The sequence below is a fragment of the Phyllopteryx taeniolatus genome, chromosome 5 (assembly GCF_024500385.1).
Source record: "Phyllopteryx taeniolatus isolate TA_2022b chromosome 5, UOR_Ptae_1.2, whole genome shotgun sequence".
NCBI classification, from domain to species: Eukaryota; Metazoa; Chordata; class Actinopteri; order Syngnathiformes; family Syngnathidae; genus Phyllopteryx; species Phyllopteryx taeniolatus.
The window spans coordinates 6,672,325-6,878,202 of NC_084506.1; the positions used below are offsets into that span (position 1 = coordinate 6,672,325).

At 44.0% G+C, this 205,878-nt stretch overlaps 8 protein-coding genes, 1 long non-coding RNA gene and 1 other non-coding gene across 28 annotated transcripts in view; 7 read left to right on the forward strand and 3 right to left on the reverse strand.

Annotated features, from left to right (window-relative positions):
• The window catches only part of LOC133477675 (uncharacterized), a 9,981-nt gene extending 5,112 nt beyond the window's left edge, over window positions 1-4,869 (forward strand). Inside the window, exons 2-4 of the long non-coding RNA XR_009788448.1 lie at window positions 307-451; window positions 1,169-1,292; window positions 3,474-4,869. This is a non-coding gene — a long non-coding RNA (uncharacterized LOC133477675). The remainder of the gene's footprint in view (window positions 1-306; window positions 452-1,168; window positions 1,293-3,473) is intronic.
• On the reverse strand, window positions 1,562-10,796 carry LOC133477674 (chemokine-like protein TAFA-5). The gene is made up of 4 exons (XM_061772690.1): window positions 7,481-10,796; window positions 4,921-5,070; window positions 3,437-3,564; window positions 1,562-2,693 (listed from the first exon to the last, which is right to left on the reverse strand). The coding sequence occupies exons 1-4, from the start codon at window positions 7,605-7,607 to the stop codon at window positions 2,685-2,687; spliced, it is 414 nt and encodes a 137-aa protein (XP_061628674.1). The 5' UTR covers window positions 7,608-10,796; the 3' UTR covers window positions 1,562-2,684.
• Window positions 10,797-14,276: 3,480 nt separating this feature from the next.
• LOC133477671 (zona pellucida sperm-binding protein 3-like) lies at window positions 14,277-21,541 on the forward strand. Its single transcript, XM_061772687.1, has 9 exons — window positions 14,277-14,560; window positions 15,367-15,698; window positions 16,931-17,049; window positions 18,910-19,013; window positions 19,080-19,257; window positions 19,628-19,745; window positions 19,851-19,933; window positions 20,886-20,995; window positions 21,107-21,541. The coding sequence occupies exons 1-9, from the start codon at window positions 14,461-14,463 to the stop codon at window positions 21,175-21,177; spliced, it is 1,215 nt and encodes a 404-aa protein (XP_061628671.1). The 5' UTR covers window positions 14,277-14,460; the 3' UTR covers window positions 21,178-21,541.
• Window positions 21,542-22,044: 503 nt separating this feature from the next.
• Window positions 22,045-32,919, forward strand: LOC133477572 (ceramide kinase-like). Its single transcript, XM_061772419.1, has 12 exons — window positions 22,045-22,341; window positions 23,543-23,701; window positions 25,670-25,792; window positions 25,870-25,995; window positions 26,925-26,991; window positions 27,072-27,217; window positions 28,029-28,103; window positions 28,193-28,451; window positions 28,634-28,716; window positions 29,182-29,387; window positions 29,464-29,681; window positions 30,744-32,919. Exons 1-12 carry the CDS (start codon window positions 22,206-22,208, stop codon window positions 30,829-30,831), a joined length of 1,686 nt encoding a protein of 561 aa, XP_061628403.1. The 5' UTR covers window positions 22,045-22,205; the 3' UTR covers window positions 30,832-32,919.
• Window positions 32,920-33,051: 132 nt separating this feature from the next.
• On the forward strand, window positions 33,052-42,056 carry slc13a1 (solute carrier family 13 member 1). 6 transcript variants are annotated; one of them, XM_061772417.1, is made up of 14 exons: window positions 33,052-35,047; window positions 35,514-35,642; window positions 36,218-36,545; window positions 37,756-37,792; window positions 37,881-37,956; window positions 38,484-38,626; window positions 38,717-38,836; window positions 38,913-39,011; window positions 39,517-39,618; window positions 39,699-39,790; window positions 39,869-39,963; window positions 41,256-41,417; window positions 41,601-41,738; window positions 41,823-42,056. In XM_061772417.1, the coding sequence occupies exons 1-14, from the start codon at window positions 34,943-34,945 to the stop codon at window positions 41,955-41,957; spliced, it is 1,761 nt and encodes a 586-aa protein (XP_061628401.1). In that variant the 5' UTR covers window positions 33,052-34,942; the 3' UTR covers window positions 41,958-42,056. The 6 variants fall into 6 exon arrangements, with proteins under 6 accessions (XP_061628401.1, XP_061628402.1, XP_061628398.1 ...); XM_061772418.1 differs by having other exon boundaries at window positions 37,759-37,792; XM_061772414.1 differs by having other exon boundaries at window positions 33,052-34,583; window positions 34,867-35,047; window positions 39,699-39,963.
• Window positions 42,057-42,617: 561 nt separating this feature from the next.
• cadps2 (Ca++-dependent secretion activator 2) lies at window positions 42,618-117,078 on the forward strand. Of its 3 annotated transcripts, XM_061772409.1 has the most exons (28): window positions 42,618-43,389; window positions 53,554-53,667; window positions 57,878-58,210; window positions 59,582-59,662; window positions 60,181-60,414; window positions 61,013-61,134; window positions 62,324-62,435; window positions 62,513-62,652; window positions 66,505-66,571; window positions 66,683-66,791; window positions 67,884-68,090; window positions 74,925-75,061; window positions 80,326-80,513; window positions 85,415-85,516; window positions 87,754-87,817; window positions 88,946-89,069; window positions 89,905-90,005; window positions 93,073-93,229; window positions 96,928-97,069; window positions 99,889-100,044; window positions 100,109-100,256; window positions 101,003-101,017; window positions 102,340-102,414; window positions 103,557-103,640; window positions 103,763-103,795; window positions 108,052-108,159; window positions 114,702-114,806; window positions 115,495-117,078. In XM_061772409.1, the coding sequence occupies exons 1-28, from the start codon at window positions 43,018-43,020 to the stop codon at window positions 115,663-115,665; spliced, it is 3,801 nt and encodes a 1,266-aa protein (XP_061628393.1). In that variant the 5' UTR covers window positions 42,618-43,017; the 3' UTR covers window positions 115,666-117,078. The 3 variants fall into 3 exon arrangements, with proteins under 3 accessions (XP_061628393.1, XP_061628394.1, XP_061628395.1); XM_061772410.1 differs by lacking the exons at window positions 103,557-103,640; window positions 103,763-103,795; XM_061772411.1 differs by lacking the exons at window positions 102,340-102,414; window positions 103,557-103,640; window positions 103,763-103,795.
• An 814-nt stretch (window positions 117,079-117,892) lies between these two features.
• fezf1 (FEZ family zinc finger 1) lies at window positions 117,893-125,129 on the forward strand. 2 transcript variants are annotated; one of them, XM_061774595.1, is made up of 4 exons: window positions 117,893-119,002; window positions 120,045-120,179; window positions 120,484-120,718; window positions 121,908-125,129. In XM_061774595.1, the coding sequence occupies exons 1-4, from the start codon at window positions 118,367-118,369 to the stop codon at window positions 122,177-122,179; spliced, it is 1,278 nt and encodes a 425-aa protein (XP_061630579.1). In that variant the 5' UTR covers window positions 117,893-118,366; the 3' UTR covers window positions 122,180-125,129. The 2 variants fall into 2 exon arrangements, with proteins under 2 accessions (XP_061630579.1, XP_061630580.1); XM_061774596.1 differs by having other exon boundaries at window positions 120,586-120,718.
• Window positions 125,130-126,334: 1,205 nt separating this feature from the next.
• On the forward strand, window positions 126,335-148,503 carry aass (aminoadipate-semialdehyde synthase). Of its 3 annotated transcripts, none has more exons than XM_061773383.1 (24): window positions 126,335-126,490; window positions 127,845-128,068; window positions 128,184-128,360; window positions 128,690-128,774; window positions 128,943-129,010; window positions 129,451-129,597; window positions 129,669-129,747; window positions 131,305-131,432; window positions 133,180-133,328; window positions 134,305-134,427; window positions 134,875-134,986; window positions 135,922-135,981; window positions 137,772-137,839; window positions 141,244-141,365; window positions 142,580-142,709; window positions 142,823-142,933; window positions 143,223-143,331; window positions 143,405-143,545; window positions 143,938-144,105; window positions 144,412-144,507; window positions 144,609-144,724; window positions 144,999-145,087; window positions 146,360-146,536; window positions 147,408-148,503. In XM_061773383.1, exons 2-24 carry the CDS (start codon window positions 127,850-127,852, stop codon window positions 147,530-147,532), a joined length of 2,799 nt encoding a protein of 932 aa, XP_061629367.1. In that variant the 5' UTR covers window positions 126,335-126,490; window positions 127,845-127,849; the 3' UTR covers window positions 147,533-148,503. The 3 variants fall into 3 exon arrangements, with proteins under 3 accessions (XP_061629367.1, XP_061629368.1, XP_061629365.1); XM_061773381.1 differs by lacking the exon at window positions 126,335-126,490 and adding an exon at window positions 126,709-126,943; XM_061773384.1 differs by lacking the exons at window positions 126,335-126,490; window positions 146,360-146,536 and adding an exon at window positions 126,708-126,943.
• A 2,763-nt stretch (window positions 148,504-151,266) lies between these two features.
• On the reverse strand, window positions 151,267-151,360 carry trnai-uau (transfer RNA isoleucine (anticodon UAU)). Its single transcript has 2 exons — window positions 151,323-151,360; window positions 151,267-151,302 (listed from the first exon to the last, which is right to left on the reverse strand). It is a non-coding gene; the product is annotated as a tRNA-Ile (tRNA).
• A 40-nt stretch (window positions 151,361-151,400) lies between these two features.
• ptprz1a (protein tyrosine phosphatase receptor type Z1a) lies at window positions 151,401-202,168 on the reverse strand. 9 transcript variants are annotated; one of them, XM_061772492.1, is made up of 30 exons: window positions 201,900-202,164; window positions 186,246-186,308; window positions 184,144-184,323; window positions 180,375-180,526; window positions 180,196-180,291; window positions 176,230-176,299; window positions 175,984-176,141; window positions 174,858-175,008; window positions 173,314-173,498; window positions 172,371-172,497; window positions 168,973-169,013; window positions 167,425-168,658; window positions 166,141-166,578; window positions 164,842-164,980; window positions 162,646-162,725; window positions 162,490-162,602; window positions 161,151-161,247; window positions 160,665-160,750; window positions 160,047-160,181; window positions 159,119-159,253; window positions 158,867-159,030; window positions 158,265-158,400; window positions 157,371-157,631; window positions 156,103-156,196; window positions 155,943-156,016; window positions 155,009-155,140; window positions 154,157-154,321; window positions 152,968-153,140; window positions 152,763-152,898; window positions 151,401-152,014 (listed from the first exon to the last, which is right to left on the reverse strand). In XM_061772492.1, exons 1-30 carry the CDS (start codon window positions 201,949-201,951, stop codon window positions 151,868-151,870), a joined length of 5,214 nt encoding a protein of 1,737 aa, XP_061628476.1. In that variant the 5' UTR covers window positions 201,952-202,164; the 3' UTR covers window positions 151,401-151,867. The 9 variants fall into 9 exon arrangements, with proteins under 9 accessions (XP_061628476.1, XP_061628475.1, XP_061628472.1 ...); XM_061772491.1 differs by having other exon boundaries at window positions 157,485-157,631; window positions 162,490-162,575; window positions 166,141-168,658; window positions 201,900-202,165; XM_061772488.1 differs by having other exon boundaries at window positions 162,490-162,575; window positions 166,141-168,658; window positions 201,900-202,165.
• Between the last annotated feature and the right edge of the window lie 3,710 nt (window positions 202,169-205,878).

Below are 205,878 nucleotides of genomic sequence, written 5' to 3' on the forward strand. Positions count from 1 at the left end.
AAAGTATTTTCCTTGGCTCGTGGACGTTTTGTTGTCAGTCAGCGTCATGTCCAGTAGGAAAATAACTTTGATGACTTCATCAAGTCAAACTAGCATATGTTCGCCGCCTGTGTAAATCACAAATCAACAGAAGTGCGTTCAGTGGCTCGCGAAAAAAAAGCGTCTGTGTTGTCGCTCCACGCTAAATAATAGCCGTGCTCGCGTGCCACCGCCGGTACAATTAAAACTTTCAAACTTTTATCCAGTTTGGTTTGGCCCTGCGTTTAGCATGAAACCATTTATTTTTAGCGTCTTTTTTTTTTGTAGAGGCCGCCAAGGCGTTGGCTGATACGGACGGACCATTCGCTTCATTTGTCGCCATCGTGGAGCTAATTGGACCTCCGGAGGAATAACGAGGTGACCCGGTGAAAGCGACTCGTGACTTTGGCTTCGTCAGCTAACGATTTTTCAGGTTTCTTTTCTCACCTTCCCTTTGCAGCGTTTTGCCTTCTTTCTGCGCGGATCTGACGAACTTTTCGCATGTCATCAGCTACGCCAAAATTCTCTTCTTGATTTTCCAACTATTATTGTGCTTGGACAAAAATAGCACCCAGCGCCGCATCCCCCGACTCCGGCGAGGCTAACGTCACGACACATTGCCGACTTGTTCCACTGAAACGTCACATTTGATACAACCATTCAACAGTTTTTATTATTTTATCTATAAGAAATGTGAGAAGTTGAAAAAAACTATTGAAGTAGTTAAGATGACTTACAATTAAAGGGAAGCGTTTAGCTAGCTACTACTAGCTACTTTGCCGACTTTTGCCACTGAAATGTCAAATTCATACACAAATCTCGATACGACCACTCAACAGTTTGTATTAATTTATCTCTAAGAAATGTGTGAAAAGTGTAAAAAAAACAACCTATTAAAATAGTTAAAATGACTAAGAATGAGCAGAAAGCGGTCCGTTAGCTCCTACTAGCTACTTTATTAATTTTTCCACTCAAATGTCACATTTAAACAAAAATCTTGATACAACTGTTTAATGTTTTCGATTATTTGATCTGTAAGAAATGTGAATGTATTTATTTATTTTTTTTAAATAATACTTAAACCAGTTAATTGATGTTGAATTTCTTGAAAACTGGAATTGGTATCGTTTTCTTCCTCGGCTGTTTGTAGATGACGTCATCATCCGGTTTTACCCGACGTGCAAGTCACCTTCGCTATCCACGATCCGTCACCCCCTCGCGCCGCCACGTTTGACATTTCATCGGCGTGGAAACGCCTCAGCGATATGTTGCAGGTGAGAGCCGGCGTCAGTTCGCAATGCGTCGACCAACATGAAACGTCAGTTCGTCTGACCCTCAAGTGTCACATTGTTGTGGGATTTGCGGCAGTTTTGTTTTAGCCAGTGCAGCTTTTGAGGGATTTACAGTAGTCTTGTTTTACCTTGTTCAATTTTGGTGGGATTTACGATCCTTTTTTTAACCTGCAGAATTTTGGCCGGACTTCAGGTTGTCTTGTTTTGACTTGCGTCAGTGACTTCTGCGGTTTTACGGTAGTCTCATTTTACCGTGCACAATTTTAGGGGGAGTAACGTTCGTCTTGGTTTAAGATACACAACTTTTGTAGGGTTGACAGTATCGTCGTGTGAACCTGTGTGCAGCTTTTGAGGGCGTTACGGTAGTCTTATTTTAACGTGCAACTTTTGGGGATCTATGGTACTCAATTTTGGTGGGACTTAAAGTGCCCCTTCCATTAATATTTTAAATGTAATCTTTATAATCTTTGTTATCCTTTTATCGGGTTTGCATAATAATTTTGCTTGGAAATGCCCAAAATGGATTCAACTGTGCAACGTTTGAGGGATTTACAGTACTCTTGTTTTCATTTGGGCAACTCTTTGGGGATTTATGGTAGTCTTACTTTAACTTGCGCAACTTTTGAGGATTTTAACATTGTCTTGTTTTAAGATGCGCAGCTTTCGGGGTATTATTGCAGTCTTACACAACTTCTTGTTTTTTAATGTTAGTGTTTTTAACTGCGTGTACGTTTGCGGGGGAATTTCCCATTTGAATAATTGAGTTGAAGCTCAGGCGTGTCTGCAGGATATGATGCATCTTTATGTTTATTCTCCACACACACACACACACACACACACACACACACACACACACACACACACACACACACACACGTACTGTCCAGAGCATGCAGCATCTTTCAGCTTAATGGAAAAGTGTTTTTTTTCTGCGTAGTGACAAGTGTGCATGTCTTTGATGAAGTGCACATTTGTGTATATAGTAAGTACATCCTGCATCTCATCATGCTAATGCTACACGCTGCGTGCACAAGCCCTTTCAACGCAAACTGCTGCATTTTTCATGGCTGCTCCATTTTTAGTGTCTTTATAACGATTATTTATTTTTGCATGTCAAAAAGTATCATTTTCACCGGTTTGTATTGGACAGCCATCGTCTCTTCTAGACACTTACCCAGAAATAATAATAATAATCATCATCATCATCATTAAATTAATAAAAAAAATAGTCCATAAACGTTGTTGACCATTTATTCCACACTCGCCGGAAAGGCAAACATCAGTCTGACATGGCGACTCGTTTTCAAGCAGTGTCTGATGTTTTGGCTGAGCTCTAGAGATGCATGATGGGAGTTTTCCGTCCCATCACCGCTGTCAGGAGACCTGCCAGACATGACCAATCAATGGTAGCTTGGCGATTTCAAACAGGAAATGAAAAGTTGAAGAAAATATGCCATTGTTAGCCCTAAAAGTGACATTGTGCGTGGACAAAGATAGACTGGACCTATGACAGACCTTTGTGGGATGCCTTGTCAATGTTATGGCTTTAATTGAAGAGAATAAAATGCAGTCGTTTTAATAAATAAATAAAAATGATGGCTTTTTGGTGTTATGGCTTTCATATATGAAGACAAAATAAAAATGAAGACAAACAAATAAAACAAAGACAATGACAGAACCCTGTGGGACTCCTTGCTGATTTCATGTCTTTCATTTATAAAGATAACAATTAATACAGTAACATAAATTAGCAAATGAAAAATGGAAATGAAGAGATTGAAAAAATGCACTGGACCTACAACAGAACCCTGTGGGACAGCTTGTCAATTTTACGGTGTTCTTTGTTGAAAATTAGATTTAAAAAATGAAGACAATAAAACGAATAATGGACCAGAACTATGACAGAACGTTGTGGGACTCCTTGTCAATTGTATGCCCTCCATGCCTTTAGACAAAATAAAAATAAGGCTGATAAAATAACAATAAAAATCAAGATGGTGCAAAAAAAAAAAAACACTGGACCGACGATAGAACCCTGTGGGACTCTGTGTCAGTTGTATGGCTTGAATGCACATGGACTTCATGGCTTTCATGTCTGAAGCCAAGGTTGAGCTCAGTGTTCTCACCGTGGTGGTCTTGACCCGTCCCCCCGGTTGCGTGCAGGTCCATCCCGACTGATTGACGAGCAGGTCGCAGCCCTCGTCGTCCAAACACGGACTCATCTCGCACCACTGACGACTCAGCACGATGTCAGCTGACCGGACAGGAAGAAAGATGAGTTGTTGGCATTATTAGTGCTTAGCTAGATGCTAACCTTAAGCTAACTGCACACAAGATAGGTAAGGACACATGTATCTAAAAATGCTAAGTTGCTAACTGATGCCTACAGGAAGTGAAATGCTTTTCGGAGGTGGAAAGTGAATAAAATGTGGACAAATGTATTGGGACAGCTACAGGAAATGGAAAACCTGGACAAAAGTATTGGGACACCTGCAGGAAGTAAAAAGTAAAGAAGATGTGGATAAAAGTATTCGGACAATTGCAGAAATCAAATTATGGAGTTTGGAAAAAATTATCGGGACATACAGGAAGTGAAAAGGGAAGGAAATACAAACAAACATATTTGGACACTTACAGAAAGTGAAAAGTAGATCAAATGTGGACAAAATATAAATATTAGTTTTGGGACACGTGCAAAACAAAAATATTGTGGGAAGTGATTCTAATGTGGCCAAAGGTATTGGGACAAACAAAGTGAAAAGTGGAAAAAATGTGGACAATAGTTTTGGGACACCTACAGGAAGTGAAATGTGGAGTTCGGATAAACGTTGTCCAACTAGTCTGACGTGAATACCGTGAATACTGCACATGAACAGGATACAAAGCTATGCGCCGAAAAAAAAGCCTCCAAGCTCAAACTGGATGATACAAGCGCTGCCACTTGAGTCCTGTAGGTGGCGGTAATGTATGCAATCAAGCTTTTTTTTTCAAAGCAGCTTCTTCTGCTGGGTCACTGTCCCTTCCACGGCTTGTCTATCTATCGGCACAGCACACCGACATCAAAACCTGATCCCAACTGCGAAGCACGGCGGAGGGAGCGTCACGATGTGGGCGTGCGTGCTTTTCAAGCTCAGGGCCTGGACAGCTCGCTATCGTCCACGGGAAAATGAACCGACAAGTTTCATTATCAAGATGTTTTGCAGAAGAACTTGAGGCTACCTGTCCAACAGTTGACGCTCAAAAGAGGACAACGGGACAATGATCCAAAACACAGACGCAACTCAACAAAAGAATGGCTACCGAAGAAGAAAACATGTTCTGGAGTCAAAGTCCTGACCTCAACCCGATTGTGGCATGACCTCGAGAGAGCTTTCCACAGCCGACATCCCTGCAAGAATCTGGCTGAACATCAACAGTTTTGGAAAGAGGAATGGTCCAAAATTCATCCCGATTGTTGTGCACGTCTGATCTGCAACCACTCGTTGCTGCCAAAGGGTCAACCAGTTGTCATCACCATAAATCAAAGGCTTCACTTATTCTCTCCTCCCTCTCCTACGAATGTTTACCTTCTTTTGTATAACAATCTGAAATCTTCGTTGCGTAATCTCACCGCGCACGCAGGCGGGGCGGCCTCCGCTGGTGCCGGCCGCTCGTCCCGGCGCGCAGGCGCAGCGAGCCGTCTGCCGGGCGACGCGTCGTGCGGGTTGGCTGCCGTCGCGCTCCGACGTCACGATCACGCAGCTGCCCGTCCGCACGTCACCTGCACACGCACGTGCGCAAAAATCACAGTTTTCCATTTTCAGCCATTTTTTTCCCCGCCTTTCCAGGATTTGTTTTAGTTCTCCCAAAAAAAGATTTTAAACCATTTTCACCCTAGTTTGAAACCATAATGCTTTAGTGGGACACTAACCAAGGTTTGGTACCCTAATTTGAACCCCTAACATTGGATTTTGTCCCTAATTTGAAAGCCAAACCTGACTTGAAACCTTACTTTGAAACCCTAACCGTTGTGTGAAACCTCACCAAGACCTGAAATCCTCATTTGAAACTCTAAATTTGACTTGAAACCCGACCTTCAAAACCTGAAAGCTTACTTTGAAAGACTACCCCTCGTGTGAAACACTAATTTGCAACCCTAACACTGGCTTCAAACCTTAATTTGAAAATTGAAACCCTAATTTAAAATCATGACCTTAAAACCTTACTTTGAAAAGGTAACCCTCGTGTGAAAGCCAGAAACCTTAACCATTGATGAAACACACATTTTTAAATCCTAACGCTGGCTTATAACCTTACTTTAAAACCCTAACCCTTGTGTGAAACCCTAACCGAGGCTTGAAACCTAACATTGACTTCAAATGTAAGGTTGAAACACTAACCCTTTTTTAAAAAACAAAACAAAACAAACAAAAAATTCAATAAACATGAAAAGGCCTTCAAGGCCTTGTTTGAAACCACAACCTTTACTTGAAACTCTAAATGAAAACCCTAACTAAGGCTTGAAACCCTAACCTTCACTTGAAACTTAACTTTTGAATTCTAACCCTTTTTTGAAACACTAAATTAAAATCCCTAACTGGCTTGAAACCTTACTTCTAAACCGACCTCACCCTGGTGTGAAACCCTTACTAAGGCTTGAAACCCTAATCATAAAGTTACAATGAAAGCTTACCCTTTGTTTAAAACTCTAACCGTTGTGTAGAACAAACCCTAACCTTGACTTGAAACCCTACTTAGAAACCCTAACCCAGTGATAATTTTTCTATTGTTGCAAAGTCGTGACCCACTTTCATAAAAGTTAGGAACAAGTAAAAAGTAATTATTTTTCATTTTGCTAGGCGACATACCGTAACAGCTACAGTTGTTTAAAAATCACAAAAACAACACAAACAAGTTGTAATTCATGAGAAAACTTCACAAATGAAGTGAAATGGTTACTCGCCAGCAGGAGCAGAAACGGAGATCAAATAGATTTGTATTTTTGTAATAGATGAAGAGAATTGTTCACATTGTTTTTTTCCCGCTCTTTTAGTCACTTGTTGCTAGGCAAGGTTCACGGGCTCGATCGTAACGGCGTTTGGACACACACCGGATACTCGTGGTGGAACGATTCATTCACTGCGTCCGTGTATCGATTTATTTACCTACGATACAACTGCGTCGATCGGTGCTCGGCTCGTTGGCCTCGCGGACGACCAGGGGCGGAGTCAGGTAGCACTTGACCGCCCCTGAAATCTGATTGGACCACCCAGGTAACCCCCCCAGATGATTGCCATATCACGGCACGGCACGTCTCGTCGAAAGGAGCCGTTTGCATTTTAAAATCGGTGAGGCCTTTTGGCTGCTAAGTCCCTCCTGTACACTAGTTAGCGCTGTGCAGCACAAAGAGTTGTCATCCACATTTATAAGGAAAAGAAGAAGAATCGCCACAGAAGACGAGGATTTCTGTCTACGTCGCGACCTCGTCGTAAAATACGTTTGACGGTGGCGTCCCAATGAGTCACTGTCGAAGATCACCTTTGTGTTCAGATAGGAGATGGTTTTGCTAGCAGCCACGGGTATCGAGCTAAAGTTAACATGAAGTTACATCTCGTGGCGGCAAAACCCCAAACTAATCACCCAGCCAAGGCGGCGTTTCAAGACGCATGCCAGTGCGGCGTGCCAGTCCCTCTCTCTTGCACACAATCACAATCACATGGTCAAGTTGCATCTCCACATTGAATTCGGGTTGCTGACATTGCTACATTGACGGGTTTTCAGGAGTTGAGGGCATCAAAAGTGTACAAATGTTACCACGGCTACCTCGGTTTGCACTTTGCCCACTCGCCCTCAAAATCAAGATGTGCAACGACGGGCGGCGCGCGGGCCGCATAGACTCCCAACTGGTATTTTCCCAGCTCTTATTTTCAATATTTATCAACAATAAATTGAAACGGTGATCCGATGCATTTTGTTCTGAACTGCATGGTACATCTATTGTGTTCTTTGACTCTTTGAGCTAAACAACAATTCAGACATTGAAATGCTGTGAGAATATCCTTCTGCTTCTGTTAAGAAGTAGCAGTTTGTTTTTGCAATTGAAGAAAATGAATATTAAGAAGGAAAAAGGTTCCGATTTTTCACGTGGCCCCCGGCTGAAAATAATCGCCCGTATCTGCGTAATGGGGTACCTGTGGACACGGTACCCACGTGTGCGCGTGCGTGTGCGCGTGAGTGACCTCGGCTGTGGAGCGCGCACAGGAGGAACCAGCAGAGCCCCGCGGCGGTGAGAGGCAGCAGCAGCCGGAGGAGCTGCATGGCATCCCGGGGTGCCAAGTCCAAAAGTCGAGGGCGCCCAAAATCCACTTTTCAAATCGCTATGCTACGCACAAACACGTGTCCACTTCCCCCCCCCCAAAAAAAAAAAAAAAAAAAAAAAAGAGTGCAGAAATATTAGGGCTTAAATCCCCGAAGAACCGATACCGGTCCGGAGCTCCGCAGCGGGCATGTTGCCGCGGGCGCTGCTGCCGGGTCCGGTGGCCCGCGGGCGGCAAGGTCAGCGGAGGACGAATGAGTCGCTGGAGGTGTGGAAGTCGCCGCAGCTTGTTGAGTGAAGAACAAGAAGATAAGGCGACAAAAGAAATAGCTCTCTCTCTCTCTGTCTCTTGCTCTCTCTCTTTCTCTCTCTCTTTCTCTCTCTCTCTCTCTCTCTCTCTCTCTCTCTCTCTCTCTCTCTCTCTCTCTCTCTCTCTCTCTCTGGGGGAGGCAAATCTTTTGGAAAGGCTCTCTTTCCTGTGGGCATGAACTTGCATTAGACATGGCTTCTTCCCTTCAAATGTTTTGGATAGCGTACATATCGTTCATATAATACATTATCAAATTAACATCGAAGAGGAGAACGTTATCACTTGTTTTGAATCCAAAGACAATCAATGATATTATCCACCTGGATGTGCGACTTCCTGTACTCCTAAAATGTCGTTTGAGTCATTTTTGGGGAATCACTCAGGAAGGCTTTTTGAAAACCAAAATACTTTCTTTATGAAAGCAATTTATATATGATGTCAAACTATAGTATAACACGAGAGCTCACCCGAAACATATACAATAAAGTAGTAGCATATACAGTAGACATGAAATAAGAAGAAATGAATTTATGAACGATTTAAAGATTGAAAAAAAAATAAGGCTTACATAACTAACATCAAATGTTAGGGAGATCACCAACTACCTTTGCAAACATGCATTTCCTTTCTATATTGTGTGTTTTGTTTTTTTTTTCTAACATGAGCTCAATTCAAACAAAAAGTGCGGAAAGATTGGTAATGAAGTGAATTGTTGTTCTTGTTGTTTGCATTCTGCTTTTGGCATCGGAACTCTGCCACGGATGTCATTTTCGCCCATTTTTACTCGAAATTTTTGTTTTTCAATTGAGTTGAACAAGGTTTAAAAAAAAAAAAGCAGAATTGCATTCCTGTAAATATATCAAATATATATCAAATATCAAATACACATCACGTGGTCTACGGATGCCATGTTGTCTCCATGCACGGCATCAGCTTCGGACGGTTTTGGGCCTTATTAAGTGTTTTTGTGAGGGTGGGGAAGATGATTGTTTGTGTGTTTGTGCTCCACTAATCCCGGACAAGCCGTGCAGATGCATCATTTTCCAAAATACCTAAAAAGACATCACCGAATTTGACAAAATATAGTATCATTACCCTGCGACTGACTGGCGACCAGTTCAGGGTGCAGTCCGTCTTTCGCCCGAAGTCAGCCGGGTTAGGCTCCAGCGCCCCGCGACCCTAACCAGGATTAGCGGTGTTGAAAATGGATGGATAGTAGCATTACTTTAAAGAAATGAATACATGAATTGATTTCATGTCAAATACGATTTTTTATTTGTATTTTTTTTTTCAAAACAGCCATGATGATAATCTCCAATACAATACAGCGGACCCCGCTATCGGGACCGTGAATATCGAAAAGCCACGACTAATGGATGCCGATTATAATTGCCACGGGGGGAAAAAAGCACGAATAAGCATAAAAATATGCGTTCTTAGCAAAAACAATCCACTTGTATCATCTGCACTGTTGTTGTTAGCGCTTTACTGGAGCTAAAATGCTAATGCTATGCCGAGTCCGTTGGGCAAATAAGAAGCAAAATGTCAATTTTTTTTTACTGATGGAACTTTTTCAACAGCCACTTTGAAAAAACTTTAGATTAATGATGCCCATTGATTTGCTTTGTTAGTTAGCTTCTATGCGAATGATTAGCTCATAGCGGAACAACCCAAAGAGGTGGCGCACCCTCCGGAGGATTCTTCAAAAATGTCACAAACAATGACGCAGACGGCGGCGGCGTTGTGACATTTGAATGCTCCACAACGCTTTTTGTCACAACGGGACAATTTCCTGACGTCTACTGGGACAAGCGAGACCTTTAGAGCAGCGTTCCCCAACCTTCTTTGCACCGCAGACCGGTTAGGAGTCGGCATTTTTCTCACGGACTGGCTGAGATGGCGCACGGGCACACACGCGCGCTTGCCCCGCTTCTGCTTCCTCCTTCGCCGTTCATGGTGCGCCCACTGTGGGCGCGATGCAGGAGTCGGGGTCGGAGCTCCTCAATGAGAGTAGACTTTGAACTCCGTAAAAGTAGTTCTGCCTGTGTCGAGCAGCAACCTACGACTGTAGTATCTGTATCAGAGCGGACTTGGTGCGTGAGCGTTAACTGTTGCGATAAACCCGTATTTTAAGTAGGACTCCCGATATAGTGGTTTCGTTCGCGAACGTTTCGTTCAAAAGAACAAATCTTTTCAGTAAACGTAATGAACTGAATTACTTTATGAAATGATTTCGTTCTTTGAGCTCTGCCGCCGTTAGCCGGCCCGCTCGGATCGGAAACGGAAGCGTTCTGTGCAGTCTCGACGTGTCAATCGAGATGCGCAGCTGTTGCGGCGGAGAAGATCCGCTCAATTTTCCAAATAAAACACGCTGACACGCGAATTGCAATACAACAAAAATTATATAAATTGGTCATTCTTTCTCTGCGGGGCGGTAACAAATGCCTCATGGCCCGGTACCGGTCCGCGGACCGGGGTTGGAGATGACTGCTTTAGAGGAACACCTGGCACCTTTCAGGAGAAGACCTCAGCCAAGGCTGAATCCGTAAGGAAAGCTTGGCAGGAATCGATCTGTCCAATAAGCAGTATGTGCTCTGGTGAGGATGATACAACCGATTAATCGATGGTGTTAATGGATGAGTCAAATGCAGCTCTATGGGGGGCACAAGCCAGTGCAAACTGTAGGCCAGTCCCAATGCAGAGGGTTGCGTCAGGAAGGGCAACTGTCTTAAAACGTTGCCAAACAAATATGAGCGTTCATCCCAAGAATTCCATACCGGATCGTGCTTGGACTGGGTTTAGAAACATCCGCCACAGGCGCCGTCAACCTGCAGGGCGCCAGTGGAAATTCAGCTACTGTGGGTCGAAGACGAAGGAGAGGTGGAAAGCGGGTTCTTAAGTAGAAAGAGAAAAGGAAAGCACAGAGCCAAGAACTGAATGTGGGGACTTTAAATGCTGGGACTATAAAAGGAAAATCTCGGGAGTTGGTTGACATGATGATTAGGAGAAAGGTTGATTTGACCATGGTGGAGATGGGAAGAGAAATGGAGTCGGAGTTATTTTAAAAGAAGAGTTGGCTAAGAATGTCTTGGAGGTGAAAAGAGTATCAGATGGAGTGATGAGGCTGAAACTTGAAATTGATGGTGTTGTGTGTAATGTGATTAGCGGCTATGCCCCACAGGTCGGATGTGACCTAGAGGTGAAAGAGAAATTCTGGAAGGAGCTAGACGAAGTAGTTCTGAGCATCCCAGACAGAGAGAGAGTCGTGATTGGTGCAGATTGTAATGGACATGTTGGTGAAGGAAATAGGGGTGATGAAGAAGTGATGGGTAAGTACGGCATCCAGGAAAGGAACTTGGAACTTGGTAGACTTTGCAACAAGGATGCAAATGGCTGTAGTGAACACTTTTTTTCCAGAAGAAGCAGGAACATAGGGTATTGTTGAGTCCGCTATCCCGCTAACAGTTGTTTTTCATTTCTGATGCTAACAAGTTGATGGTGCCTGAGGGAGCTTCCTGTTTTCACTGCTAAATATTCAACTGGGTCAATATTTTATGGCGGAGGAGGAGGAGGGCAGGGGAGGCGTCAACCGACGCGACGACGTTGACACGCCTTTGAGCCAGTCGTGTTGCGTCATCTTGTTTACAGTTGCTCAGTGTCACCTAAAACGTTGATGAAGTGCAAAGCATGATGGGAGGCGGGCGCTTCCTCGCCTGTTGGTGTCATCTAAGTCTGACGCCTCGAAATCATCATGGCGAGTCGAGTCAGGCAACTCACGCGACTGAGTCTTACTTGAGTCACTAAACCGATACAGCTGAATCATCTGAGTCTCGTGTGTTTATTGTGCAGGCCTTTTCACACCGACTTTCGCATTTATTGTGTATGTGCTGAGGGGGGGGGCGGGCCCACGGAATGCCGTTTCACATCGTCGCAAATACAGATGGTTGCTGACATGACACGACGCGCACTCGCATAGAAAACAATTCTGGAGGGGGGTCAGAAAGTTGCCCAGACTTCCCTCTCCCCAGCCAGTTCCTCTAGCTCTTTGGAGGGGATCCCGAGGCGTTCCCAGGCAAGCCGAGAGACGTAGTTTCTCCGGCGTCCCCGGGGTCTCCTCCCGGTGGGACGTGCCCGGAACATCTCACCGGGGAGGCGTCCGGGAGGCATCCTAAACAGATGCCCGAGTCACCTCATCTGGCTCCTCTCGATGCGGAGGAGCAGCGGCTCTACTCTGAGATCCTCCCGGATGACCGAGCTTCTCACCCTATCTCTAAGGGAGAGCCCGGACACCCTGCGGAGGAAACTCATTTCGGCCGCTTGTATCCGTGAGCTCGTTCTTTCGGTCACGACCCACAGCTCGTGACCATAGGTGGGGGTAGGAACGTAGATCGACCGGTAAATGGAGCGCTTCGCCTTTCGGCTTAGCTCCTTCTTCACCACAGGGGACCGATACAAAGTCCGCATCACTGCAGACGGCGCAGCGATTTTTTCTTTTTTTGTTCTTTTTTTTTTTATAGCTGCAGCATCACCTCCTCCTCCTTAAAATAAGCAAGGTTAAGTCTTTCTTTTGCAACAATGACAAATGCATATTGCCGAGTTGTGGTCCAATCAGCGAGGAAAGCCTCCTGACTTCCTTATAGACTGCTAAGTCAGCACTTCCAAATATAGGTAGGCATGGTTGGCATTGGCCGCATCGCGGTGCTGTTTTCAATGCTGCGCGGATCTTTCTCACTGAGCAAGTGTGGCGTGAAAAGGCCTTTTTTTCCACCAACTCCAGTCAGTGACTGATTCAACTGAATCATCCAAGTCAAGCTTGAGTCACTGAACTGATGCAGCTGAATCATCTCAGCCCATCATGCTTCCAGTGCGTCTGTGAACTTAAATCTGATATGATTGAGTCATCTTAGTCTGGGGTGTTGCTGGTAAATTTGCCAGCTCATGTCAAACTAAAAATGATCTGATTCTGCTAACTCGAGTCAGTGAACTCATGCAACCAAATCTCGTGAGTCTAAGGTTGAGTCAGTGAACTGATATCATACCGAATCCTATGAGTCTTCAATTTTCAATGTGAGTCTGCTAATGTGAGGCGGGGAATCACCACGACTGAATCACCTGAGTCTGATGTGTTGCCAGTGAGTCTGGTAAATTGAGTAAATTAACTGACACATCCAGTTCATTAGAGTCTTCTCTGTTTACGACTTCATTTGCTCGGGTCGGTGAACCAACTCAAGCGAATCATCAGAGTCGGCCTACTTGAGCAAGTGAATCGACAGAACCTAATTGTCTGTCCGCTGGGTCAGTTTTGTTGAGTCAGTGAGCCGATGCAACCGAATCAACTGAGTCCACATTGTTTTTCTTGCTTTGCTTTAACACTTTGTACTGTTTGTCCTCCCTAAAAGCAGCGTGAGTGATGTCATCAATCCACATAAAGTGAACAAATAAAGTCTAAAGTAAGTTGTCTTCTTATGCATAAATCATTTTGTAACATTTATGCACTCCCAAAAAGTCATTTGTGAAAACAAACTGCATGCACACTTGACCTTTAAATGTGTGTGTGCGTGCGCGTGTGTGTAAAGTTGTATAGGTCAGTCCCACAACATTTATGCGCATCAACAGAAGTTACTAAATAAAAAATGATGATGTCATCTTACATAATATTTAACAGTACTGCTAGCTACTAGCTGTCTGTTTCATAAAGACAATCGGGCTATTTCTGTCCCGATTTTACCCCTTCCCGACCGAGGACACCAAACATTTCATGAGATTATCCTATCAGATCATCATTAATTCTGTGGCGTGTTATTTTCGGGTCAGGGCTGACAATCTTAAATATTAAACGTGTGCAATATTTACAACCAAAACCGACGTCTCCAGAGTCATGATGTGGAGAATGGTGACGTGGAACGGAATGTAGCCAACCAAGAAGCACCTTGACAAGGAAAAGACGGAAAATTGAGGAGAAGTGGAACGGAAGATGAATAAATTGGAACGCAGCACACACACAGTACAACCAAAACTGTCAAATGTCTGATTTCTTTGTTTCCTTACTGTTTGTGTGGTGTCACTGATTTAATAAAAAAAATATATATATATATCTTGTAAGATGTGAAAAATCCTATTGGATGTGCCAGTGCCGGGCCTATGCTAGGTGTTGCATTCCAGGACAGTACAGAATCACACCTTTCCTTTCAAAACAACTATCTATATCTGTCAATTTGTCTTACGAAGGTGTTGCATTCAGGGCCCACCGTCCTAAATCATAGAGTCCCATATGTCATGTGGCAAAGTACACAAACAACATGACTGAAAACCTAACTTTTCTACCCTTCCAGCGCACTTTTCCCGAGTCTGGGTTGACGTGAATGCAGCATCCACCTGCTTTCACGTACCTGTCGAGTTCCTCAGGTGAACGAGGCGCAGCTGGAAAAGCGGCGCTATCACCCGGTCGGAGGAGTCGACTAACGAAATCATTTTGAGTTCGCTAGCTTGCTGCTCGGCTCTGTCTGTTCCGAAAGGAATACACGATCGAGCGGAACAACATCACCATGACGACGAACAAAGCACTTTTCTGTGTAGCCTTAGCATTAGCATTAATAGCCTCTGCTCAGGACTTGAAGTGGAGGCCGAAGGTCCAACAGGCAGCAGGTGAACATTTCCAACGTCCTCATTAATAAATTGAACAAATGTTAATATTTCATGACATTTTGTACGTTAAATTAAACATTTACAAGCGGACACGGAAAAGCTTTTTACAGTTTCCTGGTTTTATAGCCATCACGTGGTCTTTGATGAACCTCTTCCGCTGCTTTTAGCGACATTGAAAGACGTGATTGCTTCGGAGGATCCCGGCTGATCGGGACGCAAACGGTGGGCTCAACCATGCTAAAAGCGGTTATGTTATCGACAGTCCTGTAAGATTTGTTGTTGCACTCGTTTATCTTTATTTGTCCTAGAATTTCTTAAAATGTTTGGTGTGTGTGTGTGTGTGTGTGTGCGTGCGTGTTTGTTTGTTTGTTTGTTTGTTTCCCCCCCAAAAAAACGCTCGGGACCAGTTGCTCCTTCTGATTGGACAATACATTGCTTTCAAAGAACACAATTAAATCCCCCAAAAATTACTTTCCTGTAGTAATCCTGAAAAAGCAAAGGGCCTCAATTGACCCCTCCCCCAACTCTAAAGTGACAGTATTGACTTGTATATTGTCGCTGTCGGACAGAATCCCCCTCCCTCCAAAATGACAACTTTCCAGGAAATTTGATTGTGTTATCGATTCAAACGGTACAAAGACGGCACCTAGCCACCCGTGGCCATCGAAGTTCGCCGAAGTCACATGCCGCCGCCACTGTACAAAAAGCCTGTCAAAGCAAGCACCTGAGTCACATCATCCATCTTCATTGGAGACCACCGCATGCTTTAACTTGACTAACGGTTGTCTATCAATCCATTTATGCAGGTCCAGCTCGTCTACCCGTTCCTCCATTGAACCAAGAGAAGCGGTCCTTCCGTGAACCATTGTCCTGGAGATCTCCAGATCCCCCGGTGAAGGAGGAGCCCCGCTTCCCTCCGCAGTTTGAGCCGAAGACTCCGGAGGTGCCCGACAGCGTTCGGGTCGTCTGCAGGGAAAACTCAATTCGGGTGGAGGCCAAGCGAGACCTCCTTGGGATCGGTCAACTTGTCAAGGCTGCGGATGTCACGCTGGGAGGGTGTCCCGCCACCGGGGAAGACACTGCAGACCTGGTCCTGATCTTTGATTCGGAGCTGCATGGGTGCGGCAGCCAGCTGCTGGTGAGTTTCCTCCTGGATCAAAACTTCGAAGTTTTGACATATACCGAGGTAGCCTTCACTCAGGTGCTTTGCAGAAACAGATTCCCGAGCCACCTCCACTAGCTCCTTTACATGTGAAGGAGCTACTGTCAGACATACTGCAGTCCCTTTAACATGTCCTACTGGTCCCTCCAGCATGTCCCAGTTCTCCCAAAAGCCTCCTCCAGGTAGACATGCCTGGAGTACCCCCTCAGGGAGTAGCCTTGGAGGTATTTGAGATACACTACTACTACCAAAAGGTTTTGGATACAGTATTGGGCTTTGGGGTAAAATATCAGGAAGAATCTGAAATGTGGTATAACCTTACAGGTGAACTTGATTTGACCGTCTGTATACTGAATGCACATGTTCAACTGTTCAATGTTTCAGTGCTTACTGAAACAAAACTTGCTGTTCTCTAACAACGAGCTGAACGGCAAAACTCACAGCAGGTGTTAGATCCATGAATCGAAAAATACATTTCCAAAGGACGTCCACTTTTAAAACTTTCTGGGACTCTTCCAGTCTCTCTGTGTCTCTGTTGCAGCCTGTTGGTGACACTGTAAGCTCAATGGCCACTTCCCTCCAAGAGCATTCTGTTTGAAATATGGTTGATCGATTGTTCGGTGTCGTCTTGGTCTCACTACATCAAAATGTGAACAGCACGATGAAAAGGACTGTTAAAATACCAATTCTAATTTAAATGGGACATTTATTGGCCTAGGGGCTAATCTTGGGACTCGCTGGAAGGACAGTCTCACAGCTGGCCTGGGAATACACAGGTAAGTGTAGATGCTACAGTCCCGACCTGGATGAGTTCAGGAAAATGATTGAATGATGTATGATTTGAAGCTTTACCTTGATCAACCAGTCAATAGACATTCCTACCCTCACCTACATTCAGAAACCTTTAGGTAACTTTTCATTCGTAAGGTGTCTGGGATGAAGAGCTCAGCTGTCTGGGACGGTCTCAGAGTAGCTCTTGCACATAAAGATTTGGGCATATTTTGCAAATGCCTCTCTGGCTACTCCCTGCAGAGGTCCTCCCAACCATGTCCAACCCCAGGGAGGGCCTCAGGGTAGAACTAGGACTTGCTCTCGGGACCATGTCTCACAGCTGGCCTGGGAATGCTTAGGAAGTTCTGGGCCCGTGTGATCAAGATCTGACGAAAACAATGGATTGATGATGTGAGCTGATCTGTAAACTGTTTCAGATGTCTGAGGACACCTTCGTCTATGTCTTCACGCTGCAGTACACTCCGTCTCCTCTGGGAAACACGCCCATCGTCCGAACCAGAGACTTCACGGTCAGCATCCAGTGTCAATACCAGAGGTGAGACTCTATTAAACTGAAGAACTGTACGGTGGTACCTTTAAGTCAGTCCATGACCTCAATTTTGTCATTTATCAAATCAATCTTCACTTGAGGGGTGGCATCTGAAGCTCGCTTGCAACACAAGGTAAAAAAAATAAAAATACAACCCCAATTCCAATGGAGTTGGGACGTTGTGTTAAACATAAATAAAAACAGAATACAATGATTTGCAAATCATGTTCAACCTATATTTAATTGAATACAAAGACAATATATTTAATGTTCAAACTGATAAATGTTATTGTTTTTAGCAAATAATCATGAACTTAGAATTTTATGGCTGCAACACGTTCCCAAAAAGATGGGACAGGGTCATGTTTACCACTGTGTTACATCACCTTTTCTTTTAACAACATTAAATAAATGTTTGGGAACTGAGGACACTAATTGTTGAAACTTTGTAGGTGGAATTCTTTCCCATTCTTGCTCGATGTACAGCTTCAGCAGTTCAACAGTCCGGGGTCTCCGTTGTCGCATTTTACGCTTCATAATGCGCCAAACATTTTCAACGGGAGACGGGTCTGGATGGCAGGCAGGCTAGTCTAGTACCCGCACTCTATTACCACGAAGCCACGCTGTTGTAACACGTGCAGAATGTGGTTTGGCACTGTCTTTCTGAAATAAGCAGGGGCGTCCACAAAAACGATGTTGCTTGGATGGCAGCATATGTTTCTCCAAAACCTGTATGTACCTTTCAGCATTAATGGTGCCTTCACAGATGTGTAAGTTACCCATGCCATTGGCACTAAGACAGCCCCATACCATCACAGATGCTGGCTTTTGAACTTTGCGTCCATAACAGTCTGGATGGTTCTTTTTCCTCTTTGGCACGACGTCCACAATTTCCAAAAACAATTTGAAATGCAGACTCCTCGGACGACAGAGCACTTTTCATCAGTCCATCTTTCATGAGCTCGGGCCGAGAGAAGCCAGCTGCGTTTCTGGGTGTGGTTGCTAAATGGCTTTTGCTTTGCATAGAGTTTCAAGTTGCACTTCCGGATGTAGCGCCGAACTGTATTTACTGACATTGGTTTTCTGAAGTGTTCCTGAGCCCATGTGGTGATATCCTTTACATATTGATGTCGTTTTTTGATGCAGTGCCGCCTGAGGGATCGAAGGTCACGGGCATTCCATGTTGGTTTTGGGCCTTGCCGCTTTCATGCAGTGACTTCTCCAGATTCTCTGAACTTTCTGAAGATATTATGGACCGTAGATGATGAAATCCCTAAATTCCTTGCAATCGTACGTTGAGGAACATTGTCCTTAAACTGTTGGACTATTTTCTCACACACTTGTTCACAAAGAGGTGAACCTCGCCCCATCTTTGCTTGTGAATGACTGAGCAATTCAGGGAAGGTCCTTTTCTATCCAATCATGGCACCCACCTGTTCCCAATGAGCCTGTTCACCTGTGGGATGTTCCAAACAAGTGTTTGACGAGCATTCCTCAACTTTCTCAGTCTTTTTTGCCACCTGTCCCAGCTTTTTTGGAACGTGTTCCAGCCATAAAATTCGAAGTTCATGATTATTTGCTAAAAACAATCAAGTTGATCAGTTTGAACATTAAATAACTTGTCTTTGTAGTGTATTCAATAAAATATAGGTTGAACATGATTTGAATAATCATTGTATTGTTGTTATGTTTAAGACAACGTCCCAACTTCATTGGAATTGGGGTTGTAAAAAACCACCAAGCGATGAGAAGTAACTCAAAGAGTCGTAAGTTTGGGCACATAAGTCATTGTACCACTGCTGTGAGTTTTAGCCGCACTCATAAGTCAATATCAGTGTCCACTTCAACGTTGCTTTGCGTTTGTAGGAAGCACGATGTGAGCAGCGGCTTCCTGAATCCCACCTGGACCCCGTTTAGCGACTCCAAAGCTTCTGAGGAAAGCCTTTACTTCTCCTTCAAAGTGATGAGCGGTGGGTACCTTTTTAGATTCTGCCTGAAATTGTTTAAGGTGATGCTCACGCTTGTCCTCTCTCAAGACGACTGGCAGTCCGCCCGGCCGTCTTCTCAGTTCCTGCTGGGCGACATGATGAAGTTTGAGGTTTCGGTCAAGCAGTTCCACCACACGCCCCTCAGGGTGACGGTGGACGACTGCGTGGCCACCGTGGTCAGGAACATCGACACGGTCCCTCGGTACTCCTTCTTGGGAAACAACGGGTGCGTCTGCTGGTGGTGGTGGTGTTTTTTTAATTTACCTGTTCGCGGAGGTGGCAGAAGTACTCTCACGCTGTAGTTTAAGTAAACGTACATTCAGTCAGTCGGTCACTCAGTCAAAAAAAAGTAACACAATGCGGCCTAACAGGAAGGTCCCAAGGGGGGGGGGGGGGGGTGCCCCTTCCGCTTGTTAAAATGCACACACACCTCCACCTTTTGCTATTGCTCTTTAGGAGACGGACTGGAGTCACTTTTTGTGTATTTCAATTTAACCAACCATTCCGACTTCGCTATTGAAGGTACAAAAACCAGTATTTGTACTCGGTTACTTCCCACCATTGCCCACTTGACGGCCTTCTTGTGGTGCGTTCAGGTGCCTGTTTGACAGTCAGGTGACGGGCTCCAGCTCTCGCTTCCTGCCTCGCTCACAGGATGACCGATTGCGGTTTCAGGTGGAGGCCTTCAAGTTCCAGCAGGACGACAGAGGCGTGGTGAGACCGTCGCGTTGTAGACCTCCCGATTGAACTGCAGCTTCTGGTTTCACAATGACCCCCGTGAGCTTGGGACCCGAAAACTTTCTGGTGCTTCTTCTTCAGATCTACATCACCTGCCACCTGAAGGCAACGGCTTTGACTGCGGTGGTGGATTCCGCTGACAAGGCCTGCTCCTTCGCCGGCGGGTGAGACGCCACCCGTCACGCTTGCCCCCATTAGTCCCCCACCCTGGATGCTAATCCTCATGCTGCATTCCAGACTGATGGGAATTCAGAAATACCCCGCTTGGACGTTAAGAAATCCTCAGTGGTTCAATCTAACATAAATGGAGAACATGGTTCAAATTTCCCACATCCCAGTTTCCATGAATACAGCATGGAACGACCCCTTCCTGCTCATTCACACACTGTAGCAGAGGGTTTGTATATATTTGTAGTGGTACCAAATCCTGACCTCACTGTAAAAAAATAAAACATACCTGTAGCAGGAAAGGATACTATACTTAACACTCCACCCCCCCCCCCCCCCCCCCCCCCCAAAAAAAAAACATTTTCCTCCAGGCTGCTACCACAATCTTTGTGAGAATTTGGGTATTGGATAACCCATTCAGTAATCGAACAGCCAGATGTTTACCAGCAAATTTTGTTTCATTGAATTTTGCTGTCCATAATGCACAACATGCCAGCCAAAAAGTTTTTTAATGTATTATTATTATTTTTTTTAGAACATGGATTAAATGATCTAGGTGGTGACTATCCATCCATCCATTTTCTGAACCGCTTATCCCCACAAGGGTCGCGGGCGTGCTGGAGCCTATCCCAGCCACCATCGGACAGGAGGCGGGGTTACACCCTGAACCGGTTGCCCAGCCAATCGCAGGACACACACAAACAACCAACCATTCGCACTCACATTCACACCTACGGGCAATTTAGAGTTGTCAATTAACCGAGCATGCATGTTTTTGGGATGTGGGAGGAAACCGGAGCGCCCGGAGAAAACCCACGCAGGCACTAAATGTTTTTGTAGCTCTGCTGGAAATTATGTACAAAATTGAAATTGTAATCAAAAGGATTGAATGCTAAAAATGTAACTTAGTTACGTGCGTGCGTGTCTTCGTACTGTATCTCGGGACAGGTGGACCGAGGCGAGCGGCGTCCACGAAGCGTGTTCTTGCTGCGACACGGATTGCGGGACGAGAAGTTGGCGCCGAGCGACACCAAACCAGGGTCCCCTAACGCCAACTGGTATGTGAGGGAAACAAACCAAATCAACTGTGGCCCTCAGTTGAGGAAACATATCACAGTCTGCTGGTGTTGGTTTTACATTTCTCTCTCTCTCTACTTTGAATATTGCAGGTGCGAAATGGGACGAGGAGGTTGCAGTTGGGCCAATCACGGTGAAGGAAAGACCTGTCATGAGAGATTAAAATAATCCCTCTCATCCCGATCATGTGACCTCTGTTTGCCTCAACAAAAATGTGTTAAACATCACCTCACAATCTGGAAACAGTGCTGTCTCGAGCAATGATTTACTTTCCGGAGAAGACAAATATATGTACGTAAATGTTTAAACGCTTTTTAAGGGATTTAAACGGGGATCTCCAAATAACCTGAAAATTGATCAGTAAGAATGACAGTTAAATGGCTGAACTCTTAGGAACATTTTAAACATTTCCAAGTGTGCAAATCAACCAGAAAACTTTCAAAAAAAGAAAGTTTCTCACGGTTATGAATGACTGTACATATATGCCAAGGAGTGGACAAACTTGTGCTCAACGGCCACGTTTACATTTGCAGAACAAATGTATTAATAATACCGGAACCTTTATTTTACAAATGTTTTGTTTTAAAATAAATCAAATAGAAATATATTTCAGAGAGAAAGGAACACTTTTTAACCAATTTTAAGACAGTAAGTTGTCACTTTAAATGGCGTTTCTGATTAATTTTATTTGCAATGAACCAATTTGGGGCCGGGGGCAGCTAATTTGAGTAGCGTATTTCAGTGGCCCGCGGGCTGTAATTTGCCCTCCTGTGAGGAGACGCTTTCACGTGCCCTGGGAAAATGCTTGAATCGAAGCGTTACACACATTCAATGTGTAGGTCACGAAAGCTACTCTTGGGAGTCTGTCGAACACGATTATTTAAATGTATTGTATCCAAGGTCTAATGATGCGAAAAGGTCGGGGGAAAGAAACCTCACGTCAATGTAAGAAATTGACAAATGTCAATGGAAACGCTGTTAAATGTTTCACGTCACAATGTGTGCGTTTTTCGCCAGCACGCAAACGCCCCATGAAGCCACTCCCATTTCCGGGAAACAGCGGCTGGGGAACAAACAAGCTGAGCCCGATCGGCTACCCGGCGGCCATCGAGCCCGATTCAGGTCCGGGGGTGGGGGGGCTCACGGAGAGAACGTGGCCGGACGGAAGTCGCCTTGAGCACGGGCGGACGGATGGAGAGGCCGCTGAGGCTGCTGCTCTCGTCCGAGCTACGCGTCCGCAACGTCGGCTACGAAGTGAGCCTGTGCCGGTCCCTGCTCGCCTGGAAGAGGCGAAGCTCCAGCCCGGTGTACCAGCCGTTCAGACCCAGTAAGAGCCCAACCCGACCGCCTTTTGTCCCTCCAAACGGACACGCGAGTACAGCCTGCGTGGCACAAAACACGACCAATAAAGAACATTCGTGTCGTGTCGACGCCAAACGCCATCGAGGCCGAGAAGACATTGAAGTGAAGACAACACTGCTCCGTCTTCAACTTTTCATCGGTATCCGCTTACGTCAACTAGCAGCACGTGGCTAGTTGACGTAAGCGGATCAGTTCGAAAACCAGTTGACCGTGAAAGCCATTCAAAGCAAACGCCGCGTGACTGACGAAGAAACGCCAAACGTCATGTTTGTTTGTTTGTTTTTCCAAACGGGCGATGTGAGGACGGCATGGCGAGATAGGGGTTAGCATGTTCGGCGTTCGAATCTCGGCTCGGCTCTTGGTCCGCGTCCTTTGTTTGCACCCGAGCGTCGGCTGGCGACCGTTGGCGAGCAATCCTCGTTGTTGCCACGAACATGCATTTTGCCCTTTAAATGTGATCTTGTTGCCATACACCAGAGCGATCTGGGAGCTGAAGCTGCCATTTTGCAGTCGCAGAGCGCACAATAAAAGCTGTTACTTGTGAGATATGAATATGTATGCATTTGGGAACGTGTCGTAGCCATTGCATGTTTTTCAGAAGTAACTAAGTTGGGGAAAAAGTAACTTTTGAGTTACTTTCAGTAGCTGTCAAGTGGCAGGAATATCCCTTTCCCACAGTACAAAAAAAAAAAAAAAAAACATTAGCTTAACCGTACCCATTACTTGGTCATGCATAATGCACGCCTCACATGTTACAGAGTGATGTCATCAGCATGAAATATGAGCGTAATTGAAGCCGCATTAAATGAGCAACTTGGGGCAGACTTGACTGCAGCGAGCCTGACGATTGCGGGCGGGGGTCGTGCGTCGGACTCTTACGTCAGGTGACATTCCTCCGATCGACGCGTGACACAGTTTGTTCCCGCCATTATAAATGACAATATTAGTGCCCGACAAATCATTTTAAATGGCCTTTCTTCTTTGGAACTTGAATGATAGTTATTGTTAGAATGCTAGTAGCCAAGTGACTTGTATTTATTTAATTGAGTACATTTTTTTTTCCGCAATCGGGAAACGGAGGAAGTTCATGACGTCACGTGGCTGTTTCGCCAGGAAACAACAGTTTTTGTACTCATGGCTTGTCCGTCCGTGTGTGTGTGTGCCAGACGCGTGTCACAGCGTGTGTGTGTCAGAGATCATCAGCGTGCGTGAGGAGGAAGAGGAGGACAAAGAGGAAGAGGAGGAGGAGAAGGGCGGCAGAGAAGATGGCAGCTGGAAGAAGATCAGGGAGCGAGAAGACAAACACCGCAGGCGTTCTTTCACAGGTGACATCGGCAATCTTTGACGCCGCCACGCTCGGCACACGTTAGACGTTCAGTAATGATAACGGGGGCGTCTGGGTCTCCAATCTCTGCTTTTACCACTCTTATTATTATTATTATTATTATCGAGCGGTCCATTCCGTGCTGGGCTCCAGCTCGTCTGTCCAACATGGCCGCAAGGAGTAAGAGGGAATGTTGCTTGTTTATTGACAGTCCAGTTGAAGCTCGCTATAAATGTAAACGTATAACAAAAGAATTGTACCAATGAAATAACTTAGTTTCTGTCTTTGTTGCTAGTCCAAAGCTAACACATACCGTAATGGGGAAGGGGGAAATACACCATTGCCAAGCTAATGCAAATTAGCATCAAACATAGCTTATCGCTCTCCGAATAATAAATATTGGTACATAAACGCATACAAACAGGTGTGTATATATTCTTCAAACTCTTCGAAGAATGACTTTATGACAATGTATTGCTTGCTCCACACTGCCCTTCAGAGGTCAAGACGTGCACAGCAGTTACTTTATGCAACCCATGGTTCTCTTGAGTATTATCACTTGATCAAGCCTTTTCTAACTTCCCATACTCCAAAATAAGTCAATTATGTATGATTATTGCTGAAATCGGTTTGGGTATTGCCCAAAACTCAAGGCTGCAATATCGGCATCGGATCAGAAGTGGGAAAGGTTGTGTTCTGACATCCCTAAATGGTAACGGAGGGGGCCATGATTAATTGACAGCTAATCGATTATGAAATTAATCAACAGCTATGCAGCTTTGCGTCGTTGCCGTGTCGGAAGGTGAATCGACGCCCGAGTTTGAGTTCCGGAGCGCTCTGGAGCAAGTTCTCTTGAAGAATTTCTCTTTATTTGGCAGCTGTCATGTGACCCTCTATGCGGACTAGCGGCCCAGTTCCTGCAGCAGAAAAACAGCCCCACGGCTTGATGCTGCCGCCAGCATGCTTCACAGTAGGGATGGTGTTAGCCGGGTGATGAGCAGTGCCGCCTCTTCTCCAGATATGGCGCTTGCAATTCAGGCCAGAAACATCTCTTTTGGGTTCATCAGACCAGCGAATTTTGTTTCTGCAGGTCTGAGAATCCCCAAGGTGCCTTTTGGCAAACTCCATGCGGGCTGCCATGTGGCGTTTTGTGAGAAGTGGCTTCCGTCTGGCCACGCTACTATAAAGGCCTGATTGGTGGGTGGAGTGCGTTAGCAGTGGTTGACCTTCTGAATAGTTCTTCTATCTCCGCAAAGGAACACCCGAGCTCCGCCTTAGTGACCATAGGGTTCGTTTTCACCTCTCTGACCATGGCCCTTCTTTCCCGGTTTCTCAGCTCGGTCGGACGGCCAGATCTAGAAAGGGTCCCGGTGGGTCCTGAAGGAACATATTTATTTAACAGTGGCACTAAATAAACAAGGATAAAATAGTTTTAATGGAACTCCTAAATAAGCCACCATAGGGCCAAAGAAAGCACGGTGAAACTTATCATCCTGACATGTTTTTATTTTGAAGGGCTGACTTTTGACAGGATGTTACTGACGTTGCCCCAACTTGTTCAAGTGTTGCCGAGCAGACCGAGAGACTTATTGTCTTGAGTTGTTAATAAAACGATACGCCTTGCTGTTTGTTGAACCCTCTTTATACCATACGACAGAAAATTCCGATAGTCGGCCATTTGATAAAGAAGGCGAGAAACACGATAGAATCCAAGAAAGAACTCGAAAAATTCCCCCCCGCCCCCAACGCCTCGCTCTACACCCCATCAAGACTCTTGAGGGTAAAAGTAATGTTAAATGCTTATCCACTTCATTAGTTAGCCATCAAGTTTGGTGGTTAGTATGTTAGTTAGTTGGACAGTTAGGTATGTTGGGTTAATAATTAAGGGCAGCTTTACACTTCTGGCTATAAAATGGAAAATAAAAAATCACACTCGGCTGAACAAGCGTTGTGTGGCGTTGCGTTGCAGTGTCGTACGTGGAGAGGTGTCGACAGCACCGCTGGCGGTGCGCTGACGTCACCTTCGCCTGTCCCCAGGTAGCGCTGTGCCGCCGCTGGGTGAGCACCATCAGAGAGCAGCTGGCAGCCATCAGTATGTACCACAACACACACACACACACACACACACACACACACAGGGTTGCGTGTGATGTTGTGGTGTTGTTGCAGGTAGCAGACCCTCAAAGCTGCTGGTGTACATCAACCCGTACGGCGGCAAACGTCAGGCCAAGCGCGTCTACCAGCAGAAGGTGGCGCCGCTCTTCGCCCTCGCTGGCATCAGCACACACGTTATTGGTATACCAGTCATACACTCAACTACAGTCATCAACCTGCAAATTTTTGATATTAGCCAGGAGGTCATTGTCCCTAAACTCCTGTTAATAGCAACCATTTGCGTCCGGAGTACACTCCTTAATGTCTCCAAAGACGAACGAAAAACACAAAAACATAGACAGAACTCGAGAGCTCATTACAGAGGCGACCACAAGGTTAGGCGCCATGATGACGTGATAATGGTGTGTAATTAATTGATTGATTGAAAACAAAGAAGTGAGAGAACAAACATTCTTCTTCTCCACTTCCTTTTCCTCCTTCGCCACCCAGTGTAGAAAGTATGTACTGCAGCACAACACAGGCAAACGACATGGGCCGTGTCAAATGTTCATTTTAGTCTACGCTGCGGGCTGCTAAGAAAATGGATGGCCATAATTTGGAAACCCTTTATTTAAACCATGCAAACATTTTTGACGCAGCACCCTAAAAGAATTGGAATCGAGAATCGTTTGGAACTGGAATCAGAATTGCTACAATTCAAATGATGCCCCACCCCAATCGCTGTGACCACAAAAGTAGCTCAAGGAGCTATTTGCTGTTGAAAACAGTGACGCAACTGAAAAATGTAGTCGTGTCGCTACTGGTTGTAAACATAACGTACGCTACGTACGGAGTGCAGCGCGAGAGCTGTGAAAACTCTAAAGCCTCATGCCGCCGATTCCTAGCCTCGCCGTAGCTGGTCCACAATGCTACAATCGATGTATAGAATGATTCATGGCACATTTTGTATCGATTGAGGAGGCTGCTACCGATAGTCATATCCCGTCGTATCGGTTTCTCCTTCCCAACAATTAGGTGAAAATACATTACCATGACGATAAATGCACCTTAAAACCTGTTTTGCCATGTGCACATTAACACAGTGTGTTTGTGTGTCTGTGTTATCAAAGTGACAGAGTACGCTAACCATGCTCGGGATCACCTGCGGGATGAGGCGGAGCTAAAGAAGTGCGACGGGTGAGTTAGCGGTTGGGCCGACGGCGCAACGGTTGGCGCTAGCGTGCGAGCGCTCACGTGTAGCGTTGCTCCCTCAACAGCGTGGTGTGCGTCGGCGGCGACGGCATGTTCAGCGAGATGGTCCACGGCTTGGTGTGGCGAACGCAGAAGGACGGCGGCGTGGGCGTCGACATGCCTGACCAGGCGCTGATCGCCTGCTCGCTACGCATCGGAATCATACCTGCAGGTCACACCTTGCTATACTACTTAGTTAGTTGCGACGTCGCTAGTTAGTTGCCAGTGTTGTTATTTAGCTGAATTGTGTTTCTGTTGGTTAGCATCCATTACAGCAGTCGTCCGCGGACCGGTACCGCGCCGTGAGGCATTTGTTACCGGGCCGCAGAGAAAGAATGACCAATTTATATCATTTTTGTTGTATTGCAATTCGCGTGTCAGTGTGTTTTATTTTGACAATTGAGCGGATCTTCTCCGCCGCAACAGTTGCGCGTCTCGATGGACACGTCGAGACTGCACAGAACGCTTCCGTTTCCGGTCCCGGCCGGCTCGAACGCTTCTGTTTCCGGTTAGTCTGCTGACCAGTCAGCAGGAGAGACGGTTTGTAAGTTGGTCAGTCAGTATGCCAGTTGGTTAGTTATTTTGTCGCTTGGTTGGTTTGTCAGCCAACCTTTCAACAAGACAGTATGCTAGTTGGTTCGTTATTTTGCTGGTCTTCGGCAGTTACTTGACTCTTAAGGTTCTGTTTTGCTGAGTTAGTTGGTGTGTTAGTTAGTTACAGTGCCATGAAAAAGTATTTGACCTCTTCTGAAAATTATTTTCTTTTTTCCTCTTTTGCATAGTTTCCCCACTTGAATGTTTAGGATCATCAAACGTGCAATTATCAGACAAAGATAACCCAAATAAAGAAAAAAAATTAAATTGGGATTTTATTGAAAGAAAGTTGGTTTGTCTCATAGTTACATTAGTTAGTTAGGGATGGTAGATGTGGCTAGTATAGTTCAGTGCTCCTCCTTTATTTTTCTTTTGTTGTTATCGTTCAGGTTCCACAGATTGTATCTGCTTCGCCACAGTGGGCACCAATGACCCCGTGACCTCTGCCCTCCACATCATCGTGGGTCAGTCGGGCACCACCTGTTCAGAAACAGAAATGTGACCTTCATCTAACCAAGTAACTGAGTATGTAACTAAGCAATGAACTTGCCAGGCGACAGTCAGCCGATGGACGTGTGCTCGGTGCACCACGACGACACCTTCCTGCGCTACTCCGTGTCGCTGCTGGGGTACGGTTTCTACGGCGACGTGCTGACGGACAGCGAGAGGAAGCGATGGATGGGCCCCGCCCGCTACGACCTGGCAGGACTCAAGATGTTCCTCACGCACCACCACTACGAGGGCACCGTGTCCTACCTGCCGGCCGCCGGCGTCGCCGGGGCGCCCAGGGACGCGGCCAGGTGTCGATCCGGGTGAGGACACGTGCGGACGAGGCCTAGAGTTTCGATGCGGCTCCGAAGTAGTGTTCCAATGTGAGATTGGGGTTTCGAACAAGTCGTGGGGGTTTCAAATTAGGCTTCCCAGGTTCGGTTTTCAAAGCGTTGCGCTGGAACCTCCGCAAATTGAACACCAATGTTTTGCTTTTCCTTTGCAGTTGCTCCGTTTGTCAGGACAACAGGATACTGTTGTCGGAGAGAGCCGGCGTGTACCAGACGGAACACGACGAGGATGACGGTGGTAGGTCACGCCCAGGTCTGGTTTTGAAACCCATTTTAAAAAGCAACAATGGAAAACGTTTGCAGAGGGATATGCAAAAAAAAAACGTGGTTAAATTCATAGAATATTATTATATATTTTCATAATGGTAATGGATTTTGAAAAAGGACAAATAAAATAAGTTGTATTTTTAAAGTGAAATCAAATGTAATTTTGGAGGAAAGAAAAGGTGTTTTTAAAGATTTCTTTTTTTATTATATATATTTTTAGAAAAAGGTTTTTAGTGACGGAAAACTTTAGAGGGAAACATATTTTTGGGGAGACAACAAATCATTTTGATTCAAAAATTGGGATTAATTGATCAAATGGATGAATCGTCCAGTCTACTCGCTTTACATCCATATGTGAAGGGGATCCGCGGATGGAGCCTTGAGGAACGCCGCACCGAGATCCTAATAGCACAAAAAATGTGTGATTCCGATGTAGAAAACGGCGGCGGCTGGCGGACAATCCGAGGCAAGTTCCTGGCCATCAACGCGGCCAGCATGAGCTGCGCGTGCCCCCGCAGCCCCAAAGGCCTTTCGCCCGCCGCCCACCTGGCCGACGGCACCGCCGACCTCATCCTGGTGCGCAAGTGTTCCCGCTTCAACTTCCTCCGGCACCTCCTGCGTCACACTAGCAAGGACGACCAGGTGAGCTCCTGCCCGCAATCGCTCGCTAAGGGTTAGCCCTCCGTCTTCACTTCCGTCGTCGCCGTCTGGCCCCCAGTTCGACCTGTCCTTCGTGGAGGTGCACCGCGTGCGGCGCTTCCGCTTCACGCCGCGACACTGCCGCAGCGACTCGGAACAGGAACTGGACTTGCTGGACGGGAAGCGGAAGATCTTCGGCCAGATCTGCCAAGACCATCCGGCGTGCGGGTGCGCGCCGGCCTTCAGCAGCTGGAACTGCGACGGCGAGATCCTCCCGCACACCGCCATCGACGTCAGGTGACCCGCCGCTTCCAAGTTATTAACCTAACTCATTTTATTTTCAATAAAAATGCATATAAAAAAAACTTTGGTTTGTTTTTTTACCCAGCCCCCCAAACAATTTTTTTACTTTTTTTTTTTCTACCTCAAAACTGGTGAAATTCAAGTGTTAATAATTCCAAAATGACTTTATTCGCATTTAAAAAAAATCAAGTTTGTATTGCAATTTGTTTTATGTAACAATCATAAAATTGAAAAAAGATTCTTGAAGGGTGGCAATTTTTGACGTTTCCCTTCTAAATAATTATTGTCAAAAAAAAATAATTCTTTTTTTTTCGAGAGAATACTAAGTGTTTTTGCAAAAAATTTCAAATCTTCAAATGTTCATTTAACTATTAACATTACAATCTTTGCTCCACCACAAAAACATCATTCTTTAAAGAAATCTTATTGGTGGTGACTCAGTAAAAATTTTCTCATGAAAAGTAACATTTTTGTAAGCCAAAGATATTAAATTTTTTTTTTTTTTTAAATATCTAAATTATTTAAACTTTGTCATATTGAGTCTTTTTTTTTTAACTTCAATATTTTACTTCATTCTCGCAAGATAACCAAATACAACTATTGTCAAAAAATAACTTTTTTTTTTTGATTGGCTTGTTTATTTTCTCATAAAATTTACAATAAGATACTTTATTGTAAAGATTCCTCATTCTTGTAATATGACTTTTGTCCTAAAAAGAAAATCTGATTACGTTGTAAAATAATGACGTTATTCTTAAAAGAAAATTATATTGTTTTATGAATCCAGAAATTACGTTTTTACCTAAAAATATATTTTTTTTTATTCTCTCAAGATTCCAACCACCACCCCCCCAGAAAATATACAATTTTGTATTAAAAAAAGTATTATATATAAAATTCTAGGATTCAAACTTTTTACTGAAATGCTTTTGTTTCTAATTCCCGTATTTTTTTATTATATCCCTCCAAAAATGTGATGTTATTGTGTAACAAAAGCGGAATTTGTGCCAGAAACCCTTTGTGTGTGTCTGAAGACTGCTTGTTGTTGTTTCCCAGAGTGCATTGCCAGCTGATCCAACTGTTTGCCCGAGGCATCGAGGAGGCGGCCATGTTTGACGAGCCGGCTCCCGCCCGCCCCGTGTAGACGGGCCTCCTCGGACCGCTCGGGAGCTTCGAGTAGCCGCCGTTTCCTATTCGTCGTCTTACGCTCGGCGGGTCGGATCGGGTTCTGTTCGTACGGGAAACGGAAGAACCGGAAAGGCGGTCCGGCCTCGTGGTTGACTCCCAAGTTGAGTCGGCCCGGACTTAAGACGCGAATTCGGTCTTACTGCTGTGTCAAAGTCCTACTGAATTTGGAGTAGCGTCACATTTGACTCTTGAGTCTCGTCATGAAAGTCCTGGTAGAGTCTGGTCTCGCGTTTAGTGGGGTCTGAATTTGGAGTAGAGCTAGGTGTGACTGTTGAATTTAAGATTAAGACGCCAAGTCCTGGCGTACAGTCAAGAGTGAACGAAGGCCAACTCAAGTCGAGCCTCAGTGTTGATTCATTCCCAAGTTTAGTCGGGTCTGAATTTAGTTCTGACTACTGAGTCACTAAGAATCTAGTGGGAATTGCTAACGTCTAAATCAAGTCTAGTGTCGGTTTTGTCTTATGTTTAGTCGGGTCTGAATTTGGCTTTGTTGGGACTCTCCAAAGATCTTTAGATTTAGTCTTGTCAGTCCTCCTCGTTTTTTTATTGATTTGCGTCTGCTACAGAACAGCAACGATCGTTGATCGAGTCCGATTTGTTCCCGGCGGAGTACCACTTTTTCCTGTATTTTTTTTTTGTGTGTAATATAACACATTTTCCGAGCAGTTCAACCTTTATTCAAAAGAGATTAAATTTGGAAAAAAAAAAAAAAAAAAGACTCTTTGAATGTTTTAATTTATTTGCGTGTTACACGTTGACAAAAATTATTCCTTGAAAAGTGAAACTGACGCTAGCTGGATGTTTGCTTTAAACGTTTATTTCAAATCTTTCAAGTTGGAAAATATGACTTCATGCTTAATTCAATTTTATTCTGGAAAATCGACTTTATTCTTTAAATATTTTTTTTTTAATTGACTTTTTTCTTGATAGGTGCAAGATATTTTTTTAAATTTATTTTTCCAAAACACAACTTCAGGCTCTCTTTTTTTTTTTCCCCAAAAGTAAAATATTTTGCCTCAACAAATTACCTTTTTTAAACTTTGTGTAAATTTGCGACCCACATTTTTTATTAATCTGACTTTTTGCATCCAAAAATGTCAAACGTTACGCCCAAACACAACAATGACGATCGTTCCAGCGGGACATCATGAACGATTAAAAGTCATTTTGTTCTGAATATGTGAGTTTTTTTTTTTTTTTTTTTTAAATCTGATTAAAAACTAAAATATGACTTATCTTTTTAATTTGTTGTGACTTTTCAAATGTTTGAAATTGTTAGCGTCTGTTACACGACAACGACGATCGTTCCTCCAAAGCTAAACTCCGACACTTCCGGGCGTCATTAAAGACTGCAAGTTGTTTCCCCAAGAAAATCAAACTTTATTCTCTACAATATCTTTTGTTGTATTATTACAACTTTTGAAACTCAATCCTTAAATAATAAAAAAAAGACTTTGTGGAAGTTACGCTTTTTTTTACCCCCCACCAAATAACACGACTTTCATGTTTTAGCATCTTTGTGGCGACGACAATTGCTCCTCAAACACTACACTCTGATGCTAGCTGCGTATTTGCATAAATGTCTTTTCCCGCATCTTTTCGCCACTTCCTGAACGTTCACCGAATTATGCAAATGAGATTGAACGTTTTCATGGCTGTCGCCAATGTAGCGCTTTTAGTTGTCGTCTCGTGTTTGATTGTTGATTGACAGCTCGTCTCTTCTGCTGCCCTGAGCTGGACTCACGATGAAGATGATGATGTGTAGCAGTAGTAGCATCTCATTTAGCCTGTTAGCATTCTAACATTTGGGTGCATGTAGCTCCACCTACTAGCCTAGCAGCTAACATGACGACAGGCAAATAAACACAATCCAGAGGTCTCTCGTGGAGTTTCACTCGAATTGTTACTATGGCAACCTCGCTCGCGTCGTCACTTTAGTTCTCATTAGCATGCTAGCCACTCCGATTATATGCAAGTGTTTGACCTCTGCACTCCTGCCGGCTGTAACCTCACATGGAAGAAATAAAAGAAATGTCAAATCACACTTGATTTTTGCTTCCTATTTTATTCAAGAATGGCTTACATTTGTTCACCCCCCCTCGAAATTCAAATTCTAAAGTTCTGTCAATAAAGTATTCACAGCACTTCCCTTTTAAAAGATTTCTAGTTTTATTCCAAAATGTGTGTGGGGGGCGAAGAGTCTACACACACAAAAAACTCCAGGCTTGAGGACTGGTTATTTTGAATTTTTTACAAATGTATGCAAATAAAAAAAGCAAACTTAAGAAATCACGAGTGCATAAACCATAAATCACACATTTGGAAAGTATTTGCAGCGCTTCACTTTTCAGACATTTTGTTATGTTATAGCCTTATTTCTTAAAGGGGAAAAATTAAACGTACACACAGCGCCCCGTAATAGCAATCAAAATGAGGTTATTTAGAATTTTTTTTTTTTGCAAACATAACACATGCATTAAGTATTGACAACTCTTCTTTTTTTTCTACATTTTATTTTCCATACTTATTCCCAAATGGAATAATTTCTTTCTCCCCCCAAAATTGTATAACCAACAGCCTATTACAAAAAAAACATGATTGTTGTTTTTCTTCTTCTAATGTATTAAATAGCCCTGCGATTGGCTGGCAAGCAGTTGGGGGCGTGCCCCGCCCCGCCTCCTGCCCGATGATAGCTGGGATAGGCTGCAGCACGCCCGCGACCCGCGTGAGGAGAAGCGGAACGGAAGATGAATGATTTTAGAGTTGTTGTTTTTTTGGGTATTTTTGTTTGTGTAATTTTTAGTTTTTAATGTCTTTGGATATTTTTGGGGGGATAATTTTACATGGGGCATATTTAGACTTACTTTATATTTTAGGCTTATTCCTTTTGGTATTTTTTCTAAAGGTAATTTTTTGAGGAGTTTTTTATACTTCATTTTTAGGTGAGTAGGTCTCTGGTGTTTTTTATTTTTATTTTTTTTATTTTTAAGATATTTAGATATTTTTGGTATAAGGTCATGAGAGGAATTGTTTCTTAGGTCACTTTAAATTTTTTTTCAGGTCTTCTGGGTTTTCTTTACATGTCGACATTTAAAATGTGCCAACCCAAAAAAGAAGACAAAAGGTCAAAACGAGCAGCAGCGCGAGTCGTCGTGCGCGCTCGAAACGACGACGCCCGCCATCACGGTTACCATGGCGATGCTGAGGCCAAGTCGGCGTGAATTCAAAAGCGGCGCAAATTGAAGTCCAATTTCTCACGTGTGAGTTTTGACAGCAGTTCTCCCGCGACAAACACCGAGGATGCGCGTTGTCGCCATGCGAAAACGACGGCGGCTGTCGCGCGAGCTAAGCCGGGCCGCCGCCCGGGCCCGCCGTCCGTCTCGGCATGTGTTTCTATTTCCAAGAGACGTTGATTGTTCTTTCCTAAAGCGTATGTGGTGCATTTAAGATATTGTGTTTCCAAAAGTGTATTAACGAGATCGTATCCACCGCAGAAAACGCCTCGCCTGCTGGGTAAACATGGCCGAGGCGCAGCCCGTGGGCCGTCCGCTGACTTTCTTGAAGCTTAGGAGACGGCGGACAAAGTTCAAAGGTCATCGGGATCACCGAGAGCTGGCAACTGTTTAACTGGAAGATAAGAAGGAGAAAAGCCGAACGGAGGCGCGACCGACGACATGGAGCTTCAAAGGCGTTTTGACGACACCTCAGGTAAGATGCGACGCTCGTGTCTGCGCATTTTCGAGGGGGACGTATGACGCAAGAAATGCACTTTTGAATGCAAACGCTTTGCGTTAGTTCATCTGCAGCGCCTGCCGATCATCAAGTGGGAACTTCAATCATGCCTACATCTTGACTTTTCGGACGATTTGTGAAATAGTTGTGACGTCGCATTCGGGACCACAAAAAGGCCGGCAAATTCTTGATGCTTGGAATATGTGAACAAAAGCGTGCCATAAATATGCCGTTAAAACCCCTGGGAACTGTTTCAAAGTGTGTGTGTGTGTGTGTGACCTCATGACCTGTGACGAGTGGCGGGAAGAAGTGAAGAAGAGGAAGAGGACGGCAGGATGTGGAGCAAGCTGCGGAGCGTGGCGTGGAACTATCGGCGCGCGCTCCTCATCGGGGTGACGCCGCCGCTGATGCTCCCTCTTCCTCTCGTGATCGCCACCAAAGTGAGTGTGACGACATCATCGTCGTTACTGTCTAATAACTATGCTGTACAGAGATTTTTATATCGATCGTTCCTAAAACCGTCTGTTGTCATACTCGAGCGACTCCAACTTCCGGAGACAAATTCCTAATAAAGATGATTCTGATTCTGAAAAGTCTGTTTGTAGTGATCAGGGAGTCGGGAATGCGTTCATAATCATTCACTCATTCCCGACTCCCTAATCGCTAGACCTGGATGGAGATTTTCATATAGTAGACCTTTTGATAGTTCCTAAAATGTTCACTGAAAAGTCGCTTTGTAGTCGTTTGGGAAGAAGGAGTGAATGATTCCAACTGCATTTGGAATGCGACCGGACTTCGCAAAACTGTTACTAATGCTGATGCATTAAAAAAAAGAAAAGAAAAGCAGAAAGGAATGTTTCTGGATTCCCCACGCTGCCAAGCACGCTCATTCCCGTTCCACATCAGGAGGCGTGTTGCGCCTTCGTCCTTCTCTTGATGGCTGTCTTCTGGACCACCGAAGTCATCCCTCTGCCCGTCACCGCCATGTTGCCCGCCATCCTCTTTCCCGCTTTTGGCATCATGACGTCATCGCAGGTCACTTCCACCATCAAATCACATTTTGGAAACAAATGTATGTGAGACGGTGAGCATAAAGACAAGGTAACAACAACATAAGAAGATGGTCTCTGTAAGACATTGTTTGTCTGACGGAGTATGTAAAACACTCAACATAAGATCTTTTGGGATGTCCGTGCGTGTAAGCGAGTGCTTTCTGACAGTGTATGCGAGACTGAATTTGTGAACTTGCATTCAAGACAGCATATTTTTGATTCAATGTATGTAAGACACCAAATGTAAAACAGTGAACTTAAGCCTTCTTACATTGTTTATGTCAAACAATGAACATAAGATTATTTCTGATAGTTTACGTAAGAAAGAGTATGTACAGAGAGTGTGTACCTGGCACAGATAACACGGTACATTCAAAGAAATGCTGGAATTCTTTTTTCTGGTCATGATCACCTGTTGCCAGGCAGAATTTAGCTCAATTATACCTGCCCCACGGCCACATACAAATTTGCATACCAAGAGTTTTTTTTATTTATTATTTTTTTTTTACAATCGACAATCGACAAATTTGTAGTTGCATCGTTTTATTTGCCCAACAGGTGGCGACGGCGTACTTCAAGGACTTCCACTTCCTGTTGGTGGGCGTCATCTGCCTGGCCACCTCCATCCAGAAGTGGGGTCTCCACCGGAGGGCAGCCCTCCGTCTGGTCGGCGCCGTGGGCGTCCAGCCGGCCCTCTTGACACTGGGCTTCATGTCGGGCTGCGGCTTCCTCTCCATGTGGGTGCACAACACCTCCGCCGTTACCATGGTGATGCCCATCGCCGAGGCCGTCCTCCGCCAGGTCCGGCGAGCCGACGACGGGGGCGGGCGGTTGGCCGGCGAGGGGCCCCGCCGGGGCCGCGACGACCGGGGCCTGCAACTGGACGGTAGACAAACTACATCGACTGTTACTATTTTGCTCCACTTACAGCTCTTTAAAATACTGCGACAGGGGCTTTTATAATATGGGTGCTGCTTTTTTGGTGAGCAACAGATTTTGTCCGTCCAGCCATCCATCCATCCATTTTCTACCACTTATCTGAGGTCGGGTGGCGGGGGCAGTAGCTTTATGGTTGATATACAAGGGCATATTGGTTTGAGGCGCTAATGTTTTCAAGTGGGTGTTTTTTAAAATTCATCTGAGGAGGGGTTTACGTGCCTCACTCGGTGCTGCTGTTTTGCTTAGCAAATGGACTTGAGAGCATCTGTTTTAATTCCACCTAATACCCGTGTTTGTCCTGGTGGAAATAGGAAACAGGAGGTTTTTATTTGTTCGAGTGGATGATGTACAGTAGGTGGCAGCTCATTGAGAGACTGCTTGGCTCTGTGCTGGTGTTTTGGTTAGCAACATAGTTTAAATGGGCTCAGCAAATTTTCAGCACTTCTTTAAAGTCTGTCTTAGAAACAAGCAGTGGGATACATCTATTTGAGGGAGGCGTTTAGTTTTTCAAGTGAGTGTTTTGAAATCACTGTTTGCTGTTTTGGTTAGCAAATGGGCTCACCCATTAATGCTTTCAAGTCAACATGGAAGAGCACAAGTCCATTTGCTGGTTGTTTTGAATTCATCTGAAGGACTGTTGACTGACGTTGCGGTTTTGATTAGCAAATGGGTTCAACCGTTCATGCTTTAATGTCACTGTGTCAACGATCGCGTTCATAGACTGACGGGATTACACTTCGTACGCCTTATTCGAGGGAGGCGTTTATGGAGTGGATAAAGCACCCGGCGACTCATTGGGATACGGCGTCCATTATTTGAGGAATAATGCTGTTGTGCTTTTTCTCGGCGACCTGTGTAGAGAAGTTGGAAAAATAGGGAAAATATGATCTTGAATAATATTGGTATGTGCACCAAACTTCCACCGATGTCACGCCAATTTTCCCACTGGATCGTGCAGTCGCAGCGCCGTTGCATTAATTTCAATCCCGACTGCTGTTGCGCTAGTTATTGTGTGGCAGGCGCACCGCTGGATGATTCATTTTTCTGTTGATTGCCATGAGATGATTTCCGACAATAGAGGTATTCAATTGCACTGTGTGTGTGTGTGTGTGTGTGTGTGTGTGTGTGTGTGTGTGCGCGCGCGTGTGTGTCACCAGCAGAGATTCATGTTGAGAAGGAGAATGAAGGTTCGGGGTAGGTGTTGTTTTTTTTCCTACAGTTTTTCTTCCTTGTCATGTTAGAAGATCCAGAAGAACAAAAAGTTTCTCTCTCTTTGCCGCAGGGAGGACCACAAACTTCCGGAAGAAAGATCCTCATCATCATCATCATCATCATCATCATCATCAGATGCCACTCAGGTGCAAAAACTCACGTTACCGCTTCTTTTATTGCTCTCATAGTCTTTACTAATAGTGGTTTAGCTCGGGGAAGCCGGACAGAGGACTCAGGGCAAGCGTACAGACTTTAAAGCAGGGCCCGGCAACCACGTGCCACAGGTGGCGCTCCGTGGCATAAACCGATCATTGTGTAATTAGGAAGGCTTTAGCAGGTACGCAAACGAACGTTGCATTCGGCGTTGCGGTGACGTGAGAAGGCGAGCCGGGAGAGGGGCTGGCCGAGTGGTTCCTGACTGTATAGATAGTGTGCAGTATAGATTTCTGCCAATAGGAGACATCCATGCGTCTCCTTAGGGCTGGACCTCCATACACACCAAAAATGAGCTCTTCGAACAGAAAGAGCAGACTTCCTGTGTGTTTTGGGGAACTTTTTTGTGGGTCTACTCACGAAATTCCGTTCCGCTAAGTGCAACTGCCTTCTGGGGGCTGAATGTTTCCCGCCACGACAGTATCTGATAAAAGCCATGTCCTGAACGGTGGCCGTGCAGGCGGCGTGTGCGACAGCGCCCCCTAGGGACCTGATGGTGGGCAAGGCCATGTGCATCGGCGTGGCCTACGCCTCCAACATCGGCGGCATCGCCACTTTGCCGGGAACGTCGCCTAACCTCATCTTCTCCGAGTATCTTCGTCAGTGAGTCGTCCCCGTCGTCACACGTATTAAATATTCAAGTAAGACGATCACAAAGTCCCCTCGTGTTCCGCCGTCATCGTTATCGTGGAGGACTTACCCAGAATGCAACTGCATCAACTTTGGCAAGTGGCTGGCATTGTGTTTGCCCATCAGCGTCCTCATGTTGCTGCTCACGTGGGCGTGGCTCTGCTGGCTCTTCATTGGCTCAGAGTGAGTCAACTAGGTCAACTACGTTAGCATTAGCATTAGCCTTAGCAACTCAGCTGCGGTCTGTCATCCAACACAGCGTCCGGTCGCTGTGGCGATGCGGAGGAGAGCTCTCCGAGAGGGAAAAAGCCAGCAGGAAAGTCATCCAAGACGAGTACAGAGCGCTTGGCCCCATGAGGTGAGGACTCACTCACTCACGCATTCATTCATTCATTTGCTAAGTTGGGCCTACTAAGGCCAAGAGTCGTGTTCATTCAGTAGACTCGCCGTAACGTCATCCATTCAATACAATACATTCATTTTACCAATGCACTTATTCATGCCATCATCAGTTCATCCAGTCATTATCAATTGTTCATTCATCCATTCATTTCCTAATTTGTGAGTGTGTAACACCGATGAAGTTTTAATTGATGTCATCAATTTAAACAATGTTATTATCGGTTGTCTGTTCATTCGTTCACATCTTAGCAAGCACTCATTCGTTTACGTGTCCTGCAGTAGGCTAATACGTGAACACGGTGCGTTTATTCTCTTCATCCAGTCATGTCATTGTTCATCCATTCATTCCATGGGTTCATTTATTCATTCATTACTATCATCAAGTAATCGTTCATTGATGACATCAATGTTTCATTGCATCACCCGTGATGATCCGTTCATGCGTTCATCCGTGTGCTCAGTGGTCAGGAGATGTTCACTCAGGTGGTCTTCCTCCTGATGGTCTTGTTGTGGCTGACCAGATCTCCGGGCTTCTTTCCGGGCTGGGCCTCCTTCTTCCCTCGGTGAGATCTCAGTTTGATATCGGGTCATTTTTTCCCAAGCTGACGATTGATCGTTTACGCCGGTCGTCTTCCCCGCGCAGTCACGCCGACTACGTGACCGATGCCACCGTGGCTCTCGTCCTGGGAATCCTCTTCTTCCTGGTCCCGGCCTACGGACCCTCTCGGAAATATGGTCAAAACCCAGATCATAAAAACATGGAAAAATGTGAGAGTGTGAGGAAGATGGTGTTGATGATGTGTCTTTCTCCAGAGAGCATGATCACCTGGGAGGAGTTCCAGGCTTCCATGCCGTGGGAAGTGGCCCTTCTGGTGGGCGGAGGCTTTGCCCTGGCCGAAGGTACAAAGGTGCGTACAGCGGAGCCCGCAAATTCGCGGCACGGCATTCGCAGATTTTCTTTTTTTTTTTTTTTTTTTTTTTTTTTTTTTTTGGCTAATCTCTAATATTCGCTGAAAAACTCTTTGCGCTCAGGCCAAAGCAATAAAAGGCCAACTTTGGCGCCATCTTGGTGTGAAGGAACTACGTTGAAGTAAGTTGAGGAGCTTCCTTTCGACAAAAGCGGCGCTTTGCTGGCATCTCGTGCCATCTAACGCAATTGCAGCGACGCCTTGACGAGTTTAATTTGTTCCATGATCACACTCGCAACGCAATACACTCAAATCATCTTTGCCCATTGAAATTAAGAACAATTTTTTCCAAGCTTCCAAAAAACAAAAATACTTTGGGTATTTTTGTTTTCTTTAAATCTGAAAAATATCACTCTACAATGTTGTATTTTATTAAAACATACAGTAATAACATTATGAAACAGTTTTTGCATGATGATTTCGTGCTTCAACGCCCTTTGACCTACTGGTGTGCGCGCCTTGGCCCCCAGGGGGCAGTGTAAAACCTACAGCTCTGTTGTGCAGGACTAGATGTTGATATCCCTTGATAGATATTGGTACCAACACGCACAACCTACACAATAGAGCTGTAGGTTTTACACATACAGTATATATACATTATAAACTTGAAGAAGATGGTTTCTAAACGTAGTAAGCGGCACTAATATGCATTTTTTTATTGATTTATTTGATATTTTCACAGAGGATAAGGAATATATGCTTGCGAGTATTGTTATTTTAGCCGGCTACTTGTGCTGCTGCACTTTTTGTCTTCAAATATCTGTTTGCCGAAAGGGTTATTTACTGTAACTAGCACAACATCGACGCTCGTTTTGTAAGCCTGACTATGATGTTTTGCATTATGTATTAGCATTAAGCTAAGTGACGTTCACAACTTATGTGCTTTGGTATAATAAATACCATTGAATGATTTTTTTTTTTGTAGGCGAGCGCGTCAATTACTCGCGGATTTGTTTGTCGTGTGTGTGTGTGTGTGTGTGTGTGTGTGCGTGTAGTTCAATTGAGCTCCACTAGAGGGAGGCAGCGGGCTCACCGTGCGCTGCCTCCCAGCAGGAAGTGAGCAAACACAACCAGTCTGACTCGTTTGAGCCTCATTAAGGCTCATTTGCATATTCATGAGGGGAACACTGATGCAAAAAAAAAAAACATTTGGTGATATCTGCGAATGATATTTTGCCGTACCTAATGAAGTGAATGAAGTGCCCGTTGCGTGTCGGTGTGTGTCCGTGTAGGAGTCGGGTTTGTCGCGGTGGGTGTCGGAGCTTCTGTCCCCTCTGGGCGATCTTCCCCCGCTGGCCACCGTGGCCGTGGCTTGCATCATCGTCACCACGGTAACCGAGCTGGCCAGCAACGCCACCACCATCACCATATTCCTGCCCATCCTCTCGCCTCTGGTGGGCACGCACACACACACACACACACACACACACACACACACACACACACACACACGTACATTTTTGATGCCTTCATGCAAACACTGCTACACTGCATTTAAGTGGAGGTGTTAATGTTTCTTTTCTTTTCGTTCGGAACGTTCCCGTCAACCATCACAACCGTTCCCTCCTGCGGCGCAGGCCGAAGGCATCCACGTCAACCCGCTGTCCGTGCTGATCCCGGCCACGTTGTGCACGTCCTTCTCCTTCCTGCTGCCGGCATCCAATCCTCCCAACGCCGTGGTTTTCGCCTACGGACACTTCAGCGCCGCAGACATGGTGAGAATCGCAAACATCCCAGCCACTTTATCGGTTGTTTCTTTTAACCCCAACCTTGACCTCCGTGGCGTCCCGTGGCTCCAGGTGAAGGCGGGGCTGGGCGCCAACGTGATCGGCCTCCTCGCCGTCCTATTGGCGGTCAGCACGTGGGGTGTGCCATTGTTCTCACTGGATACGTACCCCGATTGGGCGCCGCCGTTCAACGCCACGGCGCCGTGACAGACGTCGCCGGCAAATACTTTCATGTATTTGTATTGGTTTTTTTTTAGATACATTTTTGTGGCAATGTTACTGTAATAAACACTGGATAAACCAAGAGTTAGAGAAATTGTACAGCATAAATGCAAGGAATGCGGTATACAAAGTTTTGGGACAAAGCCGGAAGGTGCTCTTACACTAAACGTCAACTCTCAGAAAGATGATCGTCTCCGTGGAAGCACACGTTTCAATTTTTGCTGGTTTTATGTGTTAGCAAGACAGCTGCTCTCATGGCTAATAGTTATAATAGCAATACGTTACAGTACAGTGGATCCCTTTTCCATTTTTCCCCCCATTTCTTTTCCATGTTTTCTTTAAGTTTTTTTTTTTTGGGGGGGGGGGGAGCAATCATGAAAAAATAGTGGGGTTTATTCCCGCTTATTCAAGATTTTAAATTGTTTTTTTGGGCTTGGGGGTGGGGGGGGGTGTTAAAAAAAACACGTTTTTTGCAATGCAATTTTTGCAATTAGAATGGTTGTCAATTATCCGCGGATTTTGGATATTCGCAGCAGGGGTCCGCTCTGAACAGTTCTGTGCATAGCTGCTGTATGAAGGACAGCTGATCCGCGTGTGCTCAAAATACAAGTCGACAAGCACTGACCACTAGCGGCGAACGACTAATCCGAGCCTCCCTTCTTGTCACCACAATTCCTTCTTACTTAAAGCTTCATCTCGTGTGTTTTCGTGGCGGTCGAACGTCTGTTTCCCAGCGCGAGCGCTCAGGCGGTCGGAGTGATCCCTCGTCGCGTCTCTCGCCCCATCTTCGTTTGCAGCCGCAGGTTGCTCACCTGTGTGTCGGCGTGCACGCGCCTCCATTCCGATAGTGCGCGGCCGCGCGTACCGACCGACCAAACCAACCGACGGAGCCAAGTCGAGGAAAGCCGCTTCCTCCAGGCCGGCTCTCGTCGTGCCCCCGACGGACTACCGCACCGCTTACGCCACGTCGACTCAAGATAACAACAACAAAACTATCCGAAGAACAAACAGTCGCTTTCCGCTCGGAGTTGACGACGGGGCGGCCATGCTGGACCCGTCCTCCAGCGAAGACACCGGCGGGGAGTCCGACACGGAAGTTGCCCGGGAGGCCTCCGGGAAAGCGGACGGCTCCTCGGCGGCCAAGAGCCGAGCGGGCGACCGGCAGCGACAGCAGACACCGCTGCAGAAGGAGCGACCGCCCTGCGCCGCCGCCGACGCCGCCGCCGCCGGCCAAAGTGCTCGCCACCGCCGCGGCGGCTCCGCGGGTGAGGAAGAGGAGAGGCGAGAACGCGAGCGTCTACAGCGGGAGGAAGAGGAACACAAAGTCAAGTTGCAGATTTACGTCTTCGTCCTGCGGTGCATCGCTTACCCGTTTAACGCCAAGCAGCCCACCGACATGGCCCGGCGGCAGCAGAAGGTGAGCCGACCCGCACACGCACCTGACAACCCGGGGAAGCTCCTCGAAACCAAACCTCTATGGAAACACTCTCCCATTTTCACGGAACCTGCCAGTAATTCTGATACTTCTTAAGTAAACAAACATTTATGTACCGCATTCTCTTCTAAAAGCTCTAAAGAGCGATTCGGCACACAATCTATAATCAACACGGGTGTGCTTTTCGACCCAAAAGTTACTTTTTCTGTTGGGATTTCATGCTGGCTCCACATGGAGGCTGCCGGGTGACTGCTTTGCTTAGACAGGAAAAGAAAGTGGATTTCACCAGTCTAGTGCAATGTTCTTCAATTATTGCTTTTATACACACTTATTAGACCAGTCCAGTGCATTCTATTCCAATTATTGTCTTCATTCACCCAGTCTCAGTCTAAAGTTTAAATTGACAGAATTGGATGCCACTCTTTATGTTGCAATACAAATGACTAAATCGGTGCCACCCTGCTATCTTTGTTTATTGTTGTGCTATTCGTGTGCCATTGTACCCCGAATTTAGTGGTGACTAGTGGATACGAGCGACTCGACTTCCAAATTTTTTCCGGGATAAGAGCCGCAGTTTTAAAATTGTTATTTTATTTTTTTAAAGGAATTTGATCTACTTGATTGTTTGATTTGACATTTCCAAATGCCATTAGTTTTGTCTTTTTTTTTTTTTTTTTTTATGAAACCACATTTACTTTTTTGAGTTCTGAGGTTAGTGCCGTACCGATGAGTCACTTGACTTTTTAGTGCCACTGCAATATGATTGGCTGCTGCACAGAGGCAAGCACTCCCGAGAACTCAATTGGGATTCATAATAATGGACGGATTAATCGCATTTCCACTCGTTTCAATAGTAAAACATTTTTTTTCCCCCTATAAATCCTGTGAGAAATGATATTTTTGTCACAGATAACATGCCACCTGTTGAATTTGATGCATGTGTTCTCAGACTGAAAAGAAGCCATGTCGGTGCCGCGGCGTCCCGCCAGGGAAGTCGTTAACGAGCCTTTCACGCTGCCTGATTTCAATATGCAAACAAGCTTCCCGCGCGGGGGGAACGTGCGCCGCAGACGGCACGCGTGGGAGTTTTTATGCACGCACGCACGCGGAATTCAATTAACGAGACGGACGCTTGACCCAGCGGGAGGGATTGATTGTTGGCGTGATGCCGCGTCCTGAACGGAGGCCACATGGGGCTCCATTTTGGATTTCTTTCCACCAGGCGGTCCGCTTCAGAAGCTCTGTAAATGATGCTACGTCATTGTTTGATCACACGGTGCAAGGCAGCAAGCAGTTCAGCATGAGGAAGATGACAAAGTTGGCACACAAGTAACGCCCCAAAAAAGTGTGAATTTTCACATTACCTTCCGTAATTCGTCCACATACCAAATAAACAATTTCTTTCACTTTATCTGAAAGATCCAATGAGCCATTTGACACATAACGTGACCAACACCCTGATGATATTTGCGCATGAAGTCTGACATTGTTGGCAGCGGTTGTGCGTTTGTTTGTGAAGTTTGTAGTGTTTTGTTTGTGACGTTTGTTGTTGTTTTTTTTGTTTTTTTTTTGCGAAGTTTGTTGCATTGTTTGCGATGTTTGTAGTGTTGTTTGTGATATTCATAGTGTTGTTTATGATGTTCATAGTGTTGTTTGTGACGTTCTTCGTGTTGTTTCTGACATTTGTAGTTGTCTGCGATGTTTGTAGTGTTGTTTGCAACGAGACATCCAGACATCCCATACCAGGTATCGGTATCGGGCCGCTACCGGCCTGGTTTCAAGGTGTCGGGCACTTGTGAAGGCTGCCAATACCAGCCACCCATACTTAAGGCAAAAACAAAAATCTGACATCGCGTAAGTCCTCCTCACCAGTAGTCGGCGCTACACTGCGGCGGTTTGACACGAATCATCATGTGCGTCAGAAAGACAGAACGAGAACGGTCTTTGTTTACAATTATAGGTCGTTGTGTTAATTGAGATTTTATCTATCTAAAGTACTAATGATATCAGTACTTAGTATCAGTGAGTCCTTGTGAACACTCATACTGGTACCAGTCAAAAAAAGTGGTCTCGAATATTCCTCGTTTGTAGTTTTGTTTGTCAAGTTTGTAGTGTTGTTTGCAATGTTTCTAGCGTTTTTTTTTTGAGAAGTTTGTAGTGTTTGGGAGTTATTTTGTGTTCTTTGCAGTTTCTTGTGTTTCAGTTTTTTGTTGTTTGTCCAGTGAGTTGTGTCCTTTGTGCTCTTTGTTGCGATTGTGTAGTTAGTTGTGTTGCTTGTGTACATTGTTGTATTATTTGTGTAGTTGTTTCATTAGCATGCTGTGTTTGTGTAGTTTTTCGCGTTGCTTCCATCGTTTACTTTTGACGGGGTACGTTGCTCACGTGTTTTGTTGTTTTTGTATTTTGTGTGCACAGCTCACAACAACAGCTCACATGTACATATATTTCCCACGAGAGACTTTGCTGCTCACGACTATTTCACATTTCACGGTGTAAAAGGAACATTACGTCGACCCCGCAGAGCAACAAATTACGCACCAAATTTTCAGCGACGCTTCGAAACGATCAACAATCTTGTTGATGTTAAATGCAGAGAGCGTATTGGTCTGGCGCCATCCGGTGGCATCTTGGTGCCAAGGAATAATTTGGATGTGAGTGAATGACGATTGCCATGTAAAAAAAAGGCACAGATGTCCAACTTGAGCCATGCCACGAGTCGGCGTCATCATGGCGCATTTCTTAGTTGTACATGTGAAAAGAAAAGATTATTTTGCCATCAAAAGCCCTTTCTCTGTTTGTTGTTTTCTTTTATACGTTGAGGCAAAACATATTAGCGTTCTGCTTGACTTGTTTCTTTTCACAGAAAACTCGTTTTCTCCACTTTTTTGGGTGAGAAACCGCTGTTTTTGGTGAAACCATCGGATCTTCTACTGACGACTAAAGAGAAAAAGCGTAATTTTTTTTTTACCTCCTGATGAAAGACGTGTCTATTCTTTCTTCTGGTCAGTTCGGGGCTTATGTTGTCAGCGAACACAATATTCTGTTGGTCTTGCAAGATCTGCCAAATCCTCAAAAAGGCTTGCTTGCATTGTGGGAACCTGCTTTGAAGGGATTTTGGAGGGGCCGGAACGAATTAAGAGCCTTTCAGTCGGGAACATTGATTTACAGTGGACCCCGCATACATACGCTTTGGCAACCGGATTTTTTTAAAAATCCAATTAGGTCCAATTTAAAAAAACAAATAAAAAAAGAAAAATGGAATAAAAAAATCAAAATGTTTTTTTCTTTTTTTTTTTTTTTTTTCAATTTTTCAGATTTTTTCCCCCCCTTATTTTGGGGGGTAACCAACCGCAAAAACGCTAAGTGGTGGTTTATCCCTGCTTATTCAAGATTTTTATTTTATTTGTTTCCCCAGATGCAATTCTAATGGCTGTCAATTATTCGCTATTCGCAATCCAGCCCCGGTCTGTCCGCCGACGATAGCGGTGGTCCACTATACTGTAATATTCCTTATTTCATGTCCCCCCCCCCCCCCTCCCATATCCTTGTTGTTTTAAAGTCACATTTTTGTCATGTCGGAGCTGCTAAAGTGCTGGGTCATCACAACGACTCTGCGAGCCTTTTTCCACTTGAGGGGAAACTCCCACCTGTTGTCATGTGGCAGTCTTGTGTTTGTCATTGTGTGGCAGCTCCCCCTCCTCCCGCCACGCAGCCTCCCAGTGGCCACCCGCCTGCCCGCCCACTGTCGATTTCCTTTGGCAGCTGTTTATTATTCTGAGCAGATCGACAACTGCTTTGTGCCGGGGGCCACGTCTGTATGCCCGTGCCCCCTAACCTCCCTCTTGTCGGGGGGGAGGGGGGGTATGTTACACAACCCTCCTCCCCACTCTGGCAAGTGGAAGCATTTGTTGCTAGGGTTGCAAAGACGTGGCATTTCTGAGGAAGTTCCGGAAGGTTTCCAGCAATGTTACATCACCTTTTCTTTTAACAACATCCAATAAACGTTTGGGAACTGAGGACACCAATTGTTGAAGCTTTGTAGGTGGAATTCTTCCCCATTCTTGCTCGATGTACAGCTTCAGCTGTTCAACAGTCCAGGGTCTCCGTTGTCGTATTTTACGCTTCATAATGCGCCACACATTTTCAATGGGAGACAGGTCTGGACGGCAGGCAGGCCAGTCTAGTACCCGCACTCTTTTACTACGAAGCCACGCTGTTGTAACATGTGTAGAATGTGGTTTGGCATTGTCTTGCTGAAATAAGCAGGGGCGTCCGTGAAAAAGACGTCGCTTGGATGGCAGCATATGTTTCTCCAAAACATGTATGTACCTTTCAGCATTGATGGTGCCTTCACAGATGTGTAAGTTACCCATGCCATTGGCACTAACACAGCCCCATACCATCACAGATGCTGGCTTTTGAACTTTGCGTCCATAACGTTCCAGATGGTTCTTTTACTCTTTGGCCCGGAGGACACGACGGACACAATTTCCAAAAACAATTTGAAATGTGGACTCGTCGGACCGCAGAACACTTTTCCACTTTGCATCAGTCCATCTTAGATGAGGTCGGGCCCAGAGGAGCCGGCGACGTTTCTGGGTGTGGTTGATAAATGGCTTTTGCTTTGCATAGTAGAGTTTCAAGTTGCACTTCCGGATGTAGCGCCTAACTGTATTTACTGACATTGGTTTTCTGAAGTGTTCCTGAGCCCATGTGGTGAGATCCTTTACACATCGATGTCTGTTTTTGATGCAGTGCCGCCTGAGGGATCGAAGGTCACGGGCATTCCATGTTGGTTTTCGGCCTTGCCGCTTACATGCAGTGATTTCTCCAGATTCTTTTGATGATATTATGGACCGTAGATGATTCCTTGCAATCGTACGTTAAAGAACATTGTCCTTAAACTGTTGGACTATTTTCTCTCGCGCTTGTTCACAAAGAGGTGACCCTCGCCCCATCTTTGCTTGTGAATGACTGAGCAATTCAGGGAAGCTCCTTTTCTACCCAAATTATTGTATTCTGTTTTTATTTATGTTTAACACAATGTCCCAACTTGGCTAATGAGCATTCAGGCTGCAAATCACGGGCGTCGTCGCCCGTCAGCGTTGACGGGCACATGCGATACGTTTCTTGTTATTGCCACCGGTGTGCTTTATTAATCGGGGAAATAACATCGGCTTGCTTTGTTTGTTGGCGTGCGTGGGCACTTTCATTTTCTCTTGGCTCCCTTGAGCCGCCTTAAACGAGTGCAACGTAAAAGAATTAGGGCCTAATACTTATTATTGCTTGTGTCTTGGGAAATGAAAAAAAAATCACTTAAAATCATTAAAAAAATGCAACTATTTTCTTGTAACACACTCTTTTTTTCTATGAAGACATCACTTTTATCCTTCAAGTAATAAGACTTGATTCTTGTAATATTACACTTTTTCCCCCTAAAATATAGACCCTTCCGAGATTGCTATTTGTCATGAAAAACTATAAATTAAATAGAAAATATATATTCCTGTATTTTGTTAACCTTTTTTCTAAAAAATAATATTTTTAAAAAATCAGTGTCTTATGATTACTACTATTTCCCAAAATAAGAAATTACTTTTTCCCTCCAAAAATTCTATATTCCTGTAATATTGTTCTTTTTTTTTTTCCCTAAAAAAATAGTTTTTACCTTTTTAAAAATATGACTTCAGTCTCATAACAGTACTACTTTTTCTTGAAAAATAACCTTTGTTTCCCATAATTCTTTTTGGCGAAAAGTACTAAATAATACAATTTAAATTCTCTAAAGAGGAAAAAAAAACAAACTTTTTTTTTTTTTTTTTTTCTTGAATAAATTTGTCTTTTTTTCCCTCGCAGAAGAAAAGGCTGTAATGCTCATATTGTCCCTTTTTTGTTAACTGACATTTTGGAAGCCAAATGAGTCAACTTTATTCTTTAATATTACTACTTGTATTCTTGAAACAACACAACTTTGTTTTCTCTGAAAAAAAAAAAAAAAAGTGACTTACGATAATTCTCACAATATTACACATTTGATTCTCAGAAATAAATAAAGCATATTGTCACAGGAACAAAGATAATTAGTTGGGCATCTCACCATTTGCAGCCTTGAGGTAAAAAGAAGAAATATAAGCACCCAATTATAAAAAAGACACTTATTTACAGAACATACATTTGTTCACATTTGGGAGAATTTCCATATTATGATATGATAGTTGTGCAGTTATTTATATGTTGCTATGGCGCCGCTTTTGCTTAATAAGAATTCCACAGTTCTTGTTCATTAAATTACCTTCACGTGTTTAGAGAAAGGGACCGAGGAAACATCCCTGAGGTGTCCCCGTGATCAGAATGAGAGTGGAAGATATGTTGCTTCCCATGCTGACATTCTGGGTTTTATGGAAGTCTAGTCTCAAGGTTCCTAGTGGGCTCCCGATATCCAGGTTACTCAGCCTTGTAACCAGTTTATGGGATACAAAGCTGAGCAAAACCTTTTCAACCTTTGTCTCAGAAAGCATTGTCTTTATTCTTGTATTATTATGGAATATTTTCAGAAAACGTGGTCAGTTTTTTCCTCCCAAAATATTCTTCTAATATGCCCAAATTTTTCCTAAAACAAATCACTATATTCTCGTAATATTCCGACTTTATTTCTGGGAGGAAAAAAAATAAAAATCTGTCAAAAAAAATAATGACATTGCATCTATTCATGCGTTCTTGTAACTTCACTGCTGTTAGTCTCTTTTTATTCAGTTCTGTTTTCTCACAGGGATTATGTCACGCTACACATTTGAAGCAAGAGTTGAAGCTTGGTTCAGTTATTGATATGCGGACTTTTTTTTATTAAACGTCAAAGTCACCAACCTCGCAGGAGAGCTCTCAAGTCAGCATGTCGTCCATCTTCTGCTTCGCCTCCTGCGGACACGCGAGTTCAGTGGACGCGTCACTTCCTTGACCCGCTTGTGAATACAGCAAGAAGCTTTTATTGTTATGGATAGCAGTTAAAATTTTTTTTAAAAACTAAGTTAGGAATGTTGAAAATGAGATGCGCTATCTGTATCATCTTTGTCATTATACCTCGTCCTTGTAAATAATTTTTACACCTGTATGGCTTATGACTACTTTTGGAATGTTAAACGAGACATGTCATGTGTATCTACGACAAAAATCCGCTCAGTTATTCCTCGTAAACGTTAACATTGAGTGTCTTATTGTTATGGACGTTATGACTAAGTTCATGATATTTAAAAGAATGAGACGTGACATGTTTATCTGCAACACAAATCAGCGTGGTTATTTCTTTTTCCATTTAGTCTCGTATTGTTATGGACAAGGTTAGCTCGGTTACTCCTGGTAAACGTGGACATTGAGTGGCTTATTGTTATGGACAGTGGTTAAATCCTTTTCCCACTTATGACTAATTTTGGAGCGTTAAACGAGACGTGTCGTGTATCTGCGACGAGAATCTGCTCGGTTACTCCCTGGCGAACGTCAACATTGAGTGCCTTATTGTTACGGAAAGCGGTTTAAACTCGTTTGCCGGTTTTAAGCATGCCAAAAATATGACTAAACATTGACTGTGCAGTTAATACATGGTTTGGCATGGCGACAGTTTCTTTGTGGTCTTGCTACTGCGAAGGAGATATCGGCTTATTGTTAGCGCTTTGAAGCTTGAAAGACTCTCTCTCTCTCTCTCTCTCTCTATATCGTGCGTGTGTGCGCGTGTGTGTAAACGCAGCACATTTAGCAGCGACTTTGCCGTCGGGGGGACAATGTCTTCGGGGTTTGTCACGGCTGCTTCTGCTCTCTGTTGATTAAACGCCCACGCACGCACACATGCACGGCACGCGCCCCCACACCCTCATTTGGCTATCTGCAAGTTCACGATACGAAGAGAATGATCATCCTGCCGAGGATGCGGATCTGCCGGGTGGATGGCGACTACATCTCCCCGTCCCCCGAAGTCCGCAACCTGGACATCATCCCGGACTCCACCCTCTCCACACGTTAAATCCCTCACCTAAATCTGCATTTTTCCACCTCAAAAACATCTCCCGACTCCGGCCATCACTCTCCAACACTGTCACCGAGTCACTCACGTGTGCTTTTGTCACCGGCCGTCTGGACTACTGCGATGGGGGTCTGTTCTGTGTACCCAGCGAAACCCTGGACAGACTGCAGTTGTCCAGAGTTCAGGTGCCAGGGTTCTAACCCACACCAGGCCCTGGCAGCACTTCACTCCCACACTCATCCACCTTCATTGGCTCCCCGTCAAAGTCCGGATCTCCTACAAACGCCTCTCCGACAAGCCCTCCAGTCGCTATGGGACCTCCTCCACCAACACGCTCCATCCCGCGGCCCGCGGTCCTCCAGCCGTCGCACGTTTGGGCACAGACGAGCCTTCGGTCTTGCTGCCTCCATCGTCTGGAACTCCTTCCTGACCCTGGACTCTTTCAAAACAGCCCTCAAAACCCCCTGTTTGCTCCAAACCTGCCTTTTGGTCCATAGTTAGTCACCTGCTTGTTAGCGACCATACTGTGTATTTTGTTCCTGTCTGTTCTGTAAACGTCCTTGGGTTCCCTGAAAGGCGCTCTATAAAGCAATCATTATTGTTATTATCCACCAACAGGAGTGTAATTGTTGTGACTTCAGTAGTTTTGGACCTTAGTGCAATTGAGGCCGGATCGCTATTGGTGTTTAGCCTCGGTGTGATCCAGGCGCAGCCGCTGACGTCATTTATCGGCCGTTCTAAAAACTGATCGAACATTCCTCACACTTATTGAGTTGATTTCTCTTTGCTCTTCTTCTGGCAGCATTTGATTCTTCTGTTGCTTTCCCTTTATTCCTCCTCAGCGAGCTTTGGAATGGGAAAAGTCAAGACGGGCTTTGAACGAGCGCCAGCGTGGGGATAAAACATAAGCGCCGCAGGAGATCACATTTGTGGAAAAAAAAAATAAAAACAGCAACCCGTGGAGACGTCTGGACTTGGCCAACGGAGAGAATGTGAACGTGTTGAAATGAATCCAGGATTTCTTTGTAGGGTCATTTTAAATGAAAAAGTCATTTTTATAATAAAACGGTCATTCTTGTTACCGCCACCAAGCGCCGATTGTACTTTCGTAAACAGAACTCAAACTGTTGTTGTTTCACGTTCCTAGAAATACCGATGTATCTATCTGCAATGTCACTGAGCCCAGCGCAGACCTCCACCACGTAAAAAACTATTCGGATTCTCCTTTTGATTCGCTTCATTAGCAAACGGCGCCGCACCGGTCCGCTCCAGTCCTTTAGGGGGCAGTCATTTCAAAAGTGATGGCTAACTGCAGCAAGGGTATTTGAAACTTTAAGACACATTTTGAATGTCACTTTGAGCAATTTTAAGACCGCTACATGATGAGTGTTATATCACAAATATTCCTGTTGTGTTGTTTATTCATTGACAGTATAAAATAGACCATTAAAATGTGATAAGAAAAGTCTTGACTTGACATCATTGATTAAATGGTGGAGGCGGCGGGGCGAGCTGCAGCGGCAACCGGGCTATTTTTGTCTTTCCGTGACGCTCATTTCAGAGCTGTCATCTTTTTTATGCTCCTCTGCTTCTTCTATCCCCTCTCTGCCTTCCTTCCCTCCTCATCGTCCTCTTTCTTGTCCTCCTCTTCCTGCTTTCACCCACTGGAGGCTCTTTTCTTGTGTTCTTTTGACACTCGTTTGTGGCCATTTGGATTTGTGTACAAGCGCCAGGTCGCGATGGCGGTCTGAATTCACTATATACAATTCCCAATATAGCCCAGCCCTCTATCCAAGTCAGATCTGAGACATGTTTGAATGTCGGCTTGACTGTTTGCGCCGTTTCCTAAATGGCTGAGCGTGCACCCCGGATTGTGGCTGTCCTTGCCCGCAATGCCAGGGCATTTTTTTTCCCACTTCCCTTTTTTCAATTGAAAGCGTGTAATCAAAAACGCAACGGATTGATGGCATTTAAGTTGATTTGCAAGTAAATGAGCTCTGATCTTGGTCACGGAATGAGTCATGATGCCACTTTTTAGTTGCTTGTTTGATTGAGTTAGTTATTTTGTTTACCATTCTTCATCTTTAATTGATGAAATTGGCCCCCCTGTTTGAAATGTTGTGGTTTTTCCTCAGGTGAACAAGCAGCAGCTCCAGGTGGTCAAGGAGCGTTTCCTGGCCTTCCTCAACGGGGAAACTCAGATTATCGCCGACGAAGCCTTCTGCAACGCCGTCAGGAGCTACTATGAGGCAAGACCACGTCCTCTTCTCTCCTAGTAGCTTTTCAAAACTGTGTTAGACCAGAGGGGCATCGCGGCTTATCTTTAGTCAAATATCCTTTACACCCGCCAGACAGCATCTACGGTCATCTAACACCTACACATGAATACTAAGTACACATGAACATCACATCAGTTCCGAGATCAGGACAGACAGGACAGTCCTCCTTCTTGCCAATGGAGCGAATCTAAGATTCAATACTTCAGCTCTCTTTCTTCTTTCTTTACCTTTGGTCTGGCGTTTCCCTGCTTTGTGTCCAGAAGCGCCCGATTCTACGTGACAATGTCTTGCCTGAGGTTTGTTCACAAAGCTTCGTGGCATGGACAGGATTGCCAAAAAGTCCATATCATTTACAGTTTTGCTCTAAAGGAAGTCGCTGTCACGCTATATGGTCACGACCACCGTCAAGGCCAAGTTCACAACAGTTTTCGCCTTTGTTCCCAGAAAGTCTTCTTCTTTCTTTCAAGCATTGCATCCTTAGCCTTATATGATGTTCGATCAAGTCATGTGATGAGTGGCATACACTTGAATCTTGATCTTCGGGCGAGAGGCGGGGTACACCCTGAACCGGTCGCCAGCCAATCGCAGGGCACATATAGACAAACAACCATTGGCACTCACATTCACACCTACGGGCAATTTAGAGTCTTCAATCAACCGACGACGCATGTTTTTGGGATGTGGGAGGAAACCGGAGTGCCCGGAGAAAACCCACGCAGGCACGGGGAGAACATGCAAACGCCACACAGGCGGGGCCCGGGATTTGAACCCCGGTCCTCAGAACTGTAAAGCAGATGTGCTAACCAGTCGCTCAGCGGGTAGGTGGAGGTCCGGAACCTACGCGCCCGCCTTTCTGCCTGCCTAACCCGCCGGCAATTTCTTTGCAGCAATGAAAAGTGAACATTTTGGTTGTAATGAATTTGAAAATATCATAAATTTTCATGCACATTGAAGGCTACATTCACACTGTAGAACGTGATGCCCCATTTGGATTTTTTGAGTAAATCTGAGCTTTCTATATCGTCGTCCACGTTCCAAAAACAAATGCGACTTCTACTGAGCACGTCACGTTGCGCGTGCGCAGAAACATGACGGAAGTAAATGACGCATTTCTGGACATTTCAAGGATTTTGAGCAACCGAAGCCAACATTTTCTTATATTCATCAGTTGTTATAGCATCTTCTTTTTGCCACTGGATGTTTTCTCCTCCTTTTGTGGTATGTCTGTTTTGTTGAACAATTGTCGATGGAGGTCGGCGTAGCGACGGCGGGCCAGGCAAGGCGCGAGAAGGACGCTAAAGGGGCCGATTAAAGCCAGTGTTTGATATTTCCGGTAAAAATGCCACAGGCGGGAGGTCAGTCCGCCGTCATCCATCACTGCCAGGCCTCCTGGAACGCCGCCGCCGGCCATCCCGACGTGGGTGATGTTTTTTTTTGTTTTTTTTTTCCCTGCATGACTCAGAGGTGCGCTTCATTTGCGCACCAATCTCCGCCGCTTAAAACCAGGTGAAATGCAGCGTGAAGGCGGCGTTAACGGGAGCCAGACTTGACGACGCTATTCGCCGCTGCTTTTTGAAACGGAGCTGAGCGCAAAGAAAAGCCGGCGGTGACGTGATGCGAGGATGGAAAATGCCACAGATCGGCTTTCAAAGGCCACCGAAATGGGCACCGCCTGACCTTTTTTCAACAAAAGATCAGCAGTGACGTTGTTATTTAGCATTTGTACTCTGCCGTTACCTTTGACAATAAATATGCTACATGAACAAAGGTATTGGGACACCTTCAGCATGTGAAAAGTGATTACTAAATGTGTCAATGAATACAATTTCATATAATTGTGCGCACGTCGTTTCCGCCAACTACTGGCGAGGAGGGCTTACTCAATGCCAAATACTTTTTTTGCCTCAAGTATCTATGGTTGATATCGGCAGAACTTCACGAGTACCCCATACCTTGAAATAAGAAATATCTGGTGTCGATACTTGCCTATCCCTAGCTTTAATGGCCAAATATTGCATTTTGCGGAGAAATTATATCCACCTATCATGTTTTGCGACATTTTTGCGAGAATTTACAACTTTCTGTGGTGAACGATTGCTTTTATGTGTGCAAATATTGCACTTTTCTGTTCAAATTGACATTCCTGTAGCGTAAAATGGCATCGTTGGAAGACTTTTTATAAGATTTAGCAGAATATAATATTTTCTTTTTTTTTTTTTTTTAATGAGCAAATAGCAAACGTTTGCTGTATAGTGTTTTCATAACAAAATGTAACATTTCTGCTTGAAACGATCACTATCATGCCCAACTATATCAAGTTTGTGAAAAATCTCCATAATTGGCCGCCAGTGATCGCGGGAGATGTCAGCGCTGTAGCGGTAATCAAGTGTTGGAACGCGTCACTTTCTCTCTTTCTTACTCTCTCTCTCTCTTACTCTCTCTCTCTCTTACTCTCTCGCTCTCTCTCTCGCTAGCTCTCGCTATCTCTCGCTATCTCTCGCTGCTTAGGTAGTTAGTCAGCTCGGTAATTGTTAGTTTGGTTCCTTATATTGTTGGTTAGCTAGTTATTTAGCTTGGTGACTAGATGGGTAGTTGGTTAGTTAGTTGGGTGCTTCGGTTGTGGATGCTTTCAAGTTTGATACCTCCACCAAGGAACTTTTTTCAGCGTCCGAAATAACCGGTATCGCATTGCAAAATGCAACGTAAAATGAGGTCTTTGTCGATGCATTCCTCAATTTCCGTTGCTAAAATATACGATGCGTGTTTATGACGTTTCCAAAAAATAATACCGTTTTCTGAGCGGTCAGCAGCTCTCAAAACAAAGATTGATCCGTTTATTTCTCGACGAAAAAGCGTGCATTGATAACATAAATGAAAACCGTGTGGCAGGCAGAGGTAAACAGAAAGGCGATCACTGTCAAATGTTAGGGGACGTTCGTATTTTGGTAATGAAATCACTGAACTGTTCCGGCTCTAACACATTTCTTAAATGAATTCCACGAAAACTATATTGTAAAAAGAATCAAGCAAAACGGTGCGTCCACAATGCCTCCCTACCAGTGACGTCATACGAGGATGTTAAGATGGCGTTTTGCGGATTGATCTTTCCTCGTCTTGTACGGCTAACCAAGAGGAGCACAATTGCAGCAACTTGTTGCAGAGGAGGACGTTAGCGCTTAGCGTTAGCGCCCCATTTAATCTGCTCCCTCGCTGTGCCGGCGCGTAAATAATCGAGTGGGCTTTTTAAAGGGCAATTAAAAGGAGCAGCGGGAAAGCGAAGCGCCCGCTGATCTATTCATTAGTAATAATGGCTGACATTCAGAAAAAGCGCGGCCGCCATTTTGCTCCGTGACGTATCCGTAGCCAGCGACATTACACGCCGCATCAAACTCGGGCATCATCGAGCCACATTTTGACTCAAAGGTGTCACATATTTTGGTCGTTGTGTTTTATTAGTTGTGGTTTTGCATTGGGAAGCAAACCCGAGCTCTACTTTTCGGTGCGCCAACATTCGCAGCCAGACAATCGTATTTATTCACGTGGCAGAGAGCGGCGCCATTATTTACAGATGCAATCTTACGACAACGTTACATTTTCAAGAAAAGGTCATGATTTCATGGTGACGATGAAGCTGTTTCCAAGAAAAAGTTAGGATCATGTTGTCTTTTCTGATTGGGGAAAAAAAAAGTTGTAAATCTGCAAGGGAAAAAAGTATCATTTTAATTTGACAGGAATAAAGTCAGGTTCAAGTTTGATTTTTTAGAGGGGGAACAAAGTCAATCTTTCGAAAATGAAATTTGATTTATTTAAAAAGTCATAATTTAATGAAAATATAGTCGTAGGTTTACGAGACTGCAGTAAAATCTAAATCTTAAATTAAAATAATTAATAATAATACTAAAAAAAATATGGAAGGGAAAAGAGCCGGAATCTTAGGAGAATACAAATAAAAATAATAAATGATTATATAAAAAAATAGTTTTTTTGGAGGTCGTACTCTTTTGAAAAGAGAGTATTTTTGGGGGGAAAATGAGGTAAATTCACGAGAATTTATTCCTAATCTTCCAAGAATAAAGTCATATTTCTTCAAGGGGGGAAAAAAAAGGGAAAGGAAAACCAATCGGTAATCACCCATGAATAACGTGTGCATGTCGCGCTTTTCCGTGTGGTTTGCGCGCAGGGTTTCCTGAAGAGCGAGCGCGTGTGCCGCATGGTGCAGAGCGGCAGCTGCTCGGCCGGCGACTTCCGCGAGGTCTTCAAGAAGAACATCGAGCGTCGCGTGCGCAGCCTCCCCGAAATCGACGGCTTGAGCAAAGAGACGGTGCTGACCTCCTGGATCGCCAAGTACGACGCCATCTACAGGGGCGACGAGGACGTGCGGCGCCAGCCCCAGCGGGCTCACCTCAGCTCCGTGTCCGAGCTGATCCTCAGCAAGGAGCAACTCTACGAGATGTTCCAGCACATCCTCGGCATCAGGAAGTTTGAGCACCAGCTGCTCTACAACGCCTGCCAGGTCGGCGACGCACTTTTTTTTTCAGCCTTCTGAAAAATCTCTTCCCTTAACATTGTTTTTCCCCCTCCAACGGTGATTTTTTTTCATCAAGTAAAATGTGGAATACGAGCATTTCTTATATGAAATTAAATGTTTCACTGAGGAAAAAAAATAATTTGGCAAACAAAATCAACGCCCCTGTACTTGTTAAACTAATTTCTTGCAATTGAAGAAAAAAACAAAAAAAAAAACCTAATTTTAGCATTTTTGTGATAAATTCTAATTTTGTGTGTGGGGGGGGGGGGGTGTTTTTTTTCCTTAAAAAATTGTAATCTGTAAAAACATGAAGTCGTGATCTTTCAAGAATAAATTTATATCCGAAGACAAAAAAAAAAGTAACTTTTTTACGAGAATAAAGTCATAATGTTACAAGAATAAAGTCTAATAATAATAAATAGTCAGAATTTTATGAGAATAACATTTTCATTTTACAAGAATTATCTTCTTTTAATGAGAATGAAGTAATTCCACAGTAATAAAGTTAGAATTGTACGAGAATGATCGTAATGTCAGGAGAATAGTCGTAGTTTTATGTAAATAATCTGGCAATTTTACGAGAACTGAATCCTAATTTTATGAGAATGAAGTCGTAGTCGTACTGATTTTCATTGTTCCTGTGACAGTGATAATACCTTTTTAGTCTATTCTCATGTTATGAGAATAAAGTCAGTAATTGTATCAAGAGAAAGTCCAAATTTTATGGGACGAAAAAAGAGGTTGTAATCTTTTGAGAAGAAAACTCATCTTATGAGAGTCGCTTTCAAAGTCCGTTCCCTCACGTTGGAACCGGCGCTTTTTTGGACTTCCAATGCTTCCAATCAATGTTCTAAATAAGTTCCGGATTTGTTTTTGTTTTTTTTCTTTTTATTACCTTCGAGGATTTGCTTCGCCCCAGACCAAAACAGTTTTTTTCCCCAAGCATTGACTTTCATCAACTTCTGCACATATAATACAAATACATTTGTTTTGTTTGTAGAGAATGTTTTGTTTTGTTTTTAAATTTGAAAATTTGTATTTGTAGCCCATAGTTAAAAGTTTTCATTTTGTGGGGAAAAAAATAGCAAATGTTTCATATTTTGCACGCCCTTTTAGAATAATAATGTCGTGAGAAATATAGTTTTCGTGGTTGCCTTTGGGCCCCACATGGCAGTAAAACCGGGAAAATCTTCACACTCACTTACGAGCACCAACTTTCTTTGCTGCACCATCAAGTGGAAATGTGGATTATCTTGAGTCACTTCTGCTTTCTGATTAGTTGATTGCGTGGCTCTGATTAGCGGATCAGATTAGTATTTTTTTTAAAATTTTATTTATTCATTTATTTTTCTTCAGCTGGACAATGTGGACGAGCAGGCGGCGCAGATTCGCCGAGAGCTGGACGGACGATTGCAGCTGGTGGAGCGAATCGCCAGGGTGAGAAGCAGTCCGGTCACACATCTCGTTACACTTTACACTGTACGGTAGAACCTCGATTTAACAGCTTTTGGAAGTGACGAACGGTCGGGGCGGTACGTATACAATAACGTACTGTGCTGGACGTTTTAGGCCACTAACACCAGTTTCACTGACCAACTCAAGATTTGGTGGTATCACGGTATCATGACAGGACGCACAAAAAAGTCTCAGGAACCCATGGCTGAGATTGAGCAGAAAGTCGGCCGGGATTTGGGGAGAATTCCAGTGCTTGTACTTTGACAAACTCCCACGAGGTAATTGGCCCAAATGAGCTCCAATGGAAAGCAGTTATATTAGACGAAGCTTTTATTGTTTTGCCTACGTCGTCTAAAATTATAATTTGGGTATTAAAAGCTGTTTAAGCTGGTCTTTCCTGTTTAAAATGGTAAAAGAGGCAGAGTTCTCTGAAACTGAAAGAGTTGGCTTTAAAACACTCAACGACGCCGGACGCTCTCTGAGACGAGCTTGTCGCGCAGGAGAGGAGATGGCCGAAGTTGGTGTCGCCCGACATGGACGCCCTCTACGCCGAGGAGCTGCGCTCGTCCATTAACCTGCTGATGGCCAACCTGGAGAGCCTCCCCGTGTCCAAAGGCGGACCCGACTTCAAGCAGAAGCTCAAGCGCTCCTCCGTCAACAACTCCTTCCTGGACCTCGGCGACGAAGTCGACGTGTTGTCCAAATCCGACGTGTTGCTCTCCTTCACGCTGGAGGTGAGTGCGCATAAATGTTTGTTCGGCCGCATAATTTGACGGTTCGAGGGCTTTACCGTACTCCAAACAAGTAAGCGAACTTTGTAATGAAAATTCAGCCCCTACAGCCAGTTTCATTAAGCAACATGGCATTTGGGAGGCAGGTCGATGAGGAGTCGAGCCAGAAAAAATATTACGGGGGGGGAATTCAGCACCTGAGCCCGGTTTGATTTAGCGACATGAAATTTGGGAGGCGTGTCTATCATGAGTGGAATTGCAAAAAAAAAAAAGTCTCAAGAAGCCACGCCTGTAACGACATAAGCAGTCTGTCGTTTTAGGTTTTAGCATGTTAGCTCGACAGAGCAACTTGTCAGCTTGCCGGCACCCCTAATAATATTTTAAAAGCCAATTTCTCTCAACAGCGTGCAATTTTGCGGGCACGTCTGTCACGAGTAGACCCAGAAAGAAGTCTCAAGAAAAGACGATTGCCTTGAAGGGAGCATTTTTGGGTCATTTTTGGCCGTTCCGAGGGGTCCTCCAAAGACAAACGAGTCCTCTAGATTTTGTCCGAGCACGTCCAAAACTCCAGCGGATCTGCGCACGTGTGGGATGTGTTCAGGTGGTGATCGTGGAGGTCCAGGGGCTGAAGTCGGTGGCTCCCAACAAGATCGTGTACTGCACCATGGAAGTGGAAGGAGGCGAGAAACTGCAGACGGACCAGGCGGAGGCCTCCAGACCGCAGTGAGCTATCGCAATTACCGAGCAGAACATTTTGCACGTTTTTGGCGAAAGAAGCCAAGCGGCTCCTCAGCGTGACTGCGCTGCCTTGTATTGAAGCGACGCCTTCGTTGACTTGGCTTCATGCTGCCCGCCGCCAACATTTTTAGACACAGCAAACGAGTCTTTCCTCGTCACAATGAAGCCAAGCGACACACAGTCGTGGTCGTAGTTCCTCGTTTTAGCGTTCCGGAGACTTTTAATCGTCTCATTATTAGGATTATTATGATGCCTTTCTTTTCATTTTCCCATGGTGTGTCTTGAGGGTGGAAATAAATAAAGAGAGGAAAAACCTCCGCCATCGGGCTCATACTCCCTGCGCCCACTCTGACAATCAGAGCGCCACTGCCACCTGCTGTAGTGGACGTGCAATGACACTTGCTTCTCGTCTCGAACCTCAAGTTCCTGGCAAACATTTTGCATGCCTTTGTTGTTGGTTTGCGTGTCCCTCTTGTGGTACACACGTGTGCTTGCTTTCCACTTCAGTTTGAAATATTGTGTCTGAAATGTTCACAACTCAGTCATTTTGACTTTTTCTTGAGAAACTCAAACAAGTAGAACCTAACCCATTTGCGTCGATGCAGAAACACGTTCGAAGATCTCGTTGCTCTAAAGATCCTCAGTGGAAATGCGTTACTGAGACGTGATTGTCCTCATGTTAGCGCATTCACAGCATTTAATGAAGCGCCGCGTCCTCTCTTCACCTTTTCGGGTCTACGTCGGTTCGTTCAAGCGCAGCGTCCCACCGGGAGGAGACCCCGGGGACGACCCCGGACGCGCCGGAGAGACTACGTCTTTCGGCTGGCCCGGGAACGCCTCGGGATCGCCCCGGAAGAGCTGGAGGAAGTGGCTGGGGAAGGGCAAGTCTGGGCGTCCCTGCTAAAGCTACTGCCCCCGTGACCCGACCTCGGATAAGCGGTAGAAAATGGATGGATGGATGGATGGACATAGATGTCATGTGTCAGTATCGTAGACCCCTGTCATCCAGTGTGTCTGCTTACTCAATAATTTTTGGGGTTAAAACGTGAAAAAAAAAATTCCGATGCAATTATAATGGGCGTCAATGTCCGTCCTTTTCACGGTCCAGCCCTGTCTCCCGCGAACGTTTTCTGCCCCCAGGTCGGCGTTGCTGAGGGTCTTTTGTGTGTTTCAGGTGGGCGACGCAGGGCGACTTCTGCACGACGCAGCCTCTGCCCTCCGTCAAAGTCAAACTTTTCATGGAGAGCACTGGCGTTCTGGCCCTGGAAGACAAGGAGCTGGGTCGAGTGAGTCCGGTTGAGGAGTTTTGAGCTTTTGGAGATGCCCCGTCTACTCTAACGAACGTCTGGGTCACCCCCTTCAGGTGGTCCTGCGCCCCACCACCAACGGGCCCAAGCAGGGCGAGTTCCACCGCATGGCGGTCCCCAAGAACAGCCAGGACACGGAGCTGAAGATCAAACTGGCCGTGCGCATGGACAAACCGCCCAACATGAAGCACAGCGGGTGAGTTGGCAAACGAGCCCTCAAAGAAACCCACATGAGCTCCATACCCCAAGTCCTCAAATAGTAAGTAAGGAAGTGCCCGCTCCCCCCACCCCCAAACTGCAAAAGGGCTCACTATATTTCAGACAGCACACCACCCACTCATCAACAAAATGAAAAGGACTCAAATTGCTGTGGTGCAAGACAAATTTGGTCTGACTACTGGCATCAAATCTTGCCATATCTCGGTCAGACAGTGGCGACACTACGCGACGTTTACTCCGATAGCACCGTAATCCCGTCTTTTGCCATCACTGGGCTTCAACTTGTCAAATCAAACACTGTCGTAGAGGCGGAACCAGATAACGTGACACCGGTCAACGCGACCGGGTACGCTCGTTACCTTGGCGACGACAACAACAATGGGCCGCGCCGATGTATTGTGTGAGTGTGTGTGTGTGTGTGTGTGCGGGTGGGGCGGGCGCAAAATGAGGATAAACGTGCGGCGCTCGGGAGAGGACGTTCATTCAAGGATCGCACTTTTAATACGATACGGCTCGCAAGCAGGCAAGGGACCGTTATGTAGCCGAGCAAGCTAGCGCTAGCACTAACGCTTGCACGTTAATATGCCGCCGTTCTGTCGAATCATGCTCGAAAGCTTCGGTAAACATTGGTTTGTGCGCGTGAATAAATGTTAACAACGGTGAAGCGCGGGAGCCGATGCGCCGGTCACAATACGCAATCCTATTGGTCGACGCGGTGCGCTGTGGTTGATATATGTCGGGCCTGATCTGGGAAATCGCGATAGCTAATCGGGCCAAAAATCCTGTATTCTGATCGAGGCATTAGCAAGCCTATCTAGCGCGGACAATTTCCCAGTTCACGCCCGACATATTTTGGCGGCAACGACAAAAAATTTTAAATTGTATTTGTTAAAAAACATTTGTTAATTAAATGAACAGTTCATTTTTTTATGAGGCATTAGAATTCTTACAAAAATATTTTTCAAGGTAAAATAAATTATAATATATAATTACACAATCATTTCACAAAATATTCAAATGAACACTAAAGTTTTTTAAAGTATTTTTATGAGGCATTAACACTGATTTAAAATGTTTTTTTTTTTTTAAATTAAACCTTACGTTAGATTGACCTTTTATGAGGTATGTTAATGTTTTTGACTTTTTTTTGTTTATCTAAAGCATAGCTGGAATTAAGTAGGTATTATTTTTATTTATCCTCACAAAATAGAAGTAAAATCTCTATTTTGGATCTAAATGAAATAGCTAAAATGTATGTCATGAACGAAACGAATCAATAAACCGATACATAAATAAATAGATTCAAGCGCGCCGCTTCAGACTTGGCTGTTCACTGTATTTTCCACAAGATGGCAGCAAGATATTGTTTTGAAAACTGAAAAAAAATTAAGTGGACTTGTGTGTGTGTGTGTGTACTTGGTTGTGTTTCTGGGCCTTCAACGTCCTCCGTTGTCATGACGACGCCAACTTAATATCAACGGTTCCCAGGTGGCTCTCAGTGAAATTAAAAGAGGAATTGCCAGATGGAAGCAATCATTTTTCTTCCGCTCACTCCCATTAAATGTGATTTATTTTTTTCTGTTTTTAAATTTGGTGATGTTTCCAGATGTAATTGACGCAGGTGGCAGCCGGCGCGTGTTTAGAAGTCGCTTTGTGCAGACGTCACTCACTTTTTTTTTTTTTTTTCCCCCCCTTTCTTTTTGTGTGCTTTTGTCTGGTTTCGAAAGTCAAGTAGATTTGTCGCTTTCTCATCTCGCGTTTGTAAGAAAAGAGAAGAGAAACACACGGTTGCCACGACAATGCGGCGGCTGGCTTCTCAATCGGTATATGTTTATTGTTAAGAATACAACAATTTCAATGATTTGAATTTCATGAGTTCACATTTTTACAAAAATACGGTTTTGCGTTACGAGATCTTGGATTTCAATTTTTTTCGTTTATCCTAAAAAGACAAGCATGTTAATTTATTTTTAGAATTTGATTTTAAAGGTAGTTAAGAGCTATTTTGTAATAAATTAACCAGATTTCCCGACTTGAAAAACTGGTTTGTATTTTTAGCTGTGCAATTTTCCAAAATCATTGAATTTTATGAGGTATTAAGAAAAAATATTTTTTGTTATTATGTTGTTGTTTTTTTTATTTTACTTTTATTTTTAAAAATACATTTAATTGCACCAAAGCATTGAAATGTATTTTTAGGACTATTATAATCAAAACACATGCACAAAAATTATTTCCTGCTAGACTTTTTTTTTTTTTTTTTTTTACATTATTAAAAAAAACATGCACAGGGTACTAAACTGTTTTTTTTGGGTTTTTTTTCTGAATAGATTTTTCTTTATAACTTTGGAAGAACGCTGCATCATCTCACAGATATTATGATCTAACATTTATTTTATTATTTTTTATTTGATTCACGTCCCTTTCCAGGAGAAACTCGGACTTCCGAGAGTCGCACAGTTCATTGCAGTTCTTTTTAAAAAATTCGGAATTAATTAATGAACCTGCACACGCGCACAAAAAAAAGATGTTGGCTATGTTAAAGGTTTTCTGTGTCTGCTATGCGGTGAAATGATGAACTTGGAGTGGCTGAAGAGCTGACACGTGTTGACCCGCTTTGCGCTGCGGCCTCGACTGCCAGCCTTTTCTTCTTTTTTTTTTTTTCTCTTTTTTTTTTCCCCTCTCTTCTTCTTCTTTTTTTCTGCTTTTCTTCTTTTTTTCACCGTTTGATTGATTTTCTCTCTCGCCGCTGATAGCTTTTCCCAAAGAACCGTTCCGCATGCCAAAATTCATTTCAATGCAGTACATTAACGTTACCAGCTTGCTTGTGCTTGCGTGAAAATAAAAGACATTCTTGAGGAAATCGTGAAACGGTGTCTGGGGGGGGGGGGAAGTATCAAAAGGAGGAAATGTGAGAGTGAAGATCCTGAAAAGGTCTCAGGTGTGTGGTTTCAACATTTAGATTAAAACTATTGGATTGTTTTTACTGGGAAAAAAAAAACAACTACATACTGTTTCATTTCATCAGGTATATTCAAAATGAAATCGAAAATAAATGATTGAAATTTTACAATGTATTACAAAATATATATACATTTTTAATTACCTTGAACATTTGTATTGCTATTTGTATTTTTTTGTTTTAAATGAAATACTATTGAATGGTTACCATGTCGTAAAATGTATGCATGTTAAAAAAGGATACGAGAAAAAAAATTCGATTGTTCATTGAAAATATGCGGAAAACCAAACGATCAACACAAGATAAACTTGACAAATGAAAAATACAAAACATTCAAAAATCAAAGCAATAATAAACAAAGGAATGTACAATGTACCGGTGTAGTAGTCATAATTTATGAAGCTGATCATATATATTTGATTTTAAGACTCTTAAACTAGCCGGTTTATGTAAAGGAGTAATGACATAAAGTACTAAACTAATCATATGCAGTATATTCCAAGTATCCCCAAAAATATTATTCATCCGAAAAAAAATATGACGTGCCGCCTAATATAAATATGAATTATGCTTTTACTATTGTTGTATTATTTCCAAATAGGTGTTAAGGAGGGTTTCGAATGAACACATTTATTATTATTGAATCAGGTGCGGCAACTGCGAGCCGATTGTCTCCACGCACGTGATTTTGAATCTACATTGATTCGTACGTACATGATGGTGTCCTGTACATCACTCATACTGGACCTTGCTGGTTATGTCAGTTTACGACAGAAGATGGTAGTGTTTATTGAAGAATAGTAACGGTCTTGTTGAGTAGTCGTCGTCTGAAACAATGTGATAAATGCGACTTATTTGTCTCTTTAGGTATTTGTACGCGCTGGGACATCGCGTGTGGAAATGCTGGAAAAGGAGGTACTTTGTTCTGGTGCAAGTAAGTACACGTACGGCTAGTATTTCCCTCGCGGCGACCTGGCTGGCGCAACGAGGTCAGTTAGCATCTGGCGCCCGGTTTTGAGCCGCCGCCTGGTTTTTGCGCTGGCAGGTGAGCCAGTACACGTTCGCCATGTGCAGCTACCGAGAGAAGAAGGCCGAACCTCAGGAGCTGATGCAGCTGGAAGGCTACACGGTGGACTACTGCCACCCGCAGCCAGGTAACCGGACTAACCCGCCCACCCCCCCGAAGGTGGAAGAAACAGAGCAAGGGGAGGAATCACGTACTGTGATGCCCTGGCACGTGGGCAAGGAGAGCCACGGGGCAAACAGTCAAACGCACAAATTCAAAATGAAAACACTCGCAAGGAGCCGCTTGGAGGCCGCAACTCTCGGCCGGACGCTCACGCGCCGACGAACCGGCCGAACCGACCGCAGCTCCTGATGTCACTCGCTAGGCCGCGCCCCTTAAAGGCACACGTCTGACGCACAAATACGACTAATAACGCAACAACAATTCAAATATCTCAAATTATTTGATTGCAAAATAGGTCAAAGTAAACTGTGCCCCAAAGCTTTCTCCGCACGGAAGTGTTATGGAGTACAAATTGGAATCCTTTATATTTGACTTTCAATTGCTAAACTTGAATAATTGCATTCAAAGGGAATTTGAATTTGTTTTCATCTGAATCATTGGATCGACCAACGGAATCTCAATAATAATAATAATAATATAATAATAATAATAATATTTGGACATGTGGAACTTGTGGGATCCGTGGAAATCCTGAAATCCAAATCTTTCAAGACAAAAATTCCAAAATACGAATCATCAGCCTTCGCGTGTACTCGATACACTAAAAGAAGGGCCGATATCGGTGGATTTGGTATACGGGTACATCTCAATAAATGAGAATATGGTGAAATTCCATTTATTGCAGTAATCATACGCGATATTGATTCTTTGGGGAAATACTTTTCAGCTGCCTAATAAATCATTTTCTGTTTGTTAGGTAATATTCTAGTTTGGAGAGATGCTGAATTTTTAGTCTTTGCTAGCCGCAAGCTATAATCATAGAAATTATGCATATATATATATATACAAAAAAAAATTGTATGTAGCGCACGTGTATAAAACGATTTTTCCTTTTTGAATTGAACTACCTAACTAAATGAAGCTGTTGCCGCCATTCCAATTTTCGGAGATGCGCCGACACAGTACGAGTAAATGGAGCCGGGTCGCAGACCAGAAGAAGACTGGAGACGAGTTGAGAGCGGCACGTGCCGCCTGTGCGCTTTTGTCTCACTCTCAGGCCTGCAGGGGGGCCGCGTGTTCTTCAACGCGGTGCGCGAGGGCGACCTGGTGGTGTTTGCCTGCGACGACGAGCAAGACCGCCTCCTGTGGGTGCAGGCCGTGTACCGCGCCACCGGGCAGTCCTACAAGCCCGCGCCGCCCCCCCAAAGCAAGAACGCCAACAGCTGCGGGCCCGCCGCCAGACACCAGCCCGCCTCGCCCACCGGTAAGCGGCTCCGTTTGGGATTTGTGGCGCCAGGCTTTCATTTCGCGTCACTCGCCGACGTTGTTTTCACGCGACGTTTTTTTTTTTGTGTACTCTGGAGAATTTCAAGTCATGATGTTGATTTCTACTGGGCGAGCTGGAGACGATTCTGATTAAACGGCGAGGCCGGAGGAGCCGTCCAATGGCAGTCAGCATGTGATGTGGATGTTGTTTGCCAAACTTCCAATAATAATCATTTATACATTTTTTTTTTTTTCAATCTACATTTGTTTATTTTCACTCTTGATTATTTGCAATTGTTACAATGGAAAATGTGCAATGTGCCTGATTGGGCGAGCAATCTCGCAGCAACGAATTGACCCGGCGACAGGCAAGTAGCTCGCCGTTCTCTGGCAGCAGGTCGCTATGGTAACCACATGGCTGTCGGTACGTGCGCCGAGGTGGAAATAAGTGGAGCGCGACGCTGCAAGTGTTTCCTACTTGAGCGTTCGGTTGTTTTTGTTTTTCTCGAAGACCGCTCCTTACGTCTTGCGTAACGGTCTGGATTGATAGCTTGATAAAAATTGTGAGTTGCGCAATTGACATGCGGATACTAGTGCACAAATGATCCCGACTACTCATTCAAGCCGTTACACTCGTGTCTTCGCACAATCCTAATAACCGTAAAGACACGCCATAGTTCCCACACGTTCACAATTCATACAGAAATATCAGCATTTATGTTGCCGTCTGCTATTGTGCGAATGCAATATGGCTGCCACATCACAGACCCCTCTGGTGCATTGCGACATCATCACGAGGCTCTCCGGCGGCGTTAACGCGAGAGACGTCTCCCCGAAACATCTTCGACATTCGTTTCGGACAGCTGAAGGTCGAGACCTTGTGGAAGGAGAAGTTGGACAAATATTTGTTCTTACAAACCACGATGACCTTTTGATTAACGAACAACTGCCGATAACGTCCAATGCTCGTACTCGCCACGTAGCTCTCAACGAGCGTGCGCGCTTGCGGTGAAGTCGCGCTAAGCAGCGCTTGCGTTGACGACCACTCACTCACCTTGGACAGTAAAACGCGAGGCAATGCGTGTGCGCGCGCGCGCGCGCGTGTGTGTGTGTAAAGCTAATGAGCCGGAGCGCACACACTTGACACACGCGACCCGTCGTCTTTTGTTTGTCTGGTAATGAAGCCGTTTTCCACTTTTAGATTGTCACGGTGCAAATCATCACCCTAACATAAACCGGTCCCCCCCCCCCGCATTCCGTTGAACTCTCGTCAAGGTTTCATGCGGCGTAAAAAGCAATCTTTTAATTAAACGTTTTAAAATAGTCGATTGTTCACGGGAAAACCAATTTGGGCACCTGTAACGCTCTTCAGGCTTATCGGCCAAAAGACATTTTTGACCTTTTGTGGAGTTCATTTGTTGCAAGACTTTGACCTATGTTTGACCCTGGAAATGTCCAAAAGAGCCTAAATGGCCCCTTCGAAGCAAAATGGCCGACTTCCTTCAGGCGTACCTTCCTGAGACTTTTTTTTTTTTTTTTTTTTTTTTTTTGTGGGTCTACTGGTGATACGCACGTCTACCGAATTTCATGTCGCTTCGGGGCCAGAGTTTTCGAAACATGCGAAGCAAATTATCGGCGGAATCAGCGAGCCGACAAAATGTTGAGCTTTTTCTCATCTTCTTTTTCCCGTCTGCCTTCTAAATACTTCTTTTTTGCTTTTCGGCCAAATTTCCCTCGAAAACTTCGCTCAAATTCTGACGTTTGGAGAGCGTGCTTATCTTAAAACTGTTCAAATCCTCAGAATCTTCTCTGATTTCGCTCGTCCTCCGTGGAAGCGGAACTGCTCATCCGAATAAGAACAACGATCAACAATTTAGCTCCGTTTTCCTGCTAATGTTACAGACCAAAGCAGTTTCGAAATCAGAATCCATTTGAAGTACGTTTGCGCATTTTCTGCACCGTAAGTTTGAAATATGAGTCCGAGTCTTAAGGATCCTCCGCGTCGGATGCCAAAGCTTCCGTGGAAAGGCGTCTTCTCGGCTTTTCCGCCGCGACGTCCGCCAGCTGCGTCTTTGCGCTACTTAAACGGTTTTCCGCCAAACTGCCGTTCGTCTCCGGGAGAACGACGCGGACCCGTCCGTCCCGGTCTTCGTCTCGGCGCCGCCGCGCTCCGCCGGGCCGATCGGCTCTCATCTCTCACACCGCCGCTCCCGCGCGAGTGAAAGGTCGCGCATCGATAAGCTGCCGTCGGCCTCGGCCGCCGCTTGTCACATGGATGTGACCGTCGCCGTGACGACCGGCGCGCACGGGATGGAGACGGGGAGACGAGCGCGCTAAACTGAACCGTCACACCTCTTCACGCGCCGTCTCCGTGACATGTTTCATATTTGTCATCGGCATACGGCCTCAAAAGAAAAGCTCTTTTTTTTTTTTTGCTGCAATCTGAGTTCTGATTTTAATTGATTTTATTTTAATAGTACTATTCAAAACAAGTTTGTTTTTTTGTGGATTTATTTTTCCCCCCCCCCCCCCACCTTCCGGGGATTTTCTTTACAGTGAAGAAAAACCATTGACGTTGTACTATCCGCAAAACGAGACAAACTTTCACTTCTCCTAAAAACAAAACTAGTTATTGCGGTTGCAGTTTCCTAAAATATAAAATAAAAAACTGTTTAAAGACAAAATATTTATATATATTAATACTGCGCTTTCCTAAAAAGAAGACAAACTGTTGACATTGCACTTCCCTACAAATAGAAACTATTGACATTGAAGTTTGCTAAAAAGAAGACAATTTATTGCTGATGTACTTTTTTTTTTTTATAAAGGCAAACTATTCAAGTTACAGTTTCTGAGGAGCAAAGGTTGAAGCTGTTATACTGAATATATTGAGTCTATTTTTGCTTTTTTTTTTTTTTTTTTTTTATATAGCATAATAATTTGCAACGTTCAAAATGTTTTGAATGATAGTATGACAGTAGGTTAAAAATGGCATCGGCAGTTATGCTAGTCGGCTAACGCTATGCAGGGAAAAGCCAGTAAAAAAAATTTGCGCAGCGCTAAAATGTAAGATTTTCTCCTTTGTTGCAGTTTTCCAGTAAATGTGCGGAGCGGATGCCTCGCCTTGACCTTGGCGGAGGTAACGACGAGCCGTCGGCCGGCCGCTAATCAATAACTTTCTAAGACTTTGACCTTGCCATAGCCTGGAGTTGCGTCCGTCCCACTTTAATTGTTCTCGGGCGCCTCCGAACGCCGCCGACGTGGCGAGTGCGGAAAGCCGCAGACAATGTGGACCAAAAGGCGCCATCTGGGCCACGAGCGCGCACCCCCCTCGCTCGCCCCCCCCCCCCCCCCGCCGTCCTCATCACGCACACGCACGGCGGATAATAGCTGAAAGTTGAAGTTGACAGGCATCGGCAGCGTCAATCAATACCGGGCCCCCTCGCACCCCCGCTTTGTTTGGCGGCAGCGGCGATCCATATTTCTTTGTCTCTTGCGTCTTTTTCTCGGCTCGCTCAAATGGTCGCGATCCCGTCGACGTAGCGTGACCTACATCGGAACTGGAAAGGAACGGCCCCCCGATCCTCGCCGTAGGGGCACGGGGCGAGGAAAAACGAGTTGATTGTGGAAATGTCACTTTTGCCGGCGGACAAAAGATGCAAAGACGCCAAGTGCGTCTTTTCAATTCAATTCCATTGTTTCTTTCGTTCAAAGCCAAAGTTGATCAAAGACGCCCGATAAAAAGACAGAAAAATCCCAGATCGACTTCTTTATCATTATTTTCAATTATACAAAACCGTGTACAATAAAAGAGATGACATTTCACGACATAAAGCTTGAGCTGATTTTCATTCAAGCATCCAATTTGTCATGCTGATAAACGTCTCGAATGCGCAACGTTTTGTTTTTCAAATGAACAAAAAGTTGACGAACAAATAAAGAAATACGAGTGTAAATGTAAGAACAATTAAGTACAGAAAACGTGTGAACAGATGGACAAAATATACGCATAAACATAAAGGGAATAAAAAAAAACAACAAATTGTAGTCATATCCAAATGTAGTTATACAGCGAAGAAGATAAAAACCTACACAACTACTTGACAATGTCTTATGAATGAGGATGTTAAAAACAAATATTACAAATAACACATTCAACAGACTATTCCAAAACAATACCTGGGAGCTTTAAAAAAAATTAAAAAAAAGAAGCACCAATGTACAAATTTGATGTAAAATTTCACCAAAGGGATAAAATACAAACATCCTGATTATGATTTGAACATCGGTTTTTTTAAGCATTATGTATTTAAAAAGCTGTATTCTTTTTTTTCACATTTTATTTTTACTCCATTTTGAAACGATTTTCTTTTCAAGGCAAAGATATCCCCTCAAACTGAGTTTTTGCAAATTCTCAGAAACTTGAATGCAAAATATGAAAAAAAAGCATTCTTCAATCAGAATTTTAAATTTGTATTATTATTTTTGTATTTATTTATTTTATTTATTTTTTATGATTTAAAAGACGTATGTAATAGTATTGCAATGTTTAATGTTGTATTACATTTATTACATTTTAAAAAGATGCTATGGGCACCCTGTATTTAAATTTTTAAATGTTGCTTTTTAAGAAAAGTCACGGCAACGCATGGGGAAAAAAGAACATCCTCAAAAAGAATTTCAAATTTTGATTTGTTTGAGGTATTTTTCTTTTCTTTTTGAAAAATGTTTTTTAAAATAGTATGTACTGTTCCTTTTTTTTATTTAAAGAAAGTCCTTGTTTTTGTTTTTTTTCCCTTTCATTTTGAATTATTCAAATGTTTTTTTTCAAGAAAAATAAGACATTTTTTTAAATAGCCTGAAAAAAAAAATTCACGTTAGTTCGAGGAATTATTTTGATGCCATTCATATATCATTTGTTACCGTTTTATTTGTGCATCTTACATTCGAATAGAAAAACCTTAATAATGGTCAATGTACTCCATATTCCAAAATTTTATTCTCAACGTTAAAAAACATGGTTTCATGTGAAGAAAAAAAACCAACTATTTGGCTCGAAAAGCATATTTTTTTTTTTTAATCAAAGCTATTGTATTCTAATTGTTTTCTTAACATGAGAAATGTTATGAATTTATGGCGGTATGTATTCTTCCCAAAAATTGTAAACATTTATTATTACATTCTTTTGATTTGATTTGGTTTCATGCTTTATTTATACGTTTTGATTAGGAAATGACGCCTTTTAAGGAATACGAAATACTTCCAATTTTCACATCGGTTTAATTTGACTGTAAGATTTTGCGGAGGGACGATAAGAAACCTGCAGCGGGCCGCAAATGGGCTAACCGATGCAAAGTGACCTACATCGGAATCGGACGGGAGCCTCCTCCGCCCCCTCCGCCCCCCCCCCCCCTTGCCTCGCCATCGGGCACGGCAGACGAAAAAAGCAGATGAGTAGCTGATTGTGGAAATTTCACTTTTGCTGTCTTTTTCTCGTGCGTGGGACAAAAGCCACAAAGATGGCAAATGTGTGTATGAGCGTGAAGAGGTGGCGGGCGAGGGAGGGAGGGGCCCGCACATGTCTGACGGGGGCTTCTTCCTCTTTCATAAAAACAAAAAAAATGGCAGCGTTGGAAAAGAAAAAGCCCGCGGCGGGCGCGGCGCCCTCGTGGCTCCTCTTTGCGTCTTTTGTGCCGCTCGCCGGCTTCCCGTCCCCGAGTGCCGTCCCGTGCCCAGTGTTCGGGCGCGGCCATTAACGGGGAGGCCCGAAAGGACTGGAAATGAACCCGGACGGCCTTCGCCGAGACGGCGTTTTGCTTTTTTTTTTTTGTCATTGTGTTGCTCCGACGCGCTCCGGGCTACGCTCGCACTCATCTCAATGCTCCACTTTTTCGCTCAAATACTCCTCCTTTTACTCTTAAACTTTATACCGAGCACCACCGAACGCTCAATATTGTCTACTTCATCTTACAATTCAAATTTGACTTGGACATTTTTATCTTTACAAATTAAGCTTTTTTTTTTTTTTTTTTTTTTTCCCCAAAACGTTGCGATTATTATTATTATTGCATTGCTATCATATACCGTAAACAGCAGCTAACTGATCGCAATACGACACATTGCGATATCACTCGACGCAAACGAACGGCTGCGAAATACAGCCAGTTTTCTTTCTTGACCTTTAAAGTCGTAACGTTGTGCGCTTGCGTTTAAGAGAGGAAACATGTTCCATAATTAGTTGAGGGACAGGAAGCGTGTAGTTTTAGCCACGTGCTCCTCCGTAAACAAAAACGGTGCACCTCCGTCTTTGGCCAACGCACGTCGTGGCGAGCCGGATGCGTTTGAAAACGTTGCGCTTTCTCATTGGCGGGCAAACTATTGATGGGGTACTTCCTAAAAATGAAGAAAACTTATTGAAATTCCAAAATGAAGGCAGACTACTCTTGCTGCACTAAAATAGTTGCATTTTCCTAAAAAAGAAGAACAAATATTGACGTTGCACATTCTTAGAAAGAAAAAAAAACATTCACGTTGCACTTTCCTACAAAGAGGACTAATGATTGACTCACACTTTCTTTAAAAGAAGATGAAATATTGAAGTTATACTTTATACGTTGCTTGTTTCCGAAAAAGAAGACAAACGGACGATTTCGGAGTAAGAAAAGATTCACCCTGTTACACAGAACAAGTCCGTTGTTGTTTTTAGGTGTTTAGTACGAGGTAAGAACAAATACGGGAATACAGGGCCTGGTTTTTAGAGACACTTTGAATTTTGAGGATTTGTTTTTTTCAAAATGATTTTTTATTTTATTTTATTTTTTGGGGGGGGCAGGTCTGGATCCGGGCGAGCGGCAGGGCGTGGAGGAGCCGGCGGCGGCGGCCCCGTGTCGTTTCGACCACGCGCGCCTCTTCGCCATTTTGCAGAAGCAAACGCTGCAGCACCGCATGAACGACTCCTTCTCCTGCCTGGTATGCATGCCGCACACAAAAACACGGAAGTGTCCTTCCGAAAAGAAAATCACATTTTATACAAGACGATTGTGTAAAATTGTAAGACAATACATTTGGAAGTGAAAAAAGCCAAATGGCGCTCTGCCGTGGTCGTCCCATCTTTTCACGTGAGCACTTAAACAAAATCAAGTGAAGAAATAGTCCTCGTAGGCTTTGATTAAAAAGCCCAAATAATGCTTTACTCGCATTCCTGAACTGAAAAGAAAAAACGTGTTTTTTTGTAATCAAAAGAGTCTGCATTAAAGCACTTTAAGCACTTGCCACTGGAGCAAACAATTGAATAAAACTCGACGATCGGTTCACATTAATCGCACTTGAATGGACTATTTTACACAAGAAGTTCCGTCCATCCATTTTCTGTTTTCATTTATTTTTCTTTGTTTTCTTTTTTGGAAAGTGTAACAGCATTAGTTTGTCTTCTTTTTAGGAAAAGTCAAATCAATAGTTTGTTGCCTTTTTTTTTTTTTTTTTTTTTTTATAAAGGGAAGTGCCACAGAAGTAGTTTCTGTTTTTGGGAAGGGCAAAATCAATAGTTTTTCTTTTTTTTGGGGAAAGCGCCTGGCATCGAACTCCTTCGTCGCGCCGCTAATGGCGCACGTCCGACTTAGCGGCGTGTCGGCGTGCGGGCCTTTTCGCGTCTTTCTTTCCTCCCTCCGTCCCGGCACTACCGAGCGGCTTTCTTTCCTGGTCGTCGGCCAGCGGGAAATACGGCGGCGCAGCGAGAGATGGCGTCGCGACAAGATGTTCCTCCTCCGCGAACAGATGGCGCGCTTCCGGCGGACGAGCGACCGCCTCGCCGGTCTTTCGCCACCCCCTCCCGGGGATGCCGCGACCCCGCCGCCGGTCAAAAAAAAAAAAAAAAAAAAAAAACAACGGCGCAGGAAGTTGACCTCCGGAGCGACGTCATCGCGACCAACCAGAAGCCGGTCAAAGAATGACGCCTAAGTTCTACGCCAGCAGCTGCTCCAGCCTTACTTCTTGATTTTTTTTTGAATTATTATTATTATTTTTTTTTTTTAAATGACAGACGGGCCAGCTCATTTCTAGATGTGCCCCCAAAAAAGTGAAAGTAAGAATGGAAAATATGCCAAATTTAAGAATTAAACAACACAAAAAAGTTGAATGTTGATGTAAAGTTGATTATTTCTTGACTAATTTGATTATTTGCAATAAATCTATTGCAAAAAGGTTACATTTATTAATAATGTATTGTCATTCAATAAAATTATGAATTTAATTATCATGAATGAGCCAACTATTTAGTAAAATCAATCATTTTAAGGAATTCGTTGTCATTTCCAATTGTGTTTTTTTATAATTAATTTTAGTATAATTCATAAACTAACACACGTTGAATGGACATGTGAAAGTGTTTATTTTCTGTGAAAATGTTTATTTTTGGAATGTTTAGAACTTTTGGTAATAAAATATTGTTTTTGTTATTTCTAGTCAATTGAAATATGATAATCTTTAATACAAGAATTTTGAAAATATACGTCCCTTATGTAATATTATTTTGCTAATATTTTTTATTATATACAATATATATGTAAAGTATTCTCATTTTTAATTGTATTATTCATAAATAATTATAATTAATTAACCAGAAAAATGATGCATGTAAAATTAACCAATTAATAACATAAGTTAATGTAACCAATGACTGGACTGTTGATGTTGACAAATGCAAAATAAGAAGACTCACAAGTAGCTGCTGTCGGCCACGGCTCACACCCAAACACTCGCAACGTGCCGACCTGACTAAGCCACGCCCCTTAAAGTCACACATCCGACACACAAATACAGTACCTTAAGTAAGTGCACTTTGTAGAACCATTTTTTTTTCTTTAGTCTTTTTGTTTTTCTACAAGTACAATTGAGTGTTGTTGTTGTTTTTTTTTTTTTTTTTTTAAATATGGAATAAAAAATATTGTGGCGGCATTTTAATTCATTTCAAAGCGGACAATGGATTTATAATAATATACCGACAAAATCTGGAAATCCAAGTTGCAGGTGTGTATTATTTCCCGTCTGGGCGACGACTCAAAGCGGCTCCTCGCCAGCATCGACGTTCGTTTGATTGGCTAGCAACGATGGGCGCAAAGCGCCGTACGCGTACGAGCCGACCGTTCCGCCGGCATATGAATCCGCCGTAATATGAATCATCTTTCGCAGTGGCTAAAGAATAGCACAGTGATCGTTTAGGGGGCTTAAGAACATTTGAGTTCAGATACATCCACAGGTGTAAATATTGTCAATAAACCAATCAGAATCTTCCGAAGAAATGACATCATCATCTGGGTTTCCCCAAATTGTTTAAAGGCATATATTATACCTATGTACATTTCTGACTTTGAGGAAAGTGAGGAAAAATTGTGTTTATAAAAAAATAAAAATAAAAAAATGATTTCTCATTGTTCTGCCATTTAGCAAATAGAAATAATTGCAGTAATCCTAATTAGCCTAAAGCAGGAAAAGTTTAGTTTAGGAAAAAAAAAAGCGTGTCTTTTTATTTAGTGTATGTAAACATTAGCTTTCATTTGTAGGGCTTCTTTTGGCAGTTTGCTATGCAGCTGCTGATAAAATGGATTGTAGTTTTTCAATTTCATCTGCATTTCTTAACATCGGAACGAAGATATGAACTTCTTGTGACCCTGGAGGGAGTTACCGGAGCTAAATGTCAATAATAAAAAAAAAAAAAAAAAACGTCGTCTTCAAGCTTGTTTGAGTGTCTTTTAAAAGACGGTTGTGATGTTTACCTCCCCCCCCCCCCCCCCCCTCCCGAAACGTCCTTGAGGTGTTATTGCGCCCTTTGTATTTTCCGCTGCTTATTTGCGCGTTTTGCGCGCTGACCTCGCTCGCTTTTGTGTACCCGTGAAGCACTTTTGTGACCTTTTGGCAGGCAAGCGGAGCCGAGGAAAATAAATTGCGCTCACTCCAGCGTGGAGTGTCGGAATTGAAGCACCTGTCGTACTTGAATATTTACACGGCGAAACGGAGGACGACGACTTGCGCCGCTCGGGGAAAATCAACCACGGGGGAATGACTTTGATGTATTCGTGATTGGGGGGGGGGGGGAACTAAACAACAATTTAAATTATTTTTGTGAATATCTCACAACAGTATTGTAAAACATTCAAATGTTCTCCCCAAAAAAAGAAGTTGTTCGTTATGTGTGTATTTAAAAATTCATGGGCCGATTAATCAGTCATCGGAATTGAACTCTGCCAACTATCCGAATCGGCATCGCCCCGCAAACAATCCACGTGCGTCGGGCGGACCCTTGAATTGTCACGTGCGTACAAGTCGTCAAGGAATAAGACGCCGTTTCCCATTCAGAAGGGTTGCGTTGAAATAACCGTCGACGAAATGGTCTTTTTGCACAAAGCCACGATGTGCCCCAACGTGCAGGCACGGGCCGAAGCGTCCGTTACCTGTACCGTCCTCAAGGTCACGGTTTGTCAGGAACCAACGAGACTTGCGGGAAGTTGAGTCTTGCGTTCATAGGAGGAGGAGGAGGAGGTGACATCTGCTCTTCTTTCACGTCTACCTGCCCGCCTGGCTGCAATTAGAGGCGTCTTTTCTCCTTGCTCCTTTCTCTCGGGCCTTTTGTGGACGGGCTTTATGCTCCAGAAAGCAACGGTGAGAGAAGAGGAGGCGGCGGCGGCGGCGGCGGCGGCGGACATCTGTCGACAAGTGGCTGGGATTGGTGTCGGGGCCTGGGGTGGCGTCGTATTCAGCGGCGCCTGAACCCTCAACAAGAGTCTTTAGACTAGGACACGCATGGCTGATAAAGACTTTTTAACGCAACAAAAGAGAACACGTGCGACCGTAAGAATGCTCACGCGTCTTCGTAATTGGTCGGAACCATCTGTCCGGGTCTCGCTCCGTCAAAACAGAACCTGATGTAGTTCCCGGGCTTTCGGGAGTCCGTTCCATTCTTCTCGTTTTCTATAGACCCTCCAGGAGAAAGCGGAGTTTGCCGATACCGCGGGCGTCTTCGTCTTCACCAGAACATTGCTTCCTGGAAGTCTTTCTCACAAGTCGTCATCAGCCAATCTGAGCTCATCTCCAGATATCGTCTCACTTTGAACTCATTGACTGGCGGACGCTTCCAAAGCATCTCGCCGGCCGTTTTACAGCGTCGGGACTGATCTTCCGAGACCTGCGGAATGCCGTGTTCTGTCACAATAGAAGCGCCCGACTGACGTCTTGTTCCCATCGTTAGTAATCAGTAGCAGAAGATGGGTCGGTTTCTTCAAAAATTGTAGTCTCTGACCAAAAAACGGAGAAAATTAGCTTTCGGTAAAAAGTGGGATTTTGCGGCTTTTGTTATCAAAACTATGACGTAAGAAAAACAAGACTAAAAAGGGCTTTGAGACCAAATCATCCTTTATTTGCGGATATTGTTAGCCTCATAGCATAATTGCAAGTCATTTTTAACTTACTGTCAAATTCTAAACAGAAACATGCCACATGTGCGTGCGTTTTTTCTTCGTCTGCGTAGATTCTCCGTCATCCAGGTCATGATAATGCACCGACTGGACTCTTTGTTTGTTGAACATCTTGTTTCTTTATTGTTTACCAAAAGTGTTCAAAAACGACTTTGGCAATTCTGCTACTAGGATCGCGATTTACAACTAAGAAAGTCGCTGAGCGATTCTGACTCACCGGACGGCTCGATGTGTTTTTTTTCCCCCCCCCCTTAAGAAGTGAATTCACTATTCAAAAAACACATTTTATATTTTATGTTTACTTGCGTTAACTTTGTTGATCTTAAACATTAAGGTGGGGTTGGGCTACATAAAAGTAGGAATTAGAGAAGGGGACAAAAACTTTTTCATGGCGTTTTATACGTGCACACTTTGTGTGAGAGGCCTAAACTTGTAGAACTTCCTGACAGTCGACGCGATAGGCCGAGACCGACTTCCTTATTTGTTTCTTTCCCTCAAAAGCCGTGCTGATATCAAATCCAAAGGGACGCTCGGGCGCCACCTACAGGGATCTGATGGTCGTGACACTGGTTTGCAAAGCAGAAGTTCACGCCTACCCGTTGAAAACGTACTCGACGAATACCGTAAATGCTTCAATATTCCCAAGGATTAGAAAGCCATTGAGGTGCTTCAAGTGTCCACTTGAAACTCTCGCTACTTCCCACGAGCTTCCTCCAGATCCGACAATGAAATATCAACTTGTAAGAGGTGGTTGTTGCGGTTTTTCAGGGTTGGTTCAGTCCGGGTCAGGTGTTCGTTCTGGACGAGTACTGCGCCCGCTACGGCGTTCGCGGCTGCCAGCGTCACCTGAGCTACTTGAAGGACCTGATGGACTTCTCTGAGGACAACACCATGGTGGACCCGAAGCTGCTGCACTACAGCTACGCCTTCTGCGCCTCGCACGTACACGGAAACAGGTGTGACGCGCCGCAACGCCGTCTGTCCTTTTCCCGTACGTTTTCAAGAGACGTTCGGAAATGATCCACATTGGCAACTTTTGACGGGAATGACTTAGATTTTGAGAATTTCCTTTATTTAAGCAAGTAAGGCAATCGAGAACAGTTTCGTCCTGGAGGCAATTTAGGGTTCAGAGTATTGCCGACAGTCGGGGCCTGGATTCGAGACCCAGTTTATCCACCGATATGAGCCCTTTTCAAATCTGCAAAAATGGTTTATTTTCTTTTATTTCCCCCCTCCAAGTTAACACAATTCAACGTAACGATAATGACATTCAAACAGACAAGACAGGAAATGAAAAATGAAAATACGAACAGCCACAATTCACAAAACCAAAAAAGATGCGCGCACAAAAAGATTGGCGAGCGCTTCGGTTTAACTCGCTCTCGCTACGCGTCATCCGTTTCAAACGCCACTTCGGCACAAATGGCTTGTTTTGACATGTGGGAAAGGCATCGCTGCTTTTTTGTTTTGAAGTCATCACTTCATGGCAAAGAGAATACTGGAATGGAAGAAATGCGATTCAATGTTCAAGGGCAGCATCATGCAGGTTTTGCCAGCAACTTCACTCATTCTGTTGCTTATTTACGTGATACATTTATGGCCTAAATCTGAAGATAAATTCATCAGTTAATGCGTGTTTGCATGTTTTTTTTTGTAAAATTCCTCTTTGTTGTTGCAAACAAAGCGACCAAGGAAGAAATCGTTTTATTCATTATGTATATTTTCAATTGCGTGGCCGATGAATCTGTTTTCTGAACTTTTTTGCCTGCCAAATGTCGGAAACTGCATCGGCCTCCCAAAAATTCAAAATCGGTGGGGCCCCGAGTGTCTCGATTCGGTTTGGGCGTCGTGCGTCGTGCGTGTGAGCCGCTTGTTGGTGTGCTCCCACACATCATCCAATCGCAATCTGGAAACATATCTGTGCATTTTCACTTTGTCCACTCATTTCGTCAATTAGCCGCTAATGATTAGCTCCTCCGGCGGATCGGCTTTTTTTGTCAGCTGCAGCTGGAACTTGAGTAATTGCTGCTGATTCGGGGTCCTGCCGGGAAAAAAAACAAGCACTCAATTACACAATTGTACTTTCCCCTGAGGGGTGGTATTGGTGGGGGGGGGGGGGGGGGGGGGGTTGGGGGGGGGTCTTGGAAAGACAGAACATGTCAATTACAACTTAATAGTGTTCTTATTTGATTGACAGCTTTGTTGGATGCGCTCTTCTACTCTATTTTCTCAAGTATACTTTACATATTTACCATCTCGCTCAGTAGCATTCTTGTTTGGTCGAGCCCTGTCACCATGGCAACTGAACTGATTTCACTTTTTTTTTTTTTTAAATGAGAAACTGAGTTTGTGATTTTCTGTTGCATCACGGGACATTACAAGTGGACTCGCTTAGTGTAGTTGTGCTGGAGGGGTGTCGCTCTCCTGTCGCATCCCATCCCGACTTCGCTGAGTCGCTGTCACGAAGTGAGTGCAACAGGACCTTTGACACCCCCGCGTCCCCCTAACATATTCACCGCGCCCCAACTGTCACAGTGGCCCGCTGGGCTGACAGATGACGCTCAACTTGTCTTTTGAGGTGTGCCGGCGTCCACATCAGGTACCTACCGAACTACTTACAGCACCTGCCTACGTACAGTGCCGTTAAAAAGTATTGAATCATGAACACTGTCCTTAAGTGAGGCAAGGGAAGCCAGCAGTTCTTCAGATGCTATCCTGGGTTCTTTTGTGACCTCCTGGATAAGTCATTGCTGTGCTTTTGGGGTCACTTTTCCATGTTTTCTCCATTTGAGGATAATGGCTCTCACTGTGTTTCGCTGGAGTCCTAAAGCTTTACATGACGTCCATTGCTTCATTTCTTGTCTTTTGTTGATTTTCTTGGGCGGCGGATTGTGGCATTTTGTTCGAGCTTTTTGAGATCTTTTGTTCCGACTTCATTTTGTCAAACATTCATTTTGTTGTATTGGAAGTGATTTCTTGACTGAACAGGTCTGGAGGTAATCCGGCTTGGGGGGTGAGCGCAGTGAAAATCAACTCAGCTTTCCCAATAATGTGCTTACCCACAGCTAATTCATGATTTAACAAGGGGGGGGGGGGGGTCCCCCCCCCCCTCACTGCGCCACATCAGGTGAGCTGAAGATGAGGTATCTGCGCAAAGCGGGTCAGGGGTCGGGAGGTCCGGGCGGGTGCTGGTTATCGTCCCTGAGGCAGATTTGCCACTTACACTTGAGCCGCGGGGAGTGTAAACACACAAACAAAATGAAGAACAAACCCCCCCCTCGCCGCCCCTCCTTCCTTATTAGCGCCCCCCCCCCCTCCTCCGCAGCCTTGGCAGCTCGCTTGCTTCATTTAGCAGCAACAATGTGTCTGAAGCGCAGCAAGCTGTCGCACTCCACTTACAACAACCACCCCCTTTTACCCCCCCCCCCCCCCCCCCCCCTCTCTCTCTCAGCCGTGAGAGCGCTACCGTGAGCGCACATGTGGCGCTCGCTACCAAGACAAACACCACTTTGTGTTAATTGGACGCCTGCCAATGTAGTCCTTGTATTTTTATACATTTATTTAATTATTTATTTATTTTGGGGTGGGGGGAGTCAGTCAAGGAAACACATTGACAGATAAAACAGGTTTCATACCGCGTGTCCTTAGGAGAAATAGCAGCGTCAAAACCATAATAGAAGCTCCATAAATGAGCCTTTCACACGGAACCCAGTGAAGCAGGATTTTGCCTTTCAAACAGAGACCATATCAAAATACTTGATGACACCAGCTTAAAAAATAGCCATCCGACAGCGACAGATGGGCAACAGAAGTGATTTTCGGGGCTTAAACTTAAAAGAATATATAAAATACTGTGAATTTCTAAAGAAGAGCAAGTAAATGGAAAAAAAAGTATTAGATGTTCAAATAAACTGCTTCAGAATAATTATTTGAAAAAAACTAACAAAATACAAATAAGACTTCACATTTTGATCATCTGGGTAGAAGCAAAATCATGCATTGTAAAAATCCATTATACATCGGTAGAAGGGTTTTCCAGAATTTTGAGGTCAACTTTGGGGGTGCGTATTATACATGAGTGCGCATTATACACGGGAAATTATGGTATTTCACTTTTGTCCAAAGATACAAGCCATAAAGAAAACAAAATGTTAGTGAGTTTGGCTTCAAACAATCACGTCGTCATACTGATTAGCGCAGCATACACAGGAAGTCCGCAAAGCTGCTTTCCGGGTTACATGTTCACGTGACGTTCCGCACAGAGCGCATTCAACTTTGGGTCACGAGTCAGACGGCCGAACGGAGCGATTTATTTTATTTTATTTTATTTTTTTCTCCTCAACTTGGCGGCAAATGTTTGCGCTCTCAGACTTCACAAGAGTGCAGAGGTCGACGCGACCTTTTACATTCATAGGGTCAAGGGTGAACGTCTGCGTGTCCAACTAATGTCCAGAAAAAACACGCTAGCTGCACGCTCAGCTTGGCCTTTACGCTCCAAATACAACTTTTGGCTTTTATTATATAGAGATTATTTGTTAGTTCAGGTCGTTTTACATTATGTATTTATTTTTTTTTGTCCTGTTCGGCTGTTAGGTCCGGATTACTATGCCTTTCAACAATTTGGGGAAACCCAGATGATGATGTCATTTCTCCGGAAGCTTCTGATAGGTTTCTTGACAACATATACACGTGGATGTATTTAAAGTAGGCACGCCGGAAACACACTGCTTCTTTATGTAACATCATGGGAACGATCAAAAGAAATCAGCCAAGATTTCAGGAAGGGAATTGTGGACTTGAACAAGTCTGGTTCATCCTTGGGTGCAATTTCCAGTTGCCTGAAGCTACGACAGCTGGCAGAAGCTGCTAAGAATGCGTCATTGTCCACAGTGAAACGAGTGCTGTACCGACACGGGCATGAAAGGCCACTCTGCCGGGAAGAAGCCATCCTCTTCTTTGTCTTCTTTTTTTTCCCTTCATCTTCTTGTTCTTCTTTTTCTGTCTTCTTTTTTCCTCACTTTTCCCTCCGCTGGATTGGGCTAACGCGGCGGCAGATGATTGCTTCTGAGCAGAGGTGAATTCTTCTCTTTCACTCGCCAGTCGAGTCAAGGCTGCACGCCGCCGCTTTTCTTCCCTCGCATCCTGCCTCCTTCCTTCCTTGTTTTTCTTCCTTTCCGTCTTTTGAGAGCGCGGCGAGGCGCCGACAAGAGACGACAAACTTGAATGGAAGATCAAATGAACGATTGGTCTGGTTTTTCATGTCAAATTCAACTGTAAACGTAGACGCCGATGCTGAATGCTATGCTAACACGCTACTGCGTTGTTGTCCACGGGTTTTCCTGACTCAAAGGTGATACCAATCCAGTTACTCTCACACTGCCTTAAGGAAACGTTTTTCCGACATATTGTGACATCAGTCCCCGACTAAACTGCAGAAATAGTTGGCGTTGCCATAGAACAGAGATAATCTACTTTTTGCCTCTTAGTATTTGTTGTATGCTCTGTTTGTATGTGGTTCCTACTCCATTTGTGGAAAAGTAGCAATTGTATGAAGGTTTTCGAATTACTGCGGTATCTGTGCTAATTTCTGTTAGCCCGTCTATGGGGTTTTACATTATTTGTTATCATTTAAGGTAGTCTGCTTTCTTGATTACATTGGACCCTGGGTATCATATCGTATATCATATATATTATCGTTTAATAGCGAAAATCTGCCAATAATCGATACTCATTATTTTTGTCAAAAAAGAAAGATGGGTGCCATTAGCAGACAAGAAAAGGAATTGCTACATTCGTATTGTGAAAAGGTATATGGAAGTTGTGGACTGATTTTTGTGTTGTTGTCGGCGGTGCGCAGACCTGACGGGATGGGGACGGTGACGCTGGAGGAGAAGGACCAGTTCCAGGCCGTCAGGAGTCGACTCGTGCTGCTGCTGGAGAACCACATTACGCACTTCAGGTACCAAACGACCACAGACACACACACACAAAACACATACGATCCTTCTACTACTACTACTGTTACGACTATTATACTACTTACAACTACAATACTACGGTAGGCAGAGCAGAGAACCACGTGGTGGAAGCTGAGAAAGGAATATTGTTGCACGGTTGTCTCGAGAAGAGCTGAGACAGGCTCTCGGTGGACAGGAGGAGCTTCCAGAAGACTGGACCACTGCAGCCAAGGTGATCAGAGAGGCAGGCAGGAGAGTACTTGGTGTATCTTCTGGCAGGAAAGGAGAGAAGGAGACTTGGTGGTGGAACCTCACAGTACAGGAAATCATACAAGGAAAAAGGTTAGCTATGGAGAAGTGGGACAGTGAGAGGACCGAGGAGAGGCGAAAGGAATACATTGAGATGCGACATAGGGCAAAGGCCAAACAAGAGGCATATGAGGACATGTATGCCAGGTTGGACACTAAAGAAGGAGAAAATGATCTATGCAGGTTGGCCAGACAGGGATAGAGATGGGAAGGATGTGCAGCAGGTTAGGGTGATTAAGGATAGAGATGGAAATATGTTGACTGGTGCCAGCAATGTGCAAGCTCGATGGAAAGAATACTTTGAGAAGGAGATGGGGGGGAAGGGTGAGGCTACAGGTAGAAGAGATAGCGAGGGTGGAGGACTTTGAATACTTGGGGTCAAGTGTCCAGAGCAATGGTGAGTGTGGTAAGGAGGTGAAGAAACGGGTCCAAGCAGCTAGGAGCAGGTGGAGGAAGGTGTCAGGTGTGTTATGTGACAGAAGAGCCTCTGCTGGGATGAAGGGCAAAGTTTAGAAGACAGTGCTGAGGCCAGCCGTTGCACTTACTATTACTACTTCTTACTGCTACTGTTTCCACTACAATTACTACTACTAGTATACTTGTAGGATTACTGCGTCTGCTCCTAAAATTCCTACTGCTATGTAGTAGTCCTACTACATGTGTTGTGAGTAAATGCTTCAAGGACGGATTGAAGTCGTACTTTTACTGTTGTGTGTGTGTGTGTGTGTGTGTGTGTGTGTGTGTGTGTGTGTGTGTGTCAGAAGAAGGCAAAGGAATTAGGAGTTGTCAGTAATGCGAACTCGCGCGTACGAAAAGCCTCTCTGCTCTTTTTTGTTATTTGACTGAAAGCCATTTTTGTGCCGGCGTGCAAAGCATTGCGGGTACGGACGGACGCGTAACCTCGCAGGCCGGTCGCCGTCCTCGCAGACGCGGCGTGACGGGGGCTCGCTGACCGCGGGTCTCTGCTCAAAATAGCTCACGAGGGACATTGTGATTTCCTAGGACCCTTGCAGACATCATCATGGAAAAATGTACACACTCGCAGAGATTTAACATGATTGTAATTATTTGGCTCGTTTTCATGTCGTTTGAGCAATGATGGTACAGAATTTGCTTTTGAAATCAATGATTTTGACTGATAGGAATATTTGAATTACAGTAAAACCCCCCTCCATCGCAGGGGTTACGTTCCAGACCCCCACCCCACCCCGCGATAAGTCAAAATCAGCCATATAGAAATATGAAAAAATGTAAAATCTTTTATTTATTTTTACTTGATTGTTTTAGGGTCTTCAAACACTCTTAAAATAATACACACATTTGAACAGAATATGTTGAGAGCGAGAGTGCAAGAGCGACCGATTCATAAATGAGGGGGAAAAAAAAATCAAAATGAATAACACAAAAAGTGTTTGCATCCCAGACAGACTACGTGTAATATCAATTGCCTTCACTGATTAAAAAAAACAAATCAAAATCAAACTATGTACATAAAATATATTAATAAATAAATTCAATATATTGACATGGTTTGACTGTTACGAGAATTATAATAGCAAATAAAAGAGGAGTTTCCAAATAACGTGCTCTTTTTTTCCCCTCCTCTTTGTTTTTAAAGTAAGCGTGGTGATGATCATTTAACATGCGGGGGGCGGGGGGGGGGGGGGGGGGGGGCTGCTTTAACCTCCAAGGTCATGGGGGGGGGAGAGAGGGGGCACACTTGAGTTGTTTGTCTACTTATCAATGAGGAAGGTGAGAAAAGGGGGAGAAAAGAGAAAAAGCCGCTGCTTCTTCTTTCTCGGCGTAATTAGAGCAAAGGAGGCGCCGCCATCTGTCCCAGATCCGCTCGCATTCTTCCGCCCAAAACGCTTCTTCGAAAAGTCTCTCCATCGTTCATCCCTCCATCTCTGGTCCATTTTTGTGCGCGCAGGTACTGCTTCCCTTTCGGACGACCAGATGGCGCCCTGAAGGCCACGCTCTCCCTGCAGGAGCGGGTAAAAACGCCCGCCCGCCTCCTTCTACGACATCCGGCACGCACACACGCGGACACATTCTGAGGTTCTTTGTGTTTTTCTTTAATGTTGTTCGTGCAGTTCATTTTGAGGTTCTTCACAGTGGACCGCCGCATTCTCAACGTTCGCCACTCGCAGATTCACCTAGTCGCAGATTTTGGGGGGGGGGGGGGGGGGGGGGGGAAACCGACCCCAAAACATTTAGTGGCGAATAATCCCTGCTTATTGAAGAATTGCTGGGCTTTAAAGGAAATACCCCCACATATTCACCGTTCGGCACACGCAGATTTAACCAGTTCCGGATTTTTTTGTGGGGTTTGTTTTCTTTTTCTTTTTTCTTTTGGGAGGGGATCAGTTTATCCTCCCTTACTGAAGAATTTTAAGCTTTAAAAGTTGCAATTATCATGAGTTTCAATTATCCACAGCTCTTTGCTATTCCGGGCCACTGCCCTTTCTATTTTGATGATATTTACGTGGTGATTTTTTGACGAGTATGTTCCCCAGGTGGTTGTTCATGTGCTTGTTTTCGAGGTTCATCTTGTGGTTCTTCGTGGGCTTCTTCTTTTGGTTTTTCAAGTGGTTCTTCTTGTTAAGGTTCATGTTTAGTGATTCATCATGCGGTTGTTCTGAATGTTTTTCATGTATTTTTTCTTGAACACTTGCTTTTGTTTGTTCATGTGGTTCCTTGCAAGGTCCTTCATGTGTTTGAGACGATTTTCTTGTGATTCTTTGTGGCTCTCCATTTGGCTCTTTTTGAGATTCTTCGTGTTTCTTTGTGATTCTTAAGGTGGTTCTTTTTGATGATGTTCTTTTTTATGTTTTGTGTGTGGGTCCTTGTGAAATTCATCACGTCAATCTCTTGAGATTCTTCCTTATTTTTGTGATTCTTCACTTGGTTCTTCCTGTCCTTCTTAATGTGGTTCTTTTCGAGGTTCTCCATATGATTCTTTGTGAATCTTCCTGTGGATCCTGATGTGACTCTTCTCTTTGTGCTTTCTTTGCATACTTCTGTGTGATTCCCCCACAGGTTCTTCTTCTCCTTCTTTTTCATGTGGCTTTTTTGCAATCTTTTTTGCTGCTTCTTGAGGTTGTACATGTGTGTCGTTGCAGATTCTAATGAAGGACATAACCACGCCGGTTCCGACGGAGGAGATGAAGAAGGTGGTGCAGAGGTGTCTGGAAAAAGCAGCGGGGATCAACTACAGCCAGCTAATCGAGTACGCTAACATGAAGGGTGAGGATAATAATAACAACAAAATACTACTAATAGTAGTACAACCCCCAAATCCAATGGAGTTGGGATATTGTGTAAAATGTAACTAAAACGGAATGGCATCTGTGATGGCTGTGAAGGCACCATCTTTGCTGAAAGGTACATACAGGTTATGGAGCAACATATGCTGCCATCCAAGCAACGTCTTTTTCAGGGACGTGCTTGCTTTTGTCAGCAAGACAATGCTGCGCCACATTCTGCATGTGTTACAACAGCAAACAACGATTTTATCGGTTTGAACATGAACTAGCTTGTCTTTGTAGTGTATTCAATTGAGTATTGGTTGAAAGGGATTTGCAAATCATTGTATTCTGCTTTGGAGGCACGGTGCACCACTGGTTAGCACATCAGCCTCACAGTTCTAAGGACCGGGGTTCAATCCCCGGCCCCGCCCGTGTGGCGTTTGCATGTTCTCCCCGTGCCTGCGTGGGGTTTCTCCGGGCCCTCCGCTTTCCTCCCACATCCCAAAAATATGCATGCTAGTTTGACTGAGGACTCTAAATTGTCCGTAGGTGCGATTGTGAGTGCGAATGGTTGTTTGTATCTATGTGCCCTGCGATTGGCCGGCGACCGGTTCAGGGTGTACCCCGCTTCTCGCCCGAAGATCGCTGGGATAGGCTCTAGCACGCCCACGACCCACGTGAGGAGAAGCAGAACGGAAGATGAATGAATGTATTCTTTTTTTTTACTTACGATTTATACAACTTCCCAACTTCGTTTGAAATTTCACATTTATGTTGCACTTTTCATGGAACTCCAAGACTTGATATTGTATTTGCGGTGTTGCTCTTTCCAGCGGAGCCCGAAGTGGACGCGGAAAAGAGGCTGGAGGACGCCGTGCGGCTGGCCGAGCTCGTCATTGAAGTCCTGCAGCAGAACGAAGAACATCACGGAGAGGTCTTTTTTGATTTTATTTGTTATTTTTTTTCTTTCATGACCAACTTTTGAGCTTTGCATCCCCTCATCACCCCTCCATACCCACCCAAAAATATACACATTATAAAGTCCATTTGGGGCTCTTATTATTATTATTATTATTTTTATTTGAACAATGATTCATTTTAACAACGATTCGATTCGTGGTTGCTGATTCAATTCAAGAAACAATTCAAAGGATTAAATCTCTTTGGTAATTTGCGAGCCCAAAATTCAACAAGTGCAACTGTAAAATAAATACCCGGATACCGGACTTTGCAGGTGAAGAAATTCATGAACAAGAAATAAAATGTACATAGCGCACGGTACTACTGTGCATTACTGCATGTTCAAGAGTTTAAAATAATAATGTGTTTAAGAGTATAGTAGTTAATAGGAGTGGGCGGAATATTATTAAGTCTGTGGAGGTTCATGCAGCTTTAAAAGATGTATCAATCATCCAAACGTCACCAATTTCAGCTATTGCGGGGGGTGGTCTGTCGCCTAAACCCCCCGCAGTAGACGAGGGGTTTAAAAAAATCATCTGTATTGCGTTGATCACCCATCAGAATGAAGTCCAAAGTGACTTTTTCCTCTGTCGCTTTCTGCTCGGTGTGCTGCGGGCGTGTGTGTGCGCGCGTGCGGCAGCGAACAAAGCGAACGACGACCACGCGGCGCGTACCGCGCACTCCCGTAAAAGGGATCAATAGCAGATGTCGAGTCGGAGGCGTCGGCTTTTCTCGGAACGTCGTCACCGTGGCAACCAGCCACAGATGTCACCTGAAACATTTACGCTGCCACGCCCAGGTCAAACTAACCTTCGCACGTCGCACTTTTTTTGTTATTGTCTGATCATCACCATGTTTTTTTCAATTCAAAGTTTTCATTCCATCGCGGCAAACTGATTCGTTCGACCTCAGAAAATTCTTCCTTTCTTTTTGTACTTTTTCGTATGTTCTAGGATTTTCTAGGAAACTTATTCAGTTTCTTAATTTTTTTTTTTATTCCAAAGTACTGATCTTTTTTTTTGGGCACATTTTTATACATTGTACTCTTAATGTTTTTGCTTCAAAGTTTTTGTTTTTGTACTTATGTGTTTGTTCTAAGTACGTCTCTATTTTTTCCATCCTTCCATTTTTATTACATTTTTCAAAGTACGCTGGTCCGTCGACTTCGGAGTTGAATTTGTTCTGTGAGCACGTTCGTAATATCAAATCATCTTTCGCAAAAAAAGGGAAAAAAAAAAAAAAAAAAAAGAAACAAAATCTCGATGGATCTTTGTTTTTGTTTTTTAAGGCGCTTGGAAGCGCAGCTGCAACGTTTGCGTGCGAGCACACGGTATTATACCGTGGCCTTGGTCAATACTCGATTCTGATTGGCTCAGAAAATTCCATCCGTGTACATTATCAGCTGATAATAAAAGTAGTACCTGTTAACGAGTTGGAGGAAATCAACGGCAAGAAAAGAAAATAGGTGATTAAAACTGACAAATAGGAAGTGAACATTCCGCCCAACCCTTTGGTGACCGTCATGGCAGATAAAGAATCAGAATAATTGATTTACTCAAATGACGAGATGTGTTTTTCTGGGAAAAAGTACAGAATTTGGAAAGGTCAAACGTGTCGCAACCCTGCCAAGCAAAGTGAAGACACATTGATGAAATGTGTGTCGTGAAGTGCACAGCGTTGTTGATTGTGTGTATTTTGTTTTTGTGTGCGCGCGCTGCTGGAAGGGACAAGAGGTAGGTTTCTGGTTTTTCTTGTTGCTCGTCGCATGCTGTGTCCGTTGTTATTTGTGTTTCATCTCCGCTGTTGTATTTGCGTCATCATTTAGGAATTGAATTTCCTGTGTTTTTTTTTGTGTGTGTGTTGCACGTTCTTGTATTCGTTGTGATTTTCCGCCGGCCGCACACGCCGTGCGTTCTTCAGCTTTGAAGGAGCGCTAAAGTGCGGCGGGGCACGCGGTTAATGCCGCTTTTTTTTTTTTTTTTTTTCCCTCTCGGCGAAACGGCGGCGCCTCGCGAGGCCTGACGGGAAGTCCCCCGCAAGGCCACGGCACAAAGAGCCGCCGACGCTTTTCATTCTCGTTCCACGGCGCTGCCTCTTCGTCCTCGCCGCCTTTCAAAGCCGGTTGCACTTTTCTCTCGCGAATCCTTTAGACGTCAAAAGCAGGCGGGTTGACCTTTGAACCGCGGCGCGCGGCTCAGATGCTCTTCAGACCCACCAGATGCTCGTGAGACAGGCGGCAAGTGTTAGTTTAGCACTTCTCTTTTTCCCAAAAATAAAAAATAAAATAAAATTAAAAAAAATAATCATGTACCGTCTTCAAGCTTTAGTTCCTAAATGAACCATCAGAATTTACTGACTCAGTAGCGCCCATAAAGTTAGAAAAACAAATCTGCACCCGCCACCAGTTTCACTGATCAACACGACAATGGGCGGACGTATCTACCGTAACAGGACGCACAAAAAAGTCTCAAGGATCCATCCGGAAATCAAACAGGAAGTTAGCCATTTTGGTTTGAATGGCAAGCCCCCCTGGAAAATTTGGAAAAAAGTTTCATTGATCAACACAAAATTGGGTGGACATGTCCATGGTAACAAGACGCATGAAAAAGTCTCAAGGACCCATACTGGAAGTTGAACACGAAGTCGACTATTTTGGCTTGAAGCGGCCATTTCGCGCCCCTTGGAAAGTTTGGAAAAAATTTCCTCATCGACATGGAATTGCGTGGACATGTCTATCGTGAAAGGACGAGCAAAAAAGTCTCAAGGACCCATGCCCCAAATTGAAGGGAACTGGGTCCAAAAAGTCAGAAGGACCCATACCCTAGCGTGAACGGCAAGTCGGCTATTTGATGCGAAACAACACATTTGGATGATCCCGACAGTTTCCAAAAAAGGAGCTCCAGATGCCACTTTTATTTGTTGACACCAAATCAGGTGAACGTGTTAGGAGGACGGCCCCAAAGTGGGCAGGTCCCCGTGGCCCAAATGGAAGAGGAAGTGCGGGATTTTGGTGTGAGGCAGGCGCTGTTGTGTATTTGCAGGCGTTTTCGCTGTGGCCCCAGTTGATGTGCGAGCACGCCGAGAGCTTCCTGTCCCTGTACCGCGTGGACATGGACTCGTCCCTGCAGGTGCAGCCGGCGGACTCGTGGAGCAGCTTCCCGCTCTTCCAGCTCCTCAACGGATTCCTCAGCACAGAGCGTGAGTCCGCTCGTTTTTGTTCTCGCTTCCGCGTTGCCTACTTAACTTTTTTTCTACTTCTTCCCCGTTTTGTATTTTTGTAGCCGAAGCTCATTTTTAAACAGAACCTGGGCTTACGAAGGACCCAGTAAGGCAATGCAAACATTTTTGAATACAAGTATATGTTGCATGTGTCCTCACTCGTCTAAACACAGGAATCCCACAATGCAATGCAAAAGCCGCACTGCATTGCGGGAGGTGGCGGCCACTTAACGACTAGCGGTAACCGCAGTGAACTGCACCCGAAATGGCGAAGACACCGCACGGTGATTTGCCAGCGAATCAGCTGTCATTTCATCATCCGAAATTGTGTTTTTACCTATTTCTATATTGCACTGTGTTTATTTTTAACCACACAACGACAAAAAATAAGGTAAATATAACGTTATTCTGCGGCTGGAACCGATGAATTGCATTTCCATTCATTTCAATGGGAAACATTACCTCAGTTTGCGAACCTTTGGAGTTCCAAACTGCCTCGTGGAGCAAATTCGTTCGGAACCCCAGGTTCCACTGTCCATTTTTACATTTTTTACATTCTTACCATTCATTTTTTTTTTTTTTTTTTTTTTTTTCCCTTTCATGTTTTTTTGCACATTCTTTTTTCAGTTACGTACGCTTTTTGTGCTATTTTGGATTTTTTTTCCCCCCCTTTTTTTTTGCACCTTCTTCCCTCAGTTACAGCTTACGTTTTTTGTACAAATGTTTTTCTTTCTTTGTACTTTTTTTTTTTTTTTTTTTACACTTTCTTCTCACAATTACTTGTTTTTTCTATCAGTTGTTCTTTGTGTACTTTAAAAAAAAAAAAATCACTTTCTTCCCTCAAAGTTACTTACATTTTGCGTACCCTCTTACTTCAAAACAATTTTTTTTTACATTTGGTACTTTGACACATTTTTGTACTAATCTCAGAGTAATTTCTTATATTTTTGGGTGCTTTCTAATTCCAAACATATTTCTTACAGTACATTTTGCACTTGTTTGTCATACTGCAATAATACATTTTGTTACTTTCTTACTTCAACATGAATTCTTATATTTAACAATTTTCTCGTGTTTTTCATACTTTGTTACATTTTTTCATACTTTCTAACTTTAAAGTATTTTCCTCCTTTATTCTGTACTTTAATATATTTGATTTTTTTTTGAAGTACTTTGTTCGGCGTTCAATTCCAGCAACTTTCTTTTGTATGTTCCAACATTTGTCTTGTTTGTTTTTCATTTTGTGTTTTAGCATTTTTTTTACGGTTTGCATGCTTTCTTGTGTTTTCTCCCTTCCGAGAACTTTCCTCTCTTTTATTGCAAGCAGAAGCAAAACGTCACGGGCGGTCCTCCCTTGTGGAGGTAACGAGTTGCTCGGCAAACAAAATGGTTTTTTTTTTTCTTTTCCCCCCTTTGGCTCAAGGTCCCAACGCGAGAACATGGCGGCGGCCATTGTTGGCGGCGGGCTTTGTGTGCGTGAGAGGAAAGCTGCCTTTTTTTCCAGCGCCGCGGCCCCAAGGGCGCTCGGGGAAACAAAAGATCTCGGCGGCGCCGTGTTGATTTTTGCGTGTGCTATTGTGGGCGCTAATTACGGGGAAGGCGAGGCAAAGGAGAAGAGAAGAAGGACGCCACTTGGCCAGCCTCCCAAAGCGTGGCCATCATGGCGGCGGCGTGTAAAACCTTGAGAAGATGGCTTTTTCTAAGGCCGGCTTCAAAGCGCTCCGCAACTCTGCCGTGCCTTTTCGCACACTTCGCTATATTGACAACGGGGATTTTCAAATGAAAAGTCGGTGCTTGCAGCCGAACGTTAATGCCTTCTAGGCGTTATCTGTATTTGTTTCCATGAAGTTGCAATATGTGATGGCCCTTTGCAATAACACACTTATTCAGTTAGCTCTTGAAATGGATTATTTTTTTTTTAATTGTCTATCGTTTATTCCGATTTAAAGATTAATTTTGCATGGAAAAGTGTTACATATTGTCCGTTGAACAGTAGTGCGATACATGAGTTTTTTTCCATAACATGGAGAATAACCGTGACAAATAATTGTGATTACAATATTGATCAAAATAATTGATCAAATAATAATTAATTAATTAAAAATAATAATTATTATTATTTTGGCTGGAACGGTGCACTTTGGTACATTTTGGAGGGTTTCAGACTCATTTCTCATTTTCCATTCTTGAGTTTTCCTTTGAAAATGCTCGCTTGTGTGTCGCCGTCGGTGAGGGATGGAGGGATGATGGAGGGCGGACGGGGACGCGCTCGTCTTTCGCTCTCCGGGGGCCAAAAAGGCGAATGTTAATTTGGAGACGAATTTGCCATTAATGACGCCCGCAGAGACGGCGAGACGGGAGAAAGTCTGGCGCGGCGGCCGGGCCGCTACTGTCGCCGTTAATCCATCGAGGACGCCAGGGGAGCTTTTGAAACACTCGTCAATTCAGCATTTTCAACCCCAAATACAAAATATTTCAACATTTCCAACAACGAATTGATTGTCGAAGAATGTTGAGCTGATTGAGGACAGTTTTGATGTGCGGCATCAGGTCAACTTTTTTGAACCGTGGCCGCGTTTTTGTTGGCCGGTGCCGATATTTTGACTTTAGCGGTTGAAATAAACGAAGGCTCGTGCCCTGCATTGTGAACGCTGACGACGTAATATTCAACGTACACATATTTCTTTCCTTTTATCGCTGCCTACCATTCAAGTGACAGTAAGCAAAGTTTGCAACATCTGATTCAGAAACTGCGTTAGAAAACGATTGTTTCTGTTCGATGGGTAATATGAACAAAAAGCAACCGATAATGCAAAAATGCAATCGATTTGGTCCGAAACTCCGATTTGAAACCGATGTCGATTTTCTGATTCGGAGACGCTAAATTGTCCGAAGTCAGTTGGAAAAAACATTAGAGAAGGGGGGGAAAAAAATAAAAAAATGGGGGCTGACCCACTGTGATCAATATTGTAGTTTATGTCGTCAGCTATTTATTTACAATTCACAGTTTTTTAAAGTGTAAGTACTACTGCCAATAATAATATAACAATGCAATTCATATTCATAACCATGTAATAATAATAATAAAGCGACTACGGACAATTCCTTGGTCTTATTTATTGTAGTTGTTTGAGTATCAATTACTCTATATAGTTATTGAATTAATAATAACTATTCAACCCCTTACTCATGCAAATCCTCCACCCCCAAAAAATATAGTCAACATGGTTATAATCAAACATTTTGCAATATAACGGGTTTAATTCAAATGTTATTGAATCTGTTCAAATGTAGGCTTTTTTTAGATTGCATGAATAAGGATATTGAAGAAGAATAAAATAATTTTTCAACAGGCCACTTATTAGAACACTTAAAACTGGAACACAAATCAACATCATATTTGACTACAAACAAATATGATGGGAAATGCAGCGTATTTTGTTGAACTCTAATACTTTAGCTCTTTGTATGAAAGAAATTAAACGATAGCAGTACATAAATAATATAGACGTGAAAATTGAAATAATTGAAAATTGTACTTCTATTTCATAGAACCGAACGCTACTGCAATATGTTTTTTGTTTAGATGATGACTTGAATATGTTTCCGAAATGAGCCGCAAATGTTTTTTTCGTTTTGTTTTGTTGGTGGCTCGACGCGCTCGTTGTCCTCCGCAGCCCAGCTGCGCAACGGGCCCTTCCACAAGCACCTGCAGGAGCTTTTCGTCCCCCTGGTGGTGCGCTACATCGACCTGATGGAGTCGTCCGTGGCGCAGTCGGTCCACCGCGGATTCCAGCAGGAGACCTGGCAGTCCGTCAAGTAAGGCGCCGCATTTGCACAATCGAACGTCTTACTTTGAATCCACATCGTCGCCTCTTTGCGCCGCGGTTCCGAGTGCGCTACTATGCACGGGTCTCTGTTTGGCGGATGCACGCGGCTCAGTTTTGCGCTCCTAAGCACGCTAGGCCCGTCATTCGGTTCCGTTTGGGACCGCGTTCGATCCTAGGCGCGCTTCTGTGTTTGGTGCGGTGCTTCGTTTGAGGCGTGGTTCTACACGTGCTGCTTTGCACGGTTCTGCTCTCGGTTCTATGCGTGTTCGGTGCTCTGCCGGGTCAATGTTTCGTACTATGGATTTTGTCTGTGATTGGTTTTACGTTTTTGTAAGACATGGTTCTATTCTTTGTCCTATGTGCTTGGTTTTTATGCTTTATTCAAGACTTGCTCCTACGATTGGGACTCTGTTTCGTTCAAGACGTGTGTGTACGTGTATGTTTGGGACGGTGTTAGGTTTTGTGCTTTGGTCAATGCATGGTTCAGCGTTTGGTTCTATGCTCGGTCCTATGTATGAGATCGGGTGTGGTTCTGTACTCGGTTCTATCCGTTTGTGGTTTTGGGCTCAGTTCTACACTTGGTGTTGTTTTGGTCCACGCGTCACGATTGAGAGCCTCGCCCCACCTGGACTCCATCCATCCGTCCATCAGTTTTTCCTTGAATTTGGTGGTCATCCCTTTGTCAGTCCAGCAGATGTTTCTGGGAAGTGTTGCCGTCGTCTCTCAGTAACTCCTGTCGTGTCGATGAAGTGCTAAAAGGCGCTGAAGGACGTTTTGTGTTTTTTTTTTGTTTCCTCAGATTGAAGAAGAGCAAAGTATTTGAGGGACTCGCGCGAGCGGGGGGGGGGCAGGAAAGTAAACTTCGGAGCTTCAAACACAGCTGAAGGACATTTTGAGTTAAACGTGAGAAGTAGAAGCCTTAAAAAGCCGCGCACGTGTTGCACGGCGAGGCAGACGGGGAAGAAAACGATTGTGCTTTTCACAATGGCTAATGGCCCTTGGCTGCGCCCTCAACTTGAAGCTTTATTTCCGAGTTTTCTTTACACCGCAAAGCAGATAAAAAGAAGTTGTCGGAGCTGAAAAGAGTCAATCTGTCAATGTTGGATTCTTTTTTACAAGCCCCAGTTATGTTTAACACGTTGTGCTAAACATAAATAAAAACAGAATACAATGATTTTCAAATCATGTTCAACTTCTATTTTATTGGAATACACTACAACGACAAGACATTTAATGTTCAAACTGATAAACTTGATTGTTTTTGGCCAATAATCACGAGATCTAGTTGACTATTGAAAGTACCAAGGTAGTAGGATTGAAGTGGGCATCGTGTTTGGAGAGGTGGTCCGGCGAAGGTGGATTCTGGTGTGGATGAAAACCTTCCGTCTCTCCCCGTGTTGGTCGTCCTTGGGTCTTGCTCGCATGCTTATTGGAACTTTCTGGCAGGAAGTCAACCTGTGACTTTCTGCAAGTTGACATGTTCATGATGGCATGTTCCAAAAATCAAATGTGGGGGGGGGGGGGGGGGGGGGTCTTGACCCTCTCCACATTCTCAACCTTGGACCCCGAGACCCGGCACCGAGCGTGTCCTTCTCCAGTCTCGCCCTCACTCCACCGAGCGATCGAGTGAAAGTTTGCGGCGGTAATTAAAGAGGCCAGGAAGTGATGCACACTTTATTCCCTGACGGACTTGCAACTCCAGCTCAGGGATGGAACGGCAACTGGTTACCATGGTTACCACACGACTAAGCTACTAACTTCCCGTCCGTTGGCGGCCGCCGTGTCGGTGGCGTTTTTGTGAAGACAAAAACAACAGTAGGACCACACTCCGTGCTTGGTGAGAGCTGCAAAAGAGACGGGGGGGGGGGGGGGGGGAGGAAACGAGCTGGCACTTCATTAGCGAGCACAGACGGGTGAGTGGGATCGGCCCGGCCCCCCTGAGAGGAGAGCCCCCGCTAATTAGACATGAGGGGACTGGCCCGAAGCCTCCTCGCCGCCGCCGCCACTTGTTGGGGTGCTCGTCTTTTAAAGGCCAAGTGAGAAAAATGAGGGGCGTTTATTTGATTTTCACCCCCACCCATCCTTTCCCCCTCCCTCATCATCCTCCTCTTCGTCCTCTCGTGGCTGTCATCCTAGCCAACTGCTGTACACTTGCACGTCGTTTTGTCACCTGCGAGTTGTCCATCTGTCCTTGAACGCACCGCGAGGCCCAGCAAATAGACGGCCCGCTCGCGCTTGTTGTTGTTGCGCGTATGTTACATGTCAACAACATGCACACGTTCCACTCACGATTAGTTAGCTGCACCATCTACGAGAGAAATACAGTATAAATATCTTGTTTTTTTTTACCTCAAATTGTTTTAAAAATAAAATACACTGGAACCCCGCATATTCACGCTTTGGCATGCGCAAATTCAAGTATTATTTGATTATCTAATTATGAGATCATGCAAAAAATGCAGGAAACTAAAACCGTGATGAACAAAAACAATCTGGTATTTGATTTTGTAATTGTAAAATGAAGAATATAATTTGCAACAATTTATGGAAGTATAAATACCTTGTGTATGTATAATTGAAATGCAAAAATCTATATTTTAAATAATAAACAACAACAAATCAAATCATTTTAAATTGAAAGTATTAAATCGTGCATCGCGGAAAAGCAATGATGATGATTTTAAGAGCAAAAAAGCAAAACAATAATAAATAAATCAATAAATACAAATCATTTTGATCTGACTGGAAGTTGACTTCAAAAGACGTCGCTAATGTTGGGATGTTTCGCTTGCGTTGCGTCGACGACAGAAACGGCTCGGCCACGTCGGAGGATCTCTTCTGGAAGCTGAACGCGCTTCAGATGTTCGTGTCGGACCTCGACTGGCCCGAGGCCGAGTTCGCCGAGCACCTGGAGCGGCGGCTCAAGCTGATGGCCAGCGACATGACGGAGGCCTGCGTCAAGAGGTGCGGACGTAAATGGCCGCCGTCGTTTCAAAAGCGTCACGTCCACGTTTGCTCGCCCCCGCAGGACCAAATGCGCCTTCGACGGCAAAATGCAGAAAGCCAACAAGTCGACGGACCTCCGCGTGCCGCCGTGCGTGTGTACCATGTTGAACATCCTCGCGGACGCCAAGAGGCAGTGCTCCAAACTCTGCGTGCTGGACGGCAGCCAGGAGGTACGAAATATTTTGTTTGCGCATCGTCATCGCCATCTACGGGTCCGCAAACAAAATATCGCGCAGCTGCTGCGATGATGGTGCACTGTAACATGCAGTGAATCAACTGGAATATTAAAAGTGACCAGCAGAGGGACCAAAAAGCGACGCTAATTACGGTACCATCTCGGACGCTACTTTCGTTTAGCAAGAGCGCTAACAACACAACAGTCCACACTAGGGCTGCAAGTAACTATTATTTGAATATGAATGAATGAATATGATTACGATGCAGTTACTTGTTTGGTTCGTAACATTTGTCAGAAACATCGGCAAAACTGTTGATCGTTGTTTGTTAATGTCTTTTTATTCAACACAAAAGATAATCAGACTGCAAACATGGAGGACAACAGAAATCGGAGAATATTTACTGTTGAGAGGCAGACGTTCCCCGGAATTTTGGGACAATTTTAAGTTAAACAAAGAAAATTGTTGTCGATTAATTTAACCAAATTAAAATGAGAATGCATTTCATATACGTGAAGAAATATGGCAGCCTTTCATCCAGACACGCCGACGCTTGATTGGCTGCCGGCGTCAGGCCTCATGGATGCTTATTCAATATTCATATTTACATACATACATATATATATGTATATAGGAAGGTTTAAAATTGGACTTAAAATGTTATGACGATAATATGTGATGTTTAACGTGTTTAATTGTTTCCTCGTGTTTTGTCCGTCCGTCCGTCGTCGAACTCCCAGACGGACAAACAATGGGTAAGTGTCCACTTTCCAGTTTTCTTTTTAGGGAACGTGCACCATAAATATTTTCTAATTTTAAGGAAAGTACAGCCTCAATATTTAAAAAAAAAATGTTTTTTTTTTTTTTTTTTTTTTTTTTTTTTTTTTTTTTAGGAAAGCACAACATAAACAGTTACTTTGAAAAAAATTAATTACATCAATCGTTTCTTATTTTTAGGAAATAGTTTTCAAACGTGTTCAACAGGTTTGACATAAAAGCTTGAGCCCGAAGAACGACGCTAGCGTGACGTCCGCTAGCTGGAGGCTGAGCTGCACTGTGTTTGTTTACTGAGTGGTGGCGAAATGAACTATTTCCTGTCCCTTACCTAATGTTTTATGTGCTACAGCAGCCCTAGTAACAAATTCTAATAAATAATTAAATGACTAGCCAAGGTGGCATTTGTTAAGGGAGGGGGGTTAAAAAAAAAAAAAAAAAAGACCGAGTGACAGCGACCTTGTCGGATCTGCAATTTGTCAGTGATCCTCCTCCTTTGTTGATTGACATTTTTTAATTTGGGTTCTCTTTATGGGGGTGTCTGAAAGGCCATTGTGGTGCCATTGACCCGAACCCACCCCGCCCACCCCCCTGCCAGGGAAAAGGTGGGATGAATATCTCTTTGATTTATTTATTTAAAAGAATCTGGCGCGCGCCTTTGGTCCCCGACGGCGACCGGACGGCCGGGCAAGGCTGCGCTAATTGTGCGCGGCGCACAAAAACGTAGCCTTCACATTCCACAATGTCATTCACACGCCCACAATCCAGACTCCATTAGCTGCTTAACGTAGGCCTTAACAGATCTCGGGGCTGTTGGGAATCACTTATTCATTCCCCCACCTCGCTGGACGGAGATTTTTATATGGTGGCGCGAGATAGTTCCGTAAAATGTCCACTAAAAATCTCTATCACTAATCACTATGTGGAAGTACAAGTGGACCCCAGCATACTTGCGGTTTGGCACCTGCGGAGTTGCTGATTTGAAAAATGTATTTATATTTAAAAAAAAAAAAAAAAAAAAAAACATGATTTAAAACAAGACACGTGGAATGAGGTCCAAAATCCAAATTCAGTTACAATCAAACACTGGGAATAAACTCGCCACAAAAGAAAACGAGACATGACCAGGGAACGGACGGTGACTGACAAGGACAATGACCCAACGCAGACCGACAGAAAACGGACACCTGAGTACCAGCGAACGGACGAGACAACGAGGCACACCTGGACAGGACACAAATGGCTGGAGGGAGCTTCTTTTTTTTTTACAGAGCAGTTCTTGATGTTCGAATTTGTTCTGCAGCAACATTACCACTCCAAAGTGGACGTGCTCATCGACGACGCCTTCAAAGACATGATTTCTACGCTCGTATCGAAGGTGACGGCAATGCTCTCTTCATATCAATATTTCAATGATCCTCATCATTTGTTTTGGGTTGTTATTTTTGCCACTGACTTGAAAGTGCTCTCAGGTGATATTTAGTTTCTTGTTTTCCATATTATTTTACTTTATTTCCTTGCAGAGTTATTCTCATCATTGTTGTCGTGGTTACATGCTTTTTAATTATAGTTTTTTTTTTGGTTTGTTTTTTTTTATGTGGCTATTACTTCATCATAACCTTTCAAACGTGTTTTATAATAAAAATAATGAAAAACAGGATCGGAAAAAAATGAATGTATTAATAATACAAACTATGTATATCTGCAGTCAAATAGTAATGATCTTTTCATGTGATTACAATATATATTGTACAATTTTCTCAATGTTTGAAAAAAAAAAGTATAATGGGAAAAAATTGAATACTAAAATAAAATGAATGAAATTATAAAACTAAAAATGAATATCTACATTTATAGCGGTCTAAAGTGGCAAGTTCAACACATTTTATATATCATACAATACAATAATATCGTACATACGTTTTAAAAATATATTGAACAAAAATATGTAAATACATACTTTTTATGAAAAATGAATACAAATTTAAATAGAAAATTCAAAATGTGTACACTATTTATTTTACGTGTAACGTGGTTACATATTGTATTCAGTGGTTAGATTTTTGTGTATTTTATGAGGAAAGCAATTAAAGAAAAAAGAGAACATATTGAATGAAAATAAATACACATTTGAAAACAAAAAAAACTAATAATTGTACATTTATATCTGTCCAAAGTGGCAAGTTAGTTCAGTGATGCATGATTTTTTTAATTTTTAAAAATGTTTTTTTAATTTGGTTACAATTTCAGACAGACATTGCAAAAATGCAGAAATATTATTATAAATGAAAAATGGGGGAAAAAAAGTGTAATATGTAAGCTATTCATTTTACAAAATGTTTCATGTGGTTACTTAATGTATTCTATGGTTAAAATGTGAGTGCATTTTATATCATGTTCCGAATAAATGTAGCTTAAATTACGTGTTCACGTTTGAATTCAATGCGTCTGTCATTTTGACCTGCTTAACATGGCCGATAATAGCAGCTATCCTAAATGGATTTGTGTGTTTGTGTGTAGTTGCGTGCGGTGTTGGACACGGTTCTGTCCAAGCTGTCGAGATACGACGAAGGAACGCTCTTCTCTTCCATCCTCTCCTTCACGGTCAACACGCACACACCTGCTTTGATTTTTCTTCAAGGCTGGAAATTGCAAATCGTCCACTCAACTCCCTTGCTTTTCTTCCTCCTCCTCCTCCTCCTCTTCCTCTTCTTCCCCCTGCGAAGGTGAAAGCAGCTGCCAAATATGTCGAAGTTCCCGTAAGTCCCTTCTTTAAAAAACATTTTTTATTCATCATCATTCTTTGTGCGCACGTGCGTGTGATCGTTTTGCATTTGGTGGGATTCGCCTCGATTGATGCCTGCAGCTTTAATTGTCGTCGTCGTCCATGACTGATCACATTTTATGTAAATGAAAATAGTCACGTAAGAATGCAGAACATTTAAAATATATCTACATCATGTAAATGGGGGGGGGAAAGTATTTTTTTTTTTAATTTTGCAGTAGTTACAATTCATACAGCTAAATTAAACACCAATAAAATTGGACAAAAAAAAGTGAAACTATTTCTTGAGGATGTCAAATGTTGACCCTTCGGCAGCAATGAGCTTATTGAGCAAACGTTTCTCGTAGTTGCAGATCAGACTTGCACAACCATCGGGATGAATTTTGGACCATTCCTCTTGGCAAAACTGTTGATGTTCAGCAAGATTCTTGGAGGGATGTCTGCTGTGAAAAGCTCTCTCGAGGTCATGCCACAGCATGTCAATGGGGTGGAGGTCAGGACTTTGTGAATAAACTTTTATAAAACTGGAAAAGGTTACTAAAGCATCTCGAAAAGTCTTGAAGTTCATCAGTCCACGGTTAGACAAATTGTTTGGAGATGGAGAAAGTTCCGCGCTGTTGCTTCTCTTCCAAGGAGGAGCCGTCTTGGAAAGATGACTGCACGAGCACAGCGCAGAATGCTCAATAAGATCAAAAAGAACCCGAGAGTGTCATCGGAAGGCTTACAGAAATCACTGGCTCTGTGTTGACAAACCTACTACACGTAAAACATGAAACAAGAATTGGGCTCATGGGAGAACTCAAAGGAGGAAGCCGTTGCGGTCTAAAAAAAAGAAAAAGCAACATTGCTGCGCGTTTGAAATTTGCTGAAGAGCACTTGGCTGGTCCACAGCACTATTGGCAAAATATTCTGTGGACGGATGAAACCAAAGTTGAAATGTCTGGGATGAAAAATGGCACAGCACAACCACATCAAAGCCTGATTCCGACTGCGAAGCATGGTGGAAGGAGCGTCGTGCTATGGGCGTGCTTTGCCATCTCAGGGCCTGGACAGCTTGCTGTTATCAATGGAAAAATGAATTGACAAGTTTCATCATCAGGATATTTGTCAGAATAACTTGAGGCCATCTGTCCAGCAGTTGACGCTCAAAAGAGGACAACAGGACAATGATCCAAAACACAGACGCAAATCAACAACGGAATGGCTTCGCAAGAAGAAAATAGATGTTCGGGAGTCAAAGTCCTGACCTCAACCCGATTGTGGCGTGACCTCAAGAGAGCTATTCACAGCAGACATCCCTATTGCTGAACTGCAATGTTATGCTTTATAAAAATAGGAAAACATCATTGTTTGCGTGGTATTAGTTGAAGCAGACCCAGTTTGTTTATTCTTGTGATTTCGATAACGATCAGACTACATTTGATTTATGATATATGCAGAAATTGAAGAAATTCCAAAGCGTTCACATACTTTTTGTTAGTTGCAACCCTGTACAGAAAACAATTTTTTGAATGTAATGCTCGATTGAGTTCTGTCTAAAATGGAGTCTCCATTAAAGCACCTGATGATACTCGTTGCATGACATCTGCTCTAATCCATTTGTTCCGCAGCGCACACACCCAGGCGAGTAGCGTATGATTAACCAGCTGACATTATCCGAAGGAGGTGCCGTAGCTGTCCTTAATCCCCCGTCCCGCCGCCACAAACCCAGTCCCCGTCCTCCATTTTGTTCTCGGGTTGCCGTGCAGACTTCCTGTGAAATTATAATGTAACCTGCACCTCGTCCTCGTCCGAGGCCCGCTCTTTTGTGTGCCGCAACCCGAGGCGGCTCAGCTGCCGGGAAGAACCACGGGACGCCGCGCACGGCCGCAGGTGCGTCGCCGCAACCGTATTTAAAAGAGCCTCCCCGCTGCCTTGAAAAGAGACTTTTCCCAGCTTTTGTGGCGCTTCTATGTGTCTGGAAACAACACCAAATGAGTTCCCACTCCCTGAGGTCCTCAGAGCTCAAAGAGAGGCTGCGAGGAAGGCAATAGCGGAATGCCAGGCACTCGAGGGGTGCGCGGTGTACGCTGTAGACTCTACTGACCAATCGCGATACCGCTTGTCGATGACGTCGTCGTATCCGCTTCGGTGTGGAAATGCCTTCGAGCCCTTTGACAGCATTTGGGGCTGAAGAAGATTTTCTTGAGCACCCGAATTTGCCAGTCCAAACCGGACAAGACCCTCTTCCACGCCTAGCCGTTGAAAAACGTACTTGACAAATATAGTCATTGCTGGCAGTGCAAAAATGAAACAAAATGTCCGCGTGGGTGAATGAGATGAGTTGAATCAGTACTTCTACTTTGAACTCTTCTTCCACTTAAGCACGTTTGCCACCTCTGTTTTATACAGGTGTTCGTGTGCGCACGTTTGCACGAAGGCTGCAACTGCGCCCACGTCTCGTACCCGTCACGCGTCTTTGTCGCCTCGTCAGCGTGAGACGACGCGCTCGGGGGGGGGGGAAAGATTGACACTCAGCCTCGAGGGGGTCGGGACCGAGACGGGGGATTTAACGTCTCAGATGACACGCACACACTTGACCGCGTGTTATCGTGCGGTGGCATCTACGTTTGTGTGCTTATTTGAGTGTTGTGTTCCTCGGGCGAATGTTGACGTCTTAACGACATCAAGTCACATTTGAAACATTTGAGTCAAGTTTCTACGGATGTTCTTGTTGGACACGTTTCATTCCGTTCATACTCAGACAAGCACTAACAGCTAACTAACGGCTAACATCTAGCTAGCACGTGTTCAATGTGCACTGGAAGTTGAACGACTTGAGATTTTTTGCCGTCGACTATAATGCGGTGAAAATCGAGTCAGTCGATTAATCGATGCCGTCATTGATATTTTCCTGCACGGTACGGCCTCAAGATCGCCTCCGTCCCCAAAAGACTCGGACCAAGAGGGAAGTCCGGGCTTCTCCCGCGACCCGACCCTGGATAAGCACAACAAGATCCGCCGTTTCTTATCCGCCACGAAGGGTTCTTCCGCTTCCCCGGAAGGTCGCCTTCGTAGTTGATGTTGATAAGTGTCGCCGTGTTCTTCAGAGATGAGAGAAGACACTTTTGATGACAGAAAAGCAAAGTTGTGAACGTTCTTTGTGTTGATTGAACTCAAAGAGCAGCAGCAGACGTCAGCTCGACGGCTGTATTTGATTCCCCTTCCTCGCCTGTCCGCACGGTGACGTTTCTGACAGGCGTGTCCGTCGCTCATCAAACCTTTTCTTCTTTTCTCCGTTCTCCGCACGGACACCAGTGCAGCAGATGCCCCCTGCGGTCATGTGACCCCACTTTAACCTCTTTTTCCCGCCCGCTGGTCCGTCTGAATTACAAACGCCTGAATGACTGCTCGCAGCGTGTCACTCCCTGTTAGACCCCCCCCCGTTTGTGTGTTTGTCACAGATCCAAAGAAGCAACACAACTTTGCTGTTGTTGTCCTTTACAAAAAAAAAAAAAACTCCACCTTAAATCCTTCAATCTGCCTTCTGACTCTTTTGTCCGTGTGAAGTTAAACGCTCCGCGTGTTAATTTTGTGTTGGCTTTCTCGTTTAGGAGCTAACGTGACGCTCTGTGGTGATATACCAATGGTGCCCCCCAGCCCCTCTTCACCTTGTTCAGCCCCCCGCCCCACACACACACACACACACACACACACGCACACGCACGCACACCTCCCCTGAGGGCGACACAGACTGTGAAAATGTCAAAGCGATTACAAAAAGCATTAGACTTGTAATCTCCACTGACAACAAGAGTGTGAATGAGAATATGTGTGTGTGTTCGTGCGCCAGCATGCAGCACACACACAAAAGCATCAGGTCTTTGGTCCGTCTTAATGATCCTGAACAAACACCAAGTCACTCGATGAGTTACGCCAACTAATGACATCCAGTGGAAGAGAAACAACATCCTCATCACCTCAAAATTGGGTAAATATGTCAATCATCAGAGGACGCTTGAAAGATTCTCAAGGACCCATGCCTGACATAGAGCAGGAAGTCGGCCATTTTGGTTTGAAGCGGCCACTTTGGGGCGAATTGCCCGCTGGATGGAAAGCTTTCACTTTCACCCGTCGACATGAAATTGTTTGGACGTTTCAGAGGTCTTACTATTACGAAGTTTTTTTTTTTGGGTACTGACTTCTGATTGCATCATAATAAATGGCGCCGATCTGGTGTGTGCTCTACAGAAATCGGGTGCGGACCTGGCCGACACCTACATCACGTTCGTGCGTCAGAACCAAGACATCCTCCGCGAGCGCATCGACGACGAACTCTACGTCGAGAAAGTCTTTGACGTGAGTCGCCGCTTTTTGCAAACCCCCCCCCCCCCCAGTCGTCGTGGTAACAAAAGCCGTACTCTGCGTTTCATGAACGCGTTCGCCAAAACAGAGTGATTACGTGATGCAATTGGATTTGAAGCGTGCTGTCCTTATCATCTGTGGATTTTGACGCAAGAATGTCACACCTGGCAACTAGCTTTTTTTTTTTTTACTAGCGCTCGCTATCCCTTTTACCACCTGTTGACTTCCGCTTTACTTCCATAAAGGTTGAATGAAGGCAATTGCACTGTTTTTGTTAGTTGAAGACGTTTGACCTTTGATCCAAAAGCCTTCTTCAGCTGTACATTTGCAGTGCGGACTCCCTCAATTTATGCCTCGGCGGATGTGGTCGCCAATGGGTTGTTGCTGTTGTTGAAAGGTGAAAGGTCGTCACTCCGCTTGCCTTCATTCAACCTTTGCGGAGCACGAGTGACCTGGATGACCGACAATCCACATCGACCTAGTCCTCTTTACTTCCGCTTTACTTTGCCGTTACTTCTGGTTTACTTCCTTTTGTCCCTTGGTCTTGACCTTTGAACCTCCTCTTCATTTCTTCTCCCATGGCTCACTCTTTTATTGATCTTTCTTATGACGCCTTTATGTAACCAGGCGGTGTCGTTGCGAAGGGAGAGCTTTTGCAAGATAGCGGCACGACATTTCAGACGACGACAACATTAAAGGAGAAGAATTCTTGACGTCTTACTCCCGCTTTTCGTAGACTTTATTTCCACTTGGCTTCCTCTTGAATCTCCTCGACTATACTTGACTTCCTCCTCATTCCTGCTTTAGTTCTGCTTTATGCCGGCTCGAGTTCCTCGTCACGTATGCTTTACTTCCGTCTTGTGCTTCCCGTCCTTGAAATGGAAGAAAAATAACGTGTGTGTGTGTGCATAATATGGCTCCTCGAAGCGCTTTTTTTTTTTTTTCCACCTGCTTGTGTTTACTACGCACATGCACACAAATATCGTATCTAAACAAACACACACTCGGAAGTCCCACGCTGTTCGTTTATCTTCGCGCACGGCGGCGTGTCAAAAATATTTTAGCGAAGAGTTGTCAAACACGCCTCGCCGATCGATACGGCGGACATGGCTCCTCAGATCTCGCCGCGCATTAGTAGCACAAAGCGGCCGGCCATGGATTATTGCTGCTATTTGTGTGTGTGCGTGCGCGGGCGGGCGGGCGGCTAGCTAATGCGCCCCACTGGCATCCAGGCACGCTCCGAGGCGGCGGCGGCGGCGGGAGGGAGTGGGGGAGGAAGCGGGCCTCTCGACCCGTCTGCGCTCAGCCACTCGCCGGCCGTCGCGTGGTCGTTTTGCGCAAGCGTGATGAAGATAATAAAGCGCATCATCACATCATCAACATCATCGTTGTCGCGGGAGGCCGAACGGGATTCGCGATGGAAACCCGCGCCAATCGCCAATCGCCACTCACCGCTGCGAAGCTCTTCCGCTTCGCTTCTTTCTTTCATTGATTTAATTGGATTCTTTTCTTATTTCTTCCACTTTGCTTCATGTTTACTCGCACTTGTTTTCTTTATTTCCACTTCTGCTTCACTTGCAGTTTTCTTCTTTCTTGTTTTACTTCCTCCTCTTTTCACTTCTGTCTCTACTTTTGCTTTCCTTCTTTCTTTACGAGTGTTTTACTTCCTATTTATTGCCACTTTCGCTTTACTTCACTTTATCTCCTCCTGCCTACCCCTTTACTTGAGCTTTATTTATTTACTTACTTACTTACTTACACTTGAACTTGATTTCCTCTTCCTTCTTCTGTCACTTAAGCATTTACTTCCGCCTCACCTTCTTCTTTAAATCTTGTTTACATTCTTCTTTTCTGATGTTTAATTATTTGAGAGGTACAAAATTAGATATTTTTTGTTTGTTTGTTTTTGATTTTGTGGAATCGATTCAATAATTGTATGTCGTTATCGTAAAGTTTTATAAACAGACAGAGATTATGAAAAGATCCGATCCGCTAATACAAGCGCGTGTGCGGTCGCCTCTTGACGAGGCGTCGGCGCGTCCGTCGAGTCCTTCGCGGCGCCGTCGTCGATCGTTACCGTCGTCCTCGTGTGCTGCATGATGAAGACGATCATCATGATGAAGATGACAGCACACGCGCGCACGCACACACGTCGTTAACGAGCGGCGTATGGGGGAGCTCCTTAATTGAGCAAATTAGAGGATGACAGTGAAAGCAGATGGCGGGAGTGGCTGGCTGCTGATGAGACGGGCGAGGGGGGCGGTCCTTCTGGGGGGCCGGCGTGTTACTGTCAGAAATAAAGTGGGGGAGAAAAAAGAGGGGGCGCCCACCTGCTGGTGTCAATGTAATCATGCAATTTCAGCACATTGACACATGCTGGCATCTTGGCACAACAACACTCATTTTACAAGCACACTCGTTATTCGAAGAAATAAAAACATACTCTCACATTTTCATCGGAAGAAGGAAATGAATGATCCCATTATTATTTGAGGAAATCAATTCTTTGAGAATGCGCCAATGAACGTCCAATATAGACATCACATTATTTGGATGTTTTATTATCGCATTTGAAGAAATCAATACGCTATAACAAATAAATGTACTATGACCGTTTCAGAAAATGTGTATTATGACACTGTCAATTGACAATGAATGTTCAATATCGCATTATTATTTGAGGAAATGAATATGCTATCACATTATTTGAGGAAGTAAAAATGCAATACAAATATTGTTTGAGGAAATAAACATACTATCACATTCTTTGAGAAAATGTGTATTTTCACTTCAATCGACAATGAATGTTCGATATGTGTTATTGCCTTATTTGAGGAAATGAATATGCTCTCACATTATTTGGGAAAATAAATATATCAAAATGTTATTTGGGCAAATAAACACACTGTCACATGAGAAAATAAGTATATATGTAAATATGTACTTTCACACTGTATCAAGTTACAATGAATGTACAGTATTAAATAAGCTAGCACGTTAGTGTGTATGTATATAGTTTGCATTCAACATACACTTTGCGTTTCTCTATTAATATGAAATTCAATTAATTAATCTGTTCCAGCACTCCAAGCCCCCCCCCCCCCCCCCAAAAAAAATCAAACTGTACTGTATAAAAACATAATAAAAAAAAATGTAAAGTGTAATTCCTGTACATACAGTAGTGTTTGTGTGTAGGATGTCCGCCTTTAAGGGGCGTGGTCTAGTGAGTGAGCGACAGTCGGTTATTCTGCGTGTGAGGGTGGGGTGTGAGTTGGGGCCTACAGCAGCTCCTTGCGACGCTTCATTTTTTTTCCATTTGTGTGTATGACTGTTTCAATTTCAACAACTTTATTCGTCACAGGAACAATGAAAATCAGGTCGGCATCTCACAATTTGCAGCGTTGAGGTAAAAAAAAAAGAAAGCGGCACACAATTGTTAAAAGGACACTTAGTGGTCGTGGTCTAGTTCTACAAGAAGTCTAAACATTTGTTGTCTTTGTGCGGGACACATCCAATGCTCCAGGCGGAAGAAGCTCAAAGTTGTACATTTTTTGCTTTCTTCGTTTGCGATTCCACTGTGGCGTTTCTGTTGTCCTCCATTTGAAGTCCAGCGTCGCGTCGGGTTTTTAGTCATGGCCATCTGGACTTTCGGCCTGGTCAGCTGGTTTTTAGTCCAGGTCATCTCTCCGTTGACCACACACCTACGTCGCAAGTTTATGTTTTTTGCGTAGCTGAGCTTTTAGGTTGCAAGTAAAGAAGCTCAAGGTCATTTGTCGAGTTTCCGTTATAGTCGAGTTGAAGTCCCGGTCTTCTGGTCTTTAGTGCAGGTCTTTTGTCGTCTGATCTGTCGTCTCGTTCATCTGTTCCTGTTCCGCGTTTATGATGAGTAAAAGTTTGTCAGTTTTTTGTTATTTTTTTTTTTTTGCGGAAAAGCTTTGAAGGACTTCAAGGTGGTCCATTGATCCGCCGTGATGTCGGGAAACAAAACGTACATTCGTCTCATCGTCGCCGTCATTGCGGTCGCCATGACGATGATAAAGCAAAGGGTCGTTTTGTTAATTCGCTGGGTGCAAAGTTAAGTTTGCAGACTTTTGAGTCACGTTGTTAACATTCTGTGTTTTTTTTCCCTCTTTGACTCCCGTTAATGGCTTGATGAGTTTATTCAAATAATTAAACATTCAGCCCCAGAATAGACAGAATCAAGTACTGGCGACCCCCCCCCCCCCAGATGTTTGAGCTTTTGTGCGAAGCGTCAAGTAACCTCTGGGTTTTTTTTCTCGCGCTGCAGTAGAAATTAATTAGAAGTGCGGGCGGCTGCAGCCTCTTCAAGCGCGTCGGAATATTTGGGGTCAGCGCGGTGTCACGGCAATCTCCCGCACGCTGAATGGAGAGCGGCGTCGCACCCGCCGCTCGATCGGTGCGCTCGTCGTTTGCGTGCGTTTGATTTGCTCGGGAGGGAGAAGAAAAGCGGCTGTGAATCCACCGGATGATTTTGGCGCCTCGCAATCTTTTCACATGAGCGACCGACTGTGTTGAAGCGCTTTCCATTGACGTTTAGTTGTCTTGTTCGTAAAAAGGAGAACACAAGCCTCAAAAGATGTTCTACAAGAGAAGCCCCGGGCGTGGTCTGAATAGGGTTTCACTTTCAACCTTGACAACCGGGACGGTGGACAGTTCATAAAGAAAAGACATGCGACAGGCCCTCGTTTCTGGTTAGTCTCGACTCTGCTCCGACATTTCAACTAATCACAGCTTGGCCTGGAATGGACTTGCTTTGAAGTTCAATTCTTGACTAGACTGATCTGGAGCCTCCCTCTCTTGACTTGAGAGGATCTCCATGCCGTAATCAAAGTTAAGAGGTCCTTCTTTGGTCTGGAATAACCTCTGTACCTCAAAGTAGTTAGATCCTTAGTCTAGAGTGGTCTCATCCATCGGTCAAGGTTCCTTCCTCAACTCGGGGTCCCTCCTTCAGTCTGAAATAGCTTCCGTACCTCAGAGAAGGTTACATCTTTAGCCTCAAATGCAAAGGTTATTTTCTTGCCTTGAAAAACCTCCACGCCATGGGGAAGGTTAATAAGACTTCCATCCTTGGTCTTGAATAACCTCCATTCCTGGTTTAAAAGTTCTCTCCGTGAGCTCGAGTGATTCTCCTTAGAGCAATTCCCAAGACCTTATGAATGTTTCCTTCTTTGATTCCAATGACCTCCGTGTGTTGGCGAAGGGTCTTTTGTCCAGAGGACCCATACCTCACAAATACTTCATCCTCTGCATAGTGGTCTTCATCCCTCAGGAAAACGTAGCATCCAATCTCCAAGCCCTTTGTGACGATTCTGCTCTAGGCTTGGAATGACCTCTATGACTTGTTGAGGGTTGATATGAGGTCTTTCTTTGGTCTGGAGTAACCTCCATACCTCAGAGTAGTTTGATCCTTTGTCTGGAGTGGTCTTTATCCATCAGTCGAGATAACGTCTTCGGTCTGGAAATAACCCTTCCTCCTCCTTGACGTAGAGTGATCATCACTGAGTGAAGGTTCGTTCCTTGACTTGAAAGCCCTTCACGTGCTTTGGTCAAGGTTGGTTGCCGGTCCTTCTTTGGTCTGGAATAACTTCCATACCTCCTTGACCTCGAGTGATCATCCCTCAGTGAAAGTTCCTTCCTTGACTTGAAAGTCCGTGTTTGTTCTGGAGTAACCAGTGTACCTCAGAGAATTTCTGTCCTTGATTCAAAGTGGTCTTCATCCCTCCGTGAAGGATTCTTCCTCGACTTGGAAAAATCTCCAAGCCTTGGGCTGAAGCTTCCACTCTGGCCGGTAGTGATAAGCCTTGATTAGAGGTCCTTCCTTGGTTTAGAATAACCATACCTCGTTTTAAAGTTCAGTACTTAACCTCAAGCGGTCTTCATCCCTCAGTGAAGATCCTTCCGAGACTTGGAATGACTTCCTTGCCTTGTGAAGATTCCTTTCTCGGCTTTCCTTTTCCAAATCTTGGGAAAGGCTCAGACATAAAGTTTGCTCCTCGTCCGTCAGATTGATTTTGATGACATATCTGATATTCAATCCTTCACGTGGACCAGATGACATTTCTGGTCTAAGGTGTTCCTCGGTGAAGGAACTGGTCAGTCAATAAGAATCTATTCCCACATCAGCGATCGTCTCTCTCGAATATTCCTTACGGTGATGTAGGAGTCGGGACCGACCCTGATGGGTCTATCCTTGTGGAGTTGTGGATATTGGTACTGAGAAGGTGACAAACGAGATCTATGATGTCAGGACCACCCCTACGCCCATGTAGGAGCTTTGTTCTTGTTCCACTTGTACTTCCCTTCATGTTTGTCTCCATCCATCTGGTGGACTTCATTCTATGTTCAAGTTGAGGTTTCAGAAGCAGGCCAGAAAGAACTGTGACCGCGTTCTTGTCCGTCCCCTTCAATTTTGTCTCCATCCATCTGACTGACTTGGTTCTGCTCAGGTTGAGGGTCAAGAAACAAACCAGAAAGAAATGTTGACATGTTCGCGCTGTGTTTTTTGTGATGAACAGCAATGGTACAGCGTGTCCACGAAGGCGGTGTGCGTGTGGTTGGCGGACCGACTGGACCTCCAGCTGGACCTGTACCAGCTCAAGACCCTCATCAAGATCGTCAAGGTAACCGAGACGCCGGTACACCGGAGATTTCATCCTTTTTATTTTGACATTCATACTTTAGTTTGACAGTTCATCAGAAAGTTTCATTAATTACCGGCCATAATGTGCAGTAAGTTCATGAAGTGAATACTTCAAATCAAGGCAAAATATGCCAAGATATCGCTTCTTGCTTTTTTGTGTAACCTGTCGATTTGATTACTGGTTAAGAGTAAGTTAGAAGTGCTTATCTAGTAGGGGCGGGGCAACTCATGCCAAGGCCCAAGTGCGCCCCCGTCGTACGTCGCACGTTCGAAAAATCGGGAAAACTTGAAATGGTGAAAAGGAGTTTCGGGTGATGTCGCCACAATTCTGTACTCCATCGTTCGTCGTTTTCAGCAGTTTTCTTCAAACGTGGAAGGTATTAAGAAACAAATCTTGGAATTCCCTTTTCAGGGTCTTTAAAACAAGAAAGACTCATTGTGGGTCGTACTCGTTTTCAGAAATCTCGCCAAGTCAAATATTCCTGTTCTGTTGGCAGATCATTTGCTTCAACTAAGTCATATTCCGCATTTGTTTGTAATGTATTCAATCATGAGCTCATTTAGTTTGTTCATGTATCATCATGACCCCAAAGACTTGCTAGCTCACGATCCGACCCCTTCTCCGTCTAAACCTCCCCGCCCTACCCCCGATCTCGTCCCGCCCGCAGAAGAGCTACCGCGACTTCCGCCTTCAGGGCGTGCTGGACGCCACGCTCAACAACAAAAGCTACGAAACGATCTACAAGCGTCTGACGGTGGAGGAGGCCACGCTGGCCGTCAAGGCGGGGGGCGGCCTGGACGGCGTCAGCATGCGGGACAGCGACCAAGACGACGACTGAATCGTAGTCACCTTAAAACGTCGGGCGTCGCGTCAGCGAAGAAATCAAAGGCCACGAGCTAAGCTAATGTAGCATTTGTGTTGTTCTAGTGCCGCTAATGTTAGCAAACCAAATGAGGTGGGTCGGTATGTACGGTGGCTATAAAAAGTCGGCACGCCCGTCGTCAAATGCCAGCTTTTTTCGTGATGTAAAAAAAAAAAAATAAATAAAAATGAGACTGGTTTTTGTCAAGAAAAGCCTACTAGATCATCTAAAGCTAATTCGGGGTTAATCAGAGGCGCTGTAAATGGTGGCAGGTGTGCGCTGACTGCCGTCTAACGTGAATTTGAATGTGAACCGGAGAAGGTGTGCGCACTTGTGCGACCGCACGATCCCACTTGTTTGTTTTCACTCAGACTTTGGAAAAGTTCGATTTGAGGCTTTTAGTTGAGTTGGAATGTCACATTAAAATGTGGTGGGGGGGGGGGGGGGGGGGGGGGATGTTGAAATCACCAAAAAAAAAGCTGACATTCGACCAGGGCTGCGGAGACTTTTATACTCGCTTCAGGTCGGTCGTAAAAAAAAAAAAAAAATGTTAGTCTTGTACTGTATTTCAAGTTGACACCGTGCTCAAATTAGCCGCCACGTTTGTCATCAGCGGTCGACAAATTAAATGCCTGCCCTCGCATACGTTTTTTTAAGAATACATTTTCAAATCTTTTTTTGCCAATCTGTCCGCATTCACACTCGAGCCCACGTCAATTCCGTCGCTAGCCGAAACAGCGGCACCTAAACGGTCTCTCGAACAAATCGTCCCCTTGAGGAAATTGACACCTCCCTTTCAATAGACCCCGCCCCCTTGTGCGGAAATTCAAGAGTTAACTGCTGACTGAGCCTATTTGACCTCGGTTTGCTAACCGAAACAGCAGCAAGCGATGTTTTCCGCGGAACGCCAGAACCTTTTGGTGAACAGCGAGACGATAATGACGACGACGAGTCATTTTCGTGGACACGTTCTTGTATCGTTTGTAGTCTGCATATGATTCATATTTGACAAATGAAAAGTTCAAGAATTGCGCGAGCCAATCACGTGACAGCCCGAAACCGGGCTTCTTTGAATTGACGTCATTGGAACGCGATTGCAACGTTCAATTTGTATTTTGTTGGATTATTTTCGAGGCAAATGACGTCACTTTGGCACATTTGAATTACGTGCAACCGATTTGTTTTGGGTCGAACGAACCCAATTATTGATTACGAAAAATCGCGACCATTTATGCTATTTGTGTTTTTTTTTGCACATCGTTGAATGCTTTTTATTGTCATTGAAGTTGTTTCAGAACGCGGGAAAAAAAATGGACGGATGATGATGATGATGATGTATTCTGCTTCCGAGCGTGTCACGTGTTGTCCAATAAAAATGTTTTTCAAGCAGCTTGCTTTGTTTTTGTCATGTGATCTTCAGACGAAAAAAAAAAAAAAAGGATTGGCTGGCAGTCCGAATTATTAGGCATAATTACAATCATACAATACATTGAAAAGGTAATACAGAATTTTAAAAAAATGATCGGTATCGAAAAAGTCTACAAATGTGGTCAAACTATAGAAGGAAATACAGTATGAAGATCAATATTTCATGCAGGTGAAAATTCAAAATTGGGAGTCCACTTTTCTAAATAACTACAAAGTATGAAGCCACGTATTTAATCGTTTTAATATCTTTTTTTGATTCATTGTATTGATGATATTCTCTAAAGGGGAAAATAAACTTCTCGTCATAAAATTGTCCAGAAAAAGAAAAACCGTCGACCAACTGTAATAACAAAAAAAAAAGAAAATCTTTACTGTTTCGTTTTAAAAAAAAAATTTGTAAGATTTTAAGGGCCCAAAATAGATGTCATGTTTTTAAGAACGAAAGTGATGGCTTTTGGGTTTCTTAGCATTTTTATTGTTCATTGAAATGGATTTGATTTGACTTGAAAGAATGCGCATTATCACGCATGAGAAAATGAAAAATGAGTTTGTTGCATCAAAGCAATGACCGTAGCTCTGAAAATGTTTGGACAACCACAATGCAAGGAAATATTGCAAATATCAATATCGGTGTATGTTTCGCTCTTCAACGCAACGCCACATTTTGGTTCCACATCGAAAAGGATTTCGCCAGCAAGCGCGCGCGCGCACGCACGCACGCACGCACGCACGCGGCTTGACAGATTTGGTTGATTTCAAACTTTGAACATTTTAAGACGCGGTCAACTCTCATCTGTGACGCCAACTGTACGCTTTTGCGGTCGCACGGGATTCCAATGTTTTGTTGAGTTGCCTTTTTCTGGAACCGAATGCCCGAATAACCCGCTCCGGTAACTTTCGGTGACGGTTAGTGGAGCGCGCGCGGCCAGCTCCGCGCGTCCGTACGTGAGTCACGTGCTCCGAGGTGACGTCACGCGGAGGCACGAGGGGTCCGGAGAGCGGCGAAGTCGTCCACTCGAGCGCGCGTCCCGTCGCGCGACGCGTGCACCTCCTCCTCCTCTTCCTCCTCTTCCTCCCGGTGATCGGCGATCCGGGTTCGCGCGCTAACGATCCGAGCGAGCGCGGGGTCCCGGCTCCCCGCACGCCGCCATCGAGCTTTGCGGTGGGAGGGAGAGAGCGGGGGCGGGGGTGCCGCCCGGCGGGCCGCTGCCCGAGGCCGCTCGCCGCCGCCCTCCTTCCGGCGCGCTCCATGGACGCCCACCGCGCCTCCGCCTGGGGCCAGCGGCAGCCGCCGCAGGGGCCGCAGGGGCAGGGGGCCTCCTCGTCGCACGCCAAGTCCCTGGCCTTCTCCATCGAGCGGATCATGGCCCGGACGCCCGAACCCAAGGCCGTCCCGCCGCCGCCGCTGCACTGCGTGATCCCGCTGCTTCCGCTCGGGTACGCGGCCGCCGCCGCCGCCGCCGCAGCCGCCGCCGACCAGCGCCGGCTCGCCCTGGACTCTGCGGACGGCCCGCTCGGCTTCGGACTCAACTACCAGCCGGACGGCGGCCAATACAAACTGTTCCGCCCCCGCGTGGTCACCCAGTCGTCGTCGTTCCCGTCCCGAGGGACCGTGTGCTACCTGGACTGCGGCGCCGGTCCCGGGGAGGCTTCCGCTCCGGCGGGACTCTTCGACCTGCACCCGATGGCGTCCTACCTGCTGGCGGGCGGCGGGCACCGGGCGGCCCCGAACGACCACCTCCGCAACCTCCTCAAGGAGCGCGACTTGTTCGGAGACAAGAGTCCCAAGAATTCGGCCGAGGCGGCGGCGGCGGCGGCGGCGGCGGCGGCGGCGAGGCTCGCGGGCGGCAAAGTCAAAGTGTTCACCTGCGAAGTCTGCGGGAAAGTACGTTTTTGCTCTTCCCGAGCGCTGCCGTCATTCGAAAAGCTCACAAAAAGTCACCCGGTCGCCGCTTTCGACAAAGATGGCAAAAACAACAAAACAATTATATGAGTCCTTTTCTCGTTGCACTTTGGGAAATTGCTCGACGTCGTGATGTCCCTTTTATTCTCACCGGTTCTTTTTTTTTTTTTTTTTTTTTTAAACCGTTGTGAATAATCTCAAAATTCGATTTGGAAAGTTCGCCGAAAATGTCGTTTCAAATCGCATCTCGGCATTGATCGAACAAGGATCGATTTCACGCGCTTTTCACCTGCTTTGATGAAGATTTTGACACGTGCTGTTATTTGAAATATGTTTCAAACGTGTTTTGAAATATTCCCAGACGCGCCTAAATTGATATTTGCTCTCTTTCCTTTTTATCACTCTTCCTAGCTTATCTTTGGAGACATTTTTTTTGAACATACTATTTGCAAAATGCATTTTTTTTTTTTTAGACATGAAACGAGTTTGAACAGAATGATGAAATGATATTTTCAACATTTCCCATTTGTCCAAACTGAGATCGTTTGAACGCGTTTGCTCTTTTGAAAATGTGCAGTGCGTGTTCAACTCGTTGGGAATGACGTCATTGGACGTGTATTTGGACGCGTTTCGGCAATCGAACGTGTTTTTTTTTTTCAATTATTCTTTTTTTTAATCAAACACATGTTTAAAATGTCATTTCCGAACATGTCTCAAATGAAGTTTTTAATACTTCATCAATTTTTGTTGACACGCTTAAATCGTTGAACATGATTCGAATGTATTTGTTGACAAACGGCTTAAATCTGTCTCAAATAATATTGGGAAGTCCCTTGAATGATTTAAAAAAATATATATATTATTATTATTATTATGACGTCAGTTGACCACATTTGAGTCGCATTGGAGCGAAAATGAAGTTGTTTTTTTTCCCAGTCTGTTTTTCGGCATGTTCAAAAATGATTTTCGATAGGTTTGCGTGCCACCGTGAATTGACGACGTCATCGCGTTTCGTGTGTTTCAGGTGTTCAACGCGCACTACAACCTGACTCGTCACATGCCCGTGCACACGGGCGCGCGGCCGTTTGTCTGCAAAGTTTGCGGCAAAGGCTTCAGGCAGGCCAGCACACTCTGCAGACACAAGATCATCCACACTCAGGTAACACGCACGCACGCACGCACGCACGCCGAGGTGGTCGTCAAACCGCATTTCCAAAAAAGTCCTTCGAATTGACTCGATTGGAGCATCGGTTGCACGTGATTCCGACGTGTTCAATATTGGATATTTGACGTCACTTGAGCGCATGGGAATCACGTGCAATTTGAATAATATTCCTCCTAATAAGAAACCACCGTAGGCACGTGGTCATATCGCGAATCGTCACATTTGATCAAAGTACGAATTCATTTAGTACGTCACACACGTGCGCCCCTTTATTAATCGCCGTCTATTCGTTTGGCAGGTTTCCCCGCGGAAGACGGGATTTATTTGTACGATCAAGCTTGACAATGCCAAAATGTGCAAATGTGTGAAAAGTGTGAAAAGTGTCGTCGCTGTGCCTCAGGAAAAGCCTCACAAGTGCGCGCAGTGCGGCAAGGCGTTCAACCGCAGCTCGACGCTCAACACGCACACGCGCATCCACGCCGGCTACAAACCTTTCGTGTGCGAGTTCTGCGGCAAAGGATTCCACCAGAAAGGTAACGCACGCCGGACACGTTTCCTCCATGTCAGCCTCGCCGAGGCCACTCTCGCCTGCGACAAAGTCAACAGGAATCGAACACAGCAAAAAAAAAAAAAAAAAGGGTGAAAAGGCAAGGGTGAAAAGTTGGATTTCGAAATTTACGTCACTTTTCAAAAATAGTGACCTTCAAATATCGTAAACCGTGTAATGATATATTGAATATCATGTTTTCAACATTGAGGCATGGGTTTATTTTTTAAGCATCTGTCGTGTAAATGATCATTTTTACCCAATATCATCAGCAACGTTATTTGGTGTTGATATCAAACATTTTGCAAAAAAAAAAAAAAGTAGATAATGGAATGTTTCACACCTGCTGATCCCCCCCCCCCCCCCCCCCCCCCAAAAAAAAAAAATCGGAATATTATAATATAAACGAGCGTTTCCTCAAGAATATAGCGAGGCTGTCATTTGCTAGCTCCAGGGCGCCCCCTACGGTCACTAGGTGTTACTGATTTGATGTAATTGTTCACGAACGACTGTCGTGTTTATGATTTCAAAAAAAAAAAAAGTTACCGTGCTCAAATAGTGCGCGTTAAAATGAACATTCTCATCATTTTCGCACAAATAGGATTGCTAAAGGAGGCGTTGCATTGTCGCCATGGTAACAGCCGCATCCTCCGAAAAGAAGACGCGATTGCTCGCGCAGTGGTCCAAATAAGAGGCGAGGAGTGCTTCCTTCAAGCTTTTCATTTGTCACGCCCACTTGAAGTTTACTCTAAAACTAAACATAACACAAAGACTATTACGACTTTTGGATCGAAAACTGCCACGTAGCTTCGCCTTTCTGTCCTCTAGCTTAATGCTAATGCTAAATACCGCCTCTCGAGCAATGTTGTTATGCTTTAAGGATATTTGAACTCAAATGGTGTCCCAACAACACGTGGCCAGACATTATAACAGTGCTCAGTCGTACATTCTTCATCCTCTGCATAGAATGACTAATATTAGCGCCGCACTGATGAGCTGCGGCGTCTCGTATTACTTACAATATTACTAATAACATTGGATTCCCTTTTGATGGCTTTTCTCGATTTTGAACGGTTACAATTGCATCCAAAGTCATCTCCCCCGAGGTTTTGAGTCGTCGTCCGCTAAAAGTCTGCGTTGTGTGTTTTTGGGCGCCCCCCGTGCGTCCCGCGCAGGCAACTACAAGAACCACAAGCTGACGCACAGCGGCGAGAAGCAGTTCAAGTGTTCCATCTGCAGCAAAGCCTTCCACCAAGTGTACAACCTCACCTTCCACATGCACACGCACAACGACAAGAAGCCCTTCACCTGCCCCACGTGCGGCAAGGGATTCTGCCGGAACTTTGACCTCAAGAAGCACGTCAGGAAGCTGCACGACCACGTCGCCGCCGCCGCCGCCGCCCAGCGGACCGTCACGCCGCCGTCCGTCGGCACGCAGCAGCCGTGAGCGCCGGCGCCCGTCCTTCAATTGGAAAGCAAGATCAAAAACAACAAAAGCGACTCGTTGTTTTGCCGTTTCACGCAAACAAATGACAAAATGGAATATGGAAAATGATATTCCATTTTAGGCTCCGATCGAAGAAGTGGCAAAGCAGGACTGAGGCTTGTGTTTGGAATTTTCAATTGTGACCAACGATCTTACGAGACAATCAAATATCCCACGATGCGTTGCGCCGATACAGAAAAACGATTTTCCGTTTCCGGCGTATTGTTTTGATTTTCGATAGGAGACAAATTGATAAGTAGTGGTGTGAAAATAGCTTTAATACGATGATCTGATATGAGAAGTGTTCCAAAGTGGGTTTTTTTCATTTCACATTTTCATACCCAAAAATCGCGATGGAGCGATCAGGGAGTTTTCATTTCATCGTTTCAGCCCTTGAGTCAAATATACAGTTCACTCGATGAAAATCCCGATATAAAGAATAGTTAGTAGGTTTTACATTTCTTTTGTTCAGACTATTTGTTTTTTTAATAAATAAATAGACCACTATATTAAAAAACATTCCTTATTTAGTGATAAGGGAGTATTCGATGAATCGTTTTAGCCCAAGAGTCAACTACATAGTCCACTACGGTATATATAAAAACCTGTATTATCTCGGTCCACAATATAAATATCCCTCATTGCACAATTGTTGCAAGAAGAATGAAAATAACGATAAATATCATTGAAGCGATTTGCCCCAAGTCAAACTGTCTTTAACGATTAAATGCAAATGTGTGAAAACGTGAAATACAACTCAACTATTCTTGAGCAGGGATTCTTTTGCGTACCACTAGAGGGAGCCCGCCTACCACACTTTGACAATCACCTCCCAAAAAAAAAAAAAAAAAAAAAAAAGTCACTTTATTTGGTTTTGTTTTTAGTGTTTGATTCCCAATTGAAAATTGAAACAACAAAATGGCGTACGGATTGACCACGCCCACTTGGTGGCGCTTATTAAAAAAAACGTTTTGTTTTTTTTAACCAACCAGTATTTAATAGCTTCACCTCGCTTTCCAATCCAAACTTTTCGTCGTCAGGAGACGTCCTTGGACGTTCGATTGACAGACTCACTGTTTCCTCTTGTGGACAAAAACAATATGACATGAAAACGTGCACGTGCTCTCTGCCTATGTATGACTTCCTTTTCAGAGGCCACATTTCCACCTAAAGTTCCAGAAAACCTTTGGTTTTTGTTTTCTGGCACCTAAAACGTTCCAATCAGCCCCGCCACGACGGTTGTGGGATCTATGAAAAGTACCACTACCCCCAGCAGGGTCATCTTTTGCAACTAAATTTAGATCTAAACCCACGATGGCCTGACAAAGGTATTTGGTTCTGGCCCTTACCGGGTGGTCTTGATGCTTATAGTTCCAGGAAATTTTAAATCATTGGTATATGTTGTTCCCGGAACAAAAAGCTTCCAATCAAATCTGTTTAGGCTCCTGGACCTCTCGAAAGTACTACACTCCTCAACAGGGTCTTAGTTTAGTCCTCAAAAAGGACCTCAGAACTACATTTTGATCCAAACATAACAGGCCCTTTTGCACAAAAAGAGAAGGAAATGTTACCGCAGTTCCTGGTAGCAAAAGTTCCTCAAATTTTCTGCGGCCTTCTAGAAGGAGCAGGAGGAATTATATCAGAACTTCGGGGAACCTTTTTACTCAGGTAGTTTTGGTGGAACACTCACGTCAATAGGAAAGCTCCTGAAAAAGTTCACCGATTGACTGAATTGACATACGTCCAGGAGTTCCAGGAATTTTTACTTCCAGCTTCACCATCAGTTCTTGGCACTTGTAGTTCCTGTATCTAAAAGGTTCCCCTTAGCAGGGTCTTCTTTTCAGCCTCCATGAAATACCCGCTAACTAAATTTCAGTCCAAAGGTTCCTAGAGCCATCTCATTTCTTAATGACTTTAGTGCTTTGTACTTTTAGTTCCTAGAACTAAAAGGTTCCAATAAAGATACGCTCAGAGATGCAGACGCTATTCCAAAGGTTCATGAATGTCTCAAAATGCCCCACGTAGCAGGGTCTTCTTTTTCCCCCCCAAAATAACCCCAGAACTCAACTTTGGCTATAGTCCAGTGGCAAAATGGTTTTCGAAAGGTTCCTAGTTCTGTCTCTTCCCTTGACAGACACCTACAATTCCAGGAACTTTCAGATCTTTGTACTTGTTGTTCCAAGAGGATCTGTTCAGAGCGACAGAACAAATGTTGCTGGTCCTCCCAAAAGTACTATCCCCTGAAGCAAGATCTTCTTTTTGGCCCCTATAAACTACCCCAGAAGTTCCAGGGTAAAGTCCCTGCAGTGGAAATGTGCAAAAAGACACAGATGACAATCAGCACTCTTGTAAGATCTTTAAAACAAATTCTAATAGTTGCGCCTCTTTCTTGATTGACTGATGTCTGAAGTTCCAGGAACCTTTCGGTCTTGGTTTTGGTTCTTACTTCCTTAGTTGCTAAACGGTTCCTGTCAAAAAAGTTCACAGCTGCAGAACCAGCCCCAATGGTTCCTAGATCTATCAAAACTACTACTCCTCAAGCACGCTCTTCTTTTGGCCCTCATAAACTACCCCAGATGTTTCAGGGTAAAATCCCTGCAGTGGAAATGCGCTAAAAGAGAAAATGGCGTCTCTTTCCTGGTGGTCTTGATTGACGGACAGACGCGCTCAACGTGGATGAAGTTCTCTCCTTCTCACTACACTAGAGCTCCTCGTGGACAAAAAGTGGTATTACACAAAAGAACACGTACAAGACTTCCAGTTCCTAATCTGTATTTCCACCTTAGTTCTTGGTACTTGAATCCACTGGTGAAAATAGCCCCTCCCTCCTTTTCCCACACGAGTGTCTGCACTGTTTGATTGTTTTGTTTCAATTGTTAAATTAAATAAATGTCATTGTTGTTATTCCTGATGATGAATCCTATTACAATTGGTGCTTATGTGTGACCTTGAAGCCCCCTTAATATCGTCAACGTGACCTTTGTCACTTTGTCTCAGGAGTCATTATTAGATTTTTTTTTTTTTTAATTTTAAGTTAGAACCAGCGACGCCATTCTTACACTCGGTATGCAATAGTCATCAAGTTGAGTTACATTATTGTGATTATTGTTATTATCACTTTTATCATCCTCAAATGAAATGTCATCTTCCACGAGGACCCAAGTAGAAAAACCCTCACGAATACGAATGAGCGCTAAGCTAGGAGGGTCAAAATAGGACACGCCTCTTAAAAGAGCGTGCCTACGGCGACGCTAAGATAGGAGGGTCAACATAGATAGGACACGCCTCTTTTAAAGAGCGCCTACGGCGTCGCTAAGCTAGGAGGGTCAAAGTCATCAGCGCATTTCATGTATGTGGACGGCAAGAATACCCAAAGATCCAAGATGCCAGTCCACTGTGCTCCTTACGGTTGTGTACAACGCAGTACAATTACGACAAGAAAACTGGGAGTAACCTTTCTTTCACGTGTATAAATAGTTTTGAGGCTTTTTTTTTTAAATCAAATGTTCTTCATTGATAGCACACGCTTTGGCATTTACAAAAAACAAAAAAGTAATACTCATGAAAATCAGTTGAGAAATAAGCAAGTTACGCTTAATTTCAACGTGTATGCCAAGTCGCCCTCCCAACACAGACGCCACGGAGGCATGGCGATTAGCCGGGCTGCTAACCACAAAGATTTTGTATTTTTTTTTAACGGATATTTGTATATAAAGGAAGTGGGACATGACATGGCCCAAATCCGACGATCCAAAGACAAAATAAACTCAACTGAGACACAACTCCTCACCGACACTTTCTACAATTACACGGTCTCTCCAAGTTCCCCTAAAATGCACAAACGTGACGTCAGGTCTACCCAATTGGACGGGTCTTCATTGTTAGGAGACGGGCCTCATTTTAACGTGAAGTAATTAAAAGTTCCCACGTTCACGTGGTTATAACTGTTGTTTTGTTTGCTCGATCGCCTGGTACAATACATACCAGCAAACTGTCAAGTTCGAACGTTCATTTAGAGTGTACAAAGTTCATATGTAACGTGAACGCCTCATTGAGCCCACCGGGCCCCAATTTGCTCGCCCTCATTTCCGGAAAGTGAAAGTCGTCTGAGACTAAACAACAAACAAACAAACACCAACTCCTGCTTAGTGCTTATTGTTCATGTTCTTGTTCCTGCTCAACACACTGCGGAGAAAATCACAGACATTTTGCTTTTTGGACCTTCCCGAGTTTCCAGTAGGTCGTTTTCCCGGCGGCCGGAAACCAGAAAAGGCTCGTATTTGCATAATCCTTCTACACAAAATAACATATTCGTAGAGAACGTCCTATTCTATTGTCGCGCTATCTTTACTTAGTAGTACCCGTATATTTAAGTACTAATTTGTTAACGTGTTGCTCATAAATGTCGTTGAGCATAATTGGTGAGCGAGAGGCTGGAGAACGGCTGGATGGAGTTTTCCTTTTATTTTGAAATCCTAACCGGAAGAGGATGGTTTGATGGCGCTCCTTCTCCTGGTCTTAACCTCTGAGTGACACTCTGACATCTTTCTAAACTCCTCGGAACCGACGGGGTCCAAAAATCTGACCCGCTGGTCCCGGGGGGGGCTCTCACACGCTCGTAAGCAAGAAAGTTCGTTAGTTAGCTGACTAAGTTAGCCTAGCGTGGTTTGCAATCGACAGAGTTTGACCAGTGTGACTCAAGAGTGTCCGCGCCGCCGAGGAGAGGTAAAGACGACACGACACGACACGACGCTCCCCTCGCTTTGTCTCTTGTTTTGACTTGACTTCCCTGGAAACGATTTAAGGACGAGAAGCGGCGCCTGCAACAGCTTGTGACGCAGCTTCCAGCCGGGACTCGTTTCTCGTCCAGCCGCGAGACTTGCGTGTCGTGTTGTCAAAGCGGCACTCGAGGTCATCTCGTGGCAATCGACGAGTCTCCAAGACATGGAATAACCTCGATGTCAACATTTGGAGCACAAGCAATTCGGTTGTTTTCAATGTGTAGCGTTACACGTAGTTGTTGCATTGGCATTATAGTGGACGCCCGCAAATCTGTCAATGCATCCTTCCATCCATCATCCATCCATCCAAATCTCCACAAACATCCGCTTAACTCATTCACTGCCAGAAGAACTGTTGGACTGATCTTTCAAGAACCTCTGGATCATTGTTTTGTGACAACATAAGCACTGAACCCAACAAAAGGGTAGACTCTCTACTTTCACCAGAAAAAAAATGGTTCAAGCTTTTTACATTTTTTACTAATTAGCATTAGAACATGGTTTGATTTCACCCGAAATACTGGCTTCTGTACACACGTACAGTACATAGTCCGCCCGAGTGCGAGGTGCCTCTACTTGTCCGACTTCCAATGTGTTGGCATTTTTCTCCCTCGTAATCACCGAGATTCACCGCCTCATCTTTATCTTCTACTCAAAGGCTGTGCTGATCTCAAATCCGAAGCGATGCAAGGCCGCCACCTGCAGGGATCAGTTAGTCATTACAGTGGTTTACAAACCTGAATTTCACGGACAAGCTTGGGCGAGACCCTCTTCCGGGCCTACCTGTTGAATAACGTACTTGACGAATATTTGCGATGTTTTTTTATGTTGTGTTTTCTGAACAGAAGCCATGTTTCGCCTGCTGAGTCGCCAGGGCCGGCGGCGTCCCAGCTGCCCGCCGGGGCAGCGGCGTTACCAGCACCACCGCGCCGTCATGGCCATCCGGCGGGAGGACATCAACCCTTGGGAGAGGCGGGCGCCCCTTGCCCCTCGCCACGTCCGCGAGCTCACGCAGGACGGCGTCAAAGTCCTGGTGCAGCCGTCCAACCGCAGGGCCATCCACGAGAAGGTCAGCCGGGGGGGGGGGGCTATCGCTCGTCACGTGACGCGCGCGATAAACTCCCGCCTCCGCTTCGTAGCCGCCTTCGCTAACGTGCACCGCTTGCCGGCTCCCTGCGTTGCAGTTCTACGCCAAAGCGGGCGCCGTCATCCAGGACGACATCTCGGAGGCGTCGTTCATCATCGGCGTGAAGCGGCCGCCCGAGGAGAAGGTGATCCCCAAGAAGACGTACGCCTTCTTCTCACACACCATCAAGGCACAGGAGGCCAACATGGGGCTGCTGGACGACCTGCTCAAGAAGGTGAGGGAGGAAGTGACCTCACAGACAGGAAGTGCGGTTTCTTGACGACATGTGCCGGGCGTTCCAGTTGATTTGTCTGGACCATTTTCTTTTTACAAATCCTTTTTATTTTTGGGCTTTCTCCAGTTAAAAGCGTGCCCCCGCCAGTGTTCATTTTGACAGCAAATTTTGATTTTGTTTTAGTCTTTTGAGTAAAATGTAATTTAGTTTTTGTCATCTAGATTGTTTCAGTTTTAGTTGACGAAATATCATAAGATTATAGTCGACAAAAAGCCCAGAGTAATTGTAATTACTGTAATGCCGATGGCGATTGTTCTTTGTGTTTTCAGGAGGTTCGTCTGATTGATTACGAGAAGATGGTGGACGCTAACGGCTATCGTATCGTGGCGTTCGGTCAGTGGGCCGGCGTAGCAGGTAAAAATGTGATTTGTATATGCCCCCCACCCCTTTTTTTTTTTTAAGGGATGGCGTCACCGCAACCTGATTGGATGCTTCGTATGGGTGGCTACCGTTCAAATGATTAGCATTTTCATAAGCGTTGCTCACGTGTCTACGTGGAAACATTTTGTTATTTTTCTTCAGGGATGATCAACATTTTACACGGTTTGGGTCTTCGCTTCCTGGCGCTGGGGCACCACACCCCCTTCATGGTAAACCCTCATTCCAAACACGCTATCAGTGTTCTCGTATGACAGCATGATGCAAAATTTCCATTGCAAGCACACGTTGCGATGCTAACCGCTAAATGCTAATGGATAACTGTTCTGATGCTAACCGCTAAATGCTAATGGATAACTGTTCTCTGGGTACGATATCGTCATGGTAACTCATCCTAAACACACTTTGCTTTTGCTCTTAAAGCAGCCCAATCTCAAATGCTAAACCCATTGCAAACTCACAGCGTGATGCTAACCGCTAAATGCTACTGGCTAACTTTTGTCGACATTAGCATCGTTAGTGTCTCAAACACACTGTGATTGTACTTTTAAAGGATCCCGAATGCGAATGCTAACTCCCGTCGCAATTACACAGTGTGATGCTAACCAATAGATGCTAACCGCTCACTGCGTGTGTTGTCTCACCTCGACAGCACATTGGCATGGCGCACAACTACCGCAACGTCTCGCAGGCTATCCAGGCCGTCCGCGATTGCGGCTATGAAATCTCCATGGGCCTCATGCCGAAGTCCATTGGTCCCGTCACCTTCTGCTTCACCGGAACCGGCAACGTCTCCAAGGTACATACCGGAAAAATATTTAGGCTCCTGTTCCTGCCGATACGTCACATTGTAACCTTTTTCTCCTGCAGGGAGCGCAGGACATCATCAACGAGCTTCCCGTGGAGTACGTTGAGCCTCACGAGCTGAAGGACGTTTGTCAAACTGGAGGTGTGAAATTACATTCATTATTATTATTACTAGGGATGGGCAAGTACTGATACCCGATATCGGTATCAGGCCGATACCGGCCTTATTTCAAGGTGTCGTGTACTCGTGCAGGTTGCTGATACCAGCCACTGATCGAGTAAGTCCTCCTCGCCAGAAGTTGGCGCTACACTGCGGCGGTTTTTCACGTAGGCGAATCATCATGTGCGTTATTGTGATGTTATTCACTATCAGCTGTCATTATGTTCATTGAAATTTTAGATATTAAAAGTAATAGTGAGATCGATGAGTTCTCAAGAGTGAATACGCGTACTGGTATCGGTCTGAAAAAAAAGTGGTATCGAACATCCGTAATTGTGATCAGCAGGTTAGCCAGAAGTTAGCAGGCTAGCTATAGTATGTGGCTCGCAGTGTTGTTGGCAGACATAACCAAAGTATTTTAGCAATCAGCGTGTGGCTCACTGTGTTGTTATGGTCATACATGAGCAAAGTCCTCTAGCAATTAGCATGTGGCTAACGGTGATGTTGTTGTCAGACATGACTTAAGTATTTTAGCAATTAGGATGTGGCTAACAGCCTTGTTGTTTTTAACAGATTTGATCGGCCTTCTCGATCAATTTTGCAGCATAATTAAACGTATCATCTGGTCATCCAGGTCCATTTGTTCTGTCGCGGTCGCCATTGTTGTTGCTTTGTTCCTTGTTACTGAAAGGAAAGTAAAAACGGCTACCGGAAATGGCAAAAAAAAAATGCAGAGGGAACTCCACCCTGTGGTGTCCTAGCCAATACCAGCCGTAGCGACACCCCCGCAGCACACTTTCAAAACAGCGCGCGTGGGTTGCGCTCGAGTATAAAGGCAAACTACGCGTGGGACAGCCGCAGTGACGTCCACGCGAGTATAAAGAAGCCTTTAGTCATTGCCATCTTCCTGCTCTGTAAAGCAAATAGCTCCTCTCCCGCCTCCGACTTACCGCTCGTAGTGATGCAATGCCACATTAAACGCCCTTGCATACCTTGAGCTTCACAGTAAAATAAATGCAGAATATTCCTCAAGCATCTTTTTACTTGAGACACTCGAAGTACTCGTTGCAGCCTTATTAATGTGCGCATACTTTTGACGACAGTTTTTCTGTAGCTGATGGTGACGTGATAATTTTGACCAGTATTTATTAGCACGGTCAATAGCATAGTTATATCTGTGAGGATGTTCACTAGTTAATGCGCTGTGTCACGTTCAGCTTGTTGAGCTGATTTGGTGATTAGCATGCTCAAATATGAGCATACATAGCCTGTAGCAAATATTTTGCAGTGTGCAAATTACATCACTGGAGCAATGCCGACTGGCATGTTGACATTATGCAAACAACAACACAAATGCTTGGATGATAATGTGATAATTTAGACTGGAAGTTGTCACGCGGCTCACGTTGTGGATGTCAGATGCGACTGAGCTGTTTTGGCAGTTAGCACGTGGGTAATGTCTAATGTTGTCGCTGTTAGATATGATCAAAGTGTTTTAGCAGTTAGCATGTGGCTAACAGCTAACGTTATTGTTGTTAGATATGACTAAAGTGTACGCCACTGTGCTGAGTCGTCACCACCACCTGATGAGGAAGAGCGACGGTATCTACGACCCTATGGAGTACGAGAACCACCCGGAACTGTACACCTCACACTTCAGAACCAGCGTCAGTACATAACACTCACACAACACACACACACACACACTCACTGGATATGAAACGTCTACACAGTTCTGTTCAAATGTCAAATGTTTTTTCTGATATGAAACCGAGATAACTATGTTGTCCCTCATTAGTGTGACCTATAACCTTTCCAACTCAATTGACAAAAATAAAATCTTTTTCAGAGAGGAATTAAAAATGAGGCGCGATAATGAGGTTGCACAAATGTGTACAGTGTCTTAGAACTTGGGATGTGGCTGTGTTCAAAATGATCAAATGCTATAAATCAACAAAAATGTCAGGAAAATCCTACTAGAACATCCAAACTTTATTTTGGGATTAATCAGAGGCACTTGAAATTGTGGTCGGTGAGTGCTGACTCGCATTGAATGAGAGTTTGACACTGATTGTTAATGCCGATCACAGCCACATCCCCAGATTGTAACTAAGTAACTAATTATGTAACCGTAACTAAATTACTTTTTAATATAAATCTGTCTGGTAGTTTATGGCTACAAGCAGTTTCTAAAGATGACTGGTATTTTGAATCGTTCATTACTAACGACTAACTGTAACTAGGTAAGTGTAACTAAATAACTATAACTAACAGCCTGTAACTAAAGCAAATTAAGCAAAAACAAAAAAAAAAAAAGGCAAGAATTGCCTACTAGAACATCTGAACTTTTTTGGGGTTCATCAGGCACTGTAAATGGTGGCAGGTGTGTGCTTTAACACGTTTGATTGCAATTACATAATTCTGAGCAGCCACATTCCCAGTTGTGAGCGAGCGTGCAGTCGTTTGTATTTAACTTCTCCCCTCGAAAACGTGGCCTCTTTTTTCACACAGGTTCCACTATTTGTTGTCTCGTGATATGATGACCTCATCAGAGTAGCCAAATATTGTGCTCAAGTAACAGTAATAATGTGACTCAAGTAAAAGTAAAAAGTAGTCCTCCAAAAAAATACTTGCATAAGAGTAAAAAGTACACAGTGAAAAAACTACTCAAGTACTCAATAAAATGGTGAGTAAGCATGAACATCAATAAAAAAAAGAACAAAATAGAATGTGCAAATTCTGGTGTGTGTGCGTGAGATGATCACGTACCCCAAGCAATGCATTTTTTCCCACCCCCAGTTACCCGTGATAAAATAGGGCTAATGTGGGCTAATATGCACAGCCAAAACAACACCAAAACATCTGCAATTTAACGCAAGGTGCTTTCTCAAGTTAGAAGTGGGCTGACATATCCACGTTTGGGCAGACAGTGCCAGACAAATACTCCAATTCGTGAAAGCTGTTGTTTTTCTTCGACTAAATGTAAACACGAGTCGCGCGGCGTTGCCTTCGATGGTAACTAGAATGGCTTATCTAGTGTTAACACCCATGCCCGGAAGCCCAATAGAAGACATGGTGTGCGGTCATGTGACTTCCTGAAGTCGTAGTCTCAACAGATAGGTCCCGCACGAAATAGTTGATAAATCAGCAATTATTGATAAATAAAGGTAGCGAGCGGCATTAAGATCATTGTAACGGAGTAAAAGTACCGTAACATAAATACTCGAGTAAAAGTAAAAAGTATGCATTATTAAAACTACTTTGACAATTTATTCAAAATGCTACTTGAGTAAATGTAATGGCGTAAATAGAGTGCATATGACCCACCTCTGGAGCTCTGAAAACGTTCCGTACCCACTGTAAATGTGAAGTCACATTGTTAACTTGAACCCGTTTGGATGCTTGCGTCCACAGGTGGCGCCGTACACCAACTGCCTGATCAACGGCATCTACTGGGACCCTCAGACCCCGAGACTCCTGCGTCGCCTGGACGCCCAGAAGCTGCTCAGACCCCCCAAGAGCAACAGCGCCACCAGCGAGGGCATGCCGGAACTGCCGCACAAGTAACAACAACGTGCACACTCGCGCTTTTGTTACGCTCCGTACGTTCGAATTACTTACAGCAGTGGTTGTCAAACTTTTTACACCAAGTACCACCTAAGAAAAATACGTAGCTCGCAAACTACCACCATCATAACAAACATAAAAATCCAGTAGCGACGTAGGCCTAAATATTCATCAAAAATGAGAGAAATTTTATTCCTAATGTTGTAATATTACGGAGAAAAAAAAAAAAAGTCTCCAAGAATAACATTTATGAAAAAAAATTCTAATACATGAATAAAGTCATAATATTATGAAGGGAATAAAACGAAATTATATGAAAGTAAAGGTGTGATTGAAATATTACAAGTTGAAATATTACAAGAAAAAAAAACATTTGTTATTTATGAGAATAATGGCAAAATATTATAAGCACTAAATTTTACTGGCATAAAGTTGTAATTTTATGGGGAAATAAAATCTCTAAATTGCCAAATGATAAAATTATGAAAAAAATCCTTCAACATTGTCAATTTTTTGGGAACGTGAAGTTGGATTATCATGAAAAAAGTTATTTAAGCAAGTCAAAATAATACCATAAACAAATAGAAAATTACACAAGATTAAATTTGTAATATTACGAAAAAATTTTTTTTTACACTAGATAAAGCTGTATTTCTCAAACCTTTTACACCAAGTACCACCTCAAAAACTCTGTAGAGCTTTTGTTCCTAAAGACTATTTTTAACATTGTAGGCCACTGTAACTTTATGCAGTTTAAAAATTTGTACTGCAATTCAAATATAAATAAAAAATGTATTGCACTTAAAAAGTGAAATCCAAAATTTAAAAGCTTAAAAACGAAGACTTTTTTTCAGATTGCGTCCTCCAAAACTTGAATACAGCTGAATTGAAAGTGATTTTTTTTTTGCGTAGCACACGTTGAGAATCACTGGCGTCCAGTACATGACAAGCACGCCCTGCTTTTCACGGCAGGCTGTTGGCCATCTGCGACATCTCGGCCGACGCGGGCGGTTCCATCCAGTTCATGAACGAGTGCACCACCATCGACAAGCCTTTCTGCATGTACGACGCCGACCAGCACATCGACCACGACAGGTACCCAGCCGCTGCCGCCCCCCGCACTTCAGTAGTCCGGAACTTTTATTGAAACAAGTCACTTCATGTAAAAACCATTGATGGAAAATTGTTTCTAGTTCATCTTTTAAAGTTTTTTTTTTTTTTTAAATCAAATACAGTGACTCCTTGAGATACAAGTGAGATACGAGCAGTCAATTTCTTCGTCTGCTTTGACTTGCAAGCAAGTGTTTTCCTCTCCGTAGTGCCGCTAGATGTTAGCCAGTCCAGTGGATGGCAGATGAGAAGGCGGCGAGTGAGAACTGATCAAAAAGGACGCGTGTGACTCGCACCGCCTTGCATGTTGAAGCCTTTCGAGCTCGTTAGCTTAGCTCGCTAGCCGCTAACATTGACGCTTTTTGTGATCAATACAAAAAAAGAAATGACCAACTGGTATTTTGTGATGTTTTCTTGTATTGGCTTTGTCAGCGTGGAGGGCCACGGCATCCTGATGTGCTCCATCGACAACCTTCCGGCTCAGCTGCCCATCGAGGCCACCGAGTACTTTGGCGACCGCCTCTTTCCGTACATCTGGGAGATGGTGAGAAAAAAGTGTTGGGCTGCTGTCCAGGGTCCTGATTTATCAAGCGCACGCACGCCCAGAAGTATGCGGAAAGCGTGCGTACAAACATTTCCAGGCAAAGTACGGGATTTATCAAATTGAAGTTATGAGTGGGGACGTGCGTACATTTCCACAGAGCTCTAAAACCATGCGTACACACAAAACAGTGAAACTAGACATACTGTACAACACCCCAAGTGCCATCCGAGCGTACATCCAGCGGGACGTTTGGCCACCGGGAGATTTTAGCGGGAGATTGGAGACATGCATGCGGCGTTTCGCAACCAACACTACAAACAGAATCCTGTCAGCAGCGTTGGATGCAATTTTATCCCTGTCGCTAAATTTTATCCAGTTCTCATACAGACATCACCAACAAGCGGAAATGAACTCATTCACTGCCATTGACGGAGTCAAATGTCCATGTTAACTGGGAGGGTTGGCAGTGAATGACAGAGGTCGAAGTGGGCATAAGTAGAGATGTCCACAGGAATTTTGGTGAGGCTTGGTGGCAGTTTTAGGACATTAAGCGACGCGGATACTACGTGCAGCAGCCAGCCATCCTCCCGGGCCACTCGAGTGATGTGTCCCCAATAATGCTTGCAATATACATGCATTTATGCATATGACTTGCCTATCCTGCTCCAGTGAATTAAAGCTTATTTTCGTCTGTCGGATGGGACATGTTTGCCATTGAGTCTCATGTCAAACTATTTTTGGGATCTACGACATCGCTCTTTTCTCTGTGATCCAACATAATTAACGGGAAACGAGGGTGCAGGGCTGCAGGCTCGGTCTGCGTCTGCTTTGTTGAAGCAGCAAATACGTGCAGAACACAACAGAACCGATTTCTTTTGTTTGTTGGCTGCTTTGAGTGGAGGAGCAATAATAAAGCGCATTGCGTTCTCCCTCAGCTGCCTTCAGACGCCAGCAGACCTCTCGACCAGGAGGACTTCAGCCCGCAAGTCAGAGACGTAAGCAACCAAATTTAGTTTTCTCTTTATTTTACTGGGTTTGTATCAGAAAACTAATTAGTTTTTTAATTAGAAACAACTTTTATAATTGATATTTACTGCTATGTAAAATCATCTGATTAAAACGTCTGTCAATTTTTGTTTTGTTTTACAATAAACTGCATTAGCAAGAGAATTGCCAAATTTATATGTATTCTTTTTTTAACTGACTATTTTTTTTGTACAACTCCAATTCCAATGAAGTTGGGACGTTGCGTTAAACATAAATAAAAACAGAATACAATGATTTGCAAATCATGTGCAACCTATATTTAATTGAATACATTACAAAGAAAATATATTTAATGTTCAAACAATGTTCCTTGTTTCTAGTTCATCTTTTAAAGGTTGTTTTTTTATCTAGGGATAATAAATAATAATTTTTAAAGAGAATTCCTAGAAAATATTTATATTCAACTTTTTTAAATACCACTCACTACTACTATTCTATTTTTTGTTTATATTTATAAAAACTTGTTTTTTTAAATACCAATACTTTTCTATTTTTCAAGTTTTTATTTAAAACACAGTTTTTCTTTATTTACTTTTATTTAAAATATATATATATATTTTTTTAAATCAGAGTGAATTGATTAAAAAAATATATAATTTTCTTTTTACTTATAGAATGTTATTCTGTAAAAGAATTGCTAAGAAAAATCCCTTTTAATTTTTTAAAACATTCTTATGATGTTGGTCTACCCTTTTCAGCTATAACAACTTCAATTCTTGTGGGAAGGATTTCAGCAAGGTTTAGGAGTGAGTTGATGGGAATGTTCACCCATTCTTCCAGGAGCACCTTTGTGAGGTCACACACACTGATGTTGGACGAGAAGGCCTGGGTCTCAGTCTCCGCTCCAAATCAACCCCCAGGGTGTTCTAGGACACTGCGTAGGCCACTTAAGTTCATCCACACCAAATTCTCTCCTCCATGTCTTTATGGACCTTGCTTTGTGCACAGGTGCACAGACATGTTGGAACAGGAAGGGGTCATCCCCAAACTGTTTGACTGTCCAAAATCTCTTGGTATGCTGAAGCATTCAGAGTTGCTTTCACTGGAGCTCAGGGGCTAATTGAATAACATTGTGGGAACAGTTTGGAGATGGCCCCTTCCTCTTCCAACATGACTGTGCATCAGTGCACAAATCAAGGTTCGTAAAGACATGGATGAGAGAGTTTGATGTGCATGAACTCGACTGGCCTGCACAATCCTGACCGCAACCCTTTGGAACTCTTTTGGATGAATTAGAGCGGAGACTGAGAGCCAGGCCTTCTCGCCCAAAATCAGTGTGTAGCCACACAAATGAAGGTTCAGGAAAAATGGTCTTAAATTCCAATAAACACACTCCTACACCTTGTGGAAAATTTTCCCAGAAGAGTTTAAGCTGTTACTGCAACAGGTGGACCGATGTCATACTTAACCCTATTGATTAAAAATGGCATGTCACCTAAATTCATATTCGAGTCAAGGCAGATGAGCGAATACTTGTTTTAATTTTACTTTTAGTATTTATTAAATATTCACTGCTATCTGGTTTTTGTCTTTTAAAAGAAGTTACGTCTAACAGAGAGAATTGGTTGAAAATAATTTCAATGTTTTGAATACTTGTAACTTACTCCACTAGCCAGCAGCCCGTTTGTAGCCCATCTTGTTAGTTTGTTCATGTTCTTATTTGCCGTTGTTCAATCATTCAATCGGCGAGGTCCAAAAAGTGTGACATGATTTTTGTTGTTGTTGTTGTTGAATGTAGGCTGTGATCACCTCCAACGGAGCCCTGACGCCAAAGTTCGAGTACATCGAGAAGCTTCGAGAACAACGGTAAGACGTGTCTAACACACACACACTCACACACACATACAGTACACGTTACTCTTTAACAATTTGTTCCTTTGTTTTTCTTATGACCTGGTCTTGTATATCTTTTCACATGAGGACGTTAGGGCAGATTTTCACCTTCCAGCATTTGCTTTATTTCCCCTGATTAATTAATGTGGGGGGAATTAATGTGGAACTACTTAGTGTAACCTCGGTTCACTAACAAATCAGTTTACAAACAAAATTTTAAAGACGGATATTGCTTGAGTTCACAAACTATGCTGCCTGACATCTACGTGAAATGATCACACAGCATAAACATCGTTCGCTCTGCACGTCACGTATTTGTATATATATAATCAATAATCATTATATTTGGTGTTCCTAAGAACAGAGAGAAAGCAGTAATATTTTCATTATGCTTTTTTTTTTTTTTTTTAAACATAATATAGGCGACGCGGTGAGCGACTGGTTAGCACATCTGCCTCACAGTTGTGAGGTTGCGGGTTCAAATCTGGCCTCACCAGTGTGGAGTTTGCATGTTCCCCCCCCCCCCCCCCCCCCCCCGTGCCTGCGTGGCTTTTCTCTGGGTGCTCCGGTTTCTTGCATGGTGGGTAGATTGAAGACTAAATTGTCTGTAGGTGTGAATGGTTGTTTGTTTCTATGTGCCCTGCGATTGGCTGGCGACCAGTTCAGGGTGTACCCTGCCTCTCGCCCAGAGTCAGCTGGGATGGGCGCCAGCATGCCCGCAACCCGCGCGAGGATCAGCGGTTCGGAAAATGTATGGATGTATTATATTCATTCATTTTTGGGGTGACGGTGTATCTTTTACACCGGCTGTTCTGCTGAGTTTTAAAATATAGTGAATTAAAATGACAAAATTATTTTTAATGACATTAAGAATATTTATATAATACAATTAAGGCACTTAAAATGAATTTAATTCTATTTTTACTAGTTTTTTTGTTTTTTTTTCAAACTGTTATCTGTTAAAATAAAGTCTGATGTCATGTTCACATCTTCTGTCGCTGGGGTAGTTTATAAACTTTAATTTTAAATCCAGATTGAAAACCCTTAAATGATCACCATCTTCTTAGTGTTGTCACTTCTTAAAAACGTTTCAGTAAATATGACACCATGCCCGGTAATGTGGTTATTATTCTTATTTGAAATGGGAACAAGTAAAACATGTCGGGGGGGGGGGGGGGGTTGTTTTGCTAAAAGCTCAAAAGTAAAAAAAAAAATAATAATAATGGATCATCGTTGTGGTTATTCAGTTGATTCTCATCAGGGAAACGCGTCTTCTTTGCGTGGAATCTGATTACTTTCTCAGTGTGAGATAATGATGATTATAATTATTTCCATCTTCTTGCTCATATTTAGGCCAGTGTCTCTTAAGACGTCCTAATTGAGCTTCTACCTTTTTTCTCCTCTCCAGACAAGCCATCAAATGTTAATCTTAATGGTGATCTTAATCTTAATTCCTCTTTCACATATGTGAGGGGCTCTGTGGGGGGGGGGGGGGGGGGTCTTCTTCTTTCTTGAATTTTTAATTAAGATGAGGGGACTGCAGTCAGACGTGCGGTCGGACCTGCTGCCGCTCGTCTCATCCAATTAGCGCTCTGCTAATGAGGTAGAGCGGGTGGGGGTCTGATGACTCTTGGGGGGGCTTTTGAGGGAGAGGTAGGGGGCTGGCGGTGGGATGGATATTAACAGCAAAGGTCAGCGGGGTGGACACCTCCCGTCTAACATGCTGCTCCTATTGTTATGAATTGTAATCATCCAAAAGGCACCAGCGCACGCTTCATTGTGTCCAAGGAAGGGGGGGGGTCCTCCTCACTATGAATGCAATATAGACCAATGCACTATTATATTATAATTATCAATCAAATATTGTATTGCTATATTGCATAGAAAAGCAGAGTAGGTTGCACTAGTTGTTTCATTTATGATTAATTAACCAATTGGTTATTAAAAATGGTCATACAATTATTCATAGTAATACAGCTATCATCACAAGTATTACTGATAAAATTGTTACTGTATTCAATAACTGGAATGAAATTGCATGAAATTTTTTTTACTTGTAGCTGGAATTAAGTATGCACTCATTAAGGTATATATTTTATATAAATTCCTAGTTTCAGAATAGTTTGTAATTGAAGGATCATTAGCGCTATTAAAGATGAGTCTTTACTAGACTTTACACCGATCTGATCGGCCTTATTGGTATCGGCCGATATTCATTATGCTGATCGGCTTTAATGTCATAATTCGCCGATCCGATCAATGTCGTCATTGATCGGCTCCGCAAGACATTTACACGACCTGACGAGAGCAGTGATTTCCAACCTTTATGGAGCCAACAAACATATTTTAGAATTGGAAAATCTCACGGCAAACCAACAAACAAAAATGCCACAAATATATATAATATATTTTATATTTTTTTTTTTATATATAATTTTTTTGAGCAATTAAGTACATGAGTATATACAGTAAATGAACAGGTCATTTAAATAGACAACTTGCTCCATCTTGTGATCGGATCGGTGATCGGTTATCGTTTTTTTAAACTAGTAGATTTTCACATCGGACCAGGTAGCTTTGAACCTTTTTTTTTCCCCCCTCCGTAAATCAAATCACCATTTGAAAACTTCATTTTAGTTTACTTGGGTTATATTTACATTTGTTTGATGATCTTAAACATGAAAGTGGGGAAACGATGCAAAAGAAAAATTACAATGTCGCAATTGACGACTCACAAGTCCATCCATCCATTTTCAACACCGCTTATCCTGGAGCCTATCGCAGCTGACTTCGGGCGAAAGTTCAGGGTGACTACACCCTGAACTGGTCGCCAGTCAGTCGCAGGGCACATATAGACACGGACGACCGTTCGCACTCACATTCACACCGTCACTGAGTGGGAACTGAACCCACGCTGCTTGCACCAAAGTCAGGCGAGTGTACCACTACACTATCAGTGATTGACTCACAAGTCAAATTTGGCAATGCGAAGCGCTCTGTCTGCGCATGCGCCCTCTCGACGTAAGTGCGCGGTGACGTCATTCTTTACGCACGGCGTAAATATGGTGGCACCCGACAGCTCGTACGCGACACAGATCCTGTTTTAAACTACTTACAAGTTATTTTCCTTTTTAAATAAGCGTATACAAAACACGCAAATTACTGTGCTGAATAGATGACGGACCTCCTTTTTGATAAATGACTACACACCCAATCGGAATAGAGCACTTCACATGTAAACAGTTGACCAGAGGTCTTCAATCGGAAGAACAAAAAAAGTCGGCTAGAATGACCTAACGTGTGAATCGGCGATTGGAGTCTTCTGTGCGTTGCTTCGTGTCCTTCTGAGCAGCTTTGTGTCGTCTGACGTCCACCAGGGAGAAATCCCAGATCCTGCAGAAAAGCCACATGAAGCGAGTTCTGCTGCTCGGGACCGGCTACGTCTCCGGACCCGTCGTGGAGTACCTGACCCGCTGCGACAAGACCCAGGTCACCGTGGGTGAGCCTTGAACTCAACACGGTCACAAAAAGGCTGCTAGCTTAATGCTAACATATCATGTGAAATGCAAGACACAGGCTTATTTGGCATGAGTATAGGAGCTGCACGGTGGTCATGGTAAACCTTCGAACAGCTGCTACTTCAACACACATGCAAACAGAGAGAGTCACTAATTACATGTCATTTAATTACAAAAATGTATGGCGATTTCACTTCCTCCGTCTAAAGCCGACACTTGTGATTGGCTCTCTCTGGTCATGTGCCAATTCTGCCGTAGGCTCAAATATGACCCTGAAGCGCACCTTTGTAGTTAGGGTGAGATTTTGAAAAGCTGAGACTCGTAGTTACACTTGTTGTCAACGTACCATAAGTCACTACTCTTTGCCTCCATGGATGGCGAATAAACAAAATGTTGACAAATATTGTTATGACGGAGGATCAGGCGGATGGCGGGGAAGTTTATAGAGGGAAAAACACTAAAATATGATAACTCTAGACAGCTACATAACACAGAAGCCGTAAATGAATTAAGGCCATCGCTGCTACGTCACTTGAGAAAATGGGCCTATAAATTGAAAAGGACATTAATATAATAAATCAAGATAACCTTTATTTTTCCCACAATTGAGAATTTGCATAATTTCAGCAGCAATAGTGGATACAGGAAATACAAAAAGAGCACGCGAGAGAAGACATTTGGCTGCAATTGTGTCCACCATTACAAAGTTGATGTAATGAATACAGTAAAAATAACAAATAGTGAAGTCTTTTTTTTTCCTCTTTTGCAATTACAATTCTAGTGTAATGGTTAAGTTGTGAAACTAAAACACTAAGCCGAATTATTTTTATCCTACTGCAACAACTGTCCCTGTTCTTGACATAATTTTACACACATGGAAATTCAGACAAGTTATTCTGAAAGTGAATTTCTATCTGTTGGAAGCTCTGCAGCCATAGCCATGAATTCAATTTGACTAATGACTGGCATAGTTCTATAATTAATAATTGGCGAGTTGGATTTATTTTTATATTTTAATTCGTGTAAAGCGCTTTGTGTTGCTTTTTTTTCTGAATGAAAAGCGCTAACAAATTCAGTTTGATTGGTAATCTGTTTCGGCATTCGGTTTTCCGTCTTGGGCTCCCCAGTAACGGTTTTCAGTTTTGGTCGTGAATTTTTATTTTGGTGCATCACTAACATATGAATATATTTTTAGCGTCGGTGGACATGAAGCAGGCGCAGGATCTGTCGGCCAAATACCCGAACACCATACCCGTCATGCTGGACGTCAGCAGCCAGGAGGCGCACCTGGTCTCCCTTATACAGGACCACGACCTCGTCGTCAGGTGACTCCGCGTCTTTCGATTTTTTGAGCTCGCTATTTAGCATAACATGTAACTACTTAGCATGTAGCGTGTGGTGCTGGGGAGTTGTAACCAAGATGGGTCTTCGTCCGCAGCCTCCTGCCTTTTGCCTTCCACCCCCTGGTGGCCAAACACTGCATTAATGAGAAGGTCAACATGGTCAACGCCAGCTACCTAAGCCCCGCCATGAGCGACTTGCACGCCAGGTAATGCAAATACACACACACGCTACACAATAGCTAGACAGTACACAACGCATTGACCCATAAACACACACACACTAACTATACAATACACGCACAGTAACTACACGACACACACTCACAACATCCTGATACACGACACACACTGTAGAAGAAGAAGAACAATCTTTATTGTCCCGAACATGCATGGATGCACACGAAATTTGTTCTCTCCATCTTACCCATCACAGTGAACACACACACACTTGTTAGTTGAACACACTGTGTGTGTGTGTATGCGTGCGTGTGTTAGGGCAGAGGAGGCGGGTGTGACCCTGGTGAACGAGATGGGATTGGATCCCGGTATTGATCACATGCTGGCAATGGAGTGTTTTGATCAGGCCAAAGCCGACGGATGCACCGTGAGTACGCGCGCGCACGCACACGCACCGCAACAGTTTGCATGTGTGATGTTTGTGTGTGTGTGTGACCCAGGTGGAATCGTACTTGTCGTACTGTGGCGGACTTCCGGCTCCCGAGTGTTCGGACAATCCTCTGCGCTACAAGTTCAGCTGGAGTCCTTCGGGCGTTCTCCTTGCCTCCATCAGCCCCGCCGTCTTCCTCCGTGACAATCAGGTACGCACAAATGGACAAATACACACAAATGTCGTGGATTTCAAGGAACCTAATCCCCGCAACAACAGGGGGCTTACTGTGCATATTTTTTTTTTTTTTTTTTAAGAAGTACAATACAGTCATGCAAACACAAAGGAAGAAGAGTTTCACAACTACTTTAAGAGACACATAAAGCTGCTGTAATCCATCCATCCATTTTCTCTACCGCTTATCCTCACGCGGGTCGCGGGCGTGCCGGAGCCTATCCCAGCTATATTGGGGCGAGAGGCGGGGTACACCCTGAACTGGTAGCCGCTGTAGCGATGTGGTAGTGACCGTTGTTTTTGTTTTTTCACTTACTTTTCAAGATGCATTGTGGGGGGTGCCAAAGGTTGTTGTTGTGTGTCCGTCAGCTGGTGAGCATCCCCGGAGGCGGCGGTCTGATGGATGCCGTCACGCCCGTGGACTTCTTTCCCGGCTTCAACTTGGAAGGTTATCCCAACCGCGACAGCACCAAGTACGGCAAACTCTACGACATCCAGAACGTGCACACGCTGCTCAGAGGAACGCTGCGCTACAAGGTCAGGTCTGCTCCATGACACGCTAGTTAGCTTCTACACTAGTTCAATTCTAGTTTGGTGGTAGTTTAGTCCGGCCTACTAGTCTAGTTCTCTTCTAATTAAGTGGTAATTTGGTTCTAGTTCTGTCTTACTTAAATCCTCGTTTTGTGCAAATTTAGTCTGGTTCAGTTCTAGCACTGTTGTAGCGCTGTCCGAGTTCAGTTCTAGTTCAGAGTCGTTTAGTCCTAATTTAGTTATTTGTTTGTAGCAGAGTCATCGTGGTTGTCACCAAGAGTGTGTTGTTGTGCTGTGTTGTGTTGCGTGTAGGGTTTCTCCAGGGCCATGCGTGGTTTCGTCAAACTGGGTCTGATCAACAGCGAAGCCTGTCCCATGCTGGACAACGCGTCGTCCCCCGTCACATGGGTGAGACGAGCCGTCCCCCCCCCCCCCCCCCGAGCGTCGCGCCGCCGGGACTTCGCGTTGAACTTTGATGATTGATGTGGCTTGTCGTCGCGCGCCCGCAGAAAGCTCTTCTGTGCCACGCGATGGGTTTGCCCGCCTCGACTCCTCACGACGCGTTCGAGGCCGCCGTGTACGAGCGCGTCGATCGGGACGACTGCGGCGTGGACTCGCTCAGATGGTAAGCGCAAATATCTTTGATAGTTGTCATTATCCGCGGGGGGGGGTAGAGTAGCCAAATATTGTACTCTAGTAAGACTGCTGTTACTTTAGAGTAATATTACTCAAGTAAAAGTCAAAAGTACTCCTCCAATATTTCATCTATAATGCCCTGTTTACGTCAAATGGCGCCTTTTGGCTCAATCCTGACCACCTTTGGCCAATGAAAGTATGAAAAATGTAATGCATAGCTCCTGCGTGACATTGAGTCATATCGTTGGAGGACTTTTGTTTAGGTTTGGCATGCTGAACGACGACGTGGTTCCTCACGCCGACAGCGTTCTCAACGCGCTCAGCAAACACCTGGAAGCCAAACTCTCCTTCGGTAAGAACAACACAACCACCTTTAAAAACCTATTTCAATTGTAACTCAGTTGTTGCTTGAGTTCAGTTTGTTCCGAGTTTGGAACTAAACCGCGTCAGGCTCGCTCCGAGGTCAAATCTAGTTCAGATGTAGGTCAGATCTAGTTTTGTTCTGATTTAGATGTACTTTGTTTCAGGTTGAGTCTTAGTTCAGATTGAGTTTCCATGTAGTTAGGATCAAGCTCAGTTCAGATTCACTCCGAGTTCAGATCTCGTTTGGATCTAGTGAAGTTCTCGTTTATTTCCGCTCTAGTTTGCTTGTAGTTGACCTCAGTCCTAGTTCAGATCTAGAATTCCACCTACAAAGCTTCAACAATTAGTGTCCTCAGTTCCCAAACGTTTATTGAATGTTGTTAAAAGAAAAGGTGATGTAACACGGTGGTAAACATGTTCCAAACGGGTGTTTGATGAGCATTCCTCAACTTTCTCCGTCTTTTTTTGCCACCGGTCCCAGCTTTTTTGGAACGTGTTGCAGCCATCAAATTCGAAGTTAATGATTATTCGCTAAAAACAATCAAGTTGTATCAGTTTGAACATTAAATATCTTGTGTTTGTAGTGTATTCAATTAAATATAGGTTGAACATGATTTGCAAATCGTTGTATTCTGTTTTTATTTGTTTAACGCAATGTCCCAACTTCATTGGAATCGGGCTTGGAATTCAGATCTAGTTTGGCTGTCGTTCAGTTCTTGGAGATCTGGCTCGGTGTAAGTTCAGTTCTAGTTTGGATCTTGTTCAGTTTATTTGCGTTGTGGTACTTGTTCATTGCTACTTTAGTTGTCATTCAGCCTCACTTCGGTTTTAGTTTGGGTCCGTTCTAGAACTTTGTAATTGTAGTTTTGTATTAAACCAGTCATACTTGGGTTCTACTTCAGTTGTAGTCCAGTACTAGTTTGTTTGTAGTTCATTCAAGTTTGATTTTAGTTCAGTAATTGCTCAATTTAGTTTTTCATTCAGTTTTATTTTGTTTTGAGTCCAACAGTAATTCACCTCTCGTTTAGATCTGGTTTGGTTTTCGTCCAATCCCATCTAAGTTTTTGTCAAATGTAGTCCAATCCTAGTTCAGTTTGAGTTTGTCCTAGTTCAATTGTAATTCGAATGCAGTTTAAGTTCAAGTCTAGTTTGGAATTAGTTCACATCTAGTTTTGTTGCCGTTCAGTTTTTCCTTGTTGTAGACCTCAATGATGTAAATAATGTATAATTCATAATAATAACCATATCTGTGTTTGTCCAGGCAGCGCTGAGCGCGACATGATCGTGCTGCGTAGCGACTTCGGCCTCCGCCACCCGACGGGCGAGCTGGAGAGCAAACGCGTCAGTTTGGTGGCGTACGGCGAGGACGGGCGATTCTCCGCCATGGCCAAGGCCGTGGGATACCCGGCCGCCATCGCCGCGCGCATGCTCCTCGACGGTCCGGTGCCTTCACGAGATTCCCACACTTTTCCTTAGTCCACATTTTCCCAACGTTTTTACATATTGACTTCCCCAAAAACACGCACGCTTAGCGTCTTCATTGAAGCCTCTAAATTGCCCGTAGGTGTGCATGTGAGTGCGAATGGCCGCTTTTTTGTGGTTAATCCGTAACAGAAAAACCGACGACAACCAAATCGTCCAAAGCGATATTACCCGTAGGAAATCATGTCAAATTAATAGTCAATTCATACAAATAATTCATCCTTTCCAGTCACACAAAATTAGGAACAAAAAATGTATTTTATAGAAAATAATTATAGCTTTTGCGTAGAAGAACATTTCTGACCAACCCAGGCAATCACAAGCCTAACATCCTGTCAAAAGTCAGGCTTTCAAAATAAAAGCACGGCAGTATAACAGGCTTTGTTGAGCAATATGGTGGCTTATTTAGCGGTTGCACTAAAATGATTGAGTGCGACTGTTGAAAGGCTGTTGCGAAACGTATTAAACTCAGTGTTTGTTTTGGAGGTCTTAGTTTTGACAGGATGTTACGCCGAAGTTGTCCGAGTGTTGCCGAGCAGACCGAGAGGTTTGTTATTGCCTGTTGAAGCCTTTACACACAGCCCCCAAAATGCTTTGAATAAATGTGCATCAATTCCGGAAAATGAATGTCACAATTTATTTTTATTTTTTTTGTCTGAAAACCAAAACATTCAAATAAAAAAAAATGTCCGTAAAATAATCTGCGCGAAGCCAATCTTACAAAGACCGAGGTTCCACTGTAAAATTCCAGTTCAGCGTCAGCGCTTTTCAGCATTTACACGTGATTTCTACCCACATTTTACTCTCCGTGTTTTGTTGTTTTTCAGGTGAGATCAGCGCCAAGGGCATCGTGCTGCCCATGAGTAAGGAGATCTACGTGCCCGCCTTGAAGCGCCTCAAGGACGAAGGCCTGAACATCGCCGCCGCTAGCACCCTGCTCGAGTCGTCTTGACGATGTCACCATCTTCCCGTTATCGTTGGGCGTCGAGGAGCAGGCGGCGCTCAAGACTTCATCGATCTTTACCATTCTCCTTCAGGCCAGCCGAACGTACCCCAGCCCCCGGGCACCCGTTTCACCCGACGACATGAACGGGACGCACCAGGAATGTGCCCCCCCCCCCCTCCCCCCGCCAACAGCTTTACTGATTAACTTGAAATTGGGCCGACTTGTCCATCGTGACGGGACGCACCAGGAAGTCTCAGGGACCCGTGACCGGAGTTGAACAGAAACTCCTCCATTTTGGTCCAATTTGTCCAGTTTTTGTTTTACTTGGAATGAATTCTCACTACGGAATTTGCCCAAGCAGAAGCAGGCGTCGCTCCCAAGTTTGAGAGCTCGCCATAAAAAATGCGGCGCGAGGTCACGGCCGTCGCATTATTCTCGTTACTAGGAATGTGAGCATTGTTAATGATGCCATGCTACTGCTGAGGATGTCACATAGCATCTTTTAAAGAAAACAATTTCACACAGCAATCCTAACTATCTTGGTTGTGACTTCACCCCCGCCCCCCCCCCCCCCCTCAAAAGACGCCACGTGAATATATTTGAATAAATCAAAATCTATATTTATATGCTGCATTTGTAGGTCAGCAAGGGAAAAGAAAGGCAACAAAAAGTCACAGACGTTCGCGATGAGGTCAAACAGCTGCTTAGTGTGTTGAAAATAAAAACAAAATAAAAAAATTATAATCAAAGCACGAATGTATGAAATATTAGCAAGGCATTAAATTGAGACATCAACAAGATTGTTTTGTGTGTGAGAAAAGTTGATGTCGTTTTTTCTTTTTATGGTCTCTATTTGACTTTGTGTTTTGCTCGTTGTTCGCTTTTATTTTGAAACTTCTTTTTTGCTTTTGTCTTCCTACACGTGCACGCCCCACACAAAGTTTTAATTTTGTCATCAATAAAATCCTGAAGATGTTTTTGTTGCTCTTTTTTTGTGGAGTGGGTTTGCAGATTTAGTTGTAGTGACCCGCAAAGTCGTCTTCTCCAGCCTACAGGTCAAAGATTAGGCCACGCAGTCACAACACTTGAGTTCAAAGGTCAACGACGCATTTAATCTTCATGAGGGAAAACCTCATTTCAATATTTTTCATTTAAATTTGTATTCAAATGTTTTCTTTGTCTGAGCTTGAAGTAATTTTTTGTCCCCCCTGCTAGCTACACCACTTGACATTTTTCATTCATAACTATAATGTCTACATACAAACTATTATTATATGTAAACACGTGAAAAAATGATAACATTGACATGAATGACAAATTAGGTTTTTCTTGACTTCGCTGCGTTTCTTCAAAAGCAAACTGAATTTTACAGATGTTTAAAAATGCCTTTACAAACTCAATTAAAAATGTAATTACACGAAGCACTTTTAAGTACAAATATTTTTGTTATACAAATAAAGACAACACAATTGCATTGTTTTTTTTTTTATAAAAAAAAGAATACACTTTCAAGTTGAAATAGATATGAATAGTATATTCCTATATCTAATAGTTCAATAAGTGCAAGAAAATGAATGAACTTATTAAAAAAGACAAGCACATTTTTCCAAATCAGACTTAATTTCATTGTCAATTTATTAAAAGATATATTTTGAAAACAAATTGGATGATAAAATCTTATTTCCTCTATCAATTTATTACATTATAACAATTACAAAAAATATCGACACATTTTGTTGTGATAAAATATTTTTCTAAGTTTGGTTAGAAAATAAGAAATATTTTTGTTAAAAATTAGACAAAACCACGTATTGTATTTTTTATGTTAAAAAAAAAACATTTTCAGATTTGATCAATGTTCTATATCCAATGTAATGGGTATCCCCCCCCCCCCCCCCCAATTTGCTAAAAATAATGTTGAACAAATTGATTTTCTGATTTTTCGGCGCATTTGACTCAGTGTTGTCCTTTTGAATATTTTGAGTGTTCATTCATGCAAACCAGGCCAGTTGGGGGGGAATCATTGGGAGGTTCGTTAGGAGAAGTCAAAAATGCAAATGAGGCGAAACCAAGCGTCCGGCCTGCCGGTCAAGACGTCGTCTGGACACTTGACCTACTTCTTCCTCTATGCCTTTTCTTAGCGTGTGCGGATTAGCATTTTAGCATCTTGGCTGCGAGCGAGCGAGCAGGGATTACAAAAGGGAGGCGAGTGGCGAGAGAGAGCATCAACTATTTCTCCTTCTTTGTCTGAGAAACCTGAGCTCAACTCCCACATGCCTGCGGGGGCCCCGAGGAACAACAACAAAGCCATTAATGTACAAACAAACTTCTTTTCGAGGCCTCACACGTCTCGCTTACATGGACAAACTGAGGCCCTCATCGAAAAACTTACACAGCACTACATAGAGCGCAAGAATTAATTATTAATTAATATTTTTTTTAGCTACTTTTTTTTCATTTGTTATTAATTTTCGAGAAAAAAAGGGCACATATTTTTGTCAAGAAAAACATTTATAATATAGGTAATAATTTTCTATAATAAACCATTTTTTGAAGTGATATTCCTTTTGTAGAAATGTATTTTTTTCTTGAGGATAAAGTCAATTTCTCATTTTCAAGTTTTTGTATTTATTTTTTTTTTGCAGCGGTCTTACAAAAAAAAAATACATAACTAGCCCAGTATTTCTTGTCATTTCTTTTCTCGGGGAAAACATGTCGTGAGTTATAATTTCATGACAGAAAAAAAGTAGTCTGAGTTTTTTAACCCCCTCTTGTAAGCCGTCACATTATCGTGGTGGAGGGGTTTGCGTGTCCCAAGGATCCTAGGAGCTAAGTTGTCTGGGGCTACACGCCCCTGGTAGGGTCACCCATGGCAAACAGGCCCAAGGTGAGGGACCAGACAAAGCACGGCTCCAAAAAACCCTATTAAGAATAAATCAAATGGATCTAGGTTTCCCTCGCCCGGATGCCCCCCCTCGGGCCCCCCTCTGGAGCCGGGCCTGGAGGTGGGGCTCGAAGGCGAGCGCCCGGCGGCCGGGGCTGCACCCGGCCGGGCACAGCCCAAAAGGGTAACGTGGGTCCCCCTTCCCGTGGGCTCACCACCTGTGGGAGGGGCCATGGGGGTCGGGTGCAGTGCGAGCCGGGCGGTGGCCGAAGGCGGGGACCTCGGCGATCCGATCCCCGGCTACAGAAGCTGGTTCTAGGGACGTGGAATGTCACCTCTCTGGCCCGAGCTGGTGTGTGTGAGGTCTTGAAGTTCCGACTAGATATAGTCGGACTCGCCTCCACGCTGGTACCAGTCCTCTCGAGAGGGCTTGGACTCTCTTCCACTCTGGAGTTGCCTACGGTGAGAGGCGCCGAGCAGGTGCGGGTATACTTATTGCTCCCCGGATCGGCGCCTGCACGTTGGGGTTCACCCCGGTGGACGAGAGGGTAGCCTCCCTCCGCCTTCGATTGGGGGGACGGGTCCTGACGCCCGGAGTTCCTCGAGGCTCTGGATGTTGTGGGGCTGTCCTGGTTGACACGCCTCTGCAACATCGCGTGGACATCGGGGACAGTGCCTCCGGATTGGCAGACGGGGGTGGTAGTCCCCCATTTTGGGGTATCGGTGTCTTGCTCAAGGACACCGCAGCTGTGAGTCCGGGGGATACTGGCGGACGGTCCGGTCGGGGTCTTGAACCTAGGTCCCCCACGGTGGCAGGCGATGATCTTAACCATTGGTCCACGGCTGCCCAAAATTCTGCTCCAGGTGAGGCTCGAACTCACAACCTCGGCATTGCTCTACAGAGTACTGTCATATAAGTACCGCGTGCTAACCGATTGCGCCACTGGAGCTCGGAGCTTTGTTGCGCAAAGAAAACAAACATCCAACAACAAAAATCTAACTTGTCCTTTAATGGCAAACAAATTGTCAGCAGCAGATCACAAACAACTAGAAATGTGCCAGGAGCACATTTGTCCCAAATCGGAGCGCTTGTATTGGCTAAAGTGGAGATTAGGAATAAAAACCTTTGATTAATGCACTAAATATAAAAGTGTACTAAAGTATAAATACAATTTGGTCCATTGAGGTGAGATATTATTTACATTAGAAGGAACGTTGCTACGGCTGCCATGTTGCCTTTTTTTTTTCTCTTCTTTTTATTGTTGCTGCCAATAAATACGCAAAGTGTTAGTCGCCGTTGTGGTGGCATTAAAAAGTGACCAAAAAGAGTAAAAAAAAAAAAATACTTGTTTTTTTTTTTTTTAAAAAAGGCAAGTCCACGGTGAAGTGAAAAAGATCTCTTGGTGACCAAAAAGGCAAACGTGAAGTCGCTCCAAGTTTTCTTCTTGGACGATCGATCACACGAGAGATTGCAAACTGTCGGCGGCGCTCCTCGGGGGCTCTTCTTCTCCATCTTCTCCGTCTTCTTCTCCGTCTTCTTCTTCTTGCCGCTGCTGCTTGTCCAGCACCCCCAGCAAGGCCTCGTACAGGAACGCCAACTGGTCCTGACCAGAAAACGCAAACAGCTAATCACTAGATAACAACTCAAGTTGGAAGTGCGCCGACACGTCCGCGTTTTGGGCAGACAGTGCCAGACAAATGCGTGAATACGTGACAGCTGCTGTTCTTCTTGGTCTAAATGTAAACACGAATCGCGTGGCGTTGCCTTCGATGGTAACGACGACCTTCCCGAGATGGCCGCCAGGGAGGCGCTGGCTTATCGAGTGTCAACACCCACGCCCGGGAAGCCCAGAAGAAGAGGTCGCGTGCGGTCATGTGACTTCCTTGTGCCGTTTGATTGGCGAACTCGACTTAAACGTCACTAGCGCTTAAATTGGATTGGAGCAAACGGTGCCCGTTGCGCAAGTTGAAGTCGGAGTCTAAACATGTTTTTTAGGAAAAAAATATTTTTCAAATATCTGATTTTATTTTTGGCAATAATACAAGAATAAAAAAGTTGTTTTTGAGTGAAAAAGTACTTTCAAAAATCTTGTTTTTTATTCACCGTAACAAGATAACATGTTTTTTAAGGGGACTATTTAAAAAAAAAAAAAAAAGTAAAACAAATTCCTTTCAAAAGTATATAAAACATGAAGCTGTGATAGTTTTTTGCAATGTTACGAGAAAACATTCTTTTTAAGACGTCATATTTTAAAAATAAGATAGACATTTGAAAAAAGAAGTCTAGAATTTCTTTTTGAAAATAGTCCAATTAAAAAAAAAAAAAGTAGCAAATTGCGTCTTTTTCCTCACGCGTGTGCGGAAGGTTCCGGGCCTCGAGAGGTTCGTCATCCTGGCCGCTCGGAAGACGTCGACGCGCCGTTGGCCGTGGAGTTGACCAATCAGAGACGAGAGAGCGCAGAAGGTCCCGGCCGTGACTCCGCCCGCGCTGCGGGCAGACAACGACGCGAACGTTAGCCGATTTTCCGTTGAACGCGGCGGCGGCCGGCCGGCGTACCGGTCCAGGACCACGACGGGCCCTTCCTCGGCGGAGGTCTCCTCCCCCTCCTCCTCCTCCTTCTCCTCCTCCCGCCGCAGCAGCTCGAGCAGCAGGAAGGCGTCGCTCGTGCCGCTGTCGGGGTTGGGCCAGCAGGGGGCGCGGTACAGGCGAACGTCCAGAACAAAGTCGTCCTCCGCACAAACAGCACAAAGCACGCCATTCAACGTGTTGAATTTTCACCTGTGCAACTTTTCGGGATAAACGGAACACGTCTCATTTGAACCGCCGCAACGCAGGTGTCAAACCCGCGGCCCGAGGGCCAGATCCGGCCAGCCAATTCATTTGATGTGGCCCCTGGAAGCCAATCATGTGTGTGGACTTCATGTTTCTTACTAAAAACACCAAAATGACCAGTTGTCTTTACTTTTCAATAATATTGAAGTATTGCAAGCATTTTTTTTTTATCCACGAAATGAAACTACCGTTGAATAAACCGTTTTTTTACTGGCTTCTGATTTCAAAAATAGTTATCGATCAATTTGTTTCCCAGTCATAACGGCAAAGCATAACTACTAAGTATGCTTATTTCAACCAGTGCAACATTTGGGTGATTTAAGCTAATTTAATTATAACTGACGCTACTTTACGGAGAATTTCTTCTTTTATTCACTTCATGTAATCTTAATTTTATTTTGATATTCAGTAGTGATTGTTTAAATAATCAAGCTATTTAAATTGGTTTAAATGGAAAAAGTAATGATCTTGACCCAAAAGTTACATTATTTTCATAAAAAAAGCAGTATTTTCTCAAGAATAATAAAACGGGGGGTCGGGGGGGTGATAAAATTTTGGGAGAAAAAAAATGGAATGATTAATTTTTTCATGGAAAAATACATACCAAATTTTTCGAAAACTTTTTTTTTTTAAGATGAATTCTTTCTTGAAAACAGTGACGCTCTTCCATGAATAAAGTCCACTTAATTTATCATTTTCATTGATTCTTACATTCTTTTATTTTCTATTTTCTATAGTAATACAGATATCCTTTTATTAATTTTATCTTCTGTTATTATTCGAGTCACTTTTACCGCTTTCGGCGTGTTTCCTGCTACTTTCGATCATGTTGCTTTTAGGATGGGAGTCGTGCGGTACGGTATTAAAAATGCATTTTCATACGGACGGGTTTGCGAGCGAGCGAGCGAGCAACCTGCGCGGCGCGCACGTCCAAGCGGTGAACGAGCAGCGGGTCCTCGTCGGCCAAGCAGATGAGGTTCTCGCACGTTTGAGTGACAGTCAACGTCTCCCAGCCGATTGGCTGTCCTTTGCCGGGCCAGAACACGCAGGGCCCCGCCTCCTCGTCCTCATCCTCGTCCTTTAAAAAGATTTCAGATTTCAATCATGATACGTTTTCGTTTGATGTAAAGTGGGTGATTTGAAGAATGACAAATAATACATACATTTTGATGCTATTAGCTACAGTACATTTACATTAAATTACAAAAAATTGGCCAATTTTTTGACAACATAAAAGATGTTAAAGGTCCCGTGGCATGAAAATCTCCAAATTTGTCGTACTTGTTTACAGCTCTCGAACCAAGCTCACAATAGCATTAGTGTGGCAAGGCACTTTTTTGAATAATATATTTGTATTTAATGCAAAATCATAATTATAATAATAAAATAATCCGCCCTGATTTTTTTTTAATTTTCTGACTGATAATTTAATGATAATAATTTAGCTGATTATACAACATATGTCAAAAACTAATTTTATGCAAAATAATTACAAAATTAATTGAAAAATAACTGCAAATGTTTTGTCTCACTCATATTTGGTATCATTTAAAATAAATCACTATGTTTCGATGAGACAAAAATGAAGAAAGCCAAATAAATAAACCATTTTGAAAAATAAAATCAACCAAAGTTTGAAAAAAAAAGTATTGCAGCATTCTTAATAATGTAAATTGCTGGGTGGGCGGGGACCGAGGCCGGAAGGGGGCGACCGCGGGCCGTACTTTGCCCACCGCGTGGAAATGCGTGTTGTGGGTCATGTGACCTGAGCGAGCGCCGGTCCCGACAGCGACACGATGACGCGCGCGTTCTGATCCCAAATCATCCTCCAGAAGTCCTTGACGGTGCCTGGCAAAGGATTCTGGGTAATGATGAACTCCTTGCTTTGCCTGTAGCCCTACAACAACAACAACAACAACAGGAAAACAATAGCACAACAACAAAACACAAAAACAACAACATTAAAAAAAAACAATACTTCAAGAAATAACAAATAGAATATCATTATTATCATTATCAGCTTGCACAATTGATCCATGAATTTGTTTATTGTTTTGTTTTTATACAAAGGTGAACCAAACCCAAGATGTCAAAACTTTCTGTGCTATCCTAAATGTGACGTGTATTTGCCAGTTCTGGTTTCTTTTGCAGCGTTTTTAAAAATTGTATTTTATTTTTTAAACTAATGCCAGGATCAGACTACGAGTCAAATTTGGTCTCTCACGATGGCATCAAGTCGTCAGACTAGCGGCATCAAATTCTAAACGGTCCCCGTCGCAACGCTGGCACCATTCATGCTGAAAGGTATATACAGGTTTTGCAGAAACATATGCTGCCATCCAAGCAGCGTCTTTTTCATGGACGGCCCTGCTTATTTCAGCAAGACAATGCCAAACCACATTCTGCACGTGTTACAACAGAGTGGCTTCGTAGTAAAAGAGTGCGGGTACTAGACTGGCCTGCCTGCAGTCCATTGAATATGTGTGGCGCATTATGAAGCGTAAAATACGACAACGGAGACCCCGGACTGTTGAACAGCTGTAGCTGTACATGAAGCAAGAACGGGAAAGAATTCCACCTACCTCGTCATGTTTCGTCAAAATATTGCCTTTATTTTAAGGCCATATCGGCCAGCTGGACGCCACTAAGCTATCTTCTTATTAATGCAAAGAGAAACAAGCCCGTTTGTGCGGCCTTACCGTCACGTAGGACGCGTTTATGTAATCGGACGCGTCACCTGCGCACGGCGACAAACGCACACGCGATCTTTCCACTGCAAATACACAGCAAAAAAAAATTCAAGATGGACAGGAAGCAGAAACTTTGGCGTTAGCACGACGCTAACAGCCGCTAGCTCACCCGGCAGCAGCGACCCGCTTCGGTTCTTGTGGCGGTTGTCGTCGTGAAGCGCGCTCGCGTAGTCGTCGGCGTTCGCCGCTTCCGCGCTCAGCAGCTGAAAACGCGATGCTAACGTCAAGCTAACGTGCAAACACACACAATATCTTCTCATAATATTTCAAATGTTTTGCTTTTTTCAAACTACAACTCTGTTGGAGTAATATTACTGTTTCTTTGAAAACAAAAACACATTTTTCAAAATAAATTCAACTGTATTTTTATAATATTGCTACTTTTTTTTGCTATTTTCATGACTTTTTAAAAAAAAACAAATATGACTATTGTGACTTTTTCCAAATGAAAACTTAAAAACTATGACAAAATATGATTATTCCAGTAACATTACAAACCCCCGCACACAAAAATTGCAAACCTTTATTTCCGTCAAATAACAAATGCTTTTTTTGAGAAAAAATAATCGAATATTCACATTATTATGACTGTCTAGAAAGTGGTCAAATGAGACTAAAAACATTTATTGAAGGAATATTCAGCCTTTTTTTTCTTTCTAATTTAAGTCATTGATATGATTTTATGCTCATAAGATTATGAATTATTTTCTTGTATTAATACAACTTTATTGACAAATTATTGAAAAAAAATCTTGCAGATTTATGACTTTTTAAAAACATAGCTATTGTTATAAAATTGTGACTTTTTAAAAACAAAAAAAACAAAGAGCGTATCTTTGAAAAGAAATCCAACTGTTCTGGTCGTATTACAATTTTTAGTGTTAAAACTTTATTCTTGTAAAAAAATAAATATATTCTTGCATTATCTGGAGTTTTCCTCAAAAGTCGCAATAATACGAGCACCGGTGAATACTTTTACAACAACATTCTGCCATGTTTTAATATCAGTACTTTTTCCTTGGCAAAAAAAAAAGAATTGCCTTTCTTTCTTGTAAATGTACGACTTTTGAAGATAAAAACGACTACATTGTGACAATATTGTGACTCTTAAAAAAAACATGACTTCATCGTCATAACAGGACAACTTTTTCTTAAAAAAAAAAGGATTTTGGTATTAGTAGAACATTTATTTATTTATTTATTTTTTGGAATCCTAAAATTGTATTCTCATGAAATTACAACTGCTTTATTTGAAACAATTGTTTAAAAAAAAACAAAAAAAAACTTGATCGTAATAATATTGTTAGGATCTTTTGCTTAAAATAAAGCTGTAATAATATATGATGTGTGAGCGTGTGATTGTTTCGGTAGAAATACTTCTGCGACATTTCTGTTTGAGATTTTCCTGATGTGGAACATGTGCCTCGGATCACTACGGCTTAGGAAACGGCGGGGTAGACGCTCCGAACCACGTAGGCTGGGCCGCTCGACCTTGAGCTGGCGGTCCAGCGGCGTGTTCCCATCATGCCGCGGGGTCAGCAGCCGCTCCACGTACGCGTGAAGCCGCGGCGCCGCCACTTCCGTGTCGCCGCACAAAACGGCCTCCGCCAAGGCGTCGTGGATGAACACGTACTGCTCCTGAACGGGAAGGCGAGGTTAGCGGAGCAGGCAAAGGAAGAATTGAGCCATGAATGCTACGTGGATCTTGGCGCCATGTTGAATGTGGCAAAGTGAAAAAAAGTGCTATTTTTCAAACTTTGGTTGCCAAAATGTCTTAACCGTGAGGTGTCCGAAATGAAGTGGGATGATTTGCAACATGTTTTGGGAAGACACGAAAGACATTTTTGGAGATATTGTGTTTTTCTCGTTTTTTCCCGAACACTAACACTCACTCCAGCCGTCTTTAGCGTTAACGCCACTGGAGCTGCGCTGAGGCGGCCGTTTTGCATTCACACAATAGCAGACGGCAAAATAATTGCCATCATTTCTGAGATCTGAATGAAAATGTATGAATTTGCAAAACTGTAAGAAAAAGTATGGCCTGTCTTTACCATTATTGTGATTTTCATCAAGACAAGAGCGTAATGGCTTGATTGAGTAGTTGGGATCATTTAGGCACTGGTATCCGCAGAGTTCGAAGGGCAAATTGTTGTTATGTCTTTACCGTTATGCAGGAAGTGTATTTCAGTGGGCCGCCACCATGTGCTGGGTCAATCTAAGGACTGCGTGTATCCTTTGTATGTCTATGTAGAGTATTTGTCGTTGCGCCACCTGCGTCTGGACCAGGTAGTTCCTCTGCGTGCGAACGTGTCGGAGGAATCCGTCCACGTCCACGGCGTCCTCCTGCCTCATTTGCCTCAACATGCTGTCCAACACCAAGTACGTGCCCGTGCGACCCACGCCCGCGCTACACGTGCGCACGCACACACACACACACACACACACACACACACACACAACCCTAGTCTCAAGGTTTAACCTTCAAGTCTCAAGTAACTCTCATGTCTTATTCTTGCACTAGTCTTAAGTCTTAATCTTCAAATCTCAAGTAACTCTCATGTCTTAACCTTCAAGTCTAAAATAAATCTGAAGTTTTAATATTCAAGTCTCAAGTAAATCTCAAGTTTTAAGATTCAATTTGCAAGGAACTCTCAAGTCAACCTTCAACTAGTCTCAAGGTTTAACCTTCAAGTCTCAAGTAACTCTCATGTCTTATTCTTGAACTAGTCTCAAGTCTTAATCTTCAAATCTCAAGTAACTCTCATGTCTTAATCGTCAAATCTAAAATAAATCAGAACTTTTAATCTTCAAGTCTCAAGTAAATCTCGACTTTTAAGGTTGTAACGATCCGGAACCCGACCAAAGTGGAATACCTGCAGTGCACCACCACCGGGCCCATGTTTGCCGTCCTGGCCCTTGAAGACTTGCGTATGAAGCTGATGAGCGGCAGGGCGTGTTCGGGTACGCCCATGTCGGGCCACTGGGTGTAGTGGTACTGCGTGACCACTCGCTCCAGGCTGCGCCCCCTCTGAGAACCCTGCCACGGGACAGACAGTGAGGCATCAAAGACCAGGCGAAAAACATTCACCTTACGAAACCTGCGATTGACGTCCCGGCCGACGGACCTTCTTGACGTGCGCTTTGGTGACGGTGAAGGTCCGCTGAGTGTAGTGAGCCAGCTTTTGAACGCTCTTGAGCGCCACCACCAGGCCACCGTAGTCCTCACGCACGTCAGCGGGCCAGTACTGGTCGCACTTCCTCTGAGGACACCCAGATATAAAAAAAACGTACTTGTTAGAGGTTAGGCTGGGCCAAGTCAAGTCTCAAGTAAATCTAAAGTCTTTAACTTCCAGTAACAAGTAAGTCTCAAGTCTCAACCTTCAAGTCTCGAGTCTAAACCTTCTAGTCTCAAGTAAATCTCAAGTGTTTCCCTTCTAGTCTAAAGTAAGTCTCAAGTGTTAATTTCTTAGTCTAAAGGAAATCTTGAATCTTAACCTTCAACTAGTCTCAGACCTGAACCTTCTAGTCTCGAACTAATCTCGTTTTACCTTGACGTCTCAATTAAATCGCAAGTCTTAACTTTCAAGCCTCAAGTAAGTTTCAAGTCTTAACCTTCAATTTCCGTCCCAAGTCAATTTGAAGTCTTCACCTTTTAGTCTTAACCTTTGTCTCAATTTGTAGTGATAGTGGCGGTATTAAGTCAAGTAAGTCCGCACCGTGGGTCCAGGTACCAAATGAACAGCCCGCTGTTGATTGTAGCCCAAATAATTTGCAAATCATTGTATTCCGTTTTTATTTATGTTGAACGCAACGTCCCAACTTCATTGGAATTGGAGTTGTACATTTGATCTCTAACGTGAACATAAACAACAATCAAGTCTGTCAAGTCTTTGTAGCTCGGGTCAATTCAAGTCCTGAGTCTTTAAGTGCTAAGTCCAAGCCGAGTCTCAAGTCTTTCACTTTTCATCTGGTCATGTGGTCAAAACTTGGACTCGAGGCCATGTGGCAACTATCTCTCTCTCTCTCTCTCTCTCTCTCTCTCTCGCCACTCACACGTCCTTTCTCCAGCAGGTTGGTGATCATCACGACGATGCCCACGTTTTGCTCCCAGATCATCCGCCAGAAGTCGTCCGTGCTGGACTTGAGCGGACCCTGAGCCGCGATGTACGCGTGACGCATCTTGAAGCCCTTCGATAGAAATCTTACACTCAACATTCCAACGCATTTGGGTGCCTCGCTTGGCTGCAGTGGAACTTGCAACTCCTCGATCAAAACCTTTATCTGGATTTTGTGCTTTCTTGGTTGACACCTTGACAGCTGACTGACTTACTAACCGACCCACTTACCCATTAACCGACTCACTGACGTGCAAACTGTTTAACAAAAGAACGAACTAACCTACTAACTCATAAAGTGGCTGCGCTGACTACCTAACTAACTTCTTACCTATCTAACCTACCTTACCGACCAACTAACTACTTACCTAACTAACCGGCTAACTTCCCACCTGCCAGTTTACGAAGCAAGCCTCGCATTAGAAGAGTACAAGGAATCCAAAGTAAACTGAAAGGAAGACGCCGAAAGGTCGATTTGACAGGAAGTCGGGTTTGGCGAAAACCCCGAGACCGCGACAGCAAAAGAGGAGCAAATTTGCTCGAGTGTCTCACGTACGTCCACAAAGTTGGCGTTGATGTAATCCCCAGCGCGTCCGCCGCCGTCCTTGTCGGCCGCTGAGAGTCGCACTCGGCTGCGGTCGACTGAAACGCAGGCAAAAAAAAAAAAACGCGTGGACGGATGAGCACTTGACATTATTGGATTCCGTTTGCAGTTCAGCTCCACATGTGAGGATGCTGACTTCCAGACACTCAACTTTTCATTTGTGACACCTGACGACGATAAGACTCTTCACAGATAATCGTTTTTCAAAAAGGAATCAAGTCCTTTGTCGCGATTGACCAAGGACAAAAGCTCCTGTCGCTATGGTAACTGTCACACTCTCATGGGGAGCTGGTGGTTGCTGAAATGTCATTTTTAATTGCATTTTTCATTGAAATCAAATTGTATTTTTTTTTTTGCATGCGCCAGAATATCGTTTTTTTCCCAATGTTGTCATTGGATTTGAAATGAAATGCGAATCGTGTTTGCGGCACAACTCACAAGCGAGGATGTTGCTGTATCGGTTCTTGCTCTTGTTGTCGGGGTGGTCGGACGTCTCCGAGGTCATCGCCACGTCCGCCGTGCTCGCCTGGACCTCCTTCAACGGGCACGCGGGCACACGCGCACTCTTCAGGTCGGAGCTTTCCAAAACCGTGTTAGCGCCATTGAACTGTCCATTCGTGCGAATGTGAACGGGAGGCTAGGCTAGGCTCGTTTCGATAACACAAACCACAGCAAAAGTTGACTCGGGGACGAAGACGACGACGACGACGACGCACAATGGAGAAAATCGAACTTTAACAATAGGCCTGGCCGATGACTACATTCGATCGATTCATCGGACTTTAATTGTCAGGATGATTGTTGAGTGGCTTTTGTACTTGACAGTCCGCCCCCTCGGATCTGCACAGCTTCCGCTAACAACATGGCTGCCAAAACAGAAGAGCGCGTTCACAAAAGTAAAGTGAGTGTTGACCAACTTCGCCACTTGCTCCTTCAACGTTTCCGACACGGAAAAGCGACTAGTAGGTTGAATAGCGGTGACCTTTGACCGGAGGTATGTGCAGCGAAGCAGCAAATATATTTGCCTCGCCTGAAAAACGCTACGTGACAAAATTATTGAACTTTTCAAATAATCGGGTTTACCGACAGGACTAGTTTGGGAAAAAAGGAGATTTTTCACATGATCAAAAACAAAAATACTGAAGGGACAAAAGTAGGTATACATTTTTTTTGTCATTTCATTCCATTGGCATTTATTTATTACAATTACATTTATGTTTGCTTTTTTTTTTTCCAGAAATATGCACCTTTGCCACTTTTATTTATTATTATTTGATGTATTTTTGATTTAATTCATTTATTACAATTACATTTATTAAAAACTGTTTTTTTTTTCCGGAAAAAAAGAAATATATGATTGTTTTGTAAAATATACTTTATTCAGCAATATGTCCATCTTTTTTCAGAAAAATGTGATTTTGCCAACTTTTGTACTTTCAGAAATGTCGGACTTTTGAAAAAAACTACACAAGCATTTTTTTCAACATTTTTTTGCACAAAAATATACAACTCTTTTACGACGTGTTCCCCCCCCCCCCCCTCTCCCCAACGGATCATACGACTTTTACGGAAAAATACAGCTTTTTAGGGGCATTATGTGACTTTTTAAAAAATGCATTTTTCCAGAAATATCCAACTTTTTCAGAAAGATACAAAAAAAAAATTATGAACATATAAAACTTATTTTCTTCTTTGGGAAATAGATGACTTCTACAGAAATATACAACTTTTTTCATATATATATATATGCTAAAAAACTAATAATATTTGAACGCACCTCAAACTTGCGCTGAAATCCGCACGTTCGGTGAAGCTCGGCGACGTGTTTGACGAAGTCTTTGACAGGAAGTGCGGCCTTTTCGTCTAGAAGGCAAACAGGAAGTGAAACAGCTTTTGGGGGACGTCTATTTTGAGGACTTTGCAGCGGGATTACCGGACGTGAAAGCGGGCGTGGCGGCGACGCGGGGCGAGGCGCTTTCGTCCACGTAGAAATGCGCCGTCTGGAAACACATCCTGAAGCCAAAACAAGGACGTTTACAACGGGGCTTCTCAAACCTTTGACCTTTCACAATATCGTACATCACCGTACATTACCGCAACAAATTCACATTATTGAGGGAAAAAGTTAGTCATGTTTTGAAAATAAGGTTGTATGAAAAACAATGGTAATCTTTACAAGAAGAGGCCGGGGGGAGCCCAGTTGGAGAAGAAAACACACGGGCGTCATCTCGCTGATTTTAGCCGCTAATCCTTCTCAAACGCAGCAGGAGCAAAAAAGATGTTAACATCGAACGTTAATCCCGAGACACGACTCCACGGGATCGGCTCGCCGCACAAAAAAAAGTCCAGGCGGCCGCCTCTCGTCCAAAAATGGACATCGGGGATTAGTGCAACGCAGACCGCGTCCAAATGCCAAAATGACCAACACTGCACACACAAAATTCCACAGACTTTGATGGAAATGGACGACGTTGGAAGTTTTTCAAAAAGATTCATTTTGCTCAGAAATTTCGTTATTCCTTACTATAGAAATAATTTAAAAAAAATTTAAAATAGACTTTTTGGAAAAAAAAAAAAAATATTTATTTAAAAAAAATTCCTATTTTTTAAATATGCAAAAAGTTTCTGAAATACACAACTTTTACAGAAATATAAAACCGCATTTTTTTCAGGCACAATACTGACAACACTTCAAATATTCTCTATTAATCACTTCACTCGTTTAAAATTACCACCAGACAAGAAAATTAAACAAGGCAAAAAAAATACAAAAAAATAAAAATATGCAAGCAAACAACGTCATTTCTTTTCTGGTCTTTTAATCTCATGAAATTTTTCATATACTATGTTTCGATTTTTTTTGTCAATTAGCATGTTAAATTTTCTTTCACAAACGAACACGCGCGTTAGCGTTTAGCTGCCAGCGCCGTGCCTCACGTTACCGTCATTCATGTGTACCTTTGAAACCCAACGTACGTTCTTGACAAAATGGTGAAATCAGTCAAATGTCTCATCAACACTGAAATTTACAAATCATTTTCGACTGAACGGAAGTCCATTCCTGCTGCTCTGCTCGAAAGAAGGTTAGCTTGAATTGGTCGGACACGAGGGCGGGATGATCGCGGGACTACGTCGGGCACGTCCGACCTCATCTGGAGGACGTCCTTTTGTAACCCCCCCCCCCCCCCCCCGCACCCCCCACGCCCACCAAATCATGATGCATGATTAATCCTCGCATGATTAGCACGCGGATGCGCGTCAAACATGACCGACATATGTTGCCGCGCCAGATGAAAAATGTACAAAAACATGTCAGACATGATTGGATTGCACGAGTTGTTTATTTCACTGGCAATGCCCTTGCATTTATTATTATTATTATTATTATTATTGCTTTTCTATTGTTTTTACAGTAAGGGAGTATGAAGAAAAAGATCAGATTTCAAGAAAAATTTAAAGAAAGTAATTGACCGTAAAGCGCAGCTCTTAAGGCATCTTCATTCAAGACGGGTTACATTTCCCCCCCCCCCAGAAATATACAATTTATAGATATATACAACTTTTCCACCCAAAATAATTGTTTTTCCCCAGAAATGTACATATTTTGTTTTACAAATTTAACATCCTTATTTTGGGAAATGTATGGGGCAAATATGCTTTTTTTTTTTTTTAAATGAAAATCTAAAACTTTGTTTCTTGAAAATATACAGAACTTTTTTTTTTTTTTTTTCCCCCCCCATTTGCGGACATTTTGCTGACAATCCATCTGGATTAAGAAACGTGTTTAACATGTGGAAACACGAAGAACTCATGTTTCTCAGGTTTGATCCGATTTGGAAAAAAAAAAGGGCGGGGTTTAATCCACCTCTGATTTAGATTGCACATTTGTCAGCAACACGGATGTCAAAGGTGACACGTACAAGTCCATTCGACGCGTTCACACGCACTTGATATGTTTCTATAAAACGCCATCAGATCATTTGTGAAAATAATAATGAAACTCCAAACGCGCTGTAAAATGTAAAACGGAAGAACATGTCGCCCAGTCAAACTGGATTTGAGGGCGGAATTTGGTCAAGTCATTCCTGAAACTGATTTTTGCGCTTCTTGAGACTTTGTGGGCGCTCACCTCCAGTAGAGAAGGATGCCGATGAGGAGCGCGAGTCCGAGGGCGGTGAGGGCGGAGATGACGGCCAGCGGGACCGCCGCCTTCCTCCGGCCGTCCCTTAGGGTTCCCACGCGGGACTCGTGGCTGCTGTCGCTCACGTCTGCCGCACACACATACGCACGCCATCGTTACGATCAAACTGCACGGGATGACTCGTCACCCGCGTCAAATGGATGGAGATGCCCCTAACCCTAACCCCTGCCTCCTCCTTCCTTACTCCCCACGGAGGAAACACAAGTTGCTCCAAACGCTGTTGTCTTCATTTGCCTGTGCGAACGCGTGACAGCGACGGCGAAGAAGAAGAAAGGCCAGAAAGAACAGCGAGAAGATGAACAAGGCCTTGCCTGCCAAACACCATTTTTTTATTTATTCATTTTTTTTAATACTTGAAACCTGAGGCAAACTTGTGCCGGCCTGTCGCTTAGAATTGACAGTGAAGACAAATAACTCAAGACTAATTAATGAAAAACATCTGCGCTGAACTGTAGGCGGTGAGAGCCGGCAACACTTGGAGGACAACACAAAGTGATGTGCTGCCCCCTGGTGGCCTGAGGTGGATATTGCTGTGCGTTTGCTTTTGCCTGTTAGTTATAGACTCCATAGCACTGTAGTGAGTGGTTTTTTGTTTGTTTGTTTTTTTTGCTGCCCAACTCCCGCAACGGGGTTCTGCGCTTGTATAGGCTGCAATTGAATGTATGATGTCCTCCTGTATATAGCTTTTCTTGTTCCATACTTTTCCGCGGTGTGTACTTTTGGGTTTCCGATGACGTGCGTTTGCATTATACTTTTTTTTTTTTTGTCGGATACATTTTTGTTATGATGCAGTATTTTACGTATATAGTTTTGATATACCGTATAGTCTATGCTGTTGTTGAATATAGTATTCGCTGTTTTATTGATTGATTGATTTTTGCTGTTGTATATAGTTTGTTTTGATGTTGTATATTTGTTTTTTTGCTGCAGTGTATAGTTTTTGTAATTTTTGTTGTTGTATATATCGTTTGTGTACCTGTTTATAAAATGCTGCTAAACGGCTTTTCATTGCTGTGCCACAATGGCAATAAAGACTATTCAATTGGATTCTAGTTGGAGTTCGCCGGAACTGCAGTAAGTCTGCTCGTCTCAAATGCATGTTGGGAAACAGATGAACGACGGAAGTTTTTGCCTTCGCATGCGTGAAGACTTTGATTGGCGGTCGTCATCATGGCGTCACTCGTCGGGCGTACACATTTTTTTTGCCGCCGGTGCGGGCGTGGTTACCTGCCACTGGATACTCCTCTTTCTCCGATTCCCGCTGCGTACGCTCGGGAATGCTGAAGTCTGAGGAGTTGTCGTTGTCGTAAAGGTTCTCGGCCTGACCCGAACCGCTCTCCTCGGGGGGCGTAGGCGAGGGGACCGCGGATCCCCTTGGCGGGGCGGTTCCCGCTCGCCCAGATCCGGCCGCGCTCCCGCTCTCGCTGTCAAAATAAAACGCCGAGGAGCGGTCGCCCGAATCCTCGGGCGTCTGTCCAGATTCCAAAGTGGTGGAAGGGGGCTCCGTGGAAAGAGGAAGCGTGTTCTCGCCGGAGGCCGACACCCGGACGCCGTCCCGCTCCTGATCTACATCGGAACCCGAAACGCCATTACTGTGGTCTGCGGAGGAGGGCGTCACGGGGACGGAAGGCAGCGATGGGGCCGACGCGGGCTCAGATGTGGCGGCTGCAACAGAAAGGGGCGGCGCACTGTAAGTGGCCGACTGGAAGCGGGGCGCTGGTGAAGAGGGCGAGTGCATAATCACCAGGCCACCAGAGGCCGCCCCAGAAAAAGAACTAACAAGGACACCCAAAGAGCTCACGAGGAGATCGACACTGGCACCTGAGATCGAGGCCACGGCCCCGAGTGGGACGCCGGGCGAGACGTGGGGCCCGGACGCCGACGGCTCAAGGGAGCAACCGCATATGCCGTCTAGGAAGCCATCAGCACTGTCCTCAGAAAGGAACGAATCGGGTGTACTTCCTGTCCCATAACCCAAAAGCTCGACTTCGTTAGGAAACGACGGCGTCGGACCCGGAGTGGCGACGGACCGCGGGAAGTCACTAGAAAGGACAACCGACAGCCGCAAGGTGGGGCTGAGGGGCAGCGACACCTCTGAGGGGGACGCCCCCCATTCCAACACCTCGGCGGGCTCACCCGAAGCGAAAGATGCCAAGTCATCGGCAAAAGAGAGGGTGGGGCGAGGGAGCGGGATGGTGCCGGCATGCAGGTCGGAAACCAGGGTGGGGCTGAGGGCCAGAGAGACTTCAGGGAGGGACGCCCCCCATTCCGGCACCTCGGCGGCGTCACCCGAAGAGAAAGACGGCAAGTCGTTTGCGAAAGAGAGGGGGGGGCGAGAGGTGGGAGAAGCAGGGATTTGGCGAGGCAGCAGGGCGGTGTCCAGGGTGGAGGAAAGGGGACGCTCATGCAAGCGGGCGGAGGGGACAGGGCCGGGGACGGGGGGGAGGTCCGTGACGTCATACTGCAGGGAAGAGGGAAAGGAAGAAGGGGGGACGACAGAGAGGCGCTCACCCTTTGAGAGCGGTGGCGTGGTCTGCAAAAGAACGCCGTTCTGCCACACCGAAGTCTTTGTGGCTGAGAAATGAGGCATGCTGGGAGTTATAGGCCCTCGTGGAGGAGATTCAGGAGGGGGCTCACCCTGGACCCGTACCACATCATCATCATGGACTCCGCTTGCGTCGTCAGTTTCTGGTGTGGTAAGACCTGCGTACGGGTCGATGAGGACGGACGATGGCGTGATGATGTGGTCTCTAAGATGGATCAGGTTCGTGGTCATGTTCTTGGTTCTGGTCGCGGTTTCAGTCTTGTTTAGGGTTGTGGTAGCTGGTCTGATCATGATCGTGGTCGTGTTGAGTGGCCTGGTTGTGGTTTTGTTTATTGGCGAGGTCATGGTCGTGTTCTTGTTTGCTGTTGTGTTTGTAGCCACTGCCGTTGTCATGTTCATGGTTCTGGTCTTGTTCACAGTCTTGACCGTTGTCCTGGTCACGGATGTTGTTTTGTGCATGGGTGGGGTCATTGTGACGTTTGTGGTCATGTTCTTGTTTGCAGTTGGGTCTGCAGTCATTGCAGTTGTCGTATTCATAGTAGTGATCTTGTTCGTTGGCCTGGTCACGGTCGCGGTTTTGTCCATTGGCAGGGTTCTGCTCTTTTCTGGGGTCGTGTATGTAGTCGTTTCCACTGTCTTTGTCATGTTTGTTGTTTTGTTTGCAGTTGTGTTCGGAGTCATTGCAGTTGTCATATTCATGGTTGTGGTCTTGGTCAATGGCCGCGTCATGGTCTTGTTTGCGATCGTGTTTGTAGCCATTGTCGTGGTCCTGTTCACGGCCTTGTTTGTAGTCATGGTCTGGTTCACGGTCATGGTCATTGGTCTGGTCATGGTCTTGTTCGTGGTTGAGGTTGTTGTGGTGCCACCACTGGGTACACCTTTACCCCCCTTCATCCAAACATTGCTTCCTGTCGGCGTTGTCGCAGTCAGGTCCACTTTAATGCTTTCTGAGGACTTTGGACCGACCCCGCCGGAGTGATCGCTTGTGTTTGCGTACAAAGGAGTCGTAGATGGGAACCTGGTGGTGACCTCAGCAACGGTAGTTGACTGTGTCTTGGTGGCTCCGATGCCATTTTGCGGCCGGCGGCGAGGTGGTCCCGAAGTCGAGGTTGCAGGCGATTTTGTCGGGATCCACGCCTGATCGTAATCTTCCTTTTGCACAGATTCATTCGAGAATGTCTCCGGTGGGTAGTTCGCCTCCTAGTGGTAGGAAATCATATTGAATAGTTAGGAAGGTGAGTGAAGATTTTTATGGTTGTTATGTTTTAAATTCACTAGAGCGAAATAGATTTGTTGATTTAGCTAGTCTACTAGTTTAACCATGAATCCCCTTGAGGGATTTTAATCAGTAGGATAAACAAAAGAAACCAATATTGTTATTGATTTGTTTATAATATGAAATAAAGAGTCTCTGTGAAATAATATGCTGCCCCCTTTTGGTCTGGGGAGTAAAATTGTGTTGTTGTGTTCTTATTGCTTTAATTCACACAAAAGTGAAATAGAACATTTCTTACCTCGTAGTCAAATTCATTTGAATCTGGGATCAGGCTATTTTCTAGAACAAGAGCACATATTTGGGGAAAAAAAATGAGTTGAAACAAATAAATAAATAAATAAATGCATACGATTTACTCCACTTTATGAAATTCATATTTCTCCAAACACAAGTGAGGCAGCAAAGACAAACTGATGAGAACGTTTCGGGGAAGAAGGGAAACGCAACAAAAGTGATCCACAAACGTTGAATTTTGGCAACGGGACTCTTGTTGACTGTTGAAGATGTTTCATCTGGAATTCAAACGGCTTTGTCAGTCTGGAATTTTAGGTTTACAGTATGTCATGTTCACGCGACCACCCACCAGACACATCGTTAGCGGAATTAGCTAACCTCTAAAATCAAGAAGGGAAGAAGGTGTTTGTAAAAAGGGCCGAGCGTCTCCAACAATCAACAAGAACAAGAACAAAATCTACACTAGTGTGAATAACTGTGAATGCATCAAGTGACAGCAGGAAAGTGAAGAAGGAAAGTTGAGACATTGCCATGCTCAAAAGTTGCAACATCATCATGCCAGGATTTCCCAGAAAAAAAACAAAAGCGCATTTGCAGTAAATCGTTTTCCGTTTCGTCCTCCTCGACGGGCTGGCCTAACGTTTGAACTCCACCCCCATCTGCCACCACGGAGGCATAAAACAAACGGCAACAAAAAAAGGCATTTTCTGCAAATGCGACGGGGGCACACGGTGGGCGGAAGGGGGCGGAGCTTGCCTCTTACCTGTCACGTGTCGGGGATGAAACTGCTTTGTGAAGCATGAGGTGAGCTTTACAAATTGAACAATGATGCTTTTGGACGTATTCGATAACAAAGAAATACCTGTCAAGTGTCTAAATGAGTGCTTCTGGCGTGAGGCATAGCTCCGCCCTCCGCGAAATAATTTACAAGAAATTAGTAGTTATGTCGGATCATTTAAAAAAGTACAAACCTACACTATGGGAACCAGGCGCCAAAAATAAATAAAATACAATAAATCATATACTTCTGCCAAACTTAACCTGTATTATCACAGGAATACATTTTTTTTTTTTTATTTGAGGACAAAAGTATTTCTTTTTAAATTGTATCTTATGTCGTTTTGTCTTATGTCTTATATAGAATAAAAGCGTAATATGGCAAGAATAAAGTTGCATTTCTGAAATTCCTTGCTTAAAATATGAATCTCCCCCCTTGTTTAACTAATGTCACATTACAACTTTATTTTAGACAAATGATTGATTGATTCTCATAAGAATAATACTGTTTATTCTGAAATATTTTGTTGTTGTAAAGATTCCTGCTTTTTCTTGAAAAAAAACTTTATTTTCCTAACATCATTACAACATTTTTTACGTTTTAAATTTCGGTGGATTACTCGATGGTAGTTATGTCTAATCGGCGTTAGGATCTTGACTTTGAGAAACCCTGGTCTAAATGATTTATAATAGAATAATTCGTAGAGATTTTATTCATCGATTTTCCGTAGCGCTTCTCCTCACGCGGGTCGCGGGCGTGCTGGAGCCTATCCCAGCTCACGGGGTCCGCCCAGAAAATGGTCGCCAACCAATCGCAGGGCACACGTAAACAAACGAGAATTCGCACTCACATTCAATTTCGAGGCTTCAAGCAACCTAGCGCGCGTGTTTTTGGGGATGTGCCCGGAGCAAAGCCACGCAGGCACGGGGGAGAACGTGCAAACGCCACACAGGCCAGGTCGGACTTGTGAGGCAGATGTGCTCGTCGTGATTTTATAATAGTTTGAATTCATTGCCGTTGCCTTTTTTTCATTTTTAAACAAAATCATATTGATTAATTAGAAAGCAAAGATTTTTGCCATTGGTTTAAAATTCAATATAATGCATAATTTTTGTTTGTGTATGAGAAAAAAAAATGTGTGTACAATATCAGATTGAAATAGTATGCGTTTGATAATATGCTGCCCCCTATTGGTCTGGGGTAGGAAAGCAATGTTCCAGAAGGTGCCTTTAATGTTGTGTTACTGTTTTAATTCAAGGTGGAATACAAAGTGTTTGTGTTACACACAAAGCTAAATGCTAACATTGGTCTTACTGTGAGTAGCACAAGGAAAAAGATGGCGACACAGGAACAACAATAAGCATTTCGGATGAAGACGATGAAGAAGAACAAGAAAATGTCGTGAAGACGAGTGAAGAAACAAAAAGTCAACATTGAGAATGAAAGTGGAGGGTAGGGATGAAAAGATATCAAAACAATCACATATGGTGAGTGACAAGGAGAATTTAAAGACATGAGTAACTAGTGTGGTACCTTGACTTACGAGTACCCCGACGTATGAAACCAGTCTATTTCTTTTATTGGTTTGATGATGTTTTTATACAACACAAAACAATTTCCTCAGGTCTGACCAAATTCCCAAGAGGAAGCAGAGTCTAGAGTTCTCCTAGTCGCCGAGGTGTTTAAAAAGCTCCTCGGTGGCAGGGTCCCGGGGCTGGATGAAATCCGTCCGGAGTTCCCGAAGGTGCTGGATGTCGTGGGGCTGTCCTGGACGACACGCCTCCGCAACATCGCGTGGACATCGGGGACCGTGCCTCTGGATTGGCAGACCCCCTATTTAAGAAAGGAGACCGGAGAGTGTGTTCACACCCCTCAGGCCCCCTGGTACGGTCTATTCAGGGGTTCTAGAGAAGAGGGTCTGTCTCTGGAGAGGTTCGCAGCCATGTGTGATGCAGTTGGGATGAAAATCAGCAGTTCCCAATCTGGAAGCATGGTCCTCAGTCAAAAAAGGGTGGCATGCCCTCTCCGGGTCGGGGATGAGATCCTGCCCCAAGTGGAGGAGTTCGACTATCTTGGGGTCTTGTTCACGAGTGAGGGAAGAACAGAACGGGAGATGGACAGGCGGATCTCTATATCGGTGTGTCGTGGTGAAGAAGGAGCTGAGCCGGAAGACGAAGCTCTCAATTTAGTGGTCGATCTCTGTTCCTGCCCTCACCTGCGGTCACGGGCTGTGGGTCGTGACCCAAAGAACAAGATGGTGGATACAGGCGGTCAAAATGAGTTTCCTCCGTAGGGTGTACGGGCTCTCCCTTAGAGAACGGCTGAGAAGCTCGGCAAACCGGGAGGAGCTCAGAGTAGAGCCGCTGCCAGATGAGGTGGCTGGGGCATCTGGTTAGGATGCCCCCCGGACGGAGTAAATTGAGTTACAAGCTCTGTCACGTAACAAATTCAACTCGTAAGTCAAGTTACCACTGTATTAGATATTTAATGCATGTAAGATCGTTACTTTTAGATGTTTACATTGTAAAAGCAGTCTCTGTTCTTCTCATGTTATCGTCCGTTTAGTAAATATTGCGCGTTTGCGTCTCACGTGGCGAGCGCTACGACGGCAAGCTCGCTCTTACCGGGGCCGTCGGGGGGCACGGCGAACGTCATGGGGTCGCTCACGCGTCCGTAGAGGCCGTTGGCGCACACCGCCACCACCTGGACCACGTAGCTGGAGTTGGCCACCAGGTCATCGAGGATGGCACCCTGGTGGCAATCAAGAGCCAGTCAATTCATCCCTTTCTTGGAATTCGATGGCCAGTTAATGTTAAGTTCTGGTCTTAGGACCAGTCTTTTAACTTTGCTGCGATGCGCCGCCAACATGCAACCATTTGAAAGGCAATGTTTGCCTAAGTGGTGTAAGTCCATCTGTCTAGTAAACATGCTTTAAATTTGGTAGTCTCACGGTCAAGTTTGTATTTGAAGAACCCCTGAAAATGGGCAAACCAAACTGGCAGACTTCCTGCGTCTTTTCAGGCATGGCTTCTTGAGGCTTTTTTGTAGGTGTACTCATGCGAGACACGTCGACCAGATTTGATGTTCTTAAGAAAAACTGGCTTCAGGGGCTGAACTTTCCAAATACTTTAATTTCAGGGGGCAAGGGTGGTAGGAAATACGGGTAAAATGATTGCTTCCAACCAACCTGGCAGACTTTCTGCAAAGTTTTGGGCATGGCTTCTTGACACTTTTGTGTGGGTCAACTCATGATAGACAAGGCTACCAAACTTTACGTTGCTAAGTGAAACTGGATTTAGGGGAGGAATTTCCCTGGAAAATAACATATTTCATGTATGTTTTCGGCCTTGGCTGCTTGAAAACTAAAACTGGCTTTGCGGACTTCTGCGACGACGGGGATCCCTGGAAATGTCCGCTTCAAACCCGAATGGCAGAGATCCTGTGTCTTTTCAGGCATGGCTTCTGAGGCTTTTTTGTGGGTCTACTGATAATAGATATGCCTACCAAAATTCATGTTGCTCAGTGAAAGTGGCTTTGAGGGTACAAATAAAACCACGTGGACCTTACCACATCCTGGTCTCCGTCCGTCAGGTACTCAGATGGGGCGGCATCCTCCGCGTCGGCCATCTTGTAGCTGACCGAGTACTTCTCGATGGCGGAGTCGTAGACGGCCCGCGGTCGCTCCCACGTCACCAGCAGGCTGCTCCGGTTGTAGGATGTCGCCTCCAAGTTCTCCGGCTCCGAGCTGCACACTGATGGGAACCAGTCCAGAACCACATTTGCAGAAGTGGGCAGTAATTCCGACTTAATGATCATTTTGGGATACTCTGACCACCACCGCGTCACACTTTATTGACAAGCCTTCTACGGTACATCGACAATTGTGTATGTATGTCCAGCTTCCACCGCAAGAGGCCAGAGTTACACGAGGACTGACTCATTGTGCATTTGCAAGGTTAAAGCTAATACTGTAATATTCTGAGTCCAGACCGCAGCTGGCCACAGTACTCACGCTCTATATTTAAGTAGAAGCAGAGATATTTGTGTCAAAGAAAAAGGTAAAAGTAGGTGTGCAGATTCAACTACTGGTACTCCTACGGGTACTCCTTTTTAAACCAAGAGCTAGCTAGCATTGACAAAGTAAGAAGTAGAAAGTACAGATATCTGGAAGTAAAAGGGAAAAACGTCATCAGAAACGCTCGCGCAAAGTGCACACAGATAGCCGGAAAACCGACTTAAGTGCAGCAACAAAGTATATGCACTTGGTTACTTCGACACAGCGGTACCACTAATTACATTGATTGTGTGTCCGTCCGGTGGGTCGATACAGTTAATTATGAATTATCGAGCAGAACCAGCAGGAAACATCGATGTGTCGTCACGCAACTTCCTCCTTCCTTTCCTCTGGGACTTTTGGGTCATGGGCGGTTCTGTTTTGGTTCACAGGAGCTTCTATTTGGGTTGATAGTTTTTCTATTTGAGTCACGGAGAGTCTGTTTTGGTTCTTAAAGGTTATGTTTGGGTCATGGGAGGCTTTATTTGGGTCACATAGGTTCTACTTTCTTCTCTACGTTTGAGCCATTGAACATCTATTTGACTCATGAAGGTTCTATTTTGGTTGAGATATGTTCTCTTCGCTTCATCAAGTTTCTGTTTTAGTTCATAGGTGGTTCTGTCTTGACTATAGAGGCTCCATATGGGTCATGGGAGGTTTTATTTGGGTCACATAGGTTCTACTTTCTTCTCTACGTTTGAGCCATTGAACATCTATTTGACTCATGAAGGTTCTATTTTGGTTGAGATATGTTCTCTTCGCTTCATCAAGTTTCTGTTTTAGTTCATAGGTGGTTCTGTCTTGACTATAGAGGCTCCATATGGGTCATGGAGGTTCTGTTTGGGTCACAGTGGGTTGTTTTTGTGTCATAGGTAGTTCTATTTATGTTATTAAGGTTCCATTTGGATCTTGGAGATTCTATTTGGGCCATCCATGAAGATTCTATTTTAATCACTGAGGTTCTTAATGGGTTATAGAGGTTCTCTTTTGAGTCCGTTGCGGTTCACAGAGGTTCTGCTTTGACATCAGAGGTTCTACATGGTTCATGGCGGCGTACCTGGCGTGAGGAGCTCCTCGGTGCCGGTGTAGGAGGAGAAGACCTGACCCATGAATTTCCGCTGCTGCTCTCTGTAGTTGTTCTGCAGGTAGTCCATCAGCATCACGTAACCCGCCTGCTCCATGGTCATCACCTCACAGAACACCTCCAACTACACGACAAACGCACAACGGACCTCAGCGGACGTGACGGGCACCTCGCAGGACACCGCGTCGACATCGACGTGATTATTTGCATGTCGCTGTCATTTCTTCGGTAACAGAGTAGCAAACGACAAAAAAGTCAAACGTTTGACTGAACGCCAGCTGCCGTCGTGTTGTCCTTCGCATGGAACACAAACACATACACGCATTTACTCGACATATACATACGTACTGTACATACGGTACACATTCACGAACACATATATAGTATACACACACTCGTACAGTATATATGCAAATATACAAAATACTGTGCACAGTACACACACATGTATGTGCGTATACACATGAACTATAAATATGAACCACTTGACTGAATCCGTGCCATTTGCTTCCCCAGGCAATAAAACATGTAAATACACGATCAAATCAAAACAAAGTGTCGTACAGATCTAATTGTATCATTAATACATTTCAATGTAATTGAAACTACCCTACTAAAAACATTGTTGCTTGTCCCCGCTTCTCAAACGTATCATACAATGTCATCGTTTAAATCCTTGAGAAATGTTTTAGTTTTTTACATAGTCAGTGCAATCTGTGTACCGGGAAATCGTGCACTGACAAAGCTTCCACCTTGTTTGGAACACAAAATGCCATTAAAATGCCTTATTTTTTTTTTAAAGCAATTCAAATCACAATTAATGTATTCAATTCCCACTCCGAGTGTATATATGTATATAAAAATATATATACTGGATGTACATGTATACCCGTGAACGTACGATTGCGGACGATCGCTGGCAAACATCCTGAGGGCCGCACACACGCAGGTGAATTTTGCAATCCACTCCTTTCCTCCTTTGAGTGCCGCGAAAAGTTGTTTCCTGACATTTCTATACATGATGAATACGGAAACCTATCGCGGCTCAGTTTTGACAGGCATTAGCGTGCCGGTCTTAGCTCAGCGCGGCGTTTTTCACCTGGTCGGCCGAGATGTAGACGGTGTTCTTGAAGACGATCCACTCCACGGTCTCGCTGCAAGGCGGCGTGGTCAGCGAGCCGTTGTAGATGAAGTACTTGTCGGTGGAGTTGGGCAGGAGCGCCCGCGGAGAGAAGGGCGCCACCTGGCCGCGCTTACCTGCACGAACATTTGGATTGTTAGGAGTGACGATGGGAACTTTTTCGGGGGGATAGAATAGATATTTCTAGAGGGAGAGCCGCGGCACCGTATCTGCTGACGCCGTTGATGGCGTCGACGATGGGGGCAAAGTTGGCGTTGTCGTCCTCGGAGCTCACCTGGCAACACACCATAGAAAATGTTAGCATCAATGCTTTCTAGGTTCTATTTGGTTCCATTCTGGGTCACAGAGGTTGTGCTTTGACAAAAGAAGTTCTCTTTGAATCACAGAGGTTCTACTTTGGTTGTAGGTGTTCTGTTTTGGTTCCTAGGGGTTTTATTTTGGGTCACAGAGGTTCTGCTTTGACCATACAGGTTCTGGTTCCATTCATTGAGCTTCCGTTGTGGTTCATAGAGGTTCCACATTCACCATCAAGGTTCTATTTGAACCGCAGAGGTTCTATTTAGCTTGACAGAGGTCCTCCGTTGGTTCATATGGCTTCTGCTTTGACCAGAGATGTTCAATTTGAATCATGGAGGTTCTAGTTTGGTTCATTGTGGTTCTGTTGGATTGATGTTCTGCTTTGACCATCGAGGATCCTTTTGAAACATGGAAGTTGTATTTTCAATTGTAATTCAAATGTTTTGTTTTGGTTCCTAGAGGTTGTGTTTGGTTCATAAAGGTTCTGCTTTCACCAAGTGGTTCTATTTGGGTCATAGCTGTTCTGTGTGGTTGAAAGAGATTCTAATGTGCTTGATAGGTGTCCTATTTGGGTCATAGATGCATTGTTTTGCTTCATGGTCGCTTCACATACACCATAGAGGTTCTATTTGGCTCAAATGAGGGTGGATTTACAGTAGGTTAGAGAGGTTCTATTTTGAACATAAAGATTCTAGTTCTCTTCAAAGAGGTTCTGTTGTGGTCTGTAATAGGTTCTACTTTGACCATGGACATTCCCCTTTTGAATTATGAAGGTTCTCTTTTGGTTCATAAAGGTTCTATTTGAATCATGGAGGTTCTAGAGTTCTTCATAGCGCTTGTGTTGTGGTTCACGAAGGCTCTGCTTTGACCATAGAGGTTATGTTTGAGTTCTTAGTGGTTCTCTTTGTTTCATAAGTAGACGACCTGCGTTGACCATCGAGGCGCTATTTGAATCATGAGGCCGCTTCTTTTTGGGTCACGAAGAATCTGTTTGGATCATGGAGGTTGTATTTTGTGTCCAGAGGTTCTGCTTCGGTTCCTAGTGGTTCTCTTTGGTTCATAGCTCTTCTGTCTTGAGGTTCGATTGAGTTGTTTTAGGTTGAGGTTTCCACCTTCCCAGTCGCCTTGAACGCACCCGAGAAACAACCTGCCTGCCAGCAGCGAAAAAAAAATATCAAGTGAGCTTTCTTTTTTTAATGCTGTTGTTGTTTTGGCTGCTACTTGCGTTGTGCGCTCTGGTGTTCTAACGTGGCCTCTGCCAGTCACAGCACGCCAGCGCGGCTTCGGGCTACGCCGACGCAATGAACATAAAGCAACACGCTCATTTGAAGTTGAACAGAGCAGACGTTCACGCCAGCTGCTTGTGACTCACTGCAGCCTGCCTCGACTCACATCCAGCGCACAAGCTCCAAAAGCCAACAACAGATAACGAGAACAAGTCCTGATGCGTCTCTTCAATAGAAGAACGAGGAGAAGTCGCTTTCTCAGATGTCTCGAGGATTAGCAGCTTTGCGAAACCACTTTTAGCCCTCAGGTGCTCTTGGTCTGAATCACTTAGAAGTAGAAGACAAGGTTTTGTTGTTTTTGTCTTCTCATTCTGGAAGCAACCATTCTCTGTCCACTGATCAAGAGTTGCATGCGAGTGTTCGAGGCACACTGGAGAAAAAAATAAATAAAAAATGGCGTCCTGCTGGGCAAATGTCCAAATATGGTCAGTCTCATATTTTTTCACAAATGGATACTTTTGAGCCGGCACGGTTGAGCGACTGGTTAGCACATCCGCCTCACAATTCTGGGGGCCGGGGTTCAAATCCCACCCCCGCCTGTGTGGAGTTTGCATGTTCTCCCCGTGCATCAGGCAAAAAACATCAATCCTGAGGTGATGCATGGCTCCCGCAGAACACTTCTCACTTGAGTGTTTGAGCGCTCTCAACACTTTTCAACACTTTAAATTGGTTAATAATGCGTAAAAATAATGGACGACGGGTCAACAGATCAAAAGTATCCATCCATTTTCTTTACCGCTTATCCTCACTAGGGTTGCGGGCGTGCTGGAGCCTATCCCAGCTATCTTCGGGCGGGAGGCAGGGTACAACCTGAACTGGTTGCCAGCCAATCGCAGGGTACATACAAACAAACAACCATTCGCACTCACATTCACACCTACGGGCAATTTAGAGTCTTCAACCAACCTACCGCGCATGTTTTTGGGTTGTGGTAGGAAACCGGAGTGCCCGGGGAAAACCCACCCAGGCACGGGGAGAACATGCAAACTCCACACAGGCAGGGCCGGGATTCGAACCGCGGTCATCAGAACTGTGAGGCAGATGTGCTAACCAGACGTCCACCGTGCCACCAGAATTAAACATAAATTTTACAGTGAATGTTAAATGGAGTGCACTATGTTCGCCATCACGGCGCCCAATGCGTTCACCCGTTCACGCACACATTCATACACTAGCGGGGGGTGCTGCCATCCAAGCGCTGCTGATTCCTGCTACTAACTGATCCACAGCTGCCCCTATTCAAAAGTCATCAGAGGAAAAAAATTCAACATTTGAAATCATTTCTTTCTATAAAGATTTAGACATACATGACAATAAAAGAATAAATGTATGAGAATACATTAGGATGAGAATTAAATATGAAATGAATTTAAATTAAAAATGACAGAAATACATAATTTTTAAATTAATTTATTTGAATAAAAGTGATTTTCATAGTATTAAGATTTACACATTACTATGAAAATCATGTTTGTTTTTTTACATAAAATTAGTTAAATATATACAAAAGTGAAACAAATATTTTAAATTTATTTATTCTAAAAAACTGTATTTTTTGTAGCATTAAGACGCATACATTACTATGAAAATGATATATATATTTTTTAGAATACATGAATGACAATAAAGTTGTATTTTTTCCAGACAAATTAATAAGACAAGTAAGTCGTATTTTGGAGGAGACATCTTGAAAATGCAGTATAAGGATAAAGTCATAGGTTTTTAGGTAAAAGTGTATACTATTAGGAGACTAAAGTCATATTTTGCAATGTAGAGAATATCGTGATGTTATACTTTATCAAAAATAATAAAATAGTCTTACACATTATTATCAGTATCAGCACTTTGAAGTGTGGTGTAAAAAAAAAGATTTTTATTGTTGGTGGCTTATCTTTTTTTCCTCATTACATACAACTTGTAAGATGAAAGTGTATCTTTATTCTCCTAATATAAGTATTGTTCTTGTCTCTTTTTCACTGTGGCCCTAACACACCTTCATTAATCAAAGTGTTGAACTCAATCCAAGAAAGTGAGCACCATGGCCTGACGTTGTTGTACTTTCGTCTTTGATCCATCGGTGGTGCTCGAGTGCCAGAGGCGTGAGCGTGCGCGCCGGGGGAACATCCGTCACGATAACGTGTTCCGACCTTGTTAACACTTTGCGCGAATGGCGCTCCTTAGATGTCTTTGTGCTAACGACGGACGTAGCCCGACCGGGGTCGTGTTTCACGGCTGTTGCGCCAAGTCCGGCAAGTAACCTGAGGAGGGCGACAACTCAACGGGGGCGACAACTCAAACTTGACACTTTTGCACCCAAACCACTTCGCCTGTGAACTCGTTCTCCGTGCCAGTGCACGCTCATGCTCATTTGCATGTCAATGGCGGCCATTGTGCTGAAAACACATCTCCGGGAAATTGAGCTCACTCACTCACGCGCGCGCACACACACACAAACACACACATGTGCTCTCACATATACACACCCTGGATAGTAATTTCACACTCACATGCAGACAAAAACAAACACGCACACACGCCCTCTCTCACTGAATAGTGATATCACGCACACATGCACACAGGAACACACCTCAAAGAGAACGGCCAGGGCTGTGATTGGTCCTCCTGCCTTGACGGTTTGGTCGAAAGATTCGAATCGCTGCGGCTGGTAACAGTAAATCTGCATCTGAGAGGCAGGACAAAACAAAACCAAATCGACAGTGTTCTCGGCACATTAGCGGCGAAGTTGTCGCGGTTCCCTGGTCTCACCTCCAGAGGGTATTTGACGCCATCCAGGCTGTGCTCGGAGCCCTCGGAAGAGGCGTTGCAGCGCCCCCAGTGGAAGGTGATGCGCCCCGCCTTGAACTTCGAACCCAGGCCGCCGCCACTGACGTAGAAGTCGCCGTCCACATCCAGAGCCACTGAACACAACACGTACAACACACAAAGAGGTTTGAGGCAACAGAGAGGACCGCTGCTTTGAGAGCGGTGTCAAAGAAGTCATCTGCAATACGTCAAGCTCGAGAACCATCGCCACATTCCACAAACGAGCCATTTTACCACCGGTCAGGTGAACGACCGGACGCGAAGAAAAGCCTCACCTGGCAACAGCGGCAACACCAACAGCATTTGGAGTCAGCCAGTCCTCCCTCAAGCGTCTCCAGCTGGTTCAAAATTCTGCTGCTCGGCTCTTAACTGGAGCACGTAAGAGGGAACACTTAAGTCCACTGAGTGCCTGTGCACTTTAGTCAGTGTTGTGACTTTTCCACTCTTTCATCGACTATTTTTCCAAAAAGCGGCTAGCCAATTGAATTCCCGCTAAAAAACATACGTAATGAACAGAATCATTTTTACGTTGTTTTGCGTATGACACCAAAAGAAGGCAATCACGTGGAACTTTGGCAAAGACGCTGCCCATTTATTTGTTACACCTTAAAGCAGTCAGTTTTCTCTTAGTTTTGGTGAAAGTTGGTGTAAATTAATGCTGGGGACAAAATTGTTTCAGAGCTTGTCTGGTGAAATCCCAGAAGGGAAAAAAAAAACCACAAAGCAAATGTATTTAAATAGCGCGTTTGATACACAAGGTAGCTAACTCAATGTGCTTTACATGATTAAAGGCATTTAAAAACCAAGGGATCAAAAAACACCTTATAAACATTTAAAACAAAGGGAACAAAAATAAGAGTACAATTAAAACAGTGTCTTGTGCAAGAAATATAATTTAAAAGTGGAAAAAAGAAGAGTTTTTAACCTGGACTTCCAAACACGCATACTTGGGGCTGACGTGACTTCTGTTGGCAACTTCTTCCATTTGTGTGCAGCATAATAGCTAAATGCTGCTTCACCATGTTTGCTTTGGACTCTGTGCTCCACTATTTGACCCGAGTCTGTCGATCTCAGAGCCCTACTGGCTTTATATCCCATTAGCATTTCTTTCATGTATTCAGGACCTAAACCATTTAGTGATTCATAGACCAGTAGCAGAACTTTAAAATCTATTCTAAAGCTGACTGGGAACCAGTGTAAAGAATTGGAGTAATATGCGCTGACCGAGCTGCAGCATTCTGAATTAGGTGCAGGTGTTTAATGCTCTTTTTAGAGTCCAGTCAGAAGACCATTCCAATAGTCAAGTCTACCTGAGATAAAAGCATGGATGAGCTTCTCCTGGGGCCTCATGTACAAAGACTTGCGTGGATTTCCCCCTAAAACATGGCGTAAAAATATGTATGATGTATGAAACTCTGCGTACTCATGAATCCAAGCACATTTCCTTCGTACATTCCAGTCGACGTGGAAATGAGCGCACATGTTGGAGAAGCCGCCTCCTCCCTGTCCCCGCCCACATTTGAATATGCAAATCATATTTAAATGAACCCAGCACCTGAGATGCCGATCTCTGCATGATCAGAAAAAAAGGAAAATGAGCAAGGTAATGAAGAAAAATCATTTTTCTGAATGTGAAGTTGCTCAACGAAGTGGAGGCATGCAAGAAAATCCTCTTTGGCACGCTGTCCTACGACGTTAAGAACCCGCGAATGGGACAGATGGTAGAAGGCAGTTTTAGTAATTGATTTGATATGACTGTTGAAAGTCAGGTTGGAATCTATCAGTACACCAAGGTTTCGGACTTGGTCTTTGGTTTTTAAATGGAGTGACTCTAGGTATTTACTGACAGCAATTCTCTTTTCTTTATTGCCAAAAACAATTATCTCAGTTTTGTTGTGGTTTAATTGAAGAAAATTTTGGCTCATCCAGTTATTTATCTGTTTTAGACAGTGACACAACACCTCAATTGAACTATAGTCATCTAGAGACACTGCTAGATATAAATGTGTGTCATCTGCATAGCTATGATAGTCAAAATTAAAGTTCTGAAGAATTTGACCCAAGGGAAGCATATACAGGCTGAACAGGAGGGGTCCAAGAACAGACCCTTGAGGGACCCCATAGGTCATTGCCATTTGATGAGATTGAACACTTCCAATGTCAACAAAACAGAACAAAAACCTGTTTTGAATAATGTCATTGTCGTGTCCTTTTTCTATTCAATTAAAATCAGAAATCTGATTTTTGGTGACTTTTTCATTTATTTATAGTATATTGCCCAGGCCAGGGCAGGGCTAAATCCTCCATAGCTTGATGATATTGTATGTCCATTTAGGAGCCATTTTGTCTTTTAGCTTGCTCATGGCATGTACTCTAATTTGTGTTAAAAGCAAATATTGACTCAATGTGAAGTCGATTGAGTCGCGCTGACAACTTTCTTTGTCCTGCATCAAAAGATGCAAACATTTGCTTCGCACTCTTTTGAAATGTGCCACTGAGGCTTAGAAAGAGTTTCGTGCAACTCAAAGAGATCTACTTCTCAACGCTTCTCAGTCTGGTCAATGGACCTGGAACTGGATCCTCAACAAAACATGACAAAGGAACGACTGTTCAACAGGAACATGAGAAAAACAAGAAGTAAGGAAGATTCTTGTAAAGTTGACTTTTACATGCCCGCAACCTTAATTGACCTTAAAGAACCTGTTCCTGATGAGGCTCCAGTGTCGTACTTGGCAAAGAATACTAAGATAAGTGAACACCTAAATCATGTTCACGATTAGGTTAGTCCCGATTTGTGGCGTACATGACAGTGAACGCTGAAATAAGTTAAACTAGTTCCGAAATCCTATTTGTTTTAAACTAGCCACAGTGTCGTACACGCTAGGCTAAGCTAACACCAGAGCCCTGTTTGTTTCTCATTAGGCTAGTGCCAACAGTTGATGCTAAGCTAACACCTAAAGTATTTGTTTTCAATTAGCCCTTGTCTCATACATCACTCTGAATGCTAAGCTAAGCTAACACCTACTGTCCAGTAAATAATATTTTAGGTATGTGTGTCAAATTTAAAAAAATAATTGATTTACTGTACTTGAAACCAGAATCAGATATTAAGAAAGTTATGACAATTTCTGACCAATGTCTTAATACAAAGAGGGTCCGAGTTTCAATCTTTCCTAACAATCTTTGTCATATTTTTTTAAAGATTAGTATCATTTGAAAGATTGCTAAACAGAAACAGACGACGTACAATAATGACGAACTTAAAAGTAATTACAGAAAGCCAAGGGCCCAGGTCGACACAATGTGTACAAAATAATGGTGAAGAGCCAAACAGAGTTTGCAGATGTTAATTTGGCACTCAAACATGCACAGAAAAACAAAAAACTAATTAAGAGTTGAGAATGAACAAACACTCCATAAGTTGTTCAAAACAGCGCTTCCATCGTTACTCGAGAGTGTAGCTGGTTGAATGACCAATTCCGACAGCCAGTTGGCAGCGGGTATACACATACCTAAATATTTGCTTCCCGTCATTCCCAGTTTCATACATGACAGTGACCACAACACACACCCTCTCTTCCATCCGCTACGCTTCCTTTGAGCAGGTGGTTACAGAGCATCCGGTGCAGGACCACCAGGCTGAGGTACAGCGTCATTCCGGAAGCTATGAGCCTATTAAACCGGGACAGTACTCTGTAGGCCCTGACATTACCAGTCTTGCCGTCATTCTTGATGGTGGTGCGCCGGCCCGTCAAGTTCTCCCAGCCGTCCAACCGCAGGTTCTGGTACTGCAGCTTGACCTGGGCCAGGTTCTCCTCCACGTCGATGGGCGACTGCTTGGCATTGCTGCACGACGGAAACTTCTTGGCCCAGTTGTTCTGGTTTAACGTTCCTGCAGGACACACACGCCATCAGCTCTGTCAACAACCAATCGTCAACACCGGCTATAAACATCAACATACTAGAAAGGACATGGAAAAAAAACATCTTTTTAAGGCAAAAAGAGATTCACTCCATGAGGTAAATCGTATTGGACCTCTCACTTAGAGCACATACAGTGGATAAAAAAAAGTCTACACACCCCTGTCAGCAGGCCTGGTTTTTGTGATGTAGCGTAAAACATGAGACCAAGATAAATCATTGCACCATTAATAGGACCTATAACATCCATCCATCCATCCATCCATCCATTTTCTTTACTGCTTCTCCTCACGCTGGTCGCGGGCTGCTGGATCACAAATGGATACTATTGATCAGCTCACATGTCGTCTGTTATTTCTACGATTTATTAACAAATTGAAAGTGTTGAAAATAGCTTGAGTACAAATCTATTAACGCTCTTGAACGCTTGAACTAAAACTCCGCCTCTTCCCTCGCTCTGCGGGAGCTGTGAAAGTCTGGATGTTAAATTTGCATGCCGATTCATTTCCGTCTATTAGCTTCGTGAGGCCGTGGTTTTCATCATTTCTTTTTGGCATGGCTAAAACAGCGCCACTCGATGTACTTTGGAGTCCGCCCCTCCTCCACTAAATAAGACCTTGGGGTATCCAGTGCAATTCCAAGGTGCAATGAGCCTCCTACGACGACTACACCCCAAAACATCATCTTTCCTGTGATAGTCCGCTGGCGGGGCCGCTTTAGAGCGCCTCGTTGTCAGCCAGCCATGAGTGTGTGCACATTCAGCGTCGAAAAGACTGCGGTGATTCCAGCGGACATAATTTGGCGGCTCATACGTGTATTTATGTGAAGGCATAAGAAAGACGGTAGAGAAACTAGCATCTATTTTTCCAGGTCGTAGAAGAGCGATTTGATTGACAGCTGAGAGATGAGTGGCGTGTGGTTTCAGCGCATTCAGCGGTCATGCCCACAGCATTTGAGAGTTGAGACAATGGCTTGAGTTTTTTTTGTTAGCGTTGAACTACAGCACACATTCCAGGTGACGAGTTAAGTATTTTCCTGGGCTCGTAAAGTCATTAAAAGAGTTTGCCAGATGTTCCTGGCGATGGACCGCTGTCGGCGCTAGTAATTATCTTCGTCAGCAGGTGCACCGGCGGTCACGTGACCCTGCGGAAACGACCGCGATTGGTTGCGGCTCCGTCCTCACGAGCACGATCGACTCAAGCGCGGCTTCTGGGTCAGGACGGATGTTGTTTAGCAGGTCAACGGAGCGCGCGCATCACACGTATCGCTCTTCTCACACACGCGCACACACGTGCGCGGCGTGCCCCGGTCATTGGCGGCTTGGACCAGATCCAGTTTGAGCAAATTAGGAGCACGCAGGGAGGCCGCATTTGTTTTTCGATCATCTGCTTATACGTCGATGGAGGAAACAGAAATGGTGCTGAAATGAGCCTGTTACGTTTGCATCCACTGAAAGTGCAACTGAACTATTCGATGATTTTATCAAGTAATTTTAGTTTATTTGTCAGGATTATTTTATTTATTTATTTGATTTTTTTTAAGGGGGGGGGGGGGCTTCCATAGTTGAAAGCGCATCTCAGCTGATGTTGCTTACTTACACTAACAACATGGCAGCGACCAGAGAGGCGCTAGTTGACAACAGGGATTCGGGCACCATATTGAGCCACTTTTTCTCTCGCGAGTCTTCTTCAAGAAAGCGACTGCTCAACTCTCAACGCAATTTATTTACTTTCACAACAGCTGCAGTTGAAATCAAAAGTTGTTTTGACTATTGTAATTGCATGTTCGCATTTGACTGCTGTCGCGTTGCCATCGGCGGGGTATCGCAGTCGTGTTTAATTTCCAGACGAGCGTCCGCAAAGTAACAAAGTGGGTCACGCTGAGATTCCTTACCCGCGTACGACCAGTCGATGTCCTCGGTGAACTTGCGCTGGTTCCTGTAAGTGTAACCTCCGACTGGAAGACACAAAGTCACACACACAACCTTAGAAGGACCTCTGAAGATGATGCTTGAATTACCGTCAATTGGAAATCCAGTGAATGTGACACAAAGTGTGGGAAGCAAGCAAAAATAATGGTACGTTCAAGAAAACAAACAAACTAATCAACGTCAAAGTAATTATATTTATTTTTATTTATATTTGTGTGTTTAACCCGGACCCAACAAACCACATTAACTCATTCCCTGCCAGACGTTTTAGAGCATTTGTACTGACCTTTTAAAACCCAAAGAATATTGTGCTCTGGGACAATATAAGCACTGAACCTACCAAACAAAAAAAAAAAAAAAAAACAAAAGAGATGTTTCACCAGAAAAAAAAAAAAAAAATTCCTACTCTACTTGGTAGTTTAATTTCCCAAGAAATTTGAAGACAAATATCAAAATCTTAAAGTAAACCATAAAGTGGACAGGCAGCTAGCAGAGGGAGGCCAGAATAGAAGTCATGTGCTCCCTCTTACGTGTTCCGGTTAAGAGGCGAGCGGCAGCATATTGAGCCAAGTGGAGACGTACGGGGCTGACTCCAAAATAGCGAGCACGACACTAATCTCGCCGACACGTGACGAAGGCAGGGATTACTGTTTCAAAACGCTGCTGTTTAAGAAAAGGAAAGTCACAATCGAAGATTAAATTACAAAAATAACCCCAGTTAACATAAAATGCTGTTTTTAAATGGTGATTTTATTTATTAAGGGGGGGGGGGGGGGGTTCAAAGCTACCTGGCCCTGTGTGAAAAAGTAATGGCAGCAGACTATCCAATGAAAGATGCATTTTGTGCTAGCTAGCTAGCTAACTAACTACAAGTCGCAATTGTGCCAGAAAACCACCGATGCGAACGAAGGCGCTCAGGTTCTTGTATAAAACCGAAGGTCTGTGGCACATTTTGCGACCTTTCATCAGGGTACCAAGTACAAGCGGCGTGGTATCGAAATGGGTGGCGCTCCACACGCTGCGTGTCGATTGGTCACTTCTAGGATAGGAAGAAGACAAAAATAGGCAAATATGATGCTGTTTGGATCTTTAATCCTGCTAAAAATGCTGAGATTAAAGTTCTTGATGGTCCGCAACCGAGGCAAATCCAAAGTCAGCAGAGAACTTTCTAAGGGTTTCTTTTGAAGAAAACTGACCAAGCACCAAATGCAACCAAGTTGAGGTCACGAATCACCGCCCGCTGCTTTCCCATGATGCATTGGGTGCCCATACAGAGAGAAGGATTAGGATCCCTGCAGAAAGAAGCAATAAAAGAAACAATAAAGGCCGGCAGGAAGCCACCACGCTTTGGTTGCGGTATTCACTTCGCCATTGAACAGGTTTGTTTGCATGGCAACAACCAAGTTAACATGAGTGTAATGTACATGCCAGGCCACTAGTTGGTGATGTCATTTCGCAAATAACTATTAGAAACATGCACACAAATTGTTTGTCCTCTGGATTTATCCCCCCAATTTCTTGGGTCCTCCATCATCATTATAAGTTTCACATATTTCTGAACACCATAGTTTTTAGATATTATTATTTTTGAAATATTATTCCCCGGCTCCAAAATGCTGTTGTCACGTACAAACAAACGGTGAAAACTACATGGTTTCCTGTTGAAAAGGTCTTGTGTAAATAGCCCACAAGTCAACTTTGGAGGTTGAGGACCACCTGGTGGCAATAATTATCAGGATGTATACAGTGTAGCACCAATCGAGGGACCCAAAGAGTCCTGACAATAACTGATGGGGGGATTCAAATGTATCTATACAGTTTACACAGCAGTGGACTGCCAGAAGCACTTCTGATCCAGTCAGTGATCAGCAAATTAAGTTTCCGGTTCGGCCTGGTCCACAGAGAAGGATTTTTCAAATCTTGTTTGCGTGTGTGGGTGTCTGTGTGAACACCACACAAACAGAGATTCTGTACCACCACTGTTCTAGAATCTAGTCCACCAAGACCGAAATGTGTGTTTGCGTCCTTTGTTGTTGAAATGGTGCTGACTCCCACACTTTTTTCCTCATTTTGTTTTCCCCCCCCACACAATACATTGTTGTTTTCGTCCCCATGGTAACGGGTGTATCCAGTCACATTGACCGGCGACACATTTTCCCGTCCCACCTCTGCAACAGTTTTTGACTTGACCAGGTAAAGCCCAGTGATCGTAAAAGACGGGATACGGTGTTGCCGGTGTCTGACCGAGATACGACAAGATTGGATGGCAGTAGTCCGACGTAGTGCAATCGTGAAAGACCAAATTTGTCTTGTAGTCTGATCCAGGCTTTAAGCGTCTGATCAATGATCAATGATCAATATTGTACCCATGAAGAGACTGTGAGGACTTGACTTATGACTTGCTTAACTCAAGTAATGACTTGCCTCAATTTGCTCGAAATTTAGTGGAGACTCAACTCGACTTGCTTGGTTTTTGTCACAGTACCTTAGGATTTCCTTGAAACTTTGAAGACTTGAGACTTATGACTTCCTCAGCAGGATCACTCCGACACTAGGTGGTCTCCAGAGGGGCGGACCGGCCTTGTAAAAGATGGGAACTCTCTGGTTTGATTGTTTGATCCTCGTATTTACATGAACAGAGAGCCGCAGCGACACACAGCAGGCCGCCGTGACTCTTTTATTTAATGATGATTGCGAGCTGCTGTCCCGTGGAAGCTTTCAGTCGACTCCAAGTTGTCTGCTTCCTCTCCAGTTCCCAAACGATCCGGTTGTACTACTCCGCGTGTGCCCTCCTTTTAACAGAGGTGGGAATCAGTCAAGTCACAAGTAATTGTCAAGTTTTCACGTTCAAGTTTCCAGCAAGTTACTCGGGCAGAATGTTTAATGGACCCTGAGTTCAGTTCACTGCCACCATACGGCATTCGTATCTAAAGGCACCACTGTCCTTGAGTGGTCTGGACACGTAATGCGCCAGGACTTCATCTGTGATGTCACTGGGCTCTACAGACCCCTCGCTACGCTGACAACATTAGAATTGGCGAGGTTGTAAGGGGACGTGGCCTGGGAGTGGGCTAATCCTCTTATTCAGCCAGCGACGGCAGCAGGGGGGCGGCGGGACCTCCACGGACCGGCTGCACGGTCGCCGAGCCAAACTCTGTGGAATCCATTACACTCTTTCACTCAGTGTGTACCAGCCCCCCCCCCCCCAATCTCGGGTCTGGCCTAAAGAAAGTGGATTTACATCCCGCTTCTTTATCACCGATGTCATGTAAAACCACAAGATTCACATGGAAAACACCTAATTCTGGTCGCACAGGACAAGCAAAAGGAAGATAAACAATTCAGTGGCTAGTGTGAGATGCTAACATGGAAGTGTACATGTTTGCTCAGTGCTCCTTGTCAATCATCACAGACAGACGGACTCAAACGCATCACGCCAGCCCCCAAGGTACAAATGAAAATGTTGCTGTCAAGCCCATTGCAACAAAACAAAACAAAAGCAGGAAATAGGAACCTAGCAAAATAAAAGCAGTACTAAAATTGAACACAAACATCACGGACAAACCGAATCAAAGTCCTTTGTTTACAAAAAGCTACTTGATATGTTGCGAGCGGGAGGTATAAATTCAACAAACGGGAAGTTGAAAGATTCATTTATTTACAAAAGGCTGCTCAGTATATACGGGGTGAGGACGCTATCCAAACATCGCCAGTTGAGGCAAAACATGACGTAGATAAAAGCAGTGCTGGTATTCACATACAATCTCAATCAAAGTTGCTCCTTTGTTTACAAAAAGCTGCTTAACGTAATGGCTTAGAGTCAAGTCAAGGCCATGGCAGTGGAACAGAAACAGGATGTACTGTAGATGGTTAATGGACTGCACCTATATAGCGCTTTAGCTACACGTCACACGTGAACGTTCACACATTCATACGCCGAATGGGCGGCTGCTGCCATGCAAGGCGCTGCCAGGCCCACTGGCATAGGAAAAGTCAAATTCAAAACACCCATCAGAGACAATCCAAATCAAAGTTTGTCATTTGTTTACAAAAAGCTGCTTGGACGAAGGTGCTATCAAAGCAATGTCGATGGAACAAAATTGACTTGATGTCTTGCCATTGAAGGGGCGTGAGGGTCGAGGTTGAGGCGGGGGGAAAACTCTGGCGGCAGAGTTTTGGTCAGAAGCAAATCTCAAGTCTTAAGTTTCAAGCACGTGCCAAGTTAGGAAGCAAATCAAGTCAATCCAACTGAGTCGAGGCGGTTCCTCTGTTGTGTACCATCGTTGCCCAAAGTGCTTTTTCCCCCCCCACATTCAGCTGCCGCCATGCCCGCCGGGAGCAATTCAGGGTTCAGTGTCTTGCCCAAGGACACTTTGACAGCAGACAGTCGGAGCTGGGATTTGAACCTTTGTTCCTCGGATCAGCGGACTACCCGCTCTACGAAAAGAGCCACGGCTGCCCACCCCACTGTAAGTTCAAACCACATTTTCACCCAGTAACGCAACGGATGACCATTGTAATGTACTGCCGCCGTGTGGTTCCGTGTCATTAGCTGCTCTCCGACACGCTCATACGTCAATGTTTGCAGCTGAGCGTATGCTTAACACATTTGTTCCTTACGAACGCACAACTTGAAGTGGAGACTCGACTTGCTCGGTTGTTGCCGCAGCAACTTGGGACTTCAGTTGAAGTTGAAGCCTTGAGACGTACTCCCACGTCCGATATGAACAAATGTGTGCAGCTTCACCGCAGCGCATGCCAACCCTACAAACACCGCTGCTTTCCTGCCCTAGGCGTCTCTGATCAATACGTAACCCGTAAACAAAGCTGACTAGACGGTTTACAACTCCTCCCGCAGCCAAAACACCCTCTGCCAACCCAACATGCGCCAGCTCGTGATTCACCGCCGCTGCTTTTTTACACAGCGCAAGACCTCGGACGGCATTCAAAAGTCCGCCGGAGGAGCGTAAAAATCCAGTGCCGCCGTAAAGCTGCCACCCATCGATCAGACGCCCTCGTCTCTTCTCTATAAATGGACATGAAGCCCAGCGCTGCGGCCGCCCTAAAAAGGAGGCCCGAGGAGGATTTCACCAGGAATGTCTTCTCCGTACAGGAAAAAAACAGGAGAGGGATCAACTCGATGATGTTGAAGTTTGTGGAGCTTCTTCACCTTTACTGGACATCGTTGTCATTACTTGTCCGAGGCTGTTGTCACATAAACACGTTCAAAAACTGAAGTCGTTGCTTGTCAAAAGGTGCCTTCGCACTCTTTACTGGAAGGCTGGCCACGTTTCATTTTTAAAACACACAGATAGTAGACATAAATCGTTATTTTCTTTTTCCAGGGCCGATACATATACTGGTTGTTAGTAGTCAAGGAGGCCGATAACTGATATTTGGAGCCGATATTCATTTGCAAGGCAAGGCAAATTCAACAATATTTCAAGCCAAATTGAATTTATTTCTAGTGCGCATTTCATACGCACAAAGGAACTCAATGTGCTTCACGAGATTAAAAGCATTTCAAAACAAAGAGCAAAAGAAAAAAACAAAGTACAGAAAAGTAAAAGACGTCTTAAATGCATTTAAGAAACAGACTAAAATTACAAAAAACGGGAATATATTAGCCTCAAAATTTCAAATGATACAAACACCAACGGTCACTGATGGTGTAGTAGGTACACTCGGCAGCGTGGGTTCAGTTCCCACTCAGTGACGGTGTGGATGTGAGTGCGAACGGTCGTCCGTGTCTATATGTGCCCTGCGACTGACTGGCGACCGGTTCGGGGTGTAGTCCGCCTGTCGGCCAAAGTCAGCTGGGAAAGGCTCCGGCGCCCCGCGACCCTAACCGGGATAAGTGGTGTTGAAAATGGATGGACAAACTCCAACGCTTCATTTACCGTAATTTCTGGTGTATAATGCACACCCATGTATAATACGCACCCCCAAAGTTGACCTCAAAATTCTGGAAAACCATTCTACCGATGTATAATGCATTTTTACAATGCATGATTTGACTTCTACCCATATGATCAAAACAAAGTATTATCTGTATTTTGTTAGGTTTTTTTCAAAGAATTATTCTGAAGTTAAGCACTTTATTCGAACACGTAATACTTTATTTTTATTTACTTGCTCTTACTTTGAAATTCACAGCCCTACTTTTATTTAGTAAATGAGTAAACACACAGTTGTGCTCATATGTTTGATTACCCAGGCAGAATTTGTAAGATGGGTACAATTCTTGAAAGAAAACATGAAGGGCCAGGCGAAACACATTTAATTTTATTTTAACGAGATTCAAATTAAACTGTCAAGCGTTTCAGAAAAACATTATCATCAAAGAACACATAACCATGAATAAATTAATGATGGTTGATGTTCAGTCATCAGTCGTATTTAAAAAAAAACAATATTTCACAAATTCTGCCGGGGTATGTAAACGTAAGAGCACAACTGTACATATATGCAGTCATACGTACCCCTGTCATATTGGAGTGAAAGTGTAACCTCTAGGTGGCGGTGACATATTATAATTAAAGTGTACACTTTACTCATAACTTCTAGGTGGCAGTGGCATTTTGGAATGAAAGTGTACAGCCTTTTCATAACCACTAGATGGCGGCATACATTTATAAAATGGGAAAGTTGTTTTCATTTTCCCCTATACCTATGTATAATGCGCATCATTGACTTGGGGGGTTGTAGTTAGTTAGCTAGCTAGCTAGCACAAATTTTCTTGGGGGGGGGGGGGGGGAATTCGCATTATACGCGAGAAATTACGGTCAGTGCCTTTAGGCATATGTTCATCAACAGCTGAAAAAAAAAACGAATAAGCGGGAGATCAGGTTAAAAAACGAATAAATGAGGGGTTCTGCAAGGTTCCCCAAGAAGCATTGCAACTATGCGGGGATCCATTGTATAGGCCTTTAGGTCGGAGTTTACGTGTTTGTGAGAAACATAAGCACTTCCTAAAACATTAAAACTGGAAAAAAAAGTCATTAAAAAATCATTAAAACATATATTACAAGGAACAACATGTACACAGTGTCGAGTACTACTGTGCATTACTATATGTTTAAGTGTTTAAAAGGTGTTTAAGAGTATAGAAAGTGTTTATGAGAGTATGGTAGAGGTTAGTAGGAGTGTAAGGAACATTAATAAGAGTCTGGGGAGGTTCATCTTGCTTTAAAATATGTATAAATAATCCCCAAAATTATGTGGTCGACACTTCACGGATTTCACCTACTGTAGGTCAGGTTTTTATGCTAAGTTAGTTTTTTTCCCATCTGATTTTCTTCCTAAATCAGTTACATTTTTGTGAAATTATGATAATAATAACATTAAATATAATTAAACCATTTGGCCATAGTTCAAAAAGTTGACCTAATTGCGCAAAACCAATGTGATATTTGGATTCAGCACATCAAAATTGTCCTAATCAGCGAACAAAATCTGAGACAATAAATTTGTCGCCTCACGTCTCTTGACGTCAACGTTCCGAGCTCCGAGCTCCAGAAGTTGTTACGCCGCCGTATCGGGACCCCTGTCTCACTGGCGGGGACTTCGCCGAGACCGTTCAGTCGACTCCGGAACCCAGGAGACCGAAATATTGCTCGCGTTCTCACCAGGGAAATCTCTAGTATATACCGTATAAACTGCTGTCAATCAAGAACAGACACGCCCCTCTTCAGCTGGCACAAATTAGTTGCCCCGTCTCCTCAGTTACTGTCAATCAAATGTCTTTGACTGAAGACATACTAAACAGACAAACATTGGACTGATCGCCAGTTCACGTAAAGGGCAAAGGAAGGAAAAACAAGGAAGGGAGAATGTCAGTAAGGATGCAAAGAAGGTAGGACAGACCGAAGGATGGAAGGAAGGAGGGATGTAGGAAGGAAGGACAGAAGGATGTTTTCATTTTGTCCAAAAAGACGGTTATTTCAGCAATAGGGCCAACCGATTAATCGGCTGGCCGATTTAATCGGCCGACATTAGTCGCGAAGATCAGCAAATTTTTCACCCTTTTTTTTTTTTTTTTTTTTTTTTTACACATTAACACATTATAACATAGGAGGAAGATGATGGCATTCAAACAAACGTTTTCTCTGTGTTGGCAGATTAATGGGTTATCGGAATTGGCATCCTTATGGAATAATATATATATAGGGAGCTGCTAATAGTTTTCCTTCCCCCCCTCCCGACAGGCAGCAGGCGTCCATCGCACGACTCTTTACCACGGCAACATTTAGCGACGGCACCTTGGGGAAGCGCGACCTCGTTGAAATGAGCCAATGATGGATCTGCCGCCACTTTGTCCTTCTTTCACCTTGACACACTTGCGCTCCCTCGTTATCGAGTCCCCCGACGAGGGCCGACTCTCTCTCGTCACTTTTGTCATGTCTTTTTTTTTTTTTTAAAGATACGTTAACAAGGATCTAAAAGCTCATTTTTCCAGGCCATTATGGTGATTAATGAGCTCCGCCAAGGACATTTGTGGTGCTTTTAGGCCAGTTGTTTCTCAGGTTTCCACTAAACCTGTACTCGCTTGAGGCACAGGGAAAAAAAACAACAACACATTTTTCTTGTACCTACTTATCATTATTATTGACATTTTCCGACATTTTGCAATGAATAATGCAATGATATGTAGAGGCAAAATAGGATCCTTGTTGGCCTTTGTTTTTTGGAATGAAATGTTTTTTTGTTGTTGTTGTTGAGACTCCGCCACTTGGGTCCTCCACTTTTTGCCTTGCCTTCAAAAACGTGACACAAGCATTTCCGCTACTCACACTTTAGACAATTACTTCATCTTGAATGAAGCTAACATGAAAACAAGTCATTGGAATGTAGGAGCAGATTCCCAGACTCGAACCCGGAACCTCCGAACTGCGATGCCGACGCGCTAACAACAAGGCCTCCGCGGCGCCGCCCGTGTTTTCAAAAACGTTTTGCGTCGTCTGTTTTCCCCGAGTTGTGACCCGATGTCGTCGTCGCGACAATTGAAGCTCACAATTGTGGCCGCGCACAAAAGAAGGCCATCCGCATAAGAGGATCAGCGCGGCGGCTCCACTGTAAAACGTAAATGTTGCGGCCCACGGGGTCCCGGACCTTTTGTGTGGCTCGCATCTGTCTCCAGCGCCCCCACGCTCGCCACTCAGCATCCCCCCCCCCCCCCCCCCACACACACACTTTCCTGTATGTGTGGAGTCGTTCCATTGAGTGTTTGGAGCATCCCGGGTGGAAGGAGGAGCCAACACTCACTCAAAAGGAAGAAAAGTGGACGACAACTCCAATGACTCTCCACCAGCTTCTACATGGGGGGGGCGGCACTTGTTCTCTCCTGCAATTACCCCCCCACACACACTAATGTAGGAGTTCTCAAACTTTGGGGTCCGGGAGACGTTTTTTTTTTCCCCCAGGGACCCTCCTCATAATTGTAACGCCAATTAAACATACCTATTACCCGTGCCCCCCCAGTATAATCACAATGTAACATGAACAAGTTCACATTTTGTTGAGAAAAAAAAGTTGGAATATCATCCCAAAAAATCGTATATTCAGAGAAAAAAATGTATCTTTTATGCGACAACAACAACAAAGACAGATTTTGCCAGGGTAAAAATTCATAATCTAACGAGAATAAAGACTTCATTTTAAGGGGAAAAAAAATGTTGTTAACTTTGCAACTTTCCCCAACTTTTTATATAATAATGGAAATAAACATAACGACAATGCGTACCCTACGATGTCATAGGAATAAAAAACGTTGGCTATTTTCCAATAAAAACGAATCCTTTACAGGGGAGACATTTTGGAGACAAACTAAACATAAAACAAAGAAAATTCCATCTTGTCTATTTACAACAACCACATAACATTGCCTTAGCTTCTGCTAGCTAAATGCTAACACCTAATTGAAAAGGCAAATTGAATGTGCGAGGAGGGAGAAATGACGGAAGGAGGTGTCAAAGGAGGAAAGAAAACAAGCGTTTAAGAGGAGCTGCAAGAAAAGAAGCAGAAGAGAAGGAATGACGAAGGACACAAGTTTCTTACCGCAAGCATTCGTCTTGAAATGACTTTTCCGTGACAACCAATAGCGTTCTTGCTGGCTCACATTCATTATAATCGTTAACGCATTTCTTTAAAACGCAAGCAAAAGGGAAAATACAGCGGACCCACGCTATTGGTGGGGGGGGAAAGGACCGCCGACGGTCAAAATCCGCGCTTAATTGACGTCCATTAATATTAATATATATTTATATTTCATGTAAATTTGACGCGCCACCGACGAGAATGTTGTTAAAGACCCTCCCAAATTGGATTTAAAAAAATTGCCAAAGACCTGTATATAAAATGGGGCTCGCCCCACTCAACTCTCAGCTGTCAATCAAATAGCACTTCTGCAACTTGGAAAATGGATGCTACTTCGTCTAGCATTTAGCCTTTGCTGGTTTGAATATACCCCGCTGGGTGGTCGCAGGGCCTTTCCACCCCACGACAACGAGGCGCTCTAAAACGCCCACGTTTGGCCGAAGCCCCGGTCCATGCGTTGGCTGTCAGACTTGGGAAAAACAAACAAACAAACAAACAGCTTTTCTCTCCGTGACACGCGTGCACTAACGGCTGACAACGAGGCGCTCTAAAGCCGCCACGGCAGCGGATTATCCAAAAGGGAGACACATTTTCAGAGTGCGGGCATAGCTCGCCAGGTAACTGCAAGAGGCGGCTGCAGCGGAGATGCGAACAAAGGCGCTCTGGCTTTTCTATCGTGGCGGCGGATCGAAAAGTGCCTCACCGGGCGCTGTTTTAGCCACGCCCCCCAAAATTCAGGAGAAGGGAAATGTTTAATGCTATATCTACATAGTTCTCAGTCTTTGCACACGTTTCCAGCAATTATCTTCAAACGTAGAATGTGCTGAAGTCACATGACAGGGTCTTCAACAGTAACATCAAATGCAAAAAAAAATAATAATAAGAATGATCAAGCTGAATAAAAATACTGAAATGTGGAAATAGTGTCAACATCTTTCTCATGTTTCAACGAGCAACTCATGGAGCCGCTACAGTGGACTGCCGCTGAGAAAGTCAATGAAGTAGTTACACTACAATGACACTTTCAACAAGGTCACTTGTAATTGTGACCAAACACATTTCCAAAGTCGTCATTGTTGGCTCTTGGACAGGAAGTGAGCAGCTGTGCCCAACACAAGCTGTCAGTCTGTCAAAAGGGAAAAAAAAGAAAAAGAAAGATGTGCTTGTTAACGTACGTAAACCAATGGATTTGTTGCGCGTCGAGGCCTCTAACCCGAATAAATTTCGCCTCCTCCCGCCACTGTGACACTCTGGTTTTTTGTCTGTGTGACGGCGTCCTCGGGACAAATGGGGCTGCCGTCATGCTTAAATAACCCCCACCCAACCTACTTGCTTGCCCCCCCCCCCCCCCCCTCCCCATCCCCCGCGTGGAACTCCCTTTTTTTCTCGCACCCCCCCCTCCTGTGCCCTCAGTCCGCTACTGTTACTAAACCGCTCTCCGCTGTGACATCATCCGGGCTCGAGGCGCTTCGATTGTCCTCGGCTCAGACCGAACCATTGGTTTCACCCTCACCTCGCCTTTCAGTTGCCCCAAAACGTCCTAGCTCGTCCTTAATACCAACTCGCACACTTCTTGCGCAACGGTAAAGACATAAACAGTGCATAAATGATCACAACTATTTGTTCGAGCCGTTACTTCGTCATACAATCGTAATAACGGTAAAGACGTGCAATCATTTTCGCACATGCACAAATTCATTCATATTGATCCATATCCGACATATAACATTTGCATTTACGTATTTTGCTGTCTGCTATTGTGTAAATGCAAAATGGCTGCCACATCCCAGATCCCAGTGGTGGACTTGAACGACATCCCGAAGCTCCCTCCGGCTTGAGCGACATGTGAGGCTGCACGATATTGGAAATAAAGGACATTTCAACTCCTCATTCCAAAAAGAATTCCAAATTTCAAACTATGTTCACCGGTCCAACAATGAAGTCGCTCATCGTTCTTTTTTTGTTTTCAATATGTCGCTGACAGCGGCCGGTTCAGGGCGTAGCCCGCCTCTCGCCCGAAGATCGCTGGGGTGTAGTGACCCGTGTGAGGAAAAGCGGTTCGGGAAAAGGGATGAATGAACGGGTGGATGTTGCCGACAGGCTGTTCCGCCTTAGTCCTGCGAGTTCGGCAGCCGAGCGCATTTGAGACCCAAACCGCCTCCTCCCCGCTTCGTCGTAGTAGACAACCAAATGCTCATTCAAGCGGCAATATTCATGAGTCCATTCAGACGGACAGGTCAGACACGACGGTGGGAAAAGTACATTCTTTGACTTTTACATGATCAAGATGTCCGAGGATCATTTAGATGTTTTCCTGAGATTGCTCGGTTCAAACATATTGATTCATTGCTTAAATCCATTTAATTCATTAAATAATGGGTTACTTTTTCATTTTGAATAAGAAAGTAAAATAGCTTACTTTTTTTTAAAATTCATTTTATTCATTTATGTGTTGAATATTACAATCGAATTTTAAATAATACAATTAAAAACTGAAACGGAACTATTAATATTTAAATAAACTCTTCAATATTTTACTTTTTTCATTTATTCTATTTTGGGGGTTCAATTATTTCATACAAAATTAAATTAATAACATTTCACATACCAATTTATTTTACAGCATTATTTTGAATATTTTGCATATTTACATGTCTTTTTAGTTTGTATTTTTTAATGAATGTAATCTCCATTTCTTGTAAATCATACAATTAAACAAAGTAAAGATTTTACAAACACCAATTTATTTTATTAAAAGATTTTTATTATTTGAGAAAAATGGTGACATATTTACGTGCACTTTTAGTTTGTGTTATTTAATTCATGTATCGCCATTTATTGTAAACAACACATTAAAGCAAAGTAAACATTTTACATGTACAGTTCATTTACCAATTTATTTGTTAAATGATTGGTCAATAAAATTTTGTTATTTGAGAAAAAATGTTGCGTATTTACATGTATTTTTAGTTTGCATTTTTTCATTCATGTATCTCCATTTGTTTTAAATAATACAATAAAATGAAGATTTTACATACAAAGTACATTTACCATTTTCCTAAATAACCGCTTAATTGCATTTTATTATTTGAATCATCTTTTGCATACTTGAAATTTATTTTCTTTTTTATTCGTTTACCTCATGTAATAATTGATTACTTCATTGATTGTTAAAAAATACAAATAAAACAGTAAAATGAATACATTTTCCTCCCACCTAAAAACATGTTTGCTTCACTGAAAACAAATAAATATACACACACACACACACACACACACACATACTCAAACAGCATCCTGGTGCGTGTTTTGGTGTGTGACAACACGTCTACACGGCGCAGACATTTTAATCTCCTTACGATTATGCTTACACACACACACACGATTATGTATGTGATACACCAGCACAACATTCGATCAAATAGAGACTTCGAGCAATTTTTTGCCATTGAATTGAATCGATATAATCGGCCGATATTAGCCCTTTTCAATAGACTTTATATCGATTTTATCGGCTTGATCGGTATCGGCCGATAATTCGCATTTTATGCCGATCGGTTTTAATATCATAATGACGTCATTGATGGGCTCCGCAAAAGGCATTTAGTCCGCGTCGCCATCGTGTACAGTATATTTGTATTCAAAAGCTAGTTTATTTTTAGCCTCGTTGCATGTCTTTTGACAAAATACTGTAAATAGCTGACCACCAATAAAGTTATTTCAAAACAAAAACATGGCGGCGGCGTGGGACAGAAAAAACGTATTTCAGACAACAACAAATTTGCTCTTTCGGGATTGCACTGTCAGACTACTGCAATAAAATCTCGGATTCCGATACCAGCGCTTTTTTTTCCCGTTTTTTTTTTCTGATCGCTGGGCTTCATCTTGTCAACTCAAATGCGACCGGATACTCGCGTTACCGTGGCGACGACAACAATAATGGATCGCGCCGTGTGTTTATACGGACAAAATTGGGGAAAAAACGTGTGTTGGTGGTCACCGGTGCTCGGGAAAGGAGACGACGTTCGTTTAATTCTCGCTTGAGGTACGTTCACGTACTTTGAATACGAGGCAAGCAACAAAACGTTACGTAGCCTAGCACGCTACTGCTAGCGCGAACGGTTGCAAGCGAACACGCCGGCGTTCTGTCGAATCGTGCTCTAAAGTTTCGGTGTGTGTGAAGTCATTTCATTACAATAAAGTCATTTAATTACAGTAAGTTAGCACCCATTATTTCTGTCATTATTTTCCGACTGAGCAGTGATTTCCAACCTTTATGGAGCCAACGAACATATTTTACAATTGGAAAATCTCACAGCACGCCAACAAACGAAAATGGCATTATTGAATGGAATATAATTTTTGGAGCAAAATTAAGTACACAGGTATATATAGTAAATGAAAAGGTCATTTAAATCGACACATTCCTCCATCTCGTGATCGCTTATCGGTTTTTCAACTCGCTGAATGGCCCCCAAAATCCTGATCGCGTAAAGCCCACTTTTCAAATCTGCAAATATAATGACATACCAACAAACATTTTTTTTAAATTCAGAAAAATCAGCAAAAAAAAAATAAAAAATTGCTGATTTTGGCATCTTTTTTCTTCTGTAAAAGAGAGAGAGAGAATTGTAAAAGAGTCAAATGTTCTGCCTCTAATTCCAATCTTTCTTCTTGTAAATTTGAAGGGACCAAATAATAAGTTCTTTTTTGATTTATATATATATATTTTTTAATTAATCAATTATCGGAATTTTATCCTGCCAAATATCGGAATCGGCATCGGCCTCAAAAAATCCCGATCACTCGAGCCCTCGTTATAACCCTCGAAGCAGCGGGTAATTTCAACACAAATGGTCCAGCACCACATGTAGACAGACGGTATCGCAATACTCACACGCATACTGTATATTCTTGATCCTCTGCGAAGAACGACCGATCTTCCAGCAGCTAACTGAGCAGTATATGTCTCATATACTGTATGAATCACACAGAAGCAGTTAGAACTGGATCAGAACCACTTGAAGCAGAAAAACGATTTGAGAAAGCACCAGAACCGACCACCCTTCGGACCCGAACCGCTTTGAGAATTGCCCCAGAACCAGCGGAACCGACTTCAATCAGACCCAATTTACAATTGAGCACCTTGGACCAGAACTTTTTCGAAACGACCGGCGCGCGACCACTTTTAGGAATGCACTCGGCCGATTTGGATCAGAACCACTCGGCCCTGGAAAAAAAAAAAAAAAAAAAAGAGATCCTGCATTTTGGGTTGCACGTGAGTCGAATGTGGAAAAGTGACTTCGCTGCATTTTGCACTTTTCCTCGGAAAACATTCAAATGAATCGTGTGCAACTGATGGAAATGTTCAAATGAAGGCTTGGCAAATGTTTGACTTTTTTAAAAATGTTTTTTTGTTTTTTTTTAATCTTGTTCATAGACCAGAGACTCTCTTGAGAGGTTTTTCACATTCACCTTTTGTGATGTTTGTTGTTGTTTTGAAAAGAGAAGTCACGTCTGACCTTGTTGCAGCGTCAAGAGGATGTGCAGCAGCGCGGCGCGGCTCGCGTCCATGTCTGGGGCTCGAACGGGGATCCGAGAGCGGAACGGAGCGAGCTTCCTCCCTCACAGCGGCGCATCCATCACCGTCGCTCCCGGCTGCGTCCGCCGATCGCGATGCGCCTCTTCCTCTTTTCTTTCTTTTTCTTTCTTTCTTTCTCTTTCTCTGAGGACATGCACAACATGAAAGCCCTGCGCTCGTCTCTTTCCTCTTTATGTGTCGGGGACGCGCACGCACGCACGCACGCCCCGCCCCCCACTTGACACACGCACCTTGCGCTCCAGTCTACATATTGGACATCGCTCAGACCACTGGCGTTTTTTTCTTTTTCATCATAATTTCATTGATTTTAGTATAATAATTTATTATAATTCCTACATATAATAATAATAATAACAATAATAATTCTATAGAACGATAAATGACAGTAATAATGGAGGAATTCTTAAGCAATCCTTTATTGCAGGGACAAGTCCATATGAGTCATTTTCATATCGTTTGATCAATAACGGCAAGTAGCGCTTCTCCTCACCCGGGTCGCGGGCGTGCCGGAGCCTATCCCAGCTATCTTGGGGCGCCAGCCAATCGCAGGCCGCATGCAAAAAAAAAACTTCGAGTCATCAACTTTTTTTTGGGGGGGGGGGGGGGGGATGTGGGAAGAAACCAGAGCACCCGGAGAAAACCCACACAGGCACGGGGGGAGGACATGCAAACGCCACACAGGCGGGACCGGGATTTGAACCCGCAAGCTCACAACTGCGAGGCGGATGTGCTAACCGCTATTTATGGATGTATGTTTTTTATGTATTTAGATATTTATCACAGATTTTTTTGTGTGTGTATTTATCGATTTTTTTTTCAATATTTGTTGGTGTACTTATGGATGTCTATTTTGATGTATTATTGGTGTACTCAATCATGTATTTCAGTATATTCTATATGTATTTGTGGAGGTATTTGTTGTTCCTCCGAGCGCTGGTTGATGCCCAAAAGTGGTTTTCAACTTTTCCTCTTTCAGCGTCCAAAGATATTCGAAGTTGACAATGAACGAGCCGACTGGCTTCTCGAATACATTTGCATAATTTACGATGGATTATCTCTAATTTATGCAAAACTGCTTTCCACTTGTTAGCGTCAATGTTCGCAAGGGTGGCGGTGGCGATGGTGGGACGGGGGGGGCAGATAAACTTTAAAAAGTTTGAGGAGACGTGGCCACGGCCAGCTTTTATTTTTGAAAAATGCTTCTCGCTCGCTCAAGTCTTTTCTCCTCAAGCTCCGCCCACTAGATCACGCATGAGCGGCGCTGTGGTTACCACGGCCACGCCAGAGAAGCGGTTGCCACGGTGACATCTCGACGCCCCGTTGACGCTGTCGCACGATGTGGTTTTTACGTAGTCAACGATAAAGACGAACAAGAAACAAATATTTCCAAGGATTGTAAAATGACTAGCTAATTGCTAATATGCTAATTTTAGCCTAGATGTTAGCACACGCACATATGCGCGTACAGTACAGTACAGTACATAAGCATGCACACACACAGACACATACACGGAAGTACACGTCCACATTCACAGACACACACATGAACATGCACTCTCAAACACTCATGCACACACACAGAAACACTGACATACGCATTTACATGTACACACAGACATGCACCACACTCATACCTTTGCACACAAACACACGCACGCGCACATACAGTACATATGAGCACACAAACACACACACAAGCATCTGTGTTTGCATGCACACACACATTCACACACACACACACATGCACACGCTTCCTATGCCATGCTAATTGTTAATGTTAGCGTCATTGCTACCACAAAAGCACACTTGTGAAGCACTTTTGTGATTGGTTTACACCCCTCGTGAACATGCTACACACTTCATCGACATGTCACCGTTTCTGCTAAGCTAGTTGCTAATGTGCTAATGTTAGCCTAGCTGCCAGCTAAACTTAGCGTACTGCATTTCGAGCCTCCATGAGTGTATTTGATCAATGTTAGTCCTAAAGTGCAGATGTGTGTGATCCAAACCCTCCACGGACCCATTTTGTGTTGTTGTTGTTGTTTCACAGTCGTGGCGAAATAGCAGCCGATTGGCTGGCGTCCACCTTTGAAAGTGAGAGGCGTCGGCCAGAGTCTCCGCCCGGAGATGAAGTTACGTGGGAAACGGCGCTCGCTATTCAAGGCGACAAAACCACAAATCAGATAAGAACATCATCTTTTTGTTGGTTTGTGTGTGTGTGTGTGTGTGCCACAGTTTTCGGCGTTTTGACATTTGGACATAATGATCACGTCTATGCCCAACATTTCATTTAAGAACTGGATTATGTTGTTTTGTCACACTCGGATGTTACAGTCATTCTAAACCTTAAAACAACTGTGTGTGTGTGTGTGTGTGTGTGCGCGCGTGTGTGTGTGTGTGAGTGTATCATAATCCCATCAGCATCAACGCATGGATTGAGGTAACGAGGTCACACGGAAGAGCCTGCGGTGTCATTAAACACCTCCCCCCGATAATCCCCCGCACCCGCTACACTCCCTCTATGATACCAGAGCTAATGGTCCTCAGCAGGTCAATGGCAAATATCATATCAACATCAATATATAAGGTGTCCCAAAAGTCAGTCAAAATAGTTGAAATATCATCAGATATACAGAAAAAGAAATGAGAGCTGACTGTTGGCCTTCCCATGTCCTGCAGAGGATGCGAATGAAGCAACTTACTGTAGACCACGTGACCAGACCTCCGTCTTAAGAGGGGCACGGGAGATTTATTGGGGGCGGGGGGGCACAATTGCTATAACCTATAGACAGTAAGTAGCCTTCATATTTTGGATCATCCTGTAGCCTCGTGGCGAAGCAGTGACACACGTAATCATCATGTTATGACCAGCCCGCATCATTTCTAGCACAGGTGTCAAACTCAAGGCCTGGGGCCCAAATCTGGTCCGCAACATCGTTTTAGGTGGCCCGCGAAAGCTAATTATTTGCGTTAACTCCCATGACTCTTGCTAGATTTCAAATTTTAATGTTGGATAAATGGCGGGACGGTCGCCTACTGGTGAGCACATCTGCCTCACAGTTCAAATCCCGGCATGTTCTCCCTGTGCTTGCGTGGCTTTTCTCCGGGCACTCCCACATCCCAAAAACATGCACGCTAGGTTAATTGAAGACTCTAAATTGCCCATAGTTGTGAATGTGGGTGCGAATGGTTGTTTGTTCCCATGTGCCCGGTGATTGGCTGACAACCAGTTCAGGGTGTACCCCGCCTCCTGCCCCATGATAGCTGGGATAGGCTCCAGCACGCAGAGTCAATTACATAGTCCACGATATAAAAATCCTGTGATAGCGATTAGGGAGTTTTCGATTAATCGTTTCATATAGAGTCAACTATATAGTCCGCTATATCAAAATCCTGATATAGTGATTAGGGGATAGGTCATGAATGAATGATATGCAATTGTTGTTGCCGTCTTTCCACGGCGTCCACCGTGGCTGCCCGCCATTTCGGTGTTTGCCGCGGTCGGTGCTGATTTAGCCGATGGGAATCGGACAGAAGCCGCTCTCTACCACTTTGAAGCCGGACCGTCATTGTTGGGGGCGGTTCTGATCCGCCCACTTCTTTGTGGCCCGCTGAACTTTGGAGAGGTTCGAGCGTCGCTAACGACGACTCTCAGCATACCAGGCGGCTTGGAGAACGCTTCACATTCTTCGAGTGCTCCACAAGCACAGACGCTTCGATTCCTACAATATGATCCGCATTAACCGCACGCACACACACACACACACATTATACAAATACAAACACAAGCTCTGTCATGCACATACACACACGCACACACTCCAAACATGAATTCACGCAGCTTAGCCGATGAATGCTGTGTTGTTGCACTGATAATGAGTCCAAGAAAAAGCCAACGA

Excerpts from the sequence above, each read along its gene's own strand:
- LOC133477572 (XM_061772419.1), top strand. The coding sequence starts at position 22,206 with ATGGAGAGGCCGCTGAGGCTGCTGCTCTCGTCCGAGCTACGCGTCCGC. Across the intron at positions 25,793-25,869 it reads AGAGCAGCTGGCAGCCATCA|GTAGCAGACCCTCAAAGCTG; the intron begins GTATGTACCACA and ends GTGTTGTTGCAG. Across the intron at positions 28,717-29,181 it reads ACACGACGAGGATGACGGTG|AAAACGGCGGCGGCTGGCGG; the intron begins GTAGGTCACGCC and ends ATTCCGATGTAG.
- fezf1 (XM_061774595.1), top strand. The coding sequence starts at position 118,367 with ATGGACGCCCACCGCGCCTCCGCCTGGGGCCAGCGGCAGCCGCCGCAG. Across the intron at positions 119,003-120,044 it reads CCTGCGAAGTCTGCGGGAAA|GTGTTCAACGCGCACTACAA; the intron begins GTACGTTTTTGC and ends CGTGTGTTTCAG. Across the intron at positions 120,180-120,483 it reads ACAAGATCATCCACACTCAG|GTTTCCCCGCGGAAGACGGG; the intron begins GTAACACGCACG and ends TTCGTTTGGCAG.
- ptprz1a (XM_061772487.1), bottom strand. The coding sequence starts at position 201,951 with ATGGACGCGAGCCGCGCCGCGCTGCTGCACATCCTCTTGACGCTGCAA. Across the intron at positions 159,031-159,118 it reads CCAAAGCGCACGTCAAGAAG|GGTTCTCAGAGGGGGCGCAG; the intron begins GTCCGTCGGCCG and ends GTCCCGTGGCAG. Across the intron at positions 156,197-157,370 it reads CAAACAGAAATGTCGCAGAA|CTGCTGAGCGCGGAAGCGGC; the intron begins GTATTTCTACCG and ends TCGCGTTTTCAG.
- cadps2 (XM_061772409.1), top strand. The coding sequence starts at position 43,018 with ATGCTGGACCCGTCCTCCAGCGAAGACACCGGCGGGGAGTCCGACACG. Across the intron at positions 43,390-53,553 it reads TGGCCCGGCGGCAGCAGAAG|GTGAACAAGCAGCAGCTCCA; the intron begins GTGAGCCGACCC and ends GTTTTTCCTCAG. Across the intron at positions 87,818-88,945 it reads CGCTCTCCCTGCAGGAGCGG|ATTCTAATGAAGGACATAAC; the intron begins GTAAAAACGCCC and ends GTGTCGTTGCAG.
- slc13a1 (XM_061772414.1), top strand. The coding sequence starts at position 34,943 with ATGTGGAGCAAGCTGCGGAGCGTGGCGTGGAACTATCGGCGCGCGCTC. Across the intron at positions 41,418-41,600 it reads TGCCCATCCTCTCGCCTCTG|GCCGAAGGCATCCACGTCAA; the intron begins GTGGGCACGCAC and ends CCTGCGGCGCAG. Across the intron at positions 41,739-41,822 it reads ACTTCAGCGCCGCAGACATG|GTGAAGGCGGGGCTGGGCGC; the intron begins GTGAGAATCGCA and ends CCGTGGCTCCAG.
- LOC133477674 (XM_061772690.1), bottom strand. The coding sequence starts at position 7,607 with ATGCAGCTCCTCCGGCTGCTGCTGCCTCTCACCGCCGCGGGGCTCTGC. Across the intron at positions 5,071-7,480 it reads CGTGGGTACCGTGTCCACAG|GTGACGTGCGGACGGGCAGC; the intron begins GTACCCCATTAC and ends GTGCGTGTGCAG. Across the intron at positions 3,565-4,920 it reads CCGCCCCGCCTGCGTGCGCG|CTGACATCGTGCTGAGTCGT; the intron begins GTGAGATTACGC and ends CTGTCCGGTCAG.
- aass (XM_061773383.1), top strand. The coding sequence starts at position 127,850 with ATGTTTCGCCTGCTGAGTCGCCAGGGCCGGCGGCGTCCCAGCTGCCCG. Across the intron at positions 129,011-129,450 it reads GGCACCACACCCCCTTCATG|CACATTGGCATGGCGCACAA; the intron begins GTAAACCCTCAT and ends TCACCTCGACAG. Across the intron at positions 144,508-144,608 it reads CGTCGTCCCCCGTCACATGG|AAAGCTCTTCTGTGCCACGC; the intron begins GTGAGACGAGCC and ends GCGCGCCCGCAG.
- LOC133477671 (XM_061772687.1), top strand. The coding sequence starts at position 14,461 with ATGACGACGAACAAAGCACTTTTCTGTGTAGCCTTAGCATTAGCATTA. Across the intron at positions 14,561-15,366 it reads GAAGGTCCAACAGGCAGCAG|GTCCAGCTCGTCTACCCGTT; the intron begins GTGAACATTTCC and ends CCATTTATGCAG. Across the intron at positions 17,050-18,909 it reads ATCCAGTGTCAATACCAGAG|GAAGCACGATGTGAGCAGCG; the intron begins GTGAGACTCTAT and ends TTGCGTTTGTAG.